Genomic DNA, 288358 nt, shown 5'->3' with positions numbered 1-288358 from the left:
GAGCTGCCTTGCTATCTGTGCTGACTTTAATTTCTGGGGTTAATGTAAGAAAACTCAGAAAAAGTTGGGCACTTTATTTCATAGGATGAGACATATAAGGAAGCCTTCATTGGAATTGGGCACTTTATATTCATTAGACATAAATTCTCCTATGTACACAGGAGACACTGTGTGACAGCCTAGATGCAGGCACTGGAGCAAGGAAAATACTTTGTGGTGGTTCACATCTCCCGGCGGGTTTCATAACAAATATGCCGACCGGGAGATGACTGTATTGGTGACGCCCACGATGGACGGTACTAGAGGAGGTGGCAATTGCGTTGCGCGCCTTTTCTCCTTCACTTCCTGATTAATAGGAAGGGAAGTTGTACTGCTGCTTTGCCTATTACGCATTCTCTAATTTAATATGTGTATTTAAGACCAGAGACCGACTTCTGCAGCTGCTGCTGAGCTCCGGATCTGATAGTGTGGGAACGACTTCTGCTCAGAGGGAGTTGGTTACAACGGTCAGGTAGGCACTGCTGAGGTGTGGAGGTGATCTGCAATCTTTTTGTCAGGCCTTGGTCAGGATCAGGCCTGGGTTCAGACCAGTTACTCCTCCATGGAGTTTTAATTTAGTTCTTAAGGTTCTTCAAGGGGCTCAGTTTGAGCCTATGCATTGCTTAGATATTAAGTTGTTATCTTGGAAAGTTTTGCTTCTTGTTGCTATTTCTTCTGCTCGTAGAGTGTTAGAGCTCTCGGTATTGCAGTATGAGTCTCCTTACCTTATTTTTCATTCGGATAAGGTAGTTTTACGTACTAAATTAGGATTTCTTCCTAAAGTAGTTCTGACCGGAACATTAATCAGGAGATTGTTGTTTCTTCCTTGTGTCCTATTCCTTCCTCTCAGAAGGAAAGGCTTCTGCACAATTTAGACGTGATACATGCTTTAAAATTTTACCTACAGGCGACTAAGGATTTTTGTCAGTCTTCTGCCTTGTTTGTGGTTTTCTCGGGAAAACGTAAGGGTCAGAAAGCCACGGCTACTTCTCTTTCTTTTTGGCTGAAGAGTATCATACGTTTTGCCTATGAGACTGCTGGACAGCACCCTCCAGAGAGAGTTATGGCTCATTCCACGAGGGCTGTTGCTTCCTCATGGGCATTCAAAAATGAAGCTTCTGTGGAACAGATTTGCAAGGCTGCAACTTGGTCCTCTCTTCACACTTTTTCATAATTCTATAAATTTGACACTTTTGCCTCGGCTGAGGCTTCTTTTGGGAGAAAGGTTCTCCAAGCAGTGGTGCCTTTCATTTAAGTTCCCTGTCTTGTCCCTCCCGTATCATCTGTGTACTCTAGCTTGGGTATTGATTCCCAATAGTAATTAGATGATCAGTGGACTCATCGTGTCATTAAAAAGAAAAGAAAATGTATGCTTACCTGATAAATTTATTTCTTTTTTGACACGATGAGTCCACGGCCCGCCCTGTTTTATAGACAGGTTGTTGGTTTGTTATAAACTTCAGACACCTCTGCACCTTGTTACTTCCTTTCTCTCCTTTACTTCGGTTGAATGACTGGGGTGGGAGGGAAGGGAGGTGATATTTAACAGCTTTGCTGTGGTGCTCTTTGCTGCCTCCTGCTGGGCAGGAGTGATATTCCCAATAGTAAATAGATGATCCGTGGACTCATCGTGTCAAAAAAGAAAAAAATTATCAGGTAAGCAAAAAAAATTTTTTTAAAATTGATTAAAAAGGCAAAGCTTGAAAAGTCAGTACAAGTACTGAGTACATACTAAGCTAGTGAACCTGACCTCTTGAGTGCACTGAATATTATACCAAAGCAACATTTAAAAAAAATATTTTATATAAAGTTATATGAATTACTGTTTTCTCCAGGACCTGTTTCATGGGCACACCACCGGACTGATTTTACTGACCACCTCGCTAAAATTTAAACCAATATATATCTAAAATTAACTGATGTTACATGTTTGTTGCACAAATTATCATTAAATCGATCAATTCAGGTTATGCATTTAATTTGTATTTTTTAGCATTTATAAGTAACAGAATATGCTCCAAGGTGCCCTGAGAGAGAGAGAGACTTCATAGTCCTGATCCCTGAAATAAAAATCAATATACGTTCACTGCATAAATGAGAGCGTCTCATTTAGGATTAGTAGATAATTAATCTACCGTTGTATCATTTAAACCATGAATTTTGTAATCTCTGTGATTCTATAATTTATCATTTTAATATCTGTGCTGTTCTTGTTTAACACTATATTAAAATGATTAAAAAGTTGTATTTATTTTTACTGTACACTATAGAACTGTTTGCAATGTATCCAGTGTTTGTTGGTCACAATCGGCCCTCATTTATCCCTTATTATATTGTCCATTCACAAGGGCTTTTAAGACTTCGGCCCCTATTTAAGAAAGTCTAGCGGACCTGATCCAACAATGTGGATTATGTCCGCCAGACCTCGCTGAATACAGCGAGCAATACGCTCGCCGTATTCAGCATTGCACCAGCAGCTCACAAGAGCTGCTGGTGCAATGCCGCCCCCTGCTGACTCGCGGCCAATTGGCCGCCAGCAGGGGGGTGTCAATCAACCCGATCGGGTTGATTTCCGGCGATGTCTGTCTGCCTGCTCAGAGCAGGCGGACAGGTTATGGAGCAGCGGTCTTTGTGACCGCTGCTTCATAACTGCTGTTTCTGGCGAGCCTGCAGGCTCACCAGAAACACGGGGCATCAAGCTCCATTCAGAGCTTGATAGATAGGCCCCTTCATCTTCAAGAACAGGGTTTTCCAACTCCAGTCCTCAAGACTGATTGAAAGATCAGGTTTTTAGAATAACATTGCCTGTTAGTGGGTCCTGGTGAGTGGAACTAGGAAACTCTTACCTAAATTATATTTTGGTCTGGGTCATCTTTTGCATGATTTTAAACTTTCCTTGTATAAATATAAATAATTAAATTGATTGATTTTCATGAGATCTAAAAATCCAAATCCTAGAAAATCCATCATTTTAAAAGAACATTGGGGCAGATTTATCATTGTCCAGACAGACAAGGTTCACGTGTAGTGAACCTGTCCACCCAAGATGGCAAATTGCTGGGAAACATTCACTTTTCATATTTCTGAGGTTTAAACTGCTGCTTCATAAATATCAGTTGCAGGCTCGAATGAATAATCCTGCAACTGATAGGGACATTTGCCTCTTGATAAATCTGCCGCAGTGTGTAATTAGATTGCTCATAAAAATACCAGCCGTTTACATAGAAAAAAAACAATCGGCTAGATTACGAGTGAAAAAGCAGCGTTATGGCTCTTTCTCCAACATTGGTGTGTCCGGTCCACTGCGTCATCCTTACTTGTGGGATATCTCTTCCCCAACAGGAAATGGCAAAGAGTCCCAGCAAAGCTGGCCATATAGTCCCTCCTAGGCTCCGCCCACCCCAGTCATTCTCTTTGCCGTTGCACAGGCAACATCTCCACGGAGATGGTTAAGAGTTTTTTGGTGTTTAAATGTAGTTTTTATTCTTCTATCAAGTGTTTGTTATTTTAAAATAGTGCTGGTATGTACTATTTACTCTGAAACAGAAAAGGATGAAGATTTCTGTTTGTGAGAGGAAGATGATTTTAGCAGACAGTAACTAAAATCGATTGCTGTTTCCACATAGGACTGTTGAGATGAAGTAACTTCAGTTGGGGGAAACAGTTAGCAGACTTTTCTGCTTAAGGTATGACTAGCCATATTTCTAACAAGACCATGTAATGCTGGAAGGCTGTCATTTCCCCTCATGGGGACCGGTAAGCCATTTTCTTAGTCAAACAAACAGAATAAAGGGCTTAATATGGGCTAAAAAACTGGTAGACATTTTTATGGGCTAAATCGATTGCTTTATTTGGGCATTTTATTCATATTTATGCTGACAATTCGCATTTATAAACTTGGGGAACGTTTATTAAACGGCAGGCACTATGTTAGACACCTTTTCCAGTCAGGGGGCCTTCCTAGTTGTAGACTGAGCCTCATTTTCGCGCCATTACTGCGCAGTTGTTTTTTGAGAGCAGGGCATGCAGATGCATGTGTGAGGATCTGAAATTTGCTGGAAAAGCTTCTAGAAGGCGTCAATTGGTATCGTATTCCCCTCTGGGCTTGGTTGGGTCTCAGCAAAGGCTATAGCTGGGACTGTATAGGGGTTAAATTTGTAAACGGCTCCGGTTCCGTTATTTTAAGGGTTAAAGCTCTGAAATTTGGTGTGCAATACTCTTAATGCTTTAAGACACTGTGGTGAAATTTTGGTAATTTTTGAACAATTCCTTCATACTTTTTCACATATTCAGTAATAAAGTGTGCACTGTTTAAAATTTAAAGAGACAGTAACGGTTTTGTTTTAAAACGTTTTTTGTGCTTTGTTGACAAGTTTAAGCCTGTTTAACATGTCTGTGCCTTCGGATAAGCTATGTTCTATATGTATGAAAGCCAATGTGTCTCCCCATTTAAATTTATGTGATAATTGTGCCATAGCGTCCAAACAAAGTAAGGACAGTACTGCCACAGATAATGAAATTGCCCAAGATGATTCCTCAGATGAGGGGAGTAAACATGATACTACATCATCTCCTACTGTGTCTACACCAGTTTTGCCCACACAGGAGGCCCCTAGTACATCTAGTGCGCCAATGCTTATTACCATGCAACAATTAACGGCTGTAATGGATAACTCCATAGCAAATATTTTATCCAAAATGCCTACTTATCAGAGAAAGCGCGATTGCTCTGTTTTAAACACTGAAGAGCAGGAGGGCGCTGATGAAAATTGTTCTGTCATACCCTCACACCAATCTGAAGGGGCCATGAGGGAGGTTTTGTCAGATGGGGAAATTTCAGATTCAAGAAAAATTTCTCAACAAGCTGAACCTGATGTTGTGACATTTAAATTTAAATTAGAACATCTCCGCGCACTGCTTAAGGAGGTGTTATCTACTCTGGATGATTGTGACAACTTGGTCATTCCAGAGAAATTATGCAAGATGGACAAGTTCCTAGAGGTTCCGGTGCACCCCGACGCTTTTCCTATACCCAAGCGGGTGGCGGACATAGTAAATAAGGAGTGGGAAAAGCCCGGCATACCTTTTGTTCACCCCCTATATTTAAGAAATTATTTCCTATGGTCGACCCCAGAAAGGACTTATGGCAGACAGTCCCTAAGGTCGAGGGGGCAGTTTCTACTCTAAACAAACGCACTACTATTCATATCGAAGATAGTTGTGCTTTCAAAGATCCTATGGATAAAAAATTGGAGGGTTTGCTTAAAAAGATTTTTGTACAGCAAGGTTACCTTCTACAACCCATTTTGTGCATTGTTTCTGTCACTACAGCAGCGTGGTTCTGGTTCGAGGAACTAGAAAACTCGCTTAGTAGAGAGACTCCATATGAGGAGGTTATGGACAGAGTTCACGCACTTAAGTTGGCTAACTCTTTTATTTTAGATGCCGCTTTGCAATTAGCTAGATTAGCGGCGAAAAATTCAGGGTTTGCTATCGTGGCGCGCAGAGCGCTTTGGCTAAAGTCTTGGTCAGCGGATGTGTCATCCAAGACAAAATTGCTTAACATCCCTTTCAAAGGTAAAACTCTATTTGGACCAGAATTGAAAGAGATTATTTCAGACATCACTGGGGGAAAGGGCCACGCCCTTCCACAAGATAGGCCTTTCAAGGCCAAGAATAAGTCTAATTTTCGTTCCTTTCGCAATTTCAGGAACGGACCGGCCTCTAATTCTGCATCCTCTAAGCAAGAGGGTAATGCCTCACAACCCAAACCAGCCTGGAAACCGATGCAAGGCTGGAACAAGGGTAAGCATGCCAAGAAGCCTGCCGCTGCTAACAAAACAGCATGAAGGAGTAGCCCCCGATCCGGGACCGGATCTAGTGGGGGGCAGACTCTCTCTCTTTGCTCAGGCTTGGGCAAGAGATGTTCAGGATCCCTGGGCGCTAGAAATAGTTTCTCAGGGTTATCTCCTGGAATTCAGGGAACTACCCCCAAGGGGAAGGTTCCACATGTCTCACTTATCCTCAAACCAAATAAAGAGACAGGCGTTCTTACATTGTGTAGAAGACCTGTTAAAGATGGGAGTGATACACCCAGTTCCAATAAAGGAACAAGGAATGGGAATTTATTCCAATCTGTTGGTAGTTCCCAAAAAAGAGGGAACTTTCAGACCAATTTTGGATTTGAAGATCCTAAACAAATTTCTCAGGGTACCATCGTTCAAGATGGAAACCATTCGGACGATTCTACCCACTATCCAGGAAAGTCAATTTATGACTACCGTGGATCTAAAGGATGCGTACCTACATATTCCTATCCACAAAGAACATCATCAGTTCCTAAGGTTCGCTTTTCTGGACAAGCATTACCAGTTTGTGGCCCTCCCATTCGGGTTAGCCACTGCTCCAAGGATTTTCACAAAGGTACTAGGGTCCCTTCTAGCGGTTCTAAGACCGAGGGGCATTGCAGTAGTACCTTACTTGGACGACATTCTAATACAAGCGTCGTCCCTGTCAAAAGCAAAGGCTCATACAGACATCGTTCTGGCCTTTCTCAGATCACACGGATGGAAGGTGAACATAGAAAAAAGTTCTCTGTCTCCGTCGACAAGAGTTCCCTTCTTGGGAACAATAATAGATTCCTTAGAAATGAGGATTTTTCTGACAGAGGTCAGAAAGTCAAAACTTCTAAGCACTTGTCAAGTTCTTCATTCTGTTCCTTGTCCTTCCATAGCGCAGTGCATGGAAGTAGTAGGGTTGATGGTTGCAGCAATGGACATAGTTCCTTTTGCACGAATTCATCTAAGACCATTACAACTGTGCATGCTCAAACAGTGGAATGGGGACTATACAGACTTGTCTCCAATGATTCAAGTAGATCAGAAGACCAGAGATTCACTCCGTTGGTGGCTGACCCTGGACCATCTGTCCCAGGGAATGAGCTTCCGCAGACCAGAGTGGGTCATTGTCACGACCGACGCCAGTCTAGTGGGCTGGGGCGCGGTCTGGGAATCCCTGGAAGCTCAGGGTCTATGGTCTCGGGAAGAGTCTCTTCTCCCGATAAACATTCTGGAACTGAGAGCGATATTCAATGCTCTCAGGGCTTGGCCTCAACTAGCAAAGGCCAGATTCATAAGGTTCCAATCAGACAACATGACGACCGTTGCGTATATCAATCATCAGGGGGGGAACAAGGAGTTCCCTGGCGATGAAAGAAGTGACCAAAATAATTCAATGGGCGGAGGATCACTCCTGCCACCTGTCTGCGATCCACATCCCAGGTGTGGAAAACTGGGAGGCGGATTTTCTGAGTCGTCAGACATTCCATCCGGGGGAGTGGGAACTCCATCCGGAGATCTTTGCCCAAATAACTCAATTATGGGGCATTCCAGACATGGATCTGATGGCGTCTCGTCAGAACTTCAAGGTTCCTTGCTACGGGTCCAGATCCAGGGATCCCAAGGCGACTCTAGTAGATGCACTAGTAGCACCTTGGACCTTCAACCTAGCTTATGTATTTCCACCGTTTCCTCTCATTCCCAGGCTGGTAGCCAGGATCAATCAGGAGAGGGCCTCGGTGATCTTGATAGCTCCTGCGTGGCCACGCAGGACTTGGTATGCAGACCTGGTGAATATGTCATCGGTTCCACCATGGAAGCTACCTTTGAGACAGGACCTTCTTGTTCAGGGTCCATTCGAACATCCAAATCTGGTCTCCCTCCAGCTGACGGCTTGGAGATTGAACGCTTGATTCTATCGAAGCGTGGGTTTTCAGATTCTGTGATAGATACTCTGGTTCAGGCCAGAAAACCGGTAACTAGAAAGATTTATCATAAAATATGGAAAAGATATATCTGTTGGTGTGAATCCAAAGGATTCCCATGGAATAAGATAAAAATTCCTAAGATTCTCTCCTTTCTACAAGAAGGTTTGGAGAAAGGATTATCTGCAAGTTCTCTAAAGGGACAGATCTCTGCTTTATCTGTCTTACTACACAAAAGACTGGAAGCTGTGCCAGATGTTCAAGCATTTGTTCAGGCTCTGGTTAGGATCAAGCCTGTTTACAGACCTTTGACTCCTCCCTGGAGTCTAAATCTAGTTCTTTCAGTTCTTCAAGGGGTTCCGTTTGAACCTTTACATTCCATAGATATTAAGTTACTATCTTGGAAAGTTTTGTTTTTGGTTGCAATTTCTTCTGCTAGAAGAGTTTCAGAGTTATCTGCTCTGCAGTGTTCTCCGCCCTATCTGGTGTTCCATGCAGATAAGGTGGTTTTGCGTACTAAGCTTGGTTTTCTTCCTAAGGTTGTTTCTAACAAAAATATTAACCAGGAGATAGTTGTACCTTCTTTATGTCCGAATCCAGTTTCAAAGAAGGAACGTTTGTTACACAATTTGGACGTAGTCCGTGCTCTAAAATTCTATTTAGAGGCTACAAAAGATTTCAGACGAACATCTTCCTTGTTTGTTGTTTATTCTGGTAAAAGGAGAGGTCAAAAAGCAACTTCTACCTCTCTTTCCTTTTGGCTTAAAAGCATCATCCGATTGGCTTATGAGACTGCCGGATGGCAGCCTCCTGAAAGAATAACAGCTCACTCCACTAAGGCTGTGGCTTCCACATGGGCCTTCAAGAACGAGGCTTCTGTTGACCAGATATGTAAGGCAGCGACTTGGTCTTCACTGCACACTTTTGCCAAATTTTACAAATTTGATACTTTTGCTTCTTCGGAGGCTATTTTTGGGAGAAAGGTTTTGCAAGCTGTGGTGCCTTCCGTTTAGGTAACCTGATTTGCTCCCTCCCTTCATCCGTGTCCTAAAGCTTTGGTATTGGTTCCCACAAGTAAGGATGACGCCGTGGACCGGACACACCAATGTTGGAGAAAACAGAATTTATGCTTACCTGATAAATTACTTTCTCCAACGGTGTGTCCGGTCCACGGCCCGCCCTGGTTTTTTAATCAGGTCTGATTAATTATTTTCTCTAACTACAGTCACCACGGTACCATATGGTTTCTCCTATATCTGTTGGGGAAGAGATATCCCACAAGTAAGGATGACGCCGTGGACCGGACACACCGTTGGAGAAAGTAATTTATCAGGTAAGCATAAATTCTGTTTTTTCACTACCGCTGCTATTTTGCAGATATATCTGTACCACACACTTTTTTGGCCGTAACGCAATGTAACTACCGCAGCTTTCAAAAAGTCCCTTTTCAATGGGACTTCCATAGCGCCGGTATTAAGAGTTATCCTGTCCGGCCAAAAAGTTAGTGGTACAGCCTATACCGTCAAGATCCGTACCGTAAACTGAAAGTCCGTAGTTATGGGTTTTGCGCTACAAAGCCGTAACATAAAACTCATAACTAAAGTGCTAAAAAGTACACTAACACCCATAAACTACCTATTAACTCCTAAACCAAGGCCCTCCCGCATCACAAACACTAAAATAAAATTATTAACCCCTAATCTGCCACTCCAGGCATCACTGCCACTATAATAAACATATTAACCCCTAAACCGCCTTACTCCCGCATCGCAAACACTAGTTAAATATTATTAACCCCTAATCAGATGTCCCTAACATCGCCGCAACCTACATTACTGTTATTAACCCCTAATCTGCTGCCCCAAAATCGCTGCCACTATACTAATGTTATTAACCCCTAAACCTAACCCTAAGTCTAACCCTAACACCCACTAACTTTAATATAATTAAAATAAATCTAAATAAAAATTACTATCATTAACTAAATAATACCTATTTAAAACTAAATACCTGTAAATGAAACCCTAAGATAGCTACAATATAACTAATAGTTACATTGTATCTATCTTAGGTTTTATTTTTATTTCACAGGCAAGTCTGTATTTATTTTAACTAGGTAGACTAGTTAGTAAATAGTTATTAACTATTTACTAGCTACCTAGTTAAAATAAATACAAATTTACCTGTAAAATAAAACCTAACCTGAGTTACTTACACCTAACCTACACTACAATTAAATAAATTACATTAATTAAATACAATTAATTAAATTACAAAAAAAAAAAAACCCACTAAATTACACAAAAAAAGAAATGATCAAATATTTAAACTAAATACACCTAATCTAATAGCCCTATCAAAATAAAGCCAGGGTTGCTGGCGAAACATGTTGATATCTGTGTGAACACCAAGAAAGAAAAAGCCTGTTTTTTTCCTGCGTACAGAAGTACTTAAGTGCAGGAGATTGAGGAACTACAAACACAAAAGCTAACTTGCGCAAGTTACAGAAACAAAAGGATTGTCTACAGTTTGGTGCTGTAATCAGAGCACTTCTACAAAGACCAGTGACAAGGTAACACAAAGAAAATTACCTACCGGAAACCCCTTGTCTGAGAGTCAAACTGAGGACACATAGGAACTGTCGGGAAGCCGTGAGTAGTAACAGCTCACAAGAGAGGGTAAGAAAATCACCCCTAAACACTGTTTGGAACATTCCTTTTCTACAAATTAAGCTCACTGAGGATACAAAGAGGTAACTGTGAAACCGTAATATATCACAACATAAATATAAGGATAAAGAACACAGCCCTCAGTAATTTATCTCCAATTACTTACAAATGCTTTGATGAAATTTTTAGATACACAAAATTACAACCAATATCAGTAAACAGCCATTGTGGGGACACCATTTATAATCAGTCTTGCATTTAAATTGTTTTAACTAATTGTTAGTTTTTGCTACATATTTGTAATTTTAAAGTTGATGAAATATAGATATAAAATATCAAATAGAGACAAATATTATTAATTGTGTTGAAATAAAAGAATACATTCTATCTAAAATCTTTGAACAAAGGATACAAAAGAGCAGATAAATCCTTTTATTTGTGTATGAAACAAATGTATATCTGAATTTTAGAAATTTTATGAATTGATCGATATAGTGTTGCAACACTTAGGGATTGTGATTTATTTTATCTTGGTATTATCATGTTTTTATTTTGAAAATAAATTGTAGAATAATTTTTCACTTATTCTGTCCAAGGTCCAGTTTTTCTACATATTTAGCTAACGACTTCCATACACACCTTTATCCCTTTTGCAGATTAAGCGCCTAATCTCCATAACTTTTTCACAAAATAAAAAAGCCCCCCAAAATAAAAAAAAAAACCCTAGCCTAAACTAAATTGCCAATAGCCCTTAAAAGGGCCTTTTGCGGGGCATTGCCCAAAAGAAATCAGATCTTTTACCTGTAAAAAAAATAATACAAACAACCCCCCAACAGTAAAACCCACCACCCACACAACCAACACCCCCAAATAAAATCCTATCTAAAAAAACCTAAGCTCCCCATTGCCCTGAAAAGGGCATTTGGATGGGCATTGCCCTTAAAAGGGAATTTAGCTCTTTTTCTGCCCAAACCCTAAGCTAAAAATAAAACCAACCCAATATGAATCAATTGGCTGTGTTACAGAGCTTTACGCTCCTTTATTGCAGGTGTTAGTCTTTTTTTCAGCCGGCTCTCCCTATTGATGTCTATGGGGAAATGGTGCACGAGCAAGTAAAACCAGCTCAAAGCAGCGCTGGTATTTGAGTGCGGTATGGAGCTCAATTTTGCTCAACGCTGCTATATTGCCTGCTAACGCCGGGTTTATGAAAAACAGTAATAGAAGCGTTATAGGGAGGTGAGCAGTGACAAAAACTTGCAAGTTAGCACCAAGCTGCTCATAACGCAAAACTCGTAATCTTGCTGAATGTTATATGCACCAAAACCATTTCAAGACAATAATGTCTAACTTTCACAGAATCATTGTTTTCTTTGTGTCCTTATTTGGCTCTTAAACTGGTGCAAGTATACTGGAATATAAATAGGATTGTTAGTTAAAGGGATGTTAAACAGTGAATACATGCTAGGCATAATAATGTTTTCAAAACAAAGCTTAGAATAATATGTAGATTTATGTTTTACAATTATATTGGTTGCTTAAATATTGAATTAGTATTAAAGGGATACTAAACCCAAAAATGATTCAGATAGATCAATTTTAAGCAACTTTCAAATTTACTCCCATTATAATTTTTTTCTTCATTCTCTTGGTATCTTTATTTAAAAAAGCATAAATGTAAGCTTAGCAGCCGACCCATTTTTGGTTCAGCACCCTGAGTAGAGCTTGCTGTTTGGTAATTACCCATCAATCAGCAAGCTCTACCCAGATGCTGAACCAAAAATTGGCCGGCTCCTAAGCTTACATTTATGCTTTTTCAAATAAAGATACCAAGAGAATAAAGAAATTGATAATAGGAGTGAAATAGAAAGTTGCTTAAAATTACCTGCTCTATCTGTATCATGAATAAAATAAATTAAATAAATTGGGTTTACTATCCCTTTAAAGTAGTTTCTATAAAGTAATGGGTACCACCCTGTTTGAAATAGTTTTCTATTTCTCTCTATGCTAACAAAACTGTTTGGAATCCCTTTTTGGACATTCTCTTTTATTTCTTGTTTTATATCTGTTTTTAATTGTCTTTAGCAGGGGAAACAATTCAAACATGGCAGCACCCATTACTTTATAGAAACTCAGCGGAATTAGGAATACCAACAATTTTCAAAGTTGAATTACAGTAAAAGGGGACAAAATAAATAATGTATATTGCAAAGTTTTTTTAACTACACATAATAAAAATTTCTATATTACAACCTCATACTGTTTAATGAAGTGTTACAAAAATATTAGTAACAAAGGGCTTGATTACAAGTGGCTCACTAACATTAGTTTACACAATGTTGAATATTGCACCTGCGTTAACTAGTGCTTATATTAGAAGTTGAAAATAAATGTGAATGCTCAGGCGCATTAACAATTTACACTCGTTGAGTTAGCGCAACTGAAGACCTCATGTAAAGGATAAGGAGTTAAAAAAAAAAGTTGCACTAAGCACAACATAAATACATTAAAATAAACACACTCATATATACACTATCTGATGAAAAATATTCACATTACTATTAACCCCTTGAGTGCTAATGACGGCTCAGAGCCGTCATTAGCACTCAACTACTTTTTTCCAATCTGGGGGCCCCCACCAGCTCCTACCCCGGGCCTGCATAGTGACAGGCATCGCCGGGGCAACTTTATTTAAAATTGTCCATATAAAGTATAGGGAAAGGGGGCATGCTGCTTAGAAACCTGTATCTCAGGGATCTAAGCAGCTACAGACCCCCCAAGACCTACCATTGGAAAGGTAATCGCCTAACCTTTCCAATTGTATAAGTCTTGGGGATCTGGAGGGAAAAATAAAAAAGTTTTAAAAAAAGTTTTTTTTAAATAGTAAAATACAGAAAAATATAGAATTCAGCTTAGCACTCAAAGGGTTAAAAAATAAAGTTATAAGGGTTTAAACGTATATGGTATATGAGAAGGTGTTTGAATGGAAACGCATATATATATAATATACCATATGAAGGAAGGGCTGATGAAAAAATATAACAAAAGCCAAAGTGTGACACAGGCTGCACCAAAAAACATACTTTATTTACAGCTTTTTAAACTCAGTGGAATTGCTCTTTTTACAGAGTGCAACTGTGTAGCTGATACATAGACAGAGGATACACTAATCAAAGCAAAAGTATATCTAAACAGACATCTTTTGTATTATTATTACACCTTAACCCCTTAATGACTGAGGATGTGCAGGGTACATCCTCAAAAAAACTAGTTAACGCCTGAGGACGTACCCTGCACGTCCTCAGTCTGGAAAGCAGCTGGAAGCGATCCTGCTCGCTTCCAGCTGCTTTCCGGTTATTGCAGTGATGCCACGATATCGAGGCATACTGCAATAACCCTTTTTAGCCATCCGATGCAGAGAGAACCACTCTGTGGCCCTCTCTGCACCGGACATCGATGGCCGATATCGGTGGGTGGGAGGCGGGTGGCGGCCATCGATGGGCCTTGTGATGTGGAGGGGGTGGGATTGAGGTCGTGGGCATGCATGGATGCGCGCGCGTGCACAGGGAGGGAGCGGGTGGGAACCGCTACACTACAGAAAATCTTGGGTTAAAAGGGGGGGAATAGATTTTATAAAAAATGATCAGGCAGGGGGCGGGGGGTTAAATAAATAAAACCCATTCGCCTAGATTTAGAGTTCTGCGTTAGCCTCAAAAAGCAGCGTTAAGGGGTACTAACGCTGCTTTTTAACGCCCACTGGTATTTAGAGTCAGGTAGGTAAAGGTGTACCGCTCACTTTTATTCCGTGACTTTTGGCTACCGCAGATCCCCTTACGTCAATTGCGTATCCTATCTTTTTAATGGGATTTGCCTAAAGCTGGTATTACGAGTTTTGGAAGAAGTGAGCGGTACTCCCTCTACCGACAAGACTCCTACCGCCTAAAAAATTCAGTAGTTACGAGCTTTATTGGCTAACGCGGAACATAAAGCTCTTAACTACAGTGCTACAAAGTACACTAATACCCATAAACTACCTATGTACCCCTAAACCGAGGCCCCCCCACATCGCAAACCCTAAAATAAAATTATTTAACCCCTAATCTGCCGACCGGACATCGCCGCCACCTACGTTATACCTATGAACCCTATTCTGCTGCCCCTAACATCGCCGACACCTATATTATATTTATTAACCCCTAATCTGCCCCGCCCCCCGTCGCCCCCACCTAACTACACTTATTAACCCCTAATCTGCTGACCGGACATCGCCGCCACTATAATAAATTTATTAACCCCTAAACCGCCGCACTTCCGCCTCGCATACACTATAATAAATTTTATTAACCCCTATTCTGCCCTCCCTAACATCGCCGCCACCTACCTACAATTATTAACCCCTAATCTCCCGGCCCCAACGTCACCGCTACTATAATAAAGTTATTAACCCCTAAAGCTAAGTCTAACCCTAACACCCATCTAAATTAAATATAATTTAAATAAAACGAAATAAATTTACTATAATTAAATTAATTAATCCTATTTAAAACTAAATACTTACCTATAAAATAAACCCTAATATAGCTACAATATAACTAATAGTTACATTGTAGCTATTTTAGGATTTATATTCATTTTACAGGCAACTTTGTATTTATTTTAACTAGGTGCAATAGCTATTAAATAGTTATTAACTATTTAATAGCTACCTAGTTAAAATAATTACAAAATTACCTTTAAAATAAATCCTAACCTAAGTTACAATTACACCTAACACTACTCTATAATTAAATTAATTAACTAAACTACCTACAATTAAATACAATTAAATTAACTAAACTATAGTACAAAAAAAACACTAAATTACAGAAAATAAAAAAAATATTACAAAAAGTTTAAACTAATTACACTTAATCTAAGCCCCCTAATAAAAAAAAAATTTTAAAAAAATAATAAAATGCCCTACCCTATCCTAAATTACAAAGTAATCGGCTCTTTTACCAGCCCTTAAAGGGCTTTTTGCGGGGCATTGCCCCAAAGTAATCAGCTCTTTTACCTGTAAAAAAAAATACAAGACCCCCCCAACATTACAACCCACCACCCACATACCCCTACTCTAAAACCCACCCAAACCCCCCTTAAAAAAACGTAACACTAACCCCCTGAAGATCACCCTACCTTGAGTCGTCTTCACCCAGCCGGGCACCACTGGTCATCCGATCCGTCCAGAAGTCTTCATCCGATGGGGCAGAAGAGGACATCCGGACCGGCAGAAGTCTTAATCCAGGCGGCGTCTTCATCCATCCGGAGTGGAGACATCTTCCAAGGAGCCGACGCGGAGCCATCCTCTTCAACCGACGGACTAATGACGAATGACGGTTCAATCAGATTCACCTCGCATTCTATTGGCTGTTCCGATCACTCAGCATATATACTCAGCATTATCATAGTTCAGCGGGTGTCAAGAAAAGGGGAGTTAGTATTCTTATAAGTAAAAGTATGCCATTTACACTTCAAAAACTAGATAGAGATACAGATGGCAGATATGTGGGGCTTACAGGGCTATTGTTTGGTATACAGGTAACTTTTTTAAATGCATATGCCCCAAATTCCCAGCATATCCCTTTCTTCAAATCACTCTTTCGCAAATACCTAGATTTGTCACAAGGTGTAGTCTTCTTGGGAGGTGACTTTAATTTTCCACTAGAGCCAAAACTGGACACCTCTAACACAAAATCTATGACTTCTAGGAAAACCGCTAACTTCCTTTGGAAAGCCCTCAAGGATAACAACTTATATGACACATGGAGATTTGTACACCCTGCTAAGAGGGACTATACCTTCTTTTCTCATCCTAACCTTACCTATAGCAGAATAGATTACATTCTAATTAACCAGGAAGGTCTTTCACTAATCACCACCTCTACTATATCACCGTGCTCCTGGTCAGACCACTCAACATTGGAGGTAAGATTAAGATGGCCCGACATCCAGCAATCTCCTTACATTTGGAGACTGGAAGACGCCCTCTTAAATAACCACCTAAATTTAGAAAAGATATCCAAATCCCTGACTGAATATTTTGCGAAAAATATACACTCATAGACAATCCCTATATTTTGTGGGAAGCTCATAAATGTACAATTAGGGGGGAATTCATTACTCTAAAGTCCCACATTCGAAAAATAGCTAAGCAACTATATAACTCTCTCACCTCTAAATTGGCCCAAGCTGAATATGATCATAAACAAGATCCATCCAACAACCAAATCCTGACAGATATTAAAACCCTCCGCAACCAGCTCAACAACTTTTTGTCAATTGAGCAACAAAAAACCCATCTCCGCACTGAACAATTATTTTTCTACGAAGGAAACAAAGCAGGCAAACTTTTAGCTAGAGCTCTTAAACGAAAAAGATTGAAGGCATACATACATAACCTCAAACTACCAGACAACACAAAGGTTCAGACAACACCTGAGATTCTACAACAATTCCATAACTATTACTCTACTTTATATAACTTCAACACTCAAAAAGAGGAGGATAGTAACTTGTTGACATATTTAGACACCTGTAAACGTCCTCAACTCTCTGAGGATCAAATTGAAGACTTGAACTCTCCAATAACACCTTCAGAGATTACCTCAGCTATTAAAAACTTGAAAACAGGGAAATGCCCTGGCCCTGATGGACTGATGGCTAGATATTATCAAGCTTTCCAACCAATTTTACTCCCATATATGCTGCATATGTTTAACCATGCAGAATGCACTGCCTCTTTCCCCAAGACCATGTTAGAGGCCCATATAACAGTTCTCCCCAAGCCGGGAAAATCACCAGACTGCACATCTAATTTCAGACCAATCTCACTCTTGAACGTAGATGTCATGATTTACGCGAAAATTCTAGCACACCGTTTGAACAAAGTCCTCCCATTTTTGATTAACATGAATCAGGCTTGGTTCACCCCATTCCGAGAGGCTCAAGATAACACTACTAAAATAATCACCCTGATAGATTATGCATCCACACATCAAATTCCCTCTATATTTGCGTCAATGGACGCGGAAAAAGCCTTCGATAGGCTACACTGGGCTTTTCTTAGACAGACCCTTAAAAAATTTGGATTCCCAACCACATTTACCAACAGAATATTTGCTCTCTACAGTCATCCCAGTGCCAAAATTGTATTAAATAACTACCTTCCCCCTTCACTCCCCATACGGAATGGCACGAGACAGGGGTGTCCACTCTCACCGCTACTATTTGTGCTGGCGATGGAGATCTTGGCCACTAGAGTTAGACAAAATACAAGAATCAGAGGCATCCACATAGGCCCCCAGAAATATAAGATTACTTTATACGCAGACGACATATTCTTAACATTGTCAACCCCAAAAAGCTCTGTCCAATCTCTGATGGAAGAGCTTATACTATATGGCTTACACTCTAACTTCAAAGTAAATGTAGCAAATCAGAGTTCTTAAGTATTGGCCTCACACAGGCTGATAGTCAAACCATAGTGATGACCCACAAATTCAAATATCAAAAAAATATTGACAAAATATCTAGGGGTTCATTTAACCACAAGACCACACTCCCTGGTTACACTTAATTATTCTCCTCTCACCAAGAGTATTCAGCAGGAATTACTTTCCTGGCAAAATAAAGCACTTTCTTGGATAGGCAGGATAAACGCGGTCAAAATGACCATATTACCAAAGATACTATATATTCTCCAAGCACTCCCTATAAACATCCCAGATTTATATTTGAATATACTACAAAAAATTATCAATGTATTTATCTGGCAAAATAAAAGACAGAATAGCGAAGGCCACTATGTATCGTACAAAAGAAAATGGTGGGCTGGGTGTTCCAAGCCTGCAATATTATAGATGGGTGGTGTTTCTCACTCGAATAACAGACTGGTATAAAAACTTCCAAAGTAAAGAATGGGTCTCCCTAGAACATACCCTAGCAGGTGTCCCACAATTAGAAAGCCATTGCTGGCTCACCCCTCAGAATAGACAGCTCGCTCAAAATACTTCTAAATTGACTTTGGAGACATATAAATTATGGGATAAATACTTCATGAAAATAACCTTCATCTCTTCCACTACTTCACCACTGACCCCCTTACTAAATAACCCAAGCTTGCCACTGCAGTTTATTTCCCCTCCAAACACAGTTACAACCCTACCTAAAGTAGCCTTGTGTTATAACATACTGCAGAATAAGATAATAAAAGCAAAGCTAGACCTTCAAAGATACCAAGGGGGGATATTCTTCCACTGGTTCCGTTATCAACAACTCACACATTATATCAATAGTCATAAAGAGAAAGGAAATATTCTTGACCCCTTACAGCCTTCAAAACTCTATGCTACATGGAATTCCCTAAAAGAGGTTTATTATCTCTAAACTATAAACTGCTACTGACATACCACTCTAGGAAACTTCCCTCCTATACAAATAGGTGGGAGGAAGACATACACCAGCACCTTACACAGAAGGAATGGTTACAGATATTCCAGAATATGAATAGATACACCTCTTCGGTAATAATAAAAGAGATGAATATTAAGCTCCAATGTAGATGGTACTTTACACCATCCAGACTAGCTACAATATTTAAGAATACTTCACCAGACTGTAAGAGGGAGTGCGAGAACTCAGGTACCTTTATACACATATGGTGGCAATGTCCCAAAATTACCCCTTTTTGGACTGACATTATAGGGGAAATTAATAAAGCCATAGGAACCACAATACCCTTAGACCCGGTAATAATATTGTTTAATAAATTCCCAAAGGTCAGTTGTAAACTTAGACTTCAATTATTGTATATAATGATCAATAGCGCCAAAAGACTAATACCGCAACATTGGAAGCAAACAAATCCGCACACAACGGAGAAGTGGAGAGCTTTAGTATCTACTACAATTTTGCTAGAAAAGTACCACTTCGTTATCTCCAAAAGATTGGATGATTACCTGTCCATATCCTTTTTGTGGGAGGAATATAGGTCATCATTTAGCCCTTAGTATTACACTTTAATTAAATAGAGCCAATTCACTGCTGGTATGATTCAGATTCTATCCTAATAGTGTGTATCTACAAGTAGAAATGTTAAAAGAACAAATATGTTAAATCATAGTATGCATTGTGGAGTTGAAGATTGCTGTGTATTAACTGTTCTCAGAAAATATACATGAATGTAAAATCTCTGATCCAAGTTCCCCACCCCACCTTTTTTGTTTATGTGTAATGACTATAGTTGCTCTGTGAAGCAATTGACGGAACAATGTAATATCAACTATGCTGTATAAATTTACCACTAAATAAAAAACTTTAAATTAAAAAAAAAAAAATTACGTTTGTGCTGGTTTGGTTTTGGAAATATTGATTATTATATTTGATCAAAATCCGCCCACTTTGCACCCCACATTATACATTTTAAAAACAAATATACCATTTGTATGTGCTTCCTTTGGGCTGATTTGTGCAGCGCAATCGAATATTTGTGCCAGTTTCGTTTTTTGAAATATTGAGCATTATATATGATCAAACTGCGCCCACTATGCACCACACATTATTACATTTTAAAAACAAATATACTTTTTGTTTGTGCTGATTTGTGTCGCAAAATAAGTACATTTGTGCCAGTTTGGTTTTAGAAATATTGAGCATTATATTTCATCAAACTCACCCACTTTGCTTCCCATATTATTACATTTAAAAAAAACAAAGATACCATTTGTATGTGCTGCATTTGTGCTGATATGTGCAGCAAAAACTAATATTTGTGCCAGTTTCCTTTTTAAAATACTGAGCATTATATATGATCAAACTCCGCCCACTTTGCACCACACATTAGTACATTTAAAAAAAAAACATACCATTTGTTTGTGCAGAGTTTCTGTTGTTTTGTGCTAAAAAATTAACGTTTGTGCTTGTTTGGTTTTGAAAATATTGAGCATTATATTTGATCAAACCCTGCTCAAATTTGTGCTGCTTTTATTTTTAAGATAATAGCAATTGTTTTTTGAATTATTACAGATTAAATAAAGGTCACCAAAGGTCACCCAGTCCCCCTACAACAGCCAAAATACATTAAACTGGCTAGTTGGTTAGTGCTGTGTTTGTGCTGTTTAAATCTCAGTTCTATCTCATTTAGTTTTTTATTTAGTAACTATTTAATAAAGCTCACTAAAGGTCACCCAGCCCCCCTACAACAGCCAAAACACATGAAACTGAGCTGGTTGGTTAGTGCTGTGTTTGTGCCGGTTTAATCTTTATTCTTGCTGCTTCGGTTTTTTAGTTGTAACAGTTTGTTTTTTTGTCAGCGAAAATTATGTAACCCACCCTCCAATTCGCCTCAGCTGTGTAAAGTTGGCACTCCAGGGGCAAGATTACATATGCGTAGTCGGGCGCAAAACCCTGCGTCATCAATTTTTAGTTGGATGTAGTGATCACATATACGGCGCCGCATACAAGTTACGCGCATATATTTCACACATCACCCACAGTTTTTACTCCCATAAGCTAACATAGAACCGGCGTTGAGAGTCGGTATCACATATTCAGCGCAAGGACTTACGCGGGGATAATGGAGAAATGTTACTCCATTTTCACCTCGCCACACATAGGCAGGCACAGCAAGAATTTGCGCTGAGTATGAAAGTACCGTAACTCCCTGGAAGCCTTAACAAACAACTAACACATGCGCAATATCCACCCCTAATACGCCTTCCCCCACCGCAATAACTAATACATGTATTAACCCCTAATCCGCCAACCCCCACATCGCAAAGTACCTAATAAAGTTAACCCCTAATCTGCTACCCCCTACAAGGCAAAGTACATAATAAAGTTATTAACCCCTAATCCGCCAACCCCCCACTTCGCAAAGTACCTAATTAACCTATTAACACCTAAACCACCAACCCCCCACAATGCAAACTACCTAATTAACCTATAAACACCTAAACCGCCAACCTCCCACAACGCAAAGTATTAAACTAATAACTAAGCCCCCTAACATAAAATACAAAAATACTAACTACATTATAAACATTATAAAATAATAAACATTTACAAAAAAAAAAACTAAATTGCTTTAAAAACCTTAACATTACTGAAAATAAAAAACCTACCCTTACTAAAAATAACAGTACCCTTAAAAAAAACTAAGATTACAAAAAAATAACAAACTAAATTATCTAAAATAAAAAACTATTCTAATACTCCCTTAAAAACAAAAAAGACACCGCAAAATAAAAACATCCCGTAATCTAAGAATAAACTACCAATAGCCCTTAAAAGGGCCTTTTGTAGGGCATTTTCCTAAACTGATCAGCTCTATTTCTAAAAACAAAAACAAAGTCCCCCCTAACAATACAACCCACCACCCACCCAAAATAAAAAAAATAAAAAAATAATAATGTACCCATTGCCCCTAAAGGGGCATTTGTATGGGCAATGCCCTTAAAAGGACAGTAAGCTCTTTAAGTGCCCATAGAAATAGAAAAAACCCTAATCTAAAAAAAAAACAACCCCCAAAAACTAACACTAACCACCATTCACCATCCCTGAAGTCTGGACATCCATCTTCTTCCAGGCGGAGAAAAGTCTTCATCCAGAAGATGTTCAAATCAGCCAATAGGATTTAATCAGCTCTCATCCTATTGGCTGATTTGAAATGTTCAGCCAATAGGAATGCAAGGTACCACAATATAAAAAAAACTACGTTTGTGGCAGTTTGGTTTTGGAAATATTTATTATTATATTTGATCAGACTCCCCCCACTTTGCACCCCACATTATACAATTTTAAAAACAAATATACCATGTGTATGTGTTGCCTTTGTGCTGATTTGTGCAGAAAAATCAAACATTTGTGCTAGTTTCGCTTTTGAAATATTGAGCATTATATATGATCAAACTCCACCAACTTTGCACAACACATTATTGCATTTTAAAAACAAATAAACCACTTGTTTTTGCATCGTTTCTGCTGGTTTGTGCTAAAAAAATTAACGTTTGTGTCGGTTTGGTTTTGGAAATATTTAGCATTATATTTGATCAAACCCTGTCTACTTTGCAATCCATGTTATTAAATCTTAAAAGCAAATATACCATTTGTGCTGATTTGTGCCACAAAAAACTAAGTTTGTGTCGGTTTGGATTTGGAAATATCGGGCACTATAAATATTCAAACTCTGCCCACGTTGTACCCCACATTATAACATTTAAAAAATAAATATACCATTTGTTTGTGCTGCTTTTGTACTGATTTGAGCTGCAAAAACGAACATTTGTGCCAGTTTGGTTTTGGAAATATTGCGCATTATATATGATCAACCCCACCCATTTTGCACCCCACATTATTAAATTTTAAAAACAAATATAATATTTGCTTGTTCTGTGTTTGTGCCATTAAAACTGTTATTTGTGCGGATTTGGTTTATTAGTTGTAACAGGTTTTTTTTTTTTAGGGGAAATCACGTAACCCGGCACCCATTTTGACTCTGATTTTGCCCAAACCTGACTGTTTTGCTAGGGTTGTGTATGCACCTGTTAGTGTCATTTAAATAAATCAATCTTTTATTATAGTTACTAAAATATTAATGATGATTTAAAGATCACAAAACTGTACGTTAGTGCTGCATTTGTGCTGTTTACATCTCAGTTGTCTTTTGTTTTCAAGTTATTAAAGGGACAGTATACACCAATTTTCATATAACTGCATGTAATAGACACTACTATAAAGAATAATATGCACAGATACTGATATAAAAATCCAAAATAAAACCTTTTAAAAACGGTTCTTAGAAGCTCCCAGTTTAGCACTGATAGTAAGGTTAGGCTGAGACACCCGCTGAAATGGTCTGGAAAGCAAAAAAGAGCAGACACCCCCCTCCCCTGCATATGAAAAGACCCTTTATACAAATAGAAGCAAGCTGGAGTAGGTAGACAACAGTCTACTTCTAAAACTTTGAGGCTTGGTTAGGAGAAATTGGCATTAACATACTTTTTTTTGCAGCACAAAAGGTAGCACATACAAATGGTATTTTTGTTTTAAAAAACAGAATTTATGCTTAGCGCTGCGGAATCTGTTGGCGCTCTACAAATAACCGATAATAATAATACCTGATAAATTACTTTCTCTTGTGGTGTATCCAGTCCACGGATTCATCCTTTACTTGTGGGATATTCTCATTCCCTACAGGAAGTAGCAAAGAGAGCACACAGCAAAGCTGTCCATATAGCTCCCCCTCTAGCTCCACCCCCCAGTCATTCGACCAAAGGTTAGGAAGAAAAAGGAGAAACCATAGGGTGCAGTGGTGACTGTAGTTTAACCAAATTTTTTTTACCTGACTTAAATGCCAGGGCGGGCCGTGGACTGGATACACCGCAAGAGAAAGTAATTTATCAGGTAAGCATAAATTCTGTTTTCTCTTGCAAGGTGTATCCAGTCCACGGATTCATCCTTTACTTGTGGGATACCAATACCAAAGCTTTAGGACACGGATGAAGGGAGGGAACAAGACAGTGACCTTAAACGGAAGGCACCACTGCTTGCAAAACCTTTCTCCCAAAAATAGCCTCCGAAGAAGCAAAAGTATCGAATTTGTAAAATTTGGCAAAAGTATGCAGTGAAGACCAAGTCGCTGCCTTACAAATCTGTTCAACAGAAGCCTCATTTTTGAAAGCCCATGTGGAAGCCACTGCTCTGGTAGAATGAGCAGTAATTATTTCAGGAGGCTGCTGGCCAGTAGTCTCATAGGCCAAACGGATTATGCTTTTCAGCCAAAAGGAAAGAGAGGTAGCAGTCGCTTTCTGACCTCTCCTCTTACCAGAATAGATAACAAACACGGAAGATGTTTGTCTGAAATCCTTAGTTGCTTGTAAATAGAACTTTAAAGCACAAACTACATCAAGATTGTGTAATAGACGTTCCTTCTTCGAAGATGGATTAGGACACAGGGAAGGAACAACTATTTCCTGGTTAATATTCTTGTTAGAAACAACTTTAGGAAGAAAACCAGGCTTGGTACGCAAAACTACCTTATCTGCGTGGAACACCAGGTAAGGTGAATCACACTGTAAGGCAGATAATTCTGAAACTCTTCGAGCAGAAGAGATAGCTATCAAAAGCAAAACTTTCCAAGATAACAACTTAATGTCTATGGAATGTAAAGGTTCAAACGGAACCCCTTGAAGAACTGAAAGAACTAGATTCAAACTCCATGGTGGAGCCACAGGTTTATAGACAGGCTTGATTCTGACTAAAGCCTGAGCAAACGGTTGAACGTCTGGTACCTCTGCCAGACGCTTGTGTAACAGGATAGACAAAGCAGATATTTGTCCTTTTAAGGAACTAGCTGACAATCCTTTCTCCAGTCCTTCTTGGAGAAAGGACAATATCCTGGGAATCCTAATCTTACTCCATGAGTAACCCTTGGATTCACACCAACAAAGATATTTCCGCCATATCTTATGGTAGATTTTCCTGGTGACAGGCTTTCTATCTATAACTGACTCAGAGAACCCACGCTTTGATAGAATTAAGCGTTCAAGCAGTCAGATGTAGAGAAACTAAATTTGGATGCTTGAACGGACCCTGTATTAGAAGATCCTGCCTCATTGGCAGTGTCCATGGTGGGACAGATGACATGTCCACTAGGTCTGCATACCAAGTCCTGCATGGCCACGCAGGCGCTATCAGAATCACCGAAGCCTTCTCCTGCTTGTTTCTGGCAACCAGACGCAGGAGGAGAGGAAACGGTGGATAAACATAAGCCAGATTGAAGGACCAAGGCGCTGCTAGAGCATCTATCAATACCGCCTTGGGATCCCGGGACCTGGACCCGTAGAGAGGAAGTTTGGTGTTCTGACGGGACACCATCGGATCCAACTCTGGGGTGCCCCATAGCCGAGTCAGCTGGGCAAATACCTCCGGGTGGAGTTCCCACTCCCCCGGGTGAAAAGTCTGATGACTTAGAAAATCCCCCTCCCAGTTCTCTACTCCTGGGATGTGAATTGCTGAGAGATGGCAGGAGTGATCCTCCGCCCACCTGATTATTTTGGTTACTTCCGTCTTCGCTAGGGAACTCTTTGTTCCCCCCTGATGATTGACGTAAGCTACAGTCGTGATGTTGTCCGACTGAAATCTGATGAATTTGGCCGCCGCTAGTTGAGGCCATGCCTGAAGAGCGTTGAATATCGCCCTCAGTTCCAGAATGTTTATCGGGAGAAGAGTTTCTTCCCGAGACCATAAGCCCTGAGCTTTCAGGGAGTCCCAGACTGCACCCCAGCCTAACAGACTGGCGTCGGTCGTTACGATGATCCACTCTGGCCTACGGAACATATTCCTTGAGACAGGTGATCCTGAGACAACCACCAGAGAAGAGAATCTTTGGTCTCCTGGTAAAACTGAATTTGAGGAGACAAATCTGCATAATCCCCATTCCACTGTTTGAGCATGCATAGTTGCAGTGGTCTGAGGTGTATCCGAGCAAAAGGGACTATGTCCATTGCCGCAACCATTAGTTTGATTGTCTCCATGCACTGAGCCACAGATGGCCGAGGAATGGAATAAAGAGCTCGGCAAGTAGTTAAGAGTTTTAGCTTTCTGACCTCCGTCAGAAATATTTTCAATTCTACCGAGTCTATCAGGGTTCCTAGGAATGGAACTCTTGTGAGGGGGGAGAGAGAACTCTTTTTGATGTTCACCTTCCACCCGTGAGACCTCAGAAAGGCCAATACAATCTCCATGTGAGACTTGGTTCTTTGGAAAGATGACGCCTGAATTAAGATGTCGTCTAGGTAAGGCGCCACTGCTATGCCCCGTGGTCTTAGAACCGCCAGGAGGGACCCTAGCACCTTTGTGAAAATTCTGGGAGCAGTGGCCAACCCGAAAGGAAGAGCCACAAACTGAAAATGCTTGTCCAGAAAGGCGAACCTGAGAAACTGGTGATGATCTTTGTGGATAGGAATGTGCAGATACGCATCCTTTAGATCCACGGTAGTCATATATTGACCCTCCTGGATCATTGGTAAGATTGTCCGAATGGTCTCCATCTTGAATGATGGGACTCTGAGGAATTTGTTTAGAATTTTGAGATCCAGGATTGGTCTGAAAGTTCCTTCTTTTTTTGGGAACCACAAACAGGTTTGAGTAAAACCCCAGTCCTTGTTCTGCAATTGGAACTGGGTGGATCACTCCCATTGTATGTAGATCTTCTACACAGCGTAAAAACGCCTCTTTCTTTGTCTGATCTGTAGACAGACGAGAAATGTGGAACCTTCCCCTTGGAGGAGAGTCCTTGAATTCTAGAAGGTATCCCTGGGCTACAATCTCTAATGCCCAAGGATCGTGTACATCTCTTGCCCAGGCCTGAGCGAAGAGAGAGAGTCTGCCCCCTACTAGATCCGGTCCCGGATCGGGGGCTACCCCTTCATGCTGTCTTGGTGGCAGCTGCAGGCTTTTTAACCTGTTTACCCTTATTCCAGCCCTGGTAAGGTTTCCAGTTTGCCTTGGGCTGTGAAGCGTTACCCTCTTGCTTTGCAGCCGGAGAGGATGAAGAGGGGCCGTTCCTGAAATTACGAAAGGAACGAAAATTAGCTTTGTTATTTGTTTTAAAGGCTTTGTCCTGAGGGAGAGCATGGCCTGTTCCCCCGGTGATATCTGAAATAATCTCTTTCAATTCAGGCCTGAATAGGGTCTTCCCTTTGAAAGGAATGTTCAAAAGCTTGGATTTAGACGACACATCGGCCGACCAGGACTTTAGCCATAGCGCCCTGCGCACCAAAATGGCGAAACCTGAATTTTTCGCCGCTAACTTAGCTATTTGGAAAGCGGCGTCACTGATAAAAGAATTAGCTAGCTTTAGAGCCTTAATTCTATCCATAATTTCCTCATATGAGGTCTCCGTCTGGAGCGAGTCTTCCAGCGCCTCAAACCAGAAAGCAGCTGCAGTAGTTACAGGAATAATGCAGGCAATAGGTTGGAGAAGAAAACCTTGTTGAACAAAAATTTTCTTAAGTAAACCCTCTAATTTTTTATCCATAGGGTCTTTAAAAGCACAACTGTCTTCAATTGGTATGGTTGTGCGTTTAGCTAGTGTAGAAACAGCCCCCTCCACCTTAGGGACCGTCTGCCACGAGTCCCGCATGGGGTCAGATATGGGGAACATTTTCTTAAAAACAGGAGGGGGGACAAAAAGGACACCTGGCCTATCCCACTCCCTAGTAACGATATCCGCAATCCTCTTAGGGACCGGAAACGCATCCGTGTAAACAGGGACCTCTAGGTACTTGTCCATTTTACACAATTTCTCTGGGATCACCAAAGGGTTTACTGTCATCCAGAGTAGCTAATACCTCCCTAAGTAAAACACGGAGGTGTTCTAGTTTAAATGTAAAAACCAATGTATCTGAATCTGTCTGGGGAGGAACCCTTCCTGAATCAGAGACTTCTCCCTGAGACATCAAATCCCTCGCTCCCACTTCAGAGCGTTGTGAGGGTATATCGGATACGGCTACCAAAGCGTCAGAATGCTCATAATCTGTTCTTAAAACAGAGCTATCACGCTTTGCAGGTAACACGGGCAGTTTAGATAAGAAGGCTGTAAGAGAATTATCCATGACTGCCGCTAAGTCTTGTAATGTAAAAGGGTTAGACGCACTAGAGGTACTAGGCGTTGCTTGCGCGGGCGTAACTGGTTGTGACACTTGGGGAGAGGCAGACGGGCTACCCTCATTACCTTCAGTCTGAGAATCATCTTGGGCCACATTCTTAAGTGCAACAATATGATCTTTAAAGTGTATAGACATATCTGTACAAGTGGGACACATTCTGAGAGGGGGTTCCACCATGGCTTCTAAACACATTGAACAAGGATTTTCCTTAGTGTCAGACATGTTTAACAGACTAGTAGAGTACACAAACAGGCTTGGAATCACTTTAATCAAATAAAAAACACAATTTGAAAAAAAAACGTTACTGTGCCTTTAAGAGATAAAAAGAGCACACAATTTTACAAAACGGTGAAAAATGCAGCAATCTTTCTGAAATTTTCACAGTATGTAGCTAAAGCCTTAATAAGATTGCACCCCAAGTTTCAAAACGATTAACCCGTTAATGCCCAAACCGGAGCAGCCTAAAGCCAACACCTGATTAAATCACTACAGCACCTTGCCACAGCCTTGCTGTGGCCCTACCTTCCCTTAGGGATCAGATTTGGGGGAATATAGCTTCTTTTAGGCCCTCAAACATCAGCAGGACCCTCCATGTGAAACAGCATGAACTTCTCTGCAATTCTAACTGTGCATCTGAGGCAATTAGGCCCCTCCCACTCTACTCTGGAGCTGTGAGGCCTAGTAAATCACTCCTAAGTGACTAAAAAAACAGTCATGTGGTAATAACCCCAGAAAAAAACCCAAAAGGGCTTTCAAAGTGTCTTGCAAAACAATTTTTCCTTAGCCAAACAATCGATTGCCCTGAATAAGTGTCAACCAGCATAATTAGCCCTGTTATGTAAGCATTCAATTCCTTACTAAGTCTGTGAACATAGCTTACCCTCCCCTCATGGGGATCTTGTCAGTCTTCTAGCATTATCTCAGTCTTGTCTAGAAATAAATGACTGAACATACCTTATTGCAGATCACCCTGCAAACTGTTCCCCCCAACTGAAGTTTTCTGGTACTCCTCAGTCCTGTGTGAGAACAGCAGTGGATTTTAGTTACAACATGCTAAAATCATTTTCCTCTCAGCAGAAATCTTCATCACTTTTCTGCTAGAGAGTAAATAGTACAAACCGGTACCATTTAAAATAACAAACTTTTGATTGAAGATAATAAAACTACAATTCCAACACCACATTCACTTTACACTCCCGAGAGAGACCCTAGTGCTTAGAGCCAGCAAAGAGAATGACTGGGGGTGGAGCTAGAGGGGGAGCTATATGGACAGCTTTGCTGTGTGCTCTCTTTGCTACTTCCTGTAGGGAATGAGAATATCCCACAAGTAAAGGATGAATCCGTGGACTGGATACACCTTGCAAGAGAAAATGTATAATGTGGGGTGCAAAGTGGGTGGAGTTTGATCATATATAATGCTCAGTATTTTTAAAAAAGAAATTGGCACAAATGTTTGTTTTTGCTGCACAAATGCAGCACATACAAATGGTTTATTTGTTTTTTTAAATGTAACAAAGTAGAGTGCAAAGTGGGCGGAGTTTGATCAAATATAATAATCAATATTTCCAAAACCAAACCAGCACAAATCAGCAGAAACACAGCACAAATGAATGGTATATTTTTATTCACATTTTAAAAACATGGAGTGCCAACTTTAAACAGCTAAGGCGAGTTACATAATTTTCACTGGCAAAAAAAACAAACTGATATAACTAAAAAACTAAAGCAGCACAAATAAAAAAATGTAATGCCACTAACCGGCACAAACATAGCACTAACCAACCAGCCCGTTTCATGTCCTTTGGCTGTTGTAGGGGGGCTGGGTGACCTTTATTAAATCATTAATAAATCGAAAACTAAATCAGATAGAACAGAGATTTAAACAGCACAAATGCAGCACTAACCAACCATCCGTTTTAATGTGTTTTGGCTGCTATAGGGGGCTGGGTGACCCTTGGTGACCTTTATTAAATCGCTAATAAGTCAAAAATTAAACCAGATAGATCGGAGATTTAAATGGCACAAACGTAGCACTAACCAACCAACCCGGTTTCATATTTTTTGGCTTTTGTAGGGGGGCTGGGTGACCTTTATTTAATCTGTAATAACTCAAAAAAACATTGCTATTATCTTAAAAATAAAAGCAGCACAAATCCTAATTTTTGCGTAACAAAACAGTAAAAATGTAGTATAACGAAACACAGTGGATTTTTTATTTGTGCCGATTGTAGGGATACCAGCTTCACACAGCCAATTTTAAGCTATAAGAATGTTGCAATGAAAAATATATTAATTTGCAAAACTACATAATTTTTTAAAGTGTATATTTATTTTATAATAAAAGATTTATAATCCTAATTGGTATTGTCTGTTCCTCCGCCCACCCCTTCATTTCGTCTCTGTGATGTATAGAGCAGTGCCACTCTCTACATAGGCTTTCTAAGGGCTTTGTAGGGGCTGGACTTCCTGTTTGTCAAATGATACATGTTTATTGGATGTTCACTGAAATTGTCATTTAAAAAAAAAAAAAAAAAGAGTTCATCCAAGTGGGCCGGCATAGCATTGCAATAGCATTACTATATGAACTAATGTAACCCTTTCACAAATGGATTAAAAACAAAAAAAAGGTACACATACCTTTTTAAGGGCAAATATTACATTGATGGCATTTGGTTAGCTTAAGTTTACCATCACTTTAAGGAAGTTTTCTATTACATTTTTTTTTCAGCGGTCATTTCGAAGATCAGTTATAATTTTATTTTCAAAGACAATAGATAACTTAAAAGCTGCTACAAATCAGAACCGACAACTATGCAACAAATGTTTCAATTAGAACTTTTGTATATCTGTCTTAGGCCAAAATCAGACCAAAATAGTCCTCTGTAGTAGAATTTTTGTGCAATTTTCTGCCCCTGTGTGAACCAACAGCCTCCACAGCAAACCAAAACACAGACTCCACCTCCTGAGCTTTTATTGGAGGTTTAACTTTCCTGCATTGCATGTATCTTTCCTTTCACTGCCTGTGCCTATACTGGGTGACAGCAGTGGGAAGGGAACTGACTGAGCTGGAGGTGTCATACTAGCAAGGCTAAGTGGGAAGAGCATTTAGTATAAAGGAAAATACAATCCCTTAGCAGTGCACAGTAGACTCTATAAAGATGAGTTTGATCCATATGAAGAAAGGCATTTTAATGCACTGATGTTTCAGCATACAAATCTAGTCACATTGGAGATGAATCAGCAGCTTGGCTTCACAAACACAGAAGACAAATACCCCTCAAGTCAAACTTCAGTTTAATTGTGCGCTGGGTGGACATACTAACATATCACAGAAAATTATAAGTAATTTCCTTGCAGGGGATGTATTATTTACTAAATTAAAATCCTCTACTGCTGCAGTGATATATTAGCTACTCCCAATCTTAACCCTCAACGCATTTAACCCTTTGAAATTCAGGGTGTAGCTGGCTGTGCAAAAGAGTACTAAATCATAAAAAAATATTTTAGAAAAAGTTCAATAAGTTGTTAATGTTTACTGTTTCCCATCACAGGTTCAGTGTGTGTGAGTGGGGGGGGGGGGGGGGTGATGATTAGGGAGAACCTCAGTGTAGTAAATCGGTTCCAATTAGGATGATAGGGGCACCCTCCCAGGGACTCACTCGTAAGGGGGCCCCATAATGTCAGGGGTTAATGTATGAGAAGGTGCAATGTACATCCTGTATTTAGTTTATGAATACGTGTTTATGATATCAGGAGGTGTAATATATAGTGCTATGCTTTATATAGGTAATGCTGAATGTTTAGACAGGAGTGAGCCATATAGGTAACAGGGCACACAGGGGAAGGGGAATAAGGGTGCTCGGATGAGGGACCCCACAATTTTTTCTTGCTCAGGGCCTCACAAAGGCTAACAGTGGCTCTGGTTTTAATAATGTAGGTAAGAGAGAGATTTAGCACACTGCAGAGTTACATAATTGAGTGCCCTAATTTTAAATAAGCACTGCAAAAAAAGTCAAAATATGTAGCTCATAAGTGTTGGGTTGGCTCCAAGTTTATGGACATATTTTTTTTTTTTTTTTTTTTTTTTAAATTTTGAAAAGCTTTATTGAAAGTTAACAAAATACAATTCACAAATAAAGATGACAGCGTATCACAGTATTCAGTGTCACATTATGAGAAATACATGTATCATAGGAATCTGTTAAATAAGACATTCAACGTAACACATATATATGGTCATAAGAAGATTAAATGAAGTGAAAACGACAAACATCCTTATCAAATTTGAGTATGACGTACATCAGAAGCTTCGATGTTCGTCCTGAGAAGAAGATACGAAAAGAAAAAGGGATCCAGAGAAGGTGGTGAGAAGAGTAAGAAAGGGGGAAGGGGGTTTCATCTTGGGACAAGGGAGGGGGAGAGATGAGGGAAAGGGAAAAAAAAAAAAGGGGGGGTATAGTAGGGTATAGTGTACAAATCTCTATATTGGTGCGGGAGTAACTGAAAAGTCTAAAATTTATCTAATTGATGGCCTCCAAAGTTCTTTCATATATTCATGAACTTCGGCCCTGTCCTCTCTCAGATATCTAAATCTTTCTAATGATAAATGTTTATCTACTTGAGCCTCCCAATCTGCAATCTGAGGGATACTAGTGGATTTCCAGTTTTTAGGGATGAGAGCTTTCGCGCTATTTAACATGATATATAATAAGTGTTTTTTAGGTTTCTCTGTAAGTTTGGGTAGTCTATGGAACAGAAGGAGGCTAGGATCTCTGTGTAATGTAGTGTTAAGTTTAGAGTCCATTATGTCCAATACTGCTGACCAGAACGTAGCTAACATTCCACACGACCACCATATATGAAGAATAGAGCCAGTCTCTCCACAGCCCCTCCAACATCTACCATCTGATTTCTTATATATTTTTTTTATCCTGACTGGCGTGAGGTACCAGCGGGACAAGAGTTTGTAGTTGGATTCTAGAGTTCTAGCCGAAACTGAGGCCTTGGTATGATTATGGAATATTTTTTGCCAATCAGTGTCTGTGAGGTCACAGTCCAGGTCGCTGTTCCACTGCCTAACAAAAGTAGGTGTGTGAGAATCCTTATGGGATATCAATAGCCTGTACATAATAGATATCAAGTGTTTTGGAGTGTGTGTTAATAAACACAATGACTCCATCAGAGTCAACTGTCTAGACACTCTGTCAGCTCTTTTGTGTGTAAGCAGATAGTGTTGGAGCTGTCTATGGAAGAACCATGGTATGTCTAAGCCCGACTCCACCAGAACTCTCAAATCTTTGAGTTTTTTGTTTGAAATCAGCCTGTGGAACATTGTCTGGTCTAATTGTGTTTTATTTAGAGCTGCATGTGGGATATTAGAAAATGGTATGTCTGGATTTTGTATAAAGGGGGTGAGAGGTGAAGGGTTAGAAGAGATATGTGGGTATTCCACTAGGGATTTATCCCATGTCACAAAGAACTCTCTCATAAAAGGATATTGTGTGGCCGCCGTGGGTCTGTTTTTACTGGAGATCCAGCCCAACGAGCCCGCGTTTTGAACTCCCAGAATGTGCCGTCCCAGTTGGACCCATATCTTATCTTTGGAATTAGCACACCATTCCACCTGATGTTGTAGATTAATCGCCTTTTTGTATATTAAGAGGTTTGGGATGCCCAAACCCCCCTTTTCCTTAGGTAGGTATAACGTGTTTTTGGAGATCCTAGGTCTGGTGCCCCCCCAGATGTAATCTTCTAGCTGACCCTGCAATTTTAGTAGGTATTGGCCAGGAAATGGGATCGGAAGGGTTTGAAGAAAGTATAAAATCCTGGGGAGGATATTCATTTTTATCACCCCGATCCTGCCCAGCCATGAGATTTTCTTGTTTTTCCAAGATGATAAGTCTCCTATTATAGCTTTGGATAATTGGACATAGTTAGCCTCAAATAAGCTCTCTACCCTGGGGGTTAGGTTGTTCCCTAAATATTTGAGTGTTCTTTATCTGATCCTTAAGTTACAGATGTCCGCCAATCGGCACAACTCCGTTTAAGGCAGATTAATATTTAAGATTTCTGATTTAGAATGGTTTAGATAAAAGTTAGAAACCCTACCATAATCCACAAATTCTTGAAGGATCTCAGGGATGGAGGTTAAGGGGTTCGTAACCGAAAGTAGGATGCCGTCCGCATATAGCGAGACCTTGTGCTCATGATCCCCTATTTTAATCCCAGATATTTTCCGGTTGTCCCGGATTTTTTGCGCCAAAACTTCTATCGACAAGGCGAACAATAGAGGGGACAAGGGACAACCCTGACGTGTCCCATTCGAGATTTGAAATGGTACGGATAAGATATTGTTGATTTTTACCTGAGCAGTAGGTGTGGAGTATAAAGAAAAGACTTTATGTACGAAGGTTTGGCCAAAGTTCATTTTTGACAGTACAGCTCTGAGAAAATCCCAGTTGACCCTGTCAAAAGCCTTTTCGGCATCTGTTGACACAAGAACTGATGGGATATTATTAAGTTGTGCGTGATTCACCAACAGGGTAGCCTTTATTGTATTGTCCCTGGCTTCTCTGCCAGGGACAAATCCCACTTGGTCCGGAGATATTAACTGTGGTAGCAATTTATTCAGTCGAGACGAGAGAACTTTTGCAAATATCTTCAGATCCACGTTAAGTAGAGAAATTGGCCTGAAATTTTCGGGCCGATCTGTTGACTTTCCCGGCTTTGGAATAGTGGTAACATGCGCAAGGAGCATTGATGACGGGAAATCATATGTGGTTCCTATATTATTGAACAAGGAGGCTAGGCGAGGGGATAGCACCTCTTTAAAAGTTTTATAATATTTTACACTGAACCCGTCCGGGCCTGGGCACTTCCCTACTGGTAAGTTTTCTATAGTCTTGGTTACTTCTTCTACCGATATAGCAGTGTCTAAGCTATCTCTCTCCTCAGCGGATAGAGCTGGGAGAGATAATGAATCAAGGTAAGAATCGATTGGGGGCCTTAGGGGTGCCCCATCGCTATTTTGTAAGGGAGTTTCGTCTTTCTGCAAGTTGTATAAGTTCTGGTAGTAGGACCTAAGTACCTCAGCTATAGACGGGCTGTCTGAGCAAAGTTGGTTCTGGTGGTTCCGTATGGAATGTACATGAGATTTGGCTTGTTTCCTCTTTAAGGCTCTTGCTAGGAGTTTTCCGGGCTTATCCCCAAACTCATAGTACCTCTGTTGAAGTTTTAATGCAAGAATTTGGTGTTCTCTAGTGTGTAAATCCTGTATGTCTTTTCTAGCCTGTGTTAGTTCTTGTGCAATTAGGGGGTCCGAGGGAGTCGATTTGTGTCTGGTCTCTAATTCCCCAATTTGTTTAAGAAGTGCTGAATACCTAAGTCTAGTCTGTTTAGAATGGTAAGCTTTCTGTTGAATTAATTCCCCCCTGAGCACACATTTGTGCGCCTCCCAGACTACATGGTCTGGTAATTCCCCGGTTGCATTGTTGTGGAAGTATTCCGCCAATTTAGTCTCAATTTGGGTTTTAGTGAGTTGGTTATTCAACAAGAAGTCATCGAATCTCCAAATAAACGGTCTGTCTGGCATCGAAGGCCAATTTATTTTACAAATGACTGGGGCGTGATCTGACCAGGTCATGGGAAGTATCTGAGTGTCTACAACTCCTGCTAAAGTCAACTGGTCCGTAAAAAGGTAGTCAATTCTGGAATAAACTTTGTGTGGATGGGAATAAAAGGTGTAATCACGCCTAGTGGGGTAAAGAAAACGCCAGGTGTCATGAACCTCCAACTCCTCAAGTCTGGCATTACACTGTCGGAGAGTTTTTTTAGTGACTGAGGTTGTCATTTTGGATGTGTCTAGTACTGGGTTAAGCGGTACATTAAAGTCTCCTCCTAGTATTAAGGCTCCTTTACGGAGTTCAAGGATCCTATTAGTGAGGGAGGTCATGAATTTGTTCTGGTGTTGATTGGGGAAGTAGGCGTTAACTAGTGTGACCACTCTATTAAAAAGTGTGCCTATTACAATTAAGTAGCGGCCTTCAGGGTCCCTTTCTATATGACTGAGAGAGAACGGGGAGGTATGTTTTATAAGAATGCCCACCCCATTTTTCTTTGAAGGCCCAGAGGCAAAGAAGGAGGTTGGAAACTTGGGGTTGAACCATTTTGGCTCTTTACCTCTACAGAAGTGGGTTTCCTGCAAAAATATAATGTCGCAGTGGGCTCGGTTGCCATCTCGGATTAAATGTGATCTTTTTTCTGGGATGTTTAAACCTTTAGCATTTAGTGTCATAAAAGACAATGTGCCAGCGTCTTTTAAAGTCATGATTAAGGAAGGGGGGGGGGGGGGGGAAAAAGGGGGAGAGGGGTTGGGGAGGAGGGAGAGGGGTTAAGTTGAGGTGAAGGGCAGAGAGAGGTAGGGAGGAGTGATAGAGCAGAGAAGATTAAGGGATAAGGGAGGAAAGAGGGGAAGGGAGGAGATAAGGTAGATGGGAAATTAGGTTATAGAGAGATGAAAAGTGAACAGCCTTCTACCGAGAGTGTCCGGTCGAAGGTCAGAGTAGAAATAAGTAAGAGATGAAGAATATAAGCAAATAAGGGATCTGTATCCCTGCGCCTGATGCAGAATTTTCTTTCTCCTCTCTTTTAAAGAAAAAGAGAAGAGGGCTAGGTATGGGTTGGGAAGAAGGGGCATCGTATACCCACTCGTAGGGGGTCCTTGGGTTAAGCTAGGGGTGTTAGGGGGAATAAAATGTAAAGTGCAAGGATGTCAAACAATACATAGCAGGTATTCTTTTTGAGAAGCAATATTTGAGAAGGTGTGTCAAATTTGACGTCTTAGGTAGAGAGAGGATTGTAGTCAGATGCACCATAATGGTATAGGTATAAGCATCCAAACTACAACGACTTCCCCTCACATCTGCTTCCATCAGGTAACTGGTAGAGCAACACAACACTTCTTGTATAGATATTGGTGCCAACATCAACAAGACCTTAATACATAGTTAGGCGAGTCATGATACATACAAGAACATAGTGAAAGGAAAAAACGGTGTCATTAGTAACAAACCACATATCTAAAACTATAAGCAGTATATAGACAACATTGGGAGTGTAACACATTTAACATATTGAACCATTATTAGTTAGTAAGGCAGTGTGCTGTTTTAGCAGAGTTGGATAGGAGGTTGTAACTCCTTGATTCTAGTAGCAACATTAACGTTTCCATGTGTCACGTCTATGTCTGCTCGCATTTATCAGCCTATTTAACAGCGCTCCATTGTCTTATAGGTATTTTCAACATAGTTATCAGGCTCACATTCTAATCTCTGAACAGTAACAATCTGTGATGGTCTGCTTTGGGGTGTGAAAACATGCAAAGAGGATGATATTATACATAGCATGTTACCTGTAATTACTTCCCATAGGCCATATCAAAGTTATGAAGCACCATGAATATTTATTGGCTAATGAATAACTGTGTTATCTAAGTATATGCTTGTGGCTAGTGGCCTCTGAATTACGGAGCCACAGTCTACATAGCTGCTAGGGTTACCTTGTACACCTGTCTGTGATTACTCCCTTGGGGCTCAACGCACCATTGTTGTATAGGTATTTGCGTCAGAGCTGACAAGGTCATAAGGCACGTGTTATGTTGCTGGGCGTTTAAGGCACAAAAGATAAGGAGAAAAGAAAATAGTTACTTTTAACTCGTGGTATAAACCTAGAATAAAGGAACAAAGTGATCATAACAATTATAACCTGACTAATAGAACAAATAGATAAGGTAGTGGTTAATAAAGCAAAGTGTTCATTTTGATGAAGGAGTGCATCCTGCCTCTCTCATTACCTGTCGGTGTAGTCAACATCAGGAGTCCTTGTTAGTAAAGCGGGGCTATCACGTGCCCCAATTCGCCAAGCGTCTAAACACTGAGCAAAAAGCAAGATCAGCACAGAGTGTCCAGTAAAGTGTCCTGATGGATCTTGCATGTGATAAAGAAGAAAGGGGGAGATTGTTCTGGTCCCTCCGACCGGTTGGCTCCTCTTCAGGGGATGGAACGTTGATATCTAGGATGTTGCAGAAATCTTGTAGGTCTGCCTGAGTTCTGTAGATAGCCTGTTTCCCATTTCGGGTAGCAATGAGGCAAACTGGAAAGCCCCACTTATATTGGATTCTGTGTCGTTGGAGGGCGCTGGTCAAAAACTTTAATTCTCTCCTCTTCTGTAAAGTTATTTGACTTAAGTCAGAGAATATTTGGATGGGTATGCCTGCGTGAGTGAAGTCTTTGATGGAACATGCTTTTTGGGATATGACCTCTTTGTCCCTGTAACTCAGAAATTTTACAATTATGTCCCGTGGGGGAGCTTTGGGGGATGGTCTCGGTCTTAGAGCACGGTGAGCTCTTTCTATTTGAATATCCGGGGAGCCTGGAGCACCTTTTATAGTGCGAAACAAATCTTGCAAGTAGCCTTCTATTGCCGAGTTGTTGACAGATTCTGGGACTCCTCTAATCCTGAGATTATTGCGTCTCCCCCTGTTGTCCAGGTCTTCAACCTTGGTCAGCAGGAACTGAATGTCCCCTTCTTGTTCAAGAGCTCTTTGGGTGTTGGATGACATCTGTGCCTGCATTTTTTCTTGCTTTCCTTCCAGAGCATGTACCTGTTGGCTAATTTGATGGAAGTCTTTCTTTAAATCACCGAATAAGGATCTCATTTCGGATAATACCATGTTAATATCAGCTTTGGTAGAATGCACACTAAGATCCTCTCCAGGTGGTGGTTCCTGTGGATGTGTGTCTGAAGCTACATTGGTAGCAACCGCCACGGGGGGAGAAGAGTTTGAACTCTCATCTCCTACTGCGTCAGGGTTAGGGGTGGCCATTTTTAGATAGTTAGTGAGATTAGTACTTTTAAGTCCTTTATCCCCTTTGGTATTTTTCCTGAGAGACATTATAAACAACAAGGGTGTATGCCAACTCCTTTGTATGATATATGTATTATGGATAAAGTTAAATCTGCAGGGGTAGTTCTCCAGTAAGACAGGGCAAATGAAGGGGGAGTTATACCTTGCTGTAAGTGGTTGCAGAGAGGATACAGAACTATTTGTTACAATTTTGAACCTGTAGAGACAAATATAACAGGTAGCTACAAGAGTGCTTAGTATTAGGGGGGGGGTTCTCACAATGTCACTGTTGTCCCTTTCTGAACAATTAAAGCCAAGTAGAGCAGGCTTGAGTGACACAAGTCTTCTGAAGGTGGGTGCTGTGCCTTTAAGAAGGGAAAAGGGAGTAAAAAACGCCTCTCCTTGTAAAGTGAGCTGTTGGTTTAAGGTTTTGGGTACTGTGTGTAATTAACACTGGCTGGGGATTTTCTGTTTTTGTATGCGGTAATCGTCTCCACAAAGCCCTCTGCTCAAAGTCTGTGTAGTGCAGCCCCCCTTCTCCTGCAGCTGCAGGGCTAAAGATATGGTGGTGTGATCGATTACTTTATTTTCTTTCCCTCTTTATATCAAGGTGCAGTCTTTTCAGCTTAGCTTCTGTCCCCTCTTGCAGTGTTAAGTTATTGTGGATAAAGATTTATTAAACATACATTCTGGGGCATACTCTAACATAAAGGTGTCCTGTACTGTAGTATTGCGGTCGGATCACCCACGTGGCTCTTGCCCTTGAGACCTTTTATTTAATAAGAGCTGTTCATTCCTAGGTCCCCTAAAGTGGCGTCTGTTTTTTTTTTCACAGCCTTACTAACCCAGTTCGGGCTTACCTCTATTCCTGGGTTTTGCTGATGCAGCGATCTGCTCACAGGGGCCCAGTGCTGTGCGGGTGTTGTATTTCACTGTCGGGTCCGGTATATGAAGGAGAGCGGACCGTGTCCAGATCGTGATGTCGGTCCCTTGCTAGTTCCGCAACTGTCCCAGTCACAGAGTGTTCAGAAGAGGTCCCTGCAAGTTGCGACAGGTATTATCGGTAGTTCTGAACAGTGCGCTGCTGGTCGTTGTGGTGCCGTTTTTAGGCCTTGATCGCCCTTTACTTTGTGTGAGCCTCAGCAGGTCCAGTAGTCAGGTCACATCTGTGCAGGACATGTACAGGCAGCATGACCCCTGATTTAGATTTATTTTAAGTCAGTGCTTCCCAAGTTATTAGGTTTGCAACAGGCGCAGGGCATAGGAGCCAAGAACTAAGCAGCCATGTCCCTGCGTGGCCAGGCTCCGCCTATGGACATATTTTATAATTTTCACATAAACAAAAAATTCTGCACAAATATAAAGTAAAACCTGATAGATCATGGAGGCGGAGCAAGCAGCCAAGCTGGCAAGTCGCATTTCTAAGGAGCTCTACAATGAAATGTAATTTTCAATAACTTTCAGCAAGTTTATCTAATTCTGGCTCATTTTGAAGAGGAAATATTGGCTCATGAGGATACAGAGATGTGTTTTGACCCTTGAAGAAATGGTTTAATACTTTTGGAAGTGTGTCTTTAATCTCTACTACCTAATTACGCTACAAGGAAGACTGAAGCTTATGGGATACAATAGCTATTGGACATCGGAACCAACAGGGTCTGCACTCTATAACTTGTATTTAAGGACAATGTCTACAAAACAGTTAGAAGAGGAGATATCTGAGCAATTGAAGCGCCACTTCTCTGAAATATTAGTACTAGTTTCCGGATGGCTCGCACAACCGACTATGCAACTGATAATCCAAGATGGCGACGTACCGCCACTATGCACTACTGCACCCATGAAGCCTGACTGCTCGATGGTAGACACTGCGGCTTCGATGAGATATGCGGCCAGTATGAAGATCCGGTATCCACCAGAGTTACACCCGCCTCAGCCGAGACAGCTGCCCAGGCTGAACTGTGCTTCAATAACAGTGCAGTCAGGCCCTGTGGTGGATAGCCGACACATCAAGAGTGCTGCGAGGTTGAGACAGATGCAGAAGAGATGGGCGATTGCGGTGAGCATCAGAGAGACCTTCAGTGGCGACCATCTACCCGTGGCTGACTATGTGGAGAAGGGCAGCAAATCTGGATTTGTATCGGTAGCCACAATGAATACGACCCTAGTAATGTCCATATTTAATAACTTACTATGGGATGGCAAGCTGGGCAGTGACTTCCTCTATATGGCCTCTTTCATATACACAGCATTCCACACTGTCCCGGTAACGGAGAAGAGGGCTATGGAGAGACTATTATTTTTAGTAACTGAGCCAGTGATTCCTAAAGGCATCGGCTAAAGGACTTCTACTATGGGTCCTTACAATCATTATGTTTTGTATGAGCTTACTTATTACTCTGGACAACTGTTTTGCTATTCCTTTAAAATGTTATATGATGGAACGTTATTCCTGTTTGCTTACAGTTTTATAGTTATGCACTTCTATATTTTTATTTTTATTTTCCTTTTTTACTCCTCAGATTATTTATCATATATACTAATGCCCCTATTGAGCTTATACCCTTCAGATAGCCAGATACGTTTTGGGGGCCAAACTTGCATTATCATCTAGGTCCCTATGTGTTAAGCCTATTTTAGTTGACAAGCCATATTTCTTAGATTACAGATATATTTTTTATTTTCTTTTTCCCATGCGATTTTATTGCCACTCTGTCTGAGATTATTATTTCTGAGATTGCTTATTCATGTAAGATCCACCTAACTATATATATTACTAGATAAGGTGTTTTCTTAAATACTATATTAATGTGCCTTACTTTACTATTAATAACCTCTCACAAGATCTAAATGCCCTCTCTGACACAAACCACACTAACATAGTGTTTATTATATATCTATTTTATGTGTATTATATCCAACAGGAGGTTCTATGGTTTGGGTTCTGTTTATGTTGTAGCAGATTGATTGTAGATATGACATATTAAGTTGCAGCTTTAGGCGTAAATCAACTACTAAACATGATAACGGGGATGGCGCAACACAATGTAATCACTCTCTTTTACTGGTCTATTAGGGTGAACTATGAATGACCAGACACCCAGCTAGAGGTTGCATTATTTTAACCATAAAAAGTATATCGGAAGTCTGTTGTGCATTACTTTTTATTTAATGTAACTGGTTGCCTGGGTATAGGGCCCATGCCCGGGTGATCAGACCTGGTGCCGATTTAATATTCATACCTGACTGGTTTTCAACAATTTAAATATACCATATGTTGACTACTCAGCTGTGTACTACATTTGGTGACAAAGTGTAGCGAATACCTATGCACTTAGTACTAACAGACATAAGCGCCAAGATAGTAGTTCTATTAGTTATTTATCTACCCCATACACATAGTTTATAAGGCTATCAGCTCTCTTAACATTTCCCAGCCGACTGTATCTCCCCTCATCCTTTCCCGCTCAGCACGTGTGAGCGGGTCATATCCACTTTCCTTTACCCGTCTGTGTCCAGTGGTGACAATACCCCTGAGGGGAGATACTACTATAATACTATTATAATAATTCCATATAAGTCCTTTTATCACATGTAGTAGTGGTGTATCCCATAGTAATATGATCTTAAACTTACATTCTTGATCTCTCATTACAGCCTTACTTTATTGGTTTTCATGCTTGCTCCTCTTCCTCCTCCTCCCCCTCCCCTTATCAATGTATCTTCAGCAATGGTACTGAGCATCCCTCCCGTCCCCCTCTATGTCCTCTCATATCTCTATTTTTCAGAAACCCCAGCTTCAAGACATATAGTTATACCCTTACCCTAACTTTTTATACCTTTAGGCTTACTTTGTAAGCTGAGGAAAATATATCCTATGGAAATTCACTCTGATTTTACATGTCTGTTGGTTTTGTGATTCAATGTTATTATAACATTTACTGTTTCCAACTGATATTGTGGCAGACTATTAGTGTTCACTACTTACAGAATATCCTCTAATCCAGTGTTTCTGATAATACCATTCCCAAGCTCTAGTAACTCTATTCTTTTTGGTCTAAGAGTGACCAGTTTGTACATTGGGAAATAGTCCATTCTAAATATAAAAAGGAGGTTAATTAGTATTCATATAGGTTAATGTTTTTCAATTAGTCACATTTATGCCTAGATACATTGCATTTATCTTTATCATATATGGTAATGAAGGTGTAAAACTGTCATTTTTCCCCATCTCTATGTTTAATTTGTAACTAATACTCTACACGTTAATATTTCTATGTATATTTTGGACTCTATGGACAGTCTAGCAATTGTATAGATTTATGCTTGTGTCCTCAATTGCACTATAACCTTGCTCGTGTTTATATGTCTATAACCTCAATAAAACATAATTTATGCTTACCTGATAAATTCCTTTCTTCTGTTGTGTGATCAGTCCACGGGTCATCATTACTTCTGGGATATAACTCCTCCCCAACAGGAAATGCAAGAGGATTCACCCAGCAGAGCTGATATAGCTCCTCCCCTCTACGTCAGTCCCAGTCATTCGACCAAGAATCAACGAGAAAGGAGTAACCAAGGGTGAAGTGGTGACTGGAGTATAATTTAAAAGATATTTACCTGCCTTAAAAACAGGGCGGGCCGTGGACTGATCACACAACAGAAGAAAGGAATTTATCAGGTAAGCATAAATTATGTTTTCTTCTGTTATGTGTGATCAGTCCACGGGTCATCATTACTTCTGGGATACCAATACCAAAGCAAAAGTACACGGATGACGGGAGGGATAGGCAGGCTCATTATACAGAAGGAACCACTGCCTGAAGAACCTTTCTCCCAAAAATAGCCTCCGAAGAAGCAAAAGTGTCAAATTTGTAAAATTTGGAAAAAGTATGAAGCGAAGACCAAGTTGCAGCCTTGCAAATCTGTTCAACAGAGGCCTCATTCTTAAAGGCCCAAGAGGAAGCCACAGCTCTAGTGGAGTGAGCTGTAATTCTTTCAGGAGGCTGCTGTCCAGCAGTCTCATAGGCTAAACGTATTATGCTACGAAGCCAAAAAGAGAGAGAAGTAGCAGAAGCTTTTTGACCTCTCCTCTGTCCAGAATAAACGACAAACAGGGAAGGAGTTTGGCGAAAATCTTTAGTTGCCTGCAAGTAGAACTTGAGGGCACGAACTACATCCAGATTGTGTAGAAGACGTTCCTTCTTTGAAGAAGGATTTGGACACAAGGATGGAACAACAATCTCTTGATTGATATTCCTGTCAGTGACTACCTTAGGTAAGAACCCAGGTTTAGTACGCAGAACTACCTTGTCTGAGTGAAAAATCAGATAAGGAGAATCACAATGTAATGCTGATAACTCAGAGACTCTTCGAGCCGAGGAGATAGCCATTAAAAACAGAACTTTCCAAGATAACAATTTTATATCAATGGAATGAAGGGGTTCAAACGGAACACCCTGTAAAACGTTAAGAACTAAGTTTAAACTCCATGGCGGAGCAACGGTTTTAAACACAGGCTTGATCCTAGCTAAAGCCTGACAAAAGGCCTGGACGTCTGGATTTTCTGACAGACGCCTGTGTAACAAAATGGACAGAGCTGAAATCTGTCCCTTTAATGAACTGGCTGATAAACCCTTTTCTAAACCTTCTTGTAGAAAGGACAATATCCTAGGGATCCTAACCTTACTCCAGGAGTAACGTTTGGATTCACACCAGTATAGGTATTTGCGCCATATTTTATGGTAAATCTTTCTGGTAACAGGCTTCCTAGCCTGTATCAGGGTATCAATAACCGACTCAGAAAAACCACGTTTTGATAAAATCAAGCGTTCAATTTCCAAGCAGTCAGTTTCAGAGAAGTTAGATTTTGATGTTTGAATGGACCCTGTATCAGAAGGTCCTGTCTTAGAGGTAGAGACCAAGGCGGACAGGATGACATGTCCACTAGATCTGCATACCAAGTCCTGCGTGGCCATGCAGGCGCTATTAGAATCACAGATGCTCTCTCCTGTTTGATTTTGGCAATCAATCGAGGAAGCAGCGGGAAGGGTGGAAACACATAAGCCATCCCGAAGTTCCAAGGTGCTGTCAAAGCATCTATCAGAACCGCTCCCGGATCCCTGGATCTGGACCCGTAGTGAGGAAGTTTGGCGTTCTGGCGAGACGCCATGAGATCTATCTCTGGTTTGCCCCAACGTCGAAGTATTTGGGCAAAGACCTCCGGATGAAGTTCCCACTCTCCCGGATGAAAAGTCTGGCGACTCAAGAAATCCGCCTCCCAGTTCTCCACTCCCGGGATGTGGATTGCTGACAGGTGGCAAGAGTGAGACTCTGCCCAGCGAATTATCTTTGATACTTCCATCATTGCTAGGGAGCTCCTTGTCCCTCCCTGATGGTTGATGTAAGCTACAGTCGTGATATTGTCCGACTGAAACCTGATGAACCCCCGAGTTGTTAATTGGGGCCAAGCCAGAAGGGCATTGAGAACTGCTCTCAATTCCAGAATGTTTATTGGAAGGAGACTCTCCTCCTGATTCCATAATCCCTGAGCCTTCAGAGAATTCCAGACAGCGCCCCAACCTAGTAGGCTGGCGTCTGTTGTTACGATTGTCCAGTCTGGCCTGCTGAATGGCATCCCCCTGGACAGGTGTGGCCGATAAAGCCACCATAGAAGAGAATTTCTGGTCTCTTGATTCAGATTCAGAGTAGGGGACAAATCTGAGTAATCCCCATTCCACTGACTTAGCATGCACAATTGCAGCGGTCTGAGGTGTAGGCGTGCAAAAGGTACTATGTCCATTGCCGCTACCATTAAGCCGATCACCTCCATGCATTGAGCTACTGACGGGTGTTGAATGGAATGAAGGACACGGCATGCATCTTGAAGCCTTGTTAACCTGTCTTCTGTCAGGTAAATCTTCATTTCTACAGAATCTATAAGAGTGCCCAAGAATGGAACTCTTGTGAGAGGAAAAAGAGAACTCTTCTTTTCGTTCACTTTCCATCCATGCGACCTTAGAAATGCCAGAACTAACTCTGTATGAGACTTGGCAGTTTGAAAGCTTGAAGCTTGTATTAGAATGTCGTCTAGGTACGGAGCTACCGAAATCCCTCGCGGTCTTAGTACCGCCAGAAGGGCACCCAGAACCTTTGTGAAGATTCTTGGGGCCGTAGCCAATCCGAATGGAAGAGCTACGAACTGGTAGTGCCTGTCTAGGAAGGCAAACCTTAGATACCGGTGATGATCTTTGTGAATCGGTATGTGAAGGTAAGCATCTTTTAAATCCACTGTGGTCATGTACTGACCCTTTTGGATCATGGGTAAGATTGTCCGAATAGTTTCCATTTTGAACGATGGAACTCTTAGGAATTTGTTTAGAATCTTTAAATCTAAGATTGGCCTGAAAGTTCCCTCTTTTTTGGGAACCACAAACAGGTTTGAGTAGAACCCTTGTCCTTGTTCCGACTGCGGAACCGGATGGATCACTCCCATTAATAACAGATCTTGTACACAGCGTAGAAACGCTTCTCTCTTTATCTGGTTTGTTGACAACCTTGACAGATGAAATCTCCCTCTTGGGGGAGATAATTTGAAGTCTAGAAGGTATCCCTGAGATATGATCTCTAGCGCCCAGGGATCCTGAACATCTCTTGCCCAGGCCTGGGCGAAGAGAGAAAGTCTGCCCCCCACTAGATCCGGTCCCGGATCGGGGGCTCTCGGTTCATGCTGTCTTTGGGGCAGCAGCAGGTTTCCTGGCCTGTTTGCCCTTGTTCCAGGACTGGTTAGGTTTCCAGCCTTGCCTGTAACGAGCAACAGCTCCTTCCTGTTTTGGTGCAGTGGAGGTTGATGCTGCTCCTGTTTTGAAATTCCGAAAGGGACGAAAATTAGACTGTCTAGCCTTAGCTTTGGCTTTGTCTTGAGGTAGGGCGTGGCCCTTACCTCCTGTAATGTCAGCGATAATTTCTTTCAAACTGGGCCCAAATAAAGACTGCCCCTTGAAAGGTATATTAAGTAATTTGGACTTAGAAGTAACATCAGCTGACCAGGATTTTAGCCACAGTGCCCTACGTGCCTGTATGGCGAATCCTGAGTTCTTAGCCGTAAGTTTGGTTAAATGTACTACGGCCTCCGAAATGAATGAATTAGCTAGTTTAAGGACTCTAAGCCTGTCCATAATGTCGTCTAGCGTAGATGAACTAAGGTTCTCTTCCAGAGACTCAATCCAAAATGCTGCCGCAGCCGTAATCGGCGCGATACATGCAAGGGGTTGCAATATAAAACCTTGTTGAACAAACATTTTCTTAAGGTAACCCTCTAATTTTTTATCCATTGGATCTGAAAAAGCACAGCTATCCTCCACCGGGATAGTGGTACGCTTAGCTAAAGTAGAAACTGCTCCCTCCACCTTAGGGACCGTTTGCCATAAGTCCCGAGTGGTGGCGTCTATTGGAAACATTTTTCTAAATATTGGAGGGGGTGAGAACGGCACACCGGGTCTATCCCACTCCTTAGTAACAATTTCAGTTAATCTCTTAGGTATAGGAAAAACGTCAGTACTCGCCGGTACCGCAAAGTATTTATCCAACCTACACAGTTTCTCTGGTATTGCAACGGTGTTACAATCATTGAGAGCTGCTAAGACCTCCCCTAGTAATACACGGAGGTTCTCCAATTTAAATTTAAAATTTGAAATATCTGAATCCAATCTGTTTGGATCAGAACCGTCACCCACAGAATGAAGCTCTCCGTCCTCATGCTCTGCAAGCTGTGACGCAGTATCAGACATGGCCCTAGTATTGTCAGCGCACTCTGTTCTCACCCCAGAGTGATCGCGCTTGCCTCTTAGTTCTGGTAATTTAGACAAAACTTCAGTCATAACAGTAGCCATATCATGTAATGTTATCTGTAATGGCCGCCCAGATGTACTAGGCGCCATAATATCACGCACCTCCCGGGCGGGAGATGCAGGTACTGCCGCGTGAGGCGAGTTAGTCGGCATAACTCTCCCCTCGCAGTTTGGTGAAATTTGTTCACATTGTACAGATTGACTCTTATTTAAAGTAGCATCAATACAGTTAGTACATAAATTTCTATTGGGCTCCACCTTGGCATTGGAACAAATGACACAGATATCTTCCTCTGAGTCAGACATGTTTAACACACTAGCAATAACTTGCAACCTGGTTATAATCTTTTTTAGCAAAAACGTACTGTGCCTCAAAGAGGTACTAAACGATTAAATGACAGTTGAGATAATGAACTGAAAAACAGTTATAGCATCAAACTTTAAAACAACACAACTTTTAGCAAAGGTTTTGTTCCCATTAGTAAAATAACAATAATTAAATTTGAAATAAAAATTACAGAGCAACGTTTTTATTCACAGTCAATATAAAATTCTCACAGCTCTGCTGAGAGAATATACCTCCCTTCAAAGAAGTTTGAAGACCCCTTAGATCTGTCAGAGATGAACCGGATCATGCAGGAAATATAAGAGTAGCTGACTGGAAATTTTTGATGCGTAGCAAAGAGCGCCAAAAACGGCCCCTCCCTCTCACACACAGCAGTGAAGAGAAACGAAACTGTCACAATTAAAGCAAACAACTGCCAAGTGGAAAATAATGCCCAAATATTTATTCACTCAGTACCTCAGCAATGTAAACGATTCTACATTCCAGCAAAAACGTTTAACATGACAAATACTTATTAAAAGGATTAGTGACCTTTAACAGAGTAGTTCCGGTGAAATACCATCCCCAGAATACTGAAGTGTATACATACATGTCATTATAACGGTATGGCAGGATTTTTTCATCAATTCCATTCAGAAAATAAAAACTGCTACATACCTCAATGCAGATTCATCTGCCCGCTGTCCCCTGATCTGAAGCTTTTACCTCCCTCAGATGGCCGAGAACAGCAATATGATCTTAACTACTCCGGTTAAAATCATAGTAAAAAACTCTGGTAGATTCTTCTTCAAACTCTGCCAGAGAAGTAATAACACGCTCCGGTGCTATTGTAAAATAACAAACTTTTGATTGAAGTCATAAAAACTAAGTATAATCACCATAGTCCTCTCACACATCCTATCTAGTTGTTGGGTGCAAGAGAATGACTGGGACTGACGTAGAGGGGAGGAGCTATATCAGCTCTGCTGGGTGAATCCTCTTGCATTTCCTGTTGGGGAGGAGTTATATCCCAGAAGTAATGATGACCCGTGGACTGATCACACATAACAGAAGAAAAATATATTAAAAAAAAAACCTGATAGATCATTACAGTCGTGACATTCCTAGTTGTCTGTGGAAAAAAATTTAAATTCCAGGTATGTTAAGGGGACATAGATATAAAATGCCCTATAATTAGATTATTAATTTTTTTAAATGTCCTTTATTCACCATGGGCTAGATTACAAGTGGCGCTAACTTCACTCAACTTAAAATTTTAGTGTGGGCAGATTAGTGTGTTACAAGTTGAAACTAATTAGATACTGTAAGAACGAACGACTCGGATGCGCTAACTTCAGGACTTTGGATATTGTGGCTGTGCTAACAACCTCTCCCCATAGTCTTCTATGGGACGTGCTACAAAAAAAAAACTATTTATCTATCTATCTATATATATATATATAAAACGTATGATTATTTTTCGTAAAATATGTATCTAATATATACCTAAATATCTATATGAATATATACAGATATAATATATATAGTAAATATATATATATACATATATATAGTATGTATAGATAGATTTATTTTAAAAAAGAGAACTTTTTTTTCTTCTAAGTGAAGACCATAGGAATCTCAAGTATTTCTATTCAAAATACATTAAAACTGATTACAAATGATATAGCAGCATGTTTGAAGGTATGTGCATGGGAAGTGTGTATATATGTCTATATACTGTATGTGTTTTATATGCACATACATATTTACCCATAAACATATTAATACACATGTATATACATATATACACATATAAAGACATGCATGCATGCACAGATACACATATTTAGACATATATACACACACACACACACATACATTAGACCCCTTCCCAGTCAAACACCTTGCCATATACCTTATCTCTTTTAACCTTTTAAAAACATTTTTATTAATGTTTAAATTTTATATTTTATTAAAAAGTGTGTAAGTGTAATACGTTATTTTAATGTTTTTGATGTGTATTGTGTAATATTTTTTTAACCATTACACTTTACTTCAGGTCTCAAGTCATGCTACATTTTAGGAAGGAACATCATAGAGATGATCAAGTTGCAAAACTTCCAAGGGTTGACAATGATATGATATCGGTGTCGTCCAAGTAGCCAAAACCTCCTTAAACAATACATGAGGTGATCAGGCATACATCTGAAGATTACCACTTCAGGATCAAGTGAAGGAATTACTGTCCTAATCTGAGATTTTCCCTCAGAGGCTACCCAGGTATCCTCGACCCTCAGCCTTATGAGGAAGGTCAAACTGAGTAGCAACAGGAGCAAAAACCTTACTATCTGAATCTGAAACAACTTGAATATCAAATTAACATACCAAAAAAGCCTGACTGATATTTCTTTCTTAGATTTACATATTCAGAAAGACACAAATAATGTATTCAGAAAGGAAACAGCAACAAATAATATACTCCACTCAACCAGCGAACACCACGAGATCGCTACCCATTGGAGAATTCTTAAGAATGAAGAGAAACTGTTCAGATGAAAAAATATTCAAGAAAAGAGCATTGGAACTGGAAAGCAGATTATTCTCAAGAGGATATAGCAAAAGATCAATCTGTAAAGCCAAAAGAAGAGCTCTCGAGACTCCAAGAATAGATCTATTGAGGGTCTGTACTAAGAATCCTGACAATAAAACTCGATTGGTACTAACATACAATGACCAATCACAGTAGGTTATTAATATAATCCAACAGAATTGGCACTTTTTGCAGGCAGACCCAGTATTAAGGAATCTAATTGGACCTAGAGCAGATATTAGCTATAGAAGATCAAGAAATCTGAAAGAAATACTGAGCCCAAGTCATTATATAAAGAAAACAAAAAAACAAAAAATTGCAGAGCTAGGTTCCTTCCCTTGTTGGAGTTGCTCAACTTGTGCCAACATGATAAAAAAGAAAAAAACAATTACAGACAGATTTGGTAAACAACACCAAATCAAAATGTATATAAGCTGCAACACTGTTGAAGTTATTTATGCTCTCCAATGCAAGTGCCCGTGTACCTATATTGGAATGACCACTAGAAAATTACACATGAGGATTATGGAACATCTCCAAAATATTCGCAATGCTCCCCAAGACATATCCAAAAATTAAAAGATTACGTCTGTAGCGTTAGACTTTTTGAAGCACCACCATTCCAAAACATCTGAACTGGAATGTTATGGTGTACAAAAAATGTCTTTAGGACTAAGAGGAGGAGACCTAGAGAAAGCCCTTTTAAAAGCCGAGACCAGATGGATTTACCTAAAGGACTGTGTACATCCTAAGGGTTTAAATGAACAGAATAATTATTCCATGTTCATATAATCAAATTCATAAATCGCATAAGCAAGTTATTTCAATAAATATAAACCTAGAGTAAATATTTTTTTAAAAATGGCCTTTTATGATCGATAACAAATATCTAAATCCATTCTGTAATCTGGGCAATGATAAATGCAACGCATAAGTGCCTACTAATGGGTTTTTAGGCTAGATAGATACAGTATACAATAATCACTCCATGAATAATATCTACCTTCTCCAAATCCTTGTAGCATTAACATCAAGGAAGATTATTTACAAATTTACATATGTTATTCACGTTATGTGAGTCAAAAAATCCCCCTTTTCCTTCACTTTCCTTTTTTTATGTTTTTAATGTTCCAAGCACAATTCATACCTTGTTTTTCCTCACTCTGGTTTTCACTGACCCCTCTACTCACACCTTCACACTTAGGTTAGCAGTGAACACTTCAGTGAAGTAATTAGAATTACTAACATTGTCTTATTTAAATTAAAAATGTCACTTATTTTTTTATCACCTTATGCAATACCCTAAATAGTTACAGGACATTTATGATAATTTCTCACTGAAATAAATGTATGCAAAAATAAATTTTACTGTTTTATAGTTCCTATGCACATAATTCACGTCACTTATAATAGAACAAATATTGTATCATCTGGTGTAAATGAGACAGTGAAGTCTCACCCTTAACACCAGAAATATTAATGCAACAAATTTTGAAGAATAATATCTTTCATAAGCACAGTCTCGTTACATGCACTCTATTTTTCACTGGTTCTATGAAATTCACCAATCACACTCTTTCACAAGGATAACTTCTACTTAGGATACTAACAGGGAACACATTTCCTCTATTATTAAACAGATGTGAAGGTAGCAATCAAACTAATGGAAGATGAGTTAAATAAAGTAAATATAGACATAATCAAAATCAAGAATAACATCCAATTAATTGGTGAAAGGCACCTATGGTTTAATCATAGGATGTAAAAATGAAATTCATAAGAATGGAATGCCCAGTAAGCAGATGAAAAGCTTCTATTATAGGGCTGTATACAATAATCCCAACGGCATGACATCATACATGAAATAAAGACCGTAGATAAAGAAACCTTTGCGGGATAGCTGTATTAACTAAGATCTAAGCGCACAATAGAAAAATACCTAAAAAATAAGGATGCAAAATCATTTAACCACAGTGCTAAACACAAAAAATCATAATAGGAGTGCTTAACATCATGTCAATTGAAATATAAATAATGACAACCAAACTATATCAACTGTTTTATTTAAAGCCCAGCAAGTAGTACTTTGTAACATTTATCATTGCAAGATCATTATAAATTACTCTGTGTCAATAAATAACTGTTTCTGATGGGTCTCCGATTCATAACTAAGTCCTTAATTGTACTCAAAGGCCAATCAAACCAAGGTTGGTTTGGCGTGGATGTAGATTGAAGTATGGGTGGAGCTAAGGAGATATACACCCGCAGACGCAGGTGCGCGTCACCTTTTGAAAAAGCCGGAATGTAAAACAGCGAAACATGTTAAGGGAGGGTTGTTGATTCTTTTTCAACTCCTGACTTTTGTTAAATTTTAGCAAACATATGGGACACAATAATTATTTAATAACTTTATATTATATAGTGCGCACTGGGTAGGAATTAGTTATCTAAACTTTAATATCCAAATAATATTCTTAAGTTAGAAGTAACAACATTGTCTGCAGACACGCCAAGTGAATATAGCCAAAGAGATCATTTACTTAGTGGCTAGATTCAAATTTTCAAAACCGCCAGTAACTGGGTTTAGAAACAAGCTGCAATAGACATACAGACCTCTGTTAACCAACTCGTCGATTAGCCGTTAAAAACCTTACCTACTTTAGGACTATATTGAAATCTAGTAATATACTTTGTTGACGTATACAAGAATATATACCTCAGACCAAAGCCCGCTCGGACTCTGTAGCATTTCAATGTAAGCGTTTTTAGTACTGACGATTATAAAGTGGTACCTAATTTGTAGCCCTCTAAATAGATTATATATGCTAACTTTAAATCACATTACTATTTAACTTTAAAGCTGCATAAAAACAGTCTACGGATAATATTAGTCACAACTTGAAGCCCTCCACAATTCTGGGGTATTTTAGATATTAGTGCTAATACACTAACAATCATAAAGGGTTGCTTAATGTATTAGAAAAAAGAAAATTTATGCTTACTTGATAAATGTATTTCTTTTTTGACATGATGAGTCCACGGATCATCTTAATTACTAATGGGATATTCACCTCCTGGTCAGCAGGAGGAGGCAAAAAGCACCACAGCAGAGCTGTTAAATAGCTCCTCCCTTCCCTCCCACTCCAGTCATTCGACCAAAGTTAGGAAGAGAAAGGAAAAGTCAAGGTGCAGAGGTGTCTGAAGTTTACAATAACCCAAAACCTGTCTATAAGAACAGGGTGGGCTGTGGACTCATCGTGTCAAAAAAGAAATACATTTATCAGGTAAGCATAAATTTTCTTTTCTTTTTTAAGACACGATGAGTCCATGGATCATCTTAATTACTAATACCCAAGCTAGAGTACAGAGATGATACGGGAGGGTCAAGACAGGGAACCTAAACGGAAGGCACCACTGCTTGAAGAACCTTTCTCCCGAAAACAGCCTCAGCAGAGGCAAAAGTGTCAAATTTGTAAAACTTTGAAAGTGTGAAGAGAGTGAAGTTGCAGCCTTGCAAATCTGTTCCATTGAAGCTTCATTTTTGAAAGCCCATGAGGAAGCAACAGCTCTCGTGGAATGAGCTGTAACCCTCTCAGGAGGCTGCTGTCCAGCAGTCTCATATGCAAAACGTATGATGCTCTTCAGCCAAAAAGAAAGAGAAGTAGCCGTAGCTTTCTGTCCTTTACGTTTCCCTGAGAAAACCACAAACAAAGAAGAAGACCATATTCCCTGAGCCTTTAGAGAGCCCCAGACTGCTCCCCACCCTAGAATTCTGGCATCTGTTGTCACAATCACCCAAGAAGGTCTGCGAAAGCATGTTCCCTTGGAGAGATGATCCAGAGAAAACCACCATTGTAGAGAGTCCCTTGTCTCCTGCTCCAGGAGAAGACGAGGGGACAAGTCCGAATAATCTCTGTTCCACTGTCTCAGCATGTTCAACTGCAGAGCTCTGAGATGGAAGCGAGCAAACGGGATGATGTCCATTGCCGCCACCATCAACCCGATTAACTCCAATATCTTCATAGACAGAGAGTCTATTATGGTTCCTAGGAAAGTTACCCTTGTGTTTGTAACTAAGGAACTCTTTTCTAAATTTACCTTCCAGCCATGGGATCTTAGGAAGGACAACACCAAGTTTGTGTGTGATCTTGCTAGCTGAAAGGATGGCGTCTGAACTAGAATGTCGTCCAGATAAGGCGCCACTGCAATGCCTTTTGATCAAAATTCCGCCAACAGAGATCCCAGAACCTTTGTCAAGATTCTGGGGGCTGTGGCAAGACCGGAAGGAAGAGCCACAAACTGGTAGTGTTTGTCCAGAGAGGCAAACCTTAAGAACTTGTGATGATCCTTGTGAATGGGAACATGTAGATACGCGTCCTTTAAATCCACTGTTGTCATAAATTGACCCTCTTGGATCAATGGAACGAATAGTTTCCATCTTGAAGGACGGTACCCTGAGAAACTTGTTTAGACTCTTGAGGTCTAGAATTGGTCTGAAGGTTCCCTCTTTTTTTGGAACAACAAACAGATTGGAATAAAACCCCAGTCCTTGTTCCTGAATTGGAACGGGAACAATCACTCCCAGAGCGGAGAGGTCTCCTACACAGTGTAAGAACGCCTCTCTCTTTGTCTGGTCTGCAGATAATCTTGAAATTAAAAATCTGCCTCTGGGAGGAAAAACCTTGAACTCCAGTTTCTATCCCTGAGACACTATTTCTATTGCCCAGGGATCCTGGACATCCCAAACCCAGGCTTGAACAAAGAAGGATAGTCTGCCCCCTACCTGATCCGGTCCTGGATCGGGGGCATGCCCTTCATGCTGTCTTGGAATCACCAACCAGCTTCTTGGACTGCTTTCCCTTGTTCCAAGACTGGCTGGGTCTCCATGTTGGTTTGGCCTGTTCCTGCTTAGAGGAGGAAGAGGAAGAGTTTCCCTTGAAGTTGTGAATGGAATGAAAATTACTCTGTCGTCCTTTTTGCTTATTTCTCTTGTCTTGCGGGAGAAGATGACCCTTACCTCCTGTGACGTCTGAAATAATCTCCTTCAGATCGGGTCCGAACAAAGTCTTCCCCTTGTATGGAATGGCTAGAAGTTTATACTTAGAAGACACATCCGCAGACCAGGGCTTTAACCATAAGGCTCTGCAGGCCAAGATAGAAAAACTCGATATCTTCGCTCCCAATTTGATAACTTGAAGGGAAGCGTCCGAACTAAAGGCATTTGCAAGTTTAAGAGCCTTTATCCTATCCTGGATCTCATCCAGAGAAGTCTCAGTCCTGAGGGCCTCAGATAATGCATCAAACCAATATGCCGCCGCACTAGTAACGGTGGCAATGCACACAGCCGGCTACCACTGCAGACCCTGGTGTACATAAATCTTCTTCAGTAACCCCTCTAACTTTTTATCCATAGGGTCTTTGAAAGCACAACTATCCTTTATGGGAATAGTAGTTCTTTTAGCAAGGGTAGAAACTGCTCCTTTTACCTTAGGGACCGTTTGCCAAGCCTCCTTAACAGTATCGGCTTTTGGAAACATTTTCTTAAAAATGGGAGAGGGAGAAAAAGGGATACCCGGTCTCTCCCACTCCTTAGTAATGATTTCAGTAGCTCTTTTAGGGACTGGAAATACATCTGTAAAGGACGGAACCTCAAAATATCTGTCCAGTTTACTAGACTGCTGAGGGACAACCACTATTGTGGAGTCACTATCGTCCAAGGTAATCAAAACCTCCCTAAGAAGTAGACAAAGGTGTTCCAGTTTGAATCTGAAAGATACCACCTCCGAGTCAGTCAGGGGTAATAAACCCTCTGAATCTGAAATTTCTCCCTCAGAAGCTATTGCCGCACCCTCCTCTTCAGGCTGTTGGGAGGATACGTCTGAAATTGCGACAATGGCGTCCGATACCTCGTTTACTGACTGTCTGGCCTTTCTCTTAAGCTTACTCTGTAACATTGGAAAGGCAGACAAGGCACCAGAAACAGTTGAAGACATAAGAGAAGCTATGTCTTGTAACGAAATCCCCGCAGGGACTATAGCGGAAGTGCAGGGCACTGCTTGTGAGGGCGGTAAAATTTAGGACGTTTGGGGAGAAAGCTGCGGCATAAATTGACCTTCAACATTAGACTCTTGGACAACATCTGCCTTAGAGGAGATTGGCTCTGAAAATTTTTTATTTCTATAACTTAAAGTCCTTTGAATACATGAAGGACAGAAAGGGATTGGTGGTTCCACATTAGCATCAAAACATAAAGCACAGGTGACATCTTGTAAGTCCCCTTGGTCCATGCTTGCACACAATTTTTCAATATCCAATAAAAAATTGACAAACTAGATTGAAAAATGTAATTGTAAAAAAAATGTTACTGTCTCTTTAAATTTAAATTGGTTTCTTTTCTTTTTTGCTGCAAAAATGACAGATTAACGGACAGATAGCTCAGCATGCACTGTTGCTGAGCTCTGTAGCAACCCAAGGGTTGCAGGTTCGATCCCCGGCGAGGTCCACTCAGCCTTTCATCCTTCCGAGGTAGATAAAATGAGCAGCGCCTTGAGACCCTTACGGGTGATTAGCCACACTTTACAAGTACCCAATACATACATACATGTACATAACAAGCGTTTTCTTTGTCCCAAAAAACAAAATAATAACCTCAGCACTCTGCTGAAGTGCTCCTACCTGACCGGAAACATAAGAATATAAGGTAGCCCTTACCTTGTCTTCTACTGGCAGTAAAGGCAGTTCTCAGGCTTGAGAGGTCCTGTCCCTCACATCGACCTGAGGAAAACAAAATGCTGAGTGAGCAACTACCTCAGACTGAAGGATTAGGGCAGCAAGTAAGTTCTGGGAGGCGCAGTGAGAATTATGTCCCACAAGTTCCCATTGCTCTAAGGCCACCAAAGCTCTACTGTAGAGACTGATATGGACCACAGCTACACCCTAGGACAAAGCAGCACTCTCTGGCACTACTTTAAAAATAATAAACTCTTGATTGAAGAATCTATACTAACACCTCACTTTACCTCTTCCTATCACTAACGTAGGCAAAGAGAATGACTGGGGTGGAAGGGAAGGGAGGAGCTATTTAACAGCTCTGCTGTGGTGCTCTTTGCCTCCTCCTGCTGACCAGGGAGTCAATATCCCATTAGTAATTAAGATGATCCGTAGACTCATCGTGTCTTAAAAAAGAAATAAGACTTTACACGCTGATCTAAAGTTTCATGTTTTATAATAGAACTCTTAATCCTGAAACATTGTGATAAATTTCTATAACAAAGTATACAATCCAATTCATATTATATTCATCTGAAACCTCAGTAAATACATCAAAGGTGCATCTTAGCCTCAGAGAATTCCTAGTATCCTGAACATATTAATACAAGTATTGACATTAATAAGTGACATAAGAGCTGTAATACTTACTCAATAACAGCAAGCCAGAGGTGCGAAGATACTAGGAAACAAATTACACTGAGACTGAGGAAACATTATATAATACCCCCAGTGTTATCTGCGCAATTCAATAATCCTTTATTAAAAATATTTCAATAAATATTCAGTTGTTAGCTATATAGCAAAAATATTGTAATAAATCTGGAATATTAATTCAGCAATACATGTATTCACAATATTTGCAACTATAATAATTTTATCCAACTAAGGAGATAGTAAGTTTCAACTAAAGCTTGACTCCACTAACGCATATGTGTTGAATAATAAACTCTTGTAACATTCACCCTATTAAAGGGACAGTACGAGAGACAAAAGATCCACCACTATAATAGTGTAAAATATTCTATTCTACAGCACATTGCTACTCTGGAATATATAAATATTAACTACTTCTTACCAGTAAATCAACTAAGGGTATCTATATTTTGTTATCCAACTATAACCTAGTGAATCACATATCAGTTGTTCAACAATCTAGGACAGATCATATAAAGATACATAAGGTGAATCCAGACAATCTATTTTGTATATCTTAGTGAATTTACCTAACTGTAAACCCTTAGTTTAGCATTATTTTGAAGCAAGAGAATTTTTGATTCCCTGAAAACCCAAGTGCTTCATTCATGTATGCCCACGTGCTGTTTGTGTTTTTAATTTATATCTGTCCTATATGTTAAAGTGTTGTAATAAAGTTAAATTTTAACTTTATCTCCTAACTTCCATTCCATATCCATATGATGCTTCAATAATAAAACCTGGGGAGAGGGAAGTGCAAGGTAAATGCATCTTGTCTATGGTCAAAAAATTTTTTGACTTAAGTGCTCCAGTCTACGTATGCATAAGCACTCCAGCCGACAAATAAGTTTATGAATAGTAGCAACCAAATAGGCTTCCCCTTATTATTCGTGTAGTGCTGTTGCACCCCCCTGTTTGGGATGTGCTACAAAAAACTATTCATCTATATATATATATATATATATATATATATATATATATATATATATATATATATATATATATATCGTATGATTATTTTCTGTAAAATATGTATCTAATATATACCTAAATATCTATATAAATATATACAGATATAATATATATAGTAAATATATATATATAGTATGTATAGATAGATTTATTTTAAAAAAGATAAAAAAAAAAATCTTCTAAGTGAAAAACATAGGAATCTCAAGTATTTCTATTCAAAATACATTAAAACTGATTACAAATGATATAGCAGCATGTTTGAAGGTATGTGCATGGGAAGTGTGTATATATGTCTATATACTGTATGCGTTTTATATGCACATACATATTTACCCATAAACATTAATACACATGTATATACATATATACACATATAAAGACATGCATGCACACATACACATATTTAGACATATATATACACACACACATACATTAGACCCCTTCCCAGTCAAACACCTTTCCATATACCTCATCTCTTTTAAGCTTTTAAAAACATTTTTATTAATGTTTAAATTATATTTTTTATTAAAAAGTGTGTATGTGTAATACGTTATTTTAATGTTTTTTGGATGTGTATTGTGTAATATTTTTTTAACCATTACACTTTACTTCAGGTCTCAAGTCATGCTAAATTTTAGGAAGGAACATCATAGAGATGATCAAGTTGCAAAACTTCCAAGGGTTGACAATGATAGGATATCGATGTCGTCCAAGTAGCCAAAACCTCCTTAAACAATACATGAGGTGATCAGGCATACATCTGAAGATTACCACTTAAGGATCAAGTGAAGGAATTACTGTCCTAATCTGAGATTTTCCCTCAGAGGCTACCCAGGTATCCTCCACCCTCAGCCTTATGAGGAAGGTCAAACTGAGTAGCAGCAGGAGCAGAAACATTACTATCTGAATCTCTAACCTTCCCTTGCGATTTCCCATTAGTATAGGAAAGCAGACAATGCCGCAGATATCGCAGAAGATACCTGAGCAAAGAAAAAACAAAATTTATGCTTACCTGATAAATTTATTTCTCTTGTGGTGTATCCAGTCCACGGATTCATCCATTACTTGTGGGATATTCTCCTTCTCAACAGGAAGCTGCAAGAGGATCACCCACAGCAGAGCTGTCTATATAGCTCCTCCCCTAACTGCCACCTCCAGTCATTCGACCGAAGACAAGCAAGAGAAAGGAGAAACTATAGGGTGCAGTGGTGACTGTAGTTTAAAAATAAAAAACACCTGCCTTAAAATGACAGGGCGGGCCGTGGACTGGATACACCACAAGAGAAATAAATTTATCAGGTAAGCATAAATTTTGTTTTCTCTTGTAAGGTGTATCCAGTCCACGGATTCATCCATTACTTGTGGGATACCAATACCAAAGCTATAGGACACGGATGAAGGGAGGGACAAGGCAGGCGCTTAAACGGAAGGCACCACTGCCTGTAAGACCTTTCTCCCAAAAACAGCCTCCGAAGAAGCAAAAGTATCAAATTTGTAGAATTTAAAAAAAGTATGAATCGAAGACCAAGTTGCCGCCTTACAAATCTGTTCAACAGAAGCCTCATTTTTAAAAGCCCATGTGGAAGCCACCGCTCTAGTGGAATGAGCTGTAATTCTTTCAGGAGGCTGCTGGCCAGCAGTCTCATAAGCTAAGCGGATTATGCTTCTTAACCAAAAAGAAAGAGAAGTTGCCGAAGCCCTTTGGCCTCTTCTCTGTCCAGAGTAAACAACAAACAATGCCGATGTTTGACAAAAATCCTTAGTAGCTTGTAAATAAAATTTTAAAGCACGAACCACGTCAAGATTATGTAATAGACGTTCCTTCTTTGAAGAAGGATTAGGACACAGTGACGGAACAACAATCTCCTGATTGATATTCTTATTAGATACCACCTTAGGAAGCAACCCAGGTTTGGTACGCGAAACTACCTTATCTGCATGGAAGATCAGATAAGGGGAATCACACTGTAAGGCAGATAACTCTGAAACTCTTCGAGCCGAAGAAATAGCTACCAAAAACAGAACTTTCCAAGATAAAAGCTTGATATCTATGGAATGCAGAGGTTCAAACGGAACCCCTTGAAGAACCTTAAGAACTAAATTTAAACTCCATGGCGGAGCAACAGGTTTAAACACAGGCTTGATTCTAACTAAAGCCTGACAAAACGTCTGGAACATCCGCCAAACGCTTGTGCAAAAGAATAGACAGAGCAGAAATCTGTCCCTTTAAGGAACTAGCTGACAATCCCTTTTCCAATCCCTCTTGGAGAAAAGATAATATCCTGGGAATCCTGACTTTACTCCATGAGTAACCCTTGGATTCACACCAATGAAGATATTTACACCATATCTTATGATAGATTTTCCTGGTGACAGACTTTCGAGCCTGAATTAAGGTATCAATGACTGACTCAGAGAAACCACGTTTTGATAAAATCAAGCGTTCAATCTCCAAGCAGTCAGACGCAGAGAAATTAGATTTGGATGGTTGAAAGGACCCTGAAGTAGAAGGTCCTGTCTCAGCGGCAGAGTCCAGGGTGGAAGTGATGACATGTCCACCAGATCTGCATACCAAGTCCTGCGTGGCCACGCAGGTGCTATCAAAATCACCGAAGCTCTCTCCTGCTTGATCTTGGCAATCAGACGAGGGAGCAGAGGAAACGGTGGAAACACATAAGCCAGGTTGAAGGACCAAGGCTCTGCTAGAGCATCTATCAGCACTGCCTTGGGATCCCTGGACCTGGACCCGTAACAAGGAAGCTTGGCGTTCTGACGAGACGCCATGAGATCCAATTCTGGTTTGCCCCAACGTTGAATCAACTGTGCAAACACTTCCGGATGGAGTTCCCACTCCCCCGGATGAAAAGTCTGCCGACTTAGAAAATCCGCCTCCCACTTCTCTACTCCTGGGATATGGATAGCTGATAGATGGCAAGAGTGAACCTCTGCCCATAGAATTATTTTTGAAACCTCCAACATTGCAAGGGAACTCCTTGTTCCCCCTTGATGGTTGATGTAGGCTACAGTCGTGATATTGTCCGACTGAAATCTGATGAACCTGACCGCAACAAGCTGAGGCCAAGCCTGAAGAGCATTGAATATCGCTCTTAGTTCCAGAATGTTTATCGGAAGGAGTGTCTCCTCCTGAGTCCACGAGCCCTGAGCCTTCAGGGAGTTCCAGACTGCAACCCAGCCCAGAAGGCTGGCATCTGTCGTTACTATTGTCCAATCTGGCCTGCGAAAGGTCATACCCTTGGACAGATGGACCCGAGATAGCCACCAGAGAAGAGAATCTCTGGTCTCTTGATCCAGATTTAGTAGAGGGGACAAATCTGTGTAATCCCCATTCCACTGACTGAGCATGCAGAGTTGCAGTGGTCTGAGATGTAGGCGAGCAAACGGCACTATGTCCATTGCCGCTACCATTAAGCCGATCACTTCCATACACTGAGCCACTGAAGGGCGAGAAGTAGAATAAAGAACACGGCAGGAATTTAGACATTTTGACAACCTGGCCTCTGTCAGGTAAATCTTCATTTCTACAGAATCTATCAGAGTTCCTAGAAAGGAAACTCTTGTGAGAGGGGATAGAGAACTCTTTTCTTCGTTCACTTTCCACCCATGAGACTTCAGGAATGCCAGCACAATGTCCGTATGGGCCCTGGCGATTTGAAAATTTGACGCCTGTATCAGAATGTCGTCTAGGTAAGAGGCTACCGCTATACCCCGCGGTCTCAGGACCGCTAAGAGTGACCCTAGAACCTTTGTAAAGATTCTTGGTGCCGTAGCTAACCCAAAGGGAAGAGCCACAAACTGATAATGCCTGTCTAGGAAGGCGAACCTGAGAAACCGATGATGATCTCTGTGAATCGGAATGTGAAGATAAGCATCCTTTAAGTCCACGGTAGTCATATATTGACCCTCCTGGATCATAGGTAGGATGGTTTGAATAGTCTCCATCTTGAAGGATGGGACCCTGAGAAATTTGTTTAGGACCTTGAGATCTAAGATTGGTCTGAAAGTTCCCTCTTTCTTGGGAACTACAAACAGATTTGAATAGAAGCCTTGCCCCTGTTCCTCCTTTGGAACTAGGTGGATCACTCCCATAACTAGGAGGTCTTGAACACAATGTAAGAATGCCTCTCTCTTTATCTGGTTTGCAGATAATTGTGAGAGATGAAATCTCCCTTTGGGGGAAGAAGCTTTGAAGTCCAGAAGATATCCCTGGGACACAATTTCCAATGCCCAGGGATCCTGGACATCTCTTGCCCAAGCCTGGGCGAAAAGAGAAAGTCTGCCCCCTACTAGATCCGTTTCCGGATCGGGGGCTGATCTTTCATGCTGTCTTAGAGGCAGCAGCAGGTTTTTTGGCCTGCTTTCCTTTGTTCCAAGCCTGGTTAGGTCTCCAGACCGGCTTGGACTGGGCAAAATGTCCCTCTTGTTTTGTATTAGAGGAAGTTGAAGCTGCGCCACTCTTGAAGTTTTGAAAGGAACAAAAATTAGTCTGTTTGGTCCTTAATTTATTGGACCTATCCTGAGGAAGGGCGCGACCTTTTCCTCCAGTAATATCGGAAATAATCTCCTTCAGTCCAGGCCCGAATAGGGTCTGCCCCTTGAAGGGAATGTTGAGAAGCTTAGACTTTGAAGTAACGTCAGCTGACCAGGATTTAAGCCATAGCGCCCTACGCGGCTGAATAGCAAAACCTGAATTTTTAGCCGTTAGCTTGGTTAAATGAACAACGGCGTCAGAAACAAATGAATTGGCTAGCTTAAGAGCTTTAAGCTTGTCAAGGATATCATCCAATGGGGCAATGCAGTGACAAGGGGCAATGCATGCAAGGGGCTGTAGAATAAAACCTTGTTGAGTAAAAAATTTCTTAAGGTAACCCTCTAATTTTTTGTCCATTGGATTTAGAAAAGCACAACTGTCCTCGACAGGGATAGTTGTACGCTTCGCTAGGGTAGAGACTGCTCCCTCCACCTTAGGGACCGTTTGCCACAAGTCCCATGTAGCGGCATCTATAGGAAACATCTTTTTAAAAACATGAGGGGGAGAGAACGGTACACCTGGTCTATCCCATTCCTTAGAAATTATTTCTGAAAATCTCTTAGGTATTGGAAAAACATCAGTGTAAACAGGCACTGCATAGTATTTATCCAATTTACACAATTTCTCTGGGACTACAATGGCGTCACAGTCATCCAGAGTTGCTAAAACCTCCCTGAGCAACACGCGGAGGTGTTCAAGCTTAAATTTAAATGTAGACATATCAGAATCAGGTTGAAGTGTCTTCCCTGAATCAGAAAAATCACCCACAGATAGAAGCTCTCCTGCTTCGGCTTCTGCACATTGTGAGGGTATATCAGACATAGCTACTAAAGCATCAGAGAGCTCTGTATTTGTTCTAGCCCCAGAGCTGTCTCGCTTTCCTTGTAACCCTGGCAGTTTGGACAATACTTCTGTAAGGGTATGATTCATAACTGCCGCCATGTCTTGTAAAGTATACGCAATGAGCGCGCTAGATGTACTTGGTGTCCCTTGAGCGGGAGTTATAGGCTCTGACACGTGGGGAGAGTTAGTCGGCATAACTTCCCCCTTGTCAATTTCCTCTGGTGATAAATCTTTTAAAGCCAGAATATGGTCTTTATAACTTATAGTAAGATCAGTACATTTGGTACACATTCTAAGAGGGGGTTCCACAATGGCTTCTAAACATAATGAACAAGTACTTTCCTCTATGTCAGACATGTTTAACAGACTAATAATGAGACCAGCAAGCTTGGAAAACACTTTAATTAATGTGAAAAAGCAGAATATAAAAAACGGTACTGTGCCTTTAAGGGAAAAAAACAAACACAAAAACTGCAAAACAGTGAAAAAAAGCAGTTAACTTTATGAAATTTTTACAGTGTGTATAACAGACTAAAATAGCATTGCACCCATTTGCAAATGGATGATTAACCCCTCAGACTCAAAAACGAAGCCAAAAAACGGTAAAACCGTTATAACAGTCACAAGCAAACTGCCACAGCTCTACTGTGGCTCCTACCTTCCCATAAAATGACTTTTGTAGGCACAAAAACCCCTTACAGAGGTCCAATATGTCAGGGGACTCCTTCAGGGAAGCTGGATGTCTCAGAATGTAAAAACAACTGCGCAATTAGAGAGCGAAAATAGGCCCCTCCCACCGTGCACTCAAAGTGAAAGGGCCATAAATAACTACTCCTAGGAGAAATCTAGTCAGCCATGTGGAAAACTAGGTCCCAAATAAAGATTTATCACCCTCAGTAAAAAAACGTTCTTTATATATTATGCAAACGTTTTACATACTAGCCATAATAGCAAGTAATATGAATATTACCCTTTACTGCAAGCATGATGCCAGTCGTTTGTTAAATCACTGCAATCAGGCTTACCTTAAATATATCAGGCACTGTCAGCATTTTCTAGGTCTTATCATCTCTCTAGAAAAAAATATACTGAACATACCTCAGGGCAGTTAATTCTGCAGGCCGTTCCCCCAGCTGAAGTTTCCCCATACTCTTCAGTTATGTGTGAGAACAGCAGTGGACCTTAGTTACAACCTGCTAAGATCATCAAAAACCTCAGGCAAAACTCTTCTTCTAATTTCTGCCTGAGGTAAAAAACAGTACAACGCCGGTACCGTTTAAAAATAACAAACTTTTGATTGAAGATAAACTACACTAATTCACCACATCTCTCTTGATACTTCCCTTGTCGAGAGCTGCAAGAGAATGACTGGAGGTGGCAGTTAGGGGAGGAGCTATATAGACAGCTCTGCTGTGGGTGATCCTCTTGCAGCTTCCTGTTGGGAAGGAGAATATCCCACAAGTAATGGATGAATCCGTGGACTGGATACACCTTACAAGAGAAATTCTGCAAGCAATTTAGCTCCTCCAGGAGACTAAGAGGAAAATGCAGGGCACAGTATGTGATGCCATAAGGCTTGGGACATTAGGCAATACCACAGTTTTCTCCTTTAAACAGTATCATCCCGAGAGACAATTTATGAGTTAATAGTGACATAACATGGGAACAGAGCTTTTTAACTCTGTGAGGACAGACTGACAAGCACCAATGAAAAACACTTAGAAATTGTGCTGTCACTTTAAATGTTCCTAGATAACAGCATGTCTAGGCATGAAATCCCAATTTAAAAAAAAAAAAAAATTAGGTGAAACAATGGGGCCTATTTATCAAAGGTCTTGCGGACCTGATCCGACAGTGTGGCTCAGGTCCGCAAGACCTCGCTGAATGCGGAGAGCAATGCCGCCAGCAGGGGGGTGTCAATCAACCCGATCGTACTCGATCAGGTTAAATTCCGGCGATTCCTGTCCTCTGCCTCAGAGCAGGGGGACAGGGTTATGGAGCAGCGGTCTTTAGAAACTGCTGTTTCTGGCGAGTCTGAAGATTCGCCAGAAACACGGGCCCACAAGCTCCGTTCGGAGCTTGATAAATGGGCCCCATAGACTTAACTATTAAAAGGACTGTTTCTCTCTAAGCCGTATTCAGAAATTGTGCTGACACTCTAAATGCACTTAAATTGCAGTGGTATCATGAGATAAACATTTTTCTTATGGGTATAGAACCCAGGACTGCTGGCTTCTATTACTGTGTATTACTGCTGAGCCACAGGTTAGCCTTTGTGAAACATGAACTTAAACACTAAAGTACTGTTTCTTAATCTATACTTCAGAGACAAAATGTACAATATTATTAGAACAACTTCCCAGGGAAAAGGTGACTTCTCACTATCAGGGTAGCTAAGATATAAGCTACTAATTTCTGGGAAAAGGAAACAACTAGACTAAGTTCTTGCCTAGCCTAGGATTAAAATTCAAATCACAAAAACATCTGTCTCCAGATAACAGCCCACATGGCCGTTCCGTTCTGAAACGGACAGAGCAATAAATATGGCGCCGTTCCGATCCTTATTAGAGGGAGGCGGAGTCCCACTGATGAGAAGAAGCACGCAATTTCACAAAAATGATGCGCTGCTAGGTCGTAACTAACAGGCAGCGCTGGAGTACTTTCATATAGATCTCTGCACCAAATATATAGTAAAACCATTGCATAACACCAAATCTTGTCGGGGCAAGAGAAGTCCGCTCCTAGCAAGGGAGCTGCGGCTGCTCCGACCTGTACACATTGTTATCGCTCCCTGAATGTTTCTCCTCTCTGCAGTAGCAGAATAGCAAGGGAGAGCAGACCTGCTTGAACAAAAGTGTTCCGTTTTCGCAGTACAAAATGTAACACAGTCTCCATGAGTGTAGTAACAGCATATAAGGCAGGTAAAACCCTTTCAATATGTCACAAAACCAAATTAGGGGTTAAAGAAACGTCTCTATCACATACTGAAACGTGCCTGCACCCTGCCCTTAACGATATCCTTACTAAGGATATTTGTGTCCCATGAAAATGCAGATATTGAAGAAAAGTGCCAGATCTCCCTAGAAGACCCAAAGTCACTTACCTGCATTTAGCAGTCCGGCAGGAGGACCGCTTACATGGCGTGAGAGGATGCCGCTCCTCACATAGGCCTGTAGAAAAAAAGAAAGATCAGAATAAACCTATTCTGGCTTTCTGTACTAGGACAGCAGAGTGTTAGGAAAACGCAGCAAGGCCCACCTTACAAGTTCCTAACTGCTTTAAAGCCACCACTGCCCTACTGAAGAGACTAACATGGAGCACAGCTAGACCCCATCTTGAGAGGAAAGAACAGAGCAAGCTTGCTCTGCTTTCAAAATAATAAAATCTTGATTGAAGTCAGACACCAAACACTTCATCTCCTCCTTGCACGAGAGGCAAAGAGAATGACTGGGGGATTGTCTTGCCAAGTATTTTTTTTTGCCATGTACATATATACATGGCAAAAAATAATATTCAAGATAACTATATAAACAAAAATGAGCCAAAAAGATTATTAATTTAACATGGTTGTTCGAATAAAAATAATATCCAAACATGTGAATCTTTGTACATCAAACACAGATAATCAGAACAAACATAGCACAAATGGAAATTATATATATTTGCAATTTAATTTCATGGTGTGGAAAGTAGGCATAGAAAAGGTCACATGGGTTAAAAATATAAAGTGCAATATCTCAGAAACTAAACTGGTCCAATTGTTAATTTTTGCAGCACAAACGTAGCAAAAACGAATGGCATATTTTTTCATGATTTAATTACATGCGGAACAATCGGCACAAACAGCATAAATGAATGTTGTACTTTTTTTTTTAATGATAGCGCAAATGAATTACATTTTTTTTCATGATTTAATTACACGTGGTGGAAAGTAAGCAGAGATATAAAGTGCAATATCTCATGAACGAAACCAGCACAAATGTAAATTTTTGCGGCACAAATCAACTATTATTTAAATGACATGGGGTGGAAAGTGGTATTAGATGAGGCCAAATGTGCTAAAATATAAAGTGCAATAGCTCTGAAACGAAACCAGCACAAAAGAATGGTGTATTTTTTCACAATTTAATTACATAGGGTGGAAAGTGGGCAGAGATTGAGGTCACCGGCTAAAATTTAAAGTGCATATCTCAGAAATTAAACTGGCACAAATATTATTTTTTGCAGAACTAACGACCCAGCCCGGTTTCATGTCTTTTGGATGTTGGATTGTATGTAATTTACCCAGGAATAAATCAAATTAAATATGCATAGCGTAAATCGTAATTGCGTAAATCGTAATTGTAGTACACTGGATGTAGTACACTGGAAAATCATACAGAAAATTTGAACTTATAAATACAAAGCGTAATTGTTTTTTCGTAAAATGGGCTGAACATGGGCGTAACATTGGCGTTCCATGGGTGTATATGAAAATGTCTCTCTAATCCCAGTGTAATTCTATAAAGATTTTCGCACTGCAGATATCATTTTTTCTCGCTAACTAAAAGGTGGCAAGATTTTCTCAAAACACACAAAATAATTATAACCCTAACAGATAAATACATATTTACGTAAATATAGGTGAATATAAGATGCTCAATCCAGAAAGCAGCATAATGTGAGTTCTATTGGCTGCAGGATTTTAATTTTAATGTGCTCTCCCTGCTAACTTCGCTCTAAGGAATACTCCAATACTTTTAATAGAAGCAATCTCACCACTCGCAGGGACTGCCCCTTTTTTACTATCATCCCACTGGGGCAGCCTTGCGAGAGTCGGCTAGAAAAAGTGGCTTTGAGCAGGCGAAGTTTATATCATTGAGCCCATAGTGTAGTGTTTGTGCTGTTTAAATCTCCGTTCTAAGGCTTTTCATTTTAGAGTTATTAACAATTTAATTAAATTGTTACTAAAAACAAAAAGACATAGGGCTAGATGATTGAAAGTTCTCTGGGCTGGCGAGATTACTAACAGCCAAAAGACATGAAACCGTGCTGGTTTGTTAGTACAGTGTTAGTGCCGTTTAAATCTCTGTTCTAATAAACCAGCCTGGTATCAATTCCATTGTTGTAGGGGGCTGGGTGAGATCACAGTCTGGGAAAAACAATCACATTTTTTTTTTACAAATAAAAGCAGCATAAATTGTAATGTTTAAGGCACAAACAAAACACAATTATTTTTTTATTTGTGCTGATTGTAAGGGGGGGGGGGGGGCAGCTTCACAGAGCCATTTCCTGTCCATAGGGTCTTTAAAAGAGATACCTTTGAAATTGTTTCCCAAAAGTTCCACTCTAGACGTACATAAAGGAAACATCTTCTTGCATTCAGGAGCTGGATTGAAAGGAAGACCAGGTCTGGACCATTCCTTGGTAATGATTTAAGTTATAGCCTCAGGAACCGGAAAAACCTCTGGAATCTTAACAGACAGTTTAAAAATCAAATTGCTTAGTGGATTTTGCTTCCATAGGCTTAGGATCTTGTACCCCTAAGGTACTTGACACCTTTTTTAAGAGAGTTCTAAGATGTTCAACTTTAAACATTCAGAATCTTGATCTGAATCTGCCTCTTGATAGTCAGAAAGTACTTCTCCCTCAGAAGACGGATCTGAGGAGAAAGAATCTGAGTCTGTAAGTAATTTTTAAAAGTTCTGATCTTGAGCGAATCAGAAGTACATGGCAAACCAGAAGAAAGTTGTTTGTCAGAGACTTTTTTGCGCTTACTTGGAGGAGGCATGGCTGCCAACATCTCAGACACAGTAGAGGAAAATGAAGAACTCCTTTGAACTGTACAGAGGTACGACTTAGAATTAGATTAATTAGAACTGTACAGAGGTACGACTTAGAATTAGATTAATTAGAATGCATCATGTGATCCATACATGGAGTAATAGGATATTGTTTAAAAACTATACATTTAAATAATTGCTCAGGGGATCTAACCTGTAAAGGATCCACATTACTGGGGACAGTACCAGAACGCACCTTAACAATAAAGCACTAATAGCAGACAGAGGAATTGCTTATAATATATAAGTATAATATAAAAGGAGACCAAACATGAGCAAATAAACAAGGACCTAAAGGGTTAAGTCTGATTGCAATAAAGGAGAGAAATGTAGTAACATGCACCAAACAAACCCCAGGCACTTGAAAATCAAGAGATTTTTACCCTCTTCCTGAGCCACTGTGAGACAGCTAGAGCGATTACTTCCAAAGTGCGCTGAGGAAAAAGGAGGAAGGCGGGCTCTTGAGCGGCAGGAAAAAAACTTTATCCGCTTCCCCGCTGAACAAAACAGCAGTGCTGAGGGGCAAAGAAGGGTAAGGAGTACTCTACCCAATCAACTTGAGCACTGCAAAAGTAATGTGGACCGGCTTCCCATCTGTTAAGTAACAAGTCAGTGCCCACAAAAAATGACAGGCAAACTTGAGACTTTAAAGGGACAGTCAACACCAGAATTGTTATTGTTTAAGAATATAGATAATCCCTTTATTACCTATACCTCAAGTTTGCATAACCATCACGGTTATATTAATATACTTTTGACCTCTATGATTACCTTGTATCTAAACCTCTGCAGACTGCACTGCTTATTTCAGTTCTTTTGAGAAACTTGCATTTTAGCCAATCCGTGCCCTCTCATAAATAACTCAAACAGGCATGAACATAATGTTATCTATATGGCATACATGAACTAAAGTGCTCTAGCTGTGAAAAACTGTCAAATGCGTTCAGATAAAAGGCGGCCTTCAAGGCCTTAGAAATTAGCATTTGAGCCTACCTATATTTAGCTTTTAACTAAGAATAACAAAAGAACAAAGCAAATTTGATGATAAAATTAAAAGTAAATTGGAAAGTTGTTTAAAATTGCATGTCCTATTTGAATCATGAAAGTTTAATTTTGACTAGACTGTCCCTTTAACCGCTGCCTGCATAAAAAAACAAAATTCAGAAGCACCTCAATTCTTCACCCACCTACTGGGAAGCAAAGTATAGACTGACATATCAGTGAGGTGATAGGGATGCAGTGCTCTTGAAAGTTTAAGAGAAATTCTGCCTCCCCTAGTGGCTAGGAAGTGAATTCCATGCGTAATGGATTGTGAAATCTCATCACCTTATGAAAGAAATCCCCAATGTATTACAGATAAATATAAAAACAATACAATTTTATTTTATTGAGAATTATTGGTTCCCATCATATTTTCTTTAATGTATAGTAAACTGTAAAATAAAATCAAATTATATCACTTCACAATAAATATGGTAAAATAGACTTTGCTCACAGCAATGTAAAAACAATCAAGCAAGTGATTAATGTAAAAAGCGATCTAGCTTTCTTTGTATGTTTTCAAAGGAATCTTTCCCCATGTAGTCAATGTGTCCCTGTTCCCACATCTGGCGTTCATCTTCAGTTCTTGGCTGTTCTTCTGTCTCTTGGATAGATAACTCAGAAACTGAATGGGCAAGCTCCCCCTGAAGTAAATTGCAAAACAGACATGTTACTATATGTTGAAGTGTAAGCACATTTCACCAACACATTTTTACCTAGATATATGCATTTGAAGTAGTTGTGATACATTTTAACCTCTTAAGGACATATGACGGAATTTTTCCGTCATAAAACAATTGAGCAAACTGAAAGCTGTGTCCTTAAAGGGTTAAGGTGGAACTGTGTGTACTGTGAAACTTGGATTTGAATACTGCAAGTAAGCACTGCAGTGTGAAAAGGAATAGTCTAATCAAAATTAAACTTTCATGATTCAGAGAGAGCATTCAATTTTAAGCAACTTTCTAATTTACTCCTATTATCATTTTTTCTTTGTTCTCTTGGTTTCTTTATCTGAAAAAGCAAGCTTAGGAGCCAGCCCATTTTTGGTTCAGCAACTGGGTAGCGCTTGCTGATTGGTGGCTACATTTAAACACCAATCAGCATGCGCTACCCAGGTGCTGAACCAAAAATGGGCCGGCTCCTAAGCTTAAAATCTTGCTTTTTCAAATAAAGATACCAAGAGAACGAAGAAATATTGATAATAAGAGTAAATTAGAAAGTTGCTTAAAATTGCATTCTCTAGCTGAATCATGGAAGTTTAATCTTTACTAGACTATCCCTTAGTTAAGTAATTACATAACAATTACAAGTATGCTACACATGATCATACACACATTTTATATTTAAAACAAACACATACATAACTGTAATGGCAAAAAGCTATAATGCAACTTACATGTGTCAGAGCATTTTATTTTAAATTCTAGTCCTAAAGCCTGTGTACACGGGCTATTTTTTGCAGTACAGCAGTCCCATCCCTTACTCTCTCTCTATCCCCCCAATCTTTTGCTCTCTCTTTCTCCCCTCTCTTTTGCTCTCTCTTTCTCCCCTCTCTTTTGCTCTCTCTCTCTCCCCTCTCTTTTGCTCTCTCTCTCTCCCCCCTCACTTTTGCTCTCTCTCTCCCCCTCTCTTTTGCGCTCTCTCTCCCCCTCACTTTTGCTCTCTCTCCCCCCTCTCTTTGCTCTCTCCCCCTCTCTCTTTTACTCTCTCTCTCCCCCCTCTCTTTTGCTCTCTCCCCCACTCTTTTGTGCTCTCTCCCCCCTCTCTTTTGTGCTCTCTCCCCCCTCTCTTTTGTGCTCTCTCTCCCCCCTCTCTTTTGCACTCTCTCTCCCCCCACTCTTTTGCGCTCTCTCTCCCCCCTCTCTTTTGCACTCTCTCCCCATCTCTTTTGCTCTCTCTCTTTCCCCCCTCTCTTTTGCTCTCTCTCTCCCCTACTCTTTTGCGCTCTCTCCCCCCTCTCTTTTGTGCTCTCTCCCCCCCTCTCTTTTGTGCTCTCTCCCCCCTCTCTTTTGCGCTCTCTCCCCCCTCTCTTTTGCGCTCTCTCCCGATCTCTTTTGCGCTCTCTCCCCGCTCTTTTTTGCGCTCTCCCCCCCTCTCTTTTGCGCACTCTCCCCCTCTCTTTTGTGCACTCTTCCCCTCTCCCCCCTCTCTTTTGTGCTCTCTTCCCCATCTCTTTTGCTGTCTCTCTCCCCCCCTCTCTTTTGCTGTCTCTCTCCCTCCTCTCTTTTGCTGTCCCTCTCCCCCCTCTCTTTTGCTGTCTCTCTCCCCCCTCTCTTTTGCTGACTCTCTCCCCCCTCTCTTTTGTGCTCCCTCCCCCCTGTTTTGTGCTCTCTCCCCCCTCTCTCTTGCTGTCTCTCTCCCCCCTCTCTTTAGCTGTCTCTCTCTCCCCTCTCTTTTGCTGTCTCTCTCCCCCCCTCTTTTGCTGTCTCTCTCCCCCCTCTCTTTTGCTGTCTCTCTCCCTCCTCTCTTTTGCTGTCTCTCTCCCTCCTCTCTTTTGCTGTCTCTCTCCCTCCTCTCTTTTGCTGTCTCTCTCCCCCCTCTCTTTTGCTTTCTCTCTCCCCCTCTCTTTTGCTGTCTCTCTCCCCCTCTCTCTTTTGCTGTCTCTCTCTCCCTCTCTCTATCCACCCTCTTCTGCTCTTTCTATCCTGGCATCTGGCCCCGCCAGGCCCCACACGTGCCACGCCCACACCACGTCCGACCACGTTGCACCCGCCCACGCCACACCCGACCGGCCACGCCCACTACGCATCCGCCAGCCACGCCCACTCTACCACACGACGCCAGGTCAGTTGGAAGGCCAGGTGTGTTTGTCCTTGCGCGCAGTCTCTACAAACACACTTGGCCTTTTATTATATAGGATGTGTGTGTTTAATCCCTGCACTTCTGAACACATCTTTTTAGCTAATGAGAAGAGATATATATGTATAGCCACCAATTACCAGCTTGCTCCCAGTAGTGTAGTACTGGTCCTGAATCATTAAAGGGACAGTCAAGTCAAAATAGGGCATGTAAGTTTAAACAACTTTCCAATTTACTTTTATTACCAATTTTGCTTTGTTCTCTTGGTATTCTTAGTTGAAAGCTAAATCTAGGAGGTATATATGCTAATTTCTTAGACCTTGAAGGCCACCTATAATCTGAAAGCAGTTTTTCACCACTAGAGGGCGTTAGTTCATGTGTTCCATATAGATAACATTGAGCTCAGGCTCCTGATTGGCTAAAAATGCAAGTCTGTCAAAAGAACTGAAATAAGGGGGCAGTTTGCAGAGCCATAGATACAAGGTAATCACAGAGGTAAAAAGTATATTATTATAACTGTGTTAGTTATGCAAAATTGGGGAATGGGTAATAAAGGGATTATCTACCTTTTTAAACAACAAAAATTCTGGTGTTTACTGTCCCTTTAAGTTTAATTTGGACTCATGTCTCTTTAAACTGAACTTGTTTTATCTAGTAGCAAAGCTATGTTTCTGAGTGCTTTTAATGTTGCATGCCTTATAACACCATACCTATTATACTGCTGAAAGCTGGTAATCCTTACTATTCAGGGTGGATATTTAGATAGAGCTGCTAACATACATCACATGCTACAGAGAATGTACCGCTGTAAAAAATGCTATAACGCCAGCCTTGTACTTTGTTGTTGTTTTTTTAAATAAATTTTTTATTGAGGTTTTCATGTAAGCATACAGACAGTTATCATCAGCACGTTATAAAACAAAGCGCAACAACAATTTACAGTGTACATCTAAAATAAACATGCAAGGACTACACCTGTTCCTATAGTATCTCATACATTTAGTGCAAGGACATATCAAATGCCTCACTATATATTCACAATCAAATCTGTAGCCATACACAAAGGTTTAAATTAAATATTCGAAAGATGAACCTCATGTTTTCCCATTTTGCCTATGTTTTGAATTTGTGTAACTTGAAACTCATAGCTATGGTATAACGATCATATTTTAAGTAGATATATATAGAATTAACAAGTAAGTGTTTCAGAACAAAACATAACTCAACCTTAAAGTTACCTAAAGCGTTTTTACCTATTTCTACTAATTGTAGGATAGAGTATATAACCCCAAACCAAATGCAAGCCACTTTTTGGGCTTATAGACACGACTGGATGCCTCATTGTGGGGGATATTGCTCAAATAGCATACCTACTCTTGGGTGTGTTGCTATAGTAAGTGATATATTTATAGATATGTATATGTATGTGAGGAAAACTAATTAAGACTTGTATATATTAGTAAACAATCATCACTTTTAAGTACACATGGGCATTATGTTTCCCAGCAAAGCAGGTCTCATTTTGTATGAGTGGTATGGCAAAAAATATAAGTAGAAATTATTAGATTTAAGATTTTAAGCTGATCCGTTTTGCTAAACTAGGTAAGAAAAATAAAGTTAACATTCTGTTACAAGTTACTGTTGAAAAAATAATTAGAGTTGCGGTATAGGCTAGATAAACCGATTAATTAGTCCTCCTATACTAGGAGGCATATTATATAGGGAGGGGGGGGTGGGCATTTAGGTATGGTAGGTAGCAAAGACTAGTAATCGAGTTGTTGAGATCTTTGGGGATAACAAATAGTAAGAAATGTCCTAATGTAACCGCAATAAGAGAAAAAAAAAAGAACAATATACATTTTTTTTTTATCGGAGAAATATTAGGGCAATTAGCTATTATGCAGAGGGCAGTATATGCCCCTATCAGAATCCATTAGAGCCTGGGCCTTTCAGGAGTGCAAGGTAGTGATAATAAAATAGGAGAGGGTAAGGTTGGTAGGAGAAAACAGGTGCAGCTCCAGAGTAAAGACCTGGGGTTTGAGCTTAAAAATAATATAATGGAGTCACCCTATTTAATCTGTCTTGCAGAAACAGTAGTGCCAGAGTACTATAAAAGGGGGGAGGTGGAGCATGATTTGGTAGCTGGACATGGGAGTTATAGTGGTTTATACAAATACAGGGTCATTGTATGGTTTATTATTTAAGAGGCATTGATTCAAGGGAGGAAAGCATAATTCTGTCATTATATAAAGCCCTAGTAAGACCTCACCTTGAGTTTGGAGTGCAGTTCTGGGGACCGATTGCTAAAAAAGATATTGCAGAACTAGAAAAAGTTCAGAGAAGGACCACAAAGCTAATAAGGGGATTGGAGAAATTAACCTATGAGGAGAGGCTAGCCAAACTGGGTCTGTTCTCTTTAGAAAAAAGGCGCTTGAGAGGTGACATGATTACTTTATATAAATATATTCAAGGCCCATATACAGAGATGGCAGAAGCTCTTTTTATTCCAAGAAAATTGTTTCTGACAAGAGGTCATAATTTAAGGTTGGAGGAAAGGAGATTTAATCTCCTGCAACGGAAACGTTTTTTCACTGTAAGAGCAATAAAATTGTGGAACTCATTACCAAAGGAGGTAGTGAATGCCAATACCATAGATACATTTAAAAATAGTCTGGATAAATTTCTGTATATAAACAAAATTCATGGATATGATTGCTAGTATTAAATGGGTCACATTTTAATGGGGTTATTTAAGCTTAACTGGAGCTTTTTGTAAGTATTTTAGATTTGTATAGGTTGAACTCGATGGACTTCAGTCTTTTTTCAACCTTATCTACTATGTATTATAGCAGGTATGAATATATATATATATATAAGTGCCATCGGGTAGAGAATGTACTCACCTTGTATGTGTTTTCTACAAATTAAAATATTAGAGGCTAACGGCTTGACTTAAATTAGATAGTAATGAGGTAGGAGCATTTAGTGTTATTAGTGTGTATAACTGGTTGCATGCTAAGTGCAACACCAATAAGTGGGTAAAGCAAATATTCCGAAATAGGGACAATCTGTAGGTGTATTGTGCTACTATACCTGTTTCTATATTGATAGGTTTAATATAGCATGGCCTTTGTTAGCATAAGGAAAAATATAGATGTAGCTATGCTGTGTTAAAAAGAAAGAACACGAAAATTATATTTCTTCTATTCTCATATTTATATCCCGCTTACTGGGCATGGGCCCTATACCCAGCAATGGGGTATCTAATCTGCTAGCAGATATCTATGGTTAAAGGAGAGGAAAATATAGTAAATTCCATGGGTTTTGGACAGTATTAAATTTACAGGTTAAGATACCACAGATAATACCATGCTATTTAGGGAGCACAGGTAGGTAAATACAGTTACTCTAGTGACATATTGGGGACAAAAAGGTTAAGGTGGCAAACCTTGTCTTAAACTCCTTTACATCTCTAGAGCTAGGGCATTATAGGCAGGGTGATGGACACTCTCCAAGTAAGGTATACATATCAGATGAGAGAGAAGCTATCAATAATAAATACCAGATGCCGATTCCAGATGTCTGAGGAGTATTACTGTAGTTTCCAGTAATGCTCAGAGTCTATGCTTATAAATATGTTTATGGGGAACAAATCTCCATTCCCAGGACAGGGAGTCTCGAGGAAGATAGGAATGACTGAGGCTGCAAAATCACATAAGTTTGCTGTACAGTTCAAGTTGTAGCTGAACTTTGACTCCCCTCTAGTGGCAGCAAATGGCAATTACATCTACTATCGGGATATCTTATTGTTAATCTAACACACAAAGCATATACAGATAACACACCTATAAACCCATTAAACAGTGTAATATTCATTTGTAGAATGTATAACCTTAAGTCAAACATGAATATATTTAGGCACATCATATAACATTTATCCTTATTCGTAAACAAACAACCAAGATCAAAGTGAGTATCCCATACTGGCTAGGGAACTAATGCATCCAACATTGCTGCCATCATAAAAGGTTCCCAGTGCTGAGAGATATCTGCATCTTAAATATTGAAGCAGAGGCAAAGGGTTTTCACTATGCAGTCTCAGTTAGTAAAATGAGACTACTGTAGTATCCTTATGATTCATTCTTTAACCTATACCTTTGGCAAGTTTTATATGAAGGGGGGTCCCTGTAAACCCGTGGTAGAATTTCAATAAGGCACTTGTTTGACTCAGGTCTGCAAAATAAAGGGCGTTGATCCAAACATGAAGGGAGAAACATGGGGCAATCATGTGTGCCGATCTAGATGTACTCGCGTCCACCCTCTCCTGGGGCCAGATTTCGCTCTCTCTTCCTCGCATGGTTAAAAGGTCAGTTTTTGTGCAGGCCCCTTTGAAGACTCACTGCACTCGGTATCGATATCTTGGTGCCAGATTAGTTGTGGGGGATCGCACCATATAGGCGAGACTACAAATGTTGCCTCCGATTGCACAGGAGTGATATGTGGGCTCAAGGTACTCCCCACTTTTAAATCCTCCGGTACAGATGTTAGAGACCTGGCATCTGACAATCGCTCAGGCCTACAGAGCAGTTGGTCTAGTGCAGGTCTGTTTGGGAGAATATTTGAGTTCTTCTGAGCTGTGTGCACCAATGTGATGCGGCTTCTAGTACCTTGTTCTGGGTCGGTACGGAAAATTTCCTGAGTTGGTGGGGGCATTTAGGTGATTAGAATGGATGTGAGGCTATCCTTAAGGCCCTGGAAATGCGCATTAATGTGCTGTTGGACCTGTTGTTCCCAGACTCCCAATGCCTCCATAATGATGATGTCGTTTAAGTAAGAGATGCTTTTAGATAGATATCTTGGTCAGATAGCAGCAGCATGTAAATCTTTTAGGGAAACAGTTATAGCTCCTGTTCTTTCCCTGATTAGGTAACGTTAGATATTGTCTTTGCCATCAGGATTCTCAGAAGAGTAAGATATGGCATTCCGGACCCATATGCAGGATAGTAGATCTCACCAGATGGCGTTATTAACGAGCGTATAATGGCTGTAGATCCTTAGAATGGTATGTCCCTGTTCCTCCCGAAGGGTTGGGAGTGCTTTAAAGATTCTTAGCAGTGTATTCAGAAGAAAATAGCTTATTTTAATGGGTTTATTCAAGTATATACCGGGAGCTTCATAAAAACATGTCTTCATAAAAACATGCTGCGATAGTTGGCTCCTCCCCCCAGCCTTGTACTTTGAATGTACACATCCAAACACACACCACGTTGATTTCTTTTTATAGACTTTTATGACACAATATATGATAAAAACAGGGGGTGTCGTGTGAATTTAAAACAGTCACCCAGGTTTGCCCGAGCAATTTATGGTAATTTATTAAAGAGACAAACACCTAATTTTGAGACAGAAAGACTTATATGTGATTCGCATTATAATTCCTCAGATTGTAATTGCAACATTAAACTAACTCTTTGGGTTGTTACAGAAATACCAAGCCTGGAAAAAAACAACATAGGAATGGATCCTATGGAACTATCAAACTATGTTGCTACACTAGATCAAAAGGTAGATCAGTTAAATGTAGGTCTTAGGGAGCTGCAGGTAGAGAATCAAACACTTAGAAAGATTATTCATTAAACCTGTGCACTCCCAGTCTGAAATGATTAATGAACCACCTGTAAGTCCGCCAGAAAAGTTTTCTGGAGACAGGAAACAATTCAGGCAATTTTTGAATTCTTGTATTTTATTCATTACATTGAAAGCTAAAACTTTTACTACTGATAAAATAAAGGTACTAACGGTCATTTCTTACCTTAGGGGTGAGCCCAGGGCATGGGCGGATACCCTGTTTGAACAAAATGACCCAATACTTAACTCTATTGATGATTTCTTCAAAGCCCTATCTTCCTTATATGAGGATCCACACAAACAACTAACAGCTGATAACAAGTTAAGATCACTCAGACAGCAAAAGAGGGCAGTTGAAGATTACATTTCAGAATTCAAAATCTGGCAACAAGATTCAGGTTGGAACCAGATTTCCTTAAGAAATCAATTTAGGATTGGTTTATCAGAGTTAGAATAGATTTACCAGAAAATCTAGAACAATTAATGCAGCTATCAATTAAAATTGACCACAGACTCAGGGAAAGAAAGTTAGAAAAGACTTCCCATGACACACATACAAAAACCACAGACACTAGACTACCAATACACGCGCAACAGTCAGCAGATGAACCAATAGACATCAGTGTAATTAGAGGTCCCTTGTCTCCAGAGGAAAAATTAAGACGTAGGACAAACCATCTCTGTCTTTATTGTGGTTCTAAGGAACACGAGGTGACAGCCTGCCCAAGTCTCAAGAAACAAAAGAAGGGTAAGCCAGATATACCATATTCTGCATCATTGCTTCCCAACTCAGAATTAACTAACTGTTTACTCCCTATCTCTTTACAGTGGGATCACCATGTCTTCCACTCTAAAGCAGTCATAGATTCCAGAGCCTTCTCCTGTTACATTGACACTGACTTTGTAAAATGAAATAAAATTCCCCTTATTGCAAAAAATAAACCTGTTATGGTGCGCCTTATTGATGGTAAACAGTTAGAAACAGGACCTATAACTCATCAAACAATTCCAATACTGGTGTCCACACACACTTCACACAGGGAATACATTTCGTTTGATGTGTTACACTCTCCTATTTTTCCTATTGTGTTGGGCTTACATTGGTTACAGATACATCAACCTACAATTGAATGGGCAACTAGTAAAATTGTTTTTAACTCAGAATATTGTAAATCTACATGCATTCCCCAAATACCAATATTAGCCGTAACAGAATCTATACTCCCAGTAGAGTACCATGATCTCAGACATGTTTTCAGTAAAAAGGAGGCAGAAAATTTGCCTCCCCATCGCCCGTATGACTGTCCAATAGAATTGATCCCAGGATCTGATATTCCTTACGGACATATTTTTCCACTTTCTGAACCAGAATTATTGAATTTAAAAACTTATATAAATGAAAACTTAAGAAAAGGCTTTATAAGACCCTCTACCTCCCCGGCGGGAGCGGGAATATTTTTCGTGAGGAATAAAGATCAAACTCTACGTCCCATAGTAAACTATAGGGAATTAAACAAAAGAACACTCAAAGATCGATACCCGCTACCCCTGATTCCAGAGCTTATTGAGAGGCTAAAAGGTGCATCCATCTTCACTAAGCTCGATTTAAGATTCGCCTATAACCTCATACGAATTAGACCAGGTGATGAGTGGCTAACCGCTTTTAGAACAAGGTATGGTCTGTATGAATATACAGTCATGCCTTTCGGGCTATGTAATGCCCCAGCCACGTTTCAGAGATTTATAAATGACATTTTTAGGGACTTACTAGACACATCTATGGTAATATATTTAGATGACATACTAATATATTCATCTAATTATCAGGAACATGTTAAACACGTTTGTGCAGTTCTACACAGATTACAAGCAGTTTGCCAAGCTTGAAAAATGTATTTTCCATACACAAAATATTACATTTTTGGGATATCATATAACTCCTAGTGGCATATCAATGTAAACTAATAAAATTCAGGTTATCCTTGATTGGCCCAGACCAAAGAATAAACGTGACATACAAAAGTTCCTCGGTTTTTCTAATTTTTACCGAAAATGTATTAAACATTTCACTGGTATAACAAAACCCTTGACAAATCTCACAAAGTCAAGTATTCCATTTAATTGGACACCAGAGACTGAACAAGTTTTTCAGTTTTTAAAAACAATTTTTACCACAGCACCAATTCTTAGATACCCAGACCCCAAACTCCAATATATTTTGGAAGTCGACGCTTCACAATATGCAATTGGTGCCATACTTTCCCAAAGAGCTTCTCCTCAAGAACCTATGCATCCATTAGCTTTCTACTCACGAGTGTTAACATCTTCTGAACTCAATTATCACGTAGGCGAGAAGGAATTACTAGCCATGAAAGCAGCTTTGGAACATTGGAGGCATCTCCTTGAGGGAACTACAATTCCTATACAGATCTTTACTGATCATAGGAATTTGCAATACCTGAAAACCCATCAAACCCTCACTTCTACAGGCAGTGCAGAATTATTAGGCAAATTAGTATTTTGACCACATCATCCTCTTTATGCATGTTGTCTTACTCCAAGCTGTATAGGCTCGAAAGCCTACTACCAATTAAGCATATTAGGTGATGTGCATCTCTGTAATGAGAAGGGGTGTGGTCTAATGACATCAACACCCTATATCAGGTGTGCATAATTATTAGGCAACTTCCTTTCCTTTGGCAAAATGGGTCAAAAGAAGGACTTGACAGGCTCAGAAAAGTAAAAAATAGTGAGATATCTTGCAGAGGGATGCAGCACTCTTAAAATTGCAAAGCTTCTGAAGCGTGATCATCGAACAATCAAGCGTTTCATTCAAAATAGTCAACAGGGTCACAAGAAGTGTGTGGAAAAACCAAGGCGCAAAATAACTGCCCATGAACTGAGAAAAGTCAAGCGTGCAGCTGCCAAGATGCCACTTGCCACCAGTTTGGCCATATTTCAGAGCTGCAACATCACTGGAGTGCCCAAAAGCACAAGGTGTGCAATACTCAGAGACATGGCCAAGGTAAGAAAGGCTGAAAGACGACCACCACTGAACAAGACACACAAGCTGAAACGTCAAGACTGGGCCAAGAAATATCTAAAGACTGATTTTTCTAAGGTTTTATGGACTGATGAAATGAGAGTGAGTCTTGATGGGCCAGATGGATGGGCCCGTGGCTGGATTGGTAAAGGGCAGAGAGCTCCAGTCCGACTCAGACGCCAGCAAGGTGGAGGTGGAGTACTGGTTTGGGCTGGTATCATCAAAGATGAGCTTGTGGGGCCTTTTCGGGTTGAGGATGGAGTCAAGCTCAACTCCCAGTCCTACTGCCAGTTTCTGGAAGACACCTTCTTCAAGCAGTGGTACAGGAAGAAGTCTGCATCCTTCAAGAAAAACATGATTTTCATGCAGGACAATGCTCCACCACACGCGTTCAAGTACTCCACAGCGTGGCTGGCAAGAAAGGGTATAAAAGAAGAAAATCTAATGACATGGCCTCCTTGTTCACCTGATCTGAACCCCATTGAGAACCTGTGGTCCATCATCAAATGTGAGATTTACAAGGAGGGAAAACAGTACACCTCTCTGAACAGTGTCTGGGAGGCTGTGGTTGCTGCTGCACGCAATGTTGATGGTGAACAGATTAAAACAATGACAGAATCCATGGATGGCAGGCTTTTGAGTGTCCTTGCAAAGAAAGGTGGCTATATTGGTCACTGATTTGTTTTTGTTTTGTTTTTGAATGTCAGAAATGTATATTTGTGAATGTTGAGATGTTATATTGGTTTCACTGGTAAAAATAAATAATTGAAATGGGTATATATTTGTTTTTTGTTAAGTTGCCTAATAATTATGCACAGTAATAGTCACCTGCACACACAGATATCCCCCTAAAATAGCTATAACTAAAAACAAACTAAAAACTACTTCCAAAACTATTCAGCTTTGATATTAATGAGTTTTTTGGGTTCATTGAGAACATGGTTGTTGTTCAATAATAAAATTAATCCTTGCCTAATAATTCTGCACTCCCTGTAGACAAGTCAGATGGAGTCTGTTCTTCTCTAGGTTTTCTTACATCATCACGTACAGACCTGCCTCAAAAATTCTAAAGCAGACATTTTGTCAAGGCTACCCCATAAACCCAGCGACTCTAAGCTCCACGGGACGGTAATTCCTGACAACTGCTTTCAGGATTCCCTTGGAATTCTTTATGAACAAGGAAGAAACTTCCAAAAGGGGCAGCTATTAGATAACACTTTTCCTAAGGATAAGTTAATTAAGCATAACGATGGTTTATTTTATTTCTCAAATAAACTTTATGTACCACCTTCCCGGAGGACTTTATTATTAAACAGTTTGCATAACAACAAACTATCTGGACACCCAGGAATTCATAGAACCATTGAATTAACTAAAAGATCATACTGGTGGCCTAAGATGCAAAAAGACATTAGAACCTATATACAAAGCTGTGAGGTTTGTACTATCTCTAAAACAGAGAAACAAAAACCAATAGGCTACCTACTCTCTCTACCAATACCAGAAAAACCATGGACACACATAGCCACAGATTTTATCGTAGAGCTACCAAACTCTGATAATAACAAAACAATTATGGCGGTAGTTGATTTATTTACCAAGATGTCCCATTTTATCCCTTACCATAAATTACTGACTTCTTTAGAAACCGCCAAGTTACTGATTCAACATGTAGTAAAGTTGCATGGACTGCCACTCTCCATAACTACTGACAGGGGATCACAATTTACTTCCCGACTTTGGAAAGAATTATGCACCACTTTGCAAATTGAAAGACGGTTAAGTACTGCCTATCATCCCCAGAGTAACGGGCAATGTGAAAGAACCAACCAATGGTTAGAAGAATACTTAAGGTCTTATGTAACACAACACCAGGATGACTGGTCCTCCCTACTTCCATTGGCTGAGTTTGCTCACAATAACTCCTTTCACACTTCCATCCAAACAACACCTTTTTTTGCCAATTATGGCTTTCATCCCACCTTTCATCTCAATACCCAAATAGACAGTACCTGTCCAGTTGTAACCGATACTACCAATACTATTGCGGAAACGTTTTCCATTCTTTCTGATAATATTAAGACAGCTCAAACTAGACAACAAAACTATTATAATCTACGGAGAAGGCCATCTCCAAATTATGCCCTCGGTGACCTAGTATGGTTATCAACAAAACATCTACGTTTAACAACTCCAACTAGGAAATTAAATAAGTTTTACATTGGACCTTTTTCCATCATTAAAGTTGTAAACAGCAATGCGGTCACTCTCGATCTACCTTCCCAATATAAGATACACCCTACATTTCATGTAAGTTTATTGAAGCCTTACATTGCCCTTAGAGGGGCTACAACACATCCTGCTCATCAACCACCGCTTGTACCTGATAGAGAATTTGAAGTACAAAGTATCCTTGATTCAAGGATGGTTTCTGGAAGATTACAATATCTCATCCGATGGAAGGGCTACTCCTCAGAGGAAGATTCCTGGGAACCTTCGGCCAACTTGTCAGCTCCACGTTTGGTCTCCCTCTTCCATAGACGAAATCCGGACCGTCCGCATCCTTGAACCACGGAGTGGTTCATTTTTGGGGGGGCCCTCTGTCACAGTACTGTCTCTTTAAGTGAGGTTTTGCTTTAGCCTCATTCTCAATTTTGCCTCCTTTATAAGCAATGCTGCCTTTAGCCTCATTGCTTGGTATTACCTGGTTGACTCCTGTCAATACTCAGCCCTTCCTCTAAAGCCTTCACACTTATGCTTGCAAATATACTTTTGCTTTTAGTCTTACTGCACTCCTCTCTCAGACTTGAGACTTACCGCTTCAACTTCGGACTTTCCTGCAGAATCTCTTACAGCCGCAATACTAACTTTCCTGGCTGTGTTACTGAACGGGTCTTCAGCGGAACTTCCTCTGACGTCACGGGCGGCCGCTCCAGCATCCTCCCTGCTTCCACGCTCACGCCGAGACTGCTCAGCTTGTCACATCGGACATAAGAGCCTGATTACCCCTGTGAATCCACGACCACTCTATCTCTTCACAGCATTCGCATAGGAACTGCATTCTAGACCGTGCTATGTTCCTTGGTAATCCAGTGAGCCATAAGACTTATTTCCTATCATATTCTCCATGCATATTTCTTATGTTTCTGCCATACCATTTATATATCATAATGAGTGTAGGGGAGTAACGGTTAATATTATATTAAACTTCTTGTATTTATTACCATTGTTTCACAGGTTAACAATGGTAATTTATTAAAGAGACAAACACCTAATTTTGAGACAGAAAGACTTATATGTGATTCGCATTATAATTCCTCAGATTGTAATTGCAACATTAAACTAACTCTTTGGGTTGTTACAAAAAGCTTGATATCTATGGAATGCAGAGGTTCAAATGAAACCCCTTGAAGAACTTTAAGAACTAAATTTAAACTCCATGGCGGAGCAACAGGTTTAAACACAGGCTTGATTCTAACTAGAGCCTGACAAAATGCCTGAACGTCTGGAACATCTGCCAGACGCTTGTGCAGAAGAATAGACAGAGCAGAAATCTGTCCCTTTAAGGAACTAGCTGACAATCCCTTCTCCAATCCTTCTTGGAGAAAGGATAATATCCTAGGAATCCTGACTTTACTCCATGAGTAACCCTTGGATTCACACCAATGAAGATATTTACACCATATCTTATGATAGATTTTCCTGGTGACAGGCTTTCGAGCCTGAATTAAGGTATCAATGACCGACTCAGAGAAACCACGTTTTGATAAAATCAAGCGTTCAATCTCCAAGCACTCAGCCGCAGAGAAATTAAATTTGGATGTTTGAATGGACCTTGGAGTAGAAGGTCCTGCCTCAGCGGCAGAGTCCATGGTGGAAGGGATGACATATCCACCAGATCTGCATACCAAGTCCTGCGTGGCCACGCAGGTGCTATCAAAATCACCAAAGCTCTCTCCTGCTTGACCTTGGCAATCAGACGAGGGAGGAGAGGAAATGGTGGGAACACATAAGCCAGGCTGAAGGACCAGGGCACTGCTAGAGCATCTATCAGCGCTGCCTGGGGATCCCTTGACCTGGACCCGTAACAAGGAAGCTTGGCGTTCTGACGAGACGCCATCAGATCCACTTCTGGTTTGCCCCATAGTTGAATCAGCTAGGCAAATACCTCCAGATGGAGCTCCCACTCCCCCGGATGAAAAGTCTGCCGACTTAGAAAATCCGCCTCCCAGTTCTCTACTCCTGGGATATGGATAGCTGAGAGATGGCAAGAGTGAACCTCTGCCCATAGAATTATCGTTGAAACCTCCAACATTGCCAGGGGGCTTCTTGACCCCCCCTGATGGTTGATATAGGCTACAGTCGTGATACTGTCCGACTGAAATCTGATGAACCTGACCGCAGCTAGTTGAGGCCAAGCCTGGAGAGCATTGAATATCGCTCTCAGTTCCAGAATGTTTATCGGAAGGAGGGCTTCCTCCTGAGTCCACGAACCCTGAGCCTTCAGGGAGTTCCAGACTGCGCCCCAGCCCAGAAGGCTGGCATCTGTCGTGACTATAGTCCACTCTGGCCTGCGGAAACTCATTCCCCTGGACAGATGGACCCGAGAGAACCACCAGAGAAGAGAATCCCTGGTCTCTTGATCCAGATTTAGCAGATGGGACAAATCTGTGTAATCCCCATTCCACTGATTGAGCATGCAAAGTTGCAGTGGTCTGAGATGTAGGCGGGCTGATTACTTCCATACACTGAGCCACTGACGGACGAGAAGTGGAATGAAGAGCACGGCAGGAAGTTAGAAGTTTTGATAACCTGACCTCTGTCAGAAAAATTTTAATTTCTACTGAATCTATCAGTGTTCCTAGGAAGGAAACTCTTGTGAGAGGGGAGAGAGAACTCTTTTCTTCGTTCACCTTCCAGCCGTGAGACTTCAGAAAAGCCAGAACAATGTCCGTATGGGACTTGGCGATTTGAAAAGTCGACGCCTGTATCAGAATGTCGTCTAGGTAAGGAGCCACCGCTATGCCCCGTGGCCTTAGAACCACCAGTAGGGACCCTAGAACCTTCGTAAAGATTCATGGTGCCGTGGCTAACCCGAAGGGAAGAGCCACAAACTGGTAATGCCTGTCTAAGAAGGCGAACCTGAGGAACTGATGATGATCTCTGTGAATCGGAATGTGGAGGTAAGCATCCTTTAAGTCCACGGTAGTCATATATTGACCCTCCTGGATCATAGGGAGGATGGTTCGGATAGTCTCCATCTTGAAGGATGGGACACTGAGAAATTTGTTTAGGATCTTGAGATCCAAGATTGGTCTGAAAGTTCCCTCTTTTTTGGGAACTATAAACAGATTTGAATAGAAGCCCTGCCCCTGTTCCTCCCTTGGAACTGGGTGGATCACTCCCATAACCAGCAGGTCTTGAACACAACGTAAGAATGCCTCTCTCTTTATCTGGTTTACAGATAATTGTGAGAGATGAAATCTCCCCTTTGAAGTCCAGAAGATATCCCTGGGAAACAATCTCTAATGCCCAGGGATCCTGGACGTCTCTTGCCCAAGCCTGGGCGAAGAGAGTCTGCCCCCCACTAGATCCAGTCCCGGATCGGGGGCTACTCCTTCATGCTGTCTTAGAGGCAGCTGCAGTTTCTTGGCCTGCTTCCCCTTATTCCAAGCCTGGTTAGGTCTCCAGACTGGTTTGGACTGGGCAAAATTTCCCTCTTGTTTTGCATTAGAGGAAACTGAAGCTGCTCCACTCTTGAAGTTTCGAAAGGAACGAAAATTATTCTGTTTGGTCCTTAACTTGTTGGACCTATCCTGAGGAAGGGCGTGACCTTTTTCTCCAGTAATATCAGAAATTATCTCCTTCAGACCGGGCCCGAATAGGGTCTGTCCCTTGAAGGGGATGTTAAGAAGCTTAGACTTTGAAGTAACGTCTGCTGACCAGGACTTAAGCCATAGCGCCAAAATGGCAAAACCTGAATTCTTAGCAGTTAGCTTGGCTAAATGAAAAATGGCGTCAGAAATAAAGGAGTTAGCTAACTTAAGAGCTTTAATCCTGTCTAGAATATAGTCTAACGGGGTCTCCACCTGTAGAGCCTCCTAAAGAGACTCAAACCAAAAAGCCGCTGCAGCAGTAACTGGGGCAATGCATGCAAGAGAATAAAACCTTGATGTATAAAAATTTCCTTAAGGAGACCCTCCAATTTTTTATCAATAGGATCTAGGAAAGCACAACTGTCCTCAACGGGGATAGTTCTACACTTAGCTAGGGTGGAGACTGCTCCCTCCACCTTAGGAACCGTCTGCCACTAGTCCCGTATGGTGGCATCTATGGGAAACATCTTTTTAAAAGCAGGAGGGGGAGAGAACAGCACACCTGGTCTATCCCATTCCTTAGTAATAATTTCCGAAAACCTCTTAGGGACTGGAAAAACATTGGTGTAAACAGGTACTGCAAATTATTTGTCCATTTTACACAATTTTTCTGGAACCACAATGGGGTCACAGTCATCCAGAGTCGCTAAAACCTCCCTAAGCAATAAGCGGAGGTGTTCAAGCTTAAATTTAAACACTGTCATCTCAGAATCAGACTGAAGTAACGCCTTCCCTGAGTCTGAAATGTTACCCACAGATAGAAGCTCACCTGCCTCGGCTTCTGAGCATTGTGAGGGTATATCGGACACAGGCATTAAAGCGTCAGAAAGCTCTGTATTAATTCTAGCCCCAGAGCTGTCTCGCTTTCCTTGTAGCCCTGGCAGTTTAGAGAATACCTCTGTGAGGGTAGCATTCATAACTGCCGCCATGTCCTGTAAGGTAAAAGAATTAGACGCGCTAGATGTACTTGGCGTCACTTGAGCGGGAGTTATAGGTTCTGACACATGGGGAGAGTTAGATGGCATAATCTCCCTCTTTTTAGTCAGAGAATCCCCTGGAGATAAATGTTTAAGTGCCATAATATGGTCTTTATAGTTTATAGAAATTTCAGTACATTTGGTACACATTCTAAGAGGGGGTTCCACAATGGCTTCCAAACATATTGAACAAGGAGTTTCCTCTATGTCAGACATGTTTAACAGACTAGTAATGAGACAAGCAAGCTTGGAAAACACTTTAATAAAGGTGAAACAGCAATTAAACAAAAACGTTACTGTGCCTTTAAGAGAAAAAAACAAGCACTTAAACTGCAAAACAGTGAAAAAATACAGTAAAATCTTTGACATTTTTACAGTATGTGTAAGGGACTAAAGCAACATTGCACCCACTTGCAAATGGATGATTAACCCCTTAGGCCCCAAACCAAATTGAAAAACGCTAAAAAAACGTTAAAAATCAATTGAACACCTTGCCACAGCTCTGCTGAGGCTCCTACCTGCCCTTAAATATGATTTTGTGCAGAAATAACCCCTTTGAAATGGTTCTCAGATGCCAGAGGACTCTTCTAGGGAAGCTGGATGTCTCAGTCTGTATTAAAACTGCACAGTTAGAGTGCTAAAATAGGCCCCTCCCACCATGTACTGGATGTCAGAGGGGCCTTAAGAAAATACTCCTGGGAGTATCTGACTATCCATGTGGAAACTAGGCCCCAAATAAAGACTTATCTCCCTCAGTGAAAAAACGTCCTATTTATGAAATCATGTAAACGTTTTGTCACTAAGCAATATGAATATTAACATGAGTATTACCCTGTTATGTAAGCATGATCCCAGTCGCTGTTAAATCACTGCATCAGGCTTACCTCAAATACACAAGGCTCTGTCAGCATTTTCTAGAACTTATTCCTCTCTCTAGAAATAAATATACTAAACATACCTCAAAGCAGGTAATCTGCAGGCCGTTCCCCCAACTGAAGTTTTCCCATATTCATCAGTTATGTTTGAGAACAGCAATGGACCTTAGTTACAAACCGCTAAGATCATCAAATCTCTAGGCAGAATTCTTCTTCTAATTTCTGCCTGAGAAAAAGCAGTACAACGCCGGTACCGTTTAAAAATAACAAACTCTTGATTGAAGGTAAAACTACACTAAGTCACCACATATCTCTTGATACTTCCTTTCTTGTCGAGAGTTGCATGAGAATGACTGGGGGTGGCAGTTAGGGGAGGAGCTATATAGACAGCTCTGCTGTGGGTGTCCTCTTGCAACTTCCTGTTTGGAAGGAGAATATCCCACAAGTAATGGATGAACCCGTGGACTGGATACACCTTACAAGAGAAAAATAAATGCTAAAACAAGGGGTCAAAATCTAAATTTAGAGGGTAGCAGATTCAGGAGAAATTTGAGGAAGCATTTTTTTATAGAAAGGGTGGTGGATTCATGGAATAAACTTCCATTTGAGCTGGTAAACACAAAGATTGTAAAGGAATTAAAAAATGCCTGGGACATGCATACGCCTATTCTAAAGAAAAAGTAACATGTAATATGGGTAGACTTGATGGGCCTTTTTGGTTCTTATCTACCGTCAAATTCTATGTTTCTATGTTACTTGTTACCTAATAACTTCTTTTTCTCACCTTCATCTCTTCCTCTCTTTGCCTTCCCTTCCTGACTTTTATCCTTCTTACTCCTTCCCCATTCTTGACAGCTTTCCCTATCCCTCCTCCCTTTTTTTTTCTTTATTCCCTCATTCCCAAAAGAGAGGGTTCCGCAAAAATAGAAAAAATGACCCCTCAGAAAAAAGACACTCCAATACATATGGCATAGAGTTAATCACAGCCAATATTAAAGGACTTAACAACCCAGGGAAAAGGTCAATTGTATTCAATGACCTTCAGAGATTGAGAGGAGATATCATCTATATTCAGAAAACACATTTTGCAAAGGGTAATTAATCCAAATGGCATAATAAGCACTACCCAGTACCCAGCTTCCAGTCCCATAAAAAAAATGGAGTGGGAATTCTGTTTTACTCTAAGATCTCCTTTAAGACAACCCATATAGAAAAAGACCCAGAGGATCGATACCTCATCATGACTGGCCAACTGTTCGGCCGACCAATCACATTGACTAACCTATACTTTCCCAACACCTCTCAAATTCCCTTCCTCAAAAAAATAATCTACAAAATATGTGAACTACAGAAGGGAATACTATTTCTAGGAGGGGACTTCAATGTCTCCATAAAGGGACACTGAACCCAAAATTTTTTTCTTTCATGATTCAGATAGAACATGCAATTTTAAGCAACTTTCTAATTTACTCCTATTATCTATTTTTCTTTATTCTCTTGCTATCTTTATTTGAAAAGCAAGAATGTAAGTTTAGAAATCGGCCCATGTTTGTTCACAACCTGGGTTGTCCTTGCTGATTGGACAGCACCAATCAACAAATGCTGTCCAGGGTTCTGAACCAAAAGTTGTCTGGCTCCTTAGCTTAGATGCCTTCTTTTTCAAATAAAGATATCAAGAGAATGAATAAAAATTTATAATAGGAGTAAATTAGAAAGTTGCTTAAAATTGCATGCTCTATCTAAATCATCAAAGAAAAAAAAATTGGGTTTAGTATCCCTTTAAACCCAACCCTAGACACCTCAGGTGGCTTTTCCAGTACTCCTGCTAAAACAATTAAAACACTGTCATCACAGCTGAAAGACTTAGTGGTTCATAACATATGGCGAGTACTCCACCCATCAGCTAAAAACTTTACTTTTTTCTCACTAACACACAAAAAATATTCCTGCATAGACTACATATTCACAGACACAGCAGGCCTATCACTCACACACACCTGTCACATTAACCCCATCACCTGGTCAGATCACAACTCGGTCTCATGTACAATAGCCTCGCCGGTCATTACCGTCTCCTCATTTGTGTGGAAACTGGACGACTCTCTTCTACACAACCCAGTGACCAGAACTGACATACTAAAAACATTATCAGTATACTTCCATCTAAACACAACTGACTCACTCCCGCTTCCCACTGTGTGGGAAGCCCATAAATGTGTGGAGCAGGGTGAATTTATAAAAAATAGAGCTAAATATGCGAAGTTAGAGATCACTTCCGACACCTCCTTGAACAGGTCACAAAACATGAAAACTTGCACAAACAAGAACCTTCGAATACAAACCACACCACAGCATTAAATCAGGCCAAAACCAAACTACTACATAAACTACAAAAAGAGTATAAAAGAAAAGCTCTATTGCTTAAGCAGACCTTATTTTGAACAAGGTGATAAAGCTGGTAAGTTCCTAGCCCGAGCCATCACACGTAGGAGACTTAAATCTTACATATATGATATAGTAGACAAACAAGGCCACACACGAAAAGATGCAAAGCAAATAGCCAATGTATTAAAGGACTACTATGATAAACTATATAACATACGCCATGCCTACGACACTCACTCAGAGACACAGCTCCCCCTCACTACGATGCCCCCTATGGAAGAATATATGTCGGGACTAACACTCCAATCCCTCAACGCTGATGAGGCGAATTCCCTTGATGCTCCATTTACACTTAATTAAGTTCTCACAACTATTAAAGACCTTCCTACGGTTAAATGACCAGGTCCAGATGGACTGGGCTCCAAATATTATAAAACTTTCTCCCAGATTCTAGCACCGCACCTCCTGCAATTATTTAACCAACTTATTTTAACCAACTAACTACAGGAAACTTAGGGAAAAGATAGTCAGAGACCTCTCTAGTTGGAAAAGTAAAACCATATCCTGCATGGGATGTATTAACGTAGTCGAGATGAACATCTTGCCCAGAGTTTTCTATATACTACAAACCCTCCCTTTAACGCCTCAAATAGATTACCTTAAACAGATACAGATAGCTATTGAAACCTATATCTGGAGGGGTATTAAGCCCAGAATCAATAAAAAGAGACTATATAAATCACAACATGGGAAGGATTGGGGATCCCCAACCTTCATAAATACAAGCAGGCTATCCTTCAGCGTATGGTTGAGTGGTGCCACAGCGCAAACAACAAGGCTTGGATACACTTAGATCTGGGAGCAATGGTGTGCATCCCTAGAAACAAACGTCCTACCCTAGTCAGCTCTTTCCACCTTGTGGAGGAAGTCTTTTGTGAATGGGACAAAAAGGAAATTTATGCTTACCTGATAAATTTGTTTCTTTTACGATATGACGAGTCCACGGATTACATCCTTACTAATGGGATATCACTTCCTGGTTAACAGGAGAAGGCAAAGAGCACCACAGCAGAGCTGTATATATAGCTCCTCCCTACCCTCCCACTCCAGTCATTCGACCGAAGTTAGGAAGAGAAAGCAAAAGCCAAGGTGCAGAGGTGACTGAAGTTTAACTAAATTAAAGACGTGTCTTAGAAAAAACAGGGTGGGCCGTGGACTCGTCATATCGTAAAATAAACAAATTTATCAGGTAAGCATAAATTTCCTTTTCTTTTACAAGATATGACGAGTCCACGGATTTCATCCTTACTTATGGGATACAATACCAAAGTTATAGGACACGGATGAAAGGGAGGGACAAGACAGGAACCTAAACGGAAGGCACCACTGCTTGAAGAACCTTTCTCCCAAAAACCGCTTTGGACGAGGCAAAAGTATCAAATTTGGAAAATTTGGAAAAAGTGTGAGGAGACGACCAAGTTGCAGCCTTGCAAATCTGTTCAACAGAAGCATCATTTTTAAATGCCCATGAGGAAGCCACAGCCCTAGTAGAATGAGCCACAATTCTTTCAGGAGGCTGCTGTCCAGCAGTCTCATATGCAAAACGAATAATACTCTTCAGCCATAAAGAAAGAGAGGTAGCCGTAGCTTTCTGACCCCTACGTTTCCTGGAAAAGACAACAAATAATGAAGGCGATTGACAAAATTCTTTAGTCGCCTGCAAGTAAAACTTCAGGGCACGGACCACGTCCAAGTTATGTAACAGACACTCCTTCCTAGAAGAAGGATTAGGACACAATGAAGGAACAACAATTTCCTGATTAATATTTTTGTTGGAAACAACCTTAGGAAGAAAACCAGGTTTGGTACATAACACTACCTTATCGGAATGAAAAATAAGGTAAGGAGAATCACATTGTAATGCCGAAAGTTCAGAACTCTGCGAGCAGAAGAAATAGCAACCAAAAATAAAACTTTCCAAGATAACAATTTAATATCTATGGAATGCATAGGTTCAAACGGAACCCCTTGAAGAACCTTAAGAACTAAGTTCAAACTCCAAGGAGGAGCAATAGGTCTAAACACAGGCCTGATTCTAGTCAGAGCTTGACAAAAAGATTGAACATCCGGAATATCTGCCAGATGTTTGTGTAGCAAAATAGATAAAGCAGAAATCTGTCCCCTTAAGGAACTTGCTGATAACCCTTTCTCCAATCCTTCTTGGAGAAAAGATAAAATCCTAGGAATCCTAATTTCACTCCATGAGTAGCCCTTGGATTCGCACCAATAAAGATATTTACGCCATATCTTATGGTAAATCTTTCTAGTAACAGGCTTACGTGCCTGGATCAAGGTATCAATAACCGAATCAGAGAACCCTCGCTTAGATAAAATCAAGCGTTCAATCTCCAAGCAGTCAGCTGCAGAGAAATTAGATTCGGATGATGGAAGGGTCCCTGAAGGAGAAGGTCCTGCCTCAATGGAAGCTTCCACGGCGGCAGAGAGGACATGTCCACCAGATCGGCATACCAAGTCCTGCGAGGCCACGCAGGAGCGATGAGAATCACCAAAGCCCTTTCCTGTTTGATTCGAGCAATCACCCAAGGAAGGAGGGCAAACGGCAGAAACACATAAGCTAGGTTTAACGACCAAGGCACTGCCAAGGCATCTATCAGTTTGGCCTGAGGATCCCTTGACCTGGATCCGTATCTCGGGAGCTTAGCATTCTGACGAGACGCCATAAGATCCAGCTCCGGCCTTCCCCATCTGAGAATCAGTTTGGCAAATACCTCCGGATGGAGTTCCCATTCCCCTGGATGAAACGTCTGTCTGCTCAAGAAATCCGCCTCCCAGTTGTCCACTCCTGGGATGTAGATTGCTGACAGGTAACAAGAGTGAGCTTCTGCCCACTGAATTATCTTGGATACTTCTGTAATCGCTAAGGAACTCCTTGTTCCTCCCTGATGATTGATGTAAGCCACAGTCGTGATGTTGTCTGACTGGAATCTGATGAATTTAGCCGAAGCCAACTGAGGCCAAGCCTGAAGCGCATTGAATATTGCTCTCAACGCCAGAATATTGATGGAAAGTAGAGACTCTGACCGAGTCCACACACCCTGAGTCTTCAGGGAATTCCAGACTGCACCCCATCCTATCAGGCTGGCGTCCGTTGCCACTATCACCCATGAAGGTCTGCAAAATCATGTCCCCTGAGATAGATGATCCAGCGACAACCACCATAGAAGAGAGTCCCTTGTCTCCTGATCCAGATGTATTAGAGGAGACAAATTTGTATAATCTCTATTCCACTGTCTGAGCATGCTAGGTTCCAGAGACCTGAGATGAAATAGAGCAAATGGAATGATGTCCATTGTCGCGACCATCAATCCAAATACCTCCATGCACTGAGCCACGGAAAATGTTTGTCCAGAAAGGCAAACCTCAGGAATTTGAGATGATCTCTGTGGATAGGAATATGAAGATATGCATCCTTCCGATCCACGGTAGCCATAAATTGACCCTCCTGAATCAATGGAAGAACGGTGCGAATAGTTTCCATCTGGAAGGAAAGAAACTTGTTTAGATTCTTGAGGTCTAAAATAGGTTGGAACGTACCCTCTTTTTTAGGGACTTACAAACACAATGTCAGCCGTTTAGGAATCAGTCCGGGGTTTAACCCAACTGCTAGCGTGAAAAGTAAAACACACGCTAGCACACTGAGAAATAACCAGGACGTGACCCACTCAGGAAACAAATACTATAGGTTACAAAAAATAATAATTGTTCCTTTAAGCAGAATAGCCACAAAAGGGTTAGCGTTCCTTTTAGAAGATTTGAATCAAACAAATGATAAAAGTTCACTTAGCAACTTGTAGAAGTAAACGTCCCTTTAAGCAGGTTTTGCAATATATAAAAGATAATGTTGTCTTTAAGCAGCTTGTAAAAGTAAATGTCCCTTTAAGTAGGTTTGCAACAAACAAAAAGGCAAAGTTCTCTTTTGTAGCTTGTAAAAGTAAATGTCCCTTTAAGCAGGCTTGCAACAAACAAAAGATAAAGATCCTTTATAGCAGATTGTAAAAGAAAATGTCCCTTTAAGTAGGTTTGCAACAAACAAAAGATTATGCTTACTTAAGGCAAGGCTGTAGCAGGACAAGACTGAAGCTGACAGGCAAAGGCAATATATATCCAGAGATAGATAAAGGGACTAGGCAAAAGCAAGGTCAGGCAGGCAAGAGTCAGTATCCAGGCATCAGTAGTAGGGATAAGGCATAAGCTAGGTCAGGCAGGCAGTAGTCGGTATCCTGGCATCAGTAGTAGGGATAAGGCATAAGCGAGGTCAGGCAGGCAGTAGTCGGTATCCAGAATCAGAAGCAAAGTCAGACAGGTTCAGAAAATAGTACTCACAACGCCAGAGTAATCCAACAAACGGGCCCCGAGTAAGATCTCCCGCCGTGGTTTAAAGGCAGGAGCGGCGACGTCATCAGAGGGAGTGTCAGAGGACGCATCACGTTGCTAAGCAACGTGACATCATTCACACTGAGAAGATCCGGGAGCCGCGGCGACACGGCGATGAACGGGAGGATCATGACAGCACCCCCCTCCTCAACGACCCCTCCTGGGGACAGGACCAGGCCTAGCAGGGTGAGATTTGTGGAAGGCCTTTATCAAGGTAGGAGCATTCACTTGATGAGCCGGCTCCCAGGATCGTTCCCTGACTGGATAACCTTTCCAATGAATTAGATAATACAATTTCTTGCCACGGAGTTTGGAATCTAGAATGTGGCTGACCTCAAACTCAGGGTGTCCATGAACAAAAAGAGGTGGAGGCTTGGAAATAGGTTTAGAATACCTGTTAGACAACATAGGTTTCAGAAGAGACACGTGGAATACGGGATGGACTTTGAGAGTCTTGGGTAAAGCCACCCGGTAAGCAGTGGAACACACTTGACCCAGTATTCGGAAAGGACCTACATATCGTGGTCCCAGCTTGGTAGAAGGTTGTTTTAGGCGAAGATAACAAGAAGAAATCCAAACTTTGTCACCAGGACCACCAGGACGGTACTTGGGAGCCTTCTTCCGTCGAAGATCTGAATAGAACTTTTAACGTTTGGAAGCCACAGAAAGAATATGATGTATTCTCCGCCAATGACGCGTTAAACTTCGGGCAGAAAGATCAGAAGCAGGATTTTCTGTGGAAGAAGTATGCAAAGGAAATGTTCTGGGTTGATATCCGTAGGCCGCATGAAAAGGAGAGGTCTGAAGGGAGGAATTATACCGGGCGTTATGAGCCAATTCAGCTAATGGGAGATAAGAGGTCCAGTTAGAGTGAAAATGATCCACATAATGTCTAAGATATGTTTCAAGACACTGGTTTACCCTTTCAGTCTGGCCGTTAGATTGTGGATGATGTGAAGTAGACAGAGAAATTGTTGTTCCAAAGTGTTTACAAAGTGATCTCCAGAATCGGGAAACAAACTGTACCCCTCTATCTGAAACGATATCCAGAGGAAATCCATGTATTCTCACAATATGCAAAATTAAAAAGTTCAGAAAGTCTTTTGGCAGACGGTAAGCCGGGTAAGGGAACAAAATGAGCAGTCATAGTGAACTTGTCGACCACCACCCAAATAGTGTTGTTTCCAGCTGAAAAAGGAAGGTCGGTAATAAAGTCCATGGATACATGAGTCCAAGGCTGATGAGGTATGGGCAACGGTTGAAGCAAACCAGAAGGAAGTTAACGAGGAGACTTGTTTGTGGCACATTGTGTGCATACTGAGACATAATCTTTAACATCTTGAGAGAGAGTGGGCCACCAGACATGTTGTTTGATATTTCGAGCGGTGTTACTAATGCCAGGATGTCCAGAGAGGGGACTATCATGAGCCCAAAATAGGATCTTGGAACAAAGGCGTTCAGGAACAAAGAGTAGACCATCAGGAGGTTTACAGGACAAAGGAAGATTCTTTTGAGCAGACTGTAAATCTTGTAACCAGGAAGTTGATAACTGGGCTATGACTTCATGAGGTTGGAGAATGGTACCAGACTCAGGAATTGGGGTATCTTGAAATTGTCTGGAAAGGGCGTCTGCTTTAATGTTTTTAGAACCGGGTATATAGGACAAATTGTAGTGAAACCGGGAGAAGAATAAAGACCAACGTGCTTGCCTGGAATTCAATCGTTTGGCTGTTTGGAGATAAAGAAGGTTTTTATGATCTGTGAGTATGGTAAACGGCAAAGAGGTACCCTCCAGCCAATGCCTCCATTCGTCCAGGGCCATTTTAATGGCAAGCAACTCTTTATTGCCTACGTCATAGTTAAATTCAGAAGGAGTGAACCTTTTAGATTAGAATCTAACAGGATGAATTTTTCCAGTATCAGGAATTCGTTGGGAAAGAACAGCTCCAGCAGCAACAGAGGAAGCATCAACTTCCAGGATGAACTGAAAATCTGGATTCGGGTGACGGAGAATAGGTGCAGAAGAAAAAGCTTCTTTGAGAGACTCAAAAGCTTCAATAGCCTCAGGAGGCCATTCTTTACAATTTTGTCCCTTTCTAGTGAGAGAAGTAAGAGGAGAAGTAATAGTAGCAAAATCTTTGATGAACTTCCTGTAATAGTTGGCGAAGCCCAGAAAACGTTGCAGAGCCTTCAGAGAATCAGGTCTAGGCCAATTCAAAATGGCAGAAAGTTTAGTAGGATCCATTTCAAATCCAGATGCAGATATTACATAACCCAGAAAGGGTATGGATTTTTGATGGAATGAACATTTCTCCAGCTTAGCAAACAGATGGTAATCTCTTAAACGTTGAAGTACTCTCCTGACGTGGTGCACATGATCTTGGTGGTTTTGAGAAAAAATCAGGATATCGTCAAGGTATATGATGACAAAGATATTCAAAAAATCACGAAAAATCTCGTTCACAAAATGTTGAAAAACCGCAGGAGCATTACATAGCCCAAAAGGCATGACCAGATACTCGTAATGCCCAAATCGAGTGTTAAAAGCAGTCTTCCATTCATCTCCCTTGCGTATACGGATAAGATTGTATGCACCACGTAGATCAAGTTTGGTAAATATGGTGGATCCTTGAAGATAAGTAAACAGTTCAGGAATAAGGGGTAGAGGATAACTGTTCTTGATGGTAATTTGATTTAGTCCTCTGTAATCAATACAGGGTCGTAGTCCGCCATCCTTCTTTCCTACAAAAAAGAAACCAGCCCCTACAGGAGAAGAGGAGGGTCGAATAAATCCTCTAGCCAGATTGTCTTTAATATATTCTTCCAAAGCCACGTTTTCAGGTCTAGAAAGTGGATATGTCTTGCCTCGAGGGTAAGTAGCCCCAGGAAGAAGATCAATGGGGCAATCAAAAGGACGGTGAGGAGGAAGACGTTCAGCTTCCTTCTTGGAGAAAACATCCACAAAATCATGATAAGGCATAGGTAGAGAGTCCGGAGTTTCGATTGTGAGAGCGATAGTGAGTGGTAACTTAGTGATCTTTTGAAGACATTTAGTCTGGCATGTTGAGCCCCAGGAGGTGAGTTCGCCAAAAGTCCAAGAAAAAGTAGGATTATGTACTTGGAGCCAGGGAAGTCCCAAAATGATGGGAAATTGAGGAGTAGAAATGACGTCAAAACAAATCGTCTCAGAATGAAGTATTCCAACAGTAAGAAGTAAAAGTTTAGTAGCAAACTGAATGAATCCAGAACCCAAAGGATCTCCACTAACCGTAGAGACAGAAATAGAATACTTTTTCTTTAGTAAGGGTATAGTGTGAGTAGAGACAAATGTGGAGTCAATGAACACACCTCCCGCACCAGAGTCAACAAGAGCTTGGGTATGTATCTTACTATGTCCAACTTGAATGGTTACTGGAACAAAGAGTTTCTTGTATAGGGAATGACTACTTTTTTGGCTTAACCCAGTTCCCTGGACAAAAGTTAAGCCCTGGCTTTTACTGGCCTGGTAGGACAATCCCTTAATAAATGCCCTTTAAGGCCACAGTACAAACACAGGCCAAGATCACGTCTTCTCAAGCGTTCAGTCTCTGTTAATTTTATGCTTCCCACTTCCATAGGTTCAGCCTGATCAGGAGTAGGAGAGACAGGAGTGACTGGATTAGAAAAACGAGGAGCCAAACGAAAAGGAATTCGAGTTGATGATCTCTGTGTTCTATCCCTTTCTTGTTGGCGTTCACGAAATCTGGCGTTGAGACTGATACAAAGATTTATTAAGGCTTCCAAGGATTCTGGAAGTTCCCGATACACCAATTCATCCTTGAGACGCTCAGAAAGTCCTTTACGAAAAGCGGCTCTAAGTGCTTCCTGATTCCAAGTAGTTTCAGAGGCAAGTGTGCGGAACTCAATAGCGTATTGAGAAACTGGTTGACTTCCTTGTTGTAAATCTAAGAGAGTCGCTTCAGCAGCGGAAGATCTTCCAGGTTTATCAAATACATTTGAAAATACAGAGAGAAATGCATCTACATCCAAAAGTATAGAATCATTCTTTTCTAGCAAAGGTGATACCCAAGCCAAAGCTTTTCCTTTCATTAAGGAAATAAGGAATGTAATTCTCGAAGAGGGAGTAGCAAAGAGAGTAGGGCTATTTCGGAAATGGAGACGGCACTGATTCAGAAAACCCCTACAGTCTTCAGGATTCCCATCATACTTATCCGGAAGAGGTATCCTGGGACTCAGTTGTACTTGAGACTGGTTGTTTGGGATCGAAGGAGGTAATGCCTCATTAGAATTAGGATGGGGAGGTGCGGGAGGAACCAAACTTTGTAATAAAGCAGTTCTTTGATCCAGCTTAGAATCCAGGGATTGCAAGTGGGTAGCATGAGATCCTCAGTAGTTGTCCCTGGTGAGCCACGGCCATGGATAATTCAGTGGGGTCCATTTATGGCCCGTTTGTAATGTCAGCCGTTTAGGAATCAGTCCGGGGTTTAACCCAACTGCTAGCGTAAAAAAGTAAAACACACGCTAGCACACTGAGAAATAACCAGGACGTGACCCACTCAGGAAACAAATACGATAGGTTACAAAAAATAATAATTGTTCCTTTAAGCAGAATAGCCACGAAAGAGTTAGCGTTCCTTTTAGAAGATTTGAATCAAACAAATGATAAAAGTTCACTTAGCAACTTGTAGAAGTAAACGTCCCTTTAAGCAGGTTTTGCAATATATAAAAGATAATGTTCTCTTCAAGCAGCTTGTAAAAGTAAATGTCCCTTTAAGTAGGTTTGCAACAAACAAAAAGGCAAAGTTCTCTTTTGTAGCTTGTAAAAGTAAATGTCCCTTTAAACAGGTTTTCAACAAACAAAAAGACAAAGTTCTCTTTTGCAGCTTGTAAAAGTAAATGTCCCTTTAAGCAGGCTTGCAACAAACAAAAGATAAAGATCCTTTATAGAAGATTGTAAAAGAAAATGTCCCTTTAAGTAGGTTTGCAACAAACAAAAGATTATGCTTACTTAAGGCAAGGCTATAGCAGGACAAGACTGAAGCTGACAGGCAAAGGCAATATATATCTAGAGATAGATAAAGGGACTAGGCAAAAGCAAGGTCAGGCAGGCAAGAGTCAGTATCCAGGCATCAGTAGTAGGGATAAGGCATAAGCTAGGTCAGGCAGGCAGTAGTCGGTATCCTGGCATCAGTAGTAGGGATAAGGCATAAGCTAGGTCAGGCAGGCAGTAGTCAGTATCCAGAATCAGAAGCAAAGTCAGACAGGTTCAGAAAATAGTACTCACAACGCCAGAGTAATCCAACAAACGGGCCCCGAGTAAGATCTCCCGCCGTGGTTTAAAGGCAGGAGCGGCGACGTCATCAGAGGGAGTGTCAGAGGACGCGTCACGTTGCTAAGCAACGTGACATCATTCACACTGAGAAGATCCGGGAGCCGCGGCGACACGGCGATGAACGGGAGGATCATGACACACAAATGAGTAAAAACCCCAGTCCCTGCTCCTGAATTGGGACGGAACAGATTACTCCCATGAAGAGAGATCTTTTACACAGCGTAAAAACACTCTTTATCTGGTCTACAGACAATTGAGAAAGACGAAACCACCCTCTGGGCAAACCTTCTATTTTCTTATTCAAGCCTGTACGAAGAAAAAACAGACTGCCTCCTACTATAACCGGTCCCGGATCGGGGCTAACCCACCATGCTGACTTGGAAGCAGCAGCAAGTTCCAAAACTGGATACCGCAAATTGTGGAAAGACACGAAAACTAGGATGTTCGTCATGTAAAAACAGCTTGCCTGCACGCATACAAGGTACAAAAGCTGTAGTTGATCTCAAACTGCAAACCTCTGCTTGCTAGATAGCTAAGCCAACTCACAGAGTACTACAGCTGGCTGTCAGAATAATCTCTTCCAGTCAGGTCCGAACAGGGTCCCCCTTGGAAGGAATAGTAAAAAGTTGAGGTTGAGATGACACATCCACAGACCCAGAGTACGAACAGAAGGCATAGCGAGTAAAGACGGAAGATCCCGAACTCAGAGCCGCCAATTTGGTAGACTGCAAGGAAATATGAGTAATTTAATAACTTAATTTCCTCTAACATTGCAGTGTGCTTCTGCTCCATTCTAAGTCCCAAAGGATAAAGGCTATTAGGAGTAATGTACAAATAAAAATACTGCAGAAGCAGGTGGAATCAAAACTCCCAAGCTCCTGCTTGCAAGCACGTAAGGTTATCCACTAGACCACAGGGGTACACCATTCGTGTGAAAGATTGTAGAATGAAATCACCCTGCAGAAATTTACAAGCAAATGTGAGCGCCTGCCAATCATAGGATGTAGGCGAGGCGACAGGAAAATGGAGCCCATCGTGGGACATAGATGAAAAAGTGTTACTGTACCCTTTAATCCCAAACAGTAACTAAACATGTCACTGAGTGGACAAAACTTAGTTTAATGAAAAGATTATTGCAAGAATAATCATTATTCAAAGAGTACAGAAACTGAAAAACCCTGTTTGTTGTATTTTAAATAAACCTCTTTTCCAATTAATTTAAAATATACTAGAGGCAAGCATTGTATGAAATTGTTGCAAAGAATCAGAATGCTGCTTAAGGCATCTTAAACCTTAATTTTTTTTATTTAAAACATGGGGAGCAGAATATAAGTTAAGAGTAACAAAAAGTGTGACCCTTTGTGTCATGTCTAATAGTTGACAAGAATAAGTGTACTGCTTTATGCAACTTATTAACAGTAAAAACATCTGCAAACAAATCCCCAATAATAAAACTCAAGAAACACCAATGCATTTTTTCTTTAAGAGTTACGTCTATCCCTGAATGGGACACTGAAAATAGATCATAGGAAAGGAACCTTCTAAACAGCATATTGACAACGCCTCTCTGTCTAACGTGACAGAGAAAGCGTTCCATACACATAAGGACTCAACCGTCGGCATGTATAACCTGACAGCTGTATATAGCCGAGCAGGCATCCAGCCCAAACAGCGCGCACACAACAGCGTGTAGCGAAGCTCCGCCCTTCCGCCTCTCCGTGGGCGTATCGAGCCAAACAAGGAAGGCCAAGATGGAGCCACTGAACGGCGCGCACACAATGGCGCGAACGAAGCTCCGTCCATCGTGGGCATATCGAGTTCAATCTCCAGGGCGGATAGACATACTGTATTAAAACAAAATGGAGCCGCCGGGAGAAAACCCTGAAAACTGACAGGCACTTAAAGCCATCTCATTAGTGCCCCAACATGTCAAACACATGCAGAACGAGCATCTCCCTGTCGGCTAATAAAGGTTAACCATAAGCCGTAGTGAACAGGGATAGAAAGGGAACATGTAACCATCCTGTATATTCTGATCTCACTAAAACAGGATAACACAGTCTGCAGCACCAAATCTATGCTGTAACATTAAACATGATCACTCTGCCTGTCGATTTCCTATCCAAAAGAAAACGAAAGGGACAAAGATATGTAAAAACGCAACTATCTCACAATATTAAAGTGATCTATAGGAAAACCCTCCCTGTCGGCTGTTAAATAAAGTATAAGGTATAAGCCGCTGGGAGGCATACAGCAGACATATTGTCTCTGGTATACAGGACTGCCTGAAAAGTACATATCTCAATCCTACACACTATTTAAGTGTTCGGTAGGAAAAAAAACCTCCCTGTCCGCTGTAAATATTTCATAAGTCCCAGGGAGTCAGACATCAGACATGTTGCTTCTCCTATACATGCATTAAACGTAAATAGCTCGCCAGCATCCTAGACACTACTGAAGTGCTCTGTAGCAAAAACCTCCCAGTCGGCTGTTAAATAAGTTAGAAGCCGCTGGGAGTCACACAGCAGACATGTCGTCTTAGAAAAGACATCCCATGCCAGGGATATGTTGAAATATAAAGTGCCAAAACTCTTCTGTTTAGTATATATCCAGAGCATAAAATTTAGCACTTACCTCAGAAGGCTGCCCGGCAGTAAGGCATCTCACCCGGCTTGTGAGAATTATGTCCCACCAGTTCCCATTGCTTTGAAGCCACCAAATGCTTCTCTTATTAACTGAAGAGAGTGAATTGGTCTAGGCTACACCCCAGCACAAAGTAGCACACTTTGGCACTACTTTAAAAAATAATAAACTCTTGATTGAAGAAACTAAAACTAACACCTCACTTTACCTCTTCCTATTACTAACACAGGCAAAGAGAATGACTGGAGTGGGAGGGAAGGGAGGAGCTATATATACAGCTCTGCTGTGGTGCTCTTTGCCTCCTTCTGTTAACCAGGAAGTGATATCCCATGATGAATTCCGTGGACTCGTCATATCTTGTAAAAGAAATCACTACCTCTAGTAGCTCCATATCTACTCCAGTCTCACCGCTCACTCCTCTCAGAGAAAACACAGACACAGGAATACACCTTCCCTCTAGGACAACAAAGCCACATTATCCAGTCCTTTACACTACCATTCACAATGCCATCTTACCACATTGAACTTAGCGAATGGGACCCTTCCCTTTTTACATCCTATTTCAATTTAGCCAGATTTTCACACTTTTTCCACACACATAAACATAAGTCCTCCCTTACTAGACCAACAAAACAGTTTGAAAAGCTTTGCACCTTACCTCAAACCCCAAGACACTTGATTTCCTTCCTACACAGTCTAGTTATATCAGACAACCCCCAATCGCTTCCCAATTACACACACGGCTGGCACAAGGAGCTGGGACATGAAATAGATGCCAAACAATGGCACACAATTTTTAATCTAAGAAAAAAATCATAAGTCTCTGCTCAAATCCAGGAGTCCCACTACTATCCTGAGCAGATGGTATCTGACACCCCAGAGGCTTAAGACAATCTACCCACATACCTCTGAGACCTGCTGGGGAGGTTGTAATGAAGAAGGCACTATGATCCATATCTGGTGGCAATGTCCTAAATTAGAAAATTACTGGAAGGAGATCTTTGAGGAAATGAGTAAGGTCTTAGACTTCCCAATCCATACCTCGCCCGACCTCCTATTATACCACAACCTACCTAAATTTGCAGATAACACCAAAAAATCCCTGTTTATCATTATGCTAAACTGTGCCAAAGAGATTGTTCCTCGACACTGGAAAAAAACAGACCCTCCGCTCTTTTCTGAGTGGAAGACGCATGTCACCAATCTTTTACACCTTGCAAGATACCACTATATGAAAGTAGGTAAACAAGATATCCATGAAATTATGCACCTAATGTGGGAAAGCAATCCCATACAATCCCCTCACTGATACAAACCTCTCCCACAAAGGTACTTCGGCCCCTGTGTAGTCGCTGTTAAATGCCTTCACCTGTGCTTTACTCCCAAACCTAACCCACTCTTCCCCTATTTCCCACCCAGCTCCCCCCTCCTCCCCTACACTCATCCTTTATCCCTTCCAACCATTTTTCTATTTCTTCTCTTCCTCTCCCTCCTGAGCAGGTCTTGCTCAGTAGACATATTACTCTTTGTTTAAACAAAACAGCAACAGTTGATTATTTTTGTTCATATCCCAATTTTGGGATACAGTTCACATATGTTATAATAAAACTAAAAACCATTGAATGCTTAATATACAAGGCACAAGGAGTTCTCTTAATCTGAGCGGAACCCATAACTTTGTCATTTTGGCCGTACCCGGGTTGATAAGGAACACTTACCTTGCTTGAACTTATTGAGGGGGAAACTCTATGGACTTACAACATCTATTAAACTCTCCCTCCAGATACCGCTCAGATTGTCAATACTCATATACTACAATTGTTTCCTGTACCTATTGCCTTGTAATGTTATCTATTTTTTTACCTCTAATAAAGCTTGCAATTGAAAAAAATAAAAATAAAATCATGTTCTAATTTGGTAAGATTATCGACGTTGCATTACTGTGTGTTAATCCCCCGCAAAGAATTAGAGTAGGTTATTTTGTTTACTATTATGGCTCTTTAATAGTTGTTTAGGGCACATCACACATTTCTGCAAAAAAAGGAGATACATTTGTATCGTGTTCAATAAATTAAACAGTTTAAAAATCTTATGGAAAGCAAAAATCCTAACTAAAGTACACATTAAAAATTGTATTTTATTTAAAAGTCATATTAAAAGTATGCAGGACAAAGCAAATTTACATTGTGCAATAGAATTGTAAAGTGTGCAGAAAAATATATTAAAGGTTTACAAAAAAAATCTTATTGTACACTTTAATTTCACAATGCAAACTTAAAATCATACAAAAAAGTACAATATTAGGTCATTTAGTTTTTATTAAAAACATAAATTATGCTTACCTGATAATTTTCTTCCGTGGAAAAGAGTCCACAGTCGCATTTATTACTTGTGGGAAATAAGAACCTGGCCACCAGGAGCAGGCAAAGACACACCAACCACTTCCCCAGTGATTCTGCCGAGGAACAAGGAACAGGGGAAGAAATATCAAGGTGAAAGGGTGCCAGAAGATGAAAAACAACAACGCCTCAAAAACGTGCAGGGGGCTGTGGACTCTTTCAGGTAAGCATAATTTATGTTTTTCTTCCTAATGGGAAGGAGTCCACAGCCGCATTCTTTACTTGTGGGAAAACTATACCCAAGCCAAAGAGGACACTGAATGCCAACAAAGGCACCAACCTAAAACATATGCCATCTCTCAGGGGCAAAAAACCCAGCCACATCCCATTAGACCAACTAGGGGGCCCCGACTAACAATTCACAGAGGGAAAGAACATTTCAGGACAGAAGAAACAAAACCAGGTCTCACAGAAGACCACCAAGATAGGCTCAAAAAGCCTAGACATATGCCCGAATAAAAGGAGCATCACAGGAAAAACAAGTGAAGGACCGGAAGAGAAACAGAAGAATCTCAAGACCCAGCAGATACAAAGACAGCTAAACAGCGATGGCAAGCGTCAACCACAGAAGACGAGGCCACAAAGGGGAAAATCCCCTACCCCAGCTAACCAGCTGAAGACCAAGTCCAACGCCCCAGACCACAAGAGACTGAGAGCGCCCTGTAAACAAAAATTCTGCAGCCAGAAAATATTCAAGAAAGATGACCTAGGCAGTGGCACGAGAAGAGAAGACGCAGCACCCACCAGGAAAGAGACAAAACACTTGACCTTGTGCACCAAGACTGCGCAGACAGGCACAAGACCACAACAGGCTGTAGAACAGCCGAAACATCAACCCTGAATCAACTCTCCGATAGAGGGAACCCAAAGGATCCAATCCCCACAGATGATTCAGAGAACACCTCATCTGGGACCCCAAGCAGCCTAAAAGGCGATGAAGGAGCAGGAAGTCCAATAAGATCGCACATGCGCACAAGACTAAGTTGTTCAGGGAACGGAATCCCACTCCCACCGCAAAAAAGGTGGAAGGTAGCAACAAGCCACACTGTAGAAAAATTGCGACCAGAAACACGGGGAATCCTCCCAGAAAATGTAAGACAAGAATCCCAAAAACAAGTCCACAAGGCAGCACCAACAAACGAGGAGCAATGTGACCAACCACTCCCTTAGAGAAAACACGAGTCCTCCAGAGGAAGACACAAGACAGTGAGCATGTGTCTAAGACACAAAAGAAGAACCAAGACAGGCCTACCATCCAGAGCCCAAAAGGGTGCAAAACCTTCAAGAGAAAACCTCTCAAACCCCCCAACAAAGGCAACAAGGCAAAACAACCTGCCAAAACCACATGCCGTGTGGAAAGTCTGCAGAATGCAGAGAAAAACTAAGGAGAAAGGCCACAACATGGGTAGATCCATGTACTAGACAAGAAGGGAAACAACAGGGCAAAATAACTCTTTAGAAGAAAGGCCCAGAGCCCACCCTCCTTATAACAAGAGTAACCAACCGGAAAAAGTCCAGACTCCCCAAAGGAGAGACAATGAACCCCATCCTGACCGAACCCCTAACCCCCAAGGGGAAAACAGGGACAAGAATAGAACAGCTTCAACAATACTGCCTGAATCCTGAACGCCCCCCCCCCCCCCAGTCTGAGACTGGAGGGCGCCAGAAATTTCACGAGCAAGAACCCGAGTCAACACGACCCGAGTCCTTCCATCTCATCTATGAGAAAAGGACCTCGAACAGAGGAACTTCAGAAGGACACAGGAAAAACACTGCAAAAAACAACGCAGAATGATTCCCATGAAAAAACCTTGGACCGCAAGCCATGAGGCACTAGACCCTGAAGAGACAGAGCTCACACATCCAGAATCCCAGTGGAGCAAAAGGCTCCCAGAGTCACAGGTATGAGGAACGAGCCACCCCTGCATGGCAAGCCCTAGGCTAGCCACCCGACAGCACCGGCCATCAAAGCACCCCGACAAAAAACCCGGGAAAAAAAACCAGTGGAATAGAATGGACGTAGGAGTCTCCAGAGGAACTACCCACGGCAGCTCCAAATCTGTAACCACAAACAGTGGAGAAGGACATACCCCTCGCAAAGGGGAAGCAAAGCGACACGGCAGAAAAACCACTGACCCAGTCACCAAGCAGACTGACCGGGCCAGCCCAAGCGCTCCTGACATCCTGACCCGAAGGCCACAATGAGCTGTATAGTGTAGTTTATAAAACAAAACAAACTACAACAAGTGAACAAACAAGTCCCGTCGGACCAGCCAGGCGCAATGTGCGTCACTAACCTAATAACAAGGCACACAGAAAAAAACTCTGGACCACAATCCGGGAACAACTTCGGTGGAAGTAACTCAGCAATCCATCCCAGGAATTTTCCGCAGGAAATATAATTAAAGGAAAACAATCTGGATAAAGAAATAAGGGCACCTGTAGGTATCCGCGAAGAAGGAACTAGGTCTCTGCAGGACCCGCAAAAATGAAGACCAGAATCTTCAGAAAAAATCTGGGAAAGATTGCAACAGACCGACAGGAGATTACAACATCCCCATTAGTCTAGTTAGGAAAAACACATGAGAGCTAAGAAGTCCCCATCCGATAAAGGAAAGGATCCCCCAATAGGTCAAAAATAACGAAAAGAAAAACATGGGGGAACAATCACCCCCGGGGGAAATATTATAGAGCAACCCACGGTCTGAACACTCGGTATAGGTGGGCAGGAACACAACTGCGAGGAAACCTCAGGGTCCTGCAGGCGAACAAGTGCCATCAATATATTAAAACGAAAATGTCCCGCCATCTCCGGAGGAAACAATCCACCCTGCGTGGAGGAGACATCAATGTCCGGGTCACTCGCAAGAGTAGAAGAAAGGTGCGTTTGGGAAGGTGCCACGTGAGGAACAGAGCCCCCAAAGGCCGATGGCTCAGCAGGCCCAAGGTCCCCCGAGCTCGAGGGACCCAGCATACTACACAGGCATAAGAGACACGACTGGTAGACTTGCAACAACGGTGCCAAAGTACGGTCCTCGTCCGAGGATGACTCCGAATCTGAAATTATGATAGTCCCGGCATTAGAATCCTCCATGGCTAAGACTATCAATTAAACACTATATTGAAAAAACTACCGGCACCTGATACCCACAATCGCTGGGGCACTCACCACCTCCTATGACCAGACCTCAGCGGAGCAGACTTTTCCATCTTCACCACATGGTCAGGAATGAGGAAGCGGAAGAGTAACCACCCAAGTGTAACCACGTCTGGTCACCAGGTGCCCCGCGTAATCCAAAAAGCGCGCCTCCAAAAGGTGGCAACTAGGCCCACATAGAAAGTTAAGCAAGTTTGAAAACAAGAATAGGTTTACACCCAAAGGTGTAATTCCAGGCCTTGCAGTCTGCAAGCCCATAAAACAAACTACTATGCTCAACATAGATTAACACTAGATGTCTCGGCCACAGAGCGCTACCCACTACACAAGGCAGGTTGAATCACATAATAAACATGATTAAAGACCCCTCCCCGTTCATAAATCCTCCCTAAGGAGGAAATTAGCCCTAGATTCCCAGATCGGTACAGAAGGTGCCTCACTGAGACCCATACTTAGCTAGCACAATAAATCACATTACAGTGAATGTAATAAAATTAAACAATCTTACCGGAATCTACGCCGTGGAACAGGAACACGGCCCTTCAAGTGTGAGGAATAGTAGCATCGCCTCCGTCATGAGAGAAAAAGGAAATTTATGCTTACCTGATAAATTTATTTCTTTTACGATACGACAAGTCCACGGATTTCATCCTTACTTGTGGGATTAAACCTCCTGTTAGCAGGAAGTGGCAAAGAGCACCACAGCAGAGCTGTATATATAGCTCCTCCCTTCCCTCCCCCTCCAGTCATTCGACCGAAGTTAGGAAGAGAAAGGAAAAGCCAAAGGTGCAGAGGTGACTGAAGTTTAATAAACATAGATAAATAAATACCTGTCTTAGAAATGACAGGGTGGGCCGTGGACTCATCATATCGTAAAAGAAATAAATGTATCAGGTAAGCATAAATTTCCTTTTCTTTTACAAGATATGACGAGTCCACGGATTTCATCCTTACTTGTGGGATACAATACCAAAGCTACAGGACACGGATGAAAGGGAGGGACAAGACAGGAACCTAAACGGAAGGCACCACTGCTTGAAGAACCTTGTAAACCCTGTAAAACCCTGTAAAATTTGGAAAAAGTGTGAAGAGACTACCAAGTTGCAGCCTTGCAAATCTGTTCAACAGAAGCATAGTTTTTAAATGCACATGAGAAAGCCACAGCCCTAGCGGAATGAGCTGTAATTCTATCAGGAGGCTGCTGTCCAGCAGTCTCATATGCCAGACGGATGATACTCTTCAGCCAAAAAGAAAGAGAGGTAGCCGTAGCTTTCTGGCCCCTACGCTTTCCAGAGAAAACAACAAATAATGAAGATGATTGACAAAATTCTTTAGTCGCCTGCAAGTAAAACTTCAGGGCACGGACCACGTCCAAGTTATGCAACAGACGCTCCTTCTTAGAAGAAGGATTAAGACATAATAAATGAACAACAATTTCCTGATTAATATTCTTATTAGAAACAACCTTAGGAAGGAAACCAGGTTTGGTACGTAAAACCACCTTATCAGAATGGAAGATAAGATAAGGCGAGTCACATTGTAATGCTGAAAGCTCAGAGACTCTACGAGCAGAAGAAATAGCAACCAAAAATAAAACTTTCCAAGATAACAACTTAATATCTATGGAATGCAAGGGTTCAAATGGAACCCTTTGAAGAACTCTAAGAACTAAATTCAAACTCCAGGGTGGAGCAATTGGTCTAAACACAGGCTTGATTCTAGTCAGAGCCTGATAAAAAGACTGAACGTCCGGAACATCTGCCAAACGTTTGTGTAGTTAAATCGACAAAGCAGAAATTTGTCCCTTTAAGGAACTTGTTGATAACCCCTTCTCCAATCCTTCTTGGAGAAAGGATAAAATACTGGGAATCCTAACTCTACTCCATGAGTAGCCCTTGGATATGAAGCAATAAACATATTTACGCCATATCTTATGGTAGATCCTTCTAGTAACAGGCTTACGTGCCTGAATCAAAGTATCAATGACCGAATCAGAGAACCCCCGCTTAGATAAAATCAAGCATTCAATCTCCAAGCAGTCAGTTGCAGAGAAACTAGATTTGGGTGTTGGAAGGGTCCCTGAATGAGAAGGTCCTGCCTCAATGGAAGCTTCCATGGCGGCAGAGAAGACATGTCCACTAGATCCGCATACCAAGTCCTGCAAGGCCACGCAGGCGCGATTAAAATTACTGAAGCCCTCTCCTGTTTGATCCGAGCAATCACCCGGGGAAGGAGAGCAAACGGTGGAAACACATAAGCTAGGTTGAACAACCAAGGCACTGCCAAGGCATCTATCAGTTCGGCCTGAGGATCCCTTGACCTGGATCCGTATCTTGGAAGCTTGGCGTTCTGACGAGACGCCATCAGATCCAATTCCGGTCTGCCCCATCTGAGGATCAGAGTGGCAAAGACCTCCAGGTGGATTTCCCACTCCCCCGGATGAAACGTCTGTCTGCTTAGAAAGTCCGCTTCCCAGTTGTCCACTCCTGGGATGTAGATAGCTGACAGATAACAAGAGTGAGCCTCCGCCCACCGAATTATCTTGGATACTTCTGTCATCGCGAAGGAACTCCTTGTTCCTCCCTGATGATTGATGTAAGCCACAGTCGTTATGTTGTCCGACTGAAAGCGAATGAATTTGGCCAAAGCCAACTGAGACCACGCCTGAAGCACATTGAATATTGCTCTCAATTCCAAAATATTGATTGGAAGAAGTGACTCCGACTGAGTCCACACACCCTGAGCCTTCAGGGAATTCCAGACTGCCCCCCTAGTAGGCTGGCGTCCGTTGTCACTATCACCCATGAGGGTCTGCAAAAGCACGTCCCTTGGGACAGATGATCCGGCGACAACCACCAAAGAAGAGAGTCTCTTGTCTCCTGATCCAGATCTATATGAGGAGACAAATTTGCATAATCTCCATTCCACTGCCTGAGCATGTTCAATTGTAGCGGTCTGAGATGAAAACGAGCAAACGGAATGATGTCCAATGCTGCCACAATCAATCCAATTACCTCCATGCACTGAGCCACTGATGGCCAAGGATTGGACTGAAGGGCTCGGCATGTATGCAGAAACTTTCTGACCTCTGTCAAGAAAATTTTCATGGATATGGAATCTATTAGAGTTCCCAGGAAGGGAACCCTGGTCTGTGGAATTAATGAACTCTTTTCTAGGTTCACCTTCCACCCGTGAGTCCTCAGAAAGGACAGAACCATGTCTCTATGAGACTTTGTCAGATGGTAAGACGACGCCTGGATCAGAATATTGTCTAGGTAAGGCGCCATTGCAATACCCCACGGCCTGAGAACCGCCAGAAGGGACCCTAGAACTTTCGTGAAGATCCTGGGTGCTGTGGCCAACCCGATGGGAAGAGCCACAAACTGAAAATGTTTGTCCAGGAAGGCAAACCTTAGGAACTGCTGATGATCCTTGTGGATAGGAATATGAAGGTATGCATCCTTCAAGTCCACGGTAGTCATATATTGACCCTCCTGGATCAATGGCAGAATTGTTCGAATAGTCTCCATCTTGAAGGATGGGACTCTGAGAAACTTGTTTAGACTTTTTAGATCTAAAATAGGACGAAACGTGCCCTTTTTTTGGGGACCACGAAAAGATTTGAGTAAAACCCCTGTCCCTGTTCCAGTCTTGGAACGGGAAGAATTACTCCCATAGTAGAGAGGTCTTTTACACAACGTAAGAACGCCTCTCTTTTTATCTGGTCTACAGACAATCGTGAAAGGAGAAACCTCCCCCTTGGGTGAGAGTTTTGGAATTCCAGTTGATACCCTTGGGACACGATTTCCAGTGCCCAAGGATCATGAACATCTCTTACCCAAGCCTGAGCAAAGAGAGAAAGTCTGCCCCCTACTAGATCCGGTCTCGTTTAGGGGTCCGCCCCTTCATGCTGTCTTGGTAGCAGCAGCGGGCTTCTTGGGTTGTTTACCCTTGTTCCAAGCCTGATTGGGTCTCGAGACGGACTTGGCCTGAGCAAAATTCCCTTCCTGTCTGGCAGAAGAAGAGGACGAAGAGGGGACTCCTTTAAAGTTCCGAAAGGAACGAAAATTATTTTGATTACCCTTCAGCTTAGCAGTTTTATCCTGAGGTAGGAGATGACCCTTACCTCCCGTAATGTCAGAAATTATTTCTTTCAAGTCAGGCCCGAATAGGGTTTTTCCTTTGAAAGGAATAGCCAAAAGCTTTGACTTAGATGACACATCAGCAGACCAAGACTTTAACCATAATGCTCTATGCGCTAAAATGGCAAATCCAGCATTCTTAGCCACCAATTTGGCAATCTGAAAGGCGGCATCTGCAATAAAAGAATTAGAGCCTTAACTCTATCTAAAATATCCTCGAAAGGAGTCTCAGTCTTAAGAGACTCTTCTAAGGCGTCAAACCAGAAGGCCGCCACAGTGGTAACTGATACAATGCAGGCCGTCGGTTGTAAAAGGAAACCCTGATGAATAAACAACTTCTTTAGAAGACCCTCCAATTTCTTATCCATTGGGTCTTTGAAAGCACAACTGTCCTCAATAGGAATAGTTGTACGCTTAGCCAGGGTACATATAGCTCCCTCCACCTTAGGGACTGTTTGCCAAGAGTCCCGCACAGTGTCAGATATGGGATACATTTTCTTAAAATTAGGAGAAGGTGAGAACGGGATACCCGGTCTGTCCCATTCCCTCCTAATAATCTCCGAAATTCTCTTAGGAACCGGAAAAACATCAGTGTAAGCAGGTACCTCTAAATATTTGTCCATCTTACATAATTTCTCTGGTGGTACCACAATAGAGTCACAGTCATCCTGAGTCGCCAAAACCTCCCGAAGTATCAGGCGGAGGTGTTCGAGTCCGTCTGAGGTAGCGCACTTCCCGAGTCAGAAAGTTCCCCCTCAGACAGAAGTTCCCTGACCCCCAAATCAGATCCCTGTGAGGGTACATCGGAAATAGCCAACAAAGCATCAGAGGACTCAGTATTCACATTGACTTCTATCCTACTGCATTTGCCCTGTAACACTGGCAACTTAGATAATACCTCTGTAAGGGTAGTTGACATAACTGCAGCCATAGCCTGCAGGGTAAATGAATTAGACGTGGTTGAAGAACTCAGCGTCGCTTGGGTGGGCGTTAAAGGTTGTGATGCTTGGGGAGAATTTGGCGGCATACCCTGATTCTCCTCAGACTGAGAATCATCCTTAGACACACTTTCTTTAAATAAAATCTGCTCTTTACATTGTAAGGCCCTTTCAGTACATGAGGGACAAAAAGTAAGAGGGGGTTCCACAGTGGCATCTAAACACATAGAACAAGTAGATTCCTCAAGTTCAGACATGTTAAACAGACTAGCAGTAGCAATAATAGTCGTTTAATGCTTGATATATTGCACTCTGAAGTCAAACATATATTAATTTTTTTTTTTTAACTAAACAGTGTACTGAGCCTTTAACTAATAAAGCACAACCTTTTTTACTGTTATAAGGCAAAACAACGTTTTCGGCAAACAAAAAACGCCTTATGTGTCCCAAATAGCTTAATAATATTGCACCACTAGATAGGGAATATTACATCTCAAATTAAATCAATTTTGACCAAACATTACTCAAGGCTATCAAATATATTAAATCAGGCCCCTGCACCTCGCCACAGCTCTGCTGCGGCGCTTCCTACCTGCCCCCAGAGCATCCTGAAGGAACGATCTCAGTCTCTCCGTATTTTCGAGTAGCAAACCGAGCTAGGCCCCACCGGAGCCTCAGGACCTTGCTGTATGTGGTGGGGGTGGGGAGCGCTAGTAGTATTAGCTGTGAGTAGGACTAAATGTTAGTGATAATTATATATACTATCTAATTAATTGTGTGTATTATTCACAAAATACTCCTATGTTTTATCGACCTGTCCTGTGTCTTCGTGATAGTGAGTTATATTTTGTTCTGTGTGTATACTGTCTGGTACTAATTAATTAGATAGTATATATAATTATCACTAACATTTAGTCCTACTCACAGCTAATACTACTAGCGCTCCCCACCCCCACCACATACACCTTGTATATCTCTGATATTGGGAGAATATCAGAATTGGGGTAGCATTGTGAGCTGAAAAGGTCTGATAATAGCACACGCTACACACACCTCTACCTCAGGACCTTGCTGCCTATTCAGAAATTACACTGTGCAATGGAGTGCGCAAAAATAGGCCCCGTCCACCGTGGGCGTAACATCATCTTAACCAAGACCCGCATGGGTAGAAAGCAAAACAACATATAGGGCCAGAATTAGCCACACACACAGCGCAGAAAGCGCATCACCGTGTTAAAACATCTCCTGTCAGCCAGCAGTCTAACACCATTCTAACCGCATCTCCCAGCGTCAGCCCACAAATAAAGATTTTAAGCTGTAAAAATTTAAAAGTGACATGCCAGTACACTATAAAATAATTAGAAAAATAGGGAATTCCAGGTACACCATTACTCTCTATAGTGTATACTGCTTACCCCCTCCCCAGCTAGGGAATATTGTCAGCCTGTTCTGATGTAACAAGTCTCCCCAGAAACAAAAGACTGAACATACCTCAATGCTGTTTGTAGCATGACACCGTTCTCCACACTGAAGATTTTTCCTTACACTACCTCCAGTTGTTCTGTGGGAACCAGAAAGGATCTTGGATAACATTTGCTAAGATCATCAACATCAGGGCAGAATAAATAAAATGTCTCCACTCCTCTTGGGAAGTTATAGACTGACAATTTCTCCCTGAGAAAAATAGTACTCACTGGCACCATTTTAAAATAAAAAACTTCTTGATTGAAGAATCTAAACTAACACCTCACTTTACCTCTTCCTATCACTAACACAGGCAAAGAGAATGACTGGAGGGGGAGGGAAGGGAGGAGCTATATATACAGCTCTGCTGTGGTGCTCTTTTCCACTTCCTGCTAACAGGTTTAATCCCACAAGTAAGGATGAAATCAGTGGACTCGTCATATCTTGTAAAAGAAATAGCAGGTAGCAAAACAAAATTTGGCAACGCCAAGTGCTGAAGGAGCTGTTAATATGAGTCGGGATGGTGTCGCAGGGGAAGCTCCCACCGCATCTCTGGACTCTAACTTTCACCCAGGTCCTCCAGGTGAGACTGACAGGACTACTTAAAACTCCCGTCCCATGTCGAAGGGTAGTACCCTCCATAAGAGACATATTGAAAAATAAATAAAGTGCAATAATCTAAAATAAAAACTTTTGACACTTCTCCGCCAACCTCCTGGGACGAAAAGCAAAGAATCACTGAGAGATAGGGGAAGTGGGAGGAGTATTTAAGCCTTTGGCTGGTGTGTCTGTGCCTCCTCCTGGTGGCCAGGTTCTTATTTCCTTATTTCCCACAAGTAATGAATGCAGCTGTGGACTTTTTCAAATTAGGAAGAAAATTAATCTTGTAGTCTTGGCGAGTGGGCTGAACAGGGGCAATATGCAGAACAAAATGAAGGCAAGGTACATGATGTTGAAAACACTGCAATTTAATGTGTATGTGCTTAAAAATAGACTTATCATCAGTGTCACATGCATCCTATTACAAGTGCTCTCCCCTGCAAAATTCTCAATTCCAGAGAGCTTCATTACTTTCTATGGAAGGCTGCTCACCACTCGCAAGAACATTAAGGTTTAGCCTTTTTTTTTTTTTTTAAGATTTGAGTGAAGTCTGCCATTGAAATGGTCAGAATGACAATGTCACTTCATTAAAAATAAATAATTATATTGGAGTGAGTGAGCTAACAATAACCCTGTAAGAAAAAAACATAAGTGAAATAGTAGTTGGTGAAATAAACAGATAACTGAGCAAAATCAATAAACAATGGGCTACATTACAAGTGGAGGGCTAATTTATCACACAAATTTGCCCGCTTGCAGGCTGACAATAAATAACCATCCATTACAAGTGGCTGATTATTGTTACCGCGAGTTTGCTTCAGATCTCTGGTTAATTGTATAAATGTTCACCAAATGACCTCAAAATCAAGTGTAATATACTTTATTAAAAATAAAGATAGCAGCATCTTTATTTTTTAATAAAAAGTAAATTTATGCTTACCTGATAAATTAATTTCTTCTATGGTAAGACAAGTCCACGGATTCATCCTTTACTTGTGGGATATTATACAGGACACGGATGAACGGGAGGGACAAGACAGATGGTTAAACAGAAGGCACCACTGCTTGAAGAACTTTTCTCCCAAAAATAGCCTCCAAAGAAGCAAAGGTATCAAATTTGTGATATTTGGAAAAGGTATGAAGCGAAGACCAAGTCGCAGCCTTACAAATCTGTTCAACAGAAGCATCATTTTTAAAAGCCCATGTGAAAGCCACCGCTCTAGTAGAATGAGCTGTAATTCTTTCTGGAGGCTGCTGTCCAGCAGTCTCGTATGCCAAACGGATGATGCTTTTCAGCCAAAAGGCAAGAGAGGTAGCCGTAGCTTTTTGACCTCTACGTTTTCCAGAATAGACAACAAACAAAGAAGATGTTTGACGGAAATCTTTGGTCGCTTGCAAGTAAAACTTTAAAGCACGAACCACGTCCAAGTTGTGCAATAGACGCTCCTTCTTAGAGGAAGGATTAGGACACAGAGAAGGAAGGAATCCAGGTTTGGTACGCAAAACCACCTTATCAGCATGGAAATCAAGATAAGGCAAGCCGCATTGCAATGCAGATAGTTCATAAACTCTTCGAGCCAAAAAGATAGCAACTAAAAACAGAACTTTCCAAGATAGAAGCTTAATATCTATGGAATGCATAGGTTCAAACAGAACCCCTTGAAGAACTTTAAGAACTAAATTCAAACTCCATGGCGGAGCAACAGGTTTAAACACAGGCTTGATTCTAACTAAAGCCGGACAGAACGACTGAAACATCTGCCAGACGCTTGTGCCAGGTTGAACGACCAGGGTACTGCTAGAGCATCTATCAGTACTGCCTGTGGCTCCCTTGACCTGGACCCGTAACAAGGAAGTTTGGCGTTCTGACGAGACGCCATCAGATCCAATTCTGGTGTGCCCCATTGCTGAATCAATTGTGCAAACAACTCCGGATGGAGTTCCCACTCCCCCGGATGAAAAGTCTGACGACTTAGAAAATCTGCTTCCCAGTTCTCCACCCCTGGGATATAGATTGCTGATAGATGGCAAGAGTGGGTCTCTGCCCATCTAATTATTTTGGTAACCTCTATCATCTCTAGAGAACTCTTTGTTCCCCCTGATGATTGATATATACTACAGTCGTGATATTGTCCGACTGGAATCTTATGAATCTGGCCGACGCTAGCTGAGGCCACGCCTGAAGCGCGTTGAATATCGCTCTCAGTTCTAGAATATTTATCGGGAGGAGAGCAAGTCCACAAACCCTGTGCTTTCAGGGAATTCCAGACTGCACCCCAGCCCAATAGGCTGGCGTCCATCGTCACTATGACCCACGCTGGCCTGCGGAAACACATTCCCTTGGACAGATGAGCCTGTGACAACCACCAAAGAAGAGAGACTCTGGTCTCTTGGTCCAGATTTATCTGAGGAGATAAATCTGCATAATCCCCATTCCACTGTCTGAGCATGCAAAGTTGCAGTGGTCTGAGATGCAAGCGAGCAAATGGAACTATGTCCATTGCCGCTACCATTAAGCCGATTACCTCCATACACTGAGCCACTGACGGCCAAGGAATGGAATGAAGAGCTCCACAGATGGATAAAATTTTTGATTTCCTGACCTCCGTCAGAAAAATTTTCATGTCCACTGAATCTATCAGAGTTCCCAGGAATGGAACTCTTGTGAGAGGGATAAGTGAACTCTGTTTTATGTTCACCTTCCACCCGTGAGATCTTAGAAAAGCCAACACTATGTCCGTGTGAGACTTGGCTAGTTGGTAAGTCGACGCCTGGATTAAGATATCGTCCAGATAAGGCGCCACAGCTATGCCCCGCCACCTTAGAACCACCAGAAGGGACCCTAGCACCTTTGTGAAAATTCTGGGAGCCGTGGCCAAACCGAAGGGAAGAGCCACAAACTGGTAATGCTTGTCCAGAAAGGCAAACCTGAGGAACTGGTGATAATCTTTGTGGATAGGAATGTGTAGATACGCATCCTTTAAATCCACGGTGGTCATATATTGACCCTCCTGGATCATTGGCAAAATAGTCCGAATGGTCTCCATCTTGAAGGATGGGACTCTGAGGAATTTGTTTAGGATCTTGAGATCCAAAATTGGTCTGAAGGTTCCCTCTTTTTTGGGAACCACAAACATATTGGAGTAGAACCCTTGCCCCTGTTCTGTTTTTGGAACTGGGCAGATCACTCCCATGGTATATAAGTCTTCTACCCAGCGTAAGAATGCCTCTCTTTTTGTCTGGTTTACAGACAATTGAGAAAGATGGAATCTCCCCCTTTGGGGAGAATCTTTGAAATCTAGAAGATACCCCTGGGTTACGATTTCTAAAACCAAGGAGTCCTGAACGTCTCTTGCCCAAGCCTGAGCGAAGAGAGAAAGTCTGCCCCCTACTAGATCCGGTCCCGGATCGGGGGCTACCCCTTCATGCTGTCTTGGTGGCAGCAGCGGGCTTCTTGGCCTGTTTACCCTTGTTCCAAGTCTGGTTAAGTCTCCAGACTGACTTGAATTGAGCAAAATTCCCCTCTTGCTTTGCGGCAGGGGAAGAGGTAGAGGGACCACCTTTGAAGTTTCGAAAGGAACGAAAATTATTTTGTTTGGTCCTCATCTTATTCGTCTTATCCTGAGGAAGGGCATGGCCTTTCCCTCCAGTGATGTCTGAAATGATCTCTTTCAGTTCAGGCCCGAATAGGGTCTTACCCTTGAAAGGGATGGCTAAAAGCTTAGCCTTTGATGACACATCAGCAGACCAGGACTTAAGCCATAACGCTCTACGTGCTAAAATGGCAAAACCTGAATTCTTCGCCGCTAATTTAGCAAGTTGAAAAGCAGCGTCTGTAATGAAAGAATTAGCTAGCTTGAGAGCCCTAATTCTATCCAGAATATCATCTAATGGGGTCTCAACCTGAAGAGCCTCTCCAGAGCCTCGAACCAAAAGGACGCTGCAGTAGTTACAGGAACAATGCACGCTATATATAGGTTGGAGAAGAAAACCTTGATGAACAAATATTTTTTTCAGGAGACCCTCTAATTTTTTATCCATAGGATCTTTGAAAGCACAACTGTCCTCAATAGGTATAGTTGTATGCTTAGCCAGGGTAGAAATAGCTCCCTCCATCTTAGGGACCGTCTGCCACGAGTCCCGCACGGCGTCTGATATGGGAAACATTTTCTTAAAAGTAGGAGGGGGAGTGAACGGAATACCTGGTCTATCCCACTCCTTAGTAACAATTTCCGAAATCCTCTTAGGGACCGGAAAAACATCAGTGTAGGCAGGAACCTCTAGGAATCTGTCCATTTTACACAATTTCTCTGGAACTACAATAGGGTCACAATCATCCAGAGTCGCTAAAACCTCCCTGAGCAATAAGCGGAGGTGTTCTAGTTTAAATTTAAAAGCCGTCATATCTGAGTCTGTCTGAGGGAACATATTTCCTGAATCAGAAATCTCTCCCTCAGCCAGCAAATCCCTCACTTCAGAACATTGTGAGGGTACATCGGATATGGCTAATAAAGCGTCAGAGGGCTCAGCGTTTGTTCTCACACCAGACCTACTGCGCTTCCCCTGCAACCCAGGCAGCTTAGATAAAACCTCTGTGAGGGTAGTATTCATAACTGCGGCCATATCTTGCAGGGTGAAAGAATTAGACGAACTAGAAGTACTTGGCGTCGCTTGTGCGGGCGTTAACGGTTGTGACACTTGGGGAGAATTAGATGGCATAACCTGATTCCCTTCTGACTGAGAATCATCCTGTGACATACTTTTAGTAGCTAAAATATGTTCTTTACAATTTACTGACCTTTCAGTGCATGAAGGACACATTCTAAGTGGAGGTTCCACAATGGCTTCTAAACATATTGAACATTGACTTTCCTCAATGTCAGACATGTTGAACAGGCTAGTAATGATTACAAACAAGCATGAAAACACTTTATTTAGTGAAAAAAATAACAATCTTAAAAAACGGTACTGCGCCTTTAAGAGAAAAAAAGCATACACGTTCTGCAAAACAGCCTAAACATGCACCAAATTTTTCAAAATTTTGTAAGCAGATACAATATATGTAGTAAAGATTGCGCCACAAGGTATTTTAACATTTAACCCCTTAATGTGCAAACCGGATTGAAAATAGGCCCAGATCTGGAAAAAAAACACCCTCAGCACCTTGCCACAGCCCTGCTGTGGCCCTACCTGCCCTCGGGATAGTAAATGTAGGGTTAAAGCTTCGATTTGGCCCAAAACATCCACCAGGGCCCTCAGGAGTTAGAGCTTGCTGCTTGCTGAGAGAAACTAACTGCGCATCTGAGGCACGAAAATAGGCCCCGCCCGTTTCACTCTGTCTCCACAGCCTCAAAGAACTGCACCAGAGCGGTTATAACTAGCCATGTGGGTTCTGAGACCCAGAAATTAAGCCATGTGTGCCCTCAATAAAGTTGCCCAAAACGTTATTGCCCACAAAATGTTAAAGCACTCCCAGATCATAAAAGTTTGCCCACAAACATTTACAACTCAGTGTCAACCATATTTGTAATTGGCCCCGTATGCAAGCTTAGTAATGCCTTTCTTATTAGCTCTAGGATTACTGCTTACCATTACCCTCCTGGGTATAATGTCAGCCTTTCTGAAATACACAGTCTCTCCAGAAAAATATGACTGAAAATACGTCACTGCTGCATAGCATGAAAACGTTCCTCACACTGAAGTTATCTGTACTCCTCAGCCTCTGTGGGAACAGCACTGGATCTTAGTTACAAATGCTAAGATCATCATCCTCCAGGCAGCAGTCTTCATCCATCTGCTGCCTGAGAGTAAATAGTACACACCGGTACCATTTAAAATAACAAACTCTTGCTTGAAGAAATTAAAAACTAATATTTTATCACTTCTTTCACTTTACACTTCCTAGTACTTAGAGTAGGCAAAGAGAATGACTGGGGGGTGGAGCTAAGGGAGGAGCTATAGACAGCTCTGCTGTGGTGCTCTTTGCCACTTCCTGTTAGCAGGAGGATAAAATCCCACAAGTAAATGATGAATCCGTGGGCTCGTCTTAACTTTATAGAAGAAATAACTGCAATAAGCAGTAATGGTGGTTTAAAGTTGGCGGGTGTGGAGTGTTAGAAAAAAAACAGCATTGAAAAGTGCCTTTACATAGAGACCTATGGGAACTGTGTGTTCCCAGTAAATATATAGTCATATACATATATATTTACAATTTGCTGCCATTGCTGCACAACTTACCCCTTTGCTGCACTAGGTTCCCATGCCGTGTCTCACAGCATGAGAAAGAGGCTCTCATTGGAGCATATGAAAGAGTGCTCTCGTGAGCACAATGCTTCCCAGCAATGGGAATGCGAGCTCGCTTTTGCATTGCGCACAACTTGTAATACCAGTGCACATTTGCGTGCGCTGGTATTACTTAGTGGAGCACAAATATCACTTTCGTGAAAGCGATATTTAGTGCTCCACTTGTAATCTAGCCCTGAATGTTAACTTATCAAATTTCCTTTAATTGTGATTGGCAAAAAAAGTAAAGAAGAAATAGTAGCAATACCATATAGATGATGTCTTGAGTGAGTGGTTGAGGGGGGAGTTGTATTTCTTGAGCTGGAACACTGTCATCCAATGTCTGCTGCTCCCAAACATTATCAGGTGGCTAGAAGAATAGTAGTTAAATGCATTAGTTGTGCTCTCTGCATGTAAAAGGGATACATTCAAACATGGTAAAATGAATAGAGGATTTTGTTTGTACTTCTGGAAAGAGTAATGATGCCATGCTGTAAAAGATACAGTGAGTTGTATAATTACAGTATATGTACTTGGTGCTAGACATTCTTTAGAATCTACATGTTTCTACATACTTTAGACTAAATATACACAGTATCTTCTTGTTCTTAAATGAAAAACAATATATTGGAGAAGAAGTAATAAATCATTAGTAGGGAAATAAATTTGCACAAATATAGTAGTTTCTTTTTTAGGGGACTTGCTACTGAAGTTATCACCTTACAGAGTACAATGAAAAGGATGGTGCTACAAAGAAGGCCTGAGACACAATAGGCAGGTCCTATAGAAAAGGACCTTATTTGAATGGTTTAGATGCATTTGGTTTTGCTGCTTCCACTCCCCACTTTTAAATTATTTTAGTGGTTTAGTGGCACAACACTTGGCTGCTCCCAATACTTGTTTTATATAGCCACCAAGTTAGTCTCACTACACCTATCTCCATTTTGTTTGCAAATCAAAAAGAGGAGGTTTCACTGTGTGGAGATTAACCGATTCCCGCTAAACACACTGACTGCAGTGATTAGATATCAATAAGTGCTCTTAGAGGAAGGTGGGTTAATGACTGTTCTTGATGTACCTAATAGAAAGGGTATAATTACTGATCTGTGTAACTGACAGCATAGGAGTTAACTACTGTTATATGTGTGGTTAACAGGAAAAGGTCATTGACCTCTCTATTCCCAGGTTCCAGGGAGGAGTTACTTATTCTTTGTGACTTGCAGGATAAGGTACATCACTTTTACATGTGTTTGGCAGAAGGAGTTAATCAGTGACCTGTATGCTTGGAAGGATGGGGTTCATTACTGCCCTATATTTGTCTTTAAAATGAAGTTAAACATTTTGGAGTTAATAATTGCAATTTATTTGTCTGGTGGCAAATAGGGTAAATAACTGCTCTACATCATACCCCCCAATTGTCCTGATTAACGCTGGACAGTCCCAATTTTAGGGGTCTGTCCCCCTGTCCCGGGTTGCTAGCCATCTGTCCCGATTTGCCCCAAGCATTAAAAAAAATAAAAACATTTTTTTAAAATCTATTGGGCCCATACTCAGAAGCAGCTAGCTTTGCTCTCACAGGGTTAGATACCTGTTCAATTCCCTGTGGAAAATGAATGGTGTGTGGGTTAAGCAGGAGTAAGAAGGCTGTATACACTCTGACCACGGGTAATGGTGACCTCTCTAACCTACCTCTAGTAGTGATGTTGTCTAACTCCTGGTGATAATACTAGCATGCCTTCAGTTTTATACAATGAGCAGTGCTAATACCAGGGTAACGAACAGTAGCAGCCGCAGACTGTCAGCTAATGTGCTTGCCAACCCCAGGACCCCATACAATGAATTACAGATACCCATATATGATGTAGTGTGTGTGTCTATCTGTATCCATAACTGTGTGTGTGTGTATCTGTATGCATAAGTTTATGCTATGTAGTGTGTGTGTGTGTCTGCATGTATAAATTTAAGCTATGTAGTGTGTGTATGTGTATCTGCATGTATAAGTGTGTATCTGCATGTATAAGTGTATGCTATGTAGTGTGTGTGTGTCTGCATGTATAAGTGAATACTATGTAGTGTCTGTGTATCTGCATGTATAACTGTATGCTGCATATATAAGTGTATGCTATGTAATGTGTGTGTGTGTATCTGCATGTATAAGTGTATACTATGTAGTGTCTGTGTATCTGCCTGTATAAGTGTATGCTATGTAGTGTATGTGTATCTGCATGTATACGTGTATGCTATGTAGTGTGTGTGTGTATCTGCATGTGTAAGTGTATGCTATGTAGTGTGTGTGTGTATCTGCATGTATAAGTGTATGCTATGTAGTGTGTGTGTGTGTATCTGTATGTGTAAGTGTATGCTATGTAGTGTGTGTGTGTTTCTGCATGTATAAGTGTATGCTATGTAGTGTGTGTGTATCTGCATGTGTAAGTGTATGTATGTAGTGTGCTACTGTGCATTTTTGCTGACTTTAAAGGCCAGAATCTAGAATATTAATGGGGAATGCAGAGAGCAGTTTTAAAGAATTTATTATTAAATGTCCAATTAAGATAAAAAATATTTAGCAATGTCTTTGCAAAGGCTAATTAAATACAGAGCTCACATAGCCATACCAGTGGTTTGAGCTTGTGTTTAATTTGCTGCCTAAGTGTATTAAAATATATGAGTACTGTATTTAGAATTTTATTTATATTACTTTGGTCTTATATTTTTTAAGCCCCGCCCACCACATTTCAATTTTTTTGCTGGGGGGGTGGGGGTGTCCCTCTTTTGAATTTTGAAATGTTGGGAGGTATGCTACATGTGTCTTGCAGGAAGAGGTTAGTATCTGATTCGTAAAAAACAAAAGTGGGTTAATAACAAAAGTTTTTGTTTCTGCATGAAAGATGCTAGCACATGTTGCAAGAAAAAAAAAAAAAACTACTGGTAACAAAAGACTTTTACAATTGTGGTCAGGTTTATATGGTTTGGGGTTAGGTAGGTTAATTTTAGCAGACAGTGAAATTGCAGTTTAAAAAACATTAAAGCGACACTTGATACCACAAGTCCATGGTCAATCGGGTAAACAAGAGAAGGGTTCGCAGGCCGGCCGCTCAATAGCAGCCTATACTTTCAATGCATATAACGAGTAGGCCAACATGCACTGGTATTACAAGTTGAAAGTTATAGGCTACACTTGAGCAAAAGACAAAACTGCTCTAGAATATTTAGTGCGACTTTAGACCTGAAAACTATAACTGTAAGGATTAAAAAAAAAAAAAAAAGTTGCACAAAACATGTAAAACACATTAAAATAAAGTATTATACACATAAATACACTTTTTAATAACATATTCAAAAGGGATATGGTATATGGCAAAGTGTTTGATTGGGAAGGGCTCCAATGTGTGTGTGTATATCTAAATATGTATATGTGGATATACTGTATATGTGTATATTTTTGTGTACACATATGTATGTATACACTTATATGCACTTTTGAACCCTTCCCAGTCAAATAGCTTGAAACATGCTATATCATTTTCCTGTTCTTCAGTTAGAGAAAAAATGTTCTTTGTATTTTAAAATCTCTCTCTATATATATATCTATAAATATATTTTTCAAAAAATATTCAGATATATATATATATATATATATATATATATATATATATATATATAGAAATATGTATCCAAAAAGATGGCGCACTGTAGCAAGGATACCAACTCCTCAATAAAAAGTCACAAATGTATTAATCAAAAAAGTAAAAGCATAACAGCCAGACAGCTGATATCAGCACATTAAAAACGAGCACATAAGTTGTGCGAACAAGATCAAACGCATACGCGTTTTGTGCGCATGCGCACTTGGTCACTGCATATTACAATATATAATGCTACTTAATTTGATACATTTTCACATTGTAATAGAGAATTAATACATATTAATGTGCGTTTACCAGTGAGAGACATAGTCTATATACGTCTATATCTAATATGACAAATTGTTTGTAATAGCTCACTTAAGATACTAGTATTTATATGTAAAGTTATATATCATTCCTAAGTATACTACAATACTATTAATGTTTAAATTCGGTTCTTTCTCCTATATTGCTTTCTCCAGAGATTACGGTACATATTAATAGAAGACTTAATCCTAATTCATCAAAAAAATAGAGATATTCACCATTACCAAATAATCTAAGTACCTATGGGGTTATGTGTTACTAATTAGAAATACATTCTGTGCATGTTTATAACAATTTTAACTATTGATTTGGTTGAATTAACACACTAGAGAGATTGGCATTATATGTGGATATTAAAAATACTGAAATACTGTCAGTGTTTAAAAAAAGATTATTTTTCTCCTTTTAGTTACAGAGATTATGGTACGTATCAATAGAAGATTAAATCCTAATTCGTCAAAAAATAGAGATATTCAACTTCACTTAATAAATTCAGTACCTATAAGGTTATTTATATATGTAATGTCTGGAAAGAAGACAAAATAGAAGTTGGACCACAGCTGCTCATATATGATTTAGAAAGATTGTTGCTAAGTATGTAGCAGGAGATTACATGAAAATTACCCCGGTGTAACAAGTAAAATCCTAGCACACACACAGGAAGCAGTTTGATATGTGATTAGCAAGTTGCAGCAGATAGAACTATGGCTGACGCAGCTAAATTAATTATGGTATTCAACAGTGTACCTTGCCTCCTTGTAATCACAGAGAGTAAATATGAAATACTTATACATATGCGCAATATGTTGGAATAAGGCCAATATCAAGTTAACAGAAGCAACGGGATATCAGGCAAAACAAAGTGACAGGAGATAAAGAACTAATACCTAATAGTATGTTAATAGAACCTAAGATTATCTTGACACAAGCTTGTGGGAGAACCACTTAGTAAGGGTACCTTTAGAGGGGCACAGCAGTGTGTAAACCGCAGCAGCGGTATCAGCGGTGAGAGCAGAGAGAGCTGGCTAGAGGCTGCTGAATACGGCGTGTGACGTCACAGAGGCCAAGTTCCGGAGTAGCGCAGCTGGTCTGTGAGGAGCTGGAAAGGCATAGGCTGTCAGTTTCCAAACTGAGAGATCTCCAAGCAGGTAGAGAGGTATGGGTGGAGCTTGGGTAAGAAGGAGAATCAATACCAAGCACTGACTTGATGTTGAGGGAGGTATTTAAAGGGGATTTGCAATAAGACTTAAAGGGACAGTGGTAGACATAACGGTGAATTGCATATGTGTGACAGGATACCCCTCCAAGGAGCGGCACTGAAGCTCAGGACCGAGGACGATCAGGAAACCTCTGATGGAAGCGGGATATCAGTCTGGGAGCGGAGATGTTAGAAGAAGGTTCCCGAGAGTTATGTTCCACGGGGTAGTCTTTCCATTTAATAAGATATTGCAGGACACCCCTCGAGAGTCTACTGTCCAAAATGTCCTCAACCTCATATTCCAAGTTGGGGTCCACAGATACAGGAGGCAAAGTGGCATCCAAGCCACGGTCACGAACATGGCGGTAGGGTTTCAGAAGGGATACGTGGAAGGTAGGATGTATTTTCAAGGTGGTTGGTAGAGTGAGGAAAACTGCGTTACAATTTATGATCTTTTGTATAGGAAAAGGTCCTATGAAGAGTGGTGAGAGTTTCCTAGATGGCGTGGATAATCGAAGATTTTTAGTGGAGAGCCAGACGAGATCTCCAATAGAGTATGCAGGTGGAGGTGTACGGCGTAGATCATAGTATCTTTTCTGTATGAGTTTTGCATCCTCAATAGCATGTTTAACAGTCGTGAAATTTGAATCCATGGTGGATGTTAGGTCTGATATGTGAGGATGGTTTGCGACTAGGTCAGGAAGGTATTGGAACTTCGGATGGAAACCATAGTTGGTATAGAAGGGTGTCTGTTTAGTGGTTGAGTGTATAGTATTGTTGAAGACGAATTCAGCAAAGTGTAACTGTTGGGACCAAGAATGTTGGTTATTATGACAAAATGTTCGTAAGAACTGCTCCACCCATTGGTTACACCTCTCTGTCCGTTTGTCTGAGGATGATATGAAGAAGACAGGGATTTGTCAATGGAGAACTGTTTACAGAAGGCAGACCATAAAGAGCTAGTGAACTGAGACCCACGGTCAGTTAGTATTTTACTAGGAAGTCCATGTAGTTTAATGACATTAACAAGTAATAGATGGATGGTCTCTGCAGCAGTTGGGAGCTTGTGATAAGGTATCAAGTGGATCATTTTACTGAACAGATCTACTACAACAAGTATAGTTGTGTTTTTATCTGATTTCGGCAGATCTACTATATAGTCCAGGGCGATTTCTTGCCAGGGTTTATCTGGAGTAGGTGTGGTAAGCAGGAGTCCGAAAGGAGGCCTCTTACTCCTCTTTGATATGGTACAGGCTCGACAGGTGTTTATGAACTGAGTAACATCAGGTAGGATGGTAGGCCACCAGTAGGACCTCTGTAAGAGTTCCTTCGTTTTTTTCAACCCACAATGTCCACCGAGAGGTGAGTCATGGGCAGCGCGTAGTAGTTGGTCACGTAGAGAAGGGGGAATGTAGAACTTCTGGTTGTGGCAATAGACTCCGTCGTTATTCCTTCGTAAGAGATGTAGAGGTTTTGATGGATCTTTGATTTGTTCAGACCGTAGAAGCGGTAAGGAATCTATCAGGAAGAGAAGGAAATTATTTTCTGGGATAACGTGCCGGTCGAAGGTATGATCTACTGATGTGTGTGGTATCCGAGAGAGAGCATCTGCCTTGCCATTTTTGCTTGCGGGTCTGTAAGTGATGAGGAAGTTGAAACGTGATAGGAAGAGATTCCAACGGACTTGGCGGGCAGAGAGCGTTCTGGTGGATTTAAGAAACTGTAGGTTCCTGTGGTCAGTGTATACAATGGTAGGTGTTGTGGCTCCTTCAAGTAGGTGTCTCCATTGTTCAAAAGCAGCCTTTATGGCAAGGAGCTCCTTTTCACCCACCGGGTAATGTCTTTCTGCAGAGGTCAAGGACCTGGAGTAGTAAGCTACTGGGTGCAGTGGTTGTTGGTGAGACTCTCTTTGCGAAAGGATGGCTCCAAGAGCGAAGTCTGAGGCATCTACTTCGAGGGTGAATGGGAGTTCGGTGTTAGGATACCTGAGGATAGGAGCAGATGTGAAACTTGTTTTCAATCTGTCAAAAGCTTCTTGGGTGGTGTCGGACCAGACTAATTTGATATTTTGTTTTGTGAGATCAGTGAGTGGTTTAGCCAGAGTAGAATAATTCCTAATAAATTTTCTGTAAAAGTTGGCGAAACCGAGAAAACTTTGAACTTGTTTTCTAGTTGTGGGAACAGGCCAGTCTAGTACTGTTTTGATCTTATTTTCGTCCATGCTTATACCCATATCAGATATAATGTAGCCCAAAAAGGGAATACTGTTTACGTGGAACGTACATTTTTCAGCCTTGACAAATAATGAGTTGTTTCGGAGACGTGTAAGGACCTGACGGACATGCATCTTGTGATCGGCGAGGGTCTTTGAGAAAATTAAAATGTCATCCAAGTAGATAACGACATAAGTGTCTAGCACATCCTTGAAGATATCATTGATCAGGTGCTGGAAAGTGGCAGGGGCATTGCAGAGTCCGAATGGCATGACTACATATTCGTATAAACCATAACGAGTACGAAATGCAGTCAGCCATTCGTCTCCTGCCCGCATCCTGATCAAGTTATATGCGCCCCTAAGATCTAGCTTGGTGAAGATCTTAGAGCCCACCAACCGCTCAATTAGTTCTGGAATGAGCGGTAAGGGGTAACTTTTTTTATGGTTATTTTATTTAACTGCCTATAGTCCACTATAGGTCTTAAAGAACCGTCCTTATTCTTTACAAAAAAGATACCTGCTGCTGCAGGGGAGGTCGATGGCCTGATGAAGCCTTTTTTTAAATTTTCGTCGATATAGGATCTTAGGTGTAGTAATTCTGGTTTTGAGAGAGGGAATATGTGACCACAAGGTATGACTGCTCCAGGTAGTAAATCAATGGGGCAGTCATATGGCCTGTGTGGAGGGAGAGTCTCAGATTGGGTTTTACTAAAAACATCTTTGAACTCTGCATAGTCCATAGGTACATTTGACTGTAAACTCTCTGAGGGGTTTTGTAAAAGTAGATGTGGGTAGCAGGTAGTTTTGCAATACTCAGAGTTAAATTGTAAGGAGAGTGAGGACCATGATATCGAGGGATCATGTTGCCGAAGCCACTGTAGACCTAATATCAAAGGAAAATCAGGAGAGGTAATAACGTCAAATTTAATATACTCCCTGTGATGGCATTCTGTTGACATTAAGATGGGACTGGTTTCAAAGGTAACTGGACCTGTGGACAGGACCTTGCCATCAATCCCCCTCAAGTAGACAGGAGACAGTTTCTTATGCAGGGGTATTTTATTAATTTCACAGAAAGATACATCTATGTAAGAGAGAGAGGCACCAGAGTCAATGATCCCTTGAAGTGTCACCCGAGTTTGATCCCACTGTAAGACAAGAGGAATTTTGCAGTAATGAGAACATTTGAGAATGCTTTTTATTGAGGAAGTGGGAGTGAGCAACTTACCCTTTCTTTGACGGGTTAAGTTGGGACAGTCTCTGACCCCATGGTCTTCTGATGCGCAGTACATGCACAGATTATTTGTGCGACGCCTTATCTTTTCTTGAGAGCTCAGAGGACCTCGTAGAAAGGCATTATCCATAGGTTCAGCAGGGGGTTTTGAATGTGTCGTGGGTGAACTTGATGTGGTTTTTTGCCTATAGGGTGAGTCGTGACTACTTCTTTCATGATGTCTTTCCCTAAGCCTCCTATCTATGCAGATACTGAGATCTATGAGTTGCTCAAGAGTAGGAGGTATTTGGGTACGTGATAGTTCATCCTTAATGGCTTCTGACAACCCTAGGCAAAATTGGTTTCGCAGGGATAAGTTGTTCCATTGGGTGTCAGGAGCCCACCTTTTAAATTCGGAGATATATTCCTCAACCTCTCTTTTCCTCTGCTTTAGGGACCTCATAGCTGTTTCAGCCGTCTGTTGTTTAAAGGGGTCATCATAGATTTGTGCTAGGGCAGAGAAAAAGGAGTCTAAGGAATTAAGGATGTCATCGTTGTGCTCTAAGAAGGTATTTGCCCATGCTCTGGGCTCTGCTCTTAAGTAAGAGATGGTTGTCATAACCTTTATCCTATCATTTGGATAGGTATATGGTTTGAGGGTAAATAACAGGTAGCAGGAATTCTTAAATTCCCTGAAAGTTTTTCTATCACCTGAAAAAAGGTTCAGGAGCACTAATTTGGGGTTCCTGGGGAGGGGGTTTTCTATCCACTACCTCCTTTATGTATGTTTTTAAATTATCATTTTCTAATTTGAGTGCAGTGAGCCCTTCAGTTAACATATCTACTTTAGTGCTTAATGTTTGCATGTGGGCTGACATATCAGTTGGGTCCATTTTATATGGCTTGGTATTCCTGTAATGTCTGGAAAGAAGACAAAATAGAAGTTGGACCACAGCTGCTGATATATGATTTAGAAAGGTTGTTGCTAAGTATGTAGCAGGAGATTACATGAAAATTACCCCGGTGTAACAAGTAAAATCCTAGCACACACACAGGAAGCAGTTTGATATGTGATTAGCAAGTTGCAGCAGATAGAACTATGGCTGACACAGCTAAATTAATTATGGTATTCAACAGTGTACCTTGCCTCCTTGTAATCACAGAGAGTAAATATGAAATACTTATACATATGCGCAATATGTTGGAATAAGGCCAATATCAAGTTAACAGAAGCAACGGGATATCAGGCAAAACAAAGTGACAGGAGATAAAGAACTAATACCTAATAGTATGTTAATAGAACCTAAGATTATCTTGACACAAGCTTGTGGGAGAACCACTTAGTAAGGGTACCTTTAGAGGGGCACAGCAGTGTGTAAACCGCAGCAGCGGTATCAGCGGTGAGAGCAGAGAGAGCTGGCTAGAGGCTGCTTAATACGGCGTGTGACGTCACAGAGGCCAAGTTCCGGAGTAGCGCAGCTGGTCTGTGAGGAGCTGGAAAGGCACATGCTGTCAGTTTCCAAACTGAGAGATCTCCAAGCAGGTAGAGAGGTATGGGTGGAGCTTGGGTAAGAAGGAGAATCAATACCAAGCACTGACTTGATGTTGAGGGAGGTATTTAAAGGGGATTTGCAATAAGACTTAAAGGGACAGTGGTAGACATAACGGTGAATTGCATATGTGTGACAATATATTAGGACAAGTACATGTATAAAGGTCAGATCTTTAACAAAATGATTAGTTCTTAGATAAAAAGATCTAAGTCTCTCCTCATATTCAGTCCCTGAGGACTACTAGTTTTGAGGGAGAAAATCCAAAAGACTTCTCTTTTGTTAAATGTATCCTCCCTATTTCCTCCCCTTTTCCACATAGGAACATAATCAATTCCCTGTATTTTTAACATGGTGACATCCAAATTATGTAGTGATTTGAAATGTCTGGATACCGGAGTATCTGCACCTTCATCTTCAATTGATCTTAGATGTTCTAAAAATCTGTCCTTTATGAGGCGTTTGGTTTTCCCTACATATTGAATTTTACACAAGAGACATGTTAACACATATACTACATGTGTAGTTGAACAATTTATGTAGTAATTAATTTCATGTTTTCGTTGAGTAATACTAGAGCTAAATTTGTTGCCTTCTTTTACATGATTGCAGGTATTGCAGATATTTTTTCTGCATTTGAAAAAACCTTTTCTCCCTTTTAGCCAGCATTTATTGCTCTTGGCAGGTAAATCTGAGGGAGATAAATAATTGACCAGTGTTTTTCCCTTTTAAGACACAAGTTCTACCACCTCTTGAATGATATATTTTAGAACTGGATGAGAATATAATATAGGGATAGTTTCCTTAATGATGTTACATATTTTATTGTAATCCGTACTGTAAATTGTTAAAAATTTGGGTTTTTGTTTTTTAGTGGCTGTAGTGGCAGATTTAGACACAATGTTTTTATTTTTATATCTCAAAAGATCCTCTCTTATAGTATTTTGTATGCTGTCCCTTGTTTTAGTTAGAGTTGTATCATCATAACCTCTCTGTTTTAATCTAGTAGTTATTATTTCTGACTGTTGTAGATAATTGTCACTGTTTGAACAGTTCCTCTTAGCTCTTATATACTCCCCCTTTGGGATACCTTTAGAACATGTCTGGGATGGCATGAGTTTTTTATGAAGAGTAGTATCAATAGAGTCATTCTCAAAATTTGCATGCAATGTTAAATCAAGAAAATGTATGGAAAAAATTATGTATTTTATTTCTGAAAGGATTCCTTTCTCCAAAGACGTGGAACAGCTCCCACCAACCCATAAAAAGGTTGGCATAGGAGGGGGCAAATTTAGCCCCCCATAGCTGTTTCACGCCTCTGGAGAAAGAACTCATTCCCGAACATAAAAAAATTATGTGTAAGTAGATATTCTATTGCTCTGAGCAAAAACAATTTGGTGGCTGGTTCATATTCACTATATGTATCAAAAAAGGAACTCAAGTGCATTCATGCCTTTTTCATGTTCAGTACAAGTGTACAAAGAGGCTACATCTACCACTAAAAATCTGAAGTTTGATCTCCACTTAATGTTGTTTAGTTTAACAATGCTGTGGTATCCTGTATGTAACTCAGTAAACCGTTAACCAGTGGTTGTAAAAAAGTGTAGACCAGGTCAGACAATAGTTCATTAAGCAAATTAATCCCTGCAATTACAGGTCGCCCTGGCGGGCAAACGGGGTTGTTGTGTATCTTAGGGAAATAATGAAAAACTGGAGTTACTGGATATTGGGGTATGAGAGCCTCTTGTTGATAAATTTATTATGTTTTCATGTTTAGCCATTAAGATTATTGTTTGGTAGGATTACTCATTAATTTACAGTGTACATATTTGTCATTTAACTATCTTTTAGCTTCACAGATGTAGTCTGTTGTATTTAAAATGACTACATTTCCTCCTTTATCAGATGGTCTGATTAGAATATTTTCGTTATCATTTAATGCGTTCAATGCCAATCTCTCTTTGTGTGTCAAATTAGAATAAGTTCTAGTTTTTTCAGGTTATTCTCATTTAAAGTTCTCAATTTGTCCTCTACTGTTTTCTAAAACAATATCTATGATTTTTGGTCTAGTATGAACAGTATAGAATGTGCTTTTCTTTTTTAGATGACCATGTTTTACTTCTCATTCTTTCACCATATCTAGATTTTCAATATTACCTTCTGCTGCTAATTCATGCGCATCCTTTATAGTACACAAATCAGGGACAGATAAAGATGCATTATCAGAATTTTGATATATATTTTTATTAATAACTGTTATATTAGACTCGTCCTGTACCATCTGCTCAGTCATACCATAAAAATGTTTTTGCAACGTCAACTTCCGGACAAATTTATTGACGTCCAAGACAGTTTCAAAAAGGTTAAAATGAGCAGATTGCACAAAATGTAGTCCCTTAGACAATAATTTGATCTGTATGGCATCTAGATCGACACTGGATAAATGTATTACATTCTGATAAGCACTTATTTCTATTTTTTCTGTCCTTGTGATCGTCACATATTTCTTCTGTAGATTCTTCTTCTGTTGTTAGTTGACATATCTGTGTGTGGGCACGCTGTTTAGATTTTTTCCTTTTGCCCAGCCCACCTCTGTTTGATTTTTTCTTCCTGGAAAAGTCTGGGGATCCCAGTTTTTTTACTCTTTGATTAAGGTTTCTTCTTGTACTGAACATGAAAAAGGCATGAATGCACTTGAGTTCTTTTTTGATACATATAGTGAATATGAACCAGCCACCAAATTGTTTTTGCTCAGAGCAATAGAATATCTACTTACAGATCATTTTTTTATGTTCGGGAATGAGTTCTTTCTCCAGAGGCGTGGAACGACTATAGGGGCTAAAATTGCCCACTCCTATGCCAACCTTTTTATTAGTTGGTGGGAGCTGTTCCACGTCTTTGGAGAGAGGAATCCTTTCAGAAATAAAATACATAATTTTTTCAGATACATTGATGATCTGCTGTTTGTTTTTGAGGGTGACTCTGATGAAGTTGTTTTTGCAGTTACTTAAATAATAACACATGTGGCCTGAAATTTGTGGGAGAACATAATTCTAACTCCATAAATTTTCTTGATTTAACTTTGCATGTCAATTTGGAGAATTAATCTATTGTTACTACTCTTTATAGAAAACCCACAGCTGGAAATACCATTTTACAATTTAACTCATGCCATCCCAGATATGTTCTAAAAGATATCCCAAAGGGGGAGTATATAAGACCTAAGAGGAACTGTTCAAACAGTGACGATTATCTTTAACAGTCAGAAATAATAACTACTAGATTGAAACAGAGAGGTTATGATGACACAACTCTAACTAAAACAAGGGACAGCATAAAAAGCACTAAAAGAGAGGATCTTTTGAGATATAAAAATAAAAACACTCACCTAGATTACGAATTTTGCGTTAGAGGCTATGCGGTGCTAACGAGCAGTTTTCTCTCACAGCTCACTTACCTACAGCGCTGGTATTACGAGTTTTCAGAAACCCGTCGTTAAAAGGCAAGAAGTGTGCGTTGAGCAAAATGTTGCTCCTTACTGCACTCCAATACCAGCGCTGCTTAAGTCAGCGGTGAGCTGGTCGTACGTGCTCGTGCACGATTTCCCCATAGGAATCAACGGGGACAGCCGGCTGAGAAAACATCTAACACCTGCCAAAAAGCAGCGTAAAACTCCTTAACGCAGCCCCATTTATTCCTATGGGGAAATAAAAGTTATGTCTACACCTAACACCCTAACATGAACCCCGAGTCTAAACACCCCTAATCTTACACTTATTAACCCCTAATCTGCCATCCCCAACGTCACTGCCACTATATTAAATTTATTAACCCCTAAACCTAAGTCTAACCCTAACACCCCCTAACTTAAATATAATTTAAATACATCTAAATAAAATTACTATAATTAACTAAATTATTCCTATTTAAAACTAAATACTTACCTATAAAATAAACCCTAAGATAGCTACAATATAACTAATAGATACATTGTAGCTATCTTAGGGTTTATTTTTATTTTACAGGCAATTTTGTATTTATTTTAACTAGGTAGAATCTGAAGGGATGAGCATCGTGCACTCTCATCTTATTTCACCAATCAGGTAAAGGAAGCTTACTATGAAATCTCATGAGAGTTAAGTCAAATCTCATGAGATCACAGTAAGAGTTCATGACCTCAGCACTGCTGATGCTGATTGGCTGCTGTTCATTTCTTCATTTTTTTTTATTTTTACCTGCAGCTGGAAGCAGGTAAAATATAACTTTTTACACAGAACTTACTCTTCTGACCTGAGGAGATTGTGAGGTAAAATATCTTCCTTTTTTACATAGAGATGCTCAGGTGATATTTTCCTGTCAGCTTTTTATAGTTATACTGCACCAGTTTCAAGTGATTTAGCATATGAGTATTATGTCCCTTTAAATTATTTGAGTAGGGTTAGGTTTTTAACTATATAATATAGTAAATTTAATTTGTAGTTTAATGTAATTTTAGTATAACAGTTAGGGTAGATTAATTATTAGTTTAATATAGTTTATTGTAATTTTAGTATAATAGTTAGGGTAGGTAAATTAATAGTTTAATATAGTTTAATTTAAATCTACAGTTAAGTTTAAATGTATTATAAGATGGGGATGATGTAATTTTAATGTACAGTTAGTGGGTTGTTAGGTTTAGGAGTTAATAGGTTAATTTAGTTTATGGCGATGAGGGGGGCTGGCGGTTTAGGGGTTAATAGATTTAGTAAGTGGTAGAGATGTGGGAGGCCAGGGGTTTAGGGGTTAATACATTTATTTAGTTGCGGTGGGCTCCGGGAGCAGCAGGATGGGGTTAATAACTTTATTTAGTTGCGGCGGGGTCTGGGAGCGGCGGGATAGGGGTTAAACATTTTAGTATAGTGGCGGTGTTTAGTGACAGTATATAAATAAAGCTGGGGAAAAGCCGAATAGCAGCAAGATCGATGACTGTTAGTTAACAACAGTCCGCTGCTCATCGTCCCATACTTGGTGCGCGGCTTTTTGACAGCTTTTTTAATAAATATGGAGAGCGTATTCAGGTCCGTGGCCGCGATGTCAGGTGAGCGTATTGGTGCGGTTGAATTCAAGAAAGTTGACAGCTTGATAAATAGGCCTCTGTAAGTGCAATAATTTACCTTATACCTTGTTTTCCCTGTCCAAATGGTATTGGGCTATGGTTGTTGCTTCTTTTAAAGACAAGAAGACTACTATCTGATATGTTCCAGACCTGACACGACTGCTGGGTGTAATCAGTGAGCTGGACTACTGCAAAAGTTCCAGCTTGCTTGAATAGCACCATTGGGTGCAATACTCTTGTGAGTATATCTCTTACTATATTAATTTACATAATCTTTTTTGGTGGTACTAGGCCATTGTGGCGCCTCTGTTCTTCTTTCTCCAGACTGCCAAGTACCAGGATCTGACCATCCTTTGACAGAGAGCTGCCTGTTTCATTGTTTATGGACTTTATGTTTAAGTTTGTCTTGTTTGATTTCGTATTGTTGAGTTTAACAAATTGGAGTCTCTGAAAATATACACTGGTCGGATTTGGACACTCAAGAAATACAAAAAACCAAATCCTCAGGGGACTTAGGAAGTTCAAAAATTGTTCCTTTAAAAATAATAACGAAGAAGTACTTAAAGAATGGAAAAATGCTTTGAAGACATGTTCTATGACTCTTATAGATATTTTGATCAAACATAGACAATCCCTTGTGGAAGTTGGTCTAGAAATTGATCATCTCCAAAAAGATTTAGATACGCATAAAACATCTCCGAAATTTGATAGTATGAAAGCCAGCACTTATGAAAAAGCTGATGAATACCAACAACAAATTATTGTAAATAAAAAAAAAAAAAAATGTAGAGAGATAATGAAGGTTATTGCAAAGTTCAGGTATATACCTACAATCGCACGAGTAGATTGTCCAATCCCAATCCTTTTCACAACAATACTAGGAATAATAGACCTCCCCAGAATGGGGGATGGCCAGTAGTAAACAATAGGAATAGTTCTAACAACTATCATTCCTATCCAACCATTGGGGGTTGGCAAAGTAGTAACAAATAGGACTAATAATTCCCATAGTTATCAATCTCATTCCACACCACCTTGTGCCACTGATTCATCTGCCCAGTCTTCCACTAACCAGCATCAACCTATGAGTAGAGCCAACCAAGAACATACACCGGGGTCTTATGCACCATCTGGGAATGGCCACTATCCTGACAGAACTCACAATGTACCCACTACCAATTACCACAAGAGTAGGGGACAGCTGAATGGTCCTGTGGAGCCTTGTAACATAGTAACATAGTAGATGAGATTGAAAAAAGACTGAAGTCCATCGATTTCAACCTATACAAATCTAAAATATATACAAAAAGCTCCAGTTAAGCTTAAATAATCCCACTAAAAGGTGACCCATTTAATACCAGCAATCATATCCATTAATTTTGTTTATAGACAGAAATGTATCCAAATAATTTTTAAATGTATCTAAGGTATTGGCATTCACTACCTCCTTTGGTAATGAGTTCCACAATTTTATTGCTCTTACAGTGAAAAAACGTTTCCGTTGCAGGAGATTAAATCTCCTTTCCTCCAACCTTAAATTGTGACCTCTGGTCACAAACCATTTTCTTGGAATAAACAGAGCTTCTGCCATCTCTGTATATGGGCCTTGAATATATTTATACAAAGTAATCATGTCACCTCTTAAGCGCCTTTTTTCTATAGAAAACAGACCTAGTTTGGCTAGCCTCTCTTCATAGGTTAAATTCTCCAATCCCCTTATTAGCTTTGTTTCCCTTCTCTGAACTTTTTCTAGTTCTGCAAAATCTTTTTTTGCGATTGGTCCCCAGAACTGCACTCCATACTCAAGGTGAGGTCTTACCAGGGCTTTATAGAGTGACAGAATTATGCTTTCCTCCCTTGAGTCAATGCCTCTTTTAATACATGCTAGTATCTTATTAGCCTTTGAAGCTGCTGCCCTGCATTTGTGCACCCATATTTAGCTTGTTATCTATAACTACCCCCAAATCCCTTTCCTCCTGTGTTTGGCTAAGTCTTGTCCCATTTAAATAATACGTTGCCTGCTTATTTTTACTTCAAAAATGTAGACCCTTGCATTTTCCGTATTAAATCTCATTTTCCATTTACCTGCCTATACTTCTAATTTTTGCAGGTCCCTTTGTAACGAAAGTTCAGCCTGCGCTGACCTAATGACCTTACTTAACTTAGTATCATCTGCAAAAATAGAGATGTCGCTATTTAATCCTAGCTCCAAGTCATTTATAAAAATATTAAAAAGAATAGGGCCCAGCACTGATCTCTGGGGTACTCCACTGATTAACTTTGTCCAATCTGAGTATCATCCATTTACTACTACTCGTTGCTCCCTATCTTTTATCCAGTTATTTATCCATAAACTAACATTTTCAGCTATTCCCAGTCCCTTAATTTTGTGCATTAATCTCTCATGTGGCACTGTATCAAACGCCTTTGCAAAATCTAAGTATATCACATCAACTGATTCGCCTTCATCTATATTTTTACTTCCTCATAGAATCTAATTAGATTATCATGTTTGACATGATCTATTTCTCATAAAACCATGCTGATTAGAACTCATAATCTTTTTTACACGAATATGCTCATCAATATAATCCCTTATAATCCCTTCAAATATCTTCACTACTATTGATGTCAGACTAACTGGTCTATAGCTTCCTGGATCATCCCTACTACCATTTTTGAAGAGTGGCACCACATTAGCTTTACGCCAATCCTTGGGTACCATGCCTAAGGATAATGAGTCTTGAAAATTTAAGAGTAGAGGTTTGTCTATAACAGTGCTTAGCTCCCTTAACACCCTTGGGTGTATTCCATCTGGGCCTGGAGTTTTATTTACCTTAATATTATCCAATTTGTTCCTGATATCCTCTATACATAACCCAGTTAATGGTATGGGCCGGCATGTTTTATTTTGTTCCAAAGTATCATCCAATGGTTCCTCTCTTGTGTATACTGAAGAAAAAAACTGGTTTAGTATCTCAGCCTTCTCCCTGTCAGTGTTAATCATGCTACCATCCCCGCATTTTAATGTACCTATATTGTCTTTCTTAGATTTTTTGCTATTTATTTACTTAAAGAACCTTATAGGGTTAGATTTAGAATCCTTTGCAATTAATTTTTCATTTTCAATTTTGGCTAATTTGATTGCTTTTTTTGCATGCTTTGTTACATTCCTTATAAATATGGAATTTTGAGTCTGTACTATTTTCTTTGAATAATTTAAATGGCCTACGTTTTTTCCTAATTTCTCTTAACACATTTATATTCAGCCACATTGGCTTGGATTTTTTATTTTTATAACCATATCGTATTTGTTGATATGTATATTTATTTATTTAACAAAGTTTTAAATGTTATCCATTTATCCTCTGTATTTTTATTAGAGAATACTTTGTCCCAATTTATGTTATTTAATGATTTCCTTAAATCGTTGAAATTTGCTTTCTTAAGGTTAAAAGTCTTGGTTAAACCTTTAAGACACTGCTTATGAAAAGAGATTTCAAATGTGACCATGTTATGATTACTGTTAGCCAAATGTTCTTTGACTTCTATGTTTGATATTATGGCCCAAATTTATCAAGCTCCGTACGGAGCTGGAAGGGCCGTGTTTCTGGCAAGTCTTCAGACTCGCCAGAAACAGCAGTTATGAAGCAGCGTTCACAAAGACCGCTGCTCCATAACCTGTCCGCCTGCTCTGAGTACGATCGGGTTGATTGACACCCCCTGCTGGCGGCCGACTGGCCGCGAGACAGCAGGGGGGGGGCGTTGCACCAGCAGCTCTTGTGAGCTGCTGGTGCAATGCTGAATACGGCGAGCGTATTGCTCGCCGTATTCAGCGAGGTCTGTCGGACCTGATCCACAGTGTCGTATCATGTCGCCAGACCTTGATAGAGCCCTATATCTGTATTATTTGATAGCACTAAATCCAATATAGCGTTACTCCTAGTTGGCTCCTCTATTAATTGTGACAAGAAGTTATCCCTGAGAACATTTAAAAATCTATCCCCCTTAGCTGAATTACCAGTTTCATTGGCCCAGTTTATATCAGGGTAGTTAAAATCTCCCATAATTACAGCACTGTTATTAGCAGCCTTACCTATTTGTATTAGTAGTTGAGTTTCATCCAGGTCACTAATGTTGGGTGGCTTGTAGCATGTTCCTAGTAATATTTTTTTTATGATTTTCCCCCCAACTCTTTATTTCCCCCCACAGGGTCTCTACATTTTCGCCTGTATCAGAAATATCTTCCCTTATTGTAGGTTTAAGGTTAGGTTTAATATACATAATATACATATAGGTTTAATATACATGCAGATTCCTCTACCCCTTTTGTTATTTCTGTCCCTCCTAAATAACTGCCTAGTAATGTGAATCATCCCACCAAGTTTCAGTTATACTGATAACATCATAGTCCTCTTCTGCAACTAAGAGCTCCAGCTCCCCCATTTTCATGCTTCTTGCATTTGTTGTCATACATTTAATTTTCATGTGCTTTCTGCTGATACTTGGTGTGCTTTCCTCCATACTTTCTAATGTGACATTTCTTAAGTCATCTCTTCCTTGAGATATCAAAGGAATGACAGATTCACAGACTGATCTCTCTATTCTATTGTGTTCTAATTGACCCTCCCCCCTTTGCCTAGTTTAAAAGATTCTCTAAACTTGCTACCATCCTTTCCCCAACACACCTGCACCCATGTGATTCAGATGCAATCAATCCTTACTGTACAAATTGTACCCAAGTGAAAAGTCAGCCCAGTGCTCTAAAAAGTCAAACCTCTCATTTTTATGTTTTTAACCATGAATTAACAGACCTTAGCTCCTTCTGCCTTACTGAATTAGCACACTGCATTAGTACACTTGCTGTAAGCTTGCTACCTAACTCCCTGAAGTCATTTTTTAGGACTCTCCATCTCCTGCTGATTCCTTCATTAGTACCAATATGTACCATGACTGCAGGATCAGACCCACACAGATCAAAGAATACAAAACACATATATACACCCTAATAGATATCAAGTATAACAAATGGTTGAGAATGAGGCCAACACCAATACAAAGACCACATTGTCTCAATCCCTTTTTTTAGGGGGGGTCACCTCCACCAGGATCCTCCGGTCTGGCAAGGTCCAATAGGACCCTCTTTCCCTCAAAGACAGAAAAGACCATTCGGAAGCGGGGAACTAGAGGTAAATCCCTCTCCAGCAAAAAAGAAAAACTAGAGAGGCTGAAGAAAGGCATCTTCAACCTATCCTCATACCCACTATCAGATGATGAGATAATAGTTCTGTGTAGGGGTTTATCATTTAGCCCCTCCAACCAATGTAATGTATATGAGGTTTTTGTGGATATCAATAGTTATATTAGGAAGCTGGCTATTCAAAAATACTTTGTAGACAAAAAAACATTAGAAATGACTAACTGAAACCTATCACCACTGAGCTTATGGATTCTTATGTTAGTGAAGAATGCTTCACTTACGAACCCCATACTCTCATGGAAGACATTTTCTATGAATATATTCACACAAATCTGAGGCTTAAATCATCTTTTGTTCCCCCCAAAACCAATGGCAGTCAAATTGACATCTATGCCAATCTAGTCCTGAAAGATTTAGAGAAATTATCAAAAAAAAGAAAAAATTACGATACAAAAATAATCTTAATAACAAAGAACGTAAAGCTTTGGTGAGTCTCATGAATAGATATGATCTAGTAATCAGACAGGTGGAAAAGGATGGGGGGATTGTCCTACAAAACATACAGGACTATATCATCGAAGGTAACAGAAATCTGAACGATAAAAATTATTATAAAATATTATGTGGCGATCCCACCCCTAAATTCCACAATAAGTTACAGAACCTCCTACAGGATCAAGGGATTATGACTAAACCAGAAAGAGAGTTCTGTCTCCCGAAGTATCCTTGTACTGCCTTCTACTACCACCTTCCTAAGGTCCACAAGGACCAAAAAAAAAACAAGGCAGACCGATCATTGCCGGCATAGGGAGTCTGACTGACTCCCTAACAGCCTATATCAATCTTTCCTTGCAAAAATTTGTGGTTACTCTTCCTTCCTATATTAAGGATTCCACAGATCTATTGCTGAAGCTACAAGAATGCACCCTGGATGATGAATGTTGGTGGGTCACTTGTAACGTTGGATCTTTATATTCCAACATCCAACATGATATAGGGGTTAGAGCTGTTTGTTTCTATTTGGAGCAAGATATCTATATGCCTAGAGCACAAGTCAATTTTATTACTCAACTGATCTTTTTTATTTTACAGCATAATTATTTTTTATATCAAAGTAATTGCTATCTCCAAGTCAAGGGTACGGCCATGGGCACCAGGTTCGCTCCAACTTTCGCAAATTTATTCATGGGGCGTTTTGAACAATCATATATATACGACTCTGAATTTGCAGCGAACCTGTTGTTCTATGGCCGGTACAAGGATGATCTCTTATTCATTTTCAGAGGGTCCAGGGAGTGTATTCTGAAATGAATTGGTCATCTGAATAGTAATACATATGGTATATCTTTTACCCATAATATCCAGAAGGATAAGATCGAATTTCTGGATCTTATTCTGGGGAGACCTGGAAATGGAACAGTTTGTTTCAAAACATTTTTCAAGACTGTAGATTGCAATCGCTACATTATGAAAGTAACCACTACCAATGTTGGAAGACAAATGTCCCTTATGGGCAATTCAGAAGAGTAAGGAGAAACTGTTCCTCAATTGAGGACTATGACACACAAGCCAGAGTCATAAGATATCAAAATTTTGCAGAAAAAGATGTGGGATGTGTAGTTCTATTTTGCATAGAACATCCACTTTCATGTCATATACCACTGGTGAAACATTTAATAAGGGTTTATGACTTGCGTATCCTCCTTTGTCATATATCTTCTCAATTGCCAGTGTGGGGTCCAGTATATCGACCGTAGGGTCAAAAAACGATGGGGTGAGCATGCACATAATATCAACATTAAGTCAAAAGCCCATAGTGTCTCCAGACACTGTTTGAATTTTCATTATCAACAGAAAAATCCCATTAAGACCATCCCAATCGAGTTGATCCCTAGATCCCATAGGCATGCATTCATGACCCTTAGAAGGAGAGAGTCGTATTGGATCATGACAATGAAAACACTTCAACCCGATGGTTCCAATGAGAACCTGGATATGGAAGCTAAATCCAAGTAGGACTTGCTTGTCCTTGGGACACTTTCGTTATCCCCCCCCCCATAGACCATATTGGGGTGGGTTTTGATGCTATATCTCTTCGATTGTCACTTTTTCCCAAGTTTATTTTGGGGTATACACTTATTCTCTTATATACCTATCCAGCCTAATGCTGGATTTTTTCAGTAACTGTATGGTTTTATAATTTTAAATCTAGTCCCTTCACTCAACACTCTACTAGTATCTGGTACATACTTCCATATATTTTAGATACTCGTGGCTCTTTATCAGTATTTAACACAAGATCTCCTACTACACCTGATTTGTCCATCAGGTATATTCACACTTTATACAGTACACAAAATAGTCCCCTATTTTCACTGAGATTATCATATCCCTGTATTAATATTATTTTATGTTGATTAGGTTCACTTAGTCACAAATTAATACACAACAGATTTAATTAATATATAATACGTTATGGGCATATCCAAGTTGCACTTATTCATCACTTCAATTATTCACAATGTCCTATGTGCTTCTTATTTTATATTTTATTAGGACCTTATTCACTTTTATTTTACTCATTCTCACACCTCAATTATAAACAGTTTCACATTATAGAGCTCACTGCACACTAATATCATAATTTATCTACACACTTCCCTTACACACACTTAGTGATGTGATTTTAAAACACTCTACACTCTTCAGTGTTAACTGCACATTGGGATTTACACATATTACCAAAACTTACTGATTATGTTAGATCTAGTATTTAAAATCAATATTAAAGTCTTGTATACAAGTGTAGCTGCTAGACTAATTTAGGATTTAATACTTTTAGGGCACAAGCTTGCTAATGCTCATTTGGCCATTCTGGCCATTCTGGCCACTATCACTTTTTTTATTCCCCTATGCGACTTGCAAGCTGATGTGCAAGCAGTCAGAACACACATAGGCTCCGCCCCCATCCGGAGTCGTCTCCTTCCGATTGGTGGATTTGGGGTTTTGTTGCTTTTCTGTCCCAATCGTTTACACCTTTCCCTGTTGTGGAGACAATCACGCTGAAAAAGCCGAATACCGGATAGAGACGTCGCTACAAGTTGATTGTGGACTAATATCCAGCAACATATTTTTAGTTTCCTATTTAGCCATATGGCGAAGCCAGTCTTCTTTTGCTTGTCTGATTCCCCCCCCCCCCCCCATGTTTGAAAGTCATCTGTTAATAGCAGGATCAAATGTACCATCGTAAGGGTAGGGGTGGCACAATATATTTCCTATATATATATATTTCAGATGCATCTACTTAGAATGCTATATAGTGTAATTATGGGGTACAGGTTTTGTTTTATTTTTAACTAATGTTTTGTTTTATTTTAATGAATCTTTTTATATTGTTATTTTACACAATGTTTTGTTTATGGAGACTAGTACAAAGCTAATTTTTGCTAAATGCTTTTGTCTGAATCATGCCTGGGTTTACTGATTGCTATGTGCTTATGCTGAGTATAGACAAATCCCTAGTCAATTTCATGTCACAGCTGTGGGAATATATGTTTTTAGTATTATTATACTGTTATTGATTCTATGTTGTGTTGGGAAACATTAACATAGGACTGCAATCTATATGGGCTAAAAAAGTGCATTGGGGTTGATTTATGCCAATAGTTTTTTTCTGAATTATGTATATGTGTACTTTCATGCTGGTTGCAGACTAACACTATGTATAACTTATGTTAATTTATTCTTGTGAGGTCATTGCTGGGAGGGTATGTTGTATCTTGTTAATGGTTTGTTTTAATGGAGATTTTTATCCTTTTATATTGCAAGTGTATTTCATTTAATTTTTGTATAGCCTGAGGAAACAGCCCTTGTAGAGGCTGAGAAACACGTTGCTTTTAATAAAATTGTTTTTAATATACACTTGCTGTGTTTGGTGGAGTCTATCCAAATACCACTCTGCCCTTTTTTTTGGATATCACATCACTGTTTTCCTGGGTGTACAATAAGCTGTGGAGTACAGCTGGAAGGCTGTGAAATCCCAGCCTGCTCTTACTGCACCTGTAAGTGCAATCATTTACCTTATACCTTGTTTTCCCTGTCCAAATGGTATTGGGCTATGGTTGTTGGTTCTTTTACAGACAAGGAGAGTACTATCTGATATGTTCCAGACCTGACATGACTGCTGGGTGTAATCAGTGAGCTGGACTACTGCAAAAGTTTCAGCTTGCCTGAATAGCACCATTGGGTGCAATACTCTTGTGAGTATATCTCTTACTATAATAATTTACATCATCTTTTTTGGTGGTACCTCTGTTTTTCTTTCTCCTCTGACCACTACCCACTCTCTATTGTGCGGTGACGGAAGACAAACAAGGTAATTCCTCCAGTTATTCACATTGGGAACTCTTTGTGTGCTATATCTTTACAGTTTTTTCTTTATATTGATCATATTTATAGAACTATATATTTTAAAATAAAAAGAGAATTTTCTTCTATGAAAAGAACAAAGGAATGTAAAGTATTCTCAACACCTTTGGTTTTTTTTTGTTAATTAATTCTTTTTATTGAGGGTGAAGCAAAAGAAAAATTCCTTAACCAGATTCTTGAGTTTTCCTGTTCTGTATTTGTCTTATTTAACTTACTTTCCCCCAGGGATGCTATGCCTAGCCCTCCCGTAATAAATTAAATCGAACACCGGAATCAACCAAAAGAAATCAGAAAATATTAAAGATACTGCCCGGGGAGGGGGCAAGGGGAGGGAGTGAGGGAAAAAAAAAAAAAAAAATTCTTTCCTTCTTTCTTTCCTTTTCCGTACCTTACTAACAGCGTATCCAGTTTGAAGGTAATGAGCCATCTAAGACTAATTCTAGAAAGGGTATAGAATCTTGAAATCTGGATAGAATGTGATATTGAACTGCAGTTGGTAATCAAAGGATATACTTTTTCCACTTCTTAAAAAATATTATAACCTGATTTTCTGCCCCTTTATCCAGTACTATGGTCTCTATCATAATCTGGCCTCTCATGTGATTTACAAATTCATTTAAAGACGGGGAATTTCTGTGCTTCCACCTTTTACATATTTCATTTCTTGCGATCAAAATCGCTATATTTATAAATAATCTGGCTCCTATGTTATGTCCTGGGTACAGAAAAAAAACATGCTTTGCATCCAATTCTATCGTGCCGTTTACATTTCTATTTATCCAATATTGGATTTTGCTCCAGAATTGCATGATCTTTGGGCAGCTCCAAAAGTAATGCACCAGGTCCGCGTTTGCCCTGTAACATTTAGGGCAGACCGTATAGAGTTGAGACCATTTAGCTATTCTGGCTGGGGTTAGGTAGAAATTGTTTATGACCTTATATTGAGACTCTCTTAGATTGATTCTATCCGTTGCTTCTATTGTTCTCCTTACACTATCTGTTATGTCTTTGTCTTGCAGTTGTGGAAAGTACTTTACCAATTTTTGTTTGATCTGGTTAATATGCGATTCTCCTTCCTGCACCATAATATACTGATACCAGACTGATATTGAGCGGATGCCCGCTTTGTATAGTATAATGCCTGGCTCAATGTTTGTCTGTGCCCAATTCTCACCAAACCTTTTTTCATAGTCATTTATAAGATGACGAACCTGCAAATATGCATAAAAGTGTTTGGATGGCAAATTGTACTCACTTGCCAAGTTTGCAAACGATCTAATTGGGCCTATTTGTGATTCTTTCAGTTGTGATAAATGTATCAGCCCTTTACTTTTCCATACATGAAATAACTCATTGCTATACCCTGGTGAAAATGCTGGGTTACCACAGATCGGGAGCTGGCTGGAGATCTGAAATTCTATACCCAATAATTTACAGTATTTCTGCCACGCAGACACTATGTTTACGATGGTTGTTAGTCTGCTAACATTGCTTGGTAATTGTTTAAGGGGATAGTGTAAAATAGCCTGCAGGTTGAATGGTTTAATTAATTCCGTTTCCTGATTGTAATAGGTAACGTAATCTGCTTTACTGAGCCAATCTACCGCAAATTTGACCAAGGAGACTATATTATAATACTTTATATTAGGACACGCAAAGCCCCCAAACTGCTTCTCCTGGGCCAGCTTACTAAATGCAATGCGTGACGTCCTTTTCCCCCAGATAAAGAAAGCACATGCCTTATTATATCTGTCAATATCCTTTTTCTGCAGTAACAAGGGTAAATTCTGTAACAAAAACAAGAATTTTGGGAATATAATAGATTTTATAACATTTATGCGAGCTGAAATAGATAGATAATATAAGTTCCATTTTGCTAGATCATGGTTTAGATTTTGAAATATCTCTTTAAAATTAAGCTGATACCATTGTGCAGGATTTTTGCTGATCTTAATACCTAAATAGTTAATACTTTGTACTTCTTTAAACTTATCTGGATGACTGTTTTTGTCTTTTCTAATCCATACAATTTCTGATTTATTAATATTAATTTTGTACCCAGAAAATGAGCTGAATATTCTTATTATTTCCATAAAACGGGGTATACTCTGTCTCGTGTCTTGGAGGAATATTAGTAGATCGTCTGCATATAATGATATAGATACTTTCTGTTTCCCTATTAAGACTGGTAAAAGGTGCTTTCTGAGGTAGATAGCTAATGGTTCCAGTGCAATATCAAAGAGTAGTGGTGATAGGGGGCAACCCTGGCGTGTACCTTTACCTAAAATGATGTTCTGTGATAGCTCGCCATTGATGAGCAATTGGGATCTAGGTTTGTTGTAGACTAACCCGATCAGATCGACCAGGGCGCCAGAAAAACCAAACTTTCTCAACGCATTTATTAGATGGTCCCAAATAATTGAGTCAAAAGCCTTTTCAGCATCAACAGTGACTAATGCTATGTCTGCCCCCTGATTTTTGTTCCCGGCGTCCTGGCCGATCCGATAGAGGTAATCCACAGTGGTGAGGACTCTGCGCATGTTTCGCACTGAGTTCCTTCCTGGGATAAAACCTGCCTGGTCAGGGTGTATGATATCTGTAATTGAGTTTTTCAATCTATCTGCAATGAGGGACATTAAGATTTTATAATCCTGATTTAGGAGTGAAATCGGGTGGTATGATGTGACATTGGTTGGATCCTTCGCTTTTTTATGGATTAAGGTTACTACTGAATCGGAAAAATAGATTGACTTCATGTCTTTCTGAACATAATATTGATTATATAATCTAGATAGAGTGGGAGCTATCTCTGCTGCCATTATTTTGTAAAATTCTGCCGATAGACCGTCTGGTCCTGGAGCTTTACCAGATTTAGACCTTTTTATAACATCTAGTATTTCCGACTCAGTAATAGGAGCATTAATCTTCTGTAGCGCTTCCTGTGAAATTTGAGGAATGTCCAATCCTAGCCAGAATTGCTCTTTCTGCGTTTTGTCCACCTCCTCCTTAGCGTAAAGTCTGCTATAATAATCAAATAATATTTTTCTAATTTCATCTGTATTAGTGGCTAGCTTCTCTCCTGCTCTAATAGCAAGGATTTGATTTGATTTCTTCCTAAATTTGACCAACCTGGCCAAATGCTTTGCAGATATACCCTGAAAACCCTGAAAATTAGCTCTGTTTTTTAACTCTTCCTGTATTCCAATCTTTTTTAGAAAACATTCCCTTTGCACTCTTGCTTCTTTGTATTTGTCCCAAGTGTCCTTATTGGGTGATCTAAGATACTTAGCGTAATTATTTCTGAGTTGGTTTGACAACTGGGTTTCTCTCGCCTTATTTTTCCTATTTCTTTTAATCATGTATGCTTTCACCTCGCCACGGATGACCGCTTTACCCGCTTCCCATAGCACCTCAATCTTATTTGCATACTCCTGATTTTGTGTGTAGTATTCCCTCCATTTTTGTTTTAACCAATTTTCAAATTGTATATTGTTAATCATATAATGAGGAAAACGAAAGGTGCTTGCTGTTTTTTTGGAGGGAACACTCAACACAATCCTTAAACCAATAATCGCATGATCCGATAGAACTATTTCCGAGATCTGTGCTTCAATTTTATGTTTTATGGTCTGCTCGTCTACTAGAAACATATCTATTCGGGAGAAATTTTTGTACGCGCCCGATTCGCAGGTAAATTCATGGGCGTCAGGATGTTGAATTCGCCACACATCCCGTAATTTTAGTATGCCAGTGAAGCTCTGTAACTGCTTAGCTTCCCTATAATTAGCAGCTCTCCGGCGAATTTTATATCTGTCTAGATCTGGGCACAAAGTATTATTAAAGTCCCCGGCTACGATCAGGTTCTGCCCGATATATGGAGATAGAACCTTTTTCAATTTCTCCCAAAACTTAGAATCCCAATTATTTGGTGCATATAGATTACATAAAGTCCATATCTTGTCATCTAATTTCAACTGCAACAGTATATATCTCCCTCCTGGGTCTAATTCCTGTTTAATTATCGAATATGACAGTCCCCTTCCAAGCATTAACGCTACCCCTCTCTTTCGTTTCTCACATGGTGTTGCAATTATTTCAGCTATCCAGTTTGTTTTTAATTTTTCTAACTCTGCTTTTTTAAGATGTAATTCTTGAAGGAATATAATATCTGGCTTATGCTTCCTGATTTCCTTAAGAACATTTTTACGCTTGATAGGGGACGTTATTCCGCCGACATTCCAAGAAATTAATTTTAATGAGCTATTCATTTATTTTCTTTTTAATTTGCTGTCTGAAATAATAAAAAAAAAAAAAAAAAAAAAGGAAAAATCCCCACTCCCCCCTGCCCCCTCTCGCTGAAGTCTCCACCAATATCTCCATTGCCATCTCTCCTTACTTACGGCTAGATTTGGAGTTTGGCGGTAAAAGGGCTGTTAACGCTCCGCGGGTTTTTTTCTGGCCGCACCATAAATTTAACTCTGGTATCGAGAGTTCAAACAAATGCTGCGTTAGGCTCCAAAAAAGGAGCGTAGAGCATTTTTACCGCAAATGCAACTCTCGATACCAGAGTTGCTTACGGACGCGGCCGGCATCAAAAACGTGCTCGTGCACGATTCTCCCATAGGAAACAATGGGACTGTTTGAGCTGAAAAAAAACCTAACACCTGCAAAAAAGCAGCGTTCAGCTCCTAACGCAGCCCCATTGTTTCCTATGGGGAAACACTTCCTACGTCTGCACCTAACACCCTAACATGTACCCCGAGTCTAAACACCCCTAACCTTACACTTATTAACTCCTAATCTGCCGCCCCCGCTATCGCTGACCCCTGCATTACACTTTTAACCCCTAATCTGCCGCTCCGTAAACCGCCGCCACCTACGTTATCCCTATGTACCCCTAATCTGCTGCCCTAACATCGCCGACCCCTATGTTATATTTATTAACCCCTAATCTGCCCCCCACAACGTCGCCGACACCTGCCTACACTTATTAACCCCTAATCTGCCGAGCGGACCTGAGCGCTACTATAATAAAGTTATTAACCCCTAATCCGCCTCACTAACCCTATCATAAATAGTATTAACCCCTAATCTGCCCTCCCTAACATCGCCGACACCTACCTTCAATTATTAACCCCTAATCTGCCGACCGGAGCTCACCGCTATTCTAATAAATGTATTAACCCCTAAAGCTAAGTCTAACCCTAACACTAACACCCCCCTAAGTTAAATATAATTTTTATCTAACGAAATAAATTAACTCTTATTAAATAAATAATTCCTATTTAAAGCTAAATACTTACCTGTAAAATAAATCCTAATATAGCTACAATATAATTTATAATTATATTATAGCTATTTTAGGATTAATATTTATTTTACAGGCAACTTTGTAATTATTTTAACCAGGTACAATAGCTATTAAATAGTTAAGAACTATTTAATAGTTACCTAGTTAAAATAATAACAAATTTACCTGTAAAATAAATCCTAACCTAAGATATAATTAAACCTAACACTACCCTATCAATAAAATAATTAAATAAACTACCTACAATTACCTACAATTAACCTAACACTACACTATCAATAAATTAATTAAACACAATTGCTACAAATAAATACAATTAAATAAACTAGCTAAAGTACAAAAAATAAAAAAGAACTAAGTTACAGAAAATAATAAAATATTTACAAACATAAGAAAAATATTACAACAATTTTAAACTAATTACACCTACTCTAAGCCCCCTAATAAAATAACAAAGCCCCCCAAAATAAAAAATTCCCTACCCTATTCTAAAATACAAATATTACAAGCTCTTTTACCTTACCAGCCCTGAACAGGGCCCTTTGCGGGGCATGCCCCAAGAATTTCAGCTCTTTTGCCTGTAAAAAAAAACATACAATACCCCCCCCCAACATTACAACCCACCACCCACATACCCCTAATCTAACCCAAACCCCCCTTAAATAAACCTAACACTACCCCCCTGATGATCTTCCTACCTTGTCTTCACCATGCCAGGTTCACCGATCCGTCCTGGCTCCAAGATCTTCATCCAACCCAAGCGGGGGCTAGACATCCACTGAAGAAGTCCAGAAGAGGCTCCAAAGTCTTCCTCCTATCCGGCAAGAAGAGGACATCCGGACCGGCAAACATCTTCTCCAAGCGGCATCTTCTATCTTCTTCCATCCGATGACGACCAGCTCCATCTTGAAGACCTCCAGCGCGGATCCATCCTCTTCTTCCGACGACTAGACGACGAATGACGGTTCCTTTAAGGGACGTCATCCAAGATGGCGTCCCTCGAATTCCGATTGGCTGATAGGATTCTATCAGCCAATCGGAATTAAGGTAGGAATTTTCTGATTGGCTGATGGAATCAGCCAATCAGAATCAAGTTCAATCCGATTGGCTGATCCAATCAGCCAATCAGATTGAGCTCGCATTCTATTGGCTGATCGGAACAGCCAATAGAATGCGAGCTCAATCTGATTGGCTGATTGGATCAGCCAATCGGATTGAACTATATTCTATTTGGCTGATTCCATCAGCCAATCAGAAAATTCCTACCTTAATTCCGATTGGCTGATAGAATCCTATCAGCCAATCGGAATTCGAGGGACGCCATCTTGGATGACGTCCCTTAAAGGAACCGTCATTCGTCGTCTAGTCGTCGGAAGAAGAGGATGGATCCGCGCTGGAGGTCTTCAAGATGGAGCCGGTCGTCATCGGATGGAAGAAGATAGAAGATGCCGCTTGGAGAAGATGTTTGCCGGTCCGGATGTCCTCTTCTTGCCGGATAGGAGGAAGACTTTGGACCCTCTTCTGGACTTCTTCAGTGGATGTCTAGCCCCCGCTTGGGTTGGATGAAGATCTTGGAGCCAGGACGGATCGGTGAACCTGGCATGGTGAAGACAAGGTAGGAAGATCATCAGGGGGGTAGTGTTAGGTTTATTTAAGGGGGGTTTGGGTTAGATTAGGGGTATGTGGGTGGTGGGTTGTAATGTTGGGGGGGGTATTGTATGTTTTTTTTTACAGGCAAAAGAGCTGAAATTCTTGGGGCATGCCCCGCAAAGGGCCCTGTTCAGGGCTGGTAAGGTAAAAGAGCTTGTAATATTTGTATTTTAGAATAGGGTAGGGAATTTTTTATTTTGGGGGGCTTTGTTATTTTATTAGGGGGCTTAGAGTAGGTGTAATTAGTTTAAAATTGTTGTAATATTTTTCTTATCTTTGTAAATATTTTATTATTTTCTGTAACTTAGTTCTTTTTTATTTTTTGTACTTTAGATAGTTTATTTAATTTTATTTATTTGTAGCAATTGTGTTTAATTAATTTATTGATAGTGTAGTGTTAGGTTAATTGTAGGTAATTGTAGGTAGTTTATTTAATTATTTTATTGATAGGGTAGTGTTAGGTTTAATTATATCTTAGGTTAGGATTTATTTTACAGGTAAATTTGTTATTATTTTAACTAGGTAACTATTAAATAGTTCTTAACTATTTAATAGCTATTGTACCTGGTTAAAATAATTACAAAGTTGCCTGTAAAATAAATATTAATCCTAAAATAGCTATAATATAATTATAAATTATATTGTAGCTATATTAGGATTTATTTTACAGGTAAGTATTTAGCTTTAAATAGGAATTATTTATTTAATAAGAGTTAATTTATTTCGTTAGATAAAAATTATATTTAACTTAGGGGGGTGTTAGTGTTAGGGTTAGACTTAGCTTTAGGGGTTAATACATTTATTAGAATAGCGGTGAGCTCCGGTCGGCAGATTAGGGGTTAATAATTGAAGGTAGGTGTCGGCGATGTTAGGGAGGGCAGATTAGGGGTTAATACTATTTATGATAGGGTTAGTGAGGCGGATTAGGGGTTAATAACTTTATTATAGTAGCGCTCAGGTCCGCTCGGCAGATTAGGGGTTAATAAGTGTAGGTAGGTGTCGGCGACGTTGTGGGGGGCAGATTAGGGGTTAATAAATATAACATAGGGGTCGGCGATGTTAGGGGTAGCAGATTAGGGGTACATAGGGATAACGTAGGTGGCGGCGATTTGCGGTCGGAAGATTAGGGGTTAATTATTTTAAGTAGCTTGCGGCGACGTTGTGGGGGGCAAGTTAGGGGTTAATAGATATAATACAGGGGTCGGCGGTGTTAGGGGCAGCAGATTAGGGGTACATAAGTATAACGTAGGTGGCGGTCGGCAGATTAGGGGTTAAAATTTTTAATCGAGTGGCGGCGATGTGGGGGGACCTCGGTTTAGGGGTACATAGGTAGTTTATGGGTGTTAGTGTACTTTAGGGTACAGTAGTTAAGAGCTTTATAAACCGGCGTTAGCCAGAAAGCTCTTAACTCCTGCTATTTTCAGGCGGCTGGAATCTTGTCGTTAGAGCTCTAACGCTCACTGCAGAAACGACTCTAAATACCAGCGTTAGAAAGATCCCATTGAAAAGATAGGCTACGCAAATGGCGTAGGGGGATCTGCGGTATGGAAAAGTCGCGGCTGTAAAGTGAGCGTTAGACCCTTTAATCACTGACTCCAAATACCAGCGGGCGCCCAAAACCAGCGTTAGGAGCCTCTAACGCTGGTTTTGACGGCTACCGCCGAACTCTAAATCTAGCCGTTAGGCAGCTAATTACTTCTGAAAAATTACTCTACACTTCTATATTGTTTTCTCTGCAGAACTCTTTTGCGTCCTCAATTGCATTCAGTGCAATGTCACCATCCATGCCCAGCACTGTAATTTTCGCCGGGTATTTCATGGTCGCTTTCAACCCTGCCCTGATTAGGCCCGAGCAGAATGGTGCCATTGCACGCCTCTTTGTTGACGTTTCAATTGAAAAGTCTTGAAATAAGAGAATCTGTTTAGTATTTATAGTAAGTGTCTGGGCTTTTCTATAGTTCTGCATGATTTTTACTTTGTCTTGAAAATTTAAGTATTTTATCAGAACCATTCTGGGTCGAACACTACCATCTTTTAGCTGTCTCACGGTGCCAACTCTATGTGCCCTCTCGACCTGAAAGCTTCCCTCTGCTACTTGTAGGCCTAGTAATTTTGGTAGTGTGTGAGCACTAAATGATAATAGATCCTCAAATTCTCTTGACTCTGGGAGACCAATTACCCGCACATTACTACGCCTAGACCTGTCCTCCAGGTCTTCAATTTTAGCTTTTAAAATTTTAATCTCATCTGAATGTGTGTCTAGAACAGCCTCCTGTTTAAGGTGTCTATCTTCTACATTCGAAATTCTGGATTCTACTTCCACGAGTCTATTAGAGAATTGCTTTATATCATTTGACAGAACTGAAATCTCTGTTTTTATCATTTCAAACTGCGGCAATATCAGATCTGCCAGCTGATTTGTAGTTAGTTGTTTATCCATATTTAATTCAGGACTTCTGATAGATACCTCCTGTATGTTCTCTTGTGAGGACTTTTGTTTTCTATCTCTCTTTATAGGCATAGCTGGAGATTTATTTTTAGGATTTGTAATATATTTCTCCATTTATTCTGCTGTTCTGGGCTAGTTCCTATTTCCCTCTTTCAATTAAGATACACCGTGAAAATAAAACAGCTTTGGGGCGACCTATTACTTTTAGACAATATTTAAGAATGTAGCCGTTCAAATACAAATAAACTCAGTATGCAGAGCCTGGCCTGTGCGGCCACCTTCTTACAGGATAGCCTGGTATGTTAAAGTTTAGCTATGAGTTTTAAATTCGGCTCTGCTTACTCCTACTACCTACTACTTTGGGTCTTTATACTTAAAAGACAAATCAGCAGAAGTATACTGCGCCCTAGGGCGCCACAGACCCTAACAAGTGGTATCCTTCCAAGAAATATCAGATATCCCTTTCTCTTGATAATTCAGAGATATTTTTTCAAATAAGCACAAAACATAAAGATTTGGAATATCATACACCCTTAATTTAGTACCTTATATGGATACTTAGCAGTTCGGATATGATCTGCAGTATTAATACAAAAATGTGAGGACAAGACAAACGAGATAGATTCTAACAGATTGACACCATCTAGAGAGAGCTAACTATGCAGATTTAACCTTTCAAATTAACCTATTACGCAATGGTTTGTCTGAGAGCTCTGAACTTGCCTCTCCTTGCCCTTACCCTTGTCTTTTATTTTAACCAGTTAATACCTTACACCTTGATACTGTGCAAAAAACTGATATATATTTGTTATTCTCTTAACCAATCAGGGACAATTTTACAACTTGGCACCATGTATGAGGGCTTGATGCATCCTACAACCTTTTTTAGTTTAACACACAATGTGAGGACTTCAATCTTTCAGATAAAATTCACAAGATTATCACAGCCTGTTAAGACCTGAGCAATTCAGATTGATTCTACAGAATAAACACAAAATGTGAAAAGTTTTTCTAATCAGATAGATTCTACTTTGCGGGTTAATACCTAATACAGAATACTTGTACAGGCCACAATGAGTAACCCCTACACACCCTTAAAAAAGATACACACTTAAATATATAAATTGAGGCTTCAACATATATATAGCCTTGCATACTAAGGGGGCTGCCAGGTATAGTATGCCGTTTACTCAACAAAGTACTAGTGTGTCCTGAGAATTCCAAATACCAAAATCTGCAAGTTTTTAATCATGCTTTTCAGTCTTTTTTTTTTTTTTTTTTTTCTTTTTCCTTTCTATATAGCCTCAGTATAAACTTTCACAAAAAAGAAAATATCCATCCACACGTTCGACCCAGGATTCAGGGTTCTGTATTCCCTTAGGACTTCATTACTCTTGTAGGCAGATTTTGCAGCTTTATTTAAAGATCTCGACACACTTATTTGGAGCTTTACTTAATCCAGAGCACCGTAGGGCGTTGTAACAGGTGGTAGATTCTTAGTAAGGTGCAAAGACAATAATACCCCTGCTGAGGCTTTTCAGAGACCCATTTGCTAGATTAGAATTACTCTGCCAGAGAGTGGCTGCAACTGTCCAGCTATAAAGTTAAATGGGGCTTCTGGTTTGTTAGGACAAGAGATGTTTATATATGATTTGTAAGTCCTGCTCCAATATCATTACATGTCTTTCCCTCCAGAGCTTTAAAATTTGTGGGGGTGGATATCGCTGCCGACTTAGTATCACCTGAGCGCACTGACCCCAGCTTTATATAGAGACTTGCAGCGGCTAAACTTTGTCTTTATGTTATACCCAATACCTTTCCAAAGCCAAGTTTCTACCAGTCAACCGACCCTTAAACAGTTCCTTAAGCAGGCACACATTTAACTGCACTGAGACCCCCTATATAGAAGGGCAATACTTGCGGTTTCCGTGGGGACGGGCTGGCGTTTTGGGCTTCTGCACTCGACCTCCGCATCTGTTTCTCAGCTTGCTCGGATCCAGGCAAGACACCTCCCGTCTGGTTCCGGGCAGAGAGCGATGCTAATGATGGTCACGGACAGCCAGTATGCAGCAGCATAGTCCACTCACAGCTTTAGGCAGCGGAGGCTTTGGCGATGGTCTTTGTGTTTGCGCGGGTAGTATTTGTCACACCCGTCCTGTGTACCACAGCGTGTTCCGCTCACAACTTGAGTACTCTGGCGGCAGCCTCTGTGGTGACTTGTAGTCAGACTGCGGTCCTCCTCTGGCGTGCCTCTGAACAGTTGGTGCAGTGCGTGTGCCTGTGGCCGGTACCAGGCGGCCTAATGTCGGTTGTGCTGGACTTCCGTTGCCAGATGGCCTTTTTCCTCCCCAGGCAGGGCTCTCACCCCCCGGCAGTAGGAGTTATAGTGGCGGGGTATGTTGGTTAAACAGCTCTCTCTCACAGAGCTTGAGCGTGCACGTCTGCTTCACGCTCCTCCCACAGGAAGTCTATCAACGAGCCTTTGGTTTTAGCGCTGTTGGCTCAATTCTGTGTCGTTTGGTGCGTGATCGATAACTGTTGTTTTTTTTTCCAGCTTGCCCCATAGAAGTTAGCTCAGTTGCGATATCCGTAGTTCTGAAGTTAGCGATCATCGGGCTTTCAATTGTGCGCTAAATTTTTACTTTCAATGTGTAATACCAGATCTAATGCGACCACAATATTTTTTTACTTTGAGTTAGCGCATGAGTGAAAAAATAATTCAGCGTGCCCTGAGGCGTAACTATAAGCCACAGAGCCCAGGTGCAAGAATCTAAGAAGGGCCCCCCCTACCCCAAAAAAGGTGAATCAGATTACATGTCTGCAAAAGGAGGTACCCTGTGCCCACAGTCTGTGAGATGGTCTGACCCCCTATTACTGTATATAGTGACACTTTTTAACCCACCAGTACTGTATATAGTGAGTTAGTGACACTGTCTGTAATCTGCTAGTGAGATGGCTGGCCTGACCCTACCCGCCCCAGTACTTTATAAAGTGACCACAGTAGTCAGTGACATGGTCCAGCCCCCCGTACCGTATATAGTGGTACTGTATAGTGACACTGTTTACCCCCCGCCCCCCATGCTGTAGTAACAAAGTCTGTAATTTGCTGGTTCCACAAACATACACACACACACACATATACATGCATGCATAAATACACATACAGTCACATACACACACACACAAACACCAATAGGTAAAACAGAAACACTAACCCCTGTAGTCAGAGACACTAGTGAAGCATCATGTCACACTCACATGATATCAGTGCAGGCAGTGGCAGGTCAACGTTTTTTATTGAAATGTTTTTTTTAAAGCTGGGCCCCCACCCTCAGGGGCCCAGTCGCAGTTGCGACCTCTGCACTCCCTGTAGATTCGCCCCTGAGCGTGCCACTTCTTAATTCTTCTTTCTTAATTTTGAGCTATTTTATTGATTGTTTTAATACAATAAATCTTTAACAAAGTTCCTGTGAAGCAGATTTATTTTTTAAATTTACACTGACTTTGCACTTTCTTGTGAGTACATTCCTGCTAACTTCAAATGTGTGCATTTACACTATGGGATAGATTACGAGTGGAGCGCTAACAGTTGCGTGCGAGCAGTATGTTTTGTTTTGGCTGTTTGAGCGTGCATTACGAGTTGAAAGAAAACGAGTTCACTTGAGCGCAATCTAAGTTTATGCTCATCTGGTTAGCGCAATTTGAGAGCTCGTAGGGTAAGAAAAAAAGCACTAAACACAACATAAATACGCTTAAAAGTAAATACAAATTCATATAAACACTATCTGATAAAAAATATTTAAAAATATATATATAAAGTTATAAGGGCTCAAATATATATGGTATAAAGGGCTGAAAAGGGCTTGAAAATATACAGTACATGCATACATATACATGTCTAAATATGTGTATGTATGTATATACAGTCGTATGCAAAAGTTTAGGCACCCCTGACAATTTCCATGATTTTCATTTATAAATAATTGGGTGTTTGGATCAGCAATTTCATTTTGATCTATCAAATAACTGAAGGAAACAGTAATATTTCAGTAGTGAAATAAGGTTTATTGGATTAACAGAAAATGTGCAATATGCATCAAAACGAAATTAGACAGGTGCATAAATTTGGGCACCCCAACAGAAATATTGCAATAATATTTAGTAGAGCCTACTTTAGCAGAAATAACAGCCTCTAGACGCTTCCTATAGCCTGTAATGAGTGTCTGGATTCTGGATGAAGGTATTTTGGACCATTCCTTCTTGCAAAACATCTCCAGTTCAGTAATGTTTAATGGTTGCCGAGTATGGACAGCCCGCTTCAAATCACCCCACAGATTTTCAATGATCTTCAGGTCTGGGGACTAGGATTGCCATTCCAGAAAATTGTACTTGTTCTGCTGCATAAATGCCAGAGTAGATTTTGAGCAGTGTTTTGGGTCATTGTCTTGTTGAAATATCCAGCCCCAGCGTAACTTCAACTTTGTGACTGATTCCTCAACATTATTCTCAAGTATCTGCTGATATTGAGTGGAATCCATGCGACCCTCAACTTTAACAAGATTCCCAGTACCGACACTGGCCACACAGCATGATGGAACATCCACCAAATTTTACTGTGGCTAGCAAGTGTTTGTCTTGGAACGCTGTGTTCTTTTGCCACCATGCATAACGCCCCTTGTTATGACCAAATAACTCAATCTTTGTTTCATCAGTCCACAGCACCTTCTTCCAAAATGAAGCTGGCTTGTCCAAATGTGCGTTTGCATACCTCAAGCAACTCTGTTTGTGGCGTGTGTGCAGAAAAGTCTTCTTCTGCATCACTCTCCCATACGCTGAATTATTGAACGATGCACAGTGACACCATCTGCAGCAAGATGATGTTGTAGGTCTTTTGAGGTGGTCTGTGGGCTGTTTTTGACCGTTCTCATCATCCTTTGCCTTTCCAATATTTTACTTCTGGCCTTAACAAGAACTGTGCATGTGGTCTTCCATTTCCCCACTATGTTCCTCACAGTGGACACTGACAGCTTAAATCTCTGCGATACCTTTTTGTAGCCTTCCCCTAAACCATAATGTTGAACAATCTTTGTTTTCAGGTCATTTGAGAGTTGTTTTGAGGCCCTCATGTTGCCACTCTTCAGAGGAGAGTCAAAGAGAACAACAACTTGCAATTGGCCAACTTAAATACATCTCATGATTGCATGCACCTGTCTATGAAGTTTAAGGCTTAATGGGCTCACCAAACCAATTGTGTGTTCCAATTAATCAGTGCTAGGTAGTTACAGGTATTCAAATCAACAAAATGACAAGGGTGCCCAAATTTATGCACCTGTCTAATTTCGTTTGGATGCATATTGCACATTTTCTGTTAATCCAATAAACCTGATTTCACTACTGAAATATTTCTGTGTCCTTCAGTTATTTGATAGATCAAAATGAAATTGCTGATCCAAACACCCAATTATTTATAAATGAAAATCACGGAAATTGTCAGGGGTGCCTAAACTTTTGCATACGACTGTATGTATATATATATATATATATATATATATACATACAGTCGTATGCAAATATATATATATATATATATATATATATATATATATATATATACACACACACACATACATATATGGTATAGATGTGTGTACATATGTATTTTACTGTATATTTACTGTACATATTTAACATTCCAATGTTCTTCACTTACAGAACAATGTACTTTTTATTGTAAATACATATGTGTATATATACATACACACACCTTTATATCTATTCCTATAAAATATATAGGTATAGATATTTATTTTACATTAACATTATCAGATATATATATATATATATATATATTTAATACACTAAATAGCGCTCCACTTGTAATCTAGCCCTATGTTGGCTGTCTTCCTTCAGAGGTTGTGTGCTATCTAAACTTGGATCCCGTGTGGTGGAGAGGAAATTGTGCCAAGTGGTTTTCTAATCTAAAATAAAATTTCCTTGGAAAAGAGTGCACCTTGTTTTTCATATCTAACCAGTTACAGCATGTCATTTTATTTTACTATTATAGCCATTTAAAATATAATTTCATACTTTTAAGAGACAATTAAAGCATACAATGCACACACACATGTGGAAAGTATGCAGGGAATAAATATAGCAATATATGAAGAATCACATCAAGGTCACATTTAAAAACAAATATGCATCAATTTGATCTAAAAATTAAAATAGCAAAATTATTTAGTTTAATAACAGAAAAGTCTAGCTTCCTCATTTAAAAAGTGTTAATTTAATCAGTGAAATAAAATGTCTAAAGACAGGCTCAATATGTACAGAATAACATGCTTATTATTATAAATGCATAAACAGCAAGACTGTGAAAGTGAAGCTTTGGAATGGAACTTTCTGTATGCAAATTACTACCGGTAGTTAAATATTCCTACATGTTATTATACAACAAGAAGCAAAATATTAAGTTTCAGTTGTTTCTACTGCCCAACCTTGAGGCAGAAATTTTCTTTACTTTCTGTGATGACATTTTTTTTGTGAAACATATTTTCTGCATGTCATTTTGAAATTAAATTAAATTTAAATTAGTCAGTGTGCTGCTACTTTGCAGCGCTGCTCCTATTTTAACGGTTCTCTTTAAACAGCTTTTTACTCTGGATGCACTGTGTTAAAGAAAACTTACAGTGTAGCCAGAGCAAAACTCAGTTTGAAAAAATCTATCTAATGTAGAGCAGCGCTGCAAAGTGAAAGCGCTAACAGTTCCTGGGTGTTTCCCTTTCTTTCTGCAGACATGCTTAATTTTCTGCGATGACATCTCAGATCACAGCATGTTCTGCCTTGGGGCTGCCCAATCACAGCAGCAATACAACTGAAAGCTGTGCAGATTTGTATTTAATGGTATTTTACACATATTTTCACAATAACATGAGGAGTTGCAAGCCTTGAAGCTACCAAGCATAAAAACGTCAGGCATGTGGTAGGCTGCCACTTCTGATAACTCCTGCACAAATTTATTTGTGTGTTTAACCACCTATGCAGGCATTAAACCCATAAATACAAAACTCCATGATTTAACAAATTAGAGTATATACTTTTAGGATCATATAAATACACACACACTTTATGCCCAAAAGTATGTGGGCACTACGGATGGGCGATCGGGTATATATTCGAATTTGAATATTATTGTAGAAATTCTATTTACATAATCGAATGTTGATAAGAATAAATATTCTTAAAAATTCTATAATTGAATGTTATTTACAGTTTTTGAATGTCTCTTTCGAATTTTAATGTTCATAACTAGATCGAATGTCCACATTCGAATTTTCGAATTTAACATTCTATTTAACAAGTGCTATTCAGAAGTTCAATAGCATTTAATACATTTATTACATAATAGACAAATATATTAATTTGAATGTTTCTATTTCGAATATTGCATAATTCGAATATTACATTTAAAGAAAGCATTAGAAATAATATTACAAATATATAAATTCAAATTTTTAGAATTCGAATATTGCATAATTCGAAACGAATTGTTAGAAAAATTTGAATAGAATATTACATTTAAAGAAAGCATCAGAAATACTATTACATTAAATGAATGTTAGAATGTTGATCAAACATTCAAATTTCAAAACGAACGAACATGTTAAAAAAACACGTAAAAATCGCCTATCTGTTGCATCACTCACTACAGAGTTCCAAACTGCCTCTGGAAAAAACATTAGCACAATAACTGTGTGTCTGGAGCTTGATGAAATGGCTTTCCATGGCCAAGCGGATATCCATAAGTATCAATGCCAAGCGTTAGCTGGAGTGTTGTAAAGCATGACGCCACTAGATTCTGGAGCAGTGGGATCGTGTTCTCTGGAGTAAAGAATCACGCTTTACTATCTTGCAGTCTAATGGAAGAATCTGTATGTGGCAGATGCCAGTGGAAAGCTACCTACTGGAATGAATAGAGTCTACTGAAAAGTTTGGAGGGATAATGGCTCCTTAGTTCCTTCTTAAAGGGACATGAAACCCAATTGTGATTTTAAACAACTTTCCAATGTACTTCAATTATCTAATTTGTTTTTTTCTTGTGGTATGCTTTGTTGAAAAGGATACCTAGGTAGGCCCAGGAGCTGCTGATTGGTGGCTGCTCATATATGCCTCATGTTATTGGCTCACCCAATGCATTCAGATAGCTCCCAGTAGTGCATTGCTGCTGCTTCAACAAAGATAATGAAGTAAATTAGATAATAGAAATAAATTGGAAAATTGTTCAAAATTGTATTCTCTATCTGAATCATGAAAGAAAAAAAATCGGTTTCATGTCGCTTTAATGCTAAAAGATACAAAAACATGTGAGATGATTGGGTTCTTCCAACTGACTTCAACCCCAATGAACACCTTCAGGATGAACTGGAACGCCGATTGTAAGCCAGAACTTCTGGAACAGCATCAGTGCCTGACCTCACAAATGCTCTTTTGGTTGAATTTGAACAAATTTCCACATGCACACTCCAAATCTTGTTGAAAGCCGTCCCAGAAGAGTTGTGGATGTTGCAGCCACAAAGGGGTGAGCTCAATATTAATGCCCATGGTTTTGGAATGCAATGAGCAATAAGCTCAAATAGGTGTGATGGTCAGGTGTTCACATACTTGGCCATATGGTGTGTGTGAATGCATATGCAAAAAAACCTCTTGCCAAACTGAAATTATTCTGATACTATGTAGATTCCTTCAGGTGAACTTCCATCTAGTGGACAACTTTGAAACAGCAAACTTTGCCTCTTCATAGTCAAAATCATTCACCTAGATTTAGAGTTCTGCGTTAGCCTTAAAAAGCAGCGTTAAGGGGTCCTAACGCTGCTTTTTAACGCCCGCTGGTATTTCGAGTCAGGCAGGAAAGGGTCTACCGCTCACTTTTCGTAACCGCAAATCCCCTTACGTCAATTGTGTATCCTATCTTTTCTATGGGATTTGCCTAACGCCAGTATTCCGAGTCTTGGAAGAAGTGAGCGGTACAGCCTCTACCGCTAAGACTCCTACCGCCTAAAAAAGTCAGTAATTAAGAGTTTTATGGGCTAACGCCGGAACATAAAGCTCTTAACTACAGTGCTATAAAGTACACTAACACCCATAAACTACCTATGAACCCCTAAACCGAGGCACCCCCCACATCGCAAACACTAAAATAAAATTATTTAACCCCTAATCTGCCAACCGGACTTCGCCGCCACCTACATTATACCTATGTACCCCTAATCTGCTGCCCCTAACATCGCCGACACCTATATTACATTTATTAACCCCTAATCTGCCCCCCAACGTCGTCGCCACCTACCTACACTTATTAACCCCTAATCTGCCGACCGGAAATCGCAGCCACTATAATAAATGTATTAATCCCTAAACCGCCGCACTATCGCCTCGCAAACACTATAATAAATTTTATTAACCCCTAATCTGCCCTCCCAAACATCACCGCCACCTACCTACAATTATTAACCCCTAATCTCCCGCCCCAACGTCGCTGCTACTATATTAAAGTCTAACCCTAACCCTAACACACCCCTAACTTAAATATAATTTAAATAAAACGAAATAAATTGACTATCATTAACTAAATTATTCCAATTTAAAACTAAATACTTACCTATAAAATAAACCCTAATATAGCAATAATATAACTAATAGTTACATTGTAGCTATTTTAGGATTTATATTTATTTTACAGGCAACTTTGTATTTATTTTAACTAGGTACAATAGCTATTAAATAGTAAATAACTATTTAATAGCTGCCTAGTTAAAATAATTACAAAATTACCTGTAAAATAAATCCTAACCTAAGTTACAAATACACCTAGCAATACACTATCAATAAATTAATTAAATAAATTAACTACAATTATCTAAACTAAAATACAATTAAATAAACTAAACTATAATACAAAAAAAACACTAAATTACAAAAAATAAAAAAATATTACGAGAATTTTAATCTAATTACACCTAATCTAAGCCCCCTAATAAAATAAAAAAGCCCCCCAAAATAATAAAATTCCCTACCCTAAACTAAATTACAAAGTAATCAGCTCTTTTACCAGCCCTTAAAAGGGCTTTTTGCGGGGCATTGCCCCAAAGTAATCAGCTCTTTTACCTGTAAAAAAAAATACAATCCTCACCCAACATTACAACCCACCACCCACACACCCCTACTCTAAAACCCACCCGATCCCCCCTTAAAAAAACCTAACACTACCCCATTGAAGATCACCCTACCTTGAGCCGTGTTCAGCCAGCCTGCCACCGGTGGGACAGAAGAGGACATCCGGACCGGCAGAAGTCTTCATCCTATTCAGGCAGAAGAGGACATCCGGACCGGCAGAAGTCTTCATCCTATCCGGGCAGAAGAGGACATCCGGACCGGCAGACATCTTCATCCATGCGGCATCTTCTATCTTCATCCTTCTGGAGCGGAGCGGAGCCGTCTTCTATCCAGCCGACGCGGAGCCATCCTCTTCTTCCGACGGACTAACGATGAATGAAGGTTCCTTTAAATGACGTCATCCAAGATGGCATCCCTCAGATTCCGATTGGCTGATAGGATTCTATCAGCCAATCTGAATTAAGGTAGGAAAAATCTGATTAAAGTTCAATCCGATTGGCTGATTGGATCAGCCAATAGAATTTGAGGTCAATTCTATTGGCTCATCCAATCGGATTATTGATAGTGTAGTTTTAGGTGTATTTGTAACTTAGGTTAGGATTTATTTTACAGGTAATTTTGTAATTATTTTAACTAGGTAGCTATTAAATAGTTATTAACTATTTAATAGCTATTGTACCTAGTTAAAATAAATACAAAGTTGCCTGTAAAATAAATATAAATCCTAAAATAGCTACAATGTAACTATTAGTTATATTGTTACTATATTAGGGTTTATTTTATAGGTAAGTATTTATTTTTAAATAGGAATAATCTATTTAATTATAGAAATTTTATTTCGTTTTATTTAAATTATATTTAATTTAGGGGGTGTTAGGGTTAGGGTTAAACTTAGGTTTAGGGGTTAATAACTTTATTATAGTAGCGGCGACGTTGGGGGCGGGAGATAGTAGCGGCGACGTTGGGGGCGGGAGATTAGGGGTTAATAGTTGTAGGTAGGTGGCAGAATTGTTAGGGAGGGCAGATTAGGGGTTAATAAAATTTATTATAGTGTTTGCGAGGCGGGAGTGCGGCGGTTTAGGGGTTAATACATTTATTATAGTGGCGGCGATGTCCGGTCGGCAGATTAGGGGTTAATAAGTGTAGGTAGGTGGCGGCGACGTTGGGGGGGGGGGACAGATTAGGAGTTAATAAATATAATATAGGTGTCGGCGATGTTAGGGACAGCAGATTAGGGGTTCATAGCTATAATGTAGGTTGTGGCGGTGTCCAGAGCGGCAGATTAGGGGTTAATAATATAATGTAGGTGTCAGCGATAGCGGGGCGGCAGATTAGGGGTTAATAAGTGTAAGGTTAGGGGTGTTTATACTCGGGATTCATGTTAGGGTGTTAGGTGTAGACTTAGAAAGTGTTTCCCCATAGGAAACAATGGGGCTGCGTTAGGAGCTGAACGCTGCTTTTTTGCAGGGTTTTTTTCAGCCAGCTCAGCCCCATTGTATCCTATGGGGAAATTGTGCACAAGCACGTTTTTCCATTTTACCGCTACCGTAAGCAACTCTGGTATTGAGGGTTGAAGTGGAGCTAAATTTGGCTCAACGCTCACTTTTCTGAGGCTAACGGAGCCATTCAGAAAACTCGTAATACCAGCGTTGTCTTAAGGGTGCACTGGAAAAAAAGGCTCGTTAGCAATGCAGGTCTTTACCGACAAAACTCTAAATCTAGCCGATTGTGATTACAATCCGGTCACCAAATATATAACATTGTATAGACACAAATATTATACCAATAGAATATGATAAATAAATATGCAGGTCCTCTCTTTGTAGCAATAACTTCTTTCTAGAAATTACTGTTATAAAGAGAGGCTCAACATATATTTGAACTTGACACTGTTTATCCAAGGCGCCTGGACAATCAACACCAGAATTGTTGTTTTAAAAGATAGATAATCCCTTAATTACCAATTCCCCAGTTTTGCATAACCAACACAGTTATAATTATACACGTTTTACCTCTGTAATAACCTTGTATCTAAGCCTCAGCAGACTGCCCCCTTATTTCAGTTCTTTTGACAGACTTGCAGTTTAGCCAATCAGAGCTGTCTCCATGGTAAATTCACGTACATGAGCTCAATGTTATCTATATGAAACACGTCAACTAGTGGTGAAAAACTATAAAAATGCATTTAGATTAGAGGTGGCCTTCAAGGTCTAAGAAATTAGCATATGAACCTCCTAGGTTTAGCTTTCAACTAAGAATACCAAGAGAACAAAGCAAAATTGGTGATAAAAGTAAATTGGAAAGTTGTTTAAAATTACATCCCCTATTTGAAACATGAAAGGTTTTTTTAGACTTGAGTTCTACTCTTATTGGTACAATATTTGTATATATACAATGATATATGTTTGGTGACCAGGTTGTAATTGTCAATTCTTTTACTTGCAGTAAAAAAAATACAAACAAAATAGAAGCAAAGATTGCTGTTTCAAGGTTGCCCACTAGATGACAATACACCTCAAGGGAACCACATAGTATGGGAATGGCTTTAGTTTGGTGAGTTTTTTTGGAGCCACTTTTCATTACTGGTGTATATAAAAAGGAAATTGTGGGAGATTGTATTGCCTTGGCAAAGGCCCCAGTGAGAGCCAAAATGTTGGATATTCTCAACATGGAATAAAAATGTGTGTGTTCATTGTATAAAGGAGAGCTGAGTTTTCAATGACGCTAAGCAATTATAAAGATCTCGGTTAATGTATTTATGGTATTAAGTGGTGAATCCGTATGGAGGTGTGTGACACACGCACAGTTGCACACACACACAAAATTGTGAGGAGTTTTAAAGGGAATCTATTAACAACAAAAGACTGGCAGTGTAGAATGGATATTTTTATAAAATGCCAGTTTGTATTAAAATTTACTTCTGTTATTAAATGTACTTTGTTCTCTTTTGTGGAAAAGCAGGGCTGTAAGTTCAGGAGCGTAAACATGTCTGGATCACTATATGGCAGCAGTTGTGCAAGAATGCTGAAAACAAAGTAAATTTGGTAACAGAAGTAAATTAGAAACTTTTTTTAAATTTGTAACATTTTTCATGAAAGAAAAAAAAAACATGTTTGATGTAAGTTAATGACTTAAGGATAACTTGAGTACAGTATCAAGCATACCATAGTAGTCTGTATCAACTTAGTAGCAGCCTGTACATCAGTATCCATAGCCTATATGCATCTATTGAGCACAACTGATACAATAACATGGATACCTAAAATTAATAATTAGTATGGTGTATACTTTTTAAACTTCTATCATACCCTCTGAGATTTATTTTTATGATCCACAATGATCCTACAAATAGAAATGTCTTCCCACTTAGGGTCAGATTATGAGTGTCGCTCTAACAGTTATGCGCAAGTGATATCTGGTTTATCGCGGCTGCTTGCGCACATCGGCTATAGCGCACATCGGCTATAGCACACATATTACAAGTTGAAATTAAAAGAGATTGCTTGACCGCAATTTAATTTAACGTGCGTCAGGATAGCGCAACCTCAGAGCTCCTGTTAACTGTTTTGCAAAACAAAAAAGTGTCACAGAACACATCAAAAACATAAATTATGCTTACCTGATAATTTCATTTCCATCTGTGGGAGAAGAGTCCACTGCCTCATTCATCACTTGTGGGAATTAAGAACCTGGCCCCCAGGAGGAGGCAAAGACACCCCAGCCAAAGGCTTAAATACGTCCCCCACTCCCTTCATCCCCCAGAAAGATCAGGGTATAAATGGTGCCAGAAGATTAACAAATTTAGGTCTGGCCACCGGATAACGGGCGGGTGCAGTGGACTCTCCTCCCACAGATGGAAATGAAATTATCAGGTAAGCATAATTTATGTTTTCCATCTTAATGGGAGGAGAGTCCACTGCTTCATTCATCACTTGTGGGAACAAATACCCAAGCTCTAGAGGACACTGAATAAAGAAAACAGGAGGGTAAAAGGAGGCGGACCCTATACTGAGGGCACCACAGCCTGCTGAACCTTCCTCCCAAAAACTACTTCCGCCGAAGCAAAAACTTCATATTCAATTTATAAAATTTTGCAAAAGTATGTAAGGAAGACCAAGTGGCCGTCTTACAAATCTGCTCCATAGAAGCCTCATTCTTAAAAACAAGAAGAGGCCACAGCTCTAGTCGAGTGAGCCATAATCCTCTGAGGAGGATTGTGTCCCGCTGTCTCATATGCCAGACGGATCATACTCCTCAACCAAAAAGATAGAGAAGTGGCAGAGGCCCTTTGTCCCTTGCGCCTTCCAGAATACACAACAAATAAGGACGAAGCCTTCATGGCCTGAAGATAAAACTTCAAGGCCCCAACCACATCTAGATTATGAAGTAACCTCTCCTTTCGAAGAAGAAGGGTTAGGACACAAGGAAGGAATTACTATTTCCTGATTGATGTTACGACTCAACAGTACCTTGGGAAGGAATCCCAATCCAGTGCGAATAACAGTCTTATCAGCATGAAAAACTAAGTAAGGAGGCTCACATTGCAAGGCCGCCAACTCAGAGACTCTGCAAGCCGATGCAATAGCCAATAATAACAGGACTTTCCATGAAAGAATCTTAATGTCAAGGGCATGCATAGGCTCAAATGGAGCCCTCTGCAAAACCTTAAGAACCAAGTTTAAGCTCCAAGGAGAAGCTGGATTCCTGAAGACAGGTCTGATCCTAACCAGAGCCAGAACAAAGGACTGAATGTCAGGAAGCTCCGAAAGCTTCTTATGCAACAGTACAGATAAAGCCAAGATCTGTCCCCTTAGGGAATTGGTGGCAAGACCCTTATCCAGACCGTCCTGGAGAAAGGCCAAAATCCTCGATACCCTGATCTTATGCCAGGGATATCCTCATTCCTCACACCAGGACAAGTAGGTCCTCCACACCTTGTGGTAGATGCATCTAGTTACCGGCTTCCTGGCCTGAACGAGAGTGTCAATCACTCTTTTCGAAAATCCTCTGTTGGTTAAGATTAGTCGTTCAATCTCCATGCAGTCAGCCTCAGAGAATCAAGAATTTGATGCTGATAGGGACCTTGAAATAGCAGATCCTTGCATCAAGGTAACCTCCACGGCGGAGATTACGACATTGCCACCAGATCCGCAAACCACGTTCTCCGTGGCCATGATGGAGCAATCACAATAGCCGAAGCTTGCTCCTGCTTGATGTGGGCCACTACCCAAAGGTAGAAGAGGCAACAGTGAAAATATGTAAATTAGGTTGAAGTCCCAGGGTACTGCCAAGGCATCTATCAGTTCCACCTGGGGATTCCTGGATCGCGACCCATATCTGGGTAGCTTGCAATTGAGTTTTGGACGCCATGAGATCTATCTCCGGCATCCCCCATCTGCTGCAGATCTCCACAAACATCTCCTGATGGAGAGACCACCTGGATGAAACGTCTGTCTGCTCAGAAAGTCCGCTTCCCAGTTGTCCTCACCGGAATGTGGATCGCTGAGAGCGAACAATTGTGAGTCTCTGCCTATTCCAGAATCCAAGGTACTTCCCTTATTGCTAGGGAGCTTCTCGTCCCCCCCTGGTGGTTTATGTAAGCTACCGAAGTAATGTTGTCCGATTGGAATCTGATGAATAAGGACGACCCCAGAGGGGGCCAAGTCCTCAGAGCGTTGAATATCGCCTTTCTGGCACCCCAAACAGCTCCCCATCCTGATAGGCTTGCATCCGTGGTCACAATCTCCCAGGATGATCTCAGAAAGGATGTCCCCTGAGACAACTGCCCCGGTCGGGTCCACCAAGATAGGGACTCCCTCACCGGTCTGTCCAGAGATATCTGTTGGGACAAATCTGAATGATCGCCGTTCCATTGTCTCAACATGCACAGCTGAAGAGGTATGAGATGGAGCCTGGCAAATGGAATGACATCTATGCTGGATACCATGAGCCTGATTATCTCCATACACCACCACAGATGTCCTGGAGGATGTCCGTAGGGCTAGACAGTTGGACACCAGCTTGCAATGTCTCTGAGCTGTCAAAAATATCTTCATTGCTGAAGAATCTATTATCGTACCCAGGAACCCCACCCTGTTGCTGGGGACCAATGAACTCTTTCATTTGTTTATCTTCCACCCGTGGGACCGAAGGAGAAGAGCTCTCATTTGATCCACCGCCAGACTGAAGGATGGAGCCTGGACCAGGATTTCGTCCAGATACAGGGCCGCTGCAATCCCGCTGGCTCTCGCTACTGCGAGAAGAGCTCCCAGAACCTTTTGTAAAGACTCTTGGGGAGGTTGCCAGACCAAACGGAAGGGCCACAAACTGGAAGTCCCAGGAAGGCAAACCGTAGGTATTTGAAATGATCCCTGTGGATTGGAACATGAAGGTAAGCATCCTTCGGGTCTATAGTCGTCATGAATTGCCCCTCTTGAACCAGGGGCAAAATTGACCTGATCATCTCCATCTTGAAGGATGGACCTGACAGAAACTTGTTTAGGGCCTTTAGGTCCAGAATTGGATGAAACGTGCCCTCCTTCATTGGGACCACGAAAAGGTTTGAAATAATACCCCAGACCTCTTTCTGCTGGAGGGACTGGGATGATTACCCCGAGAGATGAGAGATCCATCACACACCCCAGGAAGGCCTCTCTCTTTTCTGGTCTCGAAGACATATTTCACAGGAGGAACCTGCTTCTTGGCGGATACGATTTGAAGCCTATCCTGTACCCCTGGGCGACGACCTCCCCCTCCAGGCCTCCGCAAAAAGAGATATTCTGCCTCCAACCTGGTCCAAGGATGGGTCGGGGGCCGCCCCTTCATGCCGACTTTGACTCAGCTGGCTTTTTTTTCTGCATGGACTTGTTTCAAGAGTTTGCTGGCTTCCAAGATGCCTTGGATTGCTCAGATTTTGCGGAAGGCTGCTGGCGCTGAGACTTGTCCGCACGAAAGGAACGAAAAGTAGATCCCTTAGGATCCGTAGGGCTAGACAGTTGGACACCAGCTTGCAATGTCTCTGAGCTGTCAAAAATATCTTCATTGCTGAAGAATCTATTATCGTACCCAGGAACCCCACCCTGTTGCTGGGGACCAATGAACTCTTTCATTTGTTTATCTTCCACCCGTGGGACCGAAGGAGAAGAGCTCTCATTTGATCCACCGCCAGACTGAAGGATGGAGCCTGGACCAGGATTTCGTCCAGATACAGGGCCGCTGCAATCCCGCTGGCTCTCGCTACTGCGAGAAGAGCTCCCAGAACCTTTTGTAAAGACTCTTGGGGAGGTTGCCAGACCAAACGGAAGGGCCACAAACTGGAAGTCCCAGGAAGGCAAACCGTAGGTATTTGAAATGATCCCTGTGGATTGGAACATGAAGGTAAGCATCCTTCGGGTCTATAGTCGTCATGAATTGCCCCTCTTGAACCAGGGGCAAAATTGACCTGATCATCTCCATCTTGAAGGATGGACCTGACAGAAACTTGTTTAGGGCCTTTAGGTCCAGAATTGGATGAAACGTGCCCTCCTTCATTGGGACCACGAAAAGGTTTGAAATAATACCCCAGACCTCTTTCTGCTGGAGGGACTGGGATGATTACCCCGAGAGATGAGAGATCCATCACACACCCCAGGAAGGCCTCTCTCTTTTCTGGTCTCGAAGACATATTTCACAGGAGGAACCTGCTTCTTGGCGGATACGATTTGAAGCCTATCCTGTACCCCTGGGCGACGACCTCCCCCTCCAGGCCTCCGCAAAAAGAGATATTCTGCCTCCAACCTGGTCCAAGGATGGGTCGGGGGCCGCCCCTTCATGCCGACTTTGACTCAGCTGGCTTTTTTTTCTGCTTGGACTTGTTTCAAGAGTTTGCTGGCTTCCAAGATGCCTTGGATTGCTCAGATTTTGCGGAAGGCTGCTGGCGCTGAGACTTGTCTGCACGAAAGGAACGAAAAGTAGATCCCTTAGGTTTTGCTTTCTTATCCTAAGGTAAGAAGGCACCCTTGCCACCCGTGACTGTAGATATTATAGAATCCAGGCCCGGGTCAAACAAAACCTTCCCCTTGAATGGTAGGGAAAGTAAGCAAGACTTAGATGTCATGTCAGCAAACCATGATTTTAGCCACAGAGCCCTGCGGGCTAAAACAGAAAACCCTGATGTCTTAGCATTCAGGCAAATAATCTGCATGTTAGCATCACAAATGAACAAATGCGCCACCCTTAGGGCTTTGATTCGATCCTCCAGCCGCACCCACCACCTCAGCGACTGCTGACACCGTTTGGAACATCTTCCGCAACATGGACTCCATCTTTTTATCCATGGATTCCTTAAAAGAGGAGCTATCCACAAGCGGAATCGTTCTCTTAGCAAGCGTGGAGATAACACCATCCATCTTAGGGACGGTTCTCCACAGTTCCAGCTGCGAGTCCGGAACGAGGAAAAGCTTCTAAAAAGAAGATTGATTCTTAATAATGTTCACCATTTTGATAGGAACCGGGAAGGCCTGGGGCACTACCCTGTCCTCATGAACCAGGAATACCTGGGGCACTACCCTGTCCTCATGAACCCTATCCAGTTTAGGGATCGAAGGTTCCTCCGGGAGTTTCGGTCTTGGAACCTCCAGCATAGCAAGCACCCTCCTTTAGCAGAAAACGCAAATGCTCCATCTTGAATATGAAATCTGTTTCCTCCGCGCGGACAGAGGCCTAGAAGTAGCCAATTCCGACCCAGATAATTTGGAGTCGTCTTCCTCAGCGTATAATCTGAGACATCCAGCGGAGTCGAAGACCCATGAGACGGATAGCAGTGCCGTACTTTCCGCTTACGCTTAGTAGGCTGAGGCATCGCATTTATGGCCGCAGAAACCGCTGTCTGCAACTGATCGGAAAAGTCTGGAGGCCAAAGGGCCCCTCCCGCGGGAGGATTAGTAGTGCCCTGGGGAACTGCTTGTGTAAATGGAGATGATTGTAGGAAATGCACCTCGCAGGGCAGAGAACCCTCAGAGGTTGAAGGCTCAGTCGTACTAAGTATTTTATTCTTTTTTGATATAGTATAATTGTCAAAGCATGTGTTGGTGGTTTGACCGGAACCTCCTAACAGTATACTCAGTTAATAGGTTTAGATAAAGAGAGAGTATCCTCTAACATATCAGAGTCCTCCATAGCTTGCGCCTTTATTACGGACTTGCTCAAATTATTAAATGGCACCTTTATATCCCAATGGCCGGGGCGATCACCACCTCCTATGACCTGGACTACAAAAAAGAGCTTTGTCTCCTCTGAACGCAGGTCGAGAAAGAGGAAGTTACAGAGGCCACACCCGGTCACATGGAGTGCCATGCAGGACCGCACCTGCACTCGAGAGAGACGCGCCAAAAAAAGCCTGCCTCAATCTCTCTCTAACTGTTCCACACTGACAGAGCCTCATCTCACACAAGTGCAGCAGAAACACAATAAACAATATTATGTCTAATAAAATCAGCCCTGTTCCATAACCCTCTTCTGAGGGTATTACCCGAGATTCTATACAGATAAAATGAGTCACACTGTGACCCTGTCTTCTTGCGCTATCACACATATATATATATATATATATATATATATATATATATATATATATATATATACACAAATTCAAAATGAGGTGCACTCCATTAAACCCAGTCCAATTGCCGTGGTGCTGCATAAACAGTACATATCCATTCCAGCTCTCCTTATTACTAGAAGAAATGCTGCACTCACCGGTCTTGTTGTGAAAAGTTTCTTTATTGCAAACAAATGACAATATTGATCACACGAATACCCCAGACGTTTCGGTGCGCCTCTGGCACCTTTCTCAATGGGCTTGCTTTCCAATCCTCAGGCAAAACAATCTAACTACCCGCCACCCTTATCCCTCTATTTAAACCCCCTGAATGTGCTCTATACTTCCGGTATCGCCGTGCCGGAGCGGGTGCGTTACGTCACTACCGCCAACGAAGTAACGCTGGAGGGCAGCCGCATGGCTAATTAGCATATCCCCTCCTCCTCTTGTGATAGACAGGCGTAACGTCGAAACAGCGTACAGAGGTAGTAACATAACCTTGCAACCGGCCGATGATCGGAATAAAAATAGTGCTAACCCCTAAAGTGAAATAAATTAAAAAACGGCTAGACCAGCACTAACTTAACTGTATTACTGGGGGAATATATGCACGAATTTTAGATAATAGATTCATCCTAATACATTCTTAGTTTAAAGTAGAAAAATTATTAAAAAATAAATGTAATCCCCAAGCATTTATAGCACTACAATGGACAATGTAAGGTCTAGATTTAAAAGTAAGCTTATTCAATACAGACCAACTACCAAAATTAACCATTGTTAGGAGTCAAAAAAAAAAACAAAAAAAAAAAACCATGAATCCCTCTTCAAGTCTCTCAGACTATGGCGAAACTTATTCTGATTTGGTGACACACTCACATGGAGACCGCGGTTCACAAGAAAATACTGTCCATACAGAGAGGAAAAAATGTGTATCCATAAGACAACAATAATGTCAATATGGTTATAGATAATAATGATGATGGTAAACGTCCAGACGTAGATCTAGACTGATGAATCATAGCCCAGTCCAGTTAAATAAACACATTATAATCCAATTGGGCGTTGAGTCCTCTCGGAGTGACAGTATCTAAGCGATATATCCAGGAAGCCTCAACCTGTAATAGCTTAGTGTGCCTATCGCCACCCCTCTTCATGGGCGGTACATGGTCAATGACCATTGTTCTTAAGCTTGCAGCAGTGTGGCCTGCCTGCATAAAATGCCTGGCGACAGGTTGATCCGATTCCTTCTTCTCAATCGCAGATCTTATTGCGTGGCGATGATTCGCCATCCTCTCCCGGAACGTTGTGGAGGTCTTTCCAACATACACTAAAGAACATGGGCATGTCAGGATATATATCACAAAACTGCTAGTGCAGGTCAATCTGTGATAAATTTTAAATTTCTTTCCTGTGCGAGGATGCTGAAATGTAGATCCTGTGAGCATGCTATTGCATGTGGTGCAGTCACCACATTTAAAGCAGCCTGGTTTCCTAGTAGTATCCATCCAAGTGCCTTTTTTATAGCACTGTATAGAATCATTGTGGACCAGAATGTCCTTCAAAGTAGAAGATTTTTTATAGACCAGCCGTGGTGGTTTTGTTGAAGCGAAGGGGAGAGACTTATCCGTCCTCACTATCTCCCAATTTTCCCGCACTGATTTCTCAAGTGCTCGATGTAAAGGGGTATATGTAGTGATCAGATTGATCTCCTTGTCATTTGTTTTCTTCACCTTCGTTTTATGGAGGAGTGCACCCTGGTCAAGTTGGGCCAATCTTAGTGATGAATTTTCTATATCCCTTGTTCTATATCCTCTCTCCTTCAATTTCTCTTTCATGGCTTTCTCTTGAAGGACCCTGGTCTCCGTGAGTTTGTTGTTGCGGGCGACTCGCATGAGTTGAGATTTAATTACACCTTTCTTTTGATGTGTTGGGTGAAAGCTTGTAGATGACAGTAGGGAATTTCTATCGGTTGGTTTTGTGTATAGTGATGTACTGAATTTGATAAGTCCATCTCTCCTGTATTTGGAAATTTTCAAATCCAGGAAAGAGATAGCTTCACTATTGACCTCATATTTAAATCGGATTGGAGAATCCAACCCATTCAGTTTTCCTACCCACTCATTTAATGATTCAACTGTACCCCTCCATACCAGGAGCACGTCATCTATGTAGCGGCCATACAGCTTAATCTCAGGGATTAAGGTGGTCTCCATTACGAAGTCTCATACCACAACATGTATAAGTTGGCATATGCGGGAGCCATGCTGGAGCCCATCGCCGTTCCAAAATTTCCAAATACAGGAGAGATGAACAAGGGATATAGAAAATTCATCACTAAGATTGGCCCAACTTGACCAGGGTGCACTCCTCCATAAAACGAAGGTGAAGAAAACAAATGACAAGGAGATCAATCTGATCACTACATATACCCCTTTACATCGAGCACTTGAGAAATCAGTGCGGGAAAATTGGGAGATAGTGAGGACGGATAAATCTCTCCCCTTCGCTTCAACAAAACCACCACGGCTGGTCTATAAAAAATCTTCTACTTTGAAGGACATTCTGGTCCACAATGATCCTATACAGTGCTATAAAAAAGGCACTTGGATGGATACTACTAGGAAACCAGGCTGCTTTAAATGTGGCGACTGCACCACATGCAATAGCATGCTCACAGGATCTACATTTCAGCATCCTCGCACAGGAAAGAAATTTAAAATGTATCACAGATTGACCTGCACTAGCAGTTTTGTGATATATATCCTGACATGCCCATGTTCTCTAGTGTATGTTGGAAAGACCTCCACAACGTTCCGGGAGAGGATGGCGAATCATCACCACGCAATAAGATCTGCGATTGAGAAGAAGGAATCGGATCAACCTGTCGCCAGGCATTTTATGCAGGCAGGCCACACTGCTGCAAGCTTAAGAACAATGGTCATTGACCATGTACCGCCCATGAAGAGGGGTGGCGATAGGCACACTAAGCTATTACAGGTTGAGGCTTCCTGGATATATCGCTTAGATACTGTCACTCCGAGAGGACTCAACGCCCGATTGGATTATAATGTGTTTATTTAACTGGACTGGGCTATGATTCATCAGTCTAGGTCTACGTCTGGACGTTTACCATCATCATTATTATCCATAACCATATTGACATTATTGTTGTCTTATGGATACACATTTTTTCCTCTATGTATGGACAGTATTTTCTTGTGAACCGCGGTCTCCATGTGAGTGTGTCACCAAATCAGAATAAGTTTCGCCATAGTCTGAGAGACTTGAAGAGGGATTCATGGTTTTTTTTTTTGGTTGGTTTTTTTACTCCTAACAATGGTTAATTTTGGTAGTTGGTCTGTATTGAATAAGCTTACTTTTAAATCTAGACCTTACATTGTCCATTGTAGTGCTATAAATGCTTGGGGATTACATTTATTTTTTAATAATTTTTCTACTTTAAACTAAGAATGTATTAGGATGAATCTATTATCTAAAATTCGTGCATATATTCCCCCAGTAATACAGTTAAGTTAGTGCTGGTCTAGCCGTTTTTTAATTTATTTCACTTTATGGGTTAGCACTATTTTTATTCCGATCACCGGCCGGTTGCAAGGTTATGTTAATACCTCTGTACGCTGTTTCGACGTTACGCCTGTCTATCACAAGAGGAGGAGGGGATATGCTAATTAGCCATGCGGCTGCCCTCCAGCGTTACTTCGTTGGCGGTAGTGACGTAACGCACCCGCTCCGGCACGGCGATACCGGAAGTATAGAGCACGTTCAGGGGGTTTAAATAGAGGGATAAGGGTGGCGGGTAGTTAGATTGTTTTGCCTGAGGATTGGAAAGCAAGCCCATTGAGAAAGGTGCCAGAGGCGCACCGAAACGTCTGGGGTATTCGTGTGATCAATATTGTCATTTGTTTGCAATAAAGAAACTTTTCACAACAAGACCGGTGAGTGCAGCATTTCTTCTACTAATAAGGAGAGCTGGAATGGATATATATATATATATATATATATAATGAAACGATCTTACCAGAATCAATGCCGTGGAACAGGAACACGGCCCTTCATGTGTGACAGGTTAGTAGCGTCGCTCCTGATATGGACATGAGAGAAGAAAAGCAGGCAGCAAAACTCTTCAACGCTGACTGCTTGGGATGGTTTTGCAGAAGAATCCCCCCCTGCATCTCCTGACTCTAACTTTTACCCATGTTCTTACTGAGAGGCTGACAGGACTCCTTAAAACTCCAGTCCCATTGCGAGAGTACTACCCTCCATAAGAGACTACTCTGAATCTTCTGAAAGGCAAAGAATGACTGGGGGATGAGGGGAGTGGGGGAGGTATTTAAGCCTTTGGCTGGGATGGCTTTGCCTCCTCCTGGTGGCCAAGTTCTTAATTCACACAAGTGATGAATAAAGCAGTGGACTCTCCTCCCATTAAGAGCGAAAATACATTAAAAAGTACAGTTACACTCATAATAGCACTCATTATTGCACCAAAAAGTTATAAGGGCTCAAAGATATAAGGTCTCAGGTCTTAGAAAAAAAGACATGCAAAGGGCTTCAATATTGTGATACATACATATAAATATCTAAATAAATATATATATATATATATATATATATATATATATATATGTGTGTGTGTGTGTGTGTGTGTACAGATGTATTTATATGTGTATATATGTATTTACAGACATACTCAGCTATCTGACCCTGCTAGTTCTACTACCACCTGCTTATCTGTTTTTGTTTTTCTATCTCTCTGTGCTTGAAGAAGTTAGTTCATGTTTTAAAGTTACATATAAGAGAATTGTGTTTTATGTAATTCAAACTGCATTAATAAGGTTTTTACTTTAATAAAAAAGTCTGCTTTTTTTTAATATGATTGGAGAGAGTATGGAAATACCTCCCTATTAATAAATAAATAAAACCAAGATTTCTTAGCAAAACACTGGGATAATCTAAAAGGATAAAAAAAAAGGGGCGCCCCCAAATGGTATAGTACTTCAAATCACAGAATATGTGTGGGTAATCAAATCTACTCACAAGGTGTGAAGCACTAAAGAAGTGCCGCAATGGCAGTCTGGACCTTATGAAGCCGTCCAGTAAGCTTGCTCCACGGTTGAACTGGGATGTACCTTTGTGTGCCTCGAAAGGCAGGACTCCACTAAACCGCAGCTAAAAAGTGCATAAGTATACAACTCCTTTGTACTATTAACAAGGTATCGCAGAGGTGCATCCCAAACTCTCAGATCCTCCAAAGGAATGAAAGACTCAAAAGTGAGGGAATATTAGCAACTCAAAACCTTAATAATCACAGACCAGAGAGTACTTATAAAGCACATATATTGTAGGTTTAAAAAGTAAGTTCACAAATTAAAATCAGAACCCGTTTCTCAGTGTTATACTGTTTCCTCAGGTGAGTGATCCTTGTTTAAAGGAATATGAAACCCAAATGTTTTCTTTCAGGATTCAGATAACTCATGCAATTTTAAGCAACTTTCTAATTTACTCCTATTATCAATTTTTGATAAATGTAGCCACCAATCAGCAAGCACTACTCAGGGTGCTGAACCAAAAATGGGCTTGCTCCTAAGCTTACATTACTGCTTTTTTCAAATAAAGATACTAAGAGAACGAAGAAAAAATGATAATAGGTGTAAATTAGAAAGTTGTTAAAAATTGCATGCTCTATCTGAATCGTGAAAGAAAAAAATTGGGTTTCATATCCCTTTAACCTTAGGTACACTATCTGCCAAGATGAAGGAACAACCATAATGGTTGTTGCTTGCTGTAATTCAGTGTCACACTTGTCTTATCTATTATGTGTATGTTGACTCACACAGAAAGCTAAGTACCTCACTGCATTGTTATTACTGAATTGTATATATTAGAATGGTATTCCTTTATAAGCTATATATACACCAATACATTGTGTTAGTCTTATATTGCTTATGTAGTTTTCCTTTCACTCCTTTACCCTACAATCTATATCCCCAGGCACAACACCAATACTTTATTTTGGTTTAAAACATAATTTATGTAAGAACTTACCTGATAAATTCATTTCTTTCATATTAGCAAGAGTCCATGAGCTAGTGACGTATGGGATATACATTCCTACCAGGAGGGGCAAAGTTTCCCAAACCTCAAAATGCCTATAAATACACCCCTCACCACACCCACAATTCAGTTTAACGAATAGCCAAGAAGTGGGGTGATAAAAAAGTGCGAAAGCATATAAAATAAGGAATTGGAATAATTGTGCTTTATACAAAATCATAACCACCACAAAAAAAGGGCGGGCCTCATGGACTCTTGCTAATATGAAAGAAATGAATTTATCAGGTAAGTTCTTACATAAATTATGTTTTCTTTCATGTAATTAGCAAGAGTCCATGAGCTAGTGACGTATGGGATAATGACTACCCAAGATGTGGATCTTTCCACACAAGAGTCACTAGAGAGGGAGGGATAAAATAAAGACAGCCAATTCCTGCTGAAAATAATCCACACCCAAAATAAAGTTTAACGAAAAACATAAGCAGAAGATTCAAACTGAAACCGCTGCCTGAAGTACTTTTCTACCAAAAACTGCTTCAGAAGAAGAAAATACATCAAAATGGTAGAATTTAGTAAAAGTATGCAAAGAGGACCAAGTTGCTGCTTTGCAGATCTGGTCAACCGAAGCTTCATTCCTAAACGCCCAGGAAGTAGATACTGACCTAGTAGAATGAGCTGTAATTCTCTGAGGCGGAATTTTACCCGACTCAACATAGGCAAGATGAATTAAAGATGTCAACCAAGATGCCAAAGAAATGGCAGAAGCTTTCTGGCCTTTCCTAGAACCGGAAAAGATAACAAATAGACTAGAAGTCTTACGGAAAGATTTCGTAGCTTCAACATAATATTTCAAAGCTCTAACAACATCCAAAGAATGCAACGATTTCTCCTTAGAATTCTTAGGATTAGGACATAATGAAGGAACCACAATTTCTCTACTAATGTTGTTGGAATTCACAACTTTAGGTAAAAATTCAAAAGAAGTTCGCAACACCGCCTTATCCTGATGAAAAATCAGAAAAGGAGACTCACAAGAAAGAGCAGATAATTCAGAAACTCTTCTAGCAGAAGAGATGGCCAAAAGGAACAAAACTTTCCAAGAAAGTAATTTAATGTCCAATGAATGCATAGGTTCAAACGGAGGAGCTTGAAGAGCTCCCAGAACCAAATTCAAACTCCAAGGAGGAGAAATTGACTTAATGACAGGTTTTATACGAACCAAAGCTTGTACAAAACAATGAATATCAGGAAGAATAGCAATCTTTCTGTGAAAAAGAACAGAAAGAGCAGAGATTTGTCCTTTCAAAGAACTTGCGGACAAACCCTTATCTAAACCATCCTGAAGAAACTGTAAAATTCTCGGTATTCTAAAAGAATGCCAAGAAAAATGATGAGAAAGACACCAAGAAATATAAGTCTTCCAGACTCTATAATATATCTCTCGAGATACAGATTTACGAGCCTGTAACATAGTATTAATCACGGAGTCAGAGAAACCTCTTTGACCAAGAATCAAGCGTTCAATCTCCATACCTTTAAATTTAAGGATTTCAGATCCTGATGGAAAAAAGGGCCTTGTGACAGAAGGTCTGGTCTTAACGGAAGAGTCCACGGTTGGCAAGAGGCCATCCGGACAAGATCCGCATACCAAAACCTGTGAGGCCATGCCGGAGCTACCAGCAGAACAAACGAGCATTCCTTCAGAATCTTGGAGATTACTCTTGGAAGAAGAACTAGAGGCGGAAAGATATAGGCAGGATGATACTTCCAAGGAAGTGATAATGCATCCACTGCCTCCGCCTGAGGATCCCGGGATCTGGACAGATACCTGGGAAGTTTCTTGTTTAGATGGGACGCCATCAGATCTATTTCTGGAAGTTCCCACATTTGAACAATCTGAAGAAATACCTCTGGGTGAAGAGACCATTCGCCCGGATGCAACGTTTGGCGACTGAGATAATCCGCTTCCCAATTGTCTACACCTGGGATATGAACCGCAGAGATTAGACAGGAGCTGGATTCCGCCCAAACCAAAATTCGAGATACTTCTTTCATAGCCAGAGGACTGTGAGTCCCTCCTTGATGATTGATGTATGCCACAGTTGTGACATTGTCTGTCTGAAAACAAATGAACGATTCTCTCTTCAGAAGAGGCCAAAACTGAAGAGCTCTGAAAATTGCACGGAGTTCCAAAATATTGATCGGTAATCTCACCTCCTGAGATTCCCAAACTCCTTGTGCCGTCAGAGATCCCCACACAGCTCCCCAACCTGTGAGACTTGCATCTGTTGAAATTACAGTCCAGGTCGGAAGCACAAAAGAAGCCCCCTGAATTAAACGATGGTGATCTGTCCACCATGTTAGAGAGTGTCGAACAATCGGTTTTAAAGATATTAATTGAGATATCTTCGTGTAATCCTTGCACCATTGCTTCAGCATACAGAGCTGAAGAGGTCGCATGTGAAAACGAGCAAAGGGGATCGCGTCCGATGCAGCAGTCATAAGACCTAGAATTTCCATGCATAAGGCTACCGAAGGGAATGATTGTGACTGAAGGTTTCGACAAGCTGTAATCAACTTTAGACGTCTCTTGTCTGTTAAAGACAGAGTCATGGACACTGAATCCATCTGGAAACCCAGAAAGGTTACCCTTGTCTGAGGAATCAAAGAACTTTTTGGTAAATTGATCCTCCAACCATGATCTTGAAGAAACAACACAAGTCGATTCGTATGAGATTCTGCTAAATGTAAAGACTGAGCAAGTACCAAGATATCGTCCAAATAAGGAAATACCACAATACCCTGTTCTCTGATTACAGACAGCAGGGCACCGAGAACCTTTGTAAAAATTCTTGGAGCTGTAGCTAGGCCAAACGGCAGAGCCACAAATTGGTAATGCTTGTCCAGAAACGAGAATCTCAGGAACTGATAATGATCTGGATGAATCGGAATATGCAGATATGCATCCTGTAAATCTATCGTGGACATATAATTCCCTTGCTGAACAAAAGGTAAGATAGTCCTTACAGTTACCATCTTGAACGTTGGTATCCTTACATAACGATTCAATATTTTTAGATCCAGAACTGGTCTGAAAGAATTCTCCTTCTTTGGTACAATGAAGAGATTTGAATAAAACCCCATCCCCTGTTCCGGAACTGGAACTGGCATAATTACTCCAGTCAACTCTAGATCTGAAACACATTTCAGAAATGCTTGAGCTTTTACTGGATTTACTGGGACACGGGAAAGAAAAAATCTCTTTGCAGGAGGTCTCAACTTGAAACCAATTCTGTACCCTTCTGAAACAATGCTCTGAATCCAAAGATTGTGAACAGAATTGATCCAAATTTCCTTGAAAAAACGTAACCTGCCCCCTACCAGCTGAGCTGGAATGAGGGCCGCACCTTCATGTGGACTTAGAAGCAGGCTTTGCCTTTCTAGCTGGCTTGGATTTATTCCAGACTGGAGATGGTCTCCAAACTGAAACTGCTCCTGAGGATGAAGGATCAGGCTTTTGTTCTTTGTTGAAACGAAAGGAACGAAAACGATTATTAGCCCTGTTTTTACCTTTAGATTTTTTATCCTGTGGTAAAAAAGTTCCTTTCCCACCAGTAACAGTTGAAATAATGGAATCCAACTGAGAACCAAATAATTTGTTACCCTGGAAAGAAATGGAAAGTAAAGTTGATTTAGAAGCCATATCAGCATTCCAAGTTTTAAGCCATAAAGCTCTTCTAGCTAAAATAGCTAGAGACATAAACCTGACATCAACTCTGATAATATCAAAAATGGCATCACAGATAAAATTATTAGCATGCTGAAGAAGAATAATAATATCATGAGAATCACGATGTGTTACTTGTTGCGCTAAAGTTTCCAACCAAAAAGTTGAAGCTGCAGCAACATCAGCCAAAGATATAGCAGGTCTAAGAAGATTACCTGAACACAGATAAGCTTTTCTTAGAAAGGACTCAATTTTCCTATCTAGAGGATCCTTAAACGAAGTACCATCTGACGTAGGAATAGTAGTACGTTTAGCAAGGGTAGAAATAGCCCCATCAACTTTAGGGATCTTGTCCCAAAATTCTAATCTGTCAGACGGCACAGGATATAATTGCTTAAAACGTTTAGAAGGAGTAAATGAATTACCCAAATTATCCCATTCTTTGGAAATTACTGCAGAAATAGCATTAGGAACAGGAAAAACTTCTGGAATAACCACAGGAGCTTTAAATACCTTATCTAAACGTTTAGAATTAGTATCAAGAGGACCAGAATCCTCTATTTCTAAAGCAATTAGAACTTCTTTAAGTAAAGAACGAATAAATTCCATTTTAAATAAATATGAAGATTTATCAGCATCAACCTCAGAGACAGAATCCTCTGAACCAGAGGAGTCATCAGAATCAGAATGATGATGTTCATTTAAAAATTCATCTGTAGGGAGAGAAGTTTTAAAAGATTTTTTACGTTTACTAGAAGGAGAAATAACAGACATAGCCTTCTTTATGGATTCAGAAACAAAATCTCTTATATTATCAGGAACATTCTGCACCTTAGATGTTGAGGGAACTGCAACAGGCAATGGTACTTTACTAAAGGAAATATTATCTGCTTTAACAAGTTTGTCATGACAATCAATACAAACAACAGCTGGAGAAATAGCTACCAAAAGTTTACAGCAGATACACTTAGCTTTGGTAGATTCAGCACTTGACAGAGATTTTCCTGTAGTATCTTCTGGCTCAGATGCAACGTGAGACATCTTGCAATATGTAAGAGAAAAAACAACATATAAAGCAAAATTGATCAAATTCCTTAAATGACAGTTTCAGGAATGGGAAAGAATGCCAAAGAACAAGCTTCTAGCAACCAGAAGCAATAAAAAATGAGACTTAAATAATGTGGAGACAAAAGTGACGCCCATATTTTTTCGCGCCAAATAAGACGCCCACATTATTTGGCGCCTAAATGCTTTTTGGCGCCAAAAATGACGCCACATCCGGAACGCCGACATCTTTGGCGCGAAATAACGTCAAAGAATGACGCAACTTCCGGCGACACGTATGACGCCGGAAACGGAAATAGAATTTTTGCGCCAAAAAAGTCCGCGCCAAGAATGACGCAATAAAATGAAGCATTTTCAGCCCCCGCGAGCCTAACAGCCCACAGGGAAAAAGTCAAATTTTAAGGTAAGAAAAAATGGTCAAATCAAAATGCATTATCCCAAATATGAAACTGACTGTCTGAAAATAAGGAAAGTTGAACATTCTGAGTCAAGGCAAATAAATGTTTGAATACATATATTTAGAACTTTATAAACAAAGTGCCCAACCATAGCTTGGAGTGTCACAGAAAATAAGACTTACTTACCCCAGGACACTCATCTACATATAGCAGATAGCCAAACCAGTACTGAAACGAGAATCAGCAGAGGTAATGGTATATATAAGAGTATATCGTCGATCTGAAAAGGGAGGTAAGAGATGAATCTCTACGACCGATAACAGAGAACCTATGAAATAGACCCCTTAGAAGGAGATCACTGCATTCAAATAGGCAATACTCTCCTCACATCCCTCTGACATTCACTGCACGCTGAGAGGAAAACCGGGCTCCAACTTGCTGCGGAGCGCATATCAACGTAGAATCTAGCACAAACTTACTTCACCACCTCCATCGGAGGCAAAGTTTGTAAAACTGAATTGTGGGTGTGGTGAGGGGTGTATTTATAGGCATTTTGAGGTTTGGGAAACTTTGCCCCTCCTGGTAGGAATGTATATCCCATACGTCACTAGCTCATGGACTCTTGCTAATTACATGAAAGAAATATATGTTTAATAATACTTCCTATTTTGACCCATAGAACAAATATGTTGCACATCCAAGCAATGAACAAACATTATATTTTGTTTGATGGACTTACTATGCTGTCAGTATTTTCTGAAGGTGTCTCCTCAGGGTAGACAGAGGATGGGATTTCATTCTTCAAAATAATCTCAATCCTTCCAATTTGATGCTGCAGAAAAACATATTCCAAAGTGAATGATTCTTAAATATGCAAAACACATTAGAACGTTTACTTCAGGCATTTCTATTACATTATTTGTATAATTAATATGCATTAAATGTAGTCAAAGACAGACAACTGTACTAACTAAAACACAGATCATTTAAAACCCAATTCTTATTTTAATCAGTAAATTTCTACATTAGCAAACAATAACTACTGCTAATGTGCCAACTGATTACATGTACAGAATTATAATACAGTTTTTAAGCACATACATTTTTTTTAAAAAAAGTTGTTACTAAGTCTCGTAAGTGCTTAACATTCTACAAACAGAAACTTTTAGTTAAATAAAAGATGAGTTTAAATGGACTTAAACCCCCAGTTTTTTCTTTCATGATTCAGCTAGAGTATGCAAATTTAAACAACTTTCCAATTTAAGTCTATTATCAAATTTGCTTAATTCTCTTGGTATCCTTTGTTGATGAGCAGCAAAGCATTACTGGGAGCTACCTTAATATATCTGGTGAGCCAATGACAAGAGGCACATATGAAGCTAACTCCCAGTAGCGCATTGCTAATCCTAAGCATATCTAGGTATGCTTTACAACAACAAATATAAAGAATGAAGCAAATTAGACAATAGAAATAAATAGTTGTTTAAAATTACATGCTCTATCAGAAACATGAAAGTTGAATTTTGACCTTACTGTCCCTTTAATATAACAAAAATCCAAAAGAGGAAGGCAGCAATAGTGGGATAAAAATGTTTATTCAGCACACAGAGCGCAATGTTTCGGGAGTTAACCTCCCTTAATCATGCATGATTAAGGGAGGTTAACTCCTGAAACGTTGCGCTCTGTGTGCTGAATAAACATTTTTATCCCACTATTGCTGCCTTCCTCTTTTGGATTTTTGGATATTGTCTGGTCTTGGTGGTGGAGACCTAGTTGGCCTGCAGTGGGCTGCTGTGCTGGACTGTTCACCTTTATTTACACAACCTTTAATATAACAAAACAGAAATGTGCATTTGCAGAAAGTGTTTCCAAAGTGTTGCAGTTTTAATTTCTTTGCATTGCAACATATTATGTATTGCGCTAAATAACAGAACTATATAGGCTCCATGTGCTAAGCAGTGTAAGCTGACTTTGAGCCCTTGTGGGGCCGGTTCGCACATGTGAGCTGTTTCACTCAATGTCATTAGACTGCTGCTTCTTACTCTCTATTGAACCCTTATTGAACACACTCGATGGGGGTGATTGACAGGCCCTTTTATTTTGCGTGAGTTCACTGGGTCCCTATATGATAATAGAAGGATGCCCCCTGGCAATCAGCTAATCAGTGAGTAGTCACAAGCCACTTGCATAATAGCTGCCCCCCAACCATGTTCATACCTCTCACTTTATTTTTCTTGATTGGTTTATTAATGTGACTTACTTAGAAAAAAGAATAAACAGGGGAGAATGTTGCCTTCTCTAAGTTCAAAGGATCATCAGACTCACTAGAAAACAATGTTAAAGGGGCATAAGACTGATGAGTACGACTACATTACTACTACTCACTATGCTATTGTTTTTTCTCATGTACCTGCAGCTATCTTTAAAGCTGCAGGTACCATTACAGAAGCCAGCTAGCAAAGCGCTGCATCTTTATACTGGGCGCTGCCATCTTGGTACGCATCCTTTAGAAGCAGTGCACTTTCACAAATCAGTGCTGTACCTTGCACTTTATATTATCTCACACAATAAATGCAGAAAGGTTACATGTTTACATTTTTACCCAGTTTAAAAGTTACATAACAAAAATAAAAAGTCTCAGGAATAATATAACAACCAGCAGATGCTGCAAAACTTTACAATCCCACTCTATATTGAACACACTAAACTACAGTGCATGATATGGCCTGTCAACAATATCACTGATCTGTAAATGTGCTTCACTTATTTTACAGGGGACAAAAAATCTTAAATTCCAAAATGGCGGCGCCCAGTATGAAGATGCAGAGCTTTACTAACCAGCACTTGTAATGGGTTAAAATAAGAGAATAGCTTTGAAGAGAGCTGCATGGCCAAGAGAAAAAACACAAGCATGGTGAGTAGTAACCCTGCTACTGTATTTGCACCCAGCAGTTTAATGTCCCTTTAAACTACAAAGTGAAAAAAAGTAGTTTAAGTATAGAAGTGATGGCTCCACAGTAAAGGGTTAAAATGGTGAATCTGCTGATCTGCAAGTATCAAAGTGTATCTCTCCCCCTACACAAAGTCCTATCTCTGTGTATCTTTTAAAAGTACTTTCAGCTATGGGTTCAAAGGAAAAATCCTCTTCAGTTTAATTAGCAGCAGCCACTGATACACTATGGGAATGTTAATATTTAACTTGAGTACTTCCTTTGATCACATCATTCATACTGTAAAAAAAATTAGTAGCAGCGACTTGTAAATGAAACACAGCTTGATTAATTCAAATTAGGCCACATGATATTTCCTCTACAAATAAACATGTTATTTTCTTCAATTATTAGATCATTCATTAGCAATAAGTACTCAGCATTGACTGAAAACAAGGACTCAGCTCTAATGCAAGCACTGGAAACAGCGAACCTAATTATTACGAAAAGGACAGCAAAAAAGTTTCTAGAAGGGTATAGTTCCTTTTCCTCCTTTTGCATCAACTAATATTTCACACCAAGCTTTATGTTAAAGGGCTATACTAAAGCTAAAATTACATATTCAAATTCATTGCAGCTTAAGAGCAGGACAGGGTAGTTGCATGAAGTCATCAGTCGCTTACCATTTGGGATATGCAATGCTTGTGGGTCTCCACCTATGTGTTTAATTCCTTTGTAGCGCTGTTTTCCTTTGGGATAGGCTACAAGTGTTGTGCAAATATGCAAAGATTGCACAGTTAAGTACAAATTTCAAACCCATATCTATCTATCATCCTTAAAGATTTGCACTCACGATACCATAATCTCAACCACCAGGGGGCAGATGAAAACAAACAATATAAAAGTCCAAAAGTAGCACTGCACTCGCTGGAAATTATACTAACACATAACATTTATTCCAAAAGTTTAAAACATGCCCATAACGTTTTGGAGTCAATCAGACCCCTATATCAAATGGAAGAACATCACTATATATGTGCAAACAGTGAAAAAATGCAACTTGCAACAGGCCAAAATGTGTTTTAAAATAATTTAGCAAACTGCTAAAAAAGTGTTATTTTTCTGATACGTTTGTGCTCATTTATAAAGCTGCATTTGTAACTTTTGAGTCCTTAAAGGGACAGTAAAGTCAAAATGACACTTTCATGATTCATATAGAGCATGTAATTTTAAACAACTTTCCAATTTACGTCTGTTTTGCTTCGTTTTCTCATAAGAGCTCAGGAGTGTGCACATGTCTTTAGTACTCTATGGCAGCAGTATTTTGCAACATTGTATAACAAAGCTACAAATAATGTTGCAAAATACTGCTGCCATAGACATAGAGTGCTAAAAAAATATGCACACTCCTGAGTTCTTATGAGCCTACCTAGTTTTATTATTTAATTAAAGATACAAAAGAACAAAGCAAATGCAAATTTAATAACATAATTAAATTAGGAAGTTGTTTAAAATTGCATACTCTATCTGAAACATGAAAGTTTAATTTTGACTTTACTGTCCCTTTAATTTAAGAACCAGAGGTCAAACTAGTGGGGAAGAGGGAGGGGCTGCACCACAAAACAGCGTGCTAATGTTGAATGGCCAGCAACAATTGCGGGTAGACAGGTTTCCTGTCTGGGAACTTGCCAACCCATATCTTCCTAAATATACCTCATTGAAACATCAGTGTAAAAATGTCCCCATGCCATAAATTAATTTGAAAATAGATTTAAAAAAGGGTTATCAATGGATTTTCAAATTATTTTAAATGAGTTTATAGCTTGAAACATACATTAATTTACCTGCTGACTATTTTCTTTATCAAGCTCTTCCTGTTGTGCCAGTAATGGCAGGATGTCTGAAATAAAGATTTGCCACCAAAGAACTAGGAAAGAAAGATTATGGTGTCCACTTAAAGATTCATTGTCTACAATCCACTGAGTCTGAGGATTGTACTTGCAGTTCCAGGGCTTTGGTGTACCAATAAAATGAATAACTTTTGCCTCTGAGCCAAATCTGGAGAAGATAATGAAACATTTATTCAACAAACTTTAAGAGAATAAACAGCTTTGAATTATAGAAAAATTGCACAAACAGTATCAGTATAAACATTTGCAATGTTTTGTAAATGGGGAGAAGTCATGGTGGGGTATGAGATGGAAAAGTAAAGAGACCAGATAAAAAAAACAACTGGATAATAATGTTAGCTAATGTGAAACTGACATTTGACCAGGAGGCCAGCATTACAGTCCCAGTGACTTAGGTCAGAAAACCTGGTTCTCTGTCAGGTATATGAAAACAAAGTAGCATCATGCATATTGGGTTGATTGGTTTTGGAGCCAATATTTCACTAGACAGCACAGTATTTTAACTGCCTATCCAGAAATGGGATCTGATTTGATATGCAGTGTATATGGCTGACAAGGGCTGCAAAGCAACTGCTCTGATCTGAGGTGCAATAAAGGCAAAGGGGTCTGTTCTTAGGTCCCCTGTGAGCATATGGCTGAAAGGAGCTAGAGGACTATGGGGTCTGATTTAGATCTGATCACAACTCTACGAGATTATCCAGAATTTTGGTGGAGGACAGCTGTGAACCTTGCATACATAAAATAAAGCACTATTAAATATGTTCAATATATATGTATATAGGTAATGACCACCTCTGTGTTTTGCATATGTCTGAATGAATGTGATGGATGCAGCACAATTTGGCCAAATGCTGTAACTAACTTCATTTTTTGCTTGTATCCTACTTGTGTGCATCTAAGTGAGTGCTGGCTATTTTGTGTGCTATGTTTGAAAATATTACAAAGAAAAACATAATTTATGCTTATCAGATAAATTCCTTTCCTTCCGGATAGGGAGAGTCCACAGCTTCATTCCTTACTGTTGGGAAATACAACACCTGACCACCAGGAGGCGGCAAAGACACCCCAGCCAAAGGCTTAAATATCCCTCCCAGTCCCTCATTACCCCAGTCATTCTGCCGAGGGAACAAGGAAAAGTAGGAGAAACATTAAGGTACAAATGGTGCCAGAAGAATAAAATAAATAATAGGGGACCGCCCATAGACAAGAAAAAAAGGGCGGCGGCCATGGACTCTCCCTGTCCAGAAAGAAAGGAATTTATCTGGTAAGTATAAATTATGTTTTCCTTCCTAAAATAGGGAGAGTCCACAGCTTCATTCCTTACTGTTGGAAAAACTATACCCAAGCTCCAGAGGACACTGAATGAATAATGGGAGGGAACAAAAAGGAAGAGGCGGACCCTATTCTGAGGGCACCACAGCCTGCAAAACTTTTCTCCCAAAAGCTGCTTCACCCGAAGCAAAAACATCAAACTTGTAAAATTTTGAAAAAGTGTGTAAGGAGGACCAGCCTTACAAATCTGATCCATAGAGGCCTCATTCTTAAAGAACCAAGAGGAAGCCACTGCTCTAGTGGAATGAGCCGTTATCCTCTCAGGAGGACGATGTCCCACTGTCTCGTAAGCTAAGCAGATGACACTTATTAACCAAAAAGATAGGGAAGTCGAAGTAGCCTTCTGCCCCTTACGCTTCCCCAAATAGACAACAAAAAAGAAGATTGTCTAAACTCCTTAGTAGCCTAAAGATAGAACTTCAAGGCGCGAACCACATCCAAATTGAGAAGTAACCGTTCCTTCGATGAAGAAGGATTAGGACACAAGGAAGGAACCACAATCTCCTGATTGATCTTGCGATCTGACACAACCTTAGGAAGAAAACCTAATTTAGTACGTAAAACAGCCTTATCTGCATGAAAAATCAGATAAGGGGGCTCACATTGCAAAGCAGAGATCTCAGAAACTCTGCGCTCAGAGGCAATAGCCAATAAAAAGAGAACCTTCCAAGATAACAATTTAATGTCAATGGAATGCAGAGGCTCAAACAAAACCTGTTGCAAAACCCGAAGAATAAGATTTAGGCTCCAAGGAGGAGCCCCAGATGTAAACACAGGTCTGATCCTAATTAGAGACTTAACAAAGGACTGCACGTCTGGAAGCTCTATCTGTGAGACATTGATCAGCTCTATCTGTGAGACATTGATCCATCTGCAGCTTTCAGGAAACAGACGCCGCAGGAGTTCATTTTAACTCAGTTCAGGAGCGGCACTTCACAAACTGCTAACACTACAGAGACCCAGAGGGGAAACACACGATCCCAGGAGAATAACACACGGCCTCCGGTGTAAGTATAAATGTACACCTTGCTGTTGTGAATTTTTTATATGCTTTAAAGGATTTCCCTGTCCTCTCTCTCGCCCATTGTCTGAAGTTATATAACTTCAAACTAATGCAGCTAATACTGGCTAAAGACGCAATTGCTTAACAAGGCTTTCACATACAATTAACCAACAAACTTTTAACAGCTGAATAAGACTGCTAAACATTAAGACTGCTTCTCTGTTACAAAAAATGGACTTTTGTTCTGCAAACATATGCTACACTCTAATATTGGTATATATGAGTATGTGCTTTGTGCTATTTATGCCCTTTTAATGTGAAACTTTTTTGTTGTGTTATTTACTACCACTGTGATTTTTGTATTTTTTAATCAAATAGTTTAATTAAAACATTATATTTTACCTATATAGGGTCTTTAAAAAAAGCCATTTTTTTACACATTAAGCTACTTTTGGGCAGAACAGCTGTAATCCATTACTAATCTGCAGACTCTGCAGACATTGTAATTTTCCTGTAATACGTCTGGAAGCTCAGCCAGTCTCTTGTGCAATAAAACCGACAGGGCTACAATCTTTCCTTTCAGGGAACTAGCAGAAAGGCCCTTCTCCAGCCCATCCTGGAGAAAAGATAAGATCCTGGCAACCTTAACTCTGTGCCAGGAAAAAAACACGCTCTTCACACCAGAATAAGTAGGTCCTCCACATCTTGTGGTAGATATGCCGAGTAACTGGTTTACGAGCTTGAATAAGAGTATCAATGACACTCTCAGAGAAACCTCTCTTGGCTAAGACTAAGCGTTCAATCTCCACACAGTCAGCCTCATAGAATCTAGATTTTGATGAACAAATGGACCTTGTATCAGCAGGTCTCTGCGACAAGGTAACTTCCACGGAGGAGATGAGGACATCCCCACTAGATCCGCGAACTACGTCCTTCGCGGCCACGATGGAGCAATCAGGATTACTGATACCCGCTCCTGCTTGATGCGGGCCACCACTCGAGGAAAAAGCGGTAATGAAGGAAAAAGATATGAGTTTTAACCTCCAGGGCACAGCTAGTGCATCTATTAGATCTGCTTGGTGATCCGTCAACCTCGTCCCGTACCTGGGTAGCTTGGTATTGAGACGGGACGCCATGAGATCTATCTCCGGTGTCCCCCACTTGCTGCATATCTCTGCAAACACCTCAGGATGGAGAGACCATTCCTTCAAGGCCTTGAAAATTGCCCGTAGTTCCAAAATATTGATCGGGAGGGAGGACTCCTCCTGAGTCCACAACCCCTGTACCTTCCTGGCACCCCAAACAGCTCCCCATCCGCATAGGCTTGCGTCCGTAGTCACAATCTCCCAGGATGGTCTTAAGAAGCATGTCCCTCGGGATAGATGATCTGGACAGAGTCACCAAGACAGCGATTCTCTCGACCCGCTGTCTAATACAATCTGTTGAGACAGATCTGAATGATCACCGTTCCACTGCCTCAGCATGCACAGTTGTAAAGGTCTGAGACGAAACCTGGCAAAAGGAATGATGTCCATGCAGGACACCATGAGACCAATCACCTCCATACACTGAGCCACAGAGGGACTCAAGGAGGTCCAGAGGGCAAGACATGCCAAAGTTAGCTTGCAATGTCTGTGGTCTGTTAGAAATATTCTCATGGATATGGAGTCTATTATAGTACCCAGGACTTCCACCCTGGTACTTGGGATAAGAGAACTCTTTTCCAAGTTTATCTTCCATCCATGTTATCAAAGAAGACAAAGAAAGGACTCCGAGAATACTTCCGCAAGATGAAAGGATGAGGCTACTGCAATACCCTAAGTTCTGGCAATGGCTAGAAAAGCCCGCAGAACCTTCGTATCTATCTATTGAGTACTTGTAAAGCGCAAACTAATCACCTGTGAGGGTCTCAAGGCGCTATGGGAGGGGGGGAGAGGGGGGCTAAGGGAAGACGATTCAGTCGAAGAGCCAGGTCTTGAGGTCCTTCCTGAAGTTTGTAAGGGAGGTGGATTGTCTGAGGTGCAGCGGGAGGGAGTTCCATGACCTTGCTGCCATATAGGAGAAGGATTTTCCTCCAGCTGTTTTTTTCTTGATAAGGGGGATGACTGCGAGTGCTTGGTCGGCAGAGCGGAGTTGTCTGGAGGGGATGTAGAAATTGACATGGTGGTTGATGTATTCAGGACCGATGTTGTGGAGGGCCTTGAATGCATGGGTTAGGAGCTTGAAGGTGATTCTCTTGTTGACGGGGAGCCAGTGTAGGTTACTTAGGTGTTCGGTTGGTTTTGGCGAGGGATGTCGAGGATGAGTCTGGCCGAGGTGTTCTGGATGCATCGGAGTCGCTTCTGGAGCTTGATGGTGGACCCGGCGTAGAGTGCATTGCCGTAGTCCAGTCGACTACTGACGAGGGCGTGGGTGACAGATTTTCTAGTTTCGGTGGGGATCCACTTGAAGATTTTTCGCAGTAGGTGGGAGTATGTGAAAACAAGTCGAAGAGACGGCGTTGACTTGGCGGTCCATGGAAAGTGATGAGTCGAGGATGACGCCTAGATTTTGTGCGTGGTGTGTTGGAGTTAGAGGGTGTCCGAGGGCTGTGGGCCACCAGGAGTCATCCCATGCAGATTTGCTCGGTCTGAGGAGGAGGATTTCGGTCTTGTCAGTGTTGAGTTTGAGACGGTTGTTGTTCATCCAGGTGGCGATTGCTGTAAGTCCTTTGTGGACATTTTTCTTGGCGGTAGCGGGGTCTTGGGTGAGTGAGATGATTAACTGGGTATCGTCGGCATAGGAGACAATGTTGAGGTTGTGCTGTCGGACGATGGCGGCGAGGGGGACCATTTAGATGTTGAAGAGGGTGGGGCTAAGAGAAGAGCCTTGGGGTACGCCGCAGCTGATTGCTGTGGGATTGGAGGAGAAGGGTGGGAGTCTGACTTTCTGGGTTCTGCCGCTGAGGAAGGAGGTGATCCATTCCAGGGCCTTATTTTGGATGCCAGCATCGTGTAGGCGCGTCTGGAGGGTGCTGTGGGCTACAGTGTCGAATGCGGCTGAGAGGTCTAGAAGAATGAGCGCAGCAGTCTCTCCTTGGTCGAGCAGGGTGTGGATGTTTTCTGTGGCAGCGAGGAGGGCGGTCTCGGTGCTGTGATTGCTCCTGAAACCGGATTGGGAGGGGTCCAAGATGTGGTTGGTCTCGATGTGGTCAACAAGTTGTGCGTTGATGGCCTTCTCGATTACTTTGGCTGGAAAGGGGAGAAGAGAGATGGGGCGGTAGTTTTTAGGATCTATGGGGTCAGCTGTGGGTTTCTTCATCCACAGGGATTCTTGGAGCAGTAGCTAGGCCAAACAGAAGGGCAATGAACTGGAAGTGCTGGTCCAGGAATGCAAAACTCAGGAACTGAAAGTGTTCCCTGTGGATTGGAACATAAAGGTAAGCGTCCTTCAGATCTATAGTGGTCATAAACCTATCCTGTATCCTTGAGATACCACCTCTAGAACCCACGGATTCGGTACGTCCTTGAACCAGACAGTCTGCCCCCTACACGATCCGATCCTGGGTCGGGGGTCGCCCCTTCATGCCGATTTGTTTTCGGAAGGCTTCATATTCTGCTTGGATTTATACCAGGACTGAGCCGGCTTCCAAGTACTCTTGGGTTGCTGGGGCTTGGAGGAGGATTGTTGTCGTTGGGATTTGTCAGAACGAAAGGAACGAAAATCAGAAGACTGTCATCCCTTAGACTTGTTCTTCTTATCTTGCGGTAGGAAGGCACTCTTGCCTCTGGTAACCATAGAAATAATGGAGTCCAGGCCTGGACTAAATAAGATCTTTCCCTTGAAGGGAAGAGAAAGGAGTCTGAACTTAGAAGTCATATCCGCAGACCAAGATTTCAACCAGAGCGCCCGGCGGGCTAGGACTGCAAAGCCAGAGGCCTTTGCATTTAGGCGAATAATTTGCATGTTTTGAATGAATTAGCGATTCTCAGAGCTTTAATTCTGTCTTGAATATCCTCGAGGGGAGACTCCACCTCAATGATTTCCGACAAAGAGTCGCACCAGTAGGTAGCCGCTCCAGCAAGCGCGGAAACTGCAGCGGCCAGTTGAAACAAAAATCCTGTATGCTGAAACATCTTTCTCAGAAAGGTTTCCATTTTCTTATCCATCGGCTCGCTGAACGAAGAACTATCCTCAAGAAGTATAGTAGTACATTTAGCAAGTGTAGAGATAGCACCATCCACCTTAGGAATGGAGCCCCACAAATCCAGTTGAGAGTCCGAGACCCGGGATCAACTTTTTAAAAGTAGACGAGGGGGAAAAGGAAGAACCAATTCTTTCCCATTCATTCTTAATAATGTTTGCCATCTTAACCAGCACAGGAAAAGTCAAAGGAATTTTCCTGTCTTCGTAAACTCTGTCTAATTTAGGTATCATAAGTTATTCAGGCAGCTCAGGCTCTGAAACCTCTAGCGTAGACAGAACTTCCTTTAATAAAAAACGCAAGTGCTCAATTTTAAATCTAAAGGATGGTTCCTCCGCAGCAGGAGGCTTAGACACTAAGGACTCCGACCCCGAAAGTTCACCCTCTGAAGCTACAGAGGTTAACTCATCCTCGGATAACTGGGACATAATAGCTAAATCCGATAAATATTTAGATGACTCCGGGTCAGGAGAGCTATGTTTAACCTTTCTCTTGCATTTGTTAGAGCGAGGTAATGCACTGACGGCCGCAGACACCGCCGTTTGTAACTGCGCGGCAAAGTTCGCAGGAAGAAGGCCCCCCTCTAGGTGGCGGATTAGATGTGCTACGGGAAACTGTATGTGGAGTGGATAATGTAGCAAGGGTAGTAATCTCACAGGATGTCGAGTTCTGAGAGGTAGATGGCTCAGAGGGACTAAGAGCCTTAGCACGCTTGTCTCCCTTCTTAGACTTTATAACGGTGTTAAGGCATGTGGAACATAATTGAGTGGGCGGGAAAACCACGGCCTTCTCACAATATAAACAGGTATGATTTAGTAAAGAAGGAGTACCTTCTAACATGTCCTCCATAGCTCAGGTTATAGCCACAGAAGGACACAAATAAAAAATTATTTTATTATAAAAAACTGCACCTTTAGACTCCCAATGGCTGGGGCACTCACCACCTCCTAGACCCAGACAGTTAACAGAGGAAACACTCTCCTCAAGTTCAAGTCTCAGCCAGAATGGAGGAAATTAACATAGACCACACCCAGTCACATGAAGTGCAAGACAGTACTTTCCCTGTTATTACAAGTACAGCAAGTAATAGGAGCTGTGCAACACTTTCAAAAACGATGGTAAAACCTGTTTGTTCAAGCCAAAAACACACAGCCTATCAGCCCAGGAAACAATAACACAAAGCAACAAGTAAATAATTAATACATTGATTAATTAACCCCCTTCAGAGGATATTAAGGAGCCACACTGTGACCCTGTTATAGCGTTTTTTTTTTTTTTGTTTTTTTTTTTTTATTATAAACAAGCTTTATTGTACGAAAATAAACAACAATACATAAGTTAGGCACGTCATGCAAGACGTATGTTACAAACATGAGTACACGGTTCAATTTTAGTCAGCAACGACGTACCTACAATAGCTTGGTTTTTGTCAAAAAAATTTCAAACAAATGTAATTGATAATAACATATAACAAAATCCTGGTTAAGCAGAGTATTACTTATTCTCTAACCCAATACGCAAAATGGGTAACTATTAATAATAAGAGCGAGAGCAGGGCAGGGAGAGAGGGGGGAAAAGAACGTAGAAGAGCAGCACATAGGCAAGAAGAGGGGGGGGGGAGGGGAGAGGAAATGAGGAAAGGAAAATGAGAAAAAAAAAAAAATTCAAATTTGTGGAAGGGGCTACACTGTTAAGTCGTATTATCTGTATGGGTTTAACTCGATTATACTAGGGAACTGTTCCATTTCTCCATTATCATTTCGTAGTTTGCCACTTGGCTTATTTTAAGAAAGTGTAGCTTTTCTAGTGCAAGTAAGTCGGACACTGAAGACTGCCAATCGCTCGATGTAGGAACATCAGGCGATTTCCATTTTTTGGGGATCAAACGCTTAGCTCCTGTGAGCATTATTAATAGCAAAGGTCGATAGTATGTATTTTTAAGTTTTGGGATGTTTAAAAAAAGCAGGGTTTCAAGGGACATGGGGACCTCCACCTCCACGATCTCAGAGATTCTCCCCTATGAGTGAGCGTCCCGAGTTCGCCACAACCTCTCCAGCACAAGGGGCTGGCTCTGGGGAAGAGGCGATGAATCCTATTTGGGGTGTAATACCATCTACATTGTAATTTTAGGTGTATCTCTTGTACGGTAGCCGATACCGAAGATCGCCTAGTTAAGGAGAATGCCCGAAGCCACTCCTCATGAGTATGCTCCACGCCAAGCTCCCCATGCCATGACGCTATGTACGTAGGAGGTGGGGTGTCAGGGCTAGTCAGTAGTAATTTGTAAATGAGGGATATTAGTCGTCTCTGAGGAGTAGTTGCGATACATAATCGTTCATATGGAGTGGGATCTCTGGTCAGTTGGTCTTTACATTTAAGATGTGTTATGTAATGTACTAATTGATTATATCTCAGCCATGAGGTGAATATGGTGTCATTTATTTCTTTCATTTGATTCTGAGTTTTAAATCCCCCGTTTTCTATAGCGTTAAAGAGACATCCCTCTTTCAAAGTGTAGGGGGTGCGTAATCTAGATCCCAATTTGTGATATGGTAGAGCAGGGTTTTCCAGTATGGGCAACAAAGGTGATAGTCCTCGTGTAATGTGGACAGAGGACAAGGCCACCCTGTCCCATTCAGTTAACATGTCTTTCAGTATAGGGTATTTGTTTAGGACTCTGGGGCGCTGTGTCGAGGGTATCCAGGCTAATGTGCCTACATTGTTAACTCCCAGAATATGGCTATCTATTCTAACCCACAACTTGCAGGGCTATGGCCCGTTTATAAGCTTTCAGGTCGGGGAAACCCAGTCCCCCCCTATCCCTAGGGAGGTATATGGTCTTACGCGGTATTCTGGGTCTAGTGCCAGACCATACAAACTGTTCTAACAACCTCTGCATTTGTGGGATGTAGTCTTCCGGTAGGGAGATCGGAATAGTTTGCAAGATATATAGAATGCGCGGTAGCACGTTCATTTTAATGACCCCTATTTTGCCAAGCCAAGAAAGTGGCTTGTTCTTCCAGGACGAGAGATCATTAGTGATGTCCTGTTTCAACTTCAAGTAGTTTACTTTGAATATGTCTTGGTATTTTTGAGGAATATAAATACCTAGGTATTTTAGTTTTGTTGTGGATATTGGGATATGATATGTGTCTCGAAGCATATCTATGTGTTCTTGAGGGGCGCTAATATTGAGTAATTCCGATTTCCCCAGATTTAAATGGAAATTTGAGACCCTTCCGTATTTATTTAGCTCCCCAAGGAGTTCGGGAACCGATGTGTGTATGTTCGTGAGTGTATAAAGAATGTCGTCCGCGTAGAGTGCCTGTTTATGTTCAATGTCGCCCATTTGGATCCCTGTAATTTTGTCATTTCGCCGAATCTTCTGAGCTAGGGCCTCTATGGTTAGGGAGAACAGTAGTGGAGACAGGGGGCACCCCTGTCTGGTTCCATTTGTTATTTTGAACGGCTCTGAAAGCGTGCCGTTCACCCTCACACGGGCTCCCGGGTCGGAGTATAGCGAGAACACCATGTTCATGAAACTCTCTCCGAAATTCATTGATCGCATCACTTGACGCAGAAAAGGCCATCCGACCCGGTCGAAGGCCTTCTCCGCGTCAGTCGAGAAGAGGGCCATAGGCACACCTTCAACTCTTGCATAGTTTATCAGTTGTAAGACCTTGGTGGTGTTGTCGCGTGCCTCCCGACCCGGGATGAATCCCACTTGTTCTGGAGAAATTAAGTTTGGTAAGAATTTATTAAGACGTTTTGCCAGAATTTTAGCTAGTAGTTTAATGTCTGTGTTTAGTAAGGATATAGGTCTAAAGTTTTCTGGGGCAGTGGGTTCCTTACCCGGTTTAGGAATAACCGTAATGTGTGCCTCTAGAATAGATTTCAACAGTCTGGGGCATTCGCGTAGATTATTAAATAATTGGATTAGACTTGGGGCTAGCATAGGAAGAAATGCCTTGTAGTATCTAGGAGTGAGTCCATCAGGACCCAGACATTTCCCCTTGGGGAGATCTCTAATTGCGTCAGTCAATTCCTCCAGGGTAATAGGGGCATCCAAGGTGTCCGAATCTACGTTATCTAATTGGGGCAAGTCCAGGTCAGAGAGGTATTCGTCAATTTGATTTTCCGTAATAGGAGATGGGTCTACAGTCCGCGTCCCGTTTGTATTGTTGGACAAGTTATAAAGTTTGCTGTAGTAGGTGCTAAAGGCCCCTGCGATTTGTTTACTGCCCTCAAGCTTGGTGCCATCCTTTGCTTTTAGATGATGTATATAGGCTTTGAGCTGTGATCTACGGATCGATCTAGCTAGCAGCTTGCCTGGCTTATTGCCCCCCTCATAGTACTGCTGCTTAGTAAAGAGCAGTCGTCTGTGGTGAGCTGACATGAGATGATTTTTGATGTCTAACTTAGCCCTTATGATGTCGTTTTTGATTGTTTTGTCAGATGGTTTGTGTTTATGTTTGGCCTCTAAATCTGCGATTACGGTCAGCAGATGTGTGTGTTTTTCCCTGTGTGATCTAATCAATATTGCTTTGTGTTTGAGAAATACACTGCGGATAACACACTTGTGTGCCTCCCAAGTATTTGGCAAAGAGGTACTCGTGGGATCATTGAGTGAGAAGTATTCATTTAGGGACTTGCCTATGTCTTCAGCTATAGGTGGCAATTCTAGTAAGGAATCGTCCAATCTCCAAATATATGTTGTTGGGGGAATGTCAGGCCATGTCACATTGCATATCACAGGTGCATGATCGGACCATGTAATGTTACCTATCTCACAGTCCGCTGTCAAGTCAAGTCCTATAGAGTCTGTGAAGAAATAGTCGATGCGTGAGTATTTGTCGTGTGGGGAGGAGAAGTATGTATAGTCACGGTCTGTTGGGTGTAGTGTTCTCCACATGTCGTGGAGTTGAACATCGGCGAGAGACGCCCTTACGCTTTTGGTGGTTCTGCGGGGGATATTGGACGATCCGTTAGATGTGTCAAGAAGTGGATCTAGTGGAAGATTCAAGTCTCCTGCTACAAACATGGGGCCTTTGGAGTGGTCTAGTAATATCTTGGTAACACGCTTTACGTACTGGTGTTGAGCTGTGTTTGGTGCGTATATGCACGCTAGCGTAATAGGATGGGTGTATAAAGTGCCTTGTATTAATAAGTAACGACCCTCAGGGTCTTTTTCAACATGGGCGACACTGATTGGAACTGTTTTGTGTATTAATATACCCACGCCCCCCTTCCTTTCAGGGCCAGATGAAAAGTAGGAGGAGGTGTATGCATTGTCTGTCCATTTTGGCTCTCTACCTCTCCGGAAATGAGTTTCCTGTATGAAAACAATTTGGCTATTTAAGCGTTTAAATTCTTTAAGGGCGATTGATCTCTTACCTGGACTGTTTAGTCCCTTTGCGTTTATTGAAACGAGAGTGAGGCTATGGGATCCAAATCTGCTCTTCCTCGGATCCATTCTAGAGGAGAGGGAGAGAAAAAAAAAAAAAAGGGGGGGGGAATATAGAAAAGGAAAGGGAGAGAAGTTAGAGATTAAGGTTGGTAAAGTGGGGTTCTAGTATGTGCAGCGGGGAGAGAAGCGAGATAAGGAAGAAGGAGGTAACCAGGATTTTATTGCTCTTTAGATAATTATCTGCCTGACACAAAGGGCAGAATAAGTGTATTTTGTAAGTGAAACAATAGCCTTCCTTATTAAAGAGATATCTTTTAGATACCGAAATAAGCAAGTCAAGGAGAGCGAAATAAACAAATTAGTGTCAATTGGGGTAGTATTCCCAAAGTGGACAACTTTTAATTATATGTGTTTACAGAAACCCTAACGCATTGGTCTAATCAAAGAAGGGAAAAGGAGAATGCTCTAAAATTAACTGGTCTGTGCTAGGTTGTAAATTAGGGGGGTAATGTCTGAGACATATTTAGGAGACATTTGTACAACCATATTTAGATGCTTTCACAACGTGGTACGGGATGGGTCTCGGAGTCTAATATAGATTGTCTCTTGGAACAGTTTTTGCGGGAAGCTGCCCACAAGGGAAGCCCTTCGTTATTTTTATTTATGGAATGGAAGGTTAGGAAAGATTGGGATGGGAATGGGGTTGGAATAGAGAGGGAATGGTAAGTAAAAGGGGAAGTTTGCAATTACATGGTTAGATCCTGAAGCACAGAACATATATAAAACCAAACTGAACTTTAACTTATTAAGATAACAATTTCAAACCTTCCTTAAACAATGGGACATCCTAGGAGAGGTCAAGTCATTGTGGCCCTCAATATTAAACAGTGGGGGCTAGCTGATGTGGTTGATGACCAAGGGGGCCTTAGAGAACTAGGTCCCTTTTTTGTCAAAAACATAATTTATGCTTACCTGATAAATTCCTTTCTTCTGTAGTGTGATCAGTCCACGGGTCATCATTACTTCTGGGATATTACTCCTCCCCAACAGGAAGTGCAAGAGGATTCACCCAGCAGAGCTGCATATAGCTCCTCCCCTCTACGTCACTCCCAGTCATTCGACCAAGGACCAACGAGAAAGGAAAAGCCAAGGGTGAAGTGGTGACTGGAGTATAAATTAAAAAATATTTACCTGCCTTAAAAACAGGGCGGGCCGTGGACTGATCACACTACAGAAGAAAGGAATTTATCAGGTAAGCATAAATTATGTTTTCTTCTGTTAAGTGTGATCAGTCCACGGGTCATCATTACTTCTGGGATACCAATACCAAAGCAAAAGTACACGGATGACGGGAGGGATAGGCAGGCTCTTTGTACAGAAGGAACCACTGCCTGAAGAACCTTTCTCCCAAAAATAGCCTCCGATGAAGCAAAAGTGTCAAATTTGTAAAATTTGGAAAAAGTATGAAGCGAAGACCAAGTTGCAGCCTTGCAAATCTGTTCAACAGAGGCCTCATTCTTGAAGGCCCAAGTGGAAGCCACAGCTCTAGTAGAATGAGCTGTAATTCTTTCAGGAGGCTGCTGTCCAGCAGTCTCATAAGCTAAACGAATTATGCTACGAAGCCAAAAAGAAAGAGAGGTAGCGGAAGCTTTTTGATCTCTCCTCTGCCCAGAGTAAATGACAAACAGAGAAGACGTTTGTCGAAATTCCTTAGTTGCCTGTAAGTAAAATTTTAGAGCACGGACTACATCCAGGTTGTGCAGTAGACGTTCCTTCTTTGAAGAAGGATTTGGGCATAAAGAAGGAACAACAATCTCTTGATTGATATTCCTGTTAGTAACTACCTTAGGTAAGAACCCAGGTTTAGTACGCAGGACTACCTTATCCGAATGAAAAATCAAATAAGGAGAATCACAATGTAAGGCTGATAATTCAGAGACTCTTCGAGCCGAGGAAATAGCCATTAAAAATAGAACTTTCCAAGATAACAACTTTATATCAATGGAATGAAGGGGTTCAAACGGAACGCCCTGAAAAACATTAAGAACAAGGTTTAGACTCCATGGTGGAGCAACAGTTTTAAACACAGGCTTAATCCTGGTCAAAGCCTGACAAAAAGCCTGGACGTCAGGAACTTCTGACAGACGTTTGTGTAACAGAATGGACAGAGCTGAGATCTGTCCCTTTAATGAACTAGCAGATAAACCCTTTTCTAAACCTTCTTGTAGAAAAGACAATATCCTAGGAATCCTAACCTTACTCCAAGAGTAACCTTTGGATTCACACCAATATAGGTATTTACGCCATATCTTATGGTAAATCTTTCTGGTAACAGGTTTCCTAGCCTGTATTAAGGTATCAATAACTGACTCAGAAAACCCACGTCTTGATAAAATCAAGCGTTCAATTTCCAAGCAGTCAGCTTCAGAGAAGTTAGATTTTGATGTTTGAAGGGACCCTGTATCAGAAGGTCCTGTTTCAGAGGTAGAGACCAAGGTGGACAGGATGACATGTCCACCAGGTCTGCATACCAAGTCCTGCGTGGCCACGCAGGTGCTATTAGAATCACTGATGCTCTCTCTTGTTTGATTCTGGCAATCAATCGCGGAAGCAACGGGAAGGGTGGAAACACGTAAGCCATCCTGAAGTCCCAAGGTGCTGTCAGAGCATCTATCAGGACTGCTCCTGGATCCCTGGATCTGGACCCGTAACAAAGAAGCTTGGCGTTCTGTCGAGACGCCATGAGATCTATCTCTGGTTTGCCCCAACGTCGAAGTATTTGGGCAAAGACCTCCGGATGAAGTTCCCACTCCCCCGGATGAAAAGTCTGACGACTTAAGAAATCCGCCTCCCAGTTCTCCACTCCCGGGATGTGGATTGCTGACAGGTGGCAAGAGTGAGACTCTGCCCAGAGAATTATCTTTGATACTTCCATCATAGCTAGGGAGCTTCTTGTCCCTCCCTGATGGTTGATGTAAGCTACAGTCGTGATGTTGTCCGACTGAAACCTGATGAACCCCCGAGTTGTCAACTGGGGCCAAGCCAGGAGGGCATTGAGATCTGCTCTCAATTCCAGAATGTTTATTGGCAGGAGACTCTCCTCCTGACTCCATTGTCCCTGAGCCTTCAGAGAATTCCAGACGGCACCCCAACCTAGAAGGCTGGCGTCTGTTGTTACAATTGTCCAGTCTGGTCTGCTGAATGGCATCCCCCTGGACAGATGTGGCCGAGAAAGCCACCATAGAAGAGAATTTCTGGTCTCTTGATCCAGATTCAGAGAAGGGGATAAGTCTGAGTAATCCCCATTCCACTGACTTAGCATGCACAGTTGCAGTGGTCTGAGGTGTAAGCGTGCAAAGGGTACTATGTCCATTGCCGCTACCATTAAGCCGATTCCCTCCATGCATTGAGCCACTGACGGGTGTTGAATGGAATGAAGGGTGCGGCAAGCACTTTGAAGTCTTGTTAGCCTGTCCTCTGTCAGGTAAATCTTCATTTCTACAGAATCTATAAGAGTCCCCAGGAAGGGAACTCTTGTGAGTGGAACGAGTGAACTTTTCTTTTCGTTCACCTTCCATCCATGTGAACTTAGAAATGCCAGCACTAACTCTGTATGAGACTTGGCAGTTTGAAAGCTTGAAGCTTGTATCAGAATGTCGTCTAGGTATGGAGCTACCGAGATTCCCCGCGGTCTTAGTACCGCCAGAAGAGCACCCAGAACCTTTGTGAAGATTCTTGGAGCTGTAGCCAATCCGAATGGAAGAGCCACAAACTGGTAATGCCTGTCTAGGAAGGCAAACCTTAGGTACCGATAATGATCTTTGTGAATCGGTATGTGAAGGTAAGTATCTTTTAAATCTACAGTGGTCATGTACTGACCCTCTTGGATCATAGGTAAAATTGTCCGAATAGTCTCCATCTTGAACGATGGAACTCTTAGGAATTTGTTTAGGATCTTTAAGTCCAGGATTGGTCTGAAAGTTCCCTCTTTTTTGGGAACCACAAACAGATTTGAGTAAAACCCCTGTCCCTGTTCCGATCGTGGAACTGGATGGATTACTCCCATTAACAAGAGCTCTTGTACGCAGCGTAGAAACGCCTCTTTCTTTGTCTGGATTGTTGACAATCTTGACAGATGAAATCTCTCTCTTGGAGGAGAGTATTTGAAGTCCAGAAGGTATCCCTGAGATATTATCTCTAGCGCCCAGGGATCCTGAACATCTCTTGCCCAAGCCTGGGCGAAGAGAGAAAGTCTGCCCCCCACTAGATCCGATCCCGGATCGGGGGCCCTCAATTCATGCTGTCTTAGGGGCAGCAGCAGGTTTCCTAGTCTGCTTGCCCTTGTTCCAGGACTGGTTAGGTTTCCAGCCTTGTCTGTAGCGAGCAACAGCTCCTTCCTGTTTTGGTGCAGAGGAAGTTGATGCTGCTCCAGCTTTGAAATTACGAAAGGAACGAAAATTAGACTGTCTAGTCTTGGCTTTGGCTTTGTCCTGAGGCAGGGCATGGCCTTTACCTCCTGTAATGTCAGCGATAATCTCTTTCAACCCGGGCCCGAATAAGGTCTGCCCTTTGAAAGGTATATTAAGCAATTTAGACTTAGAAGTAACATCAGCTGACCAGGATTTTAGCCACAGCGCCCTGCGTGCCTGAATGGCGAATCCTGAATTCTTCGCTGTAAGTTTAGTAAGATGTACTACGGCCTCCGAAATGAATGAATTAGCTAGTTTAAGGACTCTAAGCCTGTCCGTAATGTCGTCCAGAGTAGCTGAACCAATGTTCTCTTCCAGAGACTCAATCCAGAATGCCGCTGCAGCCGTGATCGGCGCAATGCATGCAAGGGGTTGCAATATAAAACCTTGTTGAACAAACATTTTCTTAAGGTAACCCTCTAACTTTTTATCCATTGGATCTGAAAAAGCACAGCTATCCTCCACCGGGATAGTGGTACGCTTAGCTAAGGTAGAAACTGCTCCCTCCACCTTAGGGACCGTTTGCCATAAGTCCCTTGTGGTGGCGTCTATTGGAAACATTTTTCTAAATATCGGAGGGGGTGAGAACGGCACACCGGGTCTATCCCACTCCTTAGTAACAATTTCAGTAAGTCTCTTAGGTATAGGAAAAACCTCAGTACTCGTCGGTACCGCAACATATTTATCCAACCTACACATTTTCTCTGGTATTGCAACTGTGTTACAATCATTCAGAGCCGCTAACACCTCCCCTAGTAATACACGGAGGTTTTCCAGTTTAAATTTAAAATTTGAAATATCTGAATCCAGTCTGTTTGGATCAGAACCGTCACCCACAGAATGAAGTTCTCCGTCCTCATGTTCTGCCACCTGTGACGCAGTGTCTGACATGGCCCTAATATTATCAGCGCACTCTGTTCTCACCCCAGAGTGATCACGCTTACCTCTTAGTTCTGGTAATTTAGCCAAAACCTCAGTCATAACAGTAGCCATATCCTGTAATGTGATTTGTAATGGCCGCCCAGATGTACTCGGCGCTACAATATCACGCACCTCCCTCTGAGCGGGAGATGTAGGTACTGACACGTGAGGCGAGTTAGTCGGCATAACTCTCCCCTCGTTGTTTGGTGAAATTTGTTCAATTTGTACAGATTGACTTTTATTTAAAGTAGCATCAATACAGTTAGTACATAAATTTCTATTGGGCTCCACTTTGGCATTGCAACAAATGACACAGGTATCATCCTCTGAATCAGACATGTTTAACACACTAGCAAATAAACTTGCAACTTGGAAATACAATTCAATTAGAATAATATTAAAACGTACTGTGCCTTTAAGAAGCACAGAAGATCTATGACAGTTGAAAATTAATAAATTGAAACAGTTATAGCCTCAATCCTTGTAAACAACACAACTTTAGCAAAGGTTTAATCCCATTAGCAAAGATAACAAATTCTGAAAGCAGGAAACAAATTACAGAATAAACGTTTTTTATCTCAGTCAAACTATAATTCTCACAGCTCTGCTGAGAGAAATTACCTCCCTCAAAATAAGTTTTGAAGACCCCTGAGCTCTGTAGAGATGAACCGGATCATGCAGGGAATACAATGAGTTGCTGACTGAAATATTTGATGCAGTAAAAGCGCCAAAAAAACGGCCCCTCCCTCTCACACACAGCAGTGAGGGAGAACAGAAACTGTCAGAAAAACAGATTAAGCAACTGCCAAGTGGAAAAATAGTGCCCAAACATTTATTCACTCAGTACCTCAGTAAATGAAAACGATTTTACATTCCAGCAAAAACGTTAAACATAATCTCTAGTTATTAAACAGCTTTATGTATTTCTTACAGTGTAATTCTAGTGAAGTACCATTCCCCAGAATACTGAAGTGTAAAGTATACATACATGACATTATATCGGTATGGCAGGATTTTCTCATCAATTCCATTGTCAGAAAATAAAAACTGCTACATACCTCTATGCAGATTCATCTGCCCGCTGTCCCCTGATCTGAAGTTTACCTCTCCTCAGATGGCCGAGAAACAGCAATATGATCTTAACTACTCCGGCTAAAATCATAACAAAAACTCTGGTAGATTCTTCTTCAAACTCTGCCAGAGAGATAATAACACACTCCGGTGCTATTTTAAAATAACAAACTTTTGATTGAAGATATAAAACTAAGTATAATCACCATAGTCCTCTCACACATCCTATCTAGTCGTTGGGTGCAAGAGAATGACTGGGAGTGACGTAGAGGGGAGGAGCTATATGCAGCTCTGCTGGGTGAATCCTCTTGCACTTCCTGTTGGGGAGGAGTAATATCCCAGAAGTAATGATGACCCGTGGACTGATCACACTTAACAGAAGAAACCTTTAGTAAATTCCAACTACAGACATGACCCTGATATTCTCAACTGAGCATTACTTTGGAAGGACAGATTTCCTTCTCAGAATATCCATTAGTCCTGCTCAGGTGTATTGATGTCTTCTGAGTTCTTTTGCCGCCGAGAAACGGCTTCTTCATTGTTGATTGCAAGAGCAGCATAGAAGGCCTGCGGGTCCCCTCCTGGCCTGTAGATTGCTGATTTGTTGTTATGGGTCGCCATCAGTGAGACCGGAAATCCCCATCTGTATTGCACTTTATTTTCTCTGAGGAAAGAAGTAATATGGCCCATTTCCTTTCTTTTCTGCAGTGTCACTGGCGATAGGTCTGAAAAAAGTTGGATTTTTTCTCCTGCGTGTGTTATGGATTGTTTGGCTCTGGCACATTTAAGTATCTCCTCCTTTTCTTTGAAGCTTAGGAATTTAATTATTATGTCTCTAGGCGGCCCTTTGGGTGGTGGTTTTGGCCGGAGTGCCCTGTGTGCACGCTCCAGTGCAATCTCTGGGGAGTTAGGTGTGTCTTTTATTGTTCGAAAGAGACTCTGCAGGTATCCCTCTATTGCAGGCGGGTGTATAGATTCAGAAACACCTCTGACCCTTATGTTGTTCCTGCGGCAGCGGTTTTCAAGGTCCTCAAGTTTGTCAGAGAGGACCTGCATATCTGCATGTTGTTGTTGTATTTCTAAGCTATTGCATTGCACTGTAGTTGCCAGTGATCCCTGCTCTGTTTCTGTTTTAGAAACTCTGCTTTCTAGGGCATTAATATCTTTTTTAAGATCGCCAAAAAGGCTCCTCATCTCTTGGAGCACTCCCTGTATGTCCTCTTTTGATGACAGATAGCGCAAGTCTCCTTTAGTTAGAGGTTGTGATTGTTCTGCAACTTGTGGGGGCATATCTTTTATTACTTGTGAGCTTTGCATGTGGGCCATATCTTCTGTTTGTGGGCTGAGATTTGTGTCTAGCTGTTTGAGGTATCTGTTCAATGGTCTGGCAGCTGTGTTCTTGTCAGCCTTATTGATTTTTTTAATAGGCATCCCCACTAGTAATGAAAAGTCTGTGTAAATGTACTTGTACTGTCCCTTTAAATTAATGAACTGATGTGTCCTATCAGGGAGATACAGCTTATTTCCTCAGCAACTTCAGTACTAATAAGAGGTTATCAAATCAGGCCCCCTGCTCATATATAAGCACATTTTCCTGATATATAAAACAACTTGAGTAAGCAAAATACACTGATCTGTTATCAGCAGATACTTCTGCAAGTTATCACATACAGAGAGTTTATCACGGGAACATGGAGGTATGGGCAGTAGCTTATTATGCGGGTCAGCCAGTGATATGGGTGATCGTGTTACAGTGTGGCACTTTTATTTGTATGTGTGTTTACACTGAGGGTTTTCAGCTTCACCGCTCTCTGCTCTATTAGGGCCGTTCAAACTAGCAATGGCGTCACCACGTGGTTAGGTGTTCTCATGCGTGTCCCTGCAAATCTTAAAAGTGTGTTCCGGTTATGGTGTATTACCGCTTGAGGTGAGTGCGGCCAAAATTAGTTTTATTTCCAGCTGGGTATGTTCCGGTCAGGCAAAGGCACGCTGCAGATTTCTCTATGCTGTCAATATATTGCGGCTCCCAAAGCTCAGTTGCGCTCCAGGCCGCAAGCAGCGTGTCTCACTGATCAGTGATGTTTGTGCCTGGATGAAGCTCCGTGTGTTGTAGTCCACTGCAGGACCGGAGTGTTCACCTATGCTGTATGGTGGTTTTGGAGAGTTTGGTAGGGTCTCATTAGTGTTTTAGAGTATGTTGTCCACTTTGAGGATTAGGAGCTCTTTCAGTAGTCAGCCATTCGCCTGCGTGGCCAAACTCCGCCCCCTGTTATAGCGTTTTATGTGTAAAAATTGAAACAATCTTACCTCTAGGATCCATGCTGTGGAACAGAACACAGCCTCTCAAATGTGACAGTCTTATAGCAGTGCTCCTGACATGGACTTGAGTGAGAGAAAGCAGGCAGTGAATCTCATCAACACTGATTGCTTAGGAGCTGTTAGCAGTAGTCTGGATGCTTTCACGAAAAACTTTCCCTGCATCTCCAGACTCTAACTTTCATCAATACTCTCACTGAGAGGTTGACATGACTACTTAAAACTCCAGTCCTATCTCAAAGGGCAGATACCCTTTTTCAGGACTCTCTGTATCTTCTGACACTTCTCTGCCAACCTCCTAACATGACGAAAGGCAAAGAATGACTGGGGTAATGAGGAAGTGGGAGGGATATTTAAGCCTTTGGCTGGGGTGTCTTTGCCTCCTCCTGGTGGCCAGGTGTTGTATTTCCCAACAGTAAGGAATGAAGCCATGGACTCTTCCTAGTTAAGGAAAGAAAACATGCTTTCTGCAACATGCTACAAACATTTTCTGTGAACAGTAGTTAATATGTACAGATCATATAGGTACAGTTTATTTAAGAATACTCACTGTTTGAAAGCAGGTGCATAGGTATAAATATTGCTGATGCTTAAGTTATAGATAAAGGGCAAATGCTTGCTGATGTCCGCTGTTGACCAGTTACTGAAGAAGCTATTTAACAAGCCTTGATCACCTCCTGGGAAATAAAATGGAATAAATGAAAAACAATCTATGCTTACCTGATAAATTTCTTTCATGGTGGTTAGAGCCCACGAGTCATAACACCTGGATTCAACTCCTGGTCTCTAAGAGGAGGCAATATTACATACCAAGAGCTTTTAATCCCACCCACCTCTCTGGTATCCTAGTCTAACGTATAGCCAAGAAAAGGAGAAAAGTAGGAAAGGAAAAATCAAGGTAAATAAGGTGCAAACTGTGATTGAAAGTATAAATGTGGGATACATTTTGTTTTCTTTTATAAGGTGGGGAACCAATATTCAAGCTGTGGAGCCCATGGGAAAATGGGTGGGAAAATTTAGGGCAGGCACCTATTTACCAGACACTGCATTCTGTAGAGCTTTCCTGCCAAAAACTGTCAAGAAGCAAAAATATTAAAGTGGTAAAATATTAAGGAAAATATGAGAAAGTTTGCTGCTTTGCTAATCTGTTCTACAGAAGTTTCATTATCAAAAACCCAAGAAGTGGAAGCTAATCTGGAAGAATGTGCAGTAATGAGTTTTGGGAAGAGATTACACACCTCCAAGTAGGCCTTATGATGAAGTTCTTTAAAGGGATACTGAACCCAATTTTTTTCTTTCATAATTCAGATCGAGCATGAAATTTCAAGCAACTTTCTAATGTACTTCTATTATGAAGTTTTCTTGGTATCTTTATTTGAAAAAGCAGGAATTTAAGATTACGAGCTGGCCCATCTTTGGTTCAGCACCTGGGTAGCGCTTGTTGATTGGTGACTGATTGCGATAGCATTACCAGCCACTTGTAATGGCTGGTTATTTATCGTGTGAATTTGCCCATTTACGGGCGCACAATAAATTAGCTCTCCACATGTAATCTAGACCATTGTTATTGAACAATAAATGGCCTGTGGATCTCCATTCTAAAGTATCTGAATGTACAGTGGGGACAGCTCCAGTGTGCTCAGTTTAAATTTAAACAGTTAAACAGTAGCACAGACAACTAACAAACACCTAGGTTAATTACTGCATAGACCTTATAAAAAATAAAAGATAGCGCAGAAAACAGAATTTATGCTTACCTGATAAATTACTTTCTCTTACGGTGTATCCATTCCACGGATTCATCCTTACTTGTGGGATATTCTCAATCCCTACAGGAAGTGGCAAAGAGAGCACACAGCAGAGCTGTCCATATAGCTCCCCTCAGGCTCCGCCCCCCCCAGTCATTCGACCGACGGTTAGGAGAAAAAGGAGAAACCATAGGGTGCAGTGGTGACTGTAGTTTTACAAAAAATTAAATTTGAACCTGACTTAATTACCAGGGCGGGCCGTGGACTGGATACACCGTAAGAGAAAGTAATTTATCAGGTAAGCATAAATTCTGTTTTCTCTTACATGGTGTATCAGGTCGACGGATTCATCCTTACTTGTGGGATACCAATACCAAAGCTTTAGGACACGGATGAAGGGAGGGAACAAGTCAGGTAACCTAAACGGAAGGCACCACTGCTTGCAAAACCTTTCTCCCAAAAATAGCCTCCGAAGAAGCAAAAGTATCGAATTTGTAAAATTTGGCAAATGTATGCAGTGAAGACCAAGTCGCTGCCTTACAAATCTGTTCAACAGAAGCCTCATTCTTGAAAGCCCATGTGGAAGCCACAGCTCTAGTGGAATGAGCTGTAATTCGTTCAGGAGGCGGCTGCCCAGCAGTCTCATAAGCCAATCGGATGATGCTTTTCAGCCAGAAGGAAAGAGAGGTAGCAGTCGCTTTCTGACCTCTCCTCTTACCAGAATAGACAACAAACAAGGATGTCTGAAATCTTTAGTTGCATTTAAATAGAATTTTAAAGCACAAACCACATCAAGATTGTGTAACAGTCGTTCTTTCTTAGAAACTGGATTAGGACACAGAGAAGGAACAATGATTTCCTGGTTAATATTCTTATTAGAAACCACTTTTGGAAGGAAACCAGGTTTGGTACACAAAACAACCTTATCTGCATGGAACACCAGATAGGGTGAATTACACTGCAAAGCAGACAATTCAGAAACTCTTCGAGCAGAAGAAATAGCTACCAAAAACAAAACTTTCCAAGATAATGACTTAATATCTATGGAATGCAAAGGTTCAAACGGAACCCCTTGAAGAACTGAAAGAACTAAATTTAGACTCCATGGAGGAGCCACAGGTTTGTAGACAGGCTTGATTCTAACTAGGGCCTGTGCAAACACCTGAATGTCTGGTACGGCTGCCAGACGCTTGTGTAACAGGATAGACAGAGCAGATATCTGTCCCTTTAAGGAACTAGCTGACAAACCTTTCTCCAATCCTTCTTGGAGAAAAGACAATATCCTTGGAATCCTAACCTTACTCCACGAGTAACCCTTGGATTCACACCAACAAAGATATTTCCGCCATATCTTATGGTAAATTTTCCTGGTGACAGGCTTTCTGGCCTGGATCAGAGTATCTATAACTGATTCAGAGAACCCACGCTTAGCTAGAATTAAGCGTTCAATCTCCAAGCAGTCAGTTGCAGAGAAACTAGATTTGGATGCTTGAATGGACCTTGAATTAGAAGATCCTGCCTCGATGGCAGTTTCCATGGTGGAACCGATGACATGTCCACTAGGTCTGCATACCAAGTCCTGCGTGGCCACGCAGGCGCTATCAGAATTACCGAAGCCTTCTCCTGTTTGATTCTGGCTACTAGCCAGGGGAGAAGAGGAAACGGTGGAAAGACATAAGCTAGACTGAATTACCAAGGCGCTACTAAAGCATCTATCAATGCCGCCTTGGGATCCCTGGACCTGGATCCGTAAAGGGGAAGTTTGGTGTTCTGACGGGACGCCATCAGATCCAACTCTGGAATGCCCCATAGCTGGGTCAGCTGAGCAAAAACCTCCGGGTGGAGTTCCCACTCCCCGGATGGAAAGTCTGACGACTCAGAAAATCCGCCTCCCAGTTGTCTACCCCTGGGATGTGAATTGCAGATAGATGGCAGGAGTGATCCTCCGCCCATTTGATGATCTTGGTTACTTCCTTCATCGCTAGGGAACTCTTTGTTCCTCCCTGATGATTGATGTATGCTACAGTCGTGATGTTGTCCGACTGAAATCTGATGAATTTTGCCTCCGCTAGTTGAGGCCATGCCTGGAGCGTATTGAATATCGCTCTCAGTTCCAAAATGTTTATCGGGAGAAGAGATTCTTCCCAAGACCATAGACCCTGAGCTTTCAGGGAGTCCCAGACCGCACCCCAGCCTAACAGACTGTCGTTGGTCGTGACAATGATCCACTCCGGTCTGCGTAAGCTCATTCCCTGAGACAGGTGATCCTGAGACAACCACCAGAGAAGAGAGTCTCTGGTTTTCTGGTCCATTTGTATTTGAGGAGACAAATCTGCATAATCCCCATTCCACTGTTTGAGCATGCACAGTTGCAGTGGTCTTAGATGAATTCGGGCAAAAGGGACAACGTCCATTGCCGCGACCATTAAACCGATTACCTCCATGCACTGAGCCACAGAAGGCCGAGGAATGGAATGAAGAACTCGGCAAGTATTAAACAGTTTTGACTTCCTGACCTCTGTCAGAAAGATTTCCATTTCTACCGAGTCTATTAGTGTTCCCAGGAAGGGAACCCTTGTGAGCGGGGACAGAGAACTTTTTTCTACGTTCACCTTCCACCCGTGAGACCTTAGAAAGACCAGAACAATGTCCGTATGAGCCTTGGCTCTGTGAAAAGACGACGCCTGTATTAAGATGTCGTCTAGGTAAGGTGCTACTGCAATGCCCCATGGTCTTAGTACCGCTAGAAGGGACCCTAGCACCTTTGTGAAAATTCTGGGAGCGGTGGCCAACCCGAAAGGAAGGGCCACAAACTGGTAGTGCGTGTCCAGAGAGGCGAACCTTAGGAACTGATGATGATCTTTGTGGATAGGAATATGTAGGTACGCATCCTTTAGATCCACGGTAGTCATATATTGACCTTCCTGGATCATCGGCAAGATTGTCCGAATGGTTTCCATTTTGAAAGATGGAACTCTGAGGAATTTGTTTAGAATTTTTAGATCCAGGATTGGCCTGAAAGTTCCTTCCTTTTTGGGAACTACGAACAGGTTTGAGTAAAAGCCCAGTCCTTGTTCTGCAATTGGAACTGGGTGTATCACTCCTATCTTTAGAAGATCTTCTACACAGCGTAAGAACGCCTGTTTCTTTGTCTGGTCTGAAGACAAACGAGAAATGTGGAACCTTCCCCTTGGGGGAGAGTCCTTGAATTCTAGAAGATACCCCTGAGCAACAATTTCTAATGCCAGGGATCTGGAACATCTCTTGCCCAAGCCTGAGCAAAGAGAGAGAGTCTGCCCCCTACTAGATCCGGTCCCGGATCGGGGGCTACCCCTTCATGCTGTCTTGGTAGCAGGCGCAGGCTTCTTGGCCTGTTTACCCTTATTCCAGCCCTGCAAGGGTTTCCAGGTTGCTTTGGGCTGTGAAGCGTTATCTTGCTTTGCGGCAGCAGAGGTTGCAGCAGGTCCGCTCTTGAAGTTGCGAAAGGAGCGAAAATTAGCCTTGTTTTTGGCCTTAAACGGTCTATCCTGAGGGAGGGCATGGCCCTTCCCCCCAGTGATATCCGCGATAATTTCTTTCAACTCGGGACCAAAAAGGGTCTTCCCCTTGAAAGGAATGTTTAGTAACTTTGTTTTGGACGACACGTCAGCCGACCATGATTTGAGCCAAAGCGCTCTTCGCGCCATAATGGCAAAACCTGAATTTTTCGCCGCTAACTTAGCTAATTGGAAAGCGGCATCAGTGATAAAAGAATTAGCCAGCTTTAGAGCATGAATTCTATCCATGACCTCGTTGTATGAAGTCTCCCTCTGGAGCGACTCCTCCAGTGCCTCAAACCAAAAGACCGCTGCAGTAGTTACCAGAATAATGCAGGCAATTGGTTGAAGAAGAAAACCTTGCTGAACAAACATTTTCTTCAGCAAACCTTCCAATTTTTTATCCATAGGATCTTTGAAAGCACAACTGTCCTCTATTGGTATAGTTGTACGCTTAGCAAGTGTTGAAACAGCTCCCTCTACCTTAGGGACCGTCTGCCACGCGTCCCGCCTGGAGTCGTTTATGGGGAACATTTTCTTAAAGATAGGGGGGGAACAAAGGGTACACCTGGTCTCTCCCACTCCCTAGTCACAATATCCGCCACCCTCTTCGGGATCGGAAACGCCTCAGTGTATACAGGGACCTCTAAAAACCTGTCCATTTTACACAATTTTTCTGGGACCACCATGGGGTCACAATCATCCAGCGTAGCTAAAACCTCCTTAAGCAGGACGCGGAGGTGTTCCAGCTTAAATTTAAACGCTAAGGAATCTGACTCTGCCCGCTGAGAAACTTTTCCTGTGTCAGAAATTTCTCCCTCAGACAGACCGTCCCTCACTGCCACTTCTGAGTGTTGTGAGGGTACTACTGATAAATCATCCAAAGCTTCTGATTGCTCATCCTCTGTTCTTAAAACTGAGCTATCGCGCTTTTTTGGAAAAACTGGCAGTTTGGATAAAAATGCTGCAAGGGAATTATCCATGACTGCTGCTAATTGTTGTAAGGTAATAGGGGCCAATGCGCTAGAGGTACTAGGCATTGCTTGCGCGGGCGTAACTGGTGTCGACACATGGGGAGAGGAAGAAGGACTATCCTCGTTACCTTCCGTTAAAGAATCATCTTGGGCTACATTTTTAAGTGTCACTGCATGGTCTTTAAAATGTTTAGATGCCTTAGCACCCTTTAAACACAAATACAATGGGGGTACCACCATGGCTTTTAAACACATAGAACAGGGTCTATCTGAAGGCTCAGACATGTTTGACAGACTTAGACAGCACTCAAATACAGTAAAAAAACACTTTTTGAAAAAACGTTACTGTGCCTTTAAATAATAAAAAGCACACACTTTTTTACCAAATCTCCAAAAAACATCCAATCTTTATGAAATTTTCACATGATCCTAATGCTTTGAAATGATGGCACACAAATTTTCAAGACAATGAACCCCTTATTGCCCAAACCGGAGCAAATTGAAGCAGGCTACCGGTTTAACACACTACAGCACGGTGCCACAGTCTCTGCTGTGGCCCTACCTTCCTTGGGGATTACTTTTGGATGAAAATAAGCCTCCCTGGAGTCCTCCTGCAATCTCTGGACCCTACACGTGAAGCTGCATGAAGCTGTCTTGCAAAAGAACTGCGCAAATGAGGCGCGAAAATGAGGCCCCCTCCCTCTTCACTCCGGAGTTGTGGGGCCTTCCTGAGTCAAATTAGGTATCTAACAATATGCCAGGCGTATTAAAACCCCAAAAAGTGTTCCAAACGTAAAAAACACTTGTACAAATATGAGATTATACTAATAAAATAATCGATTTAGCCCATAACAGTGTCCACCAGTATTTAAGCCCTTTAACTAAGCCATCCTTCTATACTGAGTCTCAGAATATGGCTTACCTTCCCACATGGGGATTTCTGTCAGTCTTCTAGCATTACCAAGTCTTGTTAGAAAAAAGTGACTGAGCATACCTTAAGCAGTTAAGCCTGCAAACTGTTCCCCCCAACTGAAGTTCTCCGGTACTCAACAGTCCTGTGTGGGAACAGCAATGGATTTTAGTTACAACATGCTAAAATCTTTTTCCTCTCAGCAGAAATCTTCATCACTTTCTGCCTCAGAGTAAATAGTACAAACCGGCACTATTTAAAAATAACAAACTCTTGATTGAAGAAATAAAAACTACAAATCTAACACCACATACTCTTTACCCTCCCGTGGAGATGCTACTTGTTAGAGCGGCAAAGAGAATGACTGGGGGGGGCGGAGCCTGAGGGGAGCTATATGGACAGCTCTGCTGTGTGCTCTCTTTGCCGCTTCCTGTAGGGATTGAGAATATCCCACAAGTAAGGATGAATCCGTGGACTGGATACACCATGTAAGAGAAAATACTTATGAATGTATAATGACAATCCTGTTTATGTAAAATAACTGTATAATATAAACATAATATATGGCACAGAGAAATGTGAAACATCCTGTGAAAAATCTGTAATATAAATATATATGTGATGAAAAATAGGTATATACATATGCTGTGAATAGCGCATCTGAGAATCTAATGTAAGCATAAACATTTTAAGACTTGCAATAAACAGATATTTTTATATATACTGTGTATATATATATATATATATATATATATATGTATATATATATAAATAGAAAATAAAATCTGCCTTGGTGTACTGAATATCCTACCCCTACTGACCATTGCTTTCCTGGTCAGTAAACGCAGTATAAAAGGAAGCTGACTCTAAAAGGCCACCACTGTAAAACAGGAGGAAGAGTAGAGAATAACATGGCAGGAAGCACTACTAAACCACTGCGCTATTCCTACGCACACCAAATAAAAAAGTGAATGCACTACAAAGAGATTGTGAACACTTGTCGATCTGATAAGATTGGGATGATTGATGGCCCTTGCTAGCGGCCGATTGGCCGCCAGTGAGCAGGGTGCGAGATTGCACAAGCATTTCACTAGAAATGCTTGTGCAATGTTAAATGCCGACAACGTATGCTGTCGGCATTTAGCGAGGTCGAGCGGACATGATTCGCTACAGTGAATCATGTCCGCTCACCTCTTGTGCACTCATTCTATTGTTCTTATCCGGCTGCAGAAAAACTGCATCCAGTAAAGAGCCCATCCACTGCAACAGCAGAGGATATCTCAGTGGAGTATAACAACCACCAAACATGAAGAGGCTAAGGGACAGGTCCCCGTGACAACCATGGCAGGCTTAAGACTAACTTCCAAAGGGAGAAATTCTGTCACTACCCAAATACTGCACACTCTCCTCTGACCTACCCCCAGCTCTGTAAAGGGAAAAATGGGTATTAAGTAAGTCTGAGAACCGTATTCTTCATCTTCTCCTGTGAAGGCAAGAAAGGTAGGAGGGCTTAAAAGATGTTGGAACAGTGTATATTAGCATCCTCCTAGTGGCCAGAAGTTGAATCCAGGAGTAATGGCTTGTGGACTCTCACCGCCTTATGAAAGAAATAAAATATCTCCTTTGTCATAATGATACAGAAGTTGAATATAATTTAAAAAAAAAAAGTGATAGCAAATGAAATTCTGCGTAAAGAAAATAAAACTTCATTACATACAGAACAAGGCTGATTTATTTATTTTTTAATTTGTAGCAAAGGTATTTTTTAAATACTTTATAATTATAACTATTTTTAATCTGCTGTCTGCTCCAGCAAACTTATTTTTTCAGCTGTAGCCAGCATGACCAATGTGAAGCCATGTTGCACAGACCGCTGGAAATAATTGGCATGCTCTGCCAAGTCTCCGGGAAGCTGTAGGACCAACTGAGCATGCGCAGTTGGTCACAAGAGAATCTTCCTGTGACATGTATGTAAACTGTAAGGCCTAAGTTACAAATAAAGCACATAAAATTGTAGTGCGGTGGTGCCCTAACATTGCTAGATCGCAATCTATAGTACTTTCATGTTATGTTAAAGGGACAGTCTACTCCATAACTTTTATTGTTTAAAATAGCGTATAATCCCTTTATTACCCAATCCCCAGTTTTGCATAACCAACACGGTTATATTAAAGGGACACTGAACCCACATTTTTTCTTTCGTGATTCAGATAAAGCATGACATTTTAAGCAATTTTCTCATTTACTCCTATTATCAAATTTTCTTCAGTCTATTGGTATCTTTATTTGAAATGCAAGAATGTAAGTTTAGATGCCGACCCATTTTTGGTGAACAACCTGGGTTGTTCTTGCTGATTGGAGGATACATTCATCCACCAATAAAAAAGTGCTGTCCAGAGTTCTGAACAAAAAAACGCTTAGATGCCTTCTTTTTCAAATAAAGATAGCAAGAGAACGAAGAAAAAATGATAATTGGAGTAAATTAGAAAGTTGCTTAAAATTGCATGCTCTATCTGAATCACAAAATAAAAAAATTTGGGTTCAGTGTCCCTTTAAGCCTCTGCAGACTGCTCTGAGCCTACCTAGGTTTAGATTTCAACAAAGTATACCAAGAGAACAAAGCAAATTTAATGATAAAAGTAAATTGGAAAGTTGTTTAAAATTGCATGCCCTGTCTGAATCATGAACGTTTCATTTTAACTACTAACATCTGGAGGTTGGATAGTGGGGCGCTAAATCGCTCACTTAATAGACTTCTATGGGGAGCTCTGAAAAACTCAGGTCCTGGCTTTTGTTTAAAAGCCAACCTGAAGGTGCACTAAGCTGAAGGTGCTCGAAAATAAACAGACACGATAATAGAGATATTCGCAAAGTCTTTAACTATGCTTTATATGTTGATATTTTATTACATTTTTCAGTGTTATTTTGTGTTGCACTCGAGCACCACCCTGAGCTATTTATTAAAATTATAGGACACGATAATAAAGCTTTGACTGCGCTAACATTCTCTGGTAAAACTACTTTTAATACCAGATTGTGTGCTATTCCTATATCAATAGTGCTGCACTTGTAATCTGGGCCAATATCGGAAGTGTCACAGAGGTTCCCTGTTTACTTGGAACTTTGCCAATGAGCAGACATCTATAGCCCACTGTCAACAACGAGCAGGAAGTATGAATATGTAAGTAAAAAAATACTGATGTAGCTTCTAAACAACCCATTTGACTTTTCGGCAGTGAGCGTTATGAATTGAAATACAACAATTATTTACAATATGTGTGGGGGATATGAAACTTGTCATAGAAAAACATTTGTTGTTTTTTTCCAACAGGAGGCTGATTTGTGTCATATGCAGCTTGATGGCTTCTGGCAGCGCTCCAAGTTAACAGTGAATCACACAGCCTGACATTAAGGGGACGAATTATCATGCTCCGAATGGAGCAGGCCACGGACATTAATCCTCCCGATCCTATACGATCGGGCTGATTGACACTCCCTGCTAGCGGCCAATTGGCCGCGAATCTGCAGGGGGCGGCATTGCATAAGCAGTTCACAAGAACTGCTTGTGTAATGATAAATGCCGACAGAGTATACTGTTGGCATTTATCAATGTGCTGAGGACATGATATGCTACATCGCTCGCACTCTGATAAATTGGCCCCTAAGAATGGACTGTGCATGTGCCGTTCATTTTCCTCTATACTAGATGTGGTTAAACACAATGTATCCCAGGTATAGAGAGAGTGGGACTGCTCTTTACATCATTACACTGCAGAAAGAACAAGGAAGAGTGAAGGAAACATTTAAAATAGTAGGATGTTTATAAGTGAATATCTCTAAAGTGATTTTGTTCTTATACAGAAGCATACACTGTACACAGTCACATTTTAAATAGTGTGCTTATTGATTGGGAAGATTTCCATTTTATGACCTGACTAATTATGCTTCTTGGCCTACAATGTACCAAGCACATTTTCTTCATCAGCTCAAAAATAAAATACTGGTAGGTCTCGTGTGTAGCTTGCTGCACAGTGCATGATTTGTAAGCAGGAAAAGGATGCAGCAGCCCGTGGTAGCTCCACTTAGGAATTTATAGTCTTCAGTAGCTGGGAAGGTATAAACCAAAAGATGCCTGAGCAACCACTGTCTGTAGATGTTATAAATGTATGTCTAGGCCTGTTGCTGGATTGTCTGTGGTAGCCTCAGAGATAGTGTTAATAAACAATACAAGCTTAAAGGGACAATCCGGTTAAAATGTAAATGCACATAGATGAATTAACTCTTTGAATAGAAACATATTTACAGTACACATGTATTGGCAAAATGCTTTAAAGTTGTCACTGTTTAAGTGCATGTAAAGCATAGCTATTTATTCTCAGTGCACTAGAATTTTATATACTACAGCTGCTCAGAGTGCCAGTGGGGCATGTATCATGTCAGCAATTAACAAATAGGGTCATTACCAGATGGTTTAAGCACCTTAGGCTCTCTAGACAAGTGCTCTGTTTAAAATGCTGGTGCACGGTACATAATTATATACATTTTTGAAACAACAATAACTTTTATTAGAAGAAGTATTGTTGGTAATACATGTATATTACAAAAATGTTTCTATTCCAAATTGAAATGCATCCATGTGGATTTCAATTTTGGCTAATGAAACATGAGTAGGCATAACATACCAGATCATCAAAATATTAGATACATTTTAAAACTACACAAAATTCGATTTCACAGAGGGACTGCATTTTGACAATGAATGCATGATCCTGCCCCTGTCTAAACTCACTTAGGGCTAGATTACAAGTGGAGCACTAAATTATTGCGGCCCCATAAACCACAATGTAAATATATATGTATATGGTTATATACATTTATATGTATGTGTTAATATGTGTATCTACAAATATTAATGCATAAATATATATGTATATATTCATATATATATTTTAAAATGCTGCCCATCGCTGCGCTACATACCTCCTTCACTGTTCGAGGCTCTGATGCCGTCTGTGACGGAATCAGAAAGAGGCTCCCATAGGAGCCTATGGAAGCGCGCTCTTGTGAGCACATTATCGATATTTAGTGCTCCACTTGTAATTTGGCCCTTCATGTTTTAAAAAAACATAATCAACGAATAAATAAATAAAATAGCTGCAGCAAAAATCAGAATTTCACAAAATGTAATTTATTTACACACAACAAGTTATCTAATTTTTGTGTCATTCCTGCATTTGTTTGCATTAGTTTATAGAAGTAAGGATCTATGTGCCCTGATATAAATAACAAAACAAAGAACAAGACATAACTACATGATAAAATGAAAAATTATTTTGAAACTTACCATCAAAGCTTCCATTGTTTTCTGCAAATTGAAGAAGGCGGCCAAATGTTTCAATTGAAGGTCTGAAGACAAATACACCGCTATTAAAGCAATCTGGCCATCCAGAATCAGGAGCTGCTGAAAACTCTTCTCGGTCAAACAGCTCATCAATATTACAAAGTACCTAGAAGTAAATAATAAAAAATGCTTAGATTTCTTCATTTACTTATTACTGAGCATCAGGGGTGGAGAGGAAATTCAAGTAACTCTGTTTATAGGAGTAAAAATGTTCACTAATCCAGGATCATCTACATCTCAAGTCACTCCACTACCTATTAAACTGGAACCATCAAGTTTAAGGTTTTCATTTCATTATAAAAGAACATTAAAATAGGAGCTATGCATTCTATTGCATTTCCATGTAAAGTAAATAATTATTGAGACAAAGAACCATTTTCTCTTAGTAGTAAAGTATGTTAAACTTTTGTATTAGAGGAGTCTAGTGGCAGTCATCCAGGAAAACATCACTTGCCAAGAAGCAAAGCCTGGAGAGGTGACTAGAATCAGCAGCTAGTAGCAAGCAGATGTCAGTAATTGTAAGGCAGGAACATAATCAGTATTTCTAGGTTCTTAGGAAGAGGATAAAACAATGTCAGTAATGGTAAGGCAGGTTTTTAATCAGCATTTCTAGGTTCTTATGAAGAGGACAAAACAATGTCAGTAATGGTAAGGCAGGCATATAATCAGCATTTCTAGGTTCTTATGAAGAGGACAAAACAATGTCAGTAATGGTAAGGCAGGCATATAATCAGCATTTCTAGGTTCTTATGAAGAGGACAAAACAATGTCAGTAATGGTAAGGCAGGCATATAATCAGCATTTCTAGGTTCTTATGAAGAGGACAAAACAATGTCAGTAATGGTAAGGCAAACATATAATCAGCATTTCTAGGTTCTTATGAAGAGGACAAAACTCACTAGTTGACTTCTGAAACTATAGTGAGGCCCAAGATTAACATAGATTAAAACAGCAGACTGGACACCAGAGAAGTAAGGCGTCTGATTAAACTGCCCATTTGATTTTTGTTCCTAAGGGTTGGTTAGCTAAGTTCTGGGTGATGGATTCCTTTCTTTTCTCCCTCTGCAATTTATTTGGCTTTGTTTGTTAACTGGTCATTGAGTTGGCTGGTTAGTGTGAAAAACTCCATTGATTACTAGGTTTGCTAGGTAATGTGTGAGACCCAGATTTTACAAAACGTAGATAAGAATATTTCAATAGCATAATAGTGAGGCACAGCATTAAAAGTGCTTTTGGATTAAAGGTCTGTACATCATGCATACAATGGCAACAAGTTCAGTACATAGGTTCAGTGCAGAGGCTTGTATGACCCGTGCTTCGATTTTACAGTCTCGGGGATATTACATGAATTACATCATACATTAAATAACGTTATCCTCAAAAGGGTACTGACAACTGGCTAAAATGGTGTCTAAGGGCAAAGCCTGATGTTTGGTATAGTGGACGTTAGTGGGTTCTAAGTTTGTGTCGCTCTTTGTGCTGGTTCCATAGAGATAGTTTAATCTTGTGTGTGACTAATGAGCCCGATTGGAGGTGGTGGTACCTTTCAAGTTGTAGGAAACTCTCTACCTGGTCCTCCCACTCTTTCTCAGTCTGGATATTGGGGGATTTCCAATGTCTTGGGATTAGGGTTTTAGCGCTGTTTAGCATGAGGATCAGCAGGTCCCTAGCATTACTGTTGTGCAATTTGGGCAAGAGTAGAAATAGTAAGATCTGTGGATCGTTTGGTAGCTGTTTGCCTATTGCGTATAACATGCGCTCTAGTACCGCCAACCAGAACGTATCTAATTTATTACACTGCCACCATATGTGTGTAGGGGTGCCTATTTCTCTGCATCCCCCCAGCACTTATTGCTGGCCGTTTTGTAGATAGAGTGTAGTCTGCTGGGGGTCAGATACCATCTCGTTAAAAATTTGAAGTTGGTTTCAAGGACTCTTGTGGAAATTGATGAGCGCTTTGTAGTGTTAAAAACAGTCAGCCAGTCCCTAACAGCGATACTAATGCCCAGTTCCTTGTCCAATGAGTTTGTGTAAGAGGGCAAGAGTTGAGGCTCTTTGATTATCAGTAGTTTGTATAGTTTTGATATGGTGTGTGTTGGGGTGTTTTCTAAGAGGCATAGGGTCTCAAATGGTGTTGTGTTTCTAGTTAGATGATGTTTCTTGGGGTGAATGTCTACGTGGTGACAGATTTGGGAATAGGCGTACCAGTTTAGAGGAATCTCGGGGTGCATCTCCTGGATGGCGGAGAGGGGTCTATGTGTTTTATTTTTGTGGAAGAGCAAAATTGTTCTGCCCTTAATGTGGCACCCGACTTCTAATGTAGTGTCTTTGAAGTTCCAGGGCAGGTCCGGGTTGTGGCAAAGGGAGGACATGGGGGACAGAATGTTAGAGATGTTAGTGGATGTGTTTATTAATTTATCCCATGTCGTGAAAAAGTCAGAGAGAAGAGGATATTGTGCTATGTTAGAGGGTGTGTGTTTGTGAGGTATCCAGGCTGCAAGCCCAGCGTTGCATAGACCCAGTAAGTGCCTATCAATCGGGATCCATTGTTTATTGTTATTGTTTGTGCATCAGTCCAATAGCTTATGCAGCATTATAGCTTCTTTATAAATGAGGATATTAGGGAATCCCAACCCACCCCTGTCCCTTGGTAAGTACATGTTCTTTCTAGCGATTCTGGGCCTAGCTCCCTGCCAAATGTATTGCTCTATTAGTGATTGTATTTTGCTGAGATAGTGTATAGGGAGGTGTATGGGCGTGGTTTGCAGAAGATAGAGAAGTCTTGGCAGAACATTCATTTTTACAACATTTATTTTGCCAATCCAATATATGAATTTGTTTTTCCAGCTTGATAAGTCTGTGGTTAGCGTTTTTTCCATAGATTTGTAGTTAGCTGTGTATACTGTTTGGACATCAGGTGCTAGGTTTTTGTTGGGCGAGGGTTTTAATGAATAAGGCAAATAAAGCTGGCGAAAGAGGACAACCTTGCCTCATGCCATTATATATATTGAAGCTGTCTGACAAAATGCCATTAACCTTAACCCTAGCAGTGGGAGCCGAATATAGGAAAAATACTAATTCTAGGAATTTGTCGCCAAATTTCATTTTCTGCATTACTGTTTTTAGGAAAAGCCAATTAACACAGTCGAAGGCATTCTCTGCATCCGTGGAAACTATAATAGTAGGGCTGCGAGTGGCTTGGGCATGGGAAATAATCTGTAGTGTTTTCAGGGTGTTATCCCTAACCTCCCTCCCCGGGATAAAGCCCACCTGGTCTGTGCTTATTAATTTAGGTAAGTATCTGTTCAGTCTTGTTGCTAATATCATGGTGAAAATTTTTATGTCAGAATTTAATTTAGGATCGGGTGGTAACCATAGGAGACTCTAATGGTTATTATTCTGGTTAGTTAGTTTGTGAGACCACACCGCCATCATATAAAACGCTCTGCAGACCCTGTTGAGATACAACTCAAATTACACAAATAGAAAGACAAAAGTGCTAAGTAAAGGAGTCCTAAGCTCTGTCTCAATCTATCTCTTCCCAAAAGATAAATAAATGTATTATTGTCCTGACATCCAACTTGTGTAACACCTCAATCTTACAAGTCAAGAAGTACTCCTCGGTCGCCAATGCAGAATGTAATGACAATAAACAAGATAGTACATTCTATTTTTCCCATACCAGACTGGTTAACGTGAATGTTGAAGAAAGAGAGTCCTGTAATCTTGCCTGAACAGATACTCTGAGCATAATGAGAATATTTGAGACTGCAATGATTGCAAATGTAACTCATTGCACATTTTGTTTCAGCACAATTTACTAAAAAAAAGGGTATCTATTTTCAAAAGAAATAGTTAAAGAAAAGTTAGAGAGAACCAAGACTGAGTTAAGATATAACATTCTTGTACTTCCTTGAAAAAGAATACTGAGCTTGAAGGTTCATACAAAGCAAAATTGAACTTGAGTAATAGTCTGATCAAACACAATTAATAGCTAAACAACTTTCCTGTCACTGTGATTGATCATTCAAGGAGAGTGGCAACTTTTAAAGGGTCAATTTGTATGTCAGTGTTGTTTAGAAGAATCCTAAACATTTTACATAACTAATTTTTCGAATTTGGCATACAATGTTTAGATACTTAGTCAAGAGGTACTTTTTCATATGCTTTCATCTGAATCATTAACTTTTGAATTTCACTTTACTGTCCCTTTAATATGTCTGTAAGCTAAAGTCTTCTATGCATCACCCTCCCATAGAGATCCAATATGGAAAACAGAATATTCACTGAGACTCCATTTATCTTCAGATATAAGCCACTTGCATTCTTGTAAGGTCCTGCTGTGGCTTGGACTTTGCAGCTCCCTGTGTTCTTTATGGTTGAGCCTGGTTTATTTTCTCACTACATTTCTCTACGTATGCATGGCTAGGCACTTTATGAGCACAATGTATTATTATTATTAAGCTTCTATTGTACAACTGTACATTTACTTTGGATTGTCACATTACTAAGTGCATTTTTCAGATATACAATAAATTATTTGTTTGTTAAAGTGACGGTAAATCCAAGCGTTTAAAAAACGCTAGGATTTACCATCACTAAAAATTAAGTGGACTTTCAGTAATCAGTAGGTAAAAAAGGGGTGCTAAACTCACTCTTTTCTGTGCCACAGTTCCTTGCCCACAGCACATCGCTCTTTACCAATGAGTGACATTTCCACCTCTAAACCAATAGGTGTTCTAGCATACAGAACACTATCAGATGCCTAGCACGGCTATTGGTTTAGAGGTGGAAACTTCACGTCATTGAGAGAACAGCGATGTGCCATGGGCATTCGTAGGCGGCCGGAGGCACAGAAAGCACCATTTTTTTTTACTAAGTGATCATTGAAAGTTCATTTTATTTTTAGTGATGGTAAATCCTAGAGTTTTTAAACGCACAGATTTACCATAACTTTAAGTGCTAAATAGCTTTTTTTTGTTAAATCGGAGGTCATTTTTCCAGCCTAAGGTATTTTAGATCCAGATAAAGATTTGTAGTCATGTATTTTGGTGCAGGTCAAAGCAAGTGGCACTGGTTCATTTCATGGTGCTAATACAATTTCACTGAAGATGGCACTGATCACCTGGGGTAGATTTACAGAGAATATGACAGAAAGGTATGCAATCTTAAAACAACAAGCTATCACAAAAGCTTCATATTCATCAACACATCAAATCATTTGACAAGAAAGGAGATTAGATAACTTAAGGCTGAAGACTGCATGTCCAGCCGACTGACTAAGAGAGAGCCCTATGCAGGGGTTCATAAGAAAGTACAGCACCTCCTTCTTAGTGCATACTGTGAGAGTTCACTGTCAAGTCTCCAATAAAATTTAAAAAACAGGCAGCACCACTTTATTCCATAAAATAGACCTCTATTATTTCATGATAAGGTGATACAACAATAACAACATTTTGTGAATCTTGCCCTTAATCATGTCATTACAGTACCGCCTAAGCCTAAGCACAACCTCCAGGACATACTTCATAGCCCAACAGCTCCCCTTTTCAAGTTTTTCTCACAGAAAAATGTGTTAAATGGACACTGAACCCAAATGTTTTCTTTCATTATTCTGATAGAGCATGCAATTTTAAGCAACTTCTAATTTACTCCTATTATTAAATTTTCTTCATTCTCATGGTATCTTTATTTGAAATGCAAGAATGTAAGTTTAGATGCCGTCCCATTTTTGTTGAATAACCTGGGTTATTCTTGCTGATTGGTGGATAAATTCATCCACTAATAATAAAAAAGTGCTGTCCAGAGACTGAACCAAAAAAGAAGCTTAGATGCCTTCTTTTTCAAATAAAGATAGCAAGTGAACGAAGAAAAATTGATAATAGGATTAAATTAGAAAATTACTTAAAATTGCATGCTCTATATGAATCACAAAAGAAAAAATGTGGGTTCAGTGTCCCTTTAAGGGTGTGAATATTTAGCCAAAATGGAATCTAAATGGTTGCATTTCATTTTTGAACAGAATGATTTTTGAAATACACATGTATTTGCAAAAATGCTTCTAATAAAAGCTTAAGCTGTTTTAAAAGAGTATATAAGTATGTACCGTGCACCAGCATTTTGAACACAGCACTTGCTCATAGAGCTTAAGGTGCTTGTACCTTATGGTAATGACTCAATTTGTTAATTGCTTACATGATACAAGCCCCACTTGTGCTCTGAGCAGCTGCAGAATATCTAGCTATGCTTCACATGCACGTGTAGAGAAAAATAGTGATACCTTTCACTAGGGTTGGTGTCACCCGGTGCGGTGACTCATGGCGTAACCCCCCCCCCCAGTATAATAGATTAACCCTTTGAGGTCCTCTCAGCCCTATAGATATATGGGGGTATCCCAAGGCTAGCTCACCACCAGCATATTAGGAAATTATACACTTACGTGGACACTGTACTGTAAAGTTGGTGACTGCCAGGTGTCAACATCTTTTCGCATATAAAAAGTGATCAAATAATCGCCATACAAGATAGCTTCTCATTTCCCAGTTCAAGAACAAATTGAAAACACATTTCCATAATCATAATGCCATTATACACAAGTTCTTTCATATATGATATATGAAAGAATTTCACTTGTGTATAATAATATTCTGATTATGACAGTCACATAAAGATAAAAAAAGCAACTCAAGTAGGAGATGTCACCTATGAGTGCCTTTGATGGTGACAGGACACAGGAGAACTGTGGCTTTGGTCTGAGGGCTGCAATCAGACAGCAGCACTGAATGCTATTACAGGAGACCAGTCACCTTTCACCAACTTGCAGATGCTGAATTGAGGATGGAAAATTCATTGTACTTGAAGAGGTTCCTGAATGAATAGAGAAACTAGCATTGCCTTTTTATTATTACTGTAAGGGCAGCAGCTATTGACAGCAAAATACTCGCATTCTTAGTTAGTGTGCTCACTCATCATTATAATAACAGCAAATGAGTGAAAAGGTTTAAGCAGTAAAATAAAGAAAGCTAAAAGTTCTACCAGTGCTCCTCAATTTTTTAATTCTAGTACCTCCAGGCTGTCATCTCTTCCTCTATCAAGTGAAGCCCACGCTTGTGGACGGGGGCAGGACCCATATCACAGAAACAAAAAGTGTGAAGCAGGGCAGGGTGCCCTGCATCATGCATAAAAAATAATAATGCCAAAAAAGATGTATTTAAAATAAAATTGCCTCCAAACTCCCAGTTATCATAGAGCTGTAGCTACACCAGCCCTAACGTAATCTCGCCCTGCCTGCGTTCCAAGCAAGTGCCTGGTTTGCCCACCCCTTAAAATGGCCCTGGTGAGCAGAGGCAGTCTGCAAAACTGTGCACTGTCAGTATTGATCATCACAGGGTCCCTCTATGCAGCTGAGTGAGTGGCTGCCGGTACACAGTGCACTGACACATAGTAATTGCAGGAGCGGCAGGAACCGTATAGTATCTGGTGTCACCCCCCCTCCCCCCCGACGGTGTCACCTGGTGTAATGATGCCACTGACTAGAAGAATTTTTGCACGTACATGTATATTGCAATATGTTTTTATAAAAGGATGTAATTCATCTATGTGCATTTAAATTTTGACAGGAATGTCCCTTCAAACAGTTCCAGTCCTCAGGACTCACTAAGAGACCAAAATTGTCTGGATTACATTGGATGAAAACAGGTTATTTAAGCACAATTAATAAGCAGCCAATTATATAATATCTTATAAAGTTCCGAAAAATCGGTTCTGTGGACTGGAATTAAAGAACCAAATCTAATCCACATCAATGTTTTCTACATTTCTGTCTTGTTTTTGCTGCAAAATGTGTTTTAAACATTTGTGAATTATTTAAAGGTGCTTTTTATAACAAGGTGGGTACTTACAATTGTGTCTGCATCCATAAAGACACATTTGGTATATTGAGTAAGTGTCCAGCACTGAAGTTTGGTAAAGGTTATTCCAAGTTCAGGTCGCTTTAATAAAGACAAATGTACTGAGTCTGCACTGTCTAATGTGTCTACTTCAATGGTTTCATCAAACACACTATTGAGGATTCCCCTGTATAAAATAAACACAGTATTAAAACGGTGGTATCAATAAAAAAGGAAGGAACATTAATTAACCTAAGGCAAATTTCAGAAGTCATGACATGTAAAGAGATTTATCAGCATTTGCTATCCCTTTCTCTGCATAAAACACATTTATTCAAGATAATATTTTTCACACGATTGACATTTTCTACAAGTTTAATTTATAGGCGTTGTTTTCTAAGACATTAAATAAAATGATTATAGTCTTTTTAATGTATCTACCTGTCCAAATAACTCCCTATTTTTTTACTAAATAAAACAAAATGAATATATTCAAAATTATTAAAATAATACACAGCTAGATTACGAGTTGGGCGTTATGAGTCAAATAGCAGCGTTGTGGCCCATAACGCATCATTTTCCCTAACGCAGCCGTTACGGGTCTTGTCGGTACCGCAAGCCTTTTAGCCTGTAACGGAACGTCAGTACCGCACTCTTAAAAATTACATTTTTAATGGGATTCCCAGAGTTTTTCTGGGAGGCTAAAAAGCGAGCGTTACAGCCTAATACGACAAGATCCGTAACGCCATCTAAAGTCAGTAACATAAAACTCATAACTAATGTGTTAAAAGGTAAACTAACACCCATAAACTACCTATTAACCCCTAAACTGATTTGAACAGCCAATAATAAGCAGCTCTAATTCCTATTGGCTGATACAAATCTTTCAGCCAATAGGAATGCAAGGGACGCCATTTTGAATCGCGTACCTTGCATTGAAGATTCAGTATACAGCGCCGACCGTATGAAGAGGATGATCCCCCCCCCCCCCCCGGATGTCTTCAGGATGGACCTGCTCCGTGCCACCGGGATAAAGATAGAAGATGCCGCCTGGATGAAGAAGAGGCCCCCTGGGTGAAGACTTCGCCACCGGGATGAAGATTGAAGAGGCCGTCTGGATGAAGACTTCTCGCCGCTTGGATGAAGCGGGACTTCAAAAACTGTAAGTGGATCGTCGGGGGTTAGTGTTAGGTTTTTTTAATGTTTTTTTGGGTGGGTTTTATTTTTAGATTAGGGTTTGGGCAGTATAAGAGCTAAATGCCATTTTAAGGACAATGCCCATACAAATGCCCTTTTCAGGGCAATGGGTAGCTTAGGTTTTTTAGATAGTTTTTTTATTTTGTGGGTTTGGGGGGGTGGGGGTTTGAAATGTTAGTGGGTGTTTGATTTTTTTTTTCACCAAAAGAGCTGATATCTTTAGGGCAATGCCATACAAAAGGCCCTTTTAAGGGCCATTGGTAGTTTATTCTAGATTAAGTTTTTTATTTTGGGGTGTTTTTTTTAATGGGTATTAGAATAGGAATACTTTTCATTATTTTTGATAATTTGTTTGTTATTTTTCGTAATGTATTTTCTTAGGGGGCGTTTGTTTTACTTTTGTAGAAAAATGAGCTATTATCATTAGGGCAATGCCCTACAAAAGGCCCTTTTAAGGTGGGGGTTTGTATACTGTTAGGGGGTGTTTGTTTGTTTTTTGTAGCAAAAGAGCGGTTTAACTTAGGGCAATGCCCTACAAAAGGCCCTTTTTAAGGCCCCCAAAAGGCCCTTTTAAGGGCCCTTGGTGGTTTGGGGGGGGGGGTTGTATACTGTTAGGGGGTCTTTGGGTTTTTTTGCAGCAAAAGAGCTGTTTAACTTAGGGCAATGCCCTACAAAAGGTCCTTTTAAGGGCCCTTGGTAGTTTATTTTAGATTAGGCTTTATATATATATATATATATATATATATATATATATATATATATATATATAGGGTATTAGAATAGGAATAATTTTAATTTTTTGGGATAATTTCGTTGTTTTGTTTTTTGTAATGGTAGTTTTTTTTATTTTTTGTAATGGTAGTTTTTTTTTTTTTTTAATTTTTGGTTTTAGTGTAAGGCAGCTTAGGTTTTATTTCACAGGTAATTTTGTATTTATTTTAACTAGGTAGTTAGTAAATAGTTAATAATTATTTACTAACTAGTCTACCTAGTTAAAATAAATACAAACTTATTTGTAAATGCAACGCGTTTCTCGGCTCATACGCCGTTTCCTCAGGCATCAGAAACGGCGTATGAGCCGAGAAACGTGTTGCATTTACAGGGGGCTTGACTGTATGCCCCTAGTTCACTCCTTTGTACATGTATTTTAATTTGTTTTTAATAAATAGTATTTTTTAATTTGTGATTTTACTTGCCTGCACCTGCTTGGAGTGGAACCTAACACACAGAATTCTGCCACTTTTGGATATTGCATCCTAAGGAAAAGTCCCTTGGTGGTGAGCTGACACACCTTACCATAATATGCCAGCTTGCTCCTACTAGCACATAAGTGTGCTCATCTAACATGTGAGTACCCAATCTTCCTTTGTGCTAAGTCAAACACCATATCCTTTGTGATCTGCACAATTTGGTGCTTTTCCTGTGTTTCATCTTTCCACTACAGTTAAAGGGACACTGAACCCACATTTTTTATTTTGTAATTCAGAAAGAGCATGCAATTTTAAGCAACTTTCTAATTTACTCCTATTATCAATTTTACTTCGTTCTCTTGCTATCATTATTTGAAAAAGAAGTCATCTAAGCTTTTTTTTGGTTTCAGTACTCTGGACATCACTTTTTTATTGGTGGATGAATGTATCCACCAATCAGCAAGGACAACCCAGGTTGTTCACCAAAAATGGGCCGGCATCTAAACTTACATTCTTGCATTTCAAATAAAGATACCAAGAGAATGAAGAAAATTTGATAATAGGAGTAAATTAGAAAGTTGCTTAAAATTTCATGCTCAATCTGAATCACGAAAGAAATTTTTTTGGTACAGTGTCCCTTTAATGACTGATATCCTCTGTGGGTGAGCTGTCACACCTGATAAAATCTGCAGCCTATCCCTACAAGCACATAGGTGTGCTCCAGAGCCTTGCGAGTACCCATTTGGCTTTTTTTCTGTGGTTTTGTGCTTATTTGATGATACTACACATGAGGCGCCCCTTTGTTTTGTCTTTTATATAGCATCTCTGGACCATTCTTGGTGAGGAGGAGGCTGCCATTGTTGGGAAGAAAGATACACTTCTTAATCTGAAATTGAACTTTCCTTTAATATGCCAAATTGCTGGCAATTCTAATTTTATTTATATGCTCATATATCATTGAGGTTATTATTAGCTATTTATTAGCGCTCACCCTTTTGTTGTGTAGATAATTCCCCTTATTAGTTTTGTGGCCCTTCTCTGAACTTTTTTTTAACTCTGCTGCAATGTCTCTTTTGAGCTTGGTCCCAGAACTACACTTCATATTCAAGGTGAGGTCTTACTAGGGATTTATATAGTGACAGAATGATGCTTTCCTCTCTTGTATAAATGCATCTTTAAATACATACTAGTATCTTATTAGCCTTAGAAGTCACTGCCTTGCATTGTGCACCCATTTTTATCTTATTATCTATTAGTACGCTTCAATCTCTTTCCTTCTTTCTCTTTTGCTAAATCAAGTCCAATTTAAATAATAGTTTGCCTGCTTATTTTACTTCCAAAATGTAGAACCTTACATTTTCCAGTATTAAATGTAATTTTCCATTTTCCAGCCCATTCTTCCAATTTTTGTAAATCCCTTGCAAAGCAATTTCATCCTGCACTGACCTAATGACCTTACACAACTTTGTATCATCTGCAAAAATAGAGCTGCTACTATTTAACCCTTGCTCCAAGTCATTAATAAAAATATTAAAAAGAACAGAGCCTAGTACTGATCCCTGGGGGACACCACTGATTACCTTTGTCCAATCTGAGTAGGATCCATTTACTACTACTCGTTGCTCCCTGTCTTTTATCCAGTTATTAATCCATGAGCTAACATTTTCAGATATACAACAATCTCTCATGTGGCATTGTATCAAAAGCCTTTGCAAAATCCAAGTTTATCACATCAACTAATTCCCTTTTATCTATATTTTTACTTCCTTCCTCATATAATCTATTTAGATTAGTTGGACATGGTCTATTTCTCATAAAATAATGCTGATTTAAATGTAAAATCTTGTTTACAAAATATACTAAGCAATTGAATCCTTTATAATCCCTTCAAGTATCTTTCCCACTACCGATGTCAGACTTACTGGTTTATAGCTTCTTGGATCAGCCCTGCTTCCCTTTTTAAAAAGGGTCACCAAATCAGCTTTGTGCCAGTACTGGTGTACTATGTCTGAGGATAATGAGTCTTGAATAATTAAAAGCAGAGGTTTGGCTATAACAGTGCTAAAATTCCCTTAAAACTCTTGGGTGTATTCCATCTGGACCTGGAGTTTTATTTACCATAATATCATCCAGTTTTTTCCTCATATCCTCTAGACATAACCCAGTTATTGATACGGGCTTACAGTATATGTTCTAGTTTTTTTCAATATATCCCCCATTGCTTACTCTCTTGTGTATACTGAAGAAAAGGACTGGTTTAATACCTCAGCATTCTCTCTGTCACTGTTAATCATGCTACCCTTCTCACAATTTAATGTACCCATATTTTCCTTAGATCTGTTGCAATTTATATATGTAAAAAAAACTTTATATGGTTTGCAATTAATATTTAATTTTCAATTTTGGCTAATGTGATTGCTTTATTGCATGCTTTGTTGCATTCCTTATATATTTGGAATGTTGAGTCTGTACTATTTTCTATAAATAATGGAAATGCCCTATGTTTTTTTTAATAATTTCTCTTAACACATTTTTATTTAGCGACATTGGGTTGCATGTATTTCTTTTACTTTTTTTTTTATAACCAAGTGGTATGTTTTGATGTGTATATTTGTTTAACAAAGTTATACATGTTATCCATGTATCCTCTGTTTTTGTTATTGGTTTACATTGGTTTAGAACTCTTCACTGAGGCTTTTTTTCAATATCCTATGATGTTCACTAAATTCTGTGCAGATTCACTTAAACACAAAACATACACCTAGATTACAAGTTTTGCGCTATAGACGATGCGAAAGGAACGCAACAAAAGTTACATTATTTCGACCTCCATAGCGCTGCCATTTACGAGTTTTGGAAAAGCCGCCTTGTGTGTGCGATATGGTGGCGATTAGCTCCATACCGCACAAAATACAAGCACTGCTTTGACGTGCTCGTGCACGCTTTCCCCATAGACATCAGTGGGGAGAGAGTGTTAGAAAAAAAACCTAACACCTGCGATCGCGGAATGAAAAGCTCCGTAACGCAACCCCATTGATGTCTATGGGGGAAAAAAACACCCTAACATAAACCCCACGTCTAAACACCCCTAATTTGCTGCCCCCGACATTGCCGACACCTACATAATGTTATTAACCGCTAATCTGCCGCTCCCAACATCGCAGACACCAAAATAAATCTATTAACCCCTAATCTGCCGCTCCTGATATCGCTGCCACTATAATAAAGTTATTAACCCCTATTCCCCCGCACCCCAACATTGCCCACACTATAATAAAGATATTAACCCCTATTCTGCCACTCCCTGACATCGCCGCCACTAAATAAAGTTATTAACCCCTAAACCTCTGGCCTCCCACATCACCGCCACTAAATAAACCTATTAACCCCTAAACCGCCAGCCCCCACATTGCCAAAAACTAAATCAAACTATTAACCCCTAAACCTAACAACCCCCTAACTTTAAATTAAAATTACAAGATCCCTATCTTAAAATAAATAAAAACTTAACTGTGAAATTAAAAAAAAACTAACGCCTAGATTTAGAGTTCTGCGTTAGCCGTCAAAACCAGCGTTAGGGGGTCCTAACGCTGGTTTTGGCCGCCCGCTGGTATTTAGAGTCAGTCAGGAAAGGGTCTAACGCTCACTTTCCAGCCACGACTTTTCCATACCGCAGATCCCCTTACATCAATTGCGTATCCTATCTTTTCAATGGGATCTTTCTAACGCTGGTATTTAGAGTCTTGGCTGAAGTGAGCGTTAGAACTCTAACGACTAAACTCCAGCCGAAGAAAAAAGCCAGGAGTTAAGAGCTTTCTGGGCTAACTCCGGTTCATAAAGCTCTTAACTACTGTGCTCTTAAGTATACTAACACCCATAAACTACCTATGTACCCCTAAACCGAGGTCCCCCCACATCGCCGCCACTCTATTAAATTTTTTTAACCCCTAATCTGCCGACCGCACACCGCCGCAACCTACATTATCCCTATGTACCCCTAATCTGCTGCCCCTAACATCGCCGACCCCTACATTATATTTATTACCCCCTAATCTGCCCCCCCCCCCAATGTCGCCGCTACCTACCTACAATTATTAACCCCTAATCTGCCGACCGGACCTCACCACTACTATAATAAATGTATTAACCCCTAAACCGCCTCACTCCCGCCTCGCAAACCCTATAATAAATAGTATTAACCCCTAATCTGCCCTCCATAACTTCGCCGACACCTAACTTCAAGTATTAACCCCTAATCTGCGACCGGACCTCGCCGCTACTCTAATAAATGTATTAACCCCTAAAGCTAAGTCTAACTCTAACCCTAACACCCCCCTAAGTTAAATATAATTTAAATCTAACGAAATAAAATAATTCTTATTAAATAAATTAATCCTATTTAAAGCTAAATATTTACCTGTAAAATAAACCCTAACATAGCTACAATATAAATAATAATTATATTGTAGCTATTTTAGGATTAATATTTATTTTACAGGCAACTTTGTACTTATTTTAACCAGGTACAATAGCTATTAAATAGTTAATAACTATTTAATAGCTACCTAGTTAAAATAATTACAAAATTACCTGTAAAATAAATCCTAACCTAAGTTACAATTAAACCTAACACTACACTATCAATAAATTAAATAAATAAACTATCTACAATTATCTACAATTAAATCAACTAAACTAAATTACAAAAACAAACACTAAATTACAAAAAAAAAAAACACTAAATTACAAAAAATAAAAAAAGATTAGAAGAATTTTAAACTAATTACACCTACTCTAAGCCCCCTAAAAAAATAACAAAGCCCCCCAAAATAAAAAAAATGCCCTACCCTATTCTAAAATAAAAATTGAACAGCTCTTTACCTTACCAGCCCTTAAAAGGGCCTTTTGCTGGGCATGCCCCAAAGAAAACAGCTCTTTTGCATTTAAATAAACATACAATACCCCCCAACATTACAACCCACCACCCACATACCCCTAATCTAACCCAAACCCCCCTTAAAAAACCTAACACTAAGCCCCTGAAGATCTTCCTACCTTGTCTTCACCACGCCGGGTATCACCGATCCGTCCAGAAGAGGGTCCGAAGTCTTCCTCCTATCCGGCAAGAAGAGGTCCAGAAGAGGGTCCGAAGTCTTCATCCTATCCGGCAAGAAGAGGAGATCCGGACTGGCAAACATCTTCATCCAAGCGGCATCTTCTATCTTCTTCCATCCGGCGCGAAGCGGGACCATCTTGAAGCAGCCGACGCGGATCCATCCTCTTCTAACGACGTCCTAAGTCCGAATGAAGATTCCTTTAAATGACATCATTCAAGATGGCTTCCCTCGAATTCCGATTGGCTGATAGGATTCTATCAGCCAATCGGAATTAAGGTAGGAAAAATCTGATTGGCTGATTGAATCCGCCAGATTCAAGTTCAATCAGATTGGCTGATCCAATCAGCCAATCAGATTGAGCTTGCATTCTATTGGCTGTTCCGATCAGCCAATAGAATGCAAGCTCAATCTGATTGGCTGAGGATGGATCCACGTCGGCTGCTTCAAAATGGTCCCGCTCCGCGCCGGATGGAAGAAGATAGAAGATGCCGCTTGGATGAAGATGTTTGCCGGTCCGGATCTCCTCTTCTTGCCGATAGGATGAAGACTTCGGACCCTCTTCTGGACGGATCGGTGATACCCGGCATGGTGAAGCAAGGTAGGAATATCTTCAGGGGCTTAGTGTTAGGTTTTTTAAGGGGGGTTTGGGTTAGATTAGGGGTATGTGGGTGGTGGGTTGTAATGTTGGGGGGTATTGTATGTTTATTTAAATGCAAAAGAGCTGTTTTCTTTGGGGCATGCCCCGCAAAAGGCCCTTTTAAGGGCTGGTAAGGTAAAAGAGCTGTTAACTTTTTATTTTAGAATAGGGTAGGGCATTTTTTTATTTTGGGGGCTTTGTTATTTTTTTAGGGGGCTTAGAGTAAGTGTAATTAGTTTAAAATTCTTGTAATCTTTTTTTATTTTTTGTAATTTAGTGTTTTTTTGTTTTTGTAATTTAATGTTTGTTTTTTTTGTAATTTAGTTTAGTTGATTTAATTGTAGATAATTGTAGATAGTTTAATTAATTTATTGATAGTGTAGTGTTAGGTTTAATTGTAACTTAGGTTAGGATTTATTTTACAGGTAATTTTGTAATTATTTTAACTAGGTAGCTATTAAATAGTTCTTAACTATTTAATAGCTATTGTACCTAGTTAAAATAAATACAAAGTTTCCTGTAAAATAAATATTAATCCTAAAATAGCTACAATATAATTATTCTTTAAATTGTAGCTATATTAGAATTTATTTTACAGGTAAGTATTTAGCTTTAAATAGGATTAATTTATTTAATAAGAATTATTTTATTTCGTTAGAATAAAATTATATTTAACTTAGGGGGGTGTTAGTGTTAGGGTTAGACTTAGCTTTAGGGGTTAATACATTTATTAGAGTAGCGGTGAGGTCCGGTCGGCAGATTAGGGGTTAATAATTGTAGGTAGGTAGCGGCGACGTTGGGGGGGGCAGATTAGGGGTTAATAAATATAATATAGGGGTCGGCGGTGTTAGGGGCAGAAGATTACAGGTACATAGGGATAACGTAGGTTGCGGCGGTGTACGGAGCGGCAGATTGGGGGTTAAAAATAATATGCAGGGGTCAGCGATAGCGGGGGCAGCAGATTAGGGGTTAATAAGTGTATGGCTAGGGGTGTTTAGACTCAGGGTACATGTTAGGGTGTTAGGTGCAGACTTAGAGAGTGTTTCCCCATAGGAAACAATGGGGCTGCGTTAGGAGCTGAACGCTGCTTTTTTGCAGGTGTTAGGTTTTTTTTCAGCTCAAACTGCCCCATTGTTTCCTATGGGGGAATCGTGCACGAACACGTTTTTGAGGCTGGCCGCGTCCGTAAGCACCGCTGATATTGAGAGTTGCAGTGGCGGTAAATATGCCTGTACGCTCCCTTTTTGGAGCCTAACGCAGCCTTTCTGAGAACTCTAAATACCAGCGTTGTTTAAAAGGTGCGGGGGGGGAAAGCACGTGTAGCTAACGCACCCCTTTGGCCGCAGAACTCTAAATCTAGGCGTAAGTTTAAACTACTGTATATATTAAACTAACATTACTATTACACTAAAATTAAAATAACTATCAATTAAATAAATTAAATTACAAATTAAAAAAAACCTAAAGCTACTAAAAAAATAATAATCTACAATTACAAAAAATAAAAAATACTAAATTACAAAAAATAAAAACATACTAAAGTACAAAAAATAACAAACACTAAATTACCAAAAATAACAAAAGAAATTAACCAAAATAAAAACAATTACACCTAATCTAATAGCCCTATAAAAATAAAAAAGCCCCCCAAAATAAAAAAAAACCTAGCCTACAATAAACTACCAATAGCCCTTAAAAGGGCCTTTTGTAGAGCATTGCCCTAAAGAAATCAGGTCTTATCCCTGTAAAAAAAAATACAAAGACCCCCCAACAGTAAAACCCACCACCCAACCAAACCTAACTCTAAAAAAAAAACTAAGCTACCCATTGCCCTGAAAAGGGCATTTGTATCGGCATTGCCCTTAAAAGGGCATTCAGCTCTTTTTCATTGCCCTTAAAAGGGCATTTAGCTCTTTTAAGAAAGTCCAAAACCCTAATCTAAAAAAAAAAAAACACCCAAAAAAGTTTAAAAAAAACTAACACTAACCCCCGATGATCCACTTACAGTTTTTGAAGTTCGGACATCCAGGCGGCGAGAAATCTTTATCCATCCAGGCAGCAACTTCTATCTTCATCCAAGTGGCATCTTCTATCTTCATCCCGGCGGCGCAGAGCGGCTCCATCCTGAAGACATCCGGTGCGGAGCATCTTCTTTATACGGTCTATGCCGTATATTGAATCTTCAATGCAAGGGAGTCTTTTCAAAATGGCGTCCCTTGCATTCCTATTGGCTGATTTGATTTTGGAAATTTGAATATCCAAAAGAATTTCAGTAGCTCTCATCCTATTGGCTGATTTGAACAGCCAATATGATTTCAGTAGCTCTCATCCTATTGGCTGATTTGAATTTCCAAAATCAAATGAGCCAATAGGAATGCAAGGGACGCCATTTTGAAAAGGCTCCCTTGTATTGAAGCTTCAGTATACGGCGGCGACCGTATGAAGAGGATGCTCCGCGCCGTGTTTGTTATTTTTTATACTTTAGTATTTTTTTATTTTTTTGTAAGTTAGTATTTTTTAATTTTGTAATTGTAGATTTAATTTTATTTAGTAGGGTTAGGTTTTTTTAATGTTTAATTTAATTTATTTAATTTGTAGTTATTTTAATTTAAGTATAATAGCAATGTTAGCTTAATTTATAGTTTAAATTTAGTTTTTTTTAATTTCCCAGGTAAGTTTTAATTTATTTTAAGATAGGGATCTTGTAATTTTAATTTAAAGTTATTAGATTGTCAGGTTTAGGGGTTAATAGTTTTTGGCGATGTGGGGGCTGGCGGTTTAGGGGTTAATAGGTTAATTTAGTGGTAGTGATGTGGGAGGCCAGAGGTTTAAGGGTTAATAACTTTATTTAGTGGCGGCGATGTCGGGGAGCAGCAGAATAGGGGTTAATAGCTTTATTATAGTGTGGGCGATGTTGGGGTGTGAGGGAATAGGGGTTAATAACTTTAGTATAGTGGCGACGATGTCGGGGAGCTGCGGAATAGGGGTTAATACATTTTATTAGTGGCAGCGATTTAACATTTTAGTTATGAGATTTGTGTAACAGTTTAGTTGCGTAAAACTCACAACTACTGGTCTCAGATTGCGGAACGGATTGTGTCGTTATAGGGTGTAACGCAAGCTTTTTAGCCTAGATTTAACCAAATAAATATTAGGTTAAAGGGGCTTGATGAAAAATGAATAATAAAAAAAGTTCAATGCACTTTGATAATGCCTACTTTTCCTGTAATTTACATTGCTTTTCGGTGTCCCTTGAAAGGCTGGAGTGCATCCTATAGGACTCAGAACCTTGCAACATTCCATGTGAGGCGGTAACAAGAGAGGAGGAGAGTAGAAAGTCGTGAGCAGAGAGAAGGGGACAGAAGGGAGAGTATCTGCAGACAAAAGGGTCTATCTATCAAGTTCCGAAAGGAGCTTGATGCCCCGTGTTTCTGGCAAGCCTGCAGGCTCGACAGGAACAGCAGTTATGTAGCAGTGGTCTAAAGACCGCTGCTCCATAACCCTGTTCGCCTGCTCTGAGGAGGCGGACAGATATCGCTGGAATTCAACCCGATCGAGAACGATCGGGTTGATTGGCACCTCCCTGCTGGCGGCCGATTGCCTGCGAGTCTGCAGGGGACAGCATTGCACCAGCAGCTCTTGTGAGCTGATGGTGCTATGCTGAATACGGAGAGCGTATTGCTATCCACATTCAGCAAGGTCTTGCGGACCTGATCCGCACTGTCGGATCAGGTCCGCAAGACCTATGATAAATAGACCTCCTTGTCTGAGATATAGGGGGGAGCAGTGCAGTTTAGGACCTTGTATGTCAGAGTCAGAATTTTGTGTTTAACCCTGGAGGCAAGAGGAAGCCAGTGAAGGGATTGGTAGAGAGGTGCAGCAGATGAAGAGCGACGAGTAAGGAAGATGAGTCTGGAAAGGCATTCATTATGTATTGTAAAGGAGCTAGGTGACAGCTAGGGAGACCAGAGAGGACGGAGTTGCAGTGGTCGAGGCAGGAAAGGATGAGAGAATGGATTAAAATCTTAGTTGTGTCTTGTGTAAGGAAATGTCTAATTTTAGAGATGTTTTCAAGGTGGAAGCAGCAGGCTTTAGCCAAGGACTGAATGTGAGGAGTGAAAGAAAGATCTAAGTCAAATGTGACCCCAAGACATCGGGCATGCGGGGTAGGGGTAATGATGGAGTTGTCGACAGTTATAGAAAGATGCGGGTGGAGAATTTGGAAGAAGGAGGGAAAATAAGGAGCTCCATTTTGGAGAGAATCGTTAAATTATATTTAACTTAGGGGGGTGTTAGTGTTAGGGTTAGACTTAGCTTTAGGGGTTAATACATTTATTAGAGTAGCGGTGAGGTCCGGTCGGCAGATTAGGGGTTAATAATTGTAGGTAGGTAGCGGCGACGTTGGGGGGGGCAGATTAGGGGTTAATAAATATAATATAGGGGTCGGCGGTGTTAGGGGCAGAAGATTACAGGTACATAGGGATAACGTAGGTTGCGGCGGTGTACGGAGCGGCAGATTGGGGGTTAAAAATAATATGCAGGGGTCAGCGATAGCGGGGGCAGCAGATTAGGGGTTAATAAGTGTATGGCTAGGGGTGTTTAGACTCAGGGTACATGTTAGGGTGTTAGGTGCAGACTTAGAGAGTGTTTCCCCATAGGAAACAATGGGGCTGCGTTAGGAGCTGAACGCTGCTTTTTTGCAGGTGTTAGGTTTTTTTTCAGCTCAAACTGCCCCATTGTTTCCTATGGGGGAATCGTGCACGAACACGTTTTTGAGGCTGGCCGCGTCCGTAAGCACCGCTGATATTGAGAGTTGCAGTGGCGGTAAATATGCCTGTACGCTCCCTTTTTGGAGCCTAACGCAGCCTTTCTGAGAACTCTAAATACCAGCGTTGTTTAAAAGGTGCGGGGGGGGGGGAAAGCACGTGTAGCTAACGCACCCCTTTGGCCGCAGAACTCTAAATCTAGGCGTAAGTTTAAACTACTGTATATATTAAACTAACATTACTATTACACTAAAATTAAAATAACTATCAATTAAATAAATTAAATTACAAATTAAAAAAAACCTAAAGCTACTAAAAAAATAATAATCTACAATTACAAAAAATAAAAAATACTAAATTACAAAAAATAAAAACATACTAAAGTACAAAAAATAACAAACACTAAATTACCAAAAATAACAAAAGAAATTAACCAAAATAAAAACAATTACACCTAATCTAATAGCCCTATAAAAATAAAAAAGCCCCCCAAAATAAAAAAAAACCTAGCCTACAATAAACTACCAATAGCCCTTAAAAGGGCCTTTTGTAGAGCATTGCCCTAAAGAAATCAGGTCTTATCCCTGTAAAAAAAAAAATACAAAGACCCCCCAACAGTAAAACCCACCACCCAACCAAACCTAACTCTAAAAAAAAAACTAAGCTACCCATTGCCCTGAAAAGGGCATTTGTATCGGCATTGCCCTTAAAAGGGCATTCAGCTCTTTTTCATTGCCCTTAAAAGGGCATTTAGCTCTTTTAAGAAAGTCCAAAACCCTAATCAAAAAAAAAAAAAACACCCAAAAAAGTTTAAAAAAAACTAACACTAACCCCCGATGATCCACTTACAGTTTTTGAAGTTCGGACATCCAGGCGGCGAGAAATCTTTATCCATCCAGGCAGCAACTTCTATCTTCATCCAAGTGGCATCTTCTATCTTCATCCCGGCGGCGCAGAGCGGCTCCATCCTGAAGACATCCGGTGCGGAGCATCTTCTTTATACGGTCTATGCCGTATATTGAATCTTCAATGCAAGGGAGTCTTTTCAAAATGGCGTCCCTTGCATTCCTATTGGCTGATTTGATTTTGGAAATTTGAATATCCAAAAGAATTTCAGTAGCTCTCATCCTATTGGCTGATTTGAACAGCCAATATGATTTCAGTAGCTCTCATCCTATTGGCTGATTTGAATTTCCAAAATCAAATGAGCCAATAGGAATGCAAGGGACGCCATTTTGAAAAGGCTCCCTTGTATTGAAGCTTCAGTATACGGCGGCGACCGTATGAAGAGGATGCTCCGCGCCGTGTTTGTTATTTTTTATACTTTAGTATTTTTTTATTTTTTTGTAAGTTAGTATTTTTTAATTTTGTAATTGTAGATTTAATTTTATTTAGTAGGGTTAGGTTTTTTTAATGTTTAATTTAATTTATTTAATTTGTAGTTATTTTAATTTAAGTATAATAGCAATGTTAGCTTAATTTATAGTTTAAATTTAGTTTTTTTTAATTTCCCAGGTAAGTTTTAATTTATTTTAAGATAGGGATCTTGTAATTTTAATTTAAAGTTATTAGATTGTCAGGTTTAGGGGTTAATAGTTTTTGGCGATGTGGGGGCTGGCGGTTTAGGGGTTAATAGGTTAATTTAGTGGTAGTGATGTGGGAGGCCAGAGGTTTAAGGGTTAATAACTTTATTTAGTGGCGGCGATGTCGGGGAGCAGCAGAATAGGGGTTAATAGCTTTATTATAGTGTGGGCGATGTTGGGGTGTGAGGGAATAGGGGTTAATAACTTTAGTATAGTGGCGACGATGTCGGGGAGCTGCGGAATAGGGGTTAATACATTTTATTAGTGGCAGCGATTTAACATTTTAGTTATGAGATTTGTGTAACAGTTTAGTTGCGTAAAACTCACAACTACTGGTCTCAGATTGCGGAACGGATTGTGTCGTTATAGGGTGTAACGCAAGCTTTTTAGCCTCCCCACAAAACCTGTAATGGCAGCGCTATGGAAATCCCACACAAAAACATCATTTTTTTGAGTGCGGGACTGACGTTGAGTTACAGGCTAAAATGCTTGCGGTACAGATATACCGACAAGACTCGTAATGGCTGCGTTGCTGTTTTAACGCTGAAATGGACATTTTTTTCAGAGTTAAAACACAAACGCAAAACTCGCAATCTAGGTGAAAGACAATTGTCAATACATATGTGCACCAATAAAATATTGAGCAATAGAAAACCATAGAATTTAGCATTTTATAAATCACAGTTTTTCATCTGAAAATGAGCTAAAACAGAAACTGAAGCCCTTGGATATTGTATTTAGTATATTTATTGTATATATAAACAATACTGTATGGTTTTAATAAAATAATGCTAATTAATTAAACAAGTGTATAGTTGATACTAAACTAGTCCATCTCCACTTGGGAATCTAAGTACCCTTGGGTATAAGAAACAATTGGGGGTGATGAAGAAATGTTCCCTAATTGCTTTCTTCATTTGAGCTTAAAGGGACATAAAAGTGCAAAAAGAAAATGCTCTAATGTATTAGGGCATGTTATGACTGCGCTATTGCTTGAACATAACTGTGCGTTTAACCCCTGCAACGGAGTTAAACACAGTTAAAGTCACCTCTACATTTGCAATGCACTCTAGAGACCCATCTTAAATCATTTGGTGAGCCAATGACAAGAGGCGTATGTGTGTGTAGCCACCAGCCACCAAACACCAGCTAGCTCCCAGTAGTGCATTTCTGCTCATGAGCCTATGTTTTTCAACAAAGGATACCAAGGGAACAAATGGATGTAAAACTGCATGCTCTATCTGACCATCAAAGTTTAAATTTTGGGTTCAATGTCACTTTAAAATGTCTTCATTAAATGAATTATAATTTTTAACTGTGTGGGTGGGTGCATGGCTCCTTAAAATATGTAAATATACCTCAAAGTTCACATGGTTTAATTTGTATTTATCACTGTAATCCGTTTACTGGATCTTTTTAATGAATATGCTTAAAATTATTGCAGGAATATTACAGTTCTATACCAAATACCATCATATTTAAACCACTAGCAAATCCTGTATGGATTCTTGGAAATGTTCTAGTGACCACCCTATCTAGTGAAGCCTTCTGTTTTGAGTTTTATAAAGTTACTGCACTAATGGGGGCCTTGTTGTGTCACATGAACAGTAAATTAAAGGACTCACACTTTTAAGATCTGGAAAATTTATAACAATAAGCTTAAAGGGTATTTGAAACCATTTTTTTTTCTTTCATGATTCAGAACTTTCTAATTTACTCCTTTTATGAAATTTCTCTTTGTTCTATTGGTATCTGTGTTAAAAAAAGCAGTAATGTAGGCTTTGGAGCCGGACCATTTTTGGTTCAGCACCCTGGGTTGCTGATTGGTGGTTACAATAGGATAATATAAGTAAATTAGAAAGTTGCTTAAAAGTGCATGCTCTTTCTGAATCATGAAATAAAAACTTTGGGTTTTATATTCCTTTAAAGAGATACTGACATATAAAACTATTTAAAAGAGCATAGATTAAACAGTGTAATAGTATGAGAAAATGCAGTGTTCTTATGTCTAGAAATCTATCTTGCTATGCTAGAATACATGCACAACTTTGTTAGCATTGATTCCTTTTGTCCAACACAATCAAATGATCCAAATAAATATTAGGTTAAAGGGGCTTGATGAAAAATGAATAATAAAAAAAGTTCAATGCACTTTGATAATGCCTACTTTTCCTGTAATTTACATTGCTTTTCGGTGTCCCTTGAAAGGCTGGAGTGCATCCTATAGGACTCAGAACCTTGCAACATTCCATGTGAGGCGGTAACAAGAGAGGAGGAGAGTAGAAAGTCGTGAGCAGAGAGAAGGGGACAGAAGGGAGAGTATCTGCAGACAAAAGGGTCTATCTATCAAGTTCCGAAAGGAGCTTGATGCCCCGTGTTTCTGGCAAGCCTGCAGGCTCGACAGAAACAGCAGTTATGTAGCAGTGGTCTAAAGACCGCTGCTCCATAACCCTGTTCGCCTGCTCTGAGGAGCCGGACAGATATCGCTGGAATTCAACCCGATCGAGAACGATCGGGTTGATTGGCACCTCCCTGCTGGCGGCCGATTGCCTGCGAGTCTGCAGGGGACAGCATTGCACCAGCAGCTCTTGTGAGCTGATGGTGCTATGCTGAATACGGAGAGCGTATTGCTATCCACATTCAGCAAGGTCTTGCGGACCTGATCCGCACTGTCGGATCAGGTCCGCAAGACCTATGATAAATAGACCTCCTTGTCTGAGATATAGGGGGGAGCAGTGCAGTTTAGGACCTTGTATGTCAGAGTCAGAATTTTGTGTTTAACCCTGGAGGCAAGAGGAAGCCAGTGAAGGGATTGGTAGAGAGGTGCAGCAGATGAAGAGCGACGAGTAAGGAAGATGAGTCTGGAAAGGCATTCATTATGTATTGTAAAGGAGCTAGGTGACAGCTAGGGAGACCAGAGAGGACGGAGTTGCAGTGGTCGAGGCAGGAAAGGATGAGAGAATGGATTAAAATCTTAGTTGTGTCTTGTGTAAGGAAATGTCTAATTTTAGAGATGTTTTCAAGGTGGAAGCAGCAGGCTTTAGCCAAGGACTGAATGTGAGGAGTGAAAGAAAGATCTAAGTCAAATGTGACCCCAAGACATCGGGCATGCGGGGTAGGGGTAATGATGGAGTTGTCGACAGTTATAGAAAGATGCGGGTGGAGAATTTGGAAGAAGGAGGGAAAATAAGGAGCTCCATTTTGGAGAGAATCGTGAGAGGACATCCAGGATGAGATGTGAGAAAGACAGTTAGTACCACGGGTTAGCAAGGAAGCATATAGGACTGGTGCAGTAGTAGATTTGGGTGTCATCAGCATACAAATGATATTAAAGCCTGTGGGACTTTATTAAGGAACCTAATGATGACGTGTAAATTAAAAAGAGAAGGGGACCAAGGACAGAGCCTTGCGGTATCCGAACAGAAAGTGGTAACAAGGCAGAGGAAGCCCCAGATAATTCTACATTAAATGTACGGTTAGATAGGTAGGAAGAGAACCACAAGAGGGCTGTGTCACAAATGCTGAAGGTTTGGAGGGTTTAGAGCAAAAGAGAGTGGTCAACAGTATTAAAGGCTGTAGACAGATCAAAGGAGGATAAGCAGAGAGAAGTGGCCTTTGGATTTTGCTGTAAGTAGGTCATTGGTAACCTTAACAATTGATGTCTCTGTGGAGTGATGGGGGCGAAATCCAGAGTGCAGTGGGTAAAGGAGGGAGTTTAATGTAAGGAAATGGGATAGACATGCATATACTAGCTTTTCAAGAAGCTTTGAGGCAAGAGGGAGTAGGGAAATTGGGCGGTAGTTGGATGGGGAGGTTGGATCGAGAGAAGATTTTTTGAGGATAGGTGTGACCAGTTCATGTTTTAGAGATGAGGGAAATATACCGGTGCTGAGGGAGAGGTTGAAAACAAGTATAAGTATAGAGGTAAGGGTAGAAGAGAGGGAGGGCAGTAGATGTGTGGGGATGGAGTCGAGGGGACAGGTAGTGAGGTGAGAGCCCATTATACGTGCAGAAATTTCTTCCTCTGGAACAGTGGCGAAAGAGCTAAATTTATGGCTATGTGGGCTTTGGATGATTGCGAGCTTGTGAGGGGGGGGGGACTGGTAGTATGTTGAGAGCTGATTTTAATTCTGATGGAGTCGATTTTGTTAATGAAGTGGCTGGCAAAATCTTGAGCTGAGAGAGAAGTTGTATTAGGAGGTGGGGGTGGGCAGAGAAGAGTGTTTAAAGTGGAGAACAGATGTCTTGAGTTTGAAGAAAGAGCAGAGTTAAGGGCAGAATAGTAGGAGTTCAAGATGAACATGTAGTGAAGAAAGTCTGTATGTATGTATGTGTGTGTGTGTGTGTGTGTGTGTGTATGTATGTATGTATGTGTGTATGTATATATATATATATATATATGTATGTGTGCATGTAATATGTGTGTGTATGTGTGTATGTATGTATGTATATATATATATATATATATATATATATATATATATGTATGTATGTATGTATGTGTGCATGTATATGTGTGTGTGTGTATGTATGTATGTATGTCTATGTATGTTTGTGTATGTATGTATGTGTGTGTATGTATGTGTGTGCGTGTATATGTATGTATGTGTGTATGTATGTGTGCGTGTATATGTGTATGTATATGTGTGAGTGTGTGTACGTGTGAGTGTATGTATATATGTATGTGTGTGTATGCATGTATGTGTGTGTGTGTATGCATGTGTGTATGTATAAATGTGTGTGTGTGTATATGTCTTTATGCGTGTGTATGTATGTATGTATGTATAAGTGTGCATATATATATATATATATATATATATATATATATATAATAAGGACAAGTAATAAGCACTCACTGGACTTAAGCACAGCACACTATTTATTAGGCTGTGACGTTTCGGGGCATTCACCCCTTCTTCAGACAACCCAAAATGTGATACAAGCAGTGTTATATACCTAGCCAAACCCCTCCCCCATCTAATTTCAGCCAATCAAATACATCCAATCAAATCAATAGGAGATGTATATTAACCCCTTAATGACCGGACCATTTTTCAATTTTCTTACCCTTAATGACAATGGCTATTTTTACATTTCTGTGGTGTTTGTGTTCAGCTGTAATTTTCCTCTTACTCATTTACTGTACCCACACATATTATATACCGTTTTTCTCGCCATTAAATGGACTTTCTAAAGATACCATTATTTTCATTATATCTTATAATTTACTATAAAGTTTTTTATAAAATATGAGGAAAAAATGGAAAAAACACACTTTTTCTAACTTTGACCCCCAAAATCTGTTACACATCTACAACCACTAAAAAACACCCATGCTAAATAGTTTCTAAATTTTGTCCTGAGTTTAGAAATACCCAATGTTTACATGTTCTTTGCTTTTTTTGTAAGTTATAGGGCCATAAATACAAGTAGCACTTCGCTATTTCCAAACCACTTTTTTTTTTCAAAATTAGCGCTAGTTACATTGGAACACTGATATCTGTAAGGAATACCTGAATATCCATTGACATGTATATATTTTTTTTTAGAAGACATCCCAAAGTATTGATCTAGGCCCATTTTGGTATATTTCATGCCACCGTTTCACCGCCAAATGCGATCAAATTAAAAAAAATGTTCACTTTTTCACACATTTTGTCACAAACTTTAGGTTTCCCACTGAAATTATTTACAAACAGCTTCTGCAATTATGGCACAAATGGTTGTAAATGCTTCTCTGGGATCGCCTTTGTTCAGAAATAGCAGACTTATATGGCTTTGGGGTTGCTTTTTTAAGGCCGCTAAATGCCGCTGCGCACCACACGTGTTTTATGCCCAGCAGTGAAGGGGTTAATTAGGGAGCATGTAGGGAGCTTGTAGGGTTAATTTTAGCTTTAGTTTAGTGTAGTAGACAACTCCAAGTATTGATCTAGGCCAATTTTGGTATATTTCATGCCACCATTTCACCGCCAAATGCGAGCAAATAAAAAAAACCTTTAAATTTTTCACAATTTTAGGTTTCTCACTGAAATTATTTACAAACAGTTTGTGCAATTATGGCAAAAAAGGTTGTAAAAGCTTCTCTGGGATCCCCTTTGTTCAGAAATAGCAGACATATATGGCTTTGGCGTTGCTTTTTGTTAATTAGAAGGCCGCTAAATGCTGCTGCGCACAACACGTGAATTATGCCCAGCAGTGAATGAGTTAATTAGGTAGCTTGTAGGGCGCTGGCAGGGTTAATTTTAGCTTTAGTGTAGAGATCAGCCTCCCACCTGACACATCCCACCCCCTGATCCCTCCCAAACAGCTCTCTTCCCTCCCCCACCCCACAATTGTCCCCGCCATCTTAAGTACTGGCAGAAAGTCTGCCAGTACTAAATAAAAGGAGTTTTTTTTATTTTATTTTTTAAAAAAATGTATTCTGCTGTAATGGAGCCCTGCCTTAGCCCCCAACCTCCCTGATCCCCCACCAAACAGCTCTATAACCCTCCCTGCTACTTAATTGCCGCCATCTTGGGTACTGGCAGCTGTCTGCCAGTACCCAATTTGCCCCCAAAAATATTTATAAATTTTGCCCCCAAAAATATTTATAAACTTTTCTGTAGTGTAGCAGCCCCCCCCTCAATACCCCCAACCCCCCCCCCAGATCCTTTTATATATATATATATTTTTTTATGTTTTGAACTTTTTTTTTTTTCATTGGTGTCAGTGGCTAATATGCGCGCGCGGCCCCCCACGTGCACGCGCCCCCCCCCCACGTGCACGCGCGCGCCCCACGTGCACGCGCGCGCCCGCACGCTGCCACCTCTTTGCTTCCCTTCCCCCCGGAACACTGCACCATTGATACCAGTGCAGAGAGGGCCACAGAGTGGCTCTCTCTGCATCGGAGGCTTGTTAAAAGGTATTGCAGGATGCCTCCATATCGAGGCATCACTGCAATACCCTGAGAGCTGCTGGAAGCAATTGCGATCGCTTCCAGCACTCTCTTAAACAACTGACGTACCAGGTACGTCCATTGTCACTAACTGCTAGTTTTTGCAGGACGTACCTGGTACGTCAGTTGTCATTAAGGGGTTAACATATCAACAAAACAATTCCACTTCTGTGTATTATCAACAATAATATAAAATATGTGTAAGGTTCATAGACCTATTGTGAGATGTTATTGTAAAACAGTGACAGTGTAATCAGTGGCTATGGAACGATAATAAAATCAGCCTATTGTTCAATAAGCCCTCTTCTGCACACATCATAAATTTATCACACAAGTCATTAACATAACTTCATATAACAGTGAATCCAATAGAACAAATAGGAAGGCTTACTTTTTAAAGCTTGCTTAGCAGTCATCTAACAGTAAAACTGTCCGCCATTCTCTACCACGCTCAACTCAGCGTGGTCTGTGGGGGGCGTGTTCCCATACGGACCACCATCCAATCTGATCAAAGATCGTCATGCCCCAAGCCGTGTTAGACGTTGCCATGGCAACATATAGTGACGCAACAGCATCCACCAGGGAGAGGCTAAAGTTGCATGTTGACGACAGGTTGTCATGGCAACCCTTAAAGCAATCCACTCGATCGTAAACACAGTAACTCAGGGGCAATTCAATATACAACATTAAATCTATGTGCCAGCTTAGAAAATAAAATAAACAAATCAGTTATTACGAGTAGCTATGTGTACTATAGAGGGATCGTGGGGCACTGTTACATCGCGTCTCAGTCAATAGTACTCTAAAGCTTATCTTAAGCAACAACAATCGTGTAATACAAATGTCAGCGAATAATAGGTTATGTAGCTAAGTGACCCATATTTTCACAAAAAGGCGCCTATGGGACCATAATGGGTACATTATCTAGTGTCATGTGGGGATCTAAATATCAAAAAGGAGGCACAACTATAACTGTGTATCATCAAACCTAAAATCAAACAACGATTTGTACTCATAGTAAACTGTCCACTCTATTATTGATCAAAAAACAAATACACAAAATACCTAAGCGCTAAGTCATAGTATTGCCTAATTCTAACCAATGTCATTTACTCCCTACCAACTCAAGACTTACAGTGGGATACCCCGGTGTCCTATGGGTATTGTCTATAACCTATATTGCTAATAAGGGGCCTCTCCATGTAAGCTAGTATGGTGTCCAGGGCTCTGCACCTACCAAAATCAAAGTAGGGCTACACTAACCAAGTCAGCCACACACCTGGAACCTCCCGTCAGTTAGGAAGATAATCTCAAAGGCCCCAACAGTTATTCAGCTCTGAGCTAGAGAACTGAACCTCATGTCACCTAGAGTATGGTGTTACAAAGTAGATAGTTAATGGATGGAATATGCATGGACTCTCAATATACCCACAGGGGCACCATAGAATGTGCATGGACTCTCACTGATACTTATTTGGTAGTGTGTTTGGAGACATCATACAAACTCTGACCCCAGAGCAGGTACTAAAAAAGAAACAATGCCAATCCACATTTGTATTAAGTCCACCAGGTTGCACCGTTCCAAGTCTGTGGATCCACTTGGCTTCAATTTGTAGGAGCCTCTTCTTTCTATTGCCTCCTCATATCAATGTTGGCACATGATCAATAAGTATGAAGCGCAGATCCTTCACAGTGTGGTTCATCTGTAAAAAGTGGCATGCCACAGGTTGTTCCGATTTACCATCTTTGAGTGCAATTCTGATAGCACTCCGATGGTTCGCCATCCTCTTCTTGATGTCATTGTCCGTCTTACCGACGTAATAAATCCCACAAGTGCAGTTCAAAATGATGGAACAACAGGAAATGGGAACCATCTTTAGAAATAAGAGCACGTTTGACCCCCAACACACCGCTGCCAGCATACAAACCTATACCAGACTGGTCTTACAGGATGCAGTAACAATGCCGGAAGGGAAATTCAGACATAACATCTCCAAAGAAGAACGTATGGCGATTGAGAGTTTGGCCCGCGACCCCAGTATAGTGATCGGTAATGCGGACAAAGGCGGGGCCATTGTGGTCCTGAATTATAAGGACTACAAAGAAGAAATACTCTCACAACTGAACGACAACCTGGTATACCTACCTCTTACGAGGGATCCTACTAATCAATTTCAAGAACGAATTGATAGAATACTGCTTGAAGGTGTGGTGGAAGGTTGGGTTAACAAGGATACATATGATTGGCTGCGGGTGGCATATCCTATTTGCCCTATTCTTTACACCCTTCCTAAGGTGCACAAGGGCCTGGAGAAACCCCCTGGACGCCCGATTGTGTCTGCGAGAGGATCCTTACTGAGCCCTTTGGCAAAGTGGATTGATTCATTTCTCCAACCATTGGTGAGACACATGAAATCATATGTGAAGGATTCCACTGATGTATTGGGACAACTCTCACAGGTTCAAGATCTTTCTGCAGATGATTACTTGGTGTCTATGGACGTTACAAGCCTCTATACCATCATCCCACACCAGAATGGGATGATGGCAGTCACACATGCTCTTTCTAGATACCCCTATGTTGGGCCTAGCAGTACCTACATTATTAAGATTCTGGAATTATGTTTGACATTAAATTTTTTCAGATTTGAACTAAATACTACCAGCAAATCACGGGGACCGCCATGGGGTCAAACATGGCCCCTTCTTATGCGAACTTATTTATGGAGTACTTTGAATCCAACATAATGAAGGTATATGAGGTTCCTGAAATCATTAAATATATGAGATACATTGATGATGTCCTGCTGGTGTGGAGAGGAACAGAAGAACATCTATACAAGTGGATACAGGACCTTAATGATCTACCACACCCGGTGAAATTCAAGATGGTGGCTAACAAAGAGTCCATTGACTTTCTTGATCTGAGAATACTTAAGGAGAATGGACAACCCACTGACAGGAATTCCCTCCTGTTGGCAAGCAGTAGCCACCCGAGATCTCTCATTAGAGCCATTCCATTGGCACAACTCTACCGAGTAGTGAGGAACAACTCTATACGGAAGAAAGGGGAGACCCAATTGGAAGAGATGTCCATCAAATTTCTACAGAGAGGCTATTCCTATGCAACCATTCAAAAAGCCCATAGAACAGCCAAGGAAACTGAAAGGAGTACCCTACTCAAAACTCAAGGGGAGAAGCCTGTTGAAAAATGGATGACTTGTACCATGACATATTCACCTAATGTTGGGATTGTTGCAAGATCGGTGAAGGACCACTGGGATTTACTGACTACAGACCAACAATTACCATTTAAAGAATTTCCCCCACCGAGGATGGGGTATAAAAGAGGACGCAACCTCCAAGATCTGCTAATGATTACTGACCCAAGACATGCTTACACTAAGGATACATGGTTACAATCCAAGAGACAGGGGTGCTTTAAGTGCCTTGGATGTACAACATGTAACTCGATGATACAGAGTAAAACATTCCACCATCCACATACCAATAAGAGTTTCAAGATCCAACACCATCTAACCTGTTCTACTCCATTTGTGGTCTACTTGCTGAACTGCACTTGTGGGATTTATTACATCGGTAAGACGGACGATGACATCAAGAAGAGGATGGCGAACCATCTGAGTGCTTTCAGAATTGCACTCAAAGATGGTAAATCGGAACAACCTGTGGCACGCCACTTTTTACAGATGAACCACACTGTGAAGGATCTGCGCTTCATACTTATTGATCATGTGCCAACATTGATACGAGGAGGCAATAGAAAGAAGAGGCTCCTACAAATTGAAGCCAAGTGGATCCACAGACTTGGAACGGTGCAACCTGGTGGACTTAATACAAATGTGGATTGGCATTGTTTCTTATAGTACCTGCTCTGGGGTCAGAGTTTGTATGATGTCTCCAAACACACTACCAAATAAGTATCAGTGAGAGTCCATGCACATTCTATGGTGCCCCTGTGGGTATATTGAGAGTCCACGCATATTCCATCCATTAACTATCTACTTTGTAACACCATACTCTAGGTGAAACGAGGTTCAGTTCTCTAGCTCAGAGCTGAATAACTGTTGGGGCCTTTGAGATTATCTTCCTAACTGACGGGAGGTTCCAGGTGTGTAGCTGACTTGGTTAGTGTAGCCCTACTTTGATTTTGGTAGGTGCAGAGCCCTGGACACCATACTAGCTTACATGGAGAGGCCCCTTATTAGCAATATAGGTTATAGACAATACCCATAGGACACCGGGGTATCCCACTGTAAGTCTTGAATTGGTAGGGAGTAAATGACATTGGTTAGAATTAGGCCATACTATGACTTAGCGCTTAGGTATTTTGTGTATTTGTTTTTTGATCAATAATAGAGTGGACAGTTTACTATGAGTACAAATCGTTGTTTGATTTTAGGTTTGATGATACACAGTTATAGTTGTGCCTCCTTTTTGATATTTAGATCCCCACATGACACTAGATAGTGTACCCATTATGGTCCCATAGGCGCCTTTTTGTGAAAATATGGGTCACTTAGCTACATAACCTATTATTCACTGACATTTGTATTACACGATTGTTGTTGCTTAAGATAGCCTTTAGAGTACTATTGACTGAGACGCGATGTAACAGTGCCCCACGATCCCTCTATAGTACACATAGCTACTCGTAATAACTGATTTGTTTATTTTATTTTCTAAGCTGGCACATAGATTTAATGTTGTATATTGAATTGCCGCTGAGTTACTGTGTTTACGATCGAGTGGATTGATTTAAGGGTTGCCATGACAACCTGTCGTCAACATGCAACTTTAGCCTCTCCCTGGTGGATGCTGTTGCGTCACTATATGTTGCCATGGCAACGTCTAACACGGCTCGGGCATGACGATCTTTGATCAGATTGGATGGTGGCCCGTATGGGAACACGCCCCCCACAGACCACGCTGAGTTGAGCGTGGTAGAGAATGGCGGACTGTTTTACTGTTAGATGACTGCTAAGCAAGCTTTAAAAAGTAAGCCTTCCTATTTGTTCTATTGGATTCACTGTTATATGAAGTTATGTTAATGCCTTGTGTGATAAATTTATGATGTGTGCAGAAGAGGGCTTATTGAACAATAGTCTGATTTTATTATCGTTTCATAGCCACTGATTACACTGTCACTGTTTTACAATAACATCTCACAATAGGTCTATGAACCTTACACATATTTTATATTATTGTTGATAATACACAGAAGTGGAATTGTTTTGTTGATAAGTTAATATACATCTCTTATTGATTTGATTGGATGTATTTGATTGGCTGAAATTAGATGGGGGAGGGGTTTGGCTAGGTATATAACACTGCTTGTATCACATTTTGGGTTGTCTGAAGAAGGGGTGAATGCCCCGAAACGTCACTGCCTAATAAATAGTGTGCTGTTCTTAAATCCAGTGAGTGCTTATTACTTGATCTTATTCAATATTATGTTAAGCACCCTGGTCTATGTTAGGGTTGGCAAGTGAAAGTGCACTACTTTGGATCCAGTATATATATATATATATATATATATATATATATATATATATATATATATATATATATATATATATATTTTTGATACAAGAGATAGGGTGCACACAGATAGAACCAAAGGGTAAAGCGTATTGTGCTGGCAATCCTAAATGAATATAAACAAATTAATTAGAAAAGAGCTCTAACATATCAAAAGAGCTAAAGCAGATACCTGGCCGCACCAACACACCCCTACAGTATACTAAGGAATGACATCCTAAACAGGTATGCTGAACATATGCTTTTAATAAAAACAAAGCCAAAAAAGATACATGCTGAGAAAAATGGCAACAACAAGATACAGAACACAAACATATACCAAGCGTAGTGCACTACTGTCAACTGTGAGCTAGCATTTGCATAGTATTGTTAACTCATGAGAAAGTCCGTTCTTGATGCCGGGCACTTAAGTGTTAAAAACACGCTCCGGTTTAAAGATTTAGACAGATTACCGTCCTTGATATCTCATTATGTGTATTTGTTCCGGTACCGGATTAAAGATATAATGTGAGAGTCCAAAGGATGGTACTAGTACTATTGCAAACTTGATCCCATGTGCTAATGACAGCTCCAACTTTAAACTTTCAGTGTGCAAGACTTATTACTGCATGGCTTACCTCCGCTATCTTCACACACTCTACGGTATTACCTGGCAGGATCTCATCCGTGGTGTGACTTACAGCGATGTATTCCGCCTATGCAGCTCTTCACTTGCTTGGTTGTGTTGTGTTCACTTGATATCGTCAGATTCACAGCATATCCACCATGCTGGCGTTCTCCACACTGTGTATGTGTAGAACAAGACACAGTGTGGAGAACGCCAGCATGGTGGATATGCTGTGAATCTGACGATATCAAGTGAACACAACACAACCAAGCAAGTGAAGAGCTGCATAGGCGGAATACATCGCTGTAAGTCACACCACGGATGAGATCCTGCCAGGTAATACCGTAGAGTGTGTGAAGATAGCGGAGGTAAGCCATGCAGTAATAAGTCTTGCACACTGAAAGTTTAAAGTTGGAGCTGTCATTAGCACATGGGATCAAGTTTGCAATAGTACTAGTACCATCCTTTGGACTCTCACATTATATCTTTAATCCGGTACCGGAACAAATACACATAATGAGATATCAAGGACGGTAATCTGTCTAAATCTTTAAACCGGAGCGTGTTTTTAACACTTAAGTGCCCGGCATCAAGAACGGACTTTCTCATGAGTTAACAATACTATGCAAATGCTAGCTCACAGTTGACAGTAGTGCACTACGCTTGGTATATGTTTGTGTGCTGTATCTTGTTGTTGCCATTTTTCTCAGCATGTATCTTTTTTGGCTTTGTTTTTATTAAAAGCATATGTTCAGCATACCTGTTTAGGATGTCATTCCTTAGTATACTGTAGGGGTGTGTTGGTGCGGCCAGGTATCCGCTTTAGCTCTTTTGATATGTTAGAGCTCTTTTCTAATTAATTTGTTTATATATTTTTTTATATATTTTTTTTACCAAAGATAACTTTTACGATCGTATAGAAAATTCCAACTGAACCTATGTAAACAAATCGTGTAAACCGACCAATGATAACAAGGAGCTGTGAGGCTTGTGTCAAAACCTGAATCCGATTGGTAATAGTCTGGTCATCTATGGACTACATGATGTCCCATGATTCCTGTAGATTCGATTCGTGGGTGTGGACCGCACCGAATCTGTATTCACCGCCGTCAGCGTGACGATTAAATATTTCATTGCTCACAGCTCCTTGTTATCATTGGTCGGTTTACACGATTTGTTTACATAGGTTCAGCTGGAATTTTCTATACGATCGTAAAAGTTATCTTTGGTAAAAAAATCGTAAGATCACCTGCATATATAACACCAATCTTAGGAAACCAGGAGTATATTCCTAACTATAAATTTAATCTGTAAATACTAATTAATTATTGCAACAAGTGGGAGTGGGGGGAAAGGAAGGTTCCCATTGGTTCAAGTGAAGGAAGGAAGGGGAGTGTTCATTGTAAACATGTGGTTACTGAGCCCTATTTAAGGGTGATTAAGACATAGGTAGAGTATACAAGCCTGAGGAAACGGGGTTACCCCCGAGAAACGCGTCGCTTTACTTCTCTATATGTTATAGGAGATTTGATTTTAACACACCAGCTGTAATGTGCTACATTGCTGGCTATTTCATTTTGTATAATAAATGCTAGTTTTATGATTCACTAAGTCTGGTGTGTTTATCAATCTCCTTTCAAGTAACCCAAAGGCTGTTTAGCCTTTCTCTCCTGTTCCAACCTATAGGAAACGATCTAGGCAAGGGCTGCCTTTCAGGAGATCCACTGCTTCAGGACACCCCGACGGGGATTCGTTCACACAGCCAGCTGGTTTGCTGTATAGAATACCAGCCTGCCTCTAATAGGCACACGAGAGTGCCTTCTTGTTTGTGAGTACCCTGTATCTTGTCCAGTTTGGTGTTTGTGGTATCCATTGATCTACACATGTGGCGCCTCTGTTTCTGTTTTTTACAGTTGTCCATCTAAGAAATTATATCACTTGTGAAGTGAAGACCGAGAGCTGCCTTCTTCAGTTATTCCTTTCTCATACAGACTTTTTTTGGGACTGCACATTTACACCTTTATACTGGACACCACCCAGTGCAACGTGTGTATATACACATATATATACTTTTTTACATTAATCATAATAATTCTTTTAATTAAGTCTGCATTTTATTTTATTTTTAATAATTTATTTATTAATTCTGCATTGTAGTTTTGCTCTCACCAGAACTTTTTATTGTTTTTTTATAAATATTTACACTAGGGTCACCCATACCATCTGTTAAATAGCGCCTCCTATAGGTTATCTGTGACACACCGTCACAGAGTTTCCAGTTTTTAGTAGTTATATACACAGGTAGCCCTCAGTTTACGCCGGGGTTAGGTTCCAGAAGGAATGGTTGTAAATCGAAACAGTTGTAAATTGAAACCCAGTTTATAATGTAAGTCAATAGGAAATGAGGGAGTTAGGTTCCAGGCCCCTCTCAAAATTGTCATAAGTAACACATAATACATTATTTGTAAAACTTTGAAATGAAGACTTTAAATGCTAAACAGCATTATAAACCTAATAAAATAATCACACAACACAGAATATATAATTAAACTAAGTTAAATGAACAAAAACATTAGCTAAACAGCATTATAAATCTAATAAAATAATCACACAACACAGACTTTACTTGCATTTTTCTGCAAACAGTTCTTTCTATGCATTCCAATCTGGACTGATTTATAGATAGGAAGATCTTTTTCCTTTGCAAGCTGCTCGATAGCTCAGGTCTGGTTAAACTGATTCATTTCGCTTGCTCGGCTTGCATATCTTTGCTGCAACACAAGTGGACAGCTCCACCTACTGCTTATTTTAATCAATGCATTGCTTCTCAATGCTTTTCAATAGCAGTCACACAACTAAAAAAAAAAAGTTGTTATTCTGAAACGGTGCAAATTGAACCGTTGTAAACCGTTGTAAACCGAGGGTCACCTGTATATACAGTATATATATATATATATATATATATATATATATATATATATGTATGTCTGTATGTGTGTGTGTCCAATACACATTATGTAACCCACTTTAGGAAATGGAAGATTAAAAAATATCATGGCTGACTGAAATACAAATTTTGCTTAGATCCTATCTTTTTTGGTCTGCTAATGTATGTTTGATTTTATCTTGTCTGATTAAACAAAGGCAGATTTTGTATTACGGGTTACTGGTTGAAAAGAAATCTCAGGCAAGAACATTTTTTCCTTAAACTCAGGATGTCCTAAAGGTAGACGATGCAACACTACATTACTTATTCATAAATTAGAAATGTTTTAAATGTTCTTATTTTTAAGATAATGAAAATTGGGGGACTTCAAGAATGCCTAGCATAAATCTATTCATGAACTAGCTAAGCTTAAACTTTACAGGAAATATAGGCAGACATGTTGGGCTTATGGTTATCTGCTGTGAAGAAAACATTAGTATTGCCCACAACCAGGCAGAAAAGGCTTAGACACGTTTCTTACCTCATTCTGGTAGTAACTTGAGAGGTAATCATTACTACTAATTTTCTGGACGTTCCGTGATTCCTTAACGATTTCCCAAGAACCAAGGCCCCTTGACAGTATATATCATTTGTGCAAAGGGTCACAAACGCCTGGTCTGTAACTGAAAGGTATGTGGTAAATGTACATCAGTTTTAGACCATCTGTACTCTGGATAAATATGTAGCAAAGTTTTTTGGAATTGTAAAGGGATATACATATACATACATATACACACAAGCAAGCAAAACCCCTACTTAGCAACAAATAAGAATACAAAATGAATTATAGTATACTGTGCCTACTGGTATATAACAAGAAAATGCACCAACAGTATTATTTATTAATTAAAACTGCATAATAAACAAATGCATACAGATTTCCCCTTCCTTTTCCCTTCCCCTTGTATTATGTGACAGTCATTAGCCAATCACAAATGCATGTATGTACCTACTGTGAAGTCTTGAACAGTTGTTCATATAAAAAGATTGTTCACTTTTTGAATAATAGAAGTAAATGGGACATTTTTAACCCCTTCACTACCATAAATTTCAGCAAAAAAGTTGCACAAAGTATTGAATATTTTTTTAGCATTTTTGCTATCACTCCCTTTAAAGATCTCATTCCACAAAACTCTGTAGCTCTCTAACTGTAGAAAATAACATTTCAAAATATGTTCTGTCATCCTCTGATTCAACTAAGACCAAACGTACATATTTTTGATTATTCTTGGTTATTTTAAGGTCTTTATCTGCCGCTATGTCTAAAATGATGTAATGAGGTAACTTGTTTGATATATAAATTCTCAAAATTGACCCCCAAAACTATATACATTTTTCAAGTAGACAACCCAATGTATTGACATAGCTCCATTTTGGTATGTTTCAAACCACCATTTTGCCGCTAAAAAAAGTTAACTTTTTTAAAAAAGCAGACTAGCTGCCAGTAACAAAGATGGCTGGGAACAGTAAAAGGGTGAGGAATTGGACCTTGATCAATACCTTGGACCATGATCAATACCTTGAGATGTCTAGTTAAAACTATATATTTTAGATGGTCTGGGGCGGAGCCAAGCCGTGCTGGGACATGGCCGTCTTTGTGTGAAGCTCCGTTATAATTGCAGCTCATTTAACTGGAGGCGAAATGGTGGAGACCTTGAATCATTATAAAACACCTTTCTAACAACGCAGAGGAGACCCGGAGCGGAGCAGACCCCTTTCCTACCTCATTACCCACCTCATTCCTGCTTAAAACTGAAGGAACCCATATCCTTAACTAAAGCCCAGTCGCCATCTTGGAACGGCCCTCACTTACCGGAGAGACTATCTAAGAGACGGCTCATTGTTTCCGAGCTTAACCGGGCACTCGCTACACCAAAAAACCCACATACTTATCTGAAAGCCCTCGCAGAGGGACTAGCTGACTGGCGCTGCGGATCGCCGTGGAGACCTGGCGGCGCCCTGGCTGCGTTGCATTCGCAACACCCACGTGGGGCCTGGAATTCACAGAAGAAAGCCCGCCGCGGCATAGAGGTGAGACCACATCTAACCCTGCTTCCAAAGCAAGAGCCTGTTGGGCATAAATATATACGCAGATCTTTGATCAGATATCTGTTAGAGAGACTTGTCTATAACTCATACCAGGCCTTGCAGCAGCCCTGAATTTTTGCTGGGGTCTTCAAGTGCGACACAGGCGATATCCATAGCGGCTGGGGACATTTATCTTAAAACACACAACAGTTAGCCTGCATATCCAACTATTGTGGCTTTGAGACAGGGGTCATATTATTTTATATTCATACCTCCAGGAGGTCATTCAGGTCATTCAGACCTTGCTACACAGAGGGCATCACTCGTTACACGGCCGTTTAAAAGCTACATACCTAAAAAGGCTGAATACTTTACTGCACAGAACAAGATCCTTACATCTAATATCTATACAACCGGGTTGTTAGAGTCAGGAAGAATCCTAAGAGGCCCTACACCTCTAAGAGGCTTACAAGATGTCACAACGTAAGGGCCCTAAACCAGATAAGGCCGCCAAATCAACAGCGTCCACGCCATCTGTGACTACCTTTTTTCAACCCTCAGATCCTAACTCCACAGAGACTTCCCAGTCACAAGAGCAGTCTCACCCTGAGACACAAATAGAATATTCAGCCTCACAATACAGGTCCTTATTAGCCCTGCCATCACAAATTGCGGATCTCCCCTCCAAATCAGATTTCGAATCGCTAAAATCCTTCATAAAAGGGGAGATGAGGGAGCTAAAAAAGGACTTAAATGACATGAGCTCCAGAATAGACTATATAGAGGAGGGGCAGGAGGCGCTCAATTCCATAGTCAGTACAAATACACAACAGCTATCCATACAAGACTGCATGGTACAGTCTCTACAAGAAAGATTAGAGGATCTAGATAATCGAGGGAGAAGGAACAACCTCAGGATCAGGGGTATACCTGAGGAGATCTCCCAAGAACAGTTAAAATCATATGTCAAAGAGCTATTCCAATCCCTACGCCCCAGATCAACCCCTTTACAACAAGACGACATTGAAAGGATTCACAGAGCACTCAGACCACCTACTAAACCCCCTGCCCCACCCAGAGATGTGATTATGCGATTCCTAAGATTTACAACTAAAGAAGAAATTTGGCAGGTGGCGAGATCAAGGAGATCCATATCATTTAAAGATCATACCCTACAAATTTTCCAAGACCTTTGTCCGCAGACCATACAGAGGAGGAAGGAGGTTAGATTCCTCACTAAAGCCCTACAAGAGCATGACATCAGATATCGTTGGGGCTATCCCTTCAGCCTGATCATAAACCACAACGGCTCGCAGATCATTTACAAGACTTTCCAGGACCTGGATACTGTGACAAGGAAGCTGAACATTAACATTGAACCTCCAGCTGATAACATTTTGGGGACATCAACAAAACACCCGGATACCACACGAGATCCACCCAGGGAGCAACGGCATCAGTGGAACAAGGTCCACTCAAAAAGAAGGAAAACAGATGCTCCTCCCTTGGACCCTCCAAGCCCACCAGAACTCTAACGTTCATCTCACTTAACTATCTTGGTTTGGATGTAGAATCTTGACCACTGGAGAACTATGTTCCCACTGGGATGGCATCCCTAGCCTTATTTTCCTTGGACTGTTCCAGATCCTGGGTAATGGGTAAGAAATGGAAAGCTGACGAGCCACAGTTGGCCTAGTTGATAAAATGTTATTATTGTTATCTAGTTATGATAAGTTACCAGGTTTTCTGCTCTCTCTTGGACTGGCAGAGCTAGTATTACAGACACTGGACTTTTCAAGGTCTAACCCATACAAAGTATGCAAATATGATAAAAGCTGATGTTATTATGAAGCACTAGTTAATTGAGAGAGTGGTACTGTTTGATTATCATTTGTCTGATGTCCCCCAGTCTTACCCGTGCCTCCTCCCCCCCCCTTTTTTTTTTTTTTTTTTCTCTCTCTTTCCTCACTCTACCCCCTTTACTCTCCTCACCCCCCCCCCCGCTCCCCTTCTCCTCCTGCAGGTCCCTTCCAGAAACCTCTAAATAACTTATGTACAGTCACCAAGAGCATTATGCAATTGCAGGTACTCCCCAGTCAAGGTGTATAGTTCTAGAAATACACTTTTTGTTAGATTTGTTTATAATTTTTGTTTATTTTATGCTGCTATGATCCTTCCTGCCGTATGTGTGCTGCCTCATGCCTTTTATCTGTTGTTGTTGCTCATAACTGTCATGATCTACAAAGCTGAACTGTATATGTTATCCGTAATTTCATTTTTACCATTCTGCATTAATGATGAAGGATAGGTCTAACTTAAAAATACTCTCTCATAACGTCAAGGGGTTTAATATCCCACAAAAAAGATCCATTGCCTTTAGAGATTATAAAAGGCTTAGCTGCGACATTGTAATGCTACAGGAGACCCATTTCAAAAAAGGGAGGGAACCCCGTGCCTCCTTTAAGAAATTTGGCACTGCCCATTTTTCCTCAGATAGTTCTAAACGTAATGGTGTTTGCATAATGATTGGTAAGGACGTCCCATTCCAGGTGACATCGATTAATAAAGATAAAATGGGAAGATATCTAATAATCTCAGGGAGGTGGAACCATAAACATATAACCTTAGCTAATATCTATGCCCCTGGTATGGGTGACCCCGGTTTCTTCCATCAGCTTTGCAATAGGCTCCTGGAGGGCCCCGGGGGTGCCCTGGTTTTGGGCGGTGATTTTAATGTTGCCCTAGATCCAGCTGTGGATTGTTCTACTGGAAAGTCATCGGTTCCCAGCGGGACCTTGAAATCAATCAAATCCAAACTATCTACCCTAGCCGTCCATGATGTCTGGCGACTCCACCACCCAACTACTAAAGATTACACTTTTTATTCTCACCCACACCAAAGCTATTCTAGAATAGATTACCTGTTGACAGACGTAACCAGCCTTGCGTATGCCCGAAACTCAGACATCTATCCCATAACGTGGTCAGACCATGCCATGATTAGCTGTACATTTGATTTCCCTGCCCATGCCCCCCACTCAAGATCCTGGAGGCTGGATGAGTCCCTCCTAAAGGATCCACTGATACACATCCAGCTCACCAAGTCTATAGAAGACTACTTTAAAATAAACAACACACCTGATGTGTGTCAGCAACATATTTGGAACGCTCATAAGTGCGTACTTAGGGGCGAGATGATTGCTTTGAAAGCATCCAAACTGAAACAACAGCAACAATACTTAGCTTCCTTACTCGCAGACTTAACTAAACTTCAAGATATACACAAAAGGTTCCCCAAAGACCATTCCCTTCTTGAAAGCCTAGAACATAAGCGATTGCAACTTAATTGTTATCTTGGGAAAGAGGCTAAGCGCAAAGCACTTTTCCTTAAAAAAACATATTATGAGGGGGCTAACAAACAAGGTAAACTTTTGGCCAGACAGCTTCGGAGGAAAACTCTTAACAGGTACATTTTACACATCAGGGATGACGGGGGGAATGAACGGCATACATCAAAAGACATAGCGGATAGTTTTAGGCACTACTACAATTCACTATACAATTTATCCACAGACATACCTCCACCAACAAGTGTAGCCATACAAGACTACTTGATACAACTAAACCTACCCAAAATTAGTGAAGAGCAGAGTACTAAATTAGACACGCCTTTTTCAGCAGAAGAGATCAAGCTAGCGATTAAATCACTGAAAGCTGGGAAATCCCCAGGACCAGATGGGTTTAGTAATGCCTACTATATAACTTTTAAAGACCTTTTGATACCACATCTTTTGGCATACTTTCATAGCATAGACCAAGATAAACTCTTCCCCCCTTCGGCCCTACAGGCCACTATATCGTTAATCCCGAAGCCAAACAAACCTAGTATATCAATCCCGAACTACAGACCGATATCCCTTCTGAATTCAGATATTAAGATCTTCGCCAAGCTTATAGCCAATAGACTAAATTTAATCCTACCCGACCTTATACACCAAGACCAAGTGGGCTTCGTACCCTACCGTGAGGCCAGAGACAACACGGTGCGCAATTTGCACCTGCTATGGCATGCAAAAACGAACCAAACCCCCTCAATCTGGATTTCTACTGATGCCGAAAAGGCCTTCGACAGAGTCGGATGGCCTTTTCTACAGGCAACACTACAGGCCTTTGGTCTTAGTGGGAAAACAATACATAGAATATTCGCGCTATATAACAAACCCAACGCCAAAATTGCTCTCAATGGCATCTTGTCGCCCCCACTCCAAATCACAAATGGCACCAGGCAAGGTTGCCCTTTGTCCCCCTTGCTTTTTACTTGCCTTATCGAGACCCTAGCGACTAAGATTAGATTAAATAAAAATATCCAAGGCATTAGGGTAAGGGGAGACGAATATAAGCTGTCACTATTCGCGGATGACATCCTTTTTTCCCTCACAGAGCCAGTTGAGTCAATACCCTACTTATTGGAAGAACTAGCGGTATTTCATGACCTCTCTAATTTTAAAATTAACCAAAATAAATCTGAGATGCTAGGTGTAGCCATTACTCCTCATATGGAAGATGCTATTACAAAAATATGCCCGTTTAAATGGAAGAAAGACTCCCTAAAATATCTAGGGATTCATTTGGCAGATAACTTTGAAACGTTGTTCAAATTAAATTATGTCACCATTAAAAACGCCCTGATGCGAGACCTCTCTTCTTGGACCAGGAAACCTTTGTCCTGGCTGGGGAGGATTAATACAATTAAAATGAACATTTTCCCACGACTGTTATATATTATGCAGACTCTCCCTATTCAATTACCTGGCACATACATTTCACAGATACAACAGCTGTTTAGCTCGTTCATTTGGAACAGACGCCCTCCTAGGATAAATAAAAACATAATGTTATGTCCAATAACCCAAGGGGGACTGGGAGTCCCAGATATCGACTCCTACCGAAGGTCCATATTTCTCCAAAGAATATTAGACTGGAGGATTCACAGGGGCCATAAGAGATGGATCTCTCTAGAAGAGAACCTAAATGTGGGCTTTAACCTTCCCTCTATCTGCTGGAACCCCAAGTTTCACTTACTTTGCAAACAAATTAGTAACCCAATTACACAAGAAACACTAAGAATTTGGGATTCTACTAATAAGACTAACCCATATTTGTCCTCCTGTCCAGGCCCATTGACATCCATTGTTCACAATAACGAGTTCTCTTTATTATCCTTAGTCAGGAACACGGAAACACAGATTAGGGACGAAGAAGTTTTGCTTATGTCCCTTACTAGTAATGACCAAATAAGATCCCAGGAACAGCTAGTGGACGCTGGCCATGGATGGGCTGAAAATTGGTTTACATACAGACGGACGCATCATTATATCACGACACATCAACACTTCTTAAACATGACACGATCATTGACCAACATTGAGAAAGTATACACTGCCACACCGCCAGTTAAACATAGCCTTTCACATATTTACAATATCCTCACCCAGTTGCCACCTGGCAACCTTCCTCGCTCTATTGAGATGTGGGAGAGGGAGCTAGGGTTAGTGATTACTCCACAGACAGCGACAAGCATCTTCCACAACACTAAATCTGCCTCCACATCAGCGTCTATTAAGGAGCTAAATTATAAAATATTACATGGCTGGTATCTGACACCCAAAAGGATTCACAAGCTTTTCCCCCAATCCCCCAATCGCTGCTGGCGATGTGGCCATGTAGGTAGTGGTTTGAGCCACATGTGGTGGTGGTGCTCCCAGATAAATATGCTGTGGCGATCCATAATTAATGAAATAGAATACATCTTTCATTCTGTCCTCCCGCTGGACCCTCTAGTATGGCTATTAAACAAGCCAGTCAAACTACCCCAACCCCACTTTAAGCCACTCCTAAAAATTATGATAAACAGTTTGAAGGTCCTTATAGCACAGAACTGGAGATCACCAGAGATTCCTTCCCTGTCCCTGTGGCGTAGCAAGGTCGCGGATCTGATTGAATTAGAAGAGTATGGCTCTTATCTACATGATAGGCGAGAACAATTCATTGATTTACAAGTGACTTGGGAAAATTATGTTAAAAATATAAAGTCTCAGCATGCACCACTTGACAACGATTAGAGATATAGGAATGTTACTCTCACCGAGAAGGTTTACTTAGGAATACAGTTTATGCTTTTTTTAAGTTGGAGCTGAATACGTATTGAAATAGGCATCAAGACACTGCGGCAGTTGTTGTTATTATTAGATTTATATTGTTTGTTTTTATTTTTGTTAAGAAGAAGAAAAAGGTTAAAATGAGAATCCTAGACACATGACTTTTACTATTGAAACTCCCTAACACAGGGTGGCCCTGTCTTCCCCTGCAGCATTGACCAGATGATTGTTATTTTTGTATAATTCTGTATGCATATTGTGCTGATCTCTTTGTATTATGGATTCTTAATAAAAAATGACATGTTATAAAAAAAAAAAAAACTATATATTTTAGTTTTTCTAGGTAAATAAAAAAAACAAAAGGCTCTATTTCTATTTAAACTGAGTGATAGCAAACATGCTAAAAAATTATCCGGTTCTTTGGGCAAGTTTTTCTCTCAAATAGCAACGGGGTTAAAAACATGAAACCCAAAATGTTCTTTTATGAATCAAATAGAGCAAAAATGTTTAATCAGCTTTCAAATTTACTTCTATTATTAAATGTGTTTCAACCTCAAGGTATCCTTTTTTGATAGGGCAGCATTGCACTACTGGGAGTTAGCTGAACACAGGTCAGCCAATGACAAGAGGCATATATGTGCAGCCACCAATCAACAGCTAACTTCCAGTAGTGATACAAAAGAAAACAAAGTAAATCAAATAATATAAGTAAAATAGAGAGTTGTTTAAAACTGCATGTTTTATCTAAATACAAAAGTTAAATATACTTTACTGTCTCTTGAGTGAAGTATGACAACAGTGTTTGCAACAATGTTAAGTGCTGCCCTGTTTAATAAAGAAGACTTGGAAAACAACCTGAGTTTGCATCAATTTTTGGATAGGATGCATCAAATCAGTGTGTGCATAAGTAGTGAAGAAAGATCTGCGGCTGTGTTTCCTGTTGTCACTCAGTACTACCTGCTGCAACTAAAGCTCCCTCTACAGGTTGTTCTTTTAGCTTGGCTACAAACACTGCCGCCTTATAGTGCTCAGGACACATGCACTCCCATGTGCCTGGTACCACGGGACATTTTTAGGAAGCATATTATTAGTTTATTTAATAGTTTCAAATGTATATGCGGCCCTTAAGGCTTTAGACGTTGGCCATCACTGATCTAAAGAATAAAATGTATGTCATGTATAAGTGAATGAAGGGGAGGATTGTGTTATAATACATATACTGTTTCTTTAAAAGCACAAATTGTGGGGGCGGAGGTAGCCTTAGCGAAGAGCAGACGTGGTGTGTTTGAGCTCCTACATACATTTATTAATTTTGATATTTAAAAGGGGTTTACAGTATAATTCTTGGGATAAATATACACATTTGAGTGGTGGCTGATCTGTGGCAGCGGAGGATCGGGAAATCTACATTCCACTCTCCCTATTGAAGGAAACATCTGAGCCGACTCTGCAGATATACATAAGCCGGAGCGGAGCCTAAAGATCCCACATTCCGATTTACCCTTACTGACTATAGAGGAAGCGGCTGTACAGGAGGGAGCTGGTGAGTTAGTGGGACATTGAGGTGCATACTCCCTGTTAATTAAACTCCGAGGCGGTAAAGGGACAAAAAAGGCGTGAAAAAACGCCATTACTCTGTGACGACACAGAGTGATTCCAGAAGGGACAGTGGGAGGTGGTTCCGGAGTAAGACACAGTAGCGTAAGCAGTGGCTTAGCTGCATGATTAGAGGTACACAGGTTCCGGGTGTTTACAAGCCACAACTGAGTAGAGCAGGGGATTTGAAGCTCTCAACACACTGTAGCTACAGCTTTCTCTATCTTGGAGGGTTACAGAGCGACATCCAGACAACACAGCTGATCCGAAATTTGGCTGGGTGCCAGAGAGGGTCGCACCACCTCATAAAAACAGTGGAAAGTGTTTGAGCAAATGTATATACATAAACTTTTGAAGTGGCACCAAGCACTCTTAACTGCAAATAAAATAAAAGAGACATATAACCACCCAACACTACATACAGCTCCCTCAGTATAACAGCTCATCAACACCCCAGAGACACTTTAACTCCTCTGAATCCGCATATTAACCCCTGTACACCTTAGCAAGAACTGCCTTAAATACTTCTTCAGCAGCAGGTTGCACCATAGTAGCAGTATTACAGAAAAGTTTCTTCTCAACACCTTCTCCCCCCCACCCCTTTCCTGTCAGCCCGGAGTGGTGGCAGGTCAAATCCCCTATACCTTTTGCGTGATCATCCTGTGAGGATAACTGCCCTGGGGAGAGGGAGGCCACTAACTTGCAGCATTTTAAAACCAGCTTATAAGCTATACTGAAGTTCATACAATTGATACACAGGTAATATACCATTGGCTGGTTAATATATACTACAGCTTACACCAGTAACTAATTGAACTGCTCACACCCCCTGAAATACATATACAACAACAAAGTTTGGGGATATCTATGGACTAGAATGTGAAAATACCCTGATCTGTACTGGGGGAATCGAATTTTGGCTATCATAATGAGAACAACATCAGTATGAATCTTTACACGATATGAGAATAAAAAATCATACCTCTTGTCATCTTAGATAGATTACCTGCCTAAATATAACAGCTAAGGAAAAACCTGGGTTGCAACAGTTCTTACTTAGGATCACAGTCTATATAATCCATTGTCCAGTAAGTGACAATCTCCTCAGCTAACAGGGAGGTGGAAACTTATCTTAAATGCTGCATTTCTCTTAACTATACCTATTCATTGCCAAGATGGCCTCTAAAAGACCCACTAAAGGGGATAAAGCAATAAAATCTGCAGCTGTGTCTACGTTCTTTAAGTCTTCTCAAACAAGTAAACAATTGATGGACACAGAAGCGGATGAAGAATCTGACGCTGACTCTCAGCAACCACTACAAGACAAAAGCCCGCTGACAAAAGCCGACCTTAGAAATTTAGTATCCAAAAAGGACATTGCAGACAACTTTGAAAAATTATGGGAGAAAATTGATTCTATACACTCATCTGTGACCAATAGCCTTTCTGAAATCAAATCTGATTTATTGGAGATGGGTAGTAGAATTGAGACACGAGAAGACCAAAAAGACTCCATGGTGGATCAAATGCATGAAATGTCCCAAATCATGTCTACACAACAACAAATACTTGAAGAATTTCAAGATAAAATGGAAGATTTGGAGAATAGGAGCAGGAGGAACAATATCCGTCTCAAAGGAGTTCCAGAGGAAGTAAGCAGAAATTCCAGCCTATCTCACCCAACTCTTCACTCAAATTACAAATTCTCCAGCCGATTACATTTTTCATACAGAGAGAGCACACAGGGCGCTAAAGGCCAAGCCTAAACCAGGCCTACCCCCAAGATATATCATAATCAAGCTAACTTTCTTCCCGGACAATGAAAAAATTCTACAGGCGGCAAGAAAGCATCCAACGTTTAAATACCAAGGCAATGTGATACAGTTTTACCAAGATCTCAGCGTCAGGACACTGCAGAGGAGGAGAGCCCTGCGTCCTCTCACTACTCTACTTAGAAAACATCAAATTCCGTATAGATGGGGGTTCCCATTTGCCTTACATATCACAAAAGACTCTAAAACAATTACACTCAAGGATCCAGAGGATATACCAGAGATCTGTAAGATTTTAGCTTTAGAAGCACCCATCATCCCAACTACAGCATCAAACCCAGTGAAGAGCAAAGACCCAGACAGACATCCAGACCCTTCTAAATGGCAGACAATCAATCACAAGAAACAAAAAATAAAAGAAACAAGAGGGAAAATTTCCTAGAAGAAACCACATTCATCTTGAAGATACAAATATGTGGATTACACTTCTATTGGAGCCTGAGCGACATTCGAGGGTGGTTGAAGGAACAATAGACAGAGATAACCCCAGATCGCCTTCAAAGCATCTGAAACTAAGGTTCTTTGTTTCCCAACCTGTCACAAAAACCACCTGAGTGTTGCTTATTCTTCGGGACTCCTACTAAGTTATAATTGCAAAAGTTATATGATGTTGTGGGAATATAGCTTCCCCCAGTATAATATATTTTCTCGTTTATTCTTATGATATATTATAGTTTACCTTCTAGAGGTCCTATTGTTGAGGACCTTGAATTGCTGTTTTTTATGTTATTAACAATGTATTCTCTTTCTAGCTCCCTCCCCCTTCACAGTGACGACACAATACAGCCCACCAAATATACTCCTGATTGTCTACAGTCTATACCACTAGGTTTTCAGTCCAGTGACCCACAGGTAACAAAACTCCTTTTGCACCACGCTAATAAAGACCTACTGACATGATCCCTAAAATAAAGATATTATCCCATAATGTAAGGGGATTAAATACTGACGTAAAAAGGCGAATGGCGATGGCACAATACACCTCCTTGCAAGCTAACATTTTATTTCTCCAGGAGACTCACTTGCTTAAAGACAGTATCCCAAAATACTGGGCAAAATATTTTAACACCCATTACCATTCGACAGCATCATCCAAAAAAAGGGGCACATCCATTCTCATACACTCTTCGCTTAATTTCACACAAGAAAATATAATTACGGACACTGAAGGGAGATACATAATAGTAAAAGGGAGAACCCTAGACTCGGAAATCACCCTGTGCAACGTCTACGCGCCAAACGAGAATCAACACAGTTTTTTCCAACATATCTCACACTTACTCCCACAATGGTCCCATACCAAAATATTTTTGGCTGGGGATTTCAATATCACCATGAGGCCTATTAGCTCAACTGATACTAAACCCATAACTAACAAGCAAATTAGACACAATCGCATTATCAAATCAATAAATGAGAGTCTGCTGCCTCATTCCCTGATAGAAACAAGGACTACTTTATATGGCTTGACCAACGATACTACGTACTATTCGGCAGCACATAAATCCTATATTAGATTAGACTACATATATGTAAGTCAGATACTACAACCTCTATTAAACAGCTCTCAGATTCATGCTTGTGTATGGTCTGATCACTCGATCATCACCTTACAGGTGGAGGGATTGTGTGATCCAAACAGAAGTAAAACGTGGACCTTTGACAAGTCATATATCAGAAACCCCCAAACACATGACAATATACTATTACCGAATATTGGCATATAAACACGGACACTGTAACTAATCCAGGGATCACGTGGGCGGCTCATAAGGCGGTTTTAAGGGGGATACTTATTAAAGAAAACACATTGCAGATCAGAAAATACAGACAACAATTAAAACAACTCCACACAGAAATTGAAGAATCAGAAAGACGACATAAGCATACTAAGACAAAAGCCATCCAAAATACTCTCCACTCTAAAAAAAACTGCATTAGCTACACTCCTTCCTTTGCAAGCCACTAGAGCCATTCAGAACCAGCAGGCACAGTACTTCATATTCGCAAACAAGCCAGACAGATACATGGCGCATAAAATTCAGGAACGTTGTCGAGCCTCAGTGATCTCCTCGATTGAGACACTGAATAACACTGTGACCTCACACCCGCAGGAGATAGTAGACACTTTCGCAGCATATTATGGTGACCTATACGACGGCAGAAAGGTTTTACATAATACGGAGACAGAGACACTTACTTCAACTTTTTTTAATCATAACTTACTGCAAACTATATCTAAAGAACAAGGGGAAACATTGAATGCACCCATATCCACTATGGAAGTGCTAGGGGCTATCAAAGATCTTAAGCCAGGAAAGGCAGCGGGACCGGATGGTTTTCCGGGCGAATACTACAAGCTCTTTAAAGCAACATTAATCCTGCATCTTACTAAGTTTTGTAATTATGTCATGGAAGGGGGGTTATCCCATCTGAACTCCTAGCCGCAAAAATAGTAGTAATTCCCAAACCAGGGAGGGACCATAAAAAATGCCAGAATTATCGCCCAATATCCCTAATCAACCAAGATCTTAAGATCTTCACAAAGATAATAGCGAACCGACTCAAGCACATTATACCTCACCTGGTCCATCCGGATCAGGAGTGTTTTGTTAAAGGTAGGGAAGCCCCAGATAATATACGTAAAGTTACCAATCTAATTCAGACCCTGAAAGAGACACGAACGCCTTCTCTGCTCCTATCTTTGGATGCGGAGAAGGCGTTCGATAGAATTGAGTGGGATTACATGTTTTTGGTATTGCATAAGATGGGATTTGAAGGAGCAGTTATGAATGCATTAAAAGCTCTTTACTCTGTCCCGGGAGCACAGGTCTCATCAGCGGGATACAAATCTCAATCCTTCCCAATCCGCAACGGGACCAGACAGGGGTGTCCTCTGTCTCCGTTACTTTTCGCTCTGTGTATAGAGCCACTAGCCGCCAAAATTTGCTTGCAAGTAGATATTTCAGGAGTCAAGACTGTTCCGATGGAATATAAATTAGCCTTGTTCGCGGACAATATACTATTGACTTTGACAAACCCCCTAATATCACTACCCAATCTTTACCAAACATTAAAGACCTTTTCTATGATTTCGGGATTTAAAATAAATGCGGAAAAGTGCAAAGCCCTCCCCATTGCAATTCCCAGACAGACTCAGACGCTATTAGAATCAAACTTTAACTTTAAATGGATGAAACATTCCCTAAAATACCTGGGAATTCATCTCCCTACTTGTCCCACAAATCAGAAAGGACTTATCGATATGGAAAAGCTTTAAATTCTCATGGCTAGGTAGAGTGGCTGCGGTGAAGATGAATGCCTTACCAAGAATATTATATCTATTTAGAACCCTGCCTATTAAAATAGTAAAAACAGATTTAGATACACTACAAAAGGAAATACTAATATTCATTAGGGGTAATAAGACGAATAGAATAGCGAAATCAGTCTTAAATAGACATAAGAAACTTGGAGGTATTGGGGCCCTTAGTTTAATAGAATATTATAATGCTGCCAGATTGGCACAAGACATTTTACTACTGAAGAGAAATAAAGAGATTATATGGCCTACCCTAGAAGCAACATTAGGTGGATGGGGCGAGACTGACTCAATTATCTAGGACCCCGGGAGAACACAAACCAATAAAGAGACATCTAGGCCTTATACCACAAACCTCACAGTAACTACCTGGAAGACAGCAAGAACTAAATACAACCTTATCCCACAATATTCCTTATACATCCCGATAAGATATATCTCACCTAGTGAACTCTGGTCTCAGCTTCAGAAATGGGTAAATAAGGGTTTATATAGAGTGGCAGACTACATGGAGGGTGGAACGACACATTCATTTAATCAACTTCAGACAAAATTGAACCCCTTGAAACTACACTGGTATATATACTTACAGATACACTCAGCTATCCAATCATATCTGAGAAACCCGAGAGAAAGCAATATTACACTAATAGAAATCTTCTGTAAATCAGAAGACCGTAACAAACATACCATCTCTATTCTGTATATAGCCATACAGGCTTCACAGATTACTACAAAAACCTCCACTATGTTAAAGAGTGGGAAACAATATTTCAAAATGCAGAAAAAGGGCTTATAAGTGCAGACCTTAAGGAAAATGTTACTAAGACTATCTACCGCTGGTATCTAACGCCCACGAGAACGGCTCATATACATGTGCAGGGAAGTGTATTTTGCTACAGAGGGTGTGGAGAAATAGGAACATACAGGCATATGTGGTGGGATTGTAGGGAAATCACAGGGATATGGAAACAACTATCCTCTTTTCTTAGTCAAATCCTTAACACATTTATTAAGATACTCTGCACAGTCACGAGGACATGCATAGCCAGACATTGGAAAACTGGTAGCCCAACCTGGACAGAGATATACAATAAAATTAAATATACATATACTATATATGAGTTGGCATTGAATACTTTAGATAATAAGGAAGTAGTCCAAGCGGTATGGTATTACTGGATAAGTAAATGACCTTTAGATACATAGGACTGTTGGGAGATATAGCCTTAGGTGGTCAATAGAGATATAAAAACCTCCACTTATTGATGTACATACAACACAAACTAAAATACGATGTGTCGTCACTTCCCTTCCCCAACCCTATTACCCTCCCTTATTCCAATTTATTTAACCTTACCTTCTCTCAATGTTGTACTCTCTAAACTTAGGTTATATAGAGACAGAGCAGTTAACCCTGGATTCAACGAAAGTTTCAGTATAGCTTAACATAAGATAAATTTAGAGCTAAATATTACGACTGTACTATCTTTTAGGAGAGGTTGCCTGATATTAAGGAAGATTCAGGGACTACATATTATCAGAATTAACTGATTTCAGGACTCTGGTATTACTCTTTAATTGTTGAGTCGACATGGCTATCCAAATATCACTAGAAACTAATAGATTGTTACAAAGATTATTATTTGAATCATTTGTCATATAGAAAAGTTATATTGCAAACCTGCTCTTTGGAGTCCATGATGTTGGAGGTCAACGAAGAGGAAGGTATTTCTGTAACTGTTTATTATTTCAAAGTAATAAAAAAATATTCAAACATAAAAGCACAAATTGTGAGATTCTTTGTACATTCAGATATACCTGGAAATGGAGTGTTGTCTGAGTGTTTAGTTTGACAGATACAGTTATTCATATGACGCATGAGCAGTCAAATTTCCATTTAAAAAAAATACTTTCTCAAATATAACATAGCAGAAGCTATGAATTTAGATCAAAATATAAAGCAAAAAAAACTACTTACCTGGCATTATGGAAATTTAGCTGAGAGACGAAACAGTAGTCTTATGTCTTTATTCTTCTATAACCCATGAACAGGGGAATCTTCACTATTAAAAAGCAGGTTAGATCTGGAAAACCAATGATAAAATGTGTTATTTAATCGTATGCTACAGATTGAGAATATACGAAAAATGCACAAATAAATAAAAATCTTAATTTTTTTAAATACTTGCAAAATGTACTGTCCCTTTAAAGAAAATGAATAATATTATGGGTGTGCTGCCAAATATTATATATTCCTTTGGCATTTTAAATGGCAAGCTTATCAAAACAAATTAAAGGGACAGTCAACACCAGAATATTTGTTGTTTAAAAAGAAAGATAATCCCTTTCTTACCCATTCCCAAGTTTTGCATAACCAACACAGTTATAATAATACACATTTTACTTCTGTAATTACCTTGTATATAAGCTTTTGCTGACTGCCCCTTATTTCAGTTCCTTTGACAGACTTGCATTTTAGCCAATCAGTGCTCACTCCTAGGTCACTTCACGTGCATGAGCTCATTGTTATCTATATGAAACACATGAACTAATGCCCTCTAGTGGTCAAAATGCATTCAGATTAGAGTCGGTCTTCAAGGGCTAAAAAATTAGCATATGAACCTCCTAGGTTTAGCTTTCAACTAAGAATACCAAAAGAACAAAGCAAAATTTGTGATAAAAGTAAATTGGGAAGTTGTTTAAAATGGCATGCCCTATTTATATCATGAAAGTTTTGTTTGGATTTGACTGTCCCTTTAATGTAACAAAAACATTCTACAAACAAGGCAAACACTCCGTAATCTATACATGATCAGTTTATCTTGATTTAAACTAGCTATTTGTAGGGGGGAAAACACTCAAATCATGGCTTTTCAGTCTGAAATATGGTGCTCAATGGTATTTAAACTGAACCCTTAATTCCCCATCCCAAACTATTTCTCAAAGCAATAGCAACAGATACAATATTCTTTCTACTCTGCAACTACATCATTCCTGTTCAGTGTGCTTAGAAATCCAGTGTATTTGGTTTTTTTTTAATCAATGGTTACTGTGGCTTTGTTCTTTACTATTTAGTTAATTAATTTGGAAGTCACCAGTCTTATTGGAAAAAAAACAATATCATACTATAGTTATTTTATGCTATTTCTGTCAAATATTAATATAAACAGTGCATTATTTATAGCTTGTGCAGTATGTTCACTTTGAAATTATAGCTGGGCTTGTCGATAGGATTTTCACATTCATATTTTACACACATTGTTAGACTTTGAAGTTGACTTTAGAAGTGTAACAGAAACCTGGAATCACCCAACACACGCCCCCTTTATACTGTAACTTTAATATTTGCAACGCTGTATAATACCACAACCACTGCTCAAAACGCTCTCATAATACATACTGTAACTTCAATACATTATTTTCTTACATGCCCAAGACCCTATATATTCATTTCTACAGCACATTTACAGCTTCAGTATGACATAGAATGAAATCTGCAGTCCATTATAATAATATGAGGTCTTATCTGATTATTCGAGATAGGTTTAGCGTAGTCTGGGACCAACAAACACTAAAATACATTGCATTTACATCTGCTATAAGAATAAGGACCTCTATTGCACAAAGTCCTCCAGATGTCCTTGCCTGTGGTTTTCGGGTACAGGACAGTGATCCAAACTGCAGTTATGATAAACCCACGGGAGCAAAGCCACAGTCTGTCTGACGTGCGAGGGAGTGGATTAGTGACAAGGAGGAGGAGTGCTACGACTGCAACTGCAGGTCTGGAAACAAAATGAGGGCATGGGCTTCTCATTGTAGGAGGAGCAGATTACTGTATGACTGGTGAAAATGCTTCTTTTTTCTTTTTGTGATCGTTAGGATGATAAATTGTAGAATGGGAGGCGCTATAAAGCCCCGAGACGAGAGACGTGCTGGGTTGTGGGCGGAGGTATTTCATAGGTTTAGTCGCTGCAGTAGAGACGTATCATTACGCTAAGAAAAACAGAACTAAAGAAACCTGCTATATTATAAAATAATAAATGATCACACCATAATAATTTAGAAAGCTAAAATAAGATTTTACCACTATGATAGGTGAATGTGTACCAATAGGTTTCAGTTAATGAAATAATTGTGCGCAATAATCATAAACCGACGAGCTGTAAGGAAAATACATTACAATTTAACTGTATAGTCATTTAACTATAATGTTACCACTATAGAGACTAAAGAGTTTGCATAACACAGTATTCAATTGTTTATATATCTTCAATACGACACTGCTGTGTTTTATGCCCACACAGCAGTGATTGCTTTGACCACACACAATCAAGGTACTGTATATACAATCTGCAACATAATAAAATACTCCGTAGTAATTTCCTCATCCTCAACATCACAGCGCTTCTAATTCACAACATGCTCAGCTCACTCTGACCATTCATCTTTCTCATTTAGCTTCCTGCTCACCTTCTATATTCAATCCAATATCCTTATGAATTTAGCAGAGCAGGAGCATGACTTGTGCGTCTTGTGCATTCTGGTGAGTAAGATATTGCAGGTTGTTTTTGCTGGGACTGTAATTCCTCTGGATAACACATCTCCATTTACACTGCTACATGAGAACTATAACCCCAATATGTGGCACAGTCAGTCCCCCACTATATCCTGTATTTCCCACAGGTCCACTGTTTATAGCACCTGTGTTGTGGGATTGATGCGTCCTGTACAATGATATGATATGTCAATTAATTGGAGTGCAATCAAAGAGATTTCACATTATATTTATATCTCCAAATGCATTTTATAGGAAAGCACTGTATATACAAATTAGTGCACTCTGAAATAGTTACCAGTCTGCCATAGCTTTACAACAGGGGTGGGCAGACTTTTGTAAGACAAAGGCTACCTCTAATTTTATTCTAAGTGACGTGGTCACCTAACTAAAAAAAAAAAAAAAAAAACACCAGACTTGATAATAATAATTACAATAATGTATTTATTTTAAAAAAAAACCTACAAAGAATAGTCCAGCACACATTGTATTTTTGCTACAAATAGGACCTGCTGGCTGAAAATGTTATTTTTGCTACAAATAGGACCTGCTGACTGAAAATTGTATTTTTGACACAAATAGGACCTGCTGGCTGAAAATTGTATTTTTGACACAAATAGGACCTGCTGGCTGAAAATTGTATTTTTGACACAAATAGGACCTGCTGGCTGAAAATTGCAATTTTGAAACAAATAATACAGCTTTAAAAATCAGTTGCGCTCTTTAACAAATACAGCTGCACTCTGTCTTTACTTACTGCAAGAGCTCTCTCTTTACGTCACTCTGGGACCCTCAAGCAACCTTATCTGTGTATGATAAGTAGTCTCAGAATCAAGACGGTTTGAGACTCATTCTACAAAGTAATTTTATTGGCTTGACACCATGTCAGGTTGATTAGGGGGAAGGTCCTGTAACCAAAGCTGGGGCAGCAAGTGAAGCTACAGCCGCGTCGCACATGCTGAAATATAGTGCCCATACCGTCGTCATAGACTCATAGTCATAGCCGATTTCAAAGTCTGCATAATAAGAGAAAGATTTCTCACACATCTACAGTGGTGAGGCTCTTCACTCAGAATCTAGATTCTATCTAGAATTCTAGATTCTGAGTTGTCACAGATACCAGACAGCCAAGGCTGCCCCGACTCTCCCTACTGCCTGCCTGACTCCTTGTCACACCAGATTTGGCCTCATGGCTAGCGGGATCTTGCTGTCTCTTGCTATCTATTGTTTTGCCATGCTGTGTCAGGCCGCAAGAGTTGAACCCCTACCACCTCACCCCCTCTTGTTTCTCAGCGGATTTGGGCTCCGGAGAGCAACCGCAATCTCCCAGACCTTTTGTTTCCTTTATTTGGTGATGAGTACCTTGTCAGAGAAGAGCTAGACTCTGACCGGAAAAACCCTCCTAGGCTGGCCGCCTCACAACGAAAACCTGCTTAACCCCTCTCAGGCTGGCCGGACTCCTGGAACTCCCGGTCAGCCACAGAACAGCAGGACACCCACTAACTTTTCCCCTGGTCGCTCTTTTGGGGATTGGTAGCCTCTAGGGTGGACAAGAGGTGGGGGAATTATAGGAGAAGTGCTCCTTTCGGAACCGGGGGTTTTGGACACCCCTACCCCCATGACTTCAACGGACTGTATCTCCGGTCCCCAGTAACTAATGCTGCTTTTTGGACTGGAGGCCGAGAGCTTTTAAACGACACCCTGGAAGTGTCACCACTCCCCCGGGATCACCCCAAAACCGCCACCCCTGTGTCCTAGGATTCTGTGGCTGCTATGGAGACGCCTGTCTGTCTGGAGGGGCGGAATGGCAGGAATGGCAGGAAAATTGTGGGATTGTCTAATGTTCTTATCAAGGTGAGCTGTGTGAATAAAAGATGTGTGTGTTTCTCGATAAAAGTAGTTGTTGTTTCACATGAATGCTAGTATGTCTAGTTATTTCTTAGCTACATAACTGCCTGTTGTCAGGTATAGGAAGGACCCTCTGGCAGAGCTACCCAGTCGGACCGGAAAAACCCTCTCAGGCTGGCCGGGCTCCTGGAACTCCTGGTCGGTCACAGAACAGCAGGACAGCCACTTACTTTACCCCTGCTCGCTCCAGTGGCCCTTTGCCCCAGAGCGCCACTCTTTTGGGGATTAGTAGACCCTAGGGTGGACAAGAGGTGGGGGAAATACTGGAGGAGAGCTCCTTTGGAAACAGGTTTTTTTTGGACAACCCTACCCCCATAACTTCCACGGACTGTGGCATCTGGGGACAGAGAGCTTTCAAATGACACCCTGAAACTGCCGCCGCTCCCCCGGGATCTTGTGAACTACTGGTGCAATGCTGCCCCCTGCAGATTTGCGGCCAATCGGCCGCTAGCAGGGAGTGTCAATCAACCCGATTGTATTCGATCGGATTGATTTCTGTCCGCCGCCTCAGAGCAGGTGGAGAAGTTATGGAACAGCGGTCATAGACCGCTGCTTCATAACTTCTGTTT

The 288358-nt window shown here is 40.5% G+C and overlaps 1 protein-coding gene across 3 annotated transcripts; it reads right to left on the bottom strand.

Annotated features, from left to right (window-relative positions):
* Positions 1-71872: 71872 nt before the first annotated feature.
* On the bottom strand, positions 71873-285083 carry GYG2 (glycogenin 2). 3 transcript variants are annotated; one of them, XM_053706438.1, is made up of 10 exons: positions 284939-285083; positions 283305-283410; positions 266869-267010; positions 235821-235995; positions 227863-228025; positions 215901-216027; positions 194583-194796; positions 190548-190640; positions 124800-124901; positions 71873-72180 (listed from the first exon to the last, which is right to left on the bottom strand). In XM_053706438.1, the coding sequence occupies exons 2-10, from the start codon at positions 283309-283311 to the stop codon at positions 72019-72021; spliced, it is 1185 nt and encodes a 394-aa protein (XP_053562413.1). In that variant the 5' UTR covers positions 283312-283410; positions 284939-285083; the 3' UTR covers positions 71873-72018. The 3 variants fall into 3 exon arrangements, with proteins under 3 accessions (XP_053562413.1, XP_053562415.1, XP_053562414.1); XM_053706440.1 differs by having other exon boundaries at positions 284918-285057; XM_053706439.1 differs by having other exon boundaries at positions 284972-285005.
* Between the last annotated feature and the right edge of the window lie 3275 nt (positions 285084-288358).

This window comes from Bombina bombina, chromosome 3 (assembly GCF_027579735.1).
Source record: "Bombina bombina isolate aBomBom1 chromosome 3, aBomBom1.pri, whole genome shotgun sequence".
Classification (NCBI taxonomy): domain Eukaryota; kingdom Metazoa; phylum Chordata; class Amphibia; order Anura; family Bombinatoridae; genus Bombina; species Bombina bombina.
This window is presented reverse-complemented; position numbering and strand designations above follow the sequence as displayed.

Bases quoted from the DNA above. Each gene is read 5' to 3' on its own strand.
- GYG2 (XM_053706438.1), bottom strand. The intron at 235,996-266,868 runs GTAAGAAACGTG...TATTTTATACAG, and splicing joins CAAGTTACTACCAGAATGAG to GGGAATCCTCAATAGTGTGT. The intron at 124,902-190,547 runs GTAAGTCCATCA...CTATTCTTCTAG, and splicing joins CAGAAAATACTGACAGCATA to CCACCTGATAATGTTTGGGA.